This window comes from Brachycentrus maculatus, unplaced genomic scaffold, assembly GCF_059751285.1.
Source record: "Brachycentrus maculatus isolate JH-2025_06_01 unplaced genomic scaffold, ASM5975128v1 h1tg000201l, whole genome shotgun sequence".
Lineage (NCBI taxonomy): Eukaryota > Metazoa > Arthropoda > Insecta > Trichoptera > Brachycentridae > Brachycentrus > Brachycentrus maculatus.
Window position 1 is genome coordinate 12,884 of NW_028280952.1, and position 267,288 is coordinate 280,171.

At 35.8% G+C, this 267,288-nt stretch overlaps 15 protein-coding genes across 20 annotated transcripts; 7 read left to right on the forward strand and 8 right to left on the reverse strand.

Moving 5' to 3' along the window:
* Positions 1–12,856: 12,856 nt before the first annotated feature.
* Positions 12,857–36,156, reverse strand: Sema5c (Semaphorin 5c). The gene is made up of 15 exons (XM_088263559.1): positions 35,750–36,156; positions 30,426–30,531; positions 27,294–27,393; positions 26,847–27,209; positions 26,607–26,754; positions 26,280–26,479; positions 25,771–26,197; positions 25,481–25,688; positions 23,771–24,133; positions 23,445–23,678; positions 19,691–19,761; positions 18,712–18,931; positions 18,445–18,618; positions 17,045–17,301; positions 12,857–16,157 (listed from the first exon to the last, which is right to left on the reverse strand). Exons 2-15 carry the CDS (start codon positions 30,529–30,531, stop codon positions 15,948–15,950), a joined length of 3,081 nt encoding a protein of 1,026 aa, XP_088119685.1. The 5' UTR covers positions 35,750–36,156; the 3' UTR covers positions 12,857–15,947.
* Positions 36,157–41,892: 5,736 nt separating this feature from the next.
* Positions 41,893–50,126, forward strand: LOC148307328 (chymotrypsin-like elastase family member 2A). Of its 2 annotated transcripts, XM_088263574.1 has the most exons (9): positions 41,893–42,052; positions 42,496–42,680; positions 42,756–42,898; positions 44,462–44,655; positions 46,958–47,177; positions 47,824–48,071; positions 48,914–49,074; positions 49,699–49,721; positions 49,789–50,126. In XM_088263574.1, exons 1-9 carry the CDS (start codon positions 41,974–41,976, stop codon positions 50,051–50,053), a joined length of 1,518 nt encoding a protein of 505 aa, XP_088119700.1. In that variant the 5' UTR covers positions 41,893–41,973; the 3' UTR covers positions 50,054–50,126. The 2 variants fall into 2 exon arrangements, with proteins under 2 accessions (XP_088119700.1, XP_088119701.1); XM_088263575.1 differs by having other exon boundaries at positions 49,699–50,126.
* A 5,035-nt stretch (positions 50,127–55,161) lies between these two features.
* LOC148307329 (R3H and coiled-coil domain-containing protein 1) lies at positions 55,162–64,601 on the reverse strand (the record flags this gene model as incomplete). The annotated part of the gene is made up of 8 exons (XM_088263543.1): positions 55,162–55,301; positions 55,421–55,538; positions 57,139–57,375; positions 59,165–60,012; positions 60,123–60,192; positions 61,372–61,436; positions 62,443–62,592; positions 64,471–64,601. Coding segments are annotated over 7 exons (1,569 nt in total), but the record flags the coding sequence as incomplete, so codon positions are not given.
* Positions 64,602–66,782: 2,181 nt separating this feature from the next.
* On the reverse strand, positions 66,783–73,760 carry l(3)73Ah (polycomb group ring finger 3-like lethal (3) 73Ah). 2 transcript variants are annotated; one of them, XR_015837864.1, is made up of 5 exons: positions 73,522–73,760; positions 73,287–73,439; positions 70,995–71,158; positions 68,984–69,303; positions 66,783–68,180 (listed from the first exon to the last, which is right to left on the reverse strand). XR_015837864.1 is itself a non-coding variant. In XM_088263584.1 (5 exons), the coding sequence occupies exons 1-5, from the start codon at positions 73,631–73,633 to the stop codon at positions 68,055–68,057; spliced, it is 699 nt and encodes a 232-aa protein (XP_088119710.1). In that variant the 5' UTR covers positions 73,634–73,760; the 3' UTR covers positions 66,783–68,054. The 2 variants fall into 2 exon arrangements, 1 of the variants encoding a protein (XP_088119710.1); XM_088263584.1 differs by having other exon boundaries at positions 69,160–69,303.
* A 2,464-nt stretch (positions 73,761–76,224) lies between these two features.
* LOC148307331 (uncharacterized) lies at positions 76,225–80,464 on the reverse strand. Its single transcript, XM_088263586.1, has 4 exons — positions 80,087–80,464; positions 79,445–79,726; positions 79,068–79,217; positions 76,225–78,318 (listed from the first exon to the last, which is right to left on the reverse strand). Exons 1-4 carry the CDS (start codon positions 80,175–80,177, stop codon positions 78,248–78,250), a joined length of 594 nt encoding a protein of 197 aa, XP_088119712.1. The 5' UTR covers positions 80,178–80,464; the 3' UTR covers positions 76,225–78,247.
* Positions 80,465–80,584: 120 nt separating this feature from the next.
* On the forward strand, positions 80,585–86,347 carry Polr3D (RNA polymerase III subunit C53). Of its 3 annotated transcripts, XM_088263577.1 has the most exons (8): positions 80,585–81,144; positions 81,318–81,463; positions 83,005–83,135; positions 83,785–83,899; positions 84,697–84,786; positions 85,210–85,331; positions 85,406–85,498; positions 86,031–86,347. In XM_088263577.1, exons 1-8 carry the CDS (start codon positions 80,942–80,944, stop codon positions 86,295–86,297), a joined length of 1,167 nt encoding a protein of 388 aa, XP_088119703.1. In that variant the 5' UTR covers positions 80,585–80,941; the 3' UTR covers positions 86,298–86,347. The 3 variants fall into 3 exon arrangements, with proteins under 3 accessions (XP_088119703.1, XP_088119704.1, XP_088119705.1); XM_088263578.1 differs by lacking the exon at positions 84,697–84,786; XM_088263579.1 differs by lacking the exon at positions 81,318–81,463 and having other exon boundaries at positions 80,975–81,144.
* A 1,783-nt stretch (positions 86,348–88,130) lies between these two features.
* mRpS26 (mitochondrial ribosomal protein S26) lies at positions 88,131–89,142 on the reverse strand. The gene is made up of 2 exons (XM_088263585.1): positions 88,535–89,142; positions 88,131–88,386 (listed from the first exon to the last, which is right to left on the reverse strand). Exons 1-2 carry the CDS (start codon positions 89,036–89,038, stop codon positions 88,216–88,218), a joined length of 675 nt encoding a protein of 224 aa, XP_088119711.1. The 5' UTR covers positions 89,039–89,142; the 3' UTR covers positions 88,131–88,215.
* Positions 89,143–90,210: 1,068 nt separating this feature from the next.
* CycH (cyclin H) lies at positions 90,211–92,080 on the forward strand. Its single transcript, XM_088263582.1, has one exon. It carries the CDS (start codon positions 90,350–90,352, stop codon positions 91,307–91,309), a length of 960 nt encoding a protein of 319 aa, XP_088119708.1. The 5' UTR covers positions 90,211–90,349; the 3' UTR covers positions 91,310–92,080.
* Positions 92,081–92,093: 13 nt separating this feature from the next.
* On the reverse strand, positions 92,094–102,791 carry Akh (Adipokinetic hormone). Its single transcript, XM_088263587.1, has 3 exons — positions 102,445–102,791; positions 96,080–96,470; positions 92,094–92,228 (listed from the first exon to the last, which is right to left on the reverse strand). The coding sequence occupies exons 2-3, from the start codon at positions 96,254–96,256 to the stop codon at positions 92,193–92,195; spliced, it is 213 nt and encodes a 70-aa protein (XP_088119713.1). The 5' UTR covers positions 96,257–96,470; positions 102,445–102,791; the 3' UTR covers positions 92,094–92,192.
* A 3,446-nt stretch (positions 102,792–106,237) lies between these two features.
* Positions 106,238–126,960, forward strand: LOC148307336 (venom protease-like). Of its 2 annotated transcripts, none has more exons than XM_088263581.1 (9): positions 106,238–106,405; positions 111,712–111,808; positions 118,046–118,203; positions 118,558–118,693; positions 121,678–121,819; positions 123,507–123,670; positions 124,393–124,494; positions 124,669–124,853; positions 125,283–126,960. In XM_088263581.1, exons 2-9 carry the CDS (start codon positions 111,721–111,723, stop codon positions 125,424–125,426), a joined length of 1,119 nt encoding a protein of 372 aa, XP_088119707.1. In that variant the 5' UTR covers positions 106,238–106,405; positions 111,712–111,720; the 3' UTR covers positions 125,427–126,960. The 2 variants fall into 2 exon arrangements, with proteins under 2 accessions (XP_088119707.1, XP_088119706.1); XM_088263580.1 differs by having other exon boundaries at positions 106,254–106,405; positions 118,022–118,203.
* An 814-nt stretch (positions 126,961–127,774) lies between these two features.
* LOC148307337 (venom protease-like) lies at positions 127,775–132,479 on the forward strand. Its single transcript, XM_088263576.1, has 7 exons — positions 127,775–128,184; positions 128,438–128,548; positions 128,912–129,053; positions 129,817–129,980; positions 130,900–131,001; positions 131,202–131,386; positions 132,036–132,479. Exons 1-7 carry the CDS (start codon positions 127,860–127,862, stop codon positions 132,177–132,179), a joined length of 1,173 nt encoding a protein of 390 aa, XP_088119702.1. The 5' UTR covers positions 127,775–127,859; the 3' UTR covers positions 132,180–132,479.
* Positions 132,480–135,158: 2,679 nt separating this feature from the next.
* On the reverse strand, positions 135,159–175,252 carry nab (NGFI-A-binding protein homolog). The gene is made up of 8 exons (XM_088263593.1): positions 174,504–175,252; positions 142,355–142,456; positions 141,236–141,990; positions 140,384–140,517; positions 139,477–139,564; positions 136,115–136,191; positions 135,946–136,027; positions 135,159–135,830 (listed from the first exon to the last, which is right to left on the reverse strand). The coding sequence occupies exons 1-8, from the start codon at positions 174,664–174,666 to the stop codon at positions 135,654–135,656; spliced, it is 1,578 nt and encodes a 525-aa protein (XP_088119719.1). The 5' UTR covers positions 174,667–175,252; the 3' UTR covers positions 135,159–135,653.
* A 9,717-nt stretch (positions 175,253–184,969) lies between these two features.
* On the forward strand, positions 184,970–199,845 carry Klp61F (Kinesin-like protein at 61F). Its single transcript, XM_088263591.1, has 17 exons — positions 184,970–185,144; positions 186,319–186,469; positions 188,024–188,176; positions 189,133–189,440; positions 189,730–189,978; positions 190,584–190,837; positions 190,917–191,146; positions 191,766–191,929; positions 192,617–192,756; positions 193,210–193,508; positions 194,433–194,600; positions 195,828–196,136; positions 196,535–196,666; positions 197,204–197,426; positions 198,214–198,329; positions 198,871–199,083; positions 199,662–199,845. The coding sequence occupies exons 1-17, from the start codon at positions 185,077–185,079 to the stop codon at positions 199,767–199,769; spliced, it is 3,285 nt and encodes a 1,094-aa protein (XP_088119717.1). The 5' UTR covers positions 184,970–185,076; the 3' UTR covers positions 199,770–199,845.
* A 2,645-nt stretch (positions 199,846–202,490) lies between these two features.
* Positions 202,491–231,195, reverse strand: mas (trypsin-like serine protease domain-containing protein masquerade). Its single transcript, XM_088263573.1, has 11 exons — positions 230,710–231,195; positions 218,132–218,281; positions 216,250–216,393; positions 212,867–213,075; positions 211,904–212,125; positions 211,171–211,438; positions 209,854–210,054; positions 208,739–209,045; positions 207,056–207,333; positions 206,295–206,449; positions 202,491–205,497 (listed from the first exon to the last, which is right to left on the reverse strand). The coding sequence occupies exons 1-11, from the start codon at positions 230,798–230,800 to the stop codon at positions 205,330–205,332; spliced, it is 2,193 nt and encodes a 730-aa protein (XP_088119699.1). The 5' UTR covers positions 230,801–231,195; the 3' UTR covers positions 202,491–205,329.
* Positions 231,196–239,215: 8,020 nt separating this feature from the next.
* On the forward strand, positions 239,216–249,266 carry LOC148307341 (uncharacterized). The gene is made up of 6 exons (XM_088263594.1): positions 239,216–239,333; positions 239,526–239,756; positions 240,013–240,239; positions 240,861–240,959; positions 241,541–241,680; positions 243,201–249,266. Exons 2-6 carry the CDS (start codon positions 239,547–239,549, stop codon positions 243,338–243,340), a joined length of 816 nt encoding a protein of 271 aa, XP_088119720.1. The 5' UTR covers positions 239,216–239,333; positions 239,526–239,546; the 3' UTR covers positions 243,341–249,266.
* Positions 249,267–267,288: the final 18,022 nt, after the last annotated feature.

Here is a 267,288-nt window from a genome sequence, read left to right on the forward strand (position 1 = left end):
GGAGATGAACACGGAGATGAACACGGAGATGAACACCGAGATGAACACGGAGATGAACACGGAGATGATAACGGAGATGAACACGGAGATGAACACCAAGATGAACACGGAGATGAACACGGAGATGATAACGGAGATGAAAACGGAGATGAACACGGAGATGAACACGGAGATGAACACCGAGATAAACACGGAGATGAACACGGAGATGATAACGGAGATGAACATGGAGATGAACACGCTATGAAGACGGAAACGGAGATGAAAACGGAGATGAACACGGAGATGATAACGGAGATGAACACGGAGATGAACACCAAGATGAACACGGAGATGAACACGGAGATGAACACGGAGATGATAACGGAGATGAACACGGAAACGGAGATGAAAAGGAGATGAACACGGAGATGAACACGGAGATGAATACGGAGATGAACACGGAGATGAACACGCTATGAAGACGGAAACGGAGATGAAAACGGAGATGAACACGGAGATGAACACGGAGATGAACACCGAGATAAACACGGAGATGAACACGGAGATGATAACGGAGATGAACACGGAGATGAACACGGAGATAAACACGGAGATGAACACGGAAACGGAGATGAAAAGGAGATGAACACGGAGATGAACACTGAGATAAACACGGAGATGAACACGGAAACGGAGATGAAAACGGAGATGAATACGGAGATGAAGACAGAGATGAACACGGAGATGAACACGCTATGAAGACGGAAACACGGAGATGAACACCGAGATGAACACGGAGATGAACACCAAGATGAACACGGAGATGAACACGGAGATGAACACGGAGATCAACATGGAGATTAACACGGAGATGAACACGGAGATGAACACGGAGATGAACACGGAGATGAACATTGAGATGAAAACGGAGATGAACACGGAGATGAACACCGAGGTGAACACGGAGATGAACACGGAGATGATAACGGAGATGAACACGGAGATGAACATGGAGATGAACACGCTATGAAGACGGAAACGGAGATGAAAACGGAGATGAACACGGAGATGAAAACGAAGATGAACACGAAGATGAACACGGAGATGAACACGGAGATGATAACGGAGATGAACACGGAGATGAACACGGAGATAAACACGGAGATGAACACGGAAACGGAGATGAAAACGGAGATGAAACGGAGATGAAAAGGAGATGACCACGGAGATGAACATGGAGATGAAAACGGAGATGAACACGGAGATGAACACGGATATGAACACGGAGATGAACACGGAGATGAATACGGAGATGAACACGGAGATGAACACGGAGATGAACACTAAGATGAACACGGAGATGAAGACAGAGATTAACACGGAGATGAAAAGGAGATGAACACGGAGATGAACACGGAGATGAATACGGAGATGAACACGGAGATGAACACGCTATGAAGACGGAAACGGAGATGAAAACGGAGATGAACACGGAGATGAACACGGAGATGAACACCGAGATAAACACGGAGATGAACACGGAGATGATAACGGAGATGAACACGGAGATGAACACGGAGATAAACACGGAGATGAACACGGAAACGGAGATGAACACGGAGATGAACACGGAGATAAACACGGAGATGAACACGGAAACGGAGATGAAAACGGAGATGAATACGGAGATGAAGACAGAGATGAACACGGAGATGAACACGCTATGAAGACGGAAACACGGAGATGAACACCGAGATGAACACGGAGATGAACACCAAGATGAACACGGAGATGAAAACGGAGATTAACACGGAGATGAACATGGAGATGAACACGGAGATGAACACGGAGATGAACATGGAGATGAAAACGGAGATGAACACGGAGATGAACACCGAGGTGAACACGGAGATGAACACGGAGATGATAACGGAGATGAACACGGAGATGAACATGGAGATGAACACGCTATGAAGACGGAAACGGAGATGAAAACGGAGATGAACACGGAGATGAAAACGAAGATGAACACGGAGATGAACACTAAGATGAACACGGAGATGAAGACAGAGATGAACACGGAGATGAACACGGAGATAAACACCGAGATGAACACGGAAACGGAGACGAAAACGGAGATGAATACGGAGATGAAGACAGAGATGAACCCGGAGATGAACACGCTATGAAGACGGAAACACGGAGATGAACACCGAGATGAACACGGAGATGAACACCAAGATGAACACGGAGATGAAAACGGAGATGAACATGGAGATGAACACGGAGATGAACACGGAGATGAACACGGAGATGAACACGGAGATGAATACGGAGATGAACACGGAGATGAACACGGAGATGAACACCGAGATGAACACGGAGATGAACACGGAGATGAACATGGAGATGAACACGGAGATGAACACGGAGATGAACACGGAGATGAACACGGAAACTGAGATGAAAAGGAGATGACCACGGAGATGAACATGGAGATGAAAACGGAGATGAACACGGAGATGAACACGGATATGAACACGGAGATGAACATGGAGATGAATACGGAGATGAACACGGAGATGAACATGGAGATGAACACTAAGATGAACACGGAGATGAAGACAGAGATTAACACGGAGATGAACACGGAGGTGAAGACAGATATGAACACGGAGATAAACACGCTATGAAGAAGGAAATGGAGATGAAAACGGAGATGAACACGGAGATGAATACGGAGATGAACACCGAGATGAACACGAAGATGAACACGGAGATGATAACGGAGATGAACACGGAGATGAACACCAAGATAAACACGGAGATGAAAACGGAGATGAACACGGAGATGAACACCGAGATGAACACGGAGATGAACACCAAGATGAACACGGAGATGAAGACAGAGATGAACACGGAGATGAACACGCTATGAAGACGGAAACGGAGATGAAAACGGAGATGAACACGGAAACGGAGATGAAAAGGAGATGACCACGGAGATGAACATGGAGATGAAAACGGAGATGAACACGGAGATGAACACGGATATGAACACGGAGATGAACACGGAGATGAATACGGAGATGAACACGGAGATGAACACGGAGATGAACACTAAGATGAACACGGAGATGAAGACAGAGATTAACACGGAGATGAACACGGAGATGAACACGGAGATGAACACCGAGATGAACACGGAAACGGAGATGAAAACGGAGATGAACACGGAGATGAAGACAGAGATGAACACGGAGATGAACACGCTATGAAGAAGGAAACGGAGATGAAAACGGAGATGAACAAGGAGATGAATACGGAGATGAACACCGAGATGAACACGAAGATGAACACGGAGATGATAACGGAGATGAACACGGAGATGAACACCAAGATGAACACGGAGATGAAAACGGAGATGAACACGGAGATGAACACCGAGATGAACACGGAGATGAACACCAAGATGAACACGGAGATGAAAACGGAGATGAACACGGAGATGAACACGGAGATGAACACCGAGATGAACACCGAGATGAACACGGAGATGAACACGGAGATGAACATGGAGATGAAAACGGTGATGAACACGGAGATGAAAACGAAGATGAACACTGAGATGAACACGGAGATGAACACGAAGATGAACAGGGAGATGAAAACGGAGATGAACACGGAGATGAAAACGAAGATGAACACGGAGATGAACACCAAGATGAACACGGAGATGAACACCAAGATGAACACGGAGATGAAAATGGAGATGAACACGGAGATGAACACGGAGATGAACACCGAGATGAACACGGAGATGAACACGGAGATGATAACGGAGATGAACACGGAGATGAACACGAAGATGAACACGGAGATGAACACGGAGATGAACACGGAAACGGAGATGAAAAGGAGATGAACACGGAGAAGAACACGGAGATGAACACGGAGATGAAAAGGAGATGAACACGGAGAAGAACACGGAGATGAACACGGAGATGAACACGGAGATGAAAACGGAGATGAACACGGAGATGAACACGGAGATGAACACCAAGATGAACACGGAGATGAAGACGGAGATGAACACGGAGATGAACACGGATATGAACACGGAGATGAACACGGAGATGAACACGGAGATGAAGATGGAGATGATGACGAAATGAAGACGGAAATGAAGACGGAGATGAAGATGGAGATGAAGACGGAGATGAAGAGGGAGATGGAGATGAAGATGGAGATCGAAGATGAAATGAACAATAAGATGAATTGAATATGAAGACGGAGACGAAGACGATGATGTAGACGGAGATGGTGACGGAGAAGAAGTAGTGAGTGAGATGAGATAGTCAAGTACTAGAACATTGTGATCACTTAAAGAGTCATCTTTATTTGATATTACACAAATATTTTCACTATTTTCAATATTATTAATATTTTTAGTATTTATTTAATACTACCCTGGGCTGGTCCCTGAAGCGCAGGAGTGATCATCTTACCTTCATGTAAGTATTGATCAAGATGCAGTGCATAAAGGTAGGTTAGCTAGTTGCTCTTGTGGTAGGTACTTTATACTTCTAAATTCATAATTTAAATACAGTCGAACTCGGTTATAACGAGGATGAAGGGACCGACTGATTTTGCTCGTTATAACCGTTCCTCGTTATGTCCGAAAATATGTATAATTTTTTTAAATACCTATCATATGAAGTTTTTTTTTTATTTGAAACGGTCACACAACACAATATGTCATAATCGAAACATAATTCGTACAATTCACCCATTAAGCACATGTCATATTTTTCTGTCAATCCAGTTTTCCTATAAAAAACGGAAAATCTTATGCTGCTTGAGTACAAAACCATTGTAGCAGTTTGATTAAAATTCGTACGATCACAGTTCCCATAAGTTTTTTTTTAATGCAGATTAAAATACAATATTGACGCTGAGAATGACGAAAACTTTTTAAACACTCCAATTTTAATTGCCTGTTCACGAGAGACGCTTTTTCTTGTTAGTACATTTGTTGATAATTCGAGGATTTGTTTTTAACGGACCTGCTCTAGAATTGATCTGACATTCCCCACCTCGTAATGTGTATTATGCTTTGTCCATAGTAAGCATAGATAGAACATACAAAATTACGAAACAATCGTAAAAATCCCCGAAAAAAAACATGACGTTCAAAACTATATAATAAGTTATTGTAACAAAGTAGGTCCTTACAGACATGACAAAGCTTGCAATTTGCAACATGCAACTAAAAACCTATATGCGTGAAACCTTTTTTTACTGTCGGTGACAACACCAAATTAGTACTTAAGAGTCATAAACGCAATCCCATCCCGGCGGCAACGGTCTAATTGCCCGGTCGGATTTTATTGCTTAAGGTCGAAAATGTTTTAAAGCATTCAAATATTTTCAACATTAAAAAAAAGACGATCTCTTTTTGCTTTCTATAGCCGAGAAAGCACTGCAAAATAGCAACTAAATTGTTTACAAAAAAGGAATAACCTTATCACTTCATTTCAACCGCTTATGACTCATCGTTCTGGAATATTTGCCATAATAATTACCTGGAATTGTGACTAATGGGGGGTTGTTATTATCATGTTATCATCAATAAGTCGATTCATTGAATTGACTTTTGTCTTGCTGGCTTGTTCTGGGCGAATCACTGTGCGGCGACGCGATGCGTGTCTTGTTCCGATTCAGAATAAGCACGGACAAACATCACCTCTAGAGTTAATTTCTGAATTGCAATGAAGATGTTTATTTGTTTACATATTTTTACTACTTTTTATTTAGTTTGGTGTGTATCAACCTCTTCTTCTTCTAGATACCTAGTTCAATTTGCCGCATAATTTACTACTTAATTTGCTAGCGAATTGAAATCGTTTTTACTCGAATTTAGCCGGTGATTGAGAAAATTTAAAATTTATGTGGGACATGCGGAGAACTGTCAAAATCAGTTATAATAGGTGCATATGATTTGAACTGTGAGAAAAAACTCAATATTCGTTAATGTTATTGACTGTAGGCATTGTACTCATGAATTAAAGCCTGCACAATTAAGATAATCATCAAACATGAATGAACGGAATTATGTAGGAGCAATGAGGATTATTTTCTCGTTACTGCTGGAGTTGCAACTGAATATACAAGAATGACTTGCATGTCACCCTTGAAGTATATGTCACATAACACGTGATGATGAAATTTAAAATCTGCGGATAAATGTAAGATTAGCATTTAATGTGAAGTTCTATAGGAACCAACATGCGTGGTATTTTATTCAGTTTTAGATGAATAAGTTGATATCACATATAGATTGGATCAAACGCCGAAAAACGAAGTCAGAGCTTAGCTAGTGTCCGCATGCCGTATGCGACATGCGACTGAAATTTCACACATGGAAAATCTTTGTTTCACACCGACAATTTTACTAAAAATCATAAGATAAAACACAAAACAAAATAATAATAATAGGAATATAAAATACATATACATTTTTTATAAATTAAATTATTATAATCACACAATAATAGACACACATGGGTATCTTAAAAATAATTATTTGTAATCAATTCCTTAAAATGTTTATACTGTCCAATTTAAATATAGTAAATAAAAAATTTAAAAAAAATCACAAAGTAATTCGTTATTTTAATATCCACATTCAACATTTAAAAAACAAATAATATTACTATTATAAAAGTACAATGCACATTCTTTTTTAATACAAGTTTTACGAATATAATATATCAGATGAAAAAATAATTTGACGTGAAAGTTCCTTTCACGATTGAATAAGGAAGCTGATGATTGTGTAATATAAATTTGTCAAAATAAATATTGTTTACAAAACACGACATCCGTGCATGATCCGTGTACACTTCTGAAGGGTAATAATGACCAAAATGCATAAAAACAAGCACTAACGTGTATTAAAAATACGTGCGAATATAGATCACATAGGCAAACATTTTTGAGGTTATTAGGTTGAATTTCGTATGACACACATTAAGGATTTTCAACATTTGAAAATTAAAACATTTGCAACATTTGGAAACAAAATAAAATTAACCTGGGTGAGACCACAAAAGAAAGATAAATCATTGCCTCGATCAAACTTTTAAATACAAGGCACAGCATCGACTTTTTCTATTTATTGACATGTTTTACCATCCGGTTTTATTAAGGGTTATTTGTATGAATATACAAATATATATATATACATTTATAATTTTGATGTAAGTATGCTGTATGGACATTTTGTTTGCAGGCAATGGAACTGGGATGGTATGTTGTGTAGTAATAAATAATCTATAAATAGGTTTTTGGCGCCTTTTCTTTTCGCCATCTTATTTTTATTTTGAATTTTACTGTTATTCTTTTAAAAGCAAATCTGTCGAAAAGAATTCCGAGTTGTTCTGCACTTAAATTTTGACGACAGGAATGAAATGGCCGTCGTTTTTTGTTGTTGTGGAATTCGATCTTAATTTATAAATAACTGATTATTTGAGTGACATTAATTGATTATTTCATTTTTAAATATTTGAATTACAAATACGATATCTGAAATGTAATAAGTAAACTTATCTAAGGCATTGCATCCTTGCACGAGTTATCTACTTGTAGTAGGGGAACAATCTTTTCTCATTCTGTAGGTATTTAATATTTATAGGGGTGTGTATTATGCAAGGAAATAACTGATTATTTGAGTGACATTAATTGATTATTTCATTTTTAAATATTTGAATTACAAATACGATATCTGAAATGTAATAAGTAAACTTATCTAAGGCATTGCATCCTTGCACGAGGATAGCACTGCATGCATTAGAGTAAGTGGTTCATTTTCATCCTGGTATAGCATCTCCAAAGGTGTTAAACAGGGTTGTGTAATGTCACCGTGACTGTTTAACCTATACATGGATAATTCCATGAAAGAACTGAAAGATTTAAATATTGGAGCTAGAATGAATAATTTGACTGTTGCCTTTATTATTCTGATGATGCTGTTCTTCTTGCCGATAACAGAGAAGACCTGCAGGCATTGGTGACAAAAGTGTATAATGTGTGCAAGGAAATTGACTTATTGATGAATGTTACCAAATCAAAAATTATGGTTTTTGAAAGAGATGAATCTAGATCTGAGTGTGAAATATTGGTAAATGGGGGGATTTTAGAACAGGTAGATGATTTCGTATATTTGGGTAGTATGTTTTCTAGGGATGGAAAGATTGATAAAGATATAGAAAGGAGAGTGAATGCTGGGAACAGAATGAATGGTGCACTGAAATCAGTTATAGCAAAAAAAAACCTTTCAGCAAAGCTAAACTGGTAGTACACAGCGGAGTCCTGATTCCAGGTCTAATGTATGGAAGTGAAACATGGAGTTGGCAAAAAAAAGTATGAAAGCAGAGGAATACCGAGAAAAACTTGGCATGACTGATCCTGCGAAGTTTTTCTCGGTCTTCCACTGCTCCTTTTTCCAACTACATTATGTATGCCAAATACTTAAAAGCGGTAAGGTTAGGAGTAATAATCGGTGGGTATGTATGAGGAGATGCCTGAATGTGGAAGAGGCGAGGAATGTATGCAAAGATAAAGTGTTGTGGCGTTCTTTTCTCTCTGACTACCCCTGCGGAGAAACGGAGTGAGGGTTAGTTAATTAGATACTTATATTGTACATCTCTTTATTTTGTGTTAGTCTGATGTGTACTACCATCATCTTTTTCTTCATCTTATAGATACCCAGTTCGATTTGCCGCATTATCTGCTGCTAGCGGAATTAATCGTTTTTAAGCCAGTGATCGCGAAAATTTAAAAAAAATTGTGAGACATGTCTCTCTGACGGGAACCTGTCAAAATCAATCGTAATACGTCAATATGATTTGTACTTTGAGAAGAAAAAAAACTTTCTTTTCATTAACACGACTGATTGTGTTGTACTTATAAATTGACCCCTACGCAATAAAGATAATTATCGAACATGGGACAATTTAATTATCATGAGCACACAAGGGGGTTATGTAGGAACAATGAGGATTATTTTCCGTGAGTGCTGGAGTTGCAACTAACTACAAAAATAACTTACGTATCACCCTTGAAGTATATATAAGTCACGTAACACATGCTATTGAAATTTAAAATCTGCAGATAAATGTTAGATTAGCAATTAATGTGAAGTTCTATATATTGAAAGCTGTCCCACCGCATGCCCAGATCTGATACAGAAGCATCTAGGCTTCCTGACAGATCTGCTCTTGCTAAGCAGTTTAAAAAAAAAAAACTAAGTTGCGAAATTTATTGAAAATGTGAAACAACATAAAATTGTATCCCAATGAAATGTGTGAAGCTCTATAGGTAGCATCTCGCGTGCTATTTTGCTTGCGGTTTTAGATTAACGAGTCAATACCACATAATATGTTTGTATATATTGGATCAATCGCCGAATAACAATCTCAGTGCTAGTGTCCGCATGCGACATGCGAGTAGAATTTTACATATGAAAAATGTTTGCTTTACAAAAATGCAAATGTTGAAATTATTAAATTAACACATGAACATATAATCAACTCCTAATATGTTTATATCAAATTCCAATTTGAATATAATTAATAACAAATGAAAAAAAACACTTCGAAATTAGTTACCATATTTTTATATCCATATAAAACAAATAAAATAATAATAATAACAATACAATGCACACATTTTCCAATCAATACCTAAGTATTTTGAACATGAGATATCAGATGAAAAATTAATCAGACATGAAAGGAAGCTGATTGCGATAAATTTGTCACAATAAATATTATATACAAAACACGACATCCCCGCGTGACCCGCGTACACTCCTGAAGGTCTAATAATGACAAAAGTACAGAAAAACAAACACGCGTATTAAAAATGCGTGCGAATATAGATCACACAGGCAAACATTTTTGAGGTTGTTAGGTTGAATTTCGTATGACACACATTAAGGATTTTCAACATTTGGAAATTAAAACATTTGCAATTTAAAATGCGTGTGAATATACGGCTGTCCAAACTCAAAACACAGTAAGGGACATTTTTTTTGTAGTATGTTTTTTTTGCATTTTTGGACTAAGTATGTAGATTCTACTTAGTCCAAAAGTGCAATAAAAACGTTCTACAAAATAAATGTCTCTTACTGTGTTTTAAGTTTGGACAGCCGTATAGATTACATAGGCGAAGATTTTTTTAGGTTATAAGTTAAATTTCGTATGACACATATTAAGGAATTTGCAAAAACAGCAAATAACTTCTCCAACATTCGGGAAGAAATTGCACTCTCCCAGAACGAGCGCCGATGGCAAGGCACACAAAATCCTCAAATAAAAGGTCTTCAATTTCTTCAGTATTGTTATACTTTACTGGCACAACACCCTATAAAATTATTTCTTTTTATTTTTCAGCATTCACTGACCAACACTTAATTTTATGATACATTCCCACACCATGATACATATAAGGTGAATGTTTAACCCTTTGAACTCGTAAAAAATATGTAAATGGGTTTCACGCAACTCGAGATTTTTTAAGGAAAAATATGAGAAAAAACTTAGGTATTTGCAGAAAATTAAAATATATATTTTGGATAGGTAAGAAATAAAATTTTGCATTATTGTTTACAAATATGTATTTCTAAAAGAAAATTATAAATTATGTAAGAAAAAAAGGCAAATTTTAGTTTTTGTAATTTCTCAAAGTATGATATTTTTCGAAACAATCGCCCAAATGCATCCTCGGGTTTCCAGGACATGTGTCGCAATAGTTGCTGGTCTCCCATCTCCCACCTTTTACTGCCCTTTTTTGAGCAGACCACACAGTCTCGCTTAGGACCGTTTCTTAAAATATGTAGTTTTCCGTTGAGCCTGGTCTCTGAAGCAGCTGAAGTAGATGGCCTACTTCGAGGCTCTTTATATTCACCCACTAGTTGATCGACCAAAACTTTCACATATTTTAAATGGCTTAATGGTTTTTCATTTTTCTTCGTTTTTATCGACTTGTATAAGATGTATGAATTTATGGAACATATTTCCATGCCCCACAAAAAAAGTTTGCGCCACCATTTTAGAGATTTTCTAAGAAAACAATATGAAGAAGCATATTGATCAGCCCTATCAACTCCACCCATTGGTTTTGTATATTCTAATACAAAATTCTTGAATCTCAACATCTCGCCAATTCTGCCAAATGGAACGTGAGGATAATTCCATGGCATCTATTTTTGTCCTTGCATATGCATTCCTTTCCTTAACAATTTCATTGGCTAGTTCATCAGTAAAAAATAATTTAAAAAATTGGACAGGTTAGTTATAGATTCAGGAATCTGCGGACCTGTGTTGTGTGAGCCAATATCAAACTCTATTGTCTCCAACAAGTCGTCTTCTTCGGCCATATCCATCCAATCCTCGTCTAGTACATCTTTCTCTTGTGTATCTACATCGGGTGCACCAGAACTGCTGCTTGTATCCAAAACACGCAATTTTTTTCTACTATGTCCGATAAATTCACTTTCACTATTACTAGTATCACATTGTATTGAAATATGGCCAGTACTGTCACTATCACAAACAAAACTAAAATCATCTTCACTACTTTCTTCTTTATGCATTTTTATGACGCATAAAAAATACTCAAATAAAATGATGCGTATTTATTAGTGTACAACTTAAAACCTGCAAAATATACAAACACTCAGTAGCAGGTACCGTACACAACTGGATGTTAACAATAAAGTACCTGTAAGTGTCCCCTAGGGTGTTGTAAATAATAAAATAGGTACTTACGAGTGCAATTAATATTTATTGTGTCGCTGCGGCGGCGCCTAACGAGTTAAAAGGGCATGCCAGGCATTCTGCACCAATCAAATTTAATTTTAATTCGTTAGAAAATACACTTCTTTCCCAATTGTCCTCCATCCAATTTTTTTTTACTTTCGCCCATTCCAAACGGTTTTTCTTTATTTTCTGATTTAATAGAGGTTTATTCGCAGGTCTTTTGGACAGAATCCATTTTTTAGTAATTTATTTAAAATTGTGCATACACGAACACTGACGGTTTTATAAAGTCGTGCTCTTAGTTTTGGAGCTGATGCGAACATATTTCTTAGTGATATTTTTTTTTAGAATACGATTATCACTTTTCGAAGTGCACCGTTTCGATCCTGTACCCACTTTTTGATTTAGTGTCACACTAACTTTGAATGTTTTTCAGAAATCTCCGTAAAATTGATTCATTGCCTTGTTTTATCATCTTAACTTTTTTTTAGATAACGCAACAAAAACTATTTTTTATCTAACAAAAGTTTTAGTCCGGTATTTTGTTTTGATAAAATACGAATCCTTCAAGAAAACAACTTATCACTGCCAAAACATGTGTATAACTGAATAAATTTTGGACTTTCCAGTTTCCTAAGTAGCCATTAATTGTTCCTAGAAGTGATAAAACCATGATTCAAATCTAGGTGTAATTATTTTGAGCACTTAATGGGAATTTTTGTACTAAACTAGTCATTCGGCTATTTATGTTGCCGGGGGTGTATTATAAATTTTGTGTAGTATTTTAGAAGATCCACACCGATCGGATTCACCACCCTAGGAATTCGCATTAAAACCAGATTCATGTGTGAAATGCCCTTTACATAGATTTCGTAAGTGTTGCATCAGCTTATTTTAGTACCTTCTTGACTCCTTATCTCTATGATGTAATCAAATTCAATGGCTAAAAATCACATGATGGCAGAAAAGGCTTTTAAACGCATATTGTGACAGTTGCTTCTTAGGTGATCGAGCACCGACAAGTGGGAACAACATAAAAAAAACACAAATTGAATAGTTAATAAGTGATAATTTATTATAAACACCGATGTAAAATCTTACATTTCAAAATTAAAGATATTCATTCAAGATATTAAAATAATACAGAGATATACCTCGTTTAATCAGGCAGATAATAAGGATATCAGTTTTTTATTAATTTATTTAAGTACATGTTTGTAAATACAATAAAACTACTAAAAATTATTTATCCTATTAATACCACTTATTTTCTTGAAAATTTCTAACCTCAAGACCACTTTATGAGCAAATATTACTCTACGCACACTTACCAAACTGCGTTAAACTGTCAAGTAATTTTAGTTATATGTATTTTAATAAAAGGAACAAATTCCTTATGGCACAGGTCAACTGTCATTTCTTCAACTGCGAAATGTATATTATTATACTATAACATACTCCCAGATTGGAATAGTAATTTGCACATTTCAGGGAATGTTACGAGTACTGTACAGTGATAGGCCTTAAATGTCACAACGTGAATTGATCCATTGCCCGAGTTAACAATGTTCTAATAAAAAGTAATTTCTTTAGCAATAATATTTGATAATCTGTTTCAAGAGGTGAATAGTGAACTGATGGTAAACTAAAATGGGAAAGAAGGAAGTTAGATTAACCGAGGTATTCTGTATTACATATAAATAAAATATATTTTAATCAGAATGCTCAATATGAGCTACAATTAAACTTCATAAAATATTGCATTTTTAGAAGTACCTAATATGTATAATATACCTATGTAATTGGGAATAAGATAAATTATGTAGTATGTTAACACAACTCTAATGATAACATCAACTCATGGCACTTGTTAATCTATAACATTACTTTTATGACATAATCTTACACATAAACACTCAGATATTATAGCCCTGAAAAAGTACCAGAACAAAAGCTTAAAATTTGTTCCTTATGTAATATAATACTGTGTACAATATTACATAGAAAAATGTTAAATATTAATATTAGAGTAATATCACAAATTACCAAAGTCAATACAGTATTCCTAAAAAATCAGTCTTAAAGACATTCATACGTATGTTTACATATGTAATAAAATGATAAACCTTTGATGTAAGGAATGTCACGAATTTTATGTCTAGCTTTTGTCTTATATTGTATATATACTGTGCGTATGTTCTGTAAACCGGGTACACGCAAGGCTAATTATGTATGTATGTATGTACTACAAACCGGGTACCCACAAGGCAAAGTACTTGTGAAAGATAATGATTGTCTCGATATTGCAGTACCATTTTGTTCCCATTTTGTACAAATGTGTAAAAACAATACATTTCAATTTACAATATTACTTACATCTATTGTTGTCTGCTCTCCGAGTCAAAATATTGACTGTTTCAGTGAAAAATTCAATAATAATATGAAAATGTTGCTCCCAAAAAGAACTGAGATTAATTAATATGTAATTAACTAAAATGATTTATTGATATGTACCATTGTACGCCATGTTTCCTCTTAATCAGTGATGGGCGATTAAAAAAAAACTAAATTACCAATTTCTTGTCAAAAAGTCATTGTTTTTTTATTAAATCACTCAACACTAATCATTGCACAAGTTTGGTTGTGTATTTCTGTAATGCGTATATATGAGTATATATTTGACATCAAAAACTTAAGCTGGAATAAAATATGTAATACATACCACACCGATTGCCCAATGTTACCCTACAAATAATGAGTACCTATTAGGCAGAAATTATACTGTTTAGATTAAAAAAAATATTTTTTATGTAATAACAAATCGTCTTCAACATCAGAACTAAAACCTCAGAGAAAATTCTCTTCAAATAGAATTTCTTATCATATTAACTTCTTAAACTCTCGATACATATATGTATATGTATCGAGAGATACATATAGTATAATGCATATACGATACATATATGCATTATACTTCAAATACATTATCGTGATAAAAATCTAAATTTCTATAAAACTGTATTATACATATTCATTATTAAAAAAAAACCTTTCAAAAATAATAGTTTTAACTAAAAACAATATTAGTTTTAAAGAACGTTATTTCAGATTGTCAATATACCTCGACAAACTCATTTGTAAAATCAATGGGGACTTACATAGGTTTATTTGGCACATGCACTCACTAGGGACAGTAAAAATACATTAATTTACAAACTTGTATATTCCCGTTCCTTTTCAGTAAGTGATGTGTCGTTACACGTGGCGTTGGTTACCCGACGGGCAGCACTGTCGATGACTGAGACCACATTTTGACCACGCATAAATTCACAAAATTGTACGACATGATTTTAGAATCTAGTGACATTTATAAAAATAAATAAAAATTCTAAACACTCGGGTGCCTTAGTTTGCAATATACTATGAACCTAGAAATATTATTTATTTTAATTATTTAAAAATATCTAAAAATATAAAACTAGTATTTCACTATAATGATTTTGCAAGGCAAGAAGTGCTGTGCACTTACTGAGACACTAACCACGGGACCACAACTCGATAGAAAATTTTAAAAATGATTAATAACAGCCTTCGCCGGGTTCGAATATCAGCCAGGCTCATATGTAAAATATTAAATTGGCACAAGTAAGTAAGTAGTATATTATGTTAAAGCTCTCATACTGTTAATGAAGGGACTAAAAGTAGGCTTTCATTTAGGAATGAATTATATATTAGTGAAATCCATTGATAAGTTCCTTTAATCACCACACAACACTAATGACCGATGAAACTCTGAGAATAAAGGCGGATGCTGCACACGCACAAATCTCAAAGAACTAGCAGTAATCTTTCAGTAGACTCCCCACGATATGCAGAAAAGGGATTCTATTTTAATTTGAGCAGAGGAATTATAAAAATATCCAGAAAAGAAAACAGTTGAAGGTAAGCAAGCAAGAGCCCCAGTCTGGGAAGAATGGAGACGAGCTGCGCACAATCTGGGCGCTGAACGTCCCGGAAACATTGAGGCGTGTGAAAATCTAACCGCATGATGGTGGTATTATTGCGAACCTACATTATTATTGTATTGTTACATTGTGCATTTCAAATCATGGTAATGAATTGAACCTCGAGTGAGTGGGGTCAGTTGAACTTCTCTTGCTCCAGATTGATATTGTTCCGCAGAGCCGTGTGGCTATTCCTCTTCATGGTGCTGGCCTCGTAGTCTCCGGCGATAGCCTTGGGGTAGAGCTTGGGGGTGCCTCCTTGAGTGCAGTTGAGGTTGTTGGCCTTAGCGGGGCAGTACCCGCCCTGACTGGTTCCCGAGAAGGACGGCTGCCTCTTCTTGGGGACCTGAAGTGCATAAACCGGCCGGTGAGTCCATCGATGGTGCAGCCAAACAATATATGGGCTAGTAATTGTTAACACTAATTATATGTTACTTACAAAGTCCAAAATAATCGCATATAAGATCTTTTTTATGAGAAAAAGATGCATTTAATTAGGGGAAATAAATATCAAATATGAACGAAGATATTGTCAAAGTTACTAATGAATTATACATATTTATTTTGGATAAATTCTTGTACATATTAATATTTCCTATTCCTGACGATGCGGTCACCATTACATCTCCGTGACGTTCACATCATTCCAGAACTAATACTTGACATTTATTTCTGGAAATCAGATGCACCTTTCCTCATAAACATTACATTATACCTATTACGCATTCAGGAATGAAGATGGCTCCTATATTGGTGGCTCTAACATTGATGGGTGAAAATACTTATCAACGGATTAACCTAAAAAATGTGTTCTTTAATGAAAATGAAGTTTTAAAAAAGCTATTCAATTACATGTACATAATATGTAATAGTATGTTTATTATATAGGTACATATTACATTACACTTGATTTTTGAATTAATCAGTTTTTACTCTCTATTGTGGAGAAAGTAAATCCATGTGAAGTCGCCCACTTTAAGGATCAACTCGACGATAAATCTGGCAATGGGGTTCTGCGCTTTAGCATTTAGGAAACACCCACACTCCTCTTCTTCTCCGTCTTATTCCTCATTGTTGAGGGTTGTGACGCTTGCAGAACCAATGACTCTTCTCCAGTTATCCCTTGACTGCGCTGCACGTAGCGCTCCAACCACTGAGGTGCCTGCTCTACTCCTCTACTGACAAGTTAATAGTAAATGTGGTATAAAGAAGATGGTCGGTAAATATAGGCACCTCTTTTAGTGGCACGCTGACATAGCTGTTCTGCTTGGTGATGTAATGCGGGCTCGAGGGGATGCGCGTGGCGCGCCGCCGTCCCGCGTAGAGCAGCGCGGCCGCCGCCAGCGCCGCTCCACCCAGTGCACCCGCTGCCAGCGCGCCCACCAGCGCCGCCCACCCGCCCGCGCCTCCCGCACTCGCACCCGTCGCACCCATCGCGCCCGCCGCCAGCACCGTCGCCGCGGGCCTGCGTGCCGCCATCGCGTACAGTTCTAGGGACACAACATTTATTACATTAACTATCGCCTTTCTTTTGTTGATCCAATCAAATTGACATTTAATAAGAAAGCACTAGAAAAAGTAAAGAATTGTAAATTTTTAGGTACATGGATAAGCTAAGAATACAAATCCATATCAGAAATGAGGAAATGTATGTACGAGTTAATAATACTATTTAACAGGCGCATCTAGTTTTTAGAATGTGAGACTTATACTCCACAACTAGGATATAAATGGATATGTCCAGACTCTGGAAGCTGACATAGAATTGTAACTCTATAGTAAAATATTGCGTAAACTGTGCGTTCATAGTGGTCGAAATTTTGGTGAGTACCTTTCAAAACATGCACAAACACATGCTCAAATTTTATTGACAACGAGTGCCATCTTCATGTTGAGAGGTGGGAAATTTTTCAGACTGCTCTCGTATATCTCAGGATTACATAGATGGGTTCTATGTAATTGCGAAAATGTGCCCTTTGCTGACCTCAATTAATTTAAAGAAGTTTGAGTATTCGGGAGACACCATAAAGGTGGGGATTGACCGGAGCGTTTCGTCGTGATGTAACATTCGCGGCGAGCATCCGAACATCGGATGGAGTGCTCGGAACGAGCGGCGAGCAGCTTGGCTCGCTGTACTGACTTTACGAATGCTCACCGCGAATGTATTAGTATTCAGGAGACACCATAAAGGTGGGGATTGACCGGAGCGTTTCGTCGTAATGTAACATTCGCGGCGAACATCCGAACATCGGATGGAGTACTCGGAACGAGCTTGGCTCGCTGTAATAACTATACGAATGCTCGCATCGTAACGTGTTACGTTACAAAATGACTCCGGCCAGTCCCCACTATAAGACATAACGAGTAATAACTTCTCCGGGAACTAATAATGGGAAATTGATGGCAGAACATAAATAATGAGAAAGAAGAATGTCTTTCTTATGTCGATAAATTAATATCGCAGGATTCAATATGCCGAGGTTCTCTTTATAGAAATGTTTGACATATTTCATTATGGCAGCCAACCGAAGTGATGAAAAGGCATCAGAAGATCATTAAATTAAAAGATAATATCATACGCCAAACCCAAATACCAAAAGGACTACTGTACTAATTTTATTAAAAGTAAATACCATTATCCGTGTCGTTGTCATCCATGATGCAGGAGCGCGTTTGCGTTTCGGGCCCGTGGCACGGCTGCGAAGTACAGCGGCGCGAACGCATCTGTTGTCCCTCTCCCTCCCCCTCTGCTTGTGCGCCCTCTGCACACGTTGACCATGCAGACCACGCGCCCCAGCCTGCCAGCTCTGCACAAAAAGCACAATACATTAAGCGCACATTCATCATTTCATCGCTTCCCTGACACGAAAAGTGCACGAGAGAAAATGATGTTCACGTACCGTGGCACGGCGGTCCCTGGCAGTGCCTCGTCTGCAGGGCGGTGCCGCGGCACGCGCCTGGGCCCACGCACGCGCGCCGCCGCACGGCTCGCCCGGCACCGCATGACGCGCTGCACTCGCCCCACTCCCCCCAGCAGCCCCACCCGTCCCTCGCCCCCGCTTTCGCTGCCGCCCCCGCCTCCACAGCCAGCGGACGCTCCTCCTCCTTACTCACGCCTATCTGTCGAGTGTACACACCATTCGGAGTAAATTCAAAAGTTACACAACTCATTTTTACTATTTGCATTTGTGTACTTTGTAGGCACTCGCAAATCAAAAATTGTGATATGTATTAATAATTTTTTCACTCATCATTTTAATTTTTCTCACAACTATAGGGGACTTTGACCTTTTCAGCAGACACTCGCTTATGGGTACCTCGAACCCAGGTCGGGTACCTCGAACCCAGGTCGTGTACCTCGCTTCGATCGCTTCGGATCGCTCTCACTTGTGCCAAATACATTAGCGCATGTGGCGGGTATGTGTAGATGCCAAAACTGTACCTTGCGAATGCCTAAAATTGTTACGCAAACTTTTTGTAGTTAGTTCACTGCAGTTAGGCAGTTAGGTCACTGTGTAAAGACTGACCCTTACTGTCTGTTTTTTTGTGTATTTAATAACTAATTGTATTTCCCGTAAACAATTGTGCAAAGTTTGTAATCAAATATTTTGAGTATGGATAGATTAAACAATTGTTTATACAAACTTTGGCGGTGGTGAATAAAAATGATCATTGTTAAGAGATGAGTATGTCTCCAAACCGATAAACATTTTTTTAAAAAGTTATTATTTACAAAATATTTTAGAATTTTTTTTTTAACATGTTTTCAATGATAGCGAAACTGCTTATTATCAAAAAACTAAATCGAAAACCTAGTAAAAACTAAAAAATAATAAGTAAAAAGTTGTGGAACACGGTACCAAAAACAAAAACACCTACCTTTAAATTATCAGACTGCATTTTGCATGAAAATTTAAATCTCTTCTCAATTACTGATTGATCACTCGAATCTGGAAATTATTTATATTAAATTACCTTTGGTTATATATTCCGTAATTAAAACTGAGAAGAAATATTTATTTATATAAATATATATATAGGGGAGAGGACCCTACCTTGGACAGGTCCATACCTTGGTCAATCGGTTCCCGTCAGCCATCCAAGTAAATATTCGCATTTCTTTTTTAATGTCAGAACGTAATAATGTCCTTTAGCCATTGCATTATAGTTGTGGCGCGTAAAGGCTACTAATATTTTTGTTAAAATTAAAAAATGATTTTTGTGCATCAATAGTAAAATTTTCAAGCAACACTCCGGTAATTTTTGAATTTAAGGTAAATAATTTGTTGTTACTTATTTGCATGCATCTGTTCACTGATTATATTGGCTATTAAAAAAAATCTTTTTATTCAAGAATAATATACCCTCAAAAATGTGACTGTCAATTTAATTGTTTCACAGTATGTCCCGTACCTTGGGCCATCTCAGGGTACCGTACCGTACCTTGGGACATAAGCAAAGTATGTAGTTTTAATTATGTTTTCATACATTTGTTTTTTTTGTGATTAAAGGATATGTTTTCATTTGAGAAAAACAAGATGTTTTCTATGGAATACAGTTGATACGCGGTGATCGGAGCTATCAGTTCACGAGTTTACTAACCTCAAAATTAAATCAAAGAAAGCTGATTTTTATAATGTTTTCTTTTTCTCTCTACTACTACTACTACTACTACCATCACGCCGTTTCCCCGCAGGGGTAGGCAGAGAGGATGGAACGCCACACTCTTCTGTCCTGACAAACACTCCTAGCCTCCTTCACATCCATACATCTAGTCATACATGCCCTCCGATTACGCAGACTTTTGACACCGCCAGATTTTAGGTTCTGATTGATCTGATCGTGCCAAGTCTTTTTCGGTCGTCCACGTTCTGTTTTCCCTCTCACATTCGCCACATATATTTTCTTTGTCATTCTCTCGCTATCCATTCGCTCCACATGTCCATACCACCGCAAAGAGCTCTTTCTAATCTTTTCAATTATTCCTCGTTCAGCCTTACATTCCTTTCTTATATCATCGTTTTTAATTCTGTCATACAATGATTTTCCACACATTCGTCTGAGGGAGCGCATTTCAACAGCATTCACTCTGCTTTCATCCTTCCTTTGCCAGTTCCATGTTTCGCTTCCATACATTAGTGTCGGTACTAGTACGCCGTTGTGAACCGCTAGCTTGGCTTCCATGGACATATTCTTATTCCCAATCACTCTGTTACAAGCACCATTTATTCTATTCCCTGCATTCACTCTTCTCTCAATATCCTTATCCACTTTTCCATCCCTTGTGAACATGCTTCCTAGATATAAAAATTCTTGCACCTGTTCTAGGATTCATTGTGCACGATAACCTTGCATTCTGTCAAATCTTTCTCTCTTTCAAACACCATGACCTTTGACTTACCTTCATTCATTGCCAGATCATTTTCCATACATACATCGTACATTCTTGACACTATTAGTTGCAAGTCCTCCGCGCTGCTCGCTAGCAGTACGGCGTCATCCGCATACAGCAAGCAACTAACAGTTATATTCATCATTTTCGCTCCAACTCCCATACTTTCAATCTCTTTCATACAATGGTCCATATAGAGATTAAACAACCATGGTGACATTACACATCCCTGCTTTACGCCTTTGGATATTGCAAACCATGATGTAATGTCCCCATTCACTCTTATACTAGCTGTGCTGCCCTCGTAGAGGGAAGCAACTGCTTGTATAAGTTTATTGTCTACTCCATATTTTTCCAGCACGCTCCATAATTTTATCCTATCAACCTTATCATACGCTTTCTGCAAATCCACGAAAGCACAGAAGAGTTTCTGATTTTTAGCCAAAAACTTTTCCGTCAGCATTCGTAGTGCAAAAATTTGATCTGTGCAACCTCTTCCACTCATAAAAGCACCTTGCACATCCCAAATCCGTTCTTTCGTCACCATTCTAACTTTTTCAATTATAATCTTACTATAGAGTTTACCGACAGAGCTTAGCAGGCTTATCGCCCTATAATTCCCACACTCTGCGCGAGATCCCTTTCCCTTGAATAGAGGCATGATTACTGCCCGTCTCCAATCCAGAGGTGTGTATCCTTCCTCAAGACACAGGTTAAATAGTCTGTGAATCCATGTGAGGGTGGTCAGTCCACCACATTTTACAAACTCTATAGCAATATTATCATACCCAACAGCCTTACCGTTCCTCATTAATTTTAAGGCATTCGTTATTTCTGACATACTTATCTCACTTACCATACCCTCACTCACCCTTGCCTCTATGGGTGTCTCGGTGGAGACATTGCCGTTACTTTCATAAATTTCCATAAAGTATTCTTTCCATCTTTCTTTCACTTCACTTTCATTCGTCAATATTTTACCATCATTTGATTTGATAACTTTCATGCCTCCATTTTCAGTCTCATTTTTTGCGTTCTTTACCTCTTTCCAGAAAAGCTTAATGTTTTCTTGAAAGTGGGTTGACATTTTCATACCTTCTTCTCTCTTTAGACGATCTTTCCGTTCTTTTACTCCCATTTTCACTTTTCTCTTACATTCTTTATACCGATCTTTCATTATTTTAAAAAGTTCACTCTTAACATCGTTAACTGCTAACATATTTAGCCAAGCATTCTTCTTCTCAGAGACAAGTCCTTTCATGCCCTCATCCCACCATGCATCTCCTTTTTTCCTACCTTGGATCGCAACTCCACATACACTCTTTGCTGACTCATACATACACGATTTGATGTGCTCCCAGGTATCGTCTACATTCATATCCATATTCCTTACATTCAATCTTTCATTCACTTCCCTTTCATACGACTTACTTACATTCTCGACTTGTAGTTTTTCAGCTTTGACTCTAGACTTTTTCTCTCTAAATGGTTATAATAGCATTCAAAGAAGCAGGACTTTAATTATTTTAAAAAACTTTAGAAATATAAAACATAACAAGCTATCTAAATAGTTTTACTGAACGATTATTTTATATGACCAAGGTACGGGACTGTACCGTACCTTGGGCCAAGAGAAGAGGTTTTGTAAAATGTCATTCCTATGTATACTTTGCATGATAAGCACATGATATCTTCTAACAATATGATTATAAATAACCGATCTATTTGGTTCAACAATTTTTTTTTACGTACTTTGTCAATTATGAGACATCAATTATGAGAGTCTAACGGCCCAAGGTACGAATCTCTCCCCTACATAGTGGCAGAGTAAGTATAACCAACTACAGACCGATCATATTGTTTTTTGTATGTACCATATATTGTAATGGTATTTGACATTTTAATGATATTTAATTATTTTTCTTTAATAAATAATATGTACATGATAAATCTAGTGTCGAACATTTTAAAACATATTTTGAATATAATCAAATAAGTACAGAGGCACCTATGCCTATAAAATTATATTTGTATATTCTTTAATACGTCTTCATAAACTATCCGTAAGAACCTCGCTCGGTGGCAATTGGAGAAATTATCGATCGCATAGCGCTCCCGACAGTCAGATCGGGAAAAAAAAACTAAAGAAAAAGTAGTTTCGGGCCTTATTCAACTTCCGACGATTGCGGGACTAAGAGAGGGGTCGTGCGAGATAAGCGAATATTATTAAAAAGTAGTTACTGGAGAGGGCGAGTATCCAGGGCGTCCAGGCGGAGGCGCGCCGCGCGTCGCACGCGTGCGCGTTGCACGGCTCGGCCTGTGAGTCGCAGCCGGAGCACGACGCGGCGCCGGGCGGTGGGGGCGGCCGGTCACACGCGCGCGACCGCCAGCGCGCGCCGCCGCCGCACGCCGCCGAGCACGCCGACCACGAGCCCCACTCGCCCCACCCTGCCTCTGCCACCGCCTCCACGGGGGCTGGAAACGCGATCGTGGAAACATGTCAAATTGGTATTATATATGTATGCTGTGTGGTGTATTTATATATATATATCGCGCACTATGATTACCGGGACAAGGAGGATTCTGCGTGCAGTATATTTCCTGGCGGTCGGGCCCGACGCACAGGCGGCCACCGTGCGCGGGCGCGGGCGCGCCGCACCAGCGCCGCCGCCACTTGACGGCCACGCCGCACGATGCGCTGCACGCCGACCAGCCCGACCACGCGGTCCACGCGCCGTGCTGCGTGCAGTTGGAGACGCGCATTCGCGCCCCCGAGCACGGCCGCCCGCCGCCGCGCGCCGCCGGGCTGTCGCAGCGCCGGCTCTGGCACAGGCACCGGTCCCCGCCCTCCTCCGCCTCCTGCCCCTCCCGCCCCCCGCCGCCCTGCAGGCACTCCTCCCACGGAGACCACGACGACCAGCCCCCGTCAACTGAAAAAAGTATGCGTGAGTACCGTGTGTACTTTGTCTTCCTATTGGATGACGATGTCATCCTATAATGGGATCATTTCGACGGTCATTTTTATTAGCCGATAAAGTAATATATAAAATCAAAATACAATCGGTGAGGTACTATTCTTCTTGAAATCTGTCGAAAAGTAAGGGAGATTAAACTCGTCTACTAAACGTCTCGAAATTCCAGCGCAAATAGCTTTTGTGGGAGGAATTAGTTTTATTTTATTATTTCGGTCTTCATACGTTTCTAAAGCAGTGTGCGACAGAGAAATACCAAGGTGGCGATGTTACGTCACTTTTAAGATGGACTTCATAAATTTAAGAGCCGTTTCTTTGTTTTGCAGAGAACACTAGTATTTTGAGTCTAATTTTATAAAAAAACATATTTTTGTTTTCAACTCGTAACATGTAACTTGAGAATAAAAGTAAAACTTCGATATAAATTGTAGAGATAGTGAGAGATATTGAAAGCTGTCCCACCGCATGCCCAGATCTGATACAGAAACATCTAGGCTTCCTGACAGAAACAATATAGAATTGTATCCCGATTTTACTGTGAATTTACATTTAAAAGCTTTCAATATACCTGTCACTGCCAATCCAAATAAATACAAGATTGTAAGTCCATCACCAAATTTTCTAGAAGTACCCCAATGTAGGCAGTGAAAGGGATTAGCGTTTAGTTCAATTAGTCAGCTAGATCCGATTCCGAGTCGACGTTGGCCGGTACACAGATGCCCACAACCCCGACCAGCACAGCAGACAGACACGGAACAGTGCAAAGACATTTATAGAGACATACATATTATACATGTATACATATTTGCATATATATATATATATATATATATATATATATATATATATATATATATATATATATATATATATATATATATATATATATATATATATATATATATATATATATATATATATATATATATCTATACATATACGTATATATTTACACATACACATATACACACATACACATATTTTTTTTCTTGATACACACCTATCACAATCCTAACAAACGATGGACATAAAAAAATAAAAAACAACCCTATCTCACAACCTGGCACAAAGTCCTAACCACGGCACTATTTCGCTGTATCAATCCGCTGTATCAATTTCACCGCCGAGAGTTGAGGAACGACGCGCCGCCAGACGCGGAGTGGTGCCGGATCCAGCTGTACAAGTTAGTTAGGTTAATACCTTCACCAATTCCTTTAATGGAAAGAAACAAGCACAAGACGCGAGTTCAGCTCAGCCAGCAGCCATGGAAAAAGAGTGAGAGATAGAGTAGATAGGTAAAGTTACCGGTGGAGTGAAGGACGGGGCAGGCGGGCGGGTCCTGCAGCCAATGGGGGTGCGGGGGCGGAGGCGCAGTGCTGCAGCGGTCCCGGCGCTCGTCCCAGCCGCAGTGCGGGTCCCGCGCCGCCAGGCAGGCCGCACGCCCGCCGCGCCGCGCGCACTGCGCCGCGCCCAGCCGCAGCACGCCGCCCTCCGTCGCCAGGTACACCGAGTCCTGCGGGATACACACACAGTCAGTCGTCAGTTACCGAGCGCGGACAGACACGCGGGTGTCAACGAGCGCGAGCAGTACCCACCGTCTCCTTGAGGTACTGCATGGCGCGCAGGGGGCCGCGCAGTTCGGGGCGCCACACCTCCAGCAGGCACGCGGCGCGCGCGCCCGGCAGCACGGCCACCTTGCTGACCGAGCCGTCCAGAGCGGCCAGGAAGAGCACGTGCCGCGGCAGCGCGGCCACGGTAAGCAGCGCCAGGCGGCGCCGCGAGGCGAGCAGCGGGCGCGCGTGCAGCGGCTGCACGGCGCCGTCCACGAGCTGGTAGCGCGCCGACTCGGCCAGCTGCTGCGCGCGCGCGCCCGCCGAGCCGCACGCGGCGTGCGGGTGGTGGCGCGCCGCGCGGCTCTCCCAAGCGTGCCCCGGACTCTCCTGGTGCTTGAAAGGGCCCCGGAAAGCCTCTTCTATAGCCGACATGTTGAACGCGCAAACGGCCGATCCGGGAATACTATTGCTGAAATTAAAAGGAAATTGTCGTAAGCGAACGCGCGAATCGAGAGTCTCCGTAGAAGGAAGGCGAGACAGTCGGCGCGAACCTGGGAGTGGTGAAGACGGCGTACAAGAGACGCTGCTGCGGGAGGTACTCCACGCTCTGCACCTCGTCGTAGTAGAAGGGGTAATCCCCGGGCTCCGAGCAGTTGAGTCGAGCCTTCACGAAGGTGGTCCAATTCTCCCTCAGAACGACATCTCCGCCCGCGTCATTCTTGCACACGCGCGCGATACGCGAATATACCCTCTGCAAGAAATTTACAAATAATTTACCTTTTTTTATTTACAAACACGATTTACGCAAATTATCACCATTCGCGGTATGAATTGATATGGCAGATAAGGTAATATAAATTTGTAAGTACTAAAAATACCTTTCCGCAGTTAATGTATTCGACAGCGGCTTCCCGAAAAATGAAATAAACGAATTTTTCGTCCTCGAAGGAGCCGACGAACTGCGGTTCGTTCAGCCATTTAGAATTGTACTGGCTGGTCCTCAAGGTCAGGCTGCTCCCCATAGTTCTGCGAGGGAGAAAGAAGAAAGGTCATCCTCGAGTCGGGAGGGGGGATCAGTTTGATAGCGCGACGGGAAGGAAGGGCCACGCGCGACGCACCTGTACAGAGCGAAGTCCGAGCCGGAGAAGTCCGTAGGGGTGCCCGCGTAGTACTGGCCGTCCTCGGTCAGCAGGGCCGTGATGTTAGCGCGAGGGTCGTACGGACACTTGGCCACCCCTCCCACCCACTCCAGCACGGCGCTGGCGTTGTCCAGCGCGCGCCACGAGCACGCGGGCGCGAAGGCCGACGTGCCGCACGCGAACAGGCGCGCTCCGTCCGAGAGCAGCACGCGCACGTAGTTGCGGCACGCGCGCTCGGACTGCCCCTTGTCCTGGCACAGCTGGATCTTGTCCCTCGGCGCGGGCCAGGACGCGCGCTCCACCTCGCGCAGGCCGCGCAGCGACAGCCGGAACAGGTTGTCTCTGCGACAGACAGACGGTGACAGACGATCAGTTGGCGTTACAAGAAACCTGCGCGGCTATCCGAGACATCGCGCCCGGCCTTACCTGGCTCCGACGAACAGTTGGTCACGAGCGACGTCGAACAGCATCGGCCCGAAGGAGGTCACTCCGGCGGCCGTAAACTGGTCTCCCGACATCATGAGATCTAAAGTGGAGAAAAGAGGGATTTAGCAATTCGTTGAATTTTATGTCGGGTGAATTTGGTAACTTTACTAAAGTATCTTTTAACTAAAGTATCTTTATAATATGAACTACTACGGACGTGGGCGTGGCTTAAATGCGGCTGTTATTCGAATGTAAAAACATACCTACCGCCAACGTTTGGCGGTATTTACTTATGTATTTTATATTGAATAACTAAATTATTATTATTTTTTATTCGTTAATTACTTATTTGTATCAATTTATTGCCTGTTGTTGATTTACCCTGACACCTGAAAATGTATATAAGAATATCAAGATTTATTTGAAGAATATCACTAAAGAATATACTGTCTGCACTCAGTGCGAAAACGGTGTTCACGGGCCCTTTCTTCCCAAGCATTCAAAACATTGTTAAAAAAATATATTTATGTTTTATAATTTCGGTTTTGCATAAATATAAATTTAATTCCATTTTGTTAGTGATGTGTGTTTTTTCCAGTGCTGATTATATTTAAGTGTTTTTATCGTATTTTGTTTATTATAAATTTTTAAAAATTCATAAACTTCGTTGTAATTTTTATACTTTATATTATTTTTCATTTTGTTAATTATTCATAAGTTTTTAAAACATAATTGCTATAGCTTTACTTTTATATTACTTTTAACGGAAACAAATTTGTTTTATTTTAATCGTTTTTCTCGTCTTTTGTAACTTTTTTTTTGTAATATTGTAACTAATTTTAAAATATTATATTCTAAATATGGATGCATAAATTGGAAAAAAATATATTAATCTAAAAATTTTACACAACCCTGGAAGAATGAGCGGATTCCTAACATACTGTACAAAATGTAACTGATACTTTTATAAATCATATCCGATTTTGGTAGTCAAAGGGTTAATATGTTTATTAAAATAAAATTGTCTCTTTTACTTTTTTTTTATATTTGCAAGAACGACCAAAGACCTTTGAATTGGATCCGGGTACGGGAGCGAGCTTCCGATATTCCGAGTAGTCTGGTCTCTGCTCGGGGTGAGCGCCCCGCTCCGCGCTCCGGGCCGCGGCCGGAGGAAAGGGTGCTTCCATCGCGCAACAACCGGGACTGGGAGTCCAAATAACGAAATTCTCCTACTCTCTATTTCCAACTCGTCAAGTCGATCAAATATAATACCAATGAACAAAATAACAACATTTGTTTTATTAGTAGATATCCTTTATCCGAACGGAAAGATAGAATATGTACATGAAATGGAATCTAGATGCGTTGTGTTCGGTTACCAGTTTCCAGTGACAATTGACCGAATGAATAGAGACGGGAGGCGGAGAGCGGCGGAACAGTTTCTCGAATGGACAATCGCGAAATCCAGTTTGATAAGAAATGTGAGGAATTATGAGAATAAGAGTTGCGTCGTCTCTGCGGTCTGTAGCTGTAGCTCTGTACCGAGAGTCGAGTACTCGCTACTCAGGTACTACTTACTACTTACGGACCAGCATCACGGCACTCGACAGTGATGGAATATTGACACCTAGACTTTCATAATATACGTTCAAATTTGAAATGCTTTCGTTAGAATTGGTTTTATACTAAATATCGATAATTCTGTATAAAATATCAATATAAAATATGCTTTTTAATAATGTAATCTTAAAACGACAGATTTATTTGTGATAAATTTTACAATATTCTTATCAAATGAATAATTCGATTCGAAAACGTGTAATTTTTGGATATCGCCAAGTCGAGTGAATGTCGTGACGTAGTTCCTGTTCCCGACCGTTGCGCGCTGGCCGGACTAATGATTTGAATTGAAAAGGCGATTTTTTTGTTATATCTATCAGATAATTACAACCAGGGTCACCTATACACCTATATATATAATGCCACCTAATCTGCTTTCAGGAGAGCAAAAAAATACATGAAACATTTTATAGACAATTATTTTTCGGATTTTTTGAATTTTTAAAGTACCCGAATAAATTTTCCGCGGGTGTTTATATAGGGAGGGGAAGAGAGAAAGATTTTAGGCCTATTTTACTCACGGGACGTCGCCCCGGCCACTAACACCGACACGGATTACAAATTACATACATATTTACTAGGCACTATTTAGTATGTAAAATATAAAAAGTATATTTACATAGTTCTCCTCGGTATTACATAATATGTGTATTCAATTTTCCAAATTTTTTGATCGATTGATATTTTTTTTGTAAGTTTACGGTAGAACGGTAACTCACCCTAGCCGGGAAATGTAACTATTTTGTTTACATTTTCTGCGCATCGGTCGAATATATGTGCGTGAATAATGAAATGTAATATGTATAAAAAAAATAACTAAGAAAGTCTACGTCTCAATATTCCATCACTGTGCAGCGGAGTCGATGACACTAACTGGTCGGCTGTCGGCTGTCGGGTACTTGCCGGTACCGCTGGTACTCGATATGGACAAGAATGGGAAGCGGTGGAAGATGGATCGGTAGCAAAAAACCGGGCGGAGTAGCTCAGTTCGGACGAACTGCCCGACTGCAATACTGCGAGTCTCTCGAGGAATCTGGTTGCGGTTACTGCCGACTGGCGGCGAGTAGCACCGACACCTTCCTTCCACTCCTCTATCTTCCACAGCAAACTGAATTCCAACTCCAAAACGGTGTTTCAACGATGACAATTTTGAAGTTTTCGTTGATGACTTTTTAATCGTAGTTTCCACACCGAATAGATTATCCTATTGAAGGTAATCCATTCATTGAATTATATAAATAATAATGCAGCGGGGTATTAGTTTTTCACTTTTAAAAAAAATTGACGTTGAATCCTTATAAGATTATTTCATAGAAGAAAATAAATGTTTTGAAATGTTCGTACCTACGCGACAACATATATTTCGATCGTTATTAATTGATATTGATTTAATTCCGCGCCGAATGGTGTGAATTTGCCGAGGAACTGCCAGGATTGTATTTAAGTAAGAAAGAATAGACAAAGTTAGAAACAATTTAGTTAAGGGATAAATAATAAAATGGTCAGCGTTACCCTGGTGCAGGATGTGGGGCACTCGGTCGGGCTCCGGCTCCGGCTCCAGCTCCCGCTGCAGGCAGGCGGCGCCAGCCAGCAGCGCCAGCAGCACCACCAGCTCCATCTGCAAACGGAAACTAATCAACTACTGTCCGAGTTCCCGAAGTAACGAGCGGCCAACGGCGGGCAGTGGGCCGCCATTATCCAATCTAGCCGCCCGCACGCACCGTGCACCGTGCACCGTGCACCGTGCACAGTGGACGTGCAACGTGCACGTGGAACGCGGGAAGACACCCGACGCACGCAGTACACGCCTCACCAGTACGCGTGTCTTCTGTCTTTTCCTCTGTCCTCGTCGAATGACATTACGGGACTATCTACTCGGACGTTTCGAATTTGCAATGAAAAATAATTTTATCGCTTTATGCTGATAATAAATTTTAAAAAATATTTTATAAGTTAATTTAATAAAAGAGAAATCATCAATCTTCGATACGTCGACGAGCTCGTTTACAAGTTTGGCGAATGATCGTATTTAATCGACATATTTTTACTATTCAAAAAACCGCATAAAATTATTTCATAAGAAAATGCTTCATTTACACATACTTATATACATAACTATAATGTACCGTAAGACAAATTGACTGAAATGACTACCAAGCATCGCGCATTGAGTCGAGTGGTGTAGTCATTTGACAATGATTCGATCGGATGCATAGTTGAACAATAGAAGAGTCTCGTCTCTGTCTTCTCGGGGCGACACGTCCACCGGCTATCCTCGGCGAGTCGCCGATAGGTCGGCGGAAGTTGAAGTGTACCTCGGCCGACCACTAAACCGCACTACTCCGGTAATGACGTGCGCAATCTTTCTTTTAGGAAATATTACCTAGTGTTTATTTAGTGGATACATAGGTATGTAAACTCTACTCAGAATAACTGCCCACACATTCGGGCATATTTATGTTTTGATGGATTTGAATTTATCCGCAATTTGTTCACGTTATTTGAAAAGGAACACCGACCCGCGTCGTGGGAAGTGCTCGAGAACGAACAGAAGCTCGCATCAATGATAGAAGTGGCCATTTGCCGAACATATTTCATACCTTCGTAACACGTCAATATAAGGTATCGATCGCAATTAAGATACATATTTATATTACTTTCCGAGATATTCGACAGTCAAATGATTCATTACTTAACGCCACACTCTATATACGAGTATATAAACGAACGTTCATTATATTGTAAACATGAAAGGTTTGACAGTTAGTCGAAAATTCCTAAAAATGGTACTTGTATTGAAAAACACGCAAATATTAAACGATTACATCGATTTTGAGAGATTATGCTATTACCTAACTTTTTATTTGTTCATGTTTTATAAAAAAAACAATAAATAGATAAATATACCTATGTAAAATGTGTACCTATGCCAAAATTGCAACAACAAAAAAATTTAAGTAACTGACCCAACATTTTTTCATCGTTATTGTTAAATATAAATATAATAAACCCATTTCATTCTAATCAATCTGGTATAAGAATATTAAATAAGATTTTCCAAGGACACTCGAGATATGGGATTCCGTTTACTAGTCACTTGCCACGGAGCTGTGGTGTTTGTATTTAGCTGCTATACTGCTATCTTCCCGGCCGAGGAGTTAAGATAAGAGTAATAACATTCTGGCGATAAGGCGCGCACTACTCTTCCTCACTCCCACTCCTACTGCCTGCCGATAGTGCTGACAGACTCGAGAACCGAGAGCATAGCGAGAGCGCGCAGCACATCACCCACTAACTAGCTCTGCAGCTCTTCGTGCTATTCGACTATTCCACTTACACATTACCGGAACACTTCGGTCTCATCAACCGACGGAAATGAATTGTTAATTCTTACTATGGCAGCTCGCATCATAACGCAGTTACCTCTACAGTACTACACACTTTGAGCCAAAATTTACAGAAACCCGCTTACAGCCAGGACAAACATACACATATCCAAAATCTGGAGTCACTTGGTTCCCGAAATGAGCGGTATCGAACATATGCACCGACGTTTGTATATTTGATGGTTTGTTTTTATGGACTACTTTCTCTTTCTCTTCATAGTAAGAACATTTATTCACTATAATAGCAAAAAATTCCATTGTTTACACGGATATTTTTGTTTGACATGAACTTTTAATCGTGAACTATCTATCGCTTCTGGAAATAGACGCATTAGTTCCCCGATCAGGACGCGGCCAACTCGTCCAGGGAACCCTGTTACAGGGAATCGCAGATCGTTTAGCAAATATGGAGTAAGTATGTAATTGTATTTTTGTGATTAGTGATGGTACCGCTACACGCTACGCACGATCTACGTGTAGCAGTTACCTACGCGCGATATTATGGATATTCCTTATTAGCGTTATACCTACGCAGAGGACGAACTACACTAGGTGGGACGAGGCGGAGATGAGAAGACGCGAGTCGGTGTCCTTGCAGTTCGGTCGGGTGCGTAGTCAGCTTCTTCAATATAAAAGCATAATGTTCGTCATTATTAATTGTTTGAACAATCGAATTGGCAAATTAAGCAATAATAAATATCGCCTATATTTCAAAACGTGTAAATATGCCTACTCTGTAAGAACATAAACACACGTCTGCGTGTGTCCCTACCTACATACGTGCATGTACATATGTATAGTAGATATTTACAATTTTAAATTCCTATTATTATTCCTATATTATATCATTTCCCGCGTCATCATCCCATCTCGTCCCATCAAATATATTCCAATCCCTAGAGCCCTAGAGCCCCAGAGGAATCCGATCCGTGACTCTGGAAGCCTGGAGCGGAGCGACATAGTGCGAGTAATATGCGTAACGTACACATTTTGTAAGTAAATTCTGTAGTGTGTTGCATCGTTGGTACAGATAAAAGTGTTATAAGTATAATATATACATAGGCTTGTATTATACGTGACTAATATAATGTGTATATTATACAAATCACTCGCGCTCTAACGATTTGCGTGTTCATTTGAAAGGGTCTTCGTATGAAATTGTGGCCATTGCGATTTCGCTACTAAGATGTTCCGATTTGTCAACCTTCATAAACACTTTTGGTTATCGGTCAGTAGTTATTAGCACTATAAGTTTGACTTGTAGTACACGTACAGATGTGGACATACCACACTATATTATAACGCTTACACGACGCACCGAGAGGCCTCCTGATTGTTTTCAATTTAAATGAAATGTTACACGCTACACTCCTTCATAATATTATGAATACATCAATCCTCGTGAAGCAGAAAAATAGTTTAATAACGTTTCATTATGATTGTACGCCGCCGCCGACGTGATGGTGGAAGGCGCACAGAGCGCGAACTTCGTTTAACCCTAAACAGTGCCAGTGCAGTGGTGCATAAACCATATGTATTGAATTTTTAGCCAAATTGATCAAAATCTACTAATGTGCAGAGATCAGGTATAAATGTAGGATTTTTTTACTTCAGACCAATTTGGACAGCAACAAAAAAATGGTAGAAATTACAATTAAAATGTTTAATTTTTAAACAACCTTAAAATTGTAAAACCGTGAAACCATTTTAAAAACTATCACAAAAGATTCATAAAACATAATGATTTCTCATTTTGCTGAATAAAGCATTTTTAGTCATTTAATTTGAGGCGCGTTCGAGCAAATGGAGACCTGATTTTATGAGATTCGCTAAAATCTGTACTTGAAGCTCAGTAACCTTCGTGTAATTCACGATCAAGATAACACTGCTTCGACATGTTGCGGTGTCAGAAAGAATTTGAGAAATAATATTTTTTGTACGGAACACATTTACAGTTCGTCATCTAGTCGCTAATATAGATGCGCCGTGGAGAGTTTGTCCGGGTGTTCACTGGAAATTATCGAGTATTTACGTATATGTAAAGGTGGAGACTGACCGGAGCATTTCGTCGTAACATCGCTCGCGGCGAGCATCCGAAACTATGGATGGAGCGCTCGGCTCGCTGTACTGACTGCCTGAATGCTCGCATCGTAACGTGGTAAGTTACGACGAAATGCTCCGGTCAGTCTCCACCTTTAAAATACATAGTCCATATGTATAGATCAGGGGTGGAGAGCCTGCAGCATGCGCCTCTCGGCTACTCTGATACGGTATTTTGACTTGTGCCAATCAAAAAATAAAACAAAAACAAAACCTGAATGTCTTTCTATATAAAAATTCAGTTTCCGTATGTGTATGTCCGCGAAACACGAAAAATAGTCCATGGATTGATTTGGTTTTTTTACAACGCGGCTTCGAATCCTGTGTCCTGTGTGGCCTGTCGAATCAGATAAATGAATGTGGCTTTTAGAAATAATACGTTCCCCACCCCCGGTATAGATGTTCCCGTGGGGTATTTTTAAGGGAATTTATTTTTTGGCGCCACATCAAGTCCCTCAGTCACATGTTCGTGTAAAATGTTATATCTCCCGTCCATGTCTTCCCTAGTCAGAGGCCTAGGAGCCGGATAATGCGATCCGAAGCCCTCGAGCGAATGGCGATGAGACAAGAGTCGCGCACGTCGTGTTCCGCGGATGGCCAGGGATACTCGTGGCGCGCTGGGGAGTAGATACTACTCGGTGGTGGTCTTGTCACTGTCATCAGCCAAACTACACCACGCCACATGTCAGCTAAGTGTGCTGTAGTGTGCGGTTCTGTATACACATATCATTCTAGATTGTAATTATTGTAGATATCGAGTGAAGTTTTATACGTACATAATATGGATAGTATCTCGAAGTAAACTTGCCTTGCGCAATGTCCTTTTTGCTGAACTTTAGCCGATAGATAACAATCCATTACTTTTCTGCATGTTAAATAAGACTACGTATACAGTCTCGATAAACTCGCGGGCGTTGTCATATTGTGCAAATTCAGAAATCAAATGTTTGCGCGATATATGATTTAGAAAACCAATACGAGATAAAAACAAATTATACGCTATCAATTTGGCTTCGGATTATATGGCCGATAGTCAACGTTTTTCCACGGCAAAATGGTATGTGTTATTCTCTGGATTAACACATGAAACATAAGACTAATCGTCTTAGTATAATTTACGAAATAATGATAACACCGCATCGTTGATTGCAGTGCCCTTTGCATCGCCGGGTGCCGCGGGTGGACAAGGGAAGAAAGCTTCATTTACTACCGGAACGTCAATTATTTTATACTCAATTTTTCAAGATAATTATTCAAGATAATATAGGTGGTAATCTGTTCACCAAATGGGAAGCAAATTCGAGTTTTTTTGGAATATCTGAACTGTTGAAAATATCAAATAAAACTTACGGTTGAAATGTTAATACGTTACGAATCCAGACATCCCAATTTGAAAATTATTTCGTCTTTGCACATTTTCGACTGTCAGTAAGAGAACACAGATCGGGTAAAATGTTAGTATTTTATCAGGGGCCACTTTCACAATCTGTCGCATCAACTAAACATAAACTACAACCACTCGTTCGACACCAGAAGAGTTTACACCAACTGGACACTGGGAGATGTCTCCAAACCTCGTTCACTTGTCGAGCGTAGCTTCCGACATGTCCTACAGATATTTGAAAGGTAAATTAGTTAAAAAAACAGAATAAACAAATAAATAAAACTTTTAACTCGGAAATAACACTCCGCAGGACGAGCGACGCGCAACACAACGAGCGGAACGGACGGCCTTGCGAGGCTGACTGCGCCGCTCGCCGGCTCTAGTCGTGCCCACTGGGTCCGCGTGGGCCCGACCTGCCGCCTGCCGGCCCGGCTCGCCGAGTCGTTTCGGACCGGTAAAGTGAGGCTACCGAGCCAAAACTGCGCTCCTCGACAGACGCAAGCGTCGCGCGCTCAGAACCCTTACTACCCGGAACTCGGATGCGGGACAACATCTTCGTACGAACATGCAGTTAACATCTCGGCCCGAAAACTCGATCTCAGTTTGGCGTTTCGTAAAAATACTTTACCTTGCTCTAGCCTGTCTATCGATGATAATAAAATAACCTAGTCATTTTGATATTATCGCTTATTATGCTAACGGCAGCCCCTCAACGCCTCGGAGACCGAAGGCTGTGGTTTACAGAGGCGTTTGGCGTCTTGATTTTTTTTTGTCGATATTGAATTGTTTCGTGGTGGATACGCGTGCATTTTGTTACCTCGCGTTAGAGGTGCGATCGTCTGTTGGTTCGGTTATATCGATGAGGCGTTCCTCCGGACCTTTTTTCGCGCTAGTGCATTTCCTCGAGCGCCGAGCCGAGGAGCCCCCCTCCGCGGCGGCCCGTATACCTCTTCCCGCGGACTGGAGATGCAGGCGAGCAGGGTGCCGCGGACTGGAGACTGGAGACGCAGGGTGCCGCGGACTGCGAACGTAATGAAGTTAGCTGGACCGTTGTGCAGTTACTCGTACGTGGATTCCCGATACTTCTAGTCTAGCTCCAGCTGTGCCCGAACTAGTCCGCAAGGCCACCAGCGCCCGAATCGCCAGAATGCTCGTAAAACCGAAAGGGGTATACATATTGTTAATGCTGAAATAAACTGGGTGATTTTAATAAAATTGTTAGGTGTAAAACAATTTAAGCGCCTTTTACGTAGTTTTTTTTTTACGAAAATGATGCTATGAATTGACCAAAATTATCATAAATATATATTGTCATTTCAGAGTGGAATAAATTTGAAAGGATACAAATGACGAGAGTTCAGGGTGACGGATATTACTAATATGTCTATTATTATATTATATTTTTCATATGGATTTTCATACATATGGTATATCTGGTGAAACGGAAGATGGGCACAAGTCTGACATATAGACTTGTGCCCCGGAAGACCGTGTCACCACATATATAATATACATTATTCACTTGGAAAGCATTATTTGCTGCACCACAAGCAAAACGAAGTAAACTGTGGGTGTTCGCAGTCAAGATGTGCGAAAGGTTACCATTACATATCTGGCGTTTCTTCAATAGTAAATTACGGATACAAATTTTTATTTATTTATTTTTTATTTATTTTTTATTACATAAATACATAGATACATATTTATTTCATATATATCTACATTTACTATATGTATTACGGCTCTTTAGGCATGGTCTTTGTTTAGCCGAATACTAACATTTTAATACAATTTTTATATATTCTTTTATTTTTTAGTATTATTTGTTTTTTTTTTTTAATTATTAGATTTTATACATTACATATAGGAGATACAATAATAATTTACGGCACAAAGGTTTTACAATAAAATAATTACACCTGGACTTTAATTTAAAAACTTTCTACCTTGTCCCTTCCAATGAGAAGCCACCATCGACGGACACTTAAAGGCCTGATCACTGCTGAAAATCTGAATGGTTTCAAATAAATACATTGCAAATACAAAGCTCTTGTGTTTATTTAGTATTCTGTCAAATTGGACATTAAATATTTGATTACATACGAGTATACTAGGGTAAATCTTCGAAACCGGTAAGGGAAACGAATCTCAGAAAATACTTTGTTAAATATGAATAAGTGTCCCTTATATAGAAGGGAAATACCCTAAAGTGCACTTTTTTGTTCGACATAATTTATTCGTTATAGGTAGATATTTGCTAAATAGGAGTTCGTTATATGAGAATTCAATTGTAGTAGGTACCGACATAACAAGAATCTCATCATAATCTCAATGAAAAAGCCACTATCTCTCTTAGTAGTTGAATGAAAAACGTTTTTATTTTTTTAATGTTTTAAGTTTTCTTGGAATACTTTATTGTTATTAATAAATTATTGTTATCTTCACTGACTCACTAATAAAACAGCAATAAAATTACCTACTCAGAATTATTGATAATCTTTCCATCAGCCTACACAGACATAGAATATTAATACTTATTGACGGTCTAAAGTAAGATTATCAATTTATTATGGGTAATTATCATATTCCAGGTTATGTAGAAAGGAGTAGGTAGGATAGTGTTGGAATAGGGGACCGTGGAATGGCCACTTCACTCAGCTGGTAGGTATTGATGGCTCGAATCAAAACATGAAACCAAACGTATAAGTAGGTACAAACTTACAATGACGCAGTTGTTTCGAAAAGCAATATTAATTTTGAGATTTTCCAAAAGTTCTCAGATGCTTTATAACATTATTTTCAATCTTCTTGTAATAAATAAAAATGTCGTAATCAGGGCTGGAACTAGGCATTTTAGCGCCCAAGGGCATCACAAAAATTATTTTATATTACTTTTATTTAAATATTTCATTCCAAATTCGATTGTGGCGAACTTTTGTAATTAATTACGTAAATCTACCAACACGCTAAGTTATCATTTTTCTTGACTTAGATGGACAGATTCAACAAGCAAGATGCTTTTTATGATCTCTTTTATTTCACGCCACAAAATTGGAATATTTATTCTCTCTTTCACCACGACACCACGATAATATTTTCTTCAGATTCACTTTCAGTCAGCTCATACTCCTCCACTTTCAGGTTATCTTCTGGCTCACTCGATATTTCTAGCTGTGTGCGCTATCATCGTCATCATCATCATGAGAATCCACGTCCAAGAACCGGCTAATCTCACCGTCTCGAAGTCTTCGAGACATCTGAAACAATTTTATAAAGTATTTGAAGCAAAATAATCAAATATGCACAAAATAAACTGTAATCAATATCAAATCTTTATAAACAAGTCATAAAAACAAGTACACTTACCTTTTGCTCAACAGTCACGTTAATATTAAAGTTTCGTAAATTTTACGACACTCTCGCTATAAGTCAACACACAGATGACACCCGGGTACAATGACAGCGCGTGGCACACAGGCACACCGGTGGAACAAATTAGGAAAGTACTATGAAGCAGAGGGCGCGGAATGAGGAGTACATAGTTTTTTTTTCCGGGAATTGTCATTTTGCCGTCTAGTTCAGTATTCTACTCATAGGGTCAATACACAGCAACGAGCTATGAAATGCTTCACTACTCGCTACTGTACATGATTCCTTGAAGTTTTCGAACTTTCCGAGTTTTCCTTCCTTTTGAAAAAATGTTTTTTTTTTATCAAAAGCAGACTTTCTACCCACCGAACCATTTTAAGTTAAAAATCAAAGAATCACGCGGGGCCGATGAATAGGTCTGAGAATAGGTTAAGTGAGACTCATCTTGTAACGCATCGCGTAAGTTATATTTAATACACATGTTTAACATAAATAAACCTGTTTTTTTTTTTACAAATCTACCTTTATTATCATTAAATTGAAATTGTTATTATTATTTTCGTTACTTTATTACCGTAGTTGTTTTATTTTGTTTTATAATTAGCAACTCATGGTTGTGTATCTTTTATTTGTTTTAAATTATTTTGCACATATTTTCTATGTTGAATGAACCTACATTTTTTATATTTAGTTTTATTCTGTAAATATACTTGTAAAACCATTGTAGTCGTAAAATTAAGATATTTTTATTATTTTGTGACATAAAGTCGAGCTGCGCCGATGTTTTTGACCTTTTTTCCTTTTCCCAAATTTAAATTTTAGAATCTCTTATCAAATACAGTAAATAAACATGATTCCCTGTGTTGGTTTCTCGTACCGAGCGACTCGTAATATAATTCGACGCGCTACAGCGGTGCCATATGAACTCGCTGCAGCTCGCCGAGTGCTAGCTACCGGCTACTCTCTGACAGTTACAACCTGTCTTACTGTTGCAGCCAATCAAACAACAAATAACCGCAGGTTACAAGCACTTTCCTGTTGACCAATATTACCGAATTCCAAGCGTCGCCGTCGCCAACGCGGCCGAAGGATTTTGTCGGAAAATGTCGTGTTTTATTGGCCGAGGTTGTTAGTGGCGCCAGCGGCAAGATCTCCCACGCGCTGCGGACACTGGACGCGGACACTGGACGCGGCAGTGGAAGCGCTCGCCATCTGCTTCTCTTATCTCCAACTATGTACCCGCATAATAATATTGTAATCCTCGCAAGGTCGGCTGCGTGTCTCGTGTCTCGTGTCTCGTGTCTCGCCACTGCTCACCTTTGTATTCCGACAGGTAGGTAGGTAGGTAAGTAAGTTGGGTACCAATTCCAGAAAAGGAGATATTCTCAAGGCCGAGTTTAGTCAATTACTTTTAGGCCAGTCCTGTGGTAGTGAAATTTCATTCACGGCGAGTTTTCTTTTATAATCGTTGGGGATCATTGTCAGTCTGAATCCGAATTTTCGTGGCTCCAACTCTGCTGCGTTAGACGCTATGTTGATCTATGTGAATTTTGAATTTTATTGAAAATGGAAATTTATAGGAGTTTCTATATAAATTTTAAAAAATTAAAAAACTTTGTTTTTAACCACTTTTTTATTGGTACATTTATTCTCCAACCCGTTTCGACTTTCGACAAGAACCTTGTTATCATCAGGGTTACATGTACTCAAAAAATGTACCAAAAAAAATGGTTAAAAACAAAGTGGTTTTATTTTATAAAATTTATAAAATGCGTCACAAAGTTTCCGCGAAAAACATTCAAGAAATAAAAAGTTTCGGTATAACGTTATTTTTTAAATTATTCTTTCTAAGATCTGTATTTTTTGTTTAAAACAAAAAATACCAATATAGTAAAAAAATCACCTACTAAAAATGTAACTTTCTCTTATATTTGTAAAAAAAAATACATGACATGGACGAAATTCCCGTCTGCTGCTGTTATTGAGATCCATATCGCGAATTTTGCTATGGATAGGAGTGTTGAAAACCCCACTGATACAGTGTTGAGCTCTCAAAAGATTATATTACTCGTAATAACTTGTAAAATATGAATGTAACATTTTACAAGTTTCATAAAAAAAATATTGTATTACATATTTGTAAAGTTTTCCTCACTAGAAGATCTAGTGCCGAGGAACACTTTTTTTTTTACAAATACTCTTTTAAAAAATACATCGGTAGTGTAAAAGCAAAGGGGTATATCTGTCTCAGACCAAATTTTACAGGAGAGCAAAAAGAAATTTGTGAAATGAAATAAGTCATTTATTTTTGTATGTAATAAAATAACTCATTTATGTAAAATACATATTAAAATCGATAAATATCCCCGGTGAAGGGCGGCAGATTTAGTATTGACTCGAAGCTAACCAGATCGGGAAGATTTGAGGTCAGATCGGTGTTTAAACATCACAAAGGTTGCGGTGTAAAAGGCGAGGAAAATTGACGCATTACTTTTTCCCAGAAAGTTTAACAAATGTAAAACAAATGCACTTTATTTAGTTCACATTATTATTACGATAACTTTGTCGGTTCCAGTGGCAAGTGCAGTTGATCTGTGTGTCCTAATTTATGCTATGATTAATGTATTTACTGATAGCAATATTCGCGCTCTAATTCCATTTCTCTAAACATCACAACACCCGATAAGTCTACCGTCCGGCCTTGCTGTCTGTTCCCTCATGTCTCGCGATCTCGGCGAGTACAGTATCTTTGGGTCTGTCTGCCGAGCAGTCTCCTCACTACCACCGAACTTGCGAAGTGTTCTTCCCTTAGTGTTACAAAATGTTATTCTTCCGTATCATTATTTTATATATTGTGTTTTCGGTTGGATATTCAACTTCAATTAATTCGCGTCGTGGAGGTAGGAAATACGATTATTTTATAAAGCTCGCAAACTCTTATGTTTCAGTGTCCCAAGTCACGACCATCATGAAGCGTAAATAACGAATTGCGCAGGTAGTGTCTTATAAATCTGATTTCTAAAATTTATTTCTAGGCTTTTTTTGCCCTTCCCTATCCCGAATTGATCGAAGGAATCGGGCATGAACATGAACTGTCTGTAAACAATAAATATCTTTATAAATTATTCGGCCTATAGTTAATTCGGCCTCGGATTGCACCCCGAATCCAGGGGAATCGGCCCTGAAAACGGACCGTCTATAGTAAATTCGGTATTGGATTGTACCCCAATTGCAACGCGGTCGCGATTTTAAGCTGTTGATGTCGTCATGTCGATATATCGGGATTTTAAAACTATGGGAATCTTTGTTACTGGTAACCGTCGAGAAATTTTTGTTCTTTCAGATAATTCAGAAAAAAATAGTAACTTAGACGAAAAATATCCGAAGAATGATAATAAAGTAAAAAAACAGCATAGGGAGTCTAGAAATGTGATCAGTGATAATGAAAATGACACGTCTGTGAAGAATAAGGGAGGATATCCGGGAGATGTGAAATACAGAAGCAGGAGGTTCATTTCTCTTCTTCAGGTTTGTATTGCTGCTAAGGATTATGGCTGAGGTGTAAGAGCTCCCAAATGTAGAGTTCGATTGTCGGTTTGTCAGGAGGATGTTCCTCACCAGGAGTGTGTGGTGGCCGGGGAGAGCGCGACAGGACACTGCCGCCACCTGCGCTACTGCGCGCTGCACACTCTGCGCGCCTCCAGTCCTCTGGCTGCGCTGGCCAACCTCTGCTTGATACAAGGACTGTGAGTGTCTACTGTGCATTTATACCCTATACCTAACAAATAGTTTACAAAAAAATAATATTTACTCAGAAATATTAAAAAAATAAAAAATCAGGTTTAATAACTTATTTGATACCATATCATCATCTAGATATTTTGCCGACACAGAAAAAACTATCCTCTAATGATAAACGTTAAAATAACGAATTTTGTTTTGATCGAAAATACATTTTCGGCGGTCATTTTCTAACTCAGACTACGTCAAAGATTTAACGTTACACAAAATAATGAAAGTGATAATGCAGAAATAATAAACATAAAAAAATAATTTAAACTTACGTTTCTTGCACAATATTCTTTTGGCAGTGAAACATTGATTCCTTTTGGATTGATATAATTAGAATGCCTTATTGAAATCTTGCCCTTACGCCCTGAAACAAAACAGAGAGGAGATAAACAAATAATAATAGTAAACCATTTTATTTCAAATGATCTAAGAAAACCTAACCGAAATAAGGCTACGGTCCGCAAACCGTAAGGTAGCTTGTGCCCTACGCGGAATTTTACCGTCCGGTACTTCAGTTTACTAAAACGGATGATTGGCTCGAGCTTTTGTCCATCTTTCTTCGGATCGGTGTGTGAACACGTAGCGCGTTCACCTATACGAAATTTTACCGTCCGGCACGTCAGTTAGCATAGAAAACGGATGATTGGCTTGTGCTTTTGTCCATCTTTCTTCGGATCGGTGCGTGAACACGTTGCGCGTAAATTCGATCACACTAAACTGTCGTAGTCGCTTTCATTTTTCAAAACCAGACTGCCGGACGGTAAAATTCCGTGTAGTGCACAAACGGCTGGGACAGACTGGAGTCATTTCGTCGTAAAGGTGGGGACTGACCTGAGCTTTTCGTCGTAACGTAACATTCGCGGTGAGCATTCGTAAAGTCAGTACAGCGAGCCAAGCTGCTCGCCGCTCGTTCCGAGCACTCCATCGAAGTCGGATGCCCGCCGCGAATGTTACGTTACGACGAAATGCTCCGGTCAGTCCCCACCTTAAGGAAAACAGCCTTTTGGTGAAGTTTTTGTTTACCTACCGAAATCATATGTTTTGATGTATTGGGGAGGGATAATTCACAGTTTAAATAAATGGTCTCTATAAACTCGTCCTGTTCTGCGCATGACGTCATAGTTTAGCACTTACAAATATTCGGTAGCGTCTGCGCATGGTCTATCAACAAAAAAATTCCCCCTTCATACCCCTCCCGAACAAGAGACCAAGATGGCGTCGAAGATATCACAGGCTGGTGGACTACGTCCTTTGTAAAAATTAAGGGTGGCCAAGCGGTCTAAGGCGCTGGTTTAAGGTACCAGTCTCTTCGGAAGCGTGGGTTCGATTCCCACCGCTGCCAAACTTAATTCTTTTAATTAAGTTTTTTAGTACCTACCATAAGTACAATTTATAAGCCCTGAGATAATCCATCTTCTTTCATAAAAAAGGGAAGAAAGATAGATGTTTCATATCAAGTTGAGACACCTTTACATTGTTCGATATTAATTATAGTCATCATAAATATATTGACACAGGTACATTGGGACTTGCTGTCCTGATGAAATTATAGAAGAAAGGATTGTGCACAAGCCCTCGCTACCCGTAACTCCTCCTTCTGATCAGCTCCACGAAGTGATCGTCTTCCCCTCAGAACCGGACCAAGTGGAGGAACAAAATGAAAACAACATCTTCAGAGAAAAGGAGAATGTTGAAGATCCAGCATCTATAGGTACGGTGATATAACTGGTTGGAAATTGGTTATAAAGTCATCTATAGTTATTCACATAAACTCTAAAATTAGTGCTCAGTGGGTGGTTCATCAATCATGGGTAGATGTCGCTATACACATTACTTTTATAATTGCATGAATACTTTTTATGCAATTACCATATTTTCCAATATCATTCCTAGAAACCCTACCTTTAGATAGGACCCTATATTGTACTCGTGATTGATCATCATATCAACTCCCACAGATAAAAGTAAAAGTATTTTTTTGTAGAACATCTCACAATTAATTAAATTATAATAATTATTATTTAACTATGTGTAATGTGAAAATATAAATTCTTCATTAATTTTAAAACAGCCCCGGCAATATAAATAGCCGAACCCGTAAAAAATAGAACTAAGATATTCTTTTATTTTTTTCGCTCATTCTAACACATTACCAATTTAATGCTTTATACATATAGCTGTATGCATACATCACATCAATGAAACTGTAATTATGACATTAAAAAAAAAGTAATGAGGGTTTTTTTTCTATTTGGGATAAAAAACATTTAAAAAGTAAATAAAAACACATTAATTGATATGCTTAAAACTCTTTGAACTGAAATATGTAATTTTTTAAACATTTATGGAATAAAATAAAAACATCTTAAAGCATCTTTAAAAAACATATATGATTTAATTAGAATAACACCAATATTTTGTATGACCGCCTTTGGCCTTTATTCGTCTTGGCAAGGATTTGTATAGCTTACTCAAAAATTCTCCGGAAATTTCTTCAAACCATACTTGTTCTATTGCATTTTTCAATTCATGGACCGTTTTCGGAGATTTCTTCCCAACTTTTTCTTCATTACGGCCCATAGATTTTCTATTGTGTTTAAATCTGGGCGTTTTCCTGGACATGAAAGGGAATTAATTCCCAATGATTCTTTGAGCTGTGATACCTGATGAAGAAAAACACCAAAATTAGTCTAAAAAATGTTAAATGGAATAAAGAAAAGCATAATTTGCATTCACACTCACAAAACGACCCCAATGGTGCACAATTATCCGGAAATACAGGGTCATCAATTTATTCAGTTATGTTCTCAATTGTTGGAACAACTCCTTCTATCATTATTTAATTACCAACACCCAATTTTGTGATGCATCCGCACCCTGCGATATAAGGTGAATGTTTAACTGTGGGTGCCAGGCATTCGTCACTATATCGTTCTCCAGCTCGTCGGCGAACTGTCTGCAAACCGTCTAGACCAATCAAATAGAATTTTTATTTGTCAGAAAATACAATTCTTTCCCAATCGTCCTCCGTCCCATTTTTTTCTTTTGCTCATTGCAAATGGTTTTTTTTTTATTATTTTCCGATTCAATAGAGGTTTTTTGCAGGTCTTCTGGACAGTAATCCAAATTCTAGTAATCTATGAGACTGTGCATACACTAACACTGACACCGATGGTTTCCTACAGTCGTGCTCTTAGTTCTGGAGCTGATGCGAACCCATTTCTTAATGTTGTTTTTTTTTAAAACACGATCATCACATTTTGAAGTGCAGCGTTTTTATCTTGTGCCTACTTTTCAATTTAGTGTCCCACTTTCTTTGAATTTTTTTCAGAAATCTCCCCACAGTTGATGCATTGTACTGTATTTGCCTTGCTATATGACAAAAGTTTTTTTTATGTTTTTTTTTGTTAACGCAACAATAACTGTATTTTTTTTATAACGAAAGTTTTAGTCTTGCAGACATTTTGATTTATTAAAATCTGGACACTCCAAGAAAACAACTAATTACTGCCAAAACAGGTGTATAACTGAAGAAATTTAGGACTCTCCAGGTTTGTAAGCAATTAATTGCTCCCAGAAGTGATAATCTATGACTCAAATTTAGGTTCAATTGTTTTGAGCACTTAACGGGAATTTTCGTACTTAATTAGTCATTCGGCGTACTTAATTAGTTGCTGGGGGTGTATATATATATATATATATATATACAGACAAAAAACAACTTATGGAAAGGAAATATGGTCTTTGGACATTTACCTTTCATCGCCTGGCTTGAGTAATCGTTTTATACCTATATTTAGCATTCTGATAAAAAATTATTGATCTCTGTGAACTGTCATAAATCCTAACAGGGGTTAAATCCAGTATTTGTGTTCTTACAAATTTTTTGAAATAATTAAAATATTATTAGGGAAGCCACTTATTTTAACACCTAATATTTGTTTAGACTCTGGGAATCCCACCCAGTAGCCAAACGCATCAACTTCTCATATTATTCCAAATGATCCCATCAGGTTGTGGTGTGGTGAATGCGTACGGCACGAAGGTGGTGGGCGGGCGGCCTGCCCGGGTGCGAGCATGGCCGTGGATGGCGGCGCTACTGCGAGCTACAGGGGGCCCGGCCGGGTGGGGACTCTGGGGACTCGCGCTCGGCGGGGCGCAGTGGGAACCCTTCTGTGGGGGCGCGCTCATTACAGACCGACATGTGCTCACTGCTGCGCACTGCATCACAGAGTAAGTGAACTGCTATATGCTTATTTATAAAGATAATAATTATTTACTGTAAGATATGCAAATTCATGTTTGTTGGTTATGGTTGGCAAGGACCACGGTTATGCAACTGTTTCTCACATGCCCGGTCAGTAGAGATAGTGATGATATTCACATTCATTTTTTGGTTTTTGTATTTTACCATTATGGTAGACGGCACAAAGCATAAAGGCAAAACTCTATGATTGCAGTTAAAAACATAAAAAGTGAACAATTTTTTTCACAAAAATGCCTTTTTGTTGTGATCGCGGCAACAAACCAAATCATTCGCAGAAGTACAACATGACAATAAAACCAAATTAAAAAAGAGTTGAATGATGTTATTAAGTTTATTTTTATTAAATATGCAGTCCAAATAGCTGAAGTGAGTTGGTATTGTATACACGAAAAATCACAATGAATACTCACCAAAAACCCGGATTTCTGTTATAAACTGTCTTCGATAAACTGGTAATCACTTACTATTTTGTTTGACTCTAATTTCAATACTACCATTACCAGTCCAGATATAGTGTTATATAAGCTTCACTACTCTACTAGAGATTTACAATTGTGACAATGATGAAACCGTGGAACGATGACACTGAGCTTCGCTGTATGCTATTTGCAGTATGAAGGCGCAGGAGGTGCGAGTACGCTTCGCAGAGTACGACTTGCGCCACTCCGAAGAATCTGTGTCTCGAGAGCTCCGCGTGGAGAGCATCATCCCGCACCAGGACTTCCGGGACGCACCGCAGCCCGACAGCGACATCGCAGTCCTCAAGTTGATCCTCCCCGCGACCTTCACTTCCGACATCTGGCCCATCTGCCTGCCCTCGCCGCAGGAACTCTACATTAACAAGTCTGCTATGGTCATAGGTTACATGCACATTTTAATATACCTATTTTTTCTACCACACTTATTGTTCAATATTTGTAAAACTCCAGCCGTTCATATAAACTAAATAAATAAAAATCTGATGCCAATCCTTTACATTTCGAGATGTAGATGTACTATTTGAATAATTAATATCGAAAGGAAGGGATCGCGGTACTGATATTGTTTAATGGCAAGTATCATTAAGCTGACATTTCAAGTACCATTGTAGCTTCCATCATCTAGGCTGACGTTATTTGTTGAGTGTTAGCCCTGATGAACGCAACAATGAGATCCGAAGCGTCGGCAAAAAGTGATAACACACGTCATAATAACCCAGAACTTTTTTGATTGCAAACGGCTATATATGGTATCAAACGTTTTGATCAATATCACTTGTCTGGTTTTGGTTGGTTGGAAGATATTGCTTTTTAGCAATAAGCCCGCCAATGTACTTATTTATTTTCTGTACATGAAGTTTAAATAAATAATAAAATAAAAACTTAAGTTTATAGCATTAGATCACAGTTGTATTGGTGGTGCGAAATCTCCGAATCCGAAACTTCCTGTAGAAAACTCCCGGTTGATGTCATTTCTTCAACTTGACGGAGCTGAGTTAATGAAGCGATTAGTTGCAGATGCATATGGAGCAGCAGCACAGGGCTTTTCCTGATAAGGGAGAACACCCACAGCTACCTGTGACTGGGAGCGGCAGTGTGAGGCATTATCAATCGAGAGAAATAAGTTCAGAGAGAGAGTATATGAAATCAAATGACAATTGACAAACTGAAAAGTTTACATTTTTGACACAGCAGAGGAATAAAATGTTTTTTCCTATGGTTAGGTTGGGGTACACAGTCGTATGGGGGTCCCCTGAGCGAAGTGTTGCTAGAGGCAGAGGTGGCAGTGTGGGGGGCCGAGCGCTGCAGGACTGGAGGGACCCCAATCCCCTCCACAACCATGCTGTGTGCAGGCAGCCTCAAAGGAGAGACTGATTCATGTCAGGTACGGGGTCTATCATACTGGACGTTAGCTTCTGGTGTTGGAAGGATTTCTAGTCTTCTTTTTTCATAAGTACATCCTCATACCAGAGATTATCATAGAGCCCTCTTCCGGCCTGTATGCCGCAGAGTCAGTTTCCGATGGCATGAAGTGTCGATGAATATTTAAATGACCAAATACAAGCTTCTCAGCCAGGTCTTCAACGGTTATGGTGGAATTTTGTTTCACTAGATTCCGCAGAACATTCTCATCGAGCTGAAAGGATGAGGCTCATCTTTTAGGCTGTAATTTCTGAAACCGCAGTTGACATCGGCTTATGCTTATTGTCCGACCATCATCTACTGTATTTTCGTTGTTGCTTTTTTTAAACTCATAAAGCATAAAACCCCAAATCTGCGCATTTGTCACTTCCAATATAACTCTGCAAAAATAACCTTTAAATCCAATTCACTCTTCGAAATTTTTAAAAATTTGCTTTTATAAAAAGTTGATGATACACACATACACACAAATAAAGTACTAAGTCACTCATTTGTACATTGTTCTGATATGTGTTAGTAGTTAGTTGGAAGTTGGTAGTAAGCAGAGAGCAGTATTGTAAGACTATAAGTAAGACTTGTTGCACAGGGGGACAGCGGGGGGCCACTCATGCACCAGCTGGCGTCGGGGCGCTGGCTGCTCATCGGGCTGGTCTCCGGGGGAATCCGCTGCGGCCAGCGCCCCGGCCTCTACACCCGAGTCAACCACTTCCTGCCTTGGATCCACGCCACCTGCACATTCTAGACCAGCCTCCCCTCCCCTACTGGATTACCTCGCGGATTTCCTAACCAGTAACACAGCAACTTCCAAAGTGGGACTGTACAATAAAGGGGTAATACATGTCCTAAAAATAACCAAAAAGTTTGGGAAACAGCCTTTTACTGAGAAAAAGACTGAGAATTCATTTATTCATAATTTACTACGAGGGTCATTCATAAAATAATGTTCCCATATTTTTTTTAAAATAAACAGCTTTATGGTTTTCCTTAGAACATCATTTTAAAGCTTAAAACTTACTTACTCTATTTTTCTACATAATCGCCATTTCCGCAGAGAACATTTGTATCACCAGTCATAAAATTCTGCCGCCATTCCTCTGAGAAATCGAATCATCATCAGTATGGTAGCGCATTCTACCCGAGTGCTCCTTTAATTTTGGGATTAACTGGTAATCATCAGGGGCTAGGACCGGACTGTAGGGTGGGTGGGGCAAAACAGCCCAACCAAAATCTGTCAGCAGTTCTTGAGACACGAGGTGGAGCGTTGTCACGAAGAAGCCTCACACCACTGGACAATCTTCCTCTCCGGGGGTTCTGAATCGCACGTCTCACTTTTCTTAATGTGTCGCGACATCAATAGAAGTTTATTATTGTTCCACGAGGCAAAAAGTCAATCAACAGCGGGCCTTTTCTGTCCCAAAAGACGATTGCCATGACTTTCCCAGCAGACTGCATTTGTTTAAACTTACTCGGTAAAAAACGAATGAAGCTCCATCTTCGATGGGTGCCAGGTCGCACTGAGCGGTGTAACGTGGCCGGAGCGTCAGGGTTAGAGAGTGAGGGAGTTGACGAGTCAGCCGGTGTCGCCAGATTCCTTCCAGCGCGCCGCTTTCTTTATTGACAGCATAGGAAACCTTACTTTACGAATTACCCTAGTAACAATAATTTGTACGTGAAGATTTTATAGATTTAAATCGAATTTATGTTAATGTTGATATCTCGACAAAAATTAAAAAGAATATGAAAGTCAGGGTATTTACAGGACTTGTCTTGACTTGACCTGTCACAGGCTGCTTTAAGTACTGTTAAAGCTGCTGTTTAGTCAAATTTCGGAAGTTGTATTTATGTTTATGTTTACATTGACATACGCTAGTTCTCGGGACCATCTATATTCGAGTTGAGTAAGTTTTTTAAAAGAAACATATTTTTAAATTGAGGAGCACTTACGAGAACCGAATATATCTTGCGGTGCAAATTGGCACGCATTTTGTAGCGAATTATGCTCGTCCCGAAGCATTAAGAGGATAAGAGAATAAGGTGTGTTATGGAATCCCTACTGAAATAAATACTATGTAACTCTTCCTTCCATTTGCTTATATGGCATCTGTATCTGCATTCGGTACGGTGTAGGTCCGCCTTTACTAATCCTGATTCGGGTGAAACGTATGACATCGGGATGAGGTAATAATAAATAAGTTATTTAATAAAAGGTACATTTATTGTGAATTACATATCTCTAATAATAATTACAATTAAGTTTATCAAAAACATGCGCAGGAATAGTTACCTCCGCCATGTGACAAGATTCTAAATGGCACAGTACATACGGATGGATCCAAACTAATCGCTTTGTTGTATAATTGGATAGTATCGACCATTACCGTGCGCCGCTTTCTACGTCTGGATTTATTGATAATTTACAAAAATAGCGATGAATTTCTTTGTTTGACAATAATAGTATGCAGTTATAAAAATAAGGATGTCATATCATGAAGACAAATGTGCTCGAGGCATTTTATAACAAAGATAATATTTCACTCTGAATATCACAGAAGTATTTACAAACTATGTTTGGGAGTCCTCTACTCTCTACTCTCTACTGTACTCTACTCGGGAGGGCCCTACTCCACTAATTACAAGATGACAACATGAAATGTATATTTTATTATATTATTTATTTATCTTTAGTCAGATTCATACACCGTTAATCGCAAGCGTGTAGTGTTTATCAAATTTTATAAATATAATATAGTTTCTTCATTATAAAAATGAGAGTCCCGAAACTTAAATGAAAAAATAAGAAACAAAAATGTGCATGTATAGTAGAACCTCCATTATCCAGACTTATTGTGGATAAACACGGTCTGGATAGCGACAAATCTGTATAATTGCTAATTTCCATTTTATTAAATTATAGATTTTTGTTTAAAACTAGCTGTCCTGTTCTCTTCTGCTGAACCGAGTACACTTTTCATACAACTGTAAACCACCCCGTAACAACATCTAAACATTGAAATGTTGTTTTTTAATACAATCCGGACGGTCAAAAATTCACTTGATTTAGGTCCGGATAATGGAAATTTGGCTGTAGGTGTATTTGCAAAATATTCATTACAATAATTGTTTCCTTTTGATATTACATATTTAAAAAATCTATTCAGAGTTATATTTGAATCTCTTACACGTAATATTTTGTCAGGTTGTGGTTGTGGTTGTGTGGTATCAGATCTCGGAACCCACTGTCGCAACTTAATTCCTACTTTCCAGCACATCACCATTATTTAGCACCGTTCCAAGTATTTCCGACACACTCCACAAATACATACTACATATTTCTATTAGTTATTGCTCTTTTCTTATATTTGTAACTAATATTTGTAAATTTCTTTGTACATCTCAAAGACACGTCCTTTATAGCGATGGTATCAACTAACAACATTAAATACTTTCAAACACAATACATATATACTCTTACGAACACGAGAAAGTAGATTCTAGAATACAGATACAGGCATCCTTGGCCTTATCTACGGCATATTCTTACACAATTAGTAAAGCAATATGTACATATATTATTACTATTATCATTGCCCATTCATATCTAATATTGAATAACCAAAGTAAAGTAAAACATTTAGAGTTTTGTATATTTTCTACAATCCGTCCTGCTGTAAAACTTAACAAAACCACAACAAGTTGTCAATCCGCAAAATATACAAAATGTTTATATGCAGAGTGCAATACGGTAAAAGCTTGTTAATTTGTCTAATGATATTTCTAATTTTCCCACAGTGAAAATAACATTACGAGTTTTTTCCTATGAAACTTTTGCTTATTCGAAATAAAGTTACGAGAAAACAATTCAAAATTATAATAAAAAACCAAAATAAAATTAGAAAAAAATAGCATTCAGTATTTTTTTCCAGTCAATTTAGTTATCCATTTCATTCGATCCCCACACATATGAATATCAAAAATACAAACATCTTTATGCAACTTTACAAGAAAAATAAATTATTTTAAAAATAAAAACAATTCCCAAAATGAAAATTGAAAAACAATTTAAAAATTTTGGGCTCTTTAATTTTGAATTAACAAATTATTACTGTATTGAGAATTGTGTCGGAATTTTCAACTGAAAAGTTAATTAGTGTCTCTTCCGTGGTGGTGTGGTGTGGTGTGGTGGTGGTGTGGTGTGGTGGTGGTGTGGTGTGGTGGTGGTGTGGTGTGGTGGTGGTGTGGTGTGGTGGTGGTGTGGTGAGGTGGTGGTGTGGTGGTGGTGTGGTGTAGTGGTGGTGTGGTGTGGTGGTGGTGTGGTGGTGGTGTGGTGTGGTGGTGGTGTGGTGGTGGTGTGGTGTGGTGTGGTGTGGTGTGGTGTGGTGGTGGTGTGGTGTGGTGGTGGTGTGGTGTGGTGTGGTGTGGTGTGGTGTGGTGGTGGTGTGGTGTGGTGGTGGTGTGGTGTGGTGGGTGCGCTGAAAATACACTTCCGCTAATGTTGGCGGTCTTCTTCATCAGGTGTATATTTCAATATTGCTACACTCCCCTCAATTGTCTTTATAACTGTTTAGTGTGTAGACAACTTACTGCACTGTTTTATAATACATTACATAGCTTTCTTATCAGAACACTCAAATTAATTGTCGCTTATATAAATTCATATAACACATTCCTTAATGTAAATATAAAAATATGGTAACACACAAGAGCGATCAATCGGTCACTGCATACCTCACGTAATGAAAAGTAAAACTAACCGCCTACTAGTATAGCAGAGGGCTGCGTACTGATTGCACAATCCCTAGTTAAACATCAGTCAGAGGGTACAGGAAGTAATGCGCATCGTCACTCGCTACTCGAATGTCAGATTTAACAAGCACTATACGGGAGACTCGGTTTGGTAAACCTTCTTTGTCCGAGCATTCACAATTGTTACGAGACGTGACTTTCTGTCAACACCAAACAGAATTAGGTTAGCGCAAAGTCTGCGGGTTAAAAAACAATCATTGAAAATATTCCTATAAAAATTGTACATACAATCTCACAAGTAAAATAAAAAAAATTGATTCCTACGTGACATTCCTCTTTATAAAATTAGAGACACTCGACCCTATCCGAACTCCAATTAGAGCACAGGGCATCACATCGGATGGACGCAGTCTCGTCTCAATCGCTGCACAAACGGAGGCAGAGTAATCGGTTCTGCAGTGGAATATATTTCGTAGGATACAGATGATAATAGTGAAGGAGGTCAAGGTGAAGTACATTGCTGTTGGATATGGAAGTGGAGGAGGAACAGTAGGTATAACACGAGAATAAAAGTAAAATAGCAGCAATGGCTACATCACTCGGAGTTGCATACTTGAAATTGTACAAGGTACCGTTAAGGTAAATATAACTGCCTTAAGGCAGACTGTCGTTTCACCGATAATTGAAATATTCAATATTTGAATTATCACAAATTTAAATCACTCGTCGTTTGAAGGATTGCTCTTCCAAAACTGGTATTGCTAATTTAACATTCAAATTAAGTAATACTTTAAGCTAAGTCAATTAAATCGTAAGTAATAAATTATCAAGCTCTTACACCGACACCGTTGTCAAATATTGAATTGTGGATATGCATATTTTTATACAAATGAAATAGTAAATGCAGTTTTAATTAACATATTTTCCTGCACCCTTCAAATGATGCAATGAACGGCTACATTAAATATTACAATTACTCTAAATGTGAATGTTGGAGAGTATCACAATCTCTCGTTGATCCAAACACTTTGTAATGATTATCCTTATGGTAATCATGTGTTCGGGAGGTGTTCCCAGACGCTGCTGACAGCGTCCACTGAACACAAATATAAATGTTTGGAGAGTATCACAATTTCTCGTTGATCCAAACACTTTGTAATGGTTAAAACCTTACAGTAATTGTGCGTCGGGGTGCCGTTCCCAGAATCGGTAGCGTCCACTGAACACAAATCGTGACCCTGAAATGGAACGGAGGTGACCTCATTTCGAAGAATGCACCGCACTATCCTACCTTAATCTTAGCGCATTGCGGATACGTCATTTTTTATAAAAATATAGGTTCAAGGCAATAAGACGCAAGGAAGATATCGGGTTATATACTATTTGGTCGTTATACGGACGTAGCTGCATCTCGTAACTCTCATCACCTGTTAATGACTCCGGCATCTGGAAACAAGAAGAATAGCTGATATTATAAAAACAGCAGTACCCGACTCGGGTCTTAAATAACTCATGAAGTGGATAACTGAATATAATAGTTGACGCATCAATGTGTCGTCACCTACGTGTGGTGGTTTGAGGTGGAGTTGTGTGGGGCGGAGGGGGGAGGGGGGGCTCACGATGAGTCCGCGAGGCTGCCGTCCCACGCCGCCTCGCGGTGCCGGGCCGCCAGTCGCTTCTTCTCTGGAACCACACGCACACAATACGCTCAGTACATGAACATGACATACATTACTGACTAAGTGTAAATTCGGTTACGGTCAATATGTTGTAATGGTAAATAAAATAAAATAACCGGTAGTCGACCTTTCCGAGTCAACTTTGCAAGATAGTAAGATGAATACACTAAACCTCTATGTCTACACTCCTCAGATTACATTTTGCCACTTTATACAACAATAAATCTAATACCCAATTCATCTCCATAAATTTCCATGCAAACACTACCCACAAATAGTGCCAGTCAAAATGTTCATTTCCACGGTTCTACGCATAAATAATTTTATAGATAAAACAAGACATGGTACGTGGATCAACATGCGCTTCATACCATAATGATGGAAGTGCAGGTAAACAAATATCTTTAGGCAGGCATCTGATATGCATGCTAACGTAGAATAAATAGCCAGCATCTGTGGGCTTTTTAAAGTTCAATGGCAATTATATAAAAATATGCTTGTCAGCACATACAATCTTTAAAAAATTGGAAAGAAAAGCAAGTTAAAATGGGGAAAATAAGGCAAAAACCATGGAAAAAGGATAAATCATTGCCTTAAGTTAAAAAGAGGTATTACTGTATTCCGAAGTTAAAATATTATCAAACGGCGATTAGAAATACCATGTTAAAAAATATAACCTACAAACAATTGTAGGGCTGCAAAGGTACACCACGATTGTAGCGTTTACTTAATGTACTAAGATGTTGAACGTAGCAAGTAGCTAGGTCTTGATACAATCCAACGCTACATTTGCTTGTCTGAAGTTCGTCGCAGTCATCCATATAAATCCGAGACATTCGCAATATTACAACATTAACTAATTTATAGATATAGATGATATAGATGAAAGTAGACTGAATGCAGTCGAAATGCGATCTCTCAGAAGAATGTGTAACAAAACGATGTATGATAGATGTGCGAATAGTGAAATAAGGAAAGAATGCAAAGCTGAGATAAGCATTATCGATAAAATTAAGAAAGGTGTGTTGAGATGGTTTGGACATGTAGAACGAATGAGTGAGGAAAGAACGGTAAAACAAATTTATGAGGCGAATGTTAGCGGGAAAAGAAGCAGAGGAAGACCGAGAAAAACATGGCACGATCAGGTATGCCAAATACTTGAAAGTGGTCAGGTTAGGAGTCGTAACAATCAGCGGGTATGTATGAGGAGATGCATGAACGTGGAAGAGGCGAAGAATGTTTGCAAGGACAGAGTGGTGTGGCGCTCTATTCTCTCTGCCTACCCCTGCGGAGAAGCGGCGTGATGGTTAGTTAGTTAGTTAGTTTAACTAATTTACAAACGGCACAATCATACTGTATGACTAATGTAGCGTTCCATTGTGTTACATTAAGCCACGCAGTACACTGCACGAACACTACTCTCCAACTGCACTTTCTTACAAAAATGCAAGTAGAAATAATCACTGATGTAGTTAATAATCACTGCGTGTTAATGTTAGTAAAAATAATCACTAGCGAAGACCATTACAAACTAAACTTGAATTAGACTATTAGATATTTAGGGAACAGAGTGTGGGTGAGTAGCAGTAGGGCGGTGTGGTCACCTCGGGCCTGCGTGAGCACGCGCCGCTCCTCCTGGCGCTCCTGGGGCGCGGTGGGCAGGCGCAGGCCGAGCGCGCCCGTGACGAGGCGGCGCGCGAGGGCGGCGCAGGTCTCGGGGCGCGGCCGGAAGGGCTGCAGCGCGGCGGCGCAGCGCCGAGCCTTGAGGCGCGACTCGGCCGTGGCCTCCTGCAGCGAGCGCGTGCGCACCATCGGGTGCGAGTACGCCAACACCTCTTGGGCTACACAACAACATTGTCCGCATTCAATCTACATTTCTTCTAACGCACGGAGGTCTGCGGGAACACTAGTCCAGTGAGGAGTGACTTGTGAACTCATCATACAACAAGAAAAAGGTAACTTATCTTCAAACATGAATGTCACTAATCGTATGATAATGGATATTATTAAATAAATACATATTACAAAAACAAAAATAATGGAAAACCATTTAACGAATAATATTTCTATTTTGTATATTAAAAGGATTGTAAACTTTGTGGTATGGTAATATAACACTCTCCTTATCATTCATGTTTCACTTTGTGTAATACCACTTTAAAGTGGTATGACACAAAGTGAATGATAAAAGATAAGGAGTGTTAATAATATTTGTTTGAATAAAGTTTAATACTACTAAGAGTACACATTTGGTTATATTATATTTACAGAAAAATGAAGGGACATTTTCCCATGGAAAACCAATAATTTTATTTGAATTTTTTGTTCTTGTATTTTTACAAAAGACTACGACTTAGTTGTGAGATCAATAAAAATATCACTGACTTAAGATGTAACTGTAATCATCCTTTCAATCCACTATACATCTCGCCATCTTATAAAATGAGAGATAATGAATTAAATTTTGTTTAGTTTTCAGATTTATGTTACATATTATAAATGTTAAAAAAAATAATAAAAATAAAAAATCCCTTACTGCACCCCAATGGTGCATAGGGCACTGCTTCATATAAACGCAGTGTTATCTCGATCGATTACACATGAAGGAAAGGTGATCAGCCCTCCACTTCAGGTACCAGTCCAGTGTAATATTGAATAAATATTGGAGTGAAAAAATCACTTACATTTATTAAACCCCCCTGGGAATCGAACCCGGGACCTCCAGAACGGTAGGGGAGCATGCTGACCATTACACTACGGAGGCGGACAATAAATGTTACTATTAATTATTTTTATTATTATTTTATTAGTTTACTACAGCATTTAAATATTAAACAACAAAAATAAACATACTATTTTAAATGTTTCGGCCTTGGACTAATCTACAGGGAAATGATAATTCCATCAAAACAGGAGTTTTGCCATAACTGTGCGTAAGTACATCCAATGTGTACATTCCAACAGCATTATATATCACATAAACTGGTTACATGCAAAATTCAAACCTTGAATACATAAATATGTGTATCCTTTCACTCAATAACAAAGTTTGGAAGCAAAAAACTGAACAAAGAATGCGCAAAATTTCAGGAATTTGAGACAATCTAGTCTTTAGTAGAATGGGAGATTTATTATATACTTTTTCTATTAGTTACGCTGCACTCATTCCAGAACTTACAATACTACAAAATAACTCACTATGTCAAAACATAGCGTAGGATTTTTTTTATTATGTAGAACTTTTACTTTCTTTTCATTAAGAAAAAAGTAATAATTTGAAAAGTTATTTTAAAAAGGTAATTTTTTATATAAATATTTGGCAGGTGTTAAAAGCTCACAAATTGCTTATAAAGGTAGTTTATTCCAAACATGTTTCAAATATAAGGTATACCAAATATCAATAGAAACTGTTTATTTCAACTCCATTGTTGTAGTATAGATACATACACCAACATTTATAGGGCATAATGTGCCTAAACTACTATACCTGACCCATAAATAATTACTAAAATCTCTTGGACTTTCCTTCATTCAATACTCGGTAATGTATCTATCTTACTAGTGCAACAAACAAAACAACATACTAAAACGAGTGCACATCCTCAACCGTAATACTAATAGAGTTCTTACCTATCTTGGTGCTGCTGAAGACCAGCAGCGCGTGGTTGTCGTCCACCCACTTGATCTCGAAGCCCGTGTCCTTGAAGTCGGAGAATACGGACAGGAAGTCGGTGTCCTTGAACTCGGAGGGGAAGGCGTACGCCTCCAGCACGTGGGACAGGGGCGAGGGCGCGAGGTCTGCGGGCGGCGCGCGCGGCGAGCGCACCGCCACGCGCCCCACGGCCTGCGCCAGCTCCGCCAGCAGCGCCGGCTCCAGGCACTCGCCGTCCGAGTCCAGCATCGCCTCCCAGTCCTGCTGCGAGGGGTCGAACCGGCGCGGCGAGCCGTCGCTGTCGGCGTCGCTCGCCTCGGCGCCCGCCGCCGCCGCCGCCGCCGCCGCCGCCGCCGCCGCCGCCGCCTCGGCCGCCACCGGCGCCGGCTCCGAGATCACCAGGACGTCCGAGTGGAAGCTCTGCTTGATGAGCCTCCGGTTGCTGCGGTTGATCTCGCGCGTGGCCCGCCGCAGCTCCGAGCCGTCCGTGTCCTCGTCCTTGTCGGCGCGCGGCTCCATGATGAGGCGCCGCGGGCTCACATGTTCCTCAGGATCATGGGCAGGGTCGCCAGGATGGCCAGCAGCTGCAGCAACAGCAGCACCACCGTCAGCACCATGCTCGCTCACAGCCGGCTCGGCATCGGGCGGCGCGGGCGCGGCGTCGCGGGCGTGCGGCGGCCGGTACACGTTGCAGAAGGACCTGTCCACAGTGCGCTTGGCAGGCGGGGAGGGGGAGGGGGCGGGGCCCGCGGGGGGGTGCGAGCGGCGCGCGCGCGGCACGTACACTTCACGATCGGGGCGGCGAGCCTTCGCCGGAGTATCGCTGCTGGAATAGTCGGCACGTATTATAAATAAATCACTAGCTGGCTAGAGCGCTAGAGAACATAGGAGCGATCGAGACGGTGTCTGGTGAGAGAATGAAGCGTGCGCAGTTACCTGGTGGTGGAGGGCGGGCGGCGGGCGTGGGGGGGCCGGTAGGGGGCGGGGGGCGGAGCGGCGGGGGGCCCTGTGGAGCAACACACTTTCACTTTGCCAGTTATACAATAGTGGCCCAAACATTACCACTGGAGGATTACATAACACATCAGGAAGTGGAACATGTAACACATTTGGCTCATTAATATCCACAGCCCGTGTGGTTCACAGGCCCGCTGACACCATTCTTCCAGTGAGCATATTCAACTTTTTATGGCTAATTAAACTGAATTACAAAATACACCATTTATATAAACTATTACGGGTATAATATTTGTTATTCATAAAATAAACACATTATGTTCATGTACAATTTCATTAATCATTAAATAATTTTCAATAAATAGTGATATGCGCAACAAATTAACTCATATCTGTATCCGTGCTCCACTTTACGGGTGGAATTTAAATAAATATATTTTTTTTAAAGAGCCTGAATAATAAAGTAAAAAAATAGGTGGTAAATAAATAAATGATTGAAATTTTCCTCAATAAAAGAATTTAGTTCATTTTTAAAAATAAAATAAAATTTAATCAGTAAAAAATAGCCATGCATTATCAAACCAAGAATAATTTTGTTTTATGATAATAATATTTGTTAGTGCCAAAATTATGAGTAAAAATCTTAACCACGTAGTACATTCAAATGAGCAGTGTTTGCAGACAAGCCGTGTGCGAACCGGAGCACTGCTCGCGCATTATAACATAAACCACCAAACTGAGCTCGCCAGTTGCCAATTTTTCCATAAATTACCAAATTTAATTTTCTTTTTTCATTATTATAGTAAGACTTCTTTAAATTTTTTGTATTAGGTTAAGCTTTTTTTATACTTTTATTTATTGTTATATATATTTTTTAATTTATGTGAGTCTCTTTAAATAAAAAAATACATTTAACCTGATATTTTTTGAAATTTTTATTATTAATTTTTTCGTATAAAAATAAGACTTGAGATTGACAGAAACATCCTCTCACTGGTTGACTGCCAAATAAATATGTCAAAAAAACCTGATATTGTTAGTTTTATTTTTGTGAAGAAAAAAAAACAAGATCATAAAGTGGTTAATATAGACTTGTGAAAATTATAATAATAAATTTAAATATACATTTTTAAAAAAAAACTAACAAATGCACTCTTTTAATTCAACCAATGTTCACATTTTTGTATAAAAATAGTCAAATGTCATCGTAAAAATTGTCATGTCATACCTCGTTGGTCATTGTCTGTATTCTTGGTGACTCCCATCGCTTCACTACTGCGTCCTACGAGATTGCTGAAATCACAAATCACACAAAACACTCAGTTGGCTGGCAGCCAATACCCACATGTGGCATGTGGCACAAGGCAACATTATATTCTATTACGATGCCAATCCAAAATGTTCAATTAGAGGGGAAAAAACCCGGACAATTATCCATACACTTACATCGTAGACTGCGGGATCCTACAAAGTATCCATTCGGACGCCATTACTCGGGGCTTGCAAACATTAAAAGCAATGCCACCCGTCGCATCGCTGAAACTTGCAACGCAAATACAGCACACTCAGTGATCGGTCATTCAAGGTGAGACTAGAGCCAGGGTTCGTAATATTTGGGAATGAATACCCATAACCTCCCCGGCAGTTCCCTAGCCTTAAAGCTATTAGCTTGTCAACACAAATACAGCACACTCAGTGATCGGTCATTCAAGGTGAGACTAGAGCCAGGGTTCGTAATATTTGGGAATGAATACCCATAACCTCCCCGGCAGTTTCCTAGCCTTAAAGCTATTAGCTTGTCAACACAAATAGGGCATGTCGCCATCATAATGTGCCCCCAAAAATATGGTAATCGCGAACATTTTTTTTGGCTGGTTTGTTACTGTACATGTCAGTATTATAATGAGTATGTTACCTGCAAACCGAGGGATGTAAAATAAAATACCAGTATTTACATAAATTCAAATGACGACAAGAAATGTTAAAATCAACAAACAGCCATTAACAATTAAATAGAGAATATGCCACGTAGAATTCACTTCCTGTCTACCATATCTCATTATGACAAACTTATGACAAACACTGTGTCTCGATGGCACATCGACGGTTGAAGCGCAACACATTCAAAGTTGGTCACTTCAGCCTATGTTACAGTTACATCGAAGCGAGGGTGTGCTGCCTCGAAAAGCTGTCATCTATGTCAGATTCCACTAAAACTGACCGACTCGGGGGATAATGATTGATGTTGAACCTCACACGACGTTCCCTGGCTAGGTGGTAGATGGACAAGTGTCAGTACCTGAGGAGCTGGTGCTCATGGCAGACGACGTTGCGGCGGCGCTCCCCAGCCCCGATGGAGAAGGAAAGGATCCCGAGCCCGCGGAGGGGCTCCACGCAGCGGTGCACGAGGTAGCGCCGGTAGTTACTGTACGGCGGGAACACCACCACGCTGTAACACAGCCACTGACCAGCTCACAACAACAGTATCGCTACCTCACAACCATACACAGACACTTCTCGTTGGGAACTTGTTACTTTGTTTCCTAATCGTATAAAATCAGTCATCCTATTATGCCCCTTTCTGTACAACTACTCTTAACATACGGTAGAATATAAAAAATTAAAAAAATATTATCACTTTATAATTATTTGTAGAGTTTCTTAATCTTTTTCATGCTCTTACTGCACAAAAGCAAATTTAAAAAAAAAAATTTAGCATCGTCAAATTTTATTGAATGAAAGTCAAAGTTATTTTTAATAATAATAATAATAAAACCCTTATCCGCACCCCAATGGTGCATAGGGCACTGCGTCATATAAACGCAGTGTTATATTGATCGTTTTACACATGAAGGAAAGGTGATCAGCCCTCCGCTTCAGGTACCAGTCCAGGGTAATATTGAATAAATATTAGTGAAAAAATCACTTATATTTATTTTACCCCCTTGGGAATCGAACCCGGGACCTCTAGAACGGTAGCCGAGCGTGCTGACCATTACACTACGGAGGCGGACTAAGTTATTTTTAATGTCAATTTATGTTATTTTCAAGTAATAATACAAACTAAAAAGGTACTAAACAACATTATCAATTTAAATATTTTATTATCATTCTTATGTTTCTGTTTACTGCTCACCTTAAACAAAATGAAGCGTGTATTTTGCATACTTAATTTTTCATTACGAATAAAAAAATATTTCACTACGATTATTAATAGAAATAGAGATTTTATTAGAGATAACAGGGAACTAAATTTCCTGTTATCCTAGAATCACTTTCGTGTAGGAAAGGTGCGGGTTGAGAGCCAAATATAAAAACTAATCTAAAAAAGAATAATCATCTTCATCTAAAAGTATTTTCACCTGGACATGTCTGACAAATAAATCTGCAATTTGCTTATTTACAGGAGAGCAACTTTAAGTATACAATTGGTTTATGGGAGAAATATGTAAAAAATGTATATTTTAATAATAAAAATAAAATGGGAAAAAACAATAAAGAGTGTGAAATATAGCAACATAGCTGTTATTTGGCTGATGTTTAATATAATTTGTTTTTCGAGTTATGATTGTGAAAAATTATATTGGATATAAATTAAAATTCTTAAAGAATAAAATAATGATTATTTTTAATTGGAATTACTACAGATCCGACTTTATCGTTTGAATGTCTCGATGTAAACCAGTTTTATATTATAATTATTTATTTGAGATCACAATTTATAATGGTTATTTAGGTATTAAGACTATCGAGCGAAATAGCCTTAAAATTATTCAGTTAAGGTTACATTGTTCGTTTCCATCCTTCTTTTAGTGTTTTCAGTGTATATTTTGAAGAAAAATATACATTAAGTGGTTGAATCAAGTAAGCAATAAATAAACATAATGAAAACACATCGCAGTTATATAAATAAAGTAAACTATTATTTTTCAAGGGTCGTATTGAATTCTAGTATAAGTTTATTTACTTTTGGAGTATCCCGAGAGGTCAATGGAATTAATGAGATTGTTAAAGTCATCGGTGAATACGTGAGTGCGGATACAAAACGCGGTGAGTGTTTATGTAAGATTCTGTTGCGGCGCTATCGTGATATACTTTCACTTTCAACTATTACATACAGTTGTGACATCTCTTCCTCGTCGGAGGTAGTTATAGGTAGAATTGAATACACCGTACACAAACTAGTCTCGAACGCGCTACACTCACTTCCGAGAGAACGCGACCGTATTTCCAAAATATAACTATACACAACACATAAGAATAATAATCGAAGATACTTTCGTTTTAGCCGCGGATAAATTATGTTTAAACAAAGCGGGTACCGTACCAATTTTCCTTTTTTTGTTCTGCGAAACATTTTATTACGGCAGTTACGTCATCGACAAAATAAGTGTCTGCTAAATTTAATAGCTGGTCTACACTTTTGGAACCCAGCTTGATTGATTGGAGGGAATCACTTTTTTGTTAACGAACGAAGAAGACAATAATAAAACTCAATGACAGTAGACGTCGTCCATTTTAATTTCAACTTTTGACTTAGCGCGCAAGCGCCAATCCCAAGGTCGTTACGTGTTCGGAAATGTACCTACTAAAATGTTACGTCTGGTTATTACTCTGTGGTTATGTCATAGGTACTTACTTGTGGCGGCAATGTTCAAACGTACATGCTGCAGGTAGAATATCGGAATAAACTTTAAAATTGATAAGGTTACCTATATTTTCCGATAATCTCTTTTGACCAACGCCTTTATCAATTAATGGAAATTTTCGGACTGGAAATATACCATCAAAACATAATACATTTTTGCATAATTTCTATGAAGAAAAAATATATGCTATTCACATAAATGATCACAACCAGTCTCCACTTTCAGAATATTTTAAATTTGAAAAAGATAAAAAATAACTTTTAGACAAAAAGATTCATAACACAGCTAACACAAGGCCTGTTACATCTATAACATTCTCAGAATGAATACAAAAATTTGTCAGACAAATTTTTATCTGCTCAATAAATCAACTCTTATAAATTATGTAATTTTAGATAGTTTAGCACATATTATGTGAAACACAAGTGTAGTGAAATATCGATAATAATTTGCATAGTACGGTATAAAAAGTGCAATGCCTTATTGCTGTATCTGAAATCTAATTAACCTTACTTTGTTTATTATCCGGCAAGTGATCGCTGTCTGAGTGTTTCGCTGAATGCAAATTGTTATTGATTTAAATGTTTACATCATCACGTCTAATGTCTAAAGAGATTAATGATTAAAATCATGATTGAATATTGCTTATATTAACAACACTAATAAATATAAAAAATTAAAAATAAAACATTTTTCATTATCAAACATTTATTTTCATCTTGGTATAAAAACCTGTCACAAATACAGTTCTTTGATAGTACAGAAAATGTTACATTATCATATCTGCCGACCTCGTGGTCCCAATCCCATTTACTGGTAAATGTAACCACTCCGTACTTCACCATCTAATAACTAAGAGAATTATAACCAACAAATATATACGCAGTAATCCCTCCTTATCCACGGTCAAGACCTACAAAAACTAATTCCTCACTATGTGACACAGGATGGTCGCGGGCATCTGTCTCTGCCTGTCAACGAGTCACCGTGTTGACAAAGTAAACTTGCTCTGTTATAAAGGTTTAAATATGCATGTACAGTATTTTATTACATAATTTGAACTAGAAATGCACATAATATTGCACCGAACCCAGTGACAACTTCCAGTCTCACTATCCTAGGATCGTAGTCCGCGTGGACGACGAGCGATTATTGCGTATCTCTTCTAATTAAGATAGAAAAAGCTTCACTTATACGGACACAATTATACAACACGCTACTCGACATAAGAAAAATTAATTTAAGGTTTGTCACCTATAGTAAATTGGCATCTAGTAGAAATAATAATAAACTAAATGTTTTTAAAATAAAAAGGATAAATATAAATTATTTTACATAACATAAAAAATACTACATATATTTATACAATGTGCCAATTCAATAGATTAAAAACCTACACCATTAGCTAATTAATACATATACATCCAGATGATCGATTGCAACTAGTAAATTAAAACACTCGATATGGATTATTTAACTTACATTCTGCAATCCAGATTAATTCTGGTGATATAAAAATATTCCAACATCAATAACGATACAATAATAAATATTTATAATTAAGTTCAACAAAATTAAGAGACCAACGGACTAAAGATAAAGACAAAAATAATAAATATTTCCATAGACGAAACCTTCATAGTACACATTATAAATTTTAAAAACATTCTAACAATTGACATTATGCCTTAATATTATAAAATATGTAATACATATATAAATAAATAATGCAAAATTAAAAATACATAATTGATTCGAGAAATGGATATACTATTTATGTGAATTAAATAAAAGTACTTTTTACGTGAATTGAATTTTTTAAAAATAATTTAGGTAAATGTTAGTATAAATAAGTATGTATACGCATGATCTGGAAAAATATATGTATACAGTTTGGAGTGATGCAAGGACACTCCACAGCGAATGATTTTTTCCAGATCATGTATTTATTTATTTATAATAATTTTTACCTAATTTGTTTTGTTGCAGAGTTCTTGAAATTTTCTTATTAATTTATTGAGGCATTTTAATTGAAATTCTCCTTTTTCTAATAGACTTTTCTCCTACAATTTATATACATTTTCCATTTCCTCAGTTTTACACCAGTTTTTAACATTCTTTTCCTAAGCGAAACAAATGACCGCTATGTGTGATTCTTTTTCACAATAATATATATGCTGATTTTTAGTCCATCTAATTGACGACACTTCTTCCCGGCATAATACTTCAGCAGGTACATATCAAAGCTCAATGGGTGAGAGATACGCGTGCAACCAGCAATGGATTGTCCTGGTAAATTATCTCCTAGATATTTTACTGTCCGGAATGTTTATTTACATAATATGTATTATAGTTACTCTGGCTTAGTGGAAAGTATGGATAATTGTCCTCGAGTAAATACTGCATCAAGAATGTTTTGTATAAAGTCACAAGATATAAGTCCCAACTTATATTCCAGTCAAACAGAGAAATTAGTTATAACAATTCAAGTCCTGCCAAAACTACCAGGATTTATTATTTTTAAATTGAAATTCCACAAAAATAAATGAATCGTTTAGTAACCAGAAAGACAGAAGATCGTCAACAAAAATAGCATACACATTATATTTATAATCAATTAAATATTATTCTAAAGAACTTTATACAACCAATCAAAAGTACACTCAATGAATGAATATTTGATCCAAATTTACTAACACAATAATGTGAATCATATCTTTGAACATTGGTATGATACCAATGCTGGAAAGCAAAAGGGACACAAGCGACACATAGGTATAAATAAAATGACATGTATTTTAGTGCAATTACTTCAAAACAAACATTGTTGCTGTGCATTTCTCTCACTCTTGCCCACATGTGCTCCACCTACTGTTGAGGTACACAGCGAGAGCGAGATGCAGATATACTTTGCCTGGTGATGGTAACCGCTGAGATCAACATACCTCAATTTTATCATGTAAGTTACAAAAAATATGTTTCTTCGGAATTATTTCCACAGGTGTTAATAGTAGAAGAATAAGTTACGCTTAATATCATATTTAAAGAAATCAATGTTTGGGTACCGCACTATGTCCCGCACAAGCTGTGTGCTAAAGGCGCAGCGGGTATTATCCAAGGGGTCACAGACCGTCTACTAACCACTGGAATTAGTTTAGTGTAAAGTGCCCATGGTACTGTATGTCTAACAGCGCAGAAACACAGAGAATCCGGTGCAACTACACACGGAGAACAGGGAGAATGGTCAGTCCGGCGAGTCAGGCTAGATGTCTATCCGAGGTCGGTATTGTAGTCTCAGTGGCGGCTCGCGGAACCTCCATCTCGTGACATACACAAACTTCAGAGTGTGATCCTTCCCTAACAGCTCATCATTGCACAAGATGTCGATCTAAAATTGACAGTGTTATCTATTTAGAATATATACATATTACATCACAACATATCTTCTTCACCCGATGGCACAAGTTGAAATTTAACATTGGTGTAGTGGGTAAAACGGATTGCTTCTATCAATAATCCATAAAATGGTGAAGATTTTTATATTTTTATCTAGCGTTTATATAAAAATAAAGAGTTTCAAGTACTTGAGAGTATATGATGGAAAATGGCAGTCTTCAAAAATAATTGGGAGTGCGTTGCGTAGGGCTTGCGAGCACGGCATTCAACAGCATGAAGGCTGTCTAGACAGCCCTAGACATCTCTAGAGATCGGATTTGTCTCGGTGAAGACCAAATGCCACCTTTGTAATGCCTGCATCACTCCAATTCTTTTTTTACGGCTGTGAGACACGGCACCTTACAAGGGCCCAGAGCAGCCGAATACTCAGCTTTGAGAGTAGATATTTGCGAAGAATTTTTGGTGTACGGTAGTTTGACTTTGTGAAGAATGAAGAAAAACAGCATAGGATGTAGCAACCCAGCAAAGGATGGTCACAACTGTTGCCAAGAAAGGGCGATTCAGTTGGCTTAGCCGTGTACTTCACACGCCTCCCGACAGACTCAATCGAGTTTGCCTCTTTTATAAGGCATCAGGTTCCCGCCGCACAAGACGTCCACTGCCGACAGCTCCCGTCCGTCGGCAGTTCTCGTCTGAATTTCAGGACGCGGACTAGACTGAAGTAGTAAATTATAAAATAACCTATTTATTTTCAATGGGAGAACCATAAAATTTAGATGAAATGGTCCTACTTACATCTCTGTATTTATCCACACCATTTAGAACTTTCTTGGCAATAAACTTCTTGAGGTGGGATATTGTCGCTTGTGCGGAACAACGAATATACCTTCGCTTCAGAGTCTTCAGGTTGGCAGACGTACATTCCAAACAAACATTGACCTGTACAATTTAGATGAAATGGTCCTACTTACATCTCTGTATTTATCCACACCATTTAGAACTTTCTTGGCAATAAACTTCTTGAGGTGGGATATTGTCGCTTGTGCGGAACAACGAATATACCTTCGCTTCAGAGTCTTCAGGTTGGCAGACGTACATTCCAAACAAACATTGACCTGTAAAATTTATTAATAATAATAATAATAATAAAACCCTTATCCGCACCCCAATGGTGCATAGGGCACTGCTTCATATGAACACAGTGTTATCTTGATCGTTTACACACGAAGGAAAGGTGATCAGCCCTCCGCTTCAGGTACCAGTCCAGGGTAATATTGAATAAATATTACAGTGAAAAAATCACTGATATTTATTTGACCCCCCTGGGAATCGAACCCGGGACCTCCAGAACGGTAGCCGAGCGTGCTGACCATTACACTACAGAGGCAGAAAATTTTTATTAAGTAAACAATTATTTTTCTTCTGTAGATTAAAAACAAAGTTTTCATGATAAAATAATTAATGGATCTAAAATTAATAAATATTAATAATAATAAATTTGGATAATTTATATAGCGCCATTTTCGTAAAATACTCCCTCAAGGGCGCTTCACTGTGAATGAATTAGGGAAAAGATGACGGTAGAAATAATTTAGCTAGCAAATGAGTTTTTTTGTAAAATTCATCTCACTCTCACTATTTCTAACCACTCTATATCAATATCTTTGTGTAAATTGCAAAGGCTACTCCAACACATAAATACACAAACATCAAAGACAAGGAAGAAAGAATGAGGACCCAATTTTCATGTGATCATTTAAGTTTGAATTTATGGATTTCTTTTTTTCGTTACTGAAAACTTTATAAACTGCTAAGAACAGCTATAAAACTGTGATGCATATATGTTTGATGTACTGAAAGAATGAAATGATACTTTATATGTATTGTCAAAACTATAATGATTGTGAAACTTTTTTTTTTCATGTCATGTAAGTCATAACCTTATTTTAACACTTTACATAAAGTAATAAAATAAAGGCCTAGCCGTGTTTTGCTAACATCGTGTTCATAGCATTACATGTCCAGTGAATGCGTATAGGTCATGAAGATGCAAGATAATAAGATTTGGATTCACTGCAGAGAGAACATACCAGGGGTGTTCTGTTAACATCATGTTCATAGCATTATATCTGTTTCAGAGCCTGTATAACCATTACATGCCTGTATAACTTATACAAAATTCAGCATTTGAGGTGTAACAACTTTGCTAATAAAGTTAACAGCCCCCAAATCACACTCCTTTGAGCGCATTATGATTGAGATCGTTTTAATACAACTGTTGAAAACAAATGTTTTCATTAATAATTTAGTATTCTAAGATTTGGCACCACAAAGGCGCACAGTTTCGAATGGCATTGCAGATTTGATTTCCGAAAATTGTAAAATAAATTCAAGAAAGATTTATTTTCAATTAGTCTGGCTGCTTGTGATGTATTTCTCATGTAAAAAAATACAACAAAAAATGAGATAATATCAAATCAAATTATTGCACAAAAAGGTTGCTATAAAATTTCCTGAACATTTCTTAAAAAAATAAAGGCATATTTTTACATGATGATCCAAAGGTAATTACACTTTTTCAAAATTACAATGATTCCCAATCGAAGCTAATTTTTACAACTAACTTAAGTGTAGGTATCGAGTGTACCATTTAATTAATTAATGGCAATAATTTTATTTATATAATAATAAATATTATCGGAATGAACGGATTAATTACATCAGGCTTATGCCATTGATAATAATATAAATGTGCAACGAGAGGAGGAAGAAGAGGATGGTTAGCATAGTTAGGTAGAGCACTGGCCTGCTCGTCCCTGCGATGGTAGTCGGTATTGTCAGCAACGCTGTCTTGCTCGGCACCGGGGTTCCGCGCGCCCGCATCGCCGCGCGCCGCTCCCTCCAGCAGCGCGTCCTTAGGACACGCCAGCCCGCGCATACGGTAAAATTCTCTCTCGCGCTTTGTCTCATCTAAATAAACATTACCAAGACAATCCGTTGTATTCTTATTGAAATCAGTAAAGAAATAAGGTAATATAAAGGGTTAACCTTTCTACATTTCAAGTGGTAGGAAAACACTGCAAATAAGTGGAGTGAGTCACAATGTGAAATCATTACATGTTTAAAAAACAATGGTTTTATAAATATTTTTAATATTTCGAGCATTTACTTTACGGTGAGTCATTTTCACATTTTTTAAAATGAAAATGTTAGTATACAACCACTCATTGAGATTTTAGTCCGTCGGTTTCGAGATGTACCGAATACTTGTTCACAAATCTGGCTTATTCTCCTCTTAGGAGTTATTTATAAATAACTCCTCATATTCGTATGTCCTATTTATAAGTATATCCTCTTAATATATTTAAATTTTTTGTACTTGTAAATATAATATATTGTGAAATGCAAAAGAATTTAAAATAAAGAAAAAAAAACTCCTTAGTGGAGATCCCAGAAACCCAGATTTGTGAATCAAGTATTTGGACACACTAAAATGTTGCATATTATTTTTATTTACATATGACATATCATTGATTATTAGCTAAAATGTTTTTTGTGTCATTCGTTTTCTGAATTGATTTTTTGTAATACTTTTCCCTCGAGATTTTGACAAGTTTTTTAGAACAAAGATTTCGAAAAAGTTTGTAAAGTTTGAGAAAATTTATATCCTGAGGATTAACCTATCATTGCAAATATTAACAAAATTCCTGTGCGTGTCACGGTCAAATGTATTGCCAACCTAATAAAAAAAAGTAGGAAAAATTTAAGAATACTTTTTATTGTATAATTCTGTTTTATTTAACTAATAATTTTCTTATTTTTTGTTTTGGCATTCACTTTGTGATAAGACATGATTAAATTATAAATAAAACACTATTTTTTGCAATTTGTTCAAGTTTATATTCAAACCCTAGGATGGAAGCTTCCGAAACTAGTCGTAACAATATAATACTCAAGTAGTAAAAAACTAGTGTTTCATTTATAATTTTAAAAAATTCTACTCACATTCCACTCGCTATTTGTACGCTAGCTCGATACACTAATGAATGTACAAATGGACAACCAGCCGTCCATCCCATCGACGTTGGTGGTAAAATGCTAACCTAATGTTAGTCAGTTGAAGTAGTCAACAGAATTATCAATCCATTTGTTGCTAACCATTCTAGTGAAAAATAAGAGTCACCGAGAGCAGAAGACATTGAAAAAGAATTTAAGTAATTATTTACAACATTTTGAGTGTGTCCAAATACTTGTTCACAAAATCTGGATTATCTCCAATTACAGGAGTTATTTTCATATTATTTTTTGATATCTCATCAAAGATGAAGAAGAATATGGAAGTCTGGGCATTTACGGGGCTTACGACCGTCATAGGCTGGTATAAGTGATCACTTTACACACGTGTAACATTCACCAATTCTACCCATTATTGACAATCACACTACTCAAATTCTTGGAAGTTCTATATATATGAACCAATTTAGAAACCTTGTTCATATATATAGAACTTCCAAGAATTTGAGTAGTGTGGTTGTCAATAATGGGTAGAATTGGTGAATGTTACACGTGTGTATCACTTGAACCAGCCTATGACGGTCGTAAGCCCCGTAAATGCCCAGACTTCCATATTCTTCTTCATCTTTGATGAGATATCAAAAAATAATATTAAGTAATTATCTTTATAACCTTACAAGTAATAAAATCACTTTTTTGAAACCATGAGTTTATCTTGGCATAGGAAAACTGGGGATAATTTTTCATTGATTCCATGTGGAAATGTATGCATTCAGTTTATTGTTAAAGTTTTAATATATCTGGGGGTCTGGGATATATTATAGTTACATATAAATAGCTATAGTACATTAAAACAGCTAAAACAAATTGTGTGCATTCAACTTTTGTTCTTAAATTATAAATCGTTATTCAAAGCACGGTTAAAAACTTGAAATACGACAGCGCCAATATTCATTACACTTCTTAAATCGTTCGAGATTTAAATAGGTCCTACCCAGTATGAAATTGTACAGATGAAAGATCAACATTTAAATAGGGAAATATTGCATTTCATAAGTATTGTTATGTATGGGCTTGTACTCACTATGTTGAAGATCAGGCACTAATTTGTAGACAATATCCTGCATGGTTCGGTCGAAACTGATATACTGGAGAGGATGAGATTGATGTATTACGATGGAACATGTCGGGCACGTATTGTTCTCCTCCAGATGCTTCACTAAGCAACTTTTGCAGACTGAAAACACCAAACATTATAGATAATATATTCATTTATATTTCGGATAGAATCTCGAAAAATTGCAACTCGGTTTACTCACACGTATGGAGACATTCCGTGACGGTAGTGGCGTCTATAAAGTAGCCCCGGCATATTGTGCAAGTTATATGGTTGTTTAAACTTTTCAATTTAATTCTTCTTTCCATCGTCATGGCGGAAACATATTATTTTATTTGAATGAGTGATGTAAAATGCTACAAAGCGGAAAAAATATATAATTGATAAACAAACATGCCAAATGTTTGTAGACATGCAAGAAATCCGAGAAATAGTATCCACAGAGAAATAAAATTAAGTCATAGAGATCTTTTGTTATCAGAGACAAAATATTTAAAGGTGGATACCTACCTACTTTCTTACCATTACAAAATGTAGGAAACCCGGGGCGGAACGGGATACCTAATATTTGATGTGAAATTTGACAATGAATTAGAAAAAAAGTGGTTGGATATTATTTATATTCTCATTATTTAGTTATTTTTGGACAATATTATGTAAGAAAAATGTTTAAAAACTTTAACATGCAACATAAAACGTTAAACAAAAACTAAAGTAAAATTTTTCCATTCTGCCCCTGGTACGGGGCAGAAGGGGGTACACATATAAGCTGACTTATAATTAATTATTTATGAAGTGCAGAATCATCATTATCACTCTTTAGGTTAGCACATAGTAAATGAGTACATCTGTAGCAATTTACAAATCAAGAATAAGAACATTAGCTTTCATTCGACTTGGAATATAGTTCATTGCAATAAAGACAACTGGCATCTTAATTTTGCGAACTATTGTCGTCTTAATTTTTACTCTTCTTAGTTTTTGTTGTTTTCTTTTCTTTTACTGGCTTTTGTTGATTCAGATTTTTTCATTCAATCTAGTTTTTTCTTACCCTTTCTCTTTATCTCCTGCTTCTTGTTATTTAGCCTTGTAAGATGTTGTCAAAATTGCTGCTTTCCCTCTTTTTCTTACGAAACTCTTCTGTGCTGATTTAACTTTAGGTAAAGGTATCAAATCTTTACGTGAAGCACATTCGATTTTTTAGATTGTCTAGAACCTATGAGTGTAACAGACATCCATGATCAACCAGGGCGTTCTACATCAATGTCCATATTTGTAACCTTTTGAAGAGTCTGGGAAACTGTAAAATCTTGGAGATTTTGGATAGGTTACAGATTCTGGTCCTCGTGTTTGTCAGGAGTTTTGTGAACTTCTACTAAGGTTATACTCCGTAGTATATTTTTGAACGGAGTAGGATTGTTATTTCTCTCAGGCTTTATTTGAGAATCAGCTGTGCTTGGAACAAGTTTTCAGTTGACGTAGTGAGTGTAATGTCTAACTTGATATTAGTAGTCAGTGAGGGCAGAAATTCATTAAAAATTTGTCAGATGCTTTTTTATAACCCATTTGTCCAGTAATAACAATTTACACAGCTTGTTCCGTATTTTCTGACAAGCGTTTTTGTCTGTAAGTTTTTCTGACCTCATGCCGAATCATATCTTTAAACAATTTAAACAATAAATTGTAATAAAGGCTCATATATCTTGATCAAAAATAAATAAAAATTCTGGAGCACAATGGGATATCCCATTCCGCCCCAATATGAATGTTTGCATTCGATGTCAAATAAAACGATTTTAGAAAATTATATTCCACGTTATATGTATTATATTACATGCAAGACTTCAAGACGAAATACGTGACTAAATATCATTTCAATAGAAGATAAAAATACATTTGCACAGTGCAGTGCAGCACTGACATTAACTGAACGTAACGAGTTGCGGCCGAAGACCGCCAACTGCCTCGATTTTTTATGGCTAGAAATGATATTCGCCAGCGGCCGGAAGTGACGTAAACGGCTAGAAGTACTAAGCTCCCGGCTGGGCGTGACTTCACCGCGGCTGAATGTCAAATCCACCCGCCGAAATATTTATCATTCATTTTTCAGGTTAAATGGTATTTATATTGAAATTTGTTGTATTACATATTTTCAAAATTATAATATTAATATTACAAAGAAGATATTTCACTATCTAAATTTATTTATTTCAGTGTAAACAAAAATAGAAAGGTCACGGCTAAAACGCGACATTTATAAAAAGAGTTCAGGCGATTAATAATGGTTACTCAACTCAGCCTTACAATGGTAAATGGTAATGGTAACTTTTTTGAAATTATTATTTCAAACTATGTATAAATATAAGGCTTTTCAACAAAAACAAAAACGATAGAATTTTCAAATTACTATATTATATTTAAAATTCTGGAAAATACAATATTTTAAAAGGGCGGAAGGAGTGCCCACCACTTTCTGAAGTTATGTTTCTTAACGGGGGTGCCAGCGCCCCTTTGTGGGCGTTTTGGAAGTCTGGCTAGGCGTTTTAAATTTTTTTGCATTTGGGGGGTGCTGCAGAAGTTCAAGGGAGCGTTGTGTCAAGTAAGAAAAACTACACTTTCATACGCAAAATTTTACTTTAACTTTGGCATAATACTCAATATTATCACGTTCTTCATATACGGATTTCTATTGATAATTGTCTATAGCCATAGTTTGTCTATATTTATTTGAAATATTTGAACAACTTGTTGGTATCTCGTATTTTTCGTTCCCATTTTGGTGTTTTTGTTAGTGTATTAGTGTGTCTCGTCATTTCTGGTCGTTTTTTGAACAATCTGACGTTTACGAGTCGACCCCCCCTGCCGGCTACTAAGTGATAAAATACAATTGTCTTGCATTCCCCACCACCCCACTACAGATGAGAGCCTTTTCTCGCTCCGACCTGGGTCTCCCTATAAAAAGGATTTTATCCACATAACCTTTGCTGGTACTGATAGAATCCATATAAGCGCGCCGAATATTATTTATTATTATGATCTTGATTTCAAATAACAATGTTTCTCATAATATAGTACATACATATAACAACAACAAAAAATAAGTTTTCGAGGGTAGGTAAAAAAAATCATGACATGTTCAAACCAATGAAGAAAAGGGGAAGATAATTCAGGAGTTTATTTCTTCAAACCAAAATGCCCTGCATAATGGTAATGATTAAGTGGCTTCCAAACAGTCTCTCTGCCAATTATTTTGTACTTATCAATCAGCTTTCAAATTTCAGGAAAACAATTTGATAAGTATTTTAACAGAAGATAAAGTCAAGTCTGTAATTTTGGTATTTTTAAAATATATTCATAACATTCAAAGATAATAAAAACAAATTGAAAAATCAAACTGTTGCATTAGGGTTTATTAAAAATGAAAAATATTATGTTGTAAATACCATGTTCATGTTTATCCCCATGTGTCACTGGATTACGGATGTTTTGCTAAAAAAAAATGCATTTTCCCCTTTTCTTTTCATTCCAAGAAATGATTGGCCCGCCTTTCAGTAGTGAGAGATTTCTGAGCAAATTAAGGGATCAATGTCAAAACTTGATCAAAACCAGATAGACTTTTGTCCGTTTATTGTTTACCAACTATTGTCCATTTCTTACCTCTCAATTTAGCGTGGCTTGAAAAAGATGCCAGCCATTTCAATTGAATATTTTGATTGTTTGGGAATCATTTACAATATTTCAAAGTGAAACACCACTGAAAAAATTATTTAAAAATGAAATTTGCCCTTCATTCGCATTCTTTAATGTAGCTTTTTTTCTATTTATTTACCATTCAAATCTTAAATTTTTTTGCTGAACACTACAAAAATTTCCAAAATGATGTAAAATAAGTACGCATATAATTTACCTTTACTGTTATTAATATACTTATATCAAATCATACTGCAAGCTTCAAAGGGGACGATCCTCCAATTCTTATGTTATCAATGGTGTACAGTAATCATGCAGAAAATTATTTAAAATTGTTACAAAATGATACCATAAAAAGTCATTGCATTGAGACTTTTTCTAGAACTATGTATATACAAGGTAAAAAGCAATATCCCTAAAAGACAACCGAATATTTACTAACCAGTATGAAAAACATGTTGAGCTTTATATTATTTCTATGATATCCAATGACAATACAATACAAATCAATAATACTTTTTTAGAACTATGTATATACAAGGTAAAAAGCAATATCCCTAAAAGACAACCGAATATTTACTAACCAGTATGAAAAACATGTTGAGCTTTATATTATTTCTATGATATCCAATGACAATACAATACAAATCAATAATACTTTTTTATGAAGGTAGATATTTAACAAGAAAAATGTGAAATATTACTTGCAATCTTTATTGGTACAATATTTAAAAAAAAAACACATTTGGTATTATTTTTAAGAAACACAAATGTATTTGAATTTATTAGATGTCTTACCGCAGAAAAAACATTTTTATATGAAGGAATAAATCAAAATAAAAAACTTGCTAATGGTCCGAGAGGGAAAACGATTTACATAATTTCAATGGGCATGATAATGAATGTTGTGTATAAAGTTATCACTTAAGCCAGTCCATGACAGGTGAATGATTGAATAGATTTCCAAATCACCTTTGCATAAAAAGAAGTTTCATCTCTGTTAAGACTCTTATATATTTTAATTTATGGACCTCTGTGTCCAAAGTCTAGTGTTCGAGCGCAATCTAATAATTTAATTACAAAAATTGTTATATACATTTTTGTTTGCCAGATCAATTTAAAACATCAATTTTTAAATATTTTTTGAACCAAATATAATAAAATAATAACACAAAATACACATTTGTTACTGTTGATGTGAAAAATAATAATAAAATTTAAGCATTTAAATCGAATATTTAAAATGGCATAGGAATATCTTCTTCAGTTACATTCAGATCATCATATGAAGCATCTTCAGTTAAAACATCTAAAAAAAAAAAGTTTGATTAAAATTTGTGACTCAGTTTTTAAATTCACCAATCCCACCAATTTGTTATTTCCTATTCACATTTTTTTTGATCCATCAGGTTCGAGCAATTTTTTTTTTAGTTTAATGTTTGTGAACAATCAAATAGATATTTGTAAATAAAGTTAAAGGTGCCGTGGAGACGTGGATTGTGTCCGCTGCGACCGTCATTCTGTGATTCGGTTTGGGAGATCTGAAGTTTTTTAATGCGACATGTGAAATGTGACATGAGCAAATTTTGTACTTTTCATGACTCATCGCTACACTTTCACTTTCTACTATCCACCCTTTTTATACACATATGACTTGAAGACTTATTACCTATAAAAAATCATTTTCTCCACCACTGAGATGTTATAAATCGATGAGGCTATTGGCCGGCCACATCAAACCACCCATGTATTTACATATTATAATTAACTTTTTTTTTTACTTCTTCCTGTTGGGCACGCAATTCGAAATGATTCTTCTTCTTGCCTTCAGAGATCTAATCAGATAGTTTGAAAATGTGATTTATAAAAAAGTAAGCCAAGTTAACACAGTACAGGTTGTCTAGTCATTTTCTTATATAAATTAGTTGATGATAAAATAAAAATTAAATTGCCTGTTATGGAATTATTGCAATTTAATTTTACTAGGAGTGGATGTTTTTCTATTTTTTTATGTAAAATGTCAGTTCTCCGTAAATAAATATTGAAGTGATCTCTTACCATCTAAATTTAAGTGGTTCAAGGAATTGTTCATCTCGAAGTTGTGGAAGTTTGTGAGGGGCACTGTTTCACTTTGGGGAAGATCTAGTACGAGATTATCAATATCATCTTCCGAAACAACCAACTCACTGTCAGACAGGTACTCATCATCTGAAGAAGATAATATCATATTAAATAAACAAGCATCAGAAGAGAAGGGCAAAGTGCCATTTAAGCAATACGATTCTTAATATTGCCCGAGTTTTAGTCTGAAAAAGGAATTAATTACAATTTGTTTCAGGTATTTGGAACTACAAATATATTAACGTAAATAAAAGGTTCTTGATCTGTGGCTTGCCATACTATATAAAACATAAAGCAAGATTCACTTTACATACCGTCATTGAATATTTTTCGTGAATATTGAATTTGGATTAAATCCTCCGAAGAGATGACTTCCTCTTTTGGCGCTGGTTTATCTTCGTATATATGTAGAAACTTCTGTTGTGAGGATTGCAAAACATTCCTTCTATAGTCACCGGTGGAACATAACTGTATGGGAGTACTTTTATTCTGGAGAAATGTCTTTTTCTTAGAATCGGTGTGTCTCGGAGTGAGGGAATTCATCGACTTCTTAGACGGAGTTAAAGCTGACGACACTCCCGGTTTGCCAACAGAAGCTAGAAATATAATTATCCAAGGATTGGAAACAAGCGTAGCAATCACCATTTATACAGAAATATACTAAGCTACTTTTACATTTTAAATCTAATATCTAAATGCTAAATATGAGAACCAGTTTACTACTGCTACCATTATGGAATTTCAAGGAGGTAGGCAGAAAAGATGGGAATACCACATATCTGTCCTGATACACACTTCCAGTTATTTCTACTTCTATACACATCCTCCGTCCAAGAAGATTTTTCGACTTGATTCGATTATTTAAAGTCATTCCTGGATATCATCATACCGTGATAAACTACTGAGCGAACAAGAGACGGCACGGACTTCGTGGTAACAATAATAATTACACTTACCATTTTCATCAGTACGGTTCACTCTCAAGATTTGTTTGTGGACAGGATTAGACAAATGATCGCCGAAAATATTAAACATTGTATCAGCCATAATGAATTGATTCAAATAATATCAACGGAAACAGCAAATATTATATACTAGTAGGAAATAGTCTGTATTCAAAAAAAGATTTACAGCCCACAGTTTTAACCACTGTGATTACTTCGAATAAGGGCAACCAGTTATGTTGAACTGCAAACGGTATTGGATATTTAACCAAAACGTTTTATTTTTATTTTTTATAATTAAAATATAATCACTTTCGATGGAATAATCGGAATATAAAATTGAATAAAATAATGACAAAACTAGATGTTCAAAATTTGAGTTTGACCATAGATTTAAATCCAACGGTAATGTTTGTATAAATAATCAGCAATCAGCCGCAAACGCGCGTTTTTCATCGGCATTTTCCGCTGACATTTTCCTCTTCCGGAATTCCAAATACATGAATTCTATACGGAAACTACTACGGTAATTTTTTTAACCAGAAAATATTCCAAAGTGGGACATTTTGTTCGGGTTTCATTTCGTGCATTTGGATTTCCGTAAGGAGAAAACGTAATGGGAAAACGCCTGTTTGCGGGATGACTTATTTAAATTCCACACAATCTATGCTTAACTTTTTGACATCTAACCGATTTGACGTTTCGTGTATTTTGACATGTATGATTTCCACATTTAGTAATATTATTTATAATTTGTTTTCTAATAATTGTTTATTAAAACAAAACAAAATTTCATATGTTTACATGCTAAAGCATAAATACTTAATTTCGATATTCATCGGAGTTCAATGAACGGTATTATTTACAATGAGTAACAATTATGAGAAAACAGCAAATAACACGAATGGTACAACACCGGTCATTAAGATAAAAACTGAACCTGGCCTTTGTTCGCCAAGCAGACTGTCTTCCTTCAAGCCGCCGAGAGACTTGACACTCGGAGGGAATAAGGCTGCACCGAAGAAAGTGTTTCTTCCTAACCTCAATGCTGTCAGGAATAAAAGTAAAGTGTAAGTATTCAGGAATGTTAATAGTTATTCGTCCTTCAGAACCAGTTCATTAAGGCATTCCGTACATGTTGGCAGTTATAGTGTTAATGACGTCTTTCTGTGTCTTGTCTCTTTCAGTATACTTAACACACTTATCCGTGTGTTATTGTAATAATATTGCTCGCCCTTTACAGAGCGGCGTCGAGCGATGGAACGAGTGAGCGGAGGCGCGACAGGGGGGGGCGCGGCGGCTCGGTGGGGCGCGGCGGCGCGGTGGGGCGGGGAGGTGCGGCGGGGAGGGGAAGCAACATACTTCGCGCAACGGGAGTCTTCTCTGAAGGTAGCTTATTTTTTTTTGTTAACAAATAAAATTAAAATTGAAGATGGTGTTATGTATGAGTGAGTTCGCTTTCTGGGTGTCGCTTCTGAACACTATATCGATGTAGATGAATAGAGAGGTGTATATAAATTTAACTTCACCGCTAGACATATAATTAACTTCTTAAAAATTATCTAATTTGGATTTAAATGAACCGATTGAAAGAAATCAGTATTTTTTTGTTTTTCGGTTGGTAGGTTCTTCCTTAATTACTAAGCCTGTTTGAAGTGCAATTTGTCACTCAGCGTGTTAACAGCAGCTGTTAGTAATAGACGACCTCAAGTGTGCTCGGCAAATTTAAAATTGGAAAAAATAATGTAACAAAGTGTTTGTTTAAAATTTTGTCACAAAAAAATTTTGTGTTCAGATTCATTGAAGATGTATATAAGGCCATTGGTGATACGTGTATGTCCAAAACAAAGGCTTATAAGTGGTATAAAGAGTTCAAAGCGGGCCGTGATATTGTAGAAGATTTGCCTCGCTTCGGTCGGCCATCGACCTCTACAACAGCCGATAACATCGACAAAATCAAAACATTAGCGCTTGAAAATCACCACAAGAGTGTTAGAGAGTTGGCTCGAGAGTATGACGTACCGACATGACATTATCGGTACATGGTATTTTGAGTGATATTTTGGGCATGAAACGTGTCGCTTGAATGTTCTTAAAAAAGAACATCGGAAGCCGGTTGCTCTTGACATAGTTTCCAGAGCTGATAGTGAGCTAAACTTCATGAAACGCATCATAACTGGAGACTAACATGGATCTACGAGTACGACATGCAAACAAGTCGTCAATCATCAGAATGGCGTTATGATGGCAAGCTGAAACCGAGAAAACAAGATTCCCTGAAGGAGCTGAAGGCGATAACTTCGGCGACCTATGAGCAATGCATGAAGAATTGGGTTAAACGTTGACACAGCTGTATTGCACACGATGAAGTCTATTTTGAAGGGGCAAAATAAAATTTGATGAATAAATAACAATTTATGTGTTTTTTTTTTGCAATTTCCGGGTACTTTTTGTACTTAATGTATATGTAAAGATAGCATATCAAATTGAGCCTCTGTGCTATTTTATTATATTTTTTGATTTGATCATTTCCTAGTTGTTATTTTGACACATTGAACATTTTTTTATTATGTGTTTTTATTCGGATTTCGTTCATTAAAAAAAAAAACAATAACTTTGCGGGAATTGTGTTTTACTATTGTACACCTCATATTTGAGGTGTACAGAAATTTAAAAACAAAACCATGATAAAAATTACAAAAATATTGAGACAGGATCTGGACTATTCATTCCATGGTATGATGCATATTATACATATGTACTAGGCAAATTTCCAGATCATCACACTACGGAGCGGAACAGTCACATACAATAAGGTTTTTTGGATGCAACACCTATAGATATTGTAGATATGTACATATTTTATTGTAATTTGACACAAAGCTTATTGGTATTGTGATATCTATTAAGAAGTAAATGGTTTATTTCAGGTATTGCAGCCAGCAGTCCGAGGCATTCCTCCCGAGGCTACTCGGGGTTAGGGGGGAGGGAGTCGGGGGGAGGAGAGGGAGGAGGAGCGAGGCTCACTAAACCAACACTTAAGGTCAAGAATGAGTGGAAGGTTAGTATTACTTTTGTTTGTATTATTAGATCATTATTTTGGCTTATTTGTGCTAATTTTGTCCAAAAAGGATATCTATATATGAAAAAATATATATATTTGCAGCGTTATTTTGCATTTCAATATGTAACATCTCAGTTCAGTTTCATAATTAACTTTACTCTTTGGGCATGTCAAACACTCCCGCCATTGAAATATTGATTGACAATTACATTGTTACTAATATTTGTTTATTGGTTGGCAGCCTTGGGTGGTGTGCCTATATTTCGTACACTATATTTTGTCTAGTGTCTCTTTTATTTAATCAATCAAGTTAGTTTAAGCTTAGCAAGTAATTCCAGTGTGAAGCTGCTCTGGTGGGTAAGGAGTTTCCGGTGATGACCCTGCAAATTGGTGTTTGAATTGATTTGATATATCTCTTACGGGTTTAAACACATTCCAAAAAAATTCTGCGCATCAGATTATTTTTTACCTATGTGATGATGGAACATTTTCAATGTTCTGCGTTAAAATCCATTTTTTAATACATTTATGTGGACCGGATACTAGTATCGTTGTCTGTTCATAGATGGTTAGATTTTGATAGGATTTTTGCAGCGTGAATACTTTAGTCATTTGTCGTATTTGATGTTGGTTATGAAATGTGTAGGTTGACAAGGACATTGAAGAACAGCAGATCAAGGAGTTGATGAACGATGATGTCGATGAGGACCTACTGACTGGTGGCGTTCTTCCACCTACACGACTGCCCATCAACACTCTCTGTACGTACCTACTCTGTTTGCATTCACTCACTATTCATTGGGATACTGACACAAATGACTATAATCTTGCTACGATTTATAAAACATCACATCCTTCTACTCGAGTATATTTGATGAATGTTATTAACACATTTTGGACGGTTGTTTTTTTACACCTTAAGTATCAATCGACTGAATGGGTAGAAAAACCTTTCCCATCCACAGTGTGTTAATACATATTATATTTTCTATCTAAAAATGAAAAGGAAATTTTATGTGCACACACATATATTTCACAATGCTTGAGTATAAATTTTGGGCCTACACACACTCCAAATTGTCTACTTTATTGCTCAATATTTATATTGTATTTTGAATACTTATTTTTTACTACAAATTCTATACTACTCATTGCAGTAGTTTGATTATTTAAGAGTATATATGTAATATTATTTTATTTTTATTAACTACAAATTCTATACTACTCATTGCAGTAGTTTGATTATTTAAGAGTGTATATGTAATATTATTTTATTTTTATTTAATTGAATTTATTACATATTGTAAATAATTTTCATAGTGAAATATCAAACTTATGTTTTTAGTTATTCACAAAAAATTACGTAAAAAATTAAGCATGACCCATGAAATTCTGGGTTCTTGTTACAGTATAAATTAATGTAGTATTATTTAGATTTTTTTTATAGTTGATCTTTTTTGTATGTTCACCACCACATTTTGGGCAGTTTGTCATCTAGGGAGTGCGCCGACCGGAAAACTTGAATGATATTACAAAATAAAACTAATGCCCATTTTAGGTTCATTTTCTTCAAGAAAGGGTCCCGTGGCACTCACGAGCCTTCCCGTGAAGCAGGAGCTTAAATCAGAACCAAACGACGTTATTCCGAGTAAGATTGTGTAGTATATTTTGCTTCCAAAGCTCAGCATACCTTTTCATACCTGAAGTATTCCGCTATTACTCTCAGTGTTCGAGGATGCGACCACATTATTATGGGAAAATACCATTCAAACATTTTTATTGAAATATTGTATGGATTAATATTAGTGCGTATAATATTTTAAAATATATTTAGGGCTTGAAATGGAAATTTGATTGGGCAGTCTATACTACAGTAAAACTTGGATATTATACTATACCCATTATAGTATACTATACCCACTATCTCCAATTTCTATTCGGAGCTACATTAGACAGAATCTCACTGACAGATGTGGCTTTCACTTTTCCATACTGATCCCTTTAATATTTTAGTATTGTCTTTGCACTAAAATTAAGTTGAGTAAGTTAATATTTTTTTAAACCATTACAGTGACAGATGACCAAATTGAAACAAAGCACAGGAAAGACAAGAAAATTAAACTGGAATATGGTTACTCTAAAGACACGGTTAATTTATTGCAAACTGAGAAACCCTCCCTTTTATTATTGCAGGTAAATATTATTCTAATATTAGAAGTTTGTTTCTATTCCTTGTTTTGGTGATAACCATATCATATTGTTTACAGTTTCCAGACAGTTTACCAGGAAGAGGTCCCGACGATGAATCGACAGAGAAAGAAAAGAAAAGTGATAATGCAGAACCAGTACAGAAAACACAGGTTGATAAGGAACTCATTACCATATTTTTATTTTATTTACTACAGTTGTTAATTGGGTATATACATCGGTTGAACCTCCATTCATCCACATCTTTATTGTTTTGACTCATGGCAAAAATAATAAGTGTTAAAATAACCATATGCGGTAATTATTTTTATAGATAATTCTTTAACCTTTTTATTTACAAATAAAATATGTTTTTCTTTATAAAATTAGATTTAAAATAATTAAAATTAAAATTAGCTTCATTAAATAGGTAAATCATTAGTAAGTAATGAGTTCATGGTAAATAAAATAAATATCTACTGAAACACGTGGCGGATTTGCCCTAAAGCCCGGACCTAGGGTGGCTAGATATTAGGGGTGGCCAATCGTGCCAAAAAAAATCACAGACAAGGACGGCTAGTACTTACTACATGGCCTGGGGCCTAGGGCGGCCAAGACTGCAAATCCGCCACTGGCTATGCCCCTTATAATAAACTTGCCAGCGCAGTGAAGTTTTAATTAAAATACTTCTTATTGCCATTTCAGCACAATACTTGCACCGCCAAGCATTTAGAAGAAGGCCAAATAGGTAAAATAGTGATTTACAAATCAGGAAAGATTAAGATGGTCATCGGGAATACGTACTACGATCTGACGCTCGGGACACAAGCGTGCTTCCGTCAGGACGTCATGTCGGTGTCCGTTAGCCCCGAGGAGCGCAGCGGCTCCATGGTGAACCTGGGCTGCGTCCAGAGCAAGCTCACTGCCACACCCGACTGGGAGACTCTCTTCCAACAGATGGAAGCCAAATAATTATATGTATTTAATCTATTTTGTAAATATATTTTTTATTACGCCATAAATTGTATTTCATTTACTGTGTTACCCCACAATCAGGTTGAGGGTATGAGGTCACTTGATGTCAGCGGAAAAGATGGAACAATTTGATCGAGTTATTAGAAACATTAGTGGCAGTGCCTACAGTAGGGAGCGGTTACAGGACTATTCCAGATAGAGGGAGATCACCAAAAGACGAGCCATGATTGCCATTTGGGGATGGATTTAAAAGAACCTGCAACCAAGATTCTATGTCTCTCTCTCTTTAACCCTTATCCACACCCAATGGTGCATAGGGCACTGCATCATACTGATGCACTGTTATCTCGAACGTTACTTACATGAAGGCAAGGTGATCACTCCTGCGTTTCATGGACCAGTCCAGGGTCAAATCACTAATATTTATTTTCACTCCCCCCTGGGAATCTAATTGCTAACCACGCTAACCATTACACCACAGAGGCGGACTGGGCCATGGGTTCCATATCGGGAGATAACCAAGTCATGGCCATAATTTACAGGGTTCTAAAAGGGTTGTGTCTTATTAAATGCTCCTCTTCTTCATTACCTCTCTTCTAGTGACGTCTGGATCACTTACTGATGACGGTTCATTTGACTTCAATTTTACAAAGCGTTATTAGAGAAGAGTTTTATACCTCATCTGATTCAGTTTAGTTTATTTTATTTAGAAACTGCAGTACAATACATATAAGTTATACTAGCAGCCTTAAAATGATAAGAATTAATATAAATTGAGTATTCATCTAGATTTATTATCCATGATTTTTCATTGTAATTTGGGCGGATAATTTCCGTCTCTATGTCTAAAGTTTTGACCTCATCTATACTAAACTATAGTTATGCTTATATTTTGACATCTCAACATAGATGAAGAAGAATATGGAAGTCTGGACATTTACAGGTCTTGTGACCTGTCATAGGCTGGTTTATAAATAACTAATAAGTGGAGAAACTCAGATTCGCGAACAAGGATTTGGAAATACCCTAAAATGTGAATAGTTATGGTATTCGAGGATTAGAACTATCGGCAATTTGTCTGTATTTAAGTCTCATTTTCAAAGTACTTTTTATCTTCTACATCAGGCCTGGCCAACCCAAATAGCATCCCGGGCCGCATCGATGACTTCAACTTTTTCCAAGGGCCGCATACAGACATTAGAATTTTTTTATAACAACGAATTTCATACTTATTGATTTTTTGTAAGTACATATCATGAATAATTTGAATGCGGAGGTAATCAGAAAGTAAAATAATGGTAATTGTGAAGAAAGAAAACATTACTACGACCAGAAGTGAGTAGAAAACATACAATGAACCAACAAAAATGTATTGGTTTAGTAATAAACTAATTATCAAAATTATTAATTAGTACACACAAATCAAACAAAATTAACATTTTTATTTCAATAAAAACCAATTTACAAATGACCACTCAGTTTGAGATTTGAGTTTCTCTTCGCTTACTTAATTTTTCTGGATCTATTTCAATAGTTGAAGTTGCACACTTTTACTGGTTTTAGAGATGAGTTGATTTGGCAATGCTGAAGAGCGTGTGAACAGATATTGTTCACTGTTTTTATAACAATATGCATGACTTGGCTCATTGAATACTTGTGGGCATAAATTTTGTTGATGCATCAAACCGTGTATCGCAACAATCACTGGTTTAAAAATATATTCTTCATACATGGCCGCAGGCCGCACTGAAGGGCGTCGCGGGCCGCGGGTCGGCCACCCGTGTTCTACATGAAGGTCAATTAAAAATTTACTAAACTAAAAAGCAGTAATGTGTTAGAAAGGATTTAATTTATTATGTAAATATATCTTGCTACAAATTATATTCAGATGAACGTATGACTAGTGAAGATAATGTTAAGAATTGGCTTGAATTTGATTTTGTTGTTCATTTTCTATTCCTCCTTCCCTTCCTGCGTAGATGTTTCCGTCTGTGTCGATAGCAAAGTTGTAATCCACCGTCACATTCACGGCCGCCAGTATCGCTTCCTCCAGAGTCTCGGGAGTAATGAATGTTTTGCTCTCTTCCTGTAAATAAAATAAAATAGTAAGAGTAAATTCATTCGTACTGGTATTTTATTCAAATACTGCAATTGCCGAATTACGACTGTACGTCAAGACGTCTGTGCTTTGTATAATTATGTGACTGTAATTTCACAACTAAAAGTAAACCAACCTTAAACTTTTGTATTTTTTCTTCCGCTTGCCGTAGTCTCTCTTGGTAGTAACTTTCCCTCCGAGAGACCATATCACGAACTTTTATCTCCCTCTCAATAGTCAACTTGGCTAATCGGTCATCTCGTATTTTGGCTATTTCTGCATTCCATTTATCATTTTCTTCCATGCAACGTTGGAAATCTATAGCCTCTTCCACCATACTCTTCTCTGAACCGATGTTAGCGAGAGAGAGTTCTTCTTTTTCTCTCTCGTCGTATAAAAACCGTTTTACCGCCTTCATTTGGGTTTTGTAATTGGTGTGTAACTTGTGTAGCTCGGCTTTCTCTTCCTCGGGGATGACAGGTCTCGGTGGTATTTTGAACAATTTGGTTTTTGCCATTGGGAGCCATCGCGGTTTTCGCTTATATGCTCTTGCAGCTTGAGTGAACGGATCGGCGTTAGGTTTCAAGAAGTTCGCGATGCATTTCGCGTATGTTAATTGTCCTAATGTACAGTGAAGCATTATTAAAAGTTATACATTCGATTGAGTCGAGTGAAAATTAATATTGACGTAAATACTTTGAGGTTATGTTATGCGACCCCAATCTGCGACCAAAACCATAGATTGAGATTTTATAGAAATAAACGAGCTGTGTTCATTGACACATGTTAATTGAACGATCATGTTATTTTTAAAACCTTTGCCATACATGTTTGCCTGCTTGCTTGTACAAACATTCTTCTTCTAACCCTTATCCGCACCCAATGGTGCATAGGACACTGCATCGTATTGACGTAGTGTTATCTTGATCGTTACTTACATGAAGGCAAGGTGATCACTCTTACGCTTCAGGGGCAAGTCCAGGGTAATATTAAATTAACATTCGAGTGTAAAATCACTAACATTTATTTTCGCCCCACCCTGAGTCAAACCCGGGACCTCCAGCACGGTAGCTAAACACTCTAACTATTACGAGGCGGAGGCGGACAATATAATACCCTACTATTTTGCGGCTGATGAAATACTATCATCAAAATTGAAACTTCGAATAAATTACACGGAGAATTGTATGTGGACTTATTCTAATTTCAATTTGCGACCGCTACTTGCTACCTGTCAATCTGACAACAAGCCAGGGTTGTTTTTCTGTAGAATGTCACCAATTATTCGTCCACGTGCTACTTCCACATTTGCAATCAGAATTCCTATAAGTATTTGAATAAAGTATTCCTTTTATTCAGATTTCAGGATATTATTTTTTTTACTTATCTTTTGCAGAGGAAGACCGAGAAAAACATGGCACGATCAGGTATGCCAAATACTTGAAAGTGGTCAGGTTAGGAGTCGTAACAATCGGCGGGTATGTATGAGGAGATGCATGAACGTGGAAGAGGCGAAGAATGTTTGCAAGGACAGAGTGGTGTGGCGCTCTATTCTCTCTGCCTACCCCTGCGGGGAAGCGGCGTGATGGTTAGTTAGTTAGTTAGTTATTTATCTTTTGCAAGCAATCTTAAGCGTTCATTTTAATTGACTGTTGTTAATTTTTACCATCCAAGGTACAAGAAAAATCTTTTTTTTTTATAAGTTAGTTAACTAGACGATTAATATTGGAATATTAGTTTGTGAATATCGTTCGACGAATGTCCGATAATCGCGCACTGTTGTTTATCAACGAACTGTATATCTATGGCATTTAATGACATTTCGTTGTGTCAAACAGTGTCGAAATTCAAATTTATTCGGCATTTCTGGAGGAGTTCAATGAAAAGAGTTGTTATTCTGTTCAAAGTTGTAAATTATTAAAATCAATCGCAATATTTTATTTGCTTTAAGATGTTTTCCCAAAGTTCCCAAAAGAAGTACTGGACTTTTGCGGATGAATCCGATTTGGTAAGATTGCGGGAAAAAAATAACTTCGATTTCGTCAATACGCACGGCAGTCACTTAGAAGAAAATGTTCGGTACCACTATTTCTTATCAGCGGAGGAAGAGAGAATCCTCCTGAAGCAGTACGAACTTCAACTCAAGGAGTTCTGCAAACGTTTCAATCCTCCCATGCCCAAGTGCGTCATAGGAACGGCCTTCCATTATTTCAAGAGGTTTTATTTATACAACTCCACTATGGACTACCACCCGAAAGAAATCCTCGCCACGTGCGTGTATCTGTCATGCAAAGTGGAAGAGTTCAACGTGTCCATGTGCCAGTTCGTGGCGAACATAAAGGGCGATCGGGACAAAGCCTCGGACATCATCCTCAACAACGAACTCCTCCTGATGCAGCAGCTGAAGTACCACCTGACGGTGCACAACCCGTTCCGCCCCATCGAGGGCTTCCTGATCGACGTGAAGACGCGCTGCTCGCTCGCCAACCCGGAGCGGCTGCGGCAGGGCATCGACGAGTTCTCGGAGAAGGCGTTCCTCACGGACGCGTGTCTGCTGTACGCGCCGTCGCAGGTGGCGCTGGCCGCCGTGCTGCACGCCGCCAGCAAGGAGCAGGAGAACCTGGACAGCTACGTGACGGAGACGCTGTTCCGCGAGGCGGGCCGCGAGCGGCTGGCGGCGCTCATCGAGGCCGTGCGCAAGATCCGCTCCATGGTGAAGCTGGTGGAGGCGCCGCCCAAGGAGCGCGTCAAGGCGCTGGAGCGCAAGCTGGACAAGTGCCGCAACCAGGACAACAACCCCGACGGGGAGGCCTACAAGCGGCGCCTGCGCGACGCCGTCGAGGCCGAGGACGACGTCTCCTTCATGAGCGTCAACACCTCTCTGGACGAGGGCGTGCAGCACCTCTCCTGACCCCCGACCTAACCTTCGATATCTGCTCGCCTCCATTACTGTTGCACTTGTTATTAGGTTGAAAGAGAATACTACAATATTGTATTAAAGGCGAACATTTTGTGTACATAGAAATATGCCAAACAGAAATATTGTATGATTGGAATGATTTGGTAATCAGGGATAATCACAGACTTTTTGCAATGTTTTTTAAATCCATTCCATTTATATTACACTACTCTTGCAATCAAAATGTTGATAATGGTTTATGATAAGGTATACAATAAAATAGTATTTTAAAAAAGTGCTTATATTAATGGTAATTATTCATTACTTTTACAATTATGTTATAAAGCAGTCTGTCAAATGTAAAGCTACCGCATGTTTCTTACACGCATACTGAGATTCACACGGAGTGCGTGTAAAGGCATATTGCCACGCAACCGCTAAAGTGCAGTAAGAGCATACAACAGGAATTTAGGTGAGTCATGGAAAAATGGTATGGTTGTTTTTGGGTTTGGTATTCTATGATTATGGTAGAACCGGTGTTCCTGATGTGATATCTATTATCCCATGATACAGCGTGTAGTGGTACAATGAGAAGAAGAATAACACAATTTAGCTAGCTCTGTGTTGGAACGGGTTAATACATTTAATGTATGTAAATAATATAACATTTTAATATCCTTACTTTTGTAATAATAAATAATGATATAAATAATATTGTAAAGTTGTAATTGAATTAAGTTTTGCCGTGTTAAATAAATATTAAAAATAGTCATGTTCATAAAATTGCTTTATTATTATAATTTCCTTAAAAATGATCCATTCTTATGTTATATTTATGTTTATTCCGTCAATGTAAACTCTTCTTATTGCTGGCTTGTGAAGTTCTGTTGTGGTATCATTTTTCACACTCTATCAACTTTTGAGCCTCACTCTGTAAAATAAAACAACATTTTTATTTTATCAGCTATTCAAAGGTATTAGGCACTTTTATATTCAAGAATTTAATTATTATGATTTTATTAAGAGAATCTTCATAATTTAAAGCTGTCCGCCACATTCCCAGGTCCAGTGCAAAGACAATATTGATAATAAGTGACATTTTTGTTTATTTTATACTTTCCTGCATTCTCTTTTGCAATTTGCAAAAACAATTATTTAAAATATTTTTACTGTCTACTATGGGTAAGTAAATCCTCAATAATATGACTACATACAACTGTAGCACCTACAATAAGCTGCTTACTAGTGGATATTAAAAAAAAATATCCTGGAAAGTTTAAAATAAGTATTACCAGTCAGAATGGATAAATAACTCATTAAAAACCAAGAATAATTTATCAGCATGTTGTTATTACATTCAAAATGGAAGATTAAAATTAAAACTTTAAATATTGATCATAGTTGTCTCTGGCTATGTGACCGGCCGGCATGACCGACGACAGATGGACGAAACGCGTTCTGGTGTGGAGACCGAGGAACCAGAGGCCTCAAGGACGTCCACCGATGAGATGAGTGGACGACATCAGGAAGTTTGCTGGAAGACAGTGTTTGGGGACGGCGCAGGATCGGGAGGAGTGGAGGCGGAAGGGGGAGGCCTTTGTCCAGTAGTGGACCTCAACCGGCTGATATAATGATAGTTGTCTCTCGGTATTTGTAAGAATTATATTCCCAGAAAAGGTTACAAACATTAAAAACACTCTCAGCCAATGGGTTATCATTCTACAAATGCAGAATCGATGGATATTGAAAATATTTTTTTAAATATGTACCGTTACTAAACAAATTGCCTCACTTTGAAGAAAAATTTGATTAGCCTTAAAACATTATAGAAATGACATATCATATGGGAAACTACAAATGATAAACCTGCAAATACTGAAGAACTATTATTTATGTGGCTAAAAAACGAACTACCCCTTCTGAAGACATCTTGAAGAAATTCCAAGTAAATTTCTCATCCATGATCCAGAGTTCTCAAGATAATTCTAATAATCCTGAAGACAAATGGTCACAGCTAAAGAATATCATAGCGTCAAGCATCAAAGAGTCTCAAGCCCCGAGGACAAATCGCTCACTCCTTTCAAGAACGTCATAAATCAAAAAACTTGATTTTTCAGGAGAACGTTTTTAAAGTTTAAAAATATAACACAATGTATTAAAAATAAATATCAAGCCACTTATTGAACTTATTTCTGAGCAACAGATATTTTTAGGTAAAACCTGAAGGTTTTTCCTCCATTTGAAAAATATTTAGTTTTTTTAAAAAAATAATTAAACAATACATTTTCTTCAAAATGAAAACACAACATTTTCTGCCCTGTAGCGGGTAAATATTAAGTTAAAAATATTATTCTTTTTCTGGGGTATAGTACATTTTCTAGGCATTCTGAAAACATGCATAACTCAAAATTGACGATTTTTGATTTATGACGTTCTTGAAAGGAGTGAGCGAAATATGGAAACACGAGGTCAATGGATATCCGAAGAATCCTGGAAATTAATTGAAGAGAGGAAACGGCTTAAGAAATTAAGCACATCTACCCAGAAAGTAAGAGTCCAATACTCCGAACTGAACCGAAGAGTCCAAAGAAGTTGCAGAGCGGATAAAGAGCGCTACATCAATTCGATTTGCGAGGATATTGAAAGTCACGCTAACACTAATCACACTCGCGACTTGTTCCAAAAAGTGAAAACACTCGCCAAGAAGTTCAAGCCTCGAACATGGACCATTGAGGACAGGCAGGGAAATACCATCTGTGAAATCGACAAAGTCATCAGAAGGTGGAGAGAGTATTGTGCGGATCTATACAAAGATGATAGTATGCAACCCCAGGCAGAATTCAATGATTTAAATCCAGATGAACCCCATATAATCCTCCAGGAAGTAGAGAATGCCATTAAAAAACTCAAATCCTACAAATCGCCTGGAAAGGACGGAATCCAAGCTGAGTTCCTAAAGAATATGACCGATGACGGCATTAAGAGGATGCACGATATATGTAATTCGGTATGGGAATCAGGAATATGGCCAACGGACTGGGTGGAATCTGTATTTATTCCAATACACAAGAAGGGTTCTAGCTAAAGTGTGAAAACTATCGAACTGTCTCACTCATCTCTCATGCCAGCAAAATATTGCTACACATATTAAAAGCAAGGCTAAAACACTACCTCGACTGGCAAATTTCAATTGAGCAAGCTGGATTCGTCAAAGGCAAGGGTACACGTGAGCAAATCTTGAACATAAGACAAATAATCGAGAAAAGTCGGGAGTTCAAGGTTCCGGTAGTACTTTGCTTTATTGATTATACAAAGGCTTTTGACTGCGTGAATTGGAATTGCCTGTGGAAGGTTTTGGAAGCAATGGGTGTACCGAGACAGTTGATAGTTCTTATTCACAACTTATACGTACAAAATTTGGCATCTGTAAGAGTTGATAATTTCCTCTCAGAGTCATTTCAAGTACAAAAAGGCGTGAGACAAGGGTGTATACTGTCTCCTGATCTCTTCAATATATATGGAGAATATATAATGAGGAAAGTACTAGACGGGTGGGAAGGTGGCGTATCAGTAGGGGGCAAAAAGATCTCCAATATAAGGTTTGCAGACGACACAACGCTAATAGCCAACAATGAGGACAAAATGGCTGAACTCCTCCATAGAGTCGAAATAGAAAGCCAGCATTTAGGACTTCAAATAAACAAAAGTAAAACCAAGGTTCTTGTCATCGACCGATTCGGCACCCTGATAAGGAACAATTCTTTAAGGGACTATGAAGAAGTCGACGACTTTATCTATTTAGGTGCACTCATTTCTAAAGACGGAGGCTGTGAAGCAGAAATCCGGAGAAGAATTGGAATGGCAAAATCAGCAATGTCTAGTCTGGCGAAGATATGGAAAAATCGGTCCATACTGAGGAGAACGAAAACCCGTCTAGTGAAATCTCTTGTATTCTCCATTGCGCTGTATGGAGTGGAAACATGGACACTGAGGAAAAAGGAAAGACATATGCTGGATGTGTTTGAAATGTGGTGCTGGAGGAGGATGCTGCGCATTCCTTGGACTGCAAGACGCACAAACGTCTCCATTCTCCGCGAACTGTCAGTGACAGAAAGACTCTCCACGACTTGCAGGAAAAGGATTCTGTCCTACTTTGGGCATATCGCCAGAAAGAACGAGAAGAGTCTTGAAAAACTGGTAGTAACAGGCACAGTTGAAGGCAAGCGGGCAAGAGGACGGTCTCCAACAAGATGGACAGACCAAATAAAGGAATTAACCGGATCCTCGCTAAACGCAGCCATCAAGTTGGCCCAGGACCGGGAAGAATGGAGAGGACTTGTGCACCAAGTGCCTGACATTCCAGAAGACCACGACGCTCATCATTGAGCAAGAAGATGAAGAAGAAGAATTATTTATCAATGTATCTTTTAATTTGATATGAATTCATACGTATTTTGAGTTTGTAATATTTGTAACCGTTTATGCTTTTATGCTTATGTTTCTTTTATTGAAATTTGCAATTTGTAAATATTTGCACTTAATTACCGGATTTAACCTCATAAAGGATTTCTTATCAAAATTTAGATAAATTTACTGAGTTGGAAACATCGAACTCTGGGTATTTACTTTGCTTACCACTTGTCAATGGCTGGTTAACTGATCACTTCAAACACTGGTGCAACATTTTCTATACTTCCATTTTATTATACTTCTCAATAACTTGTTCATCTACATATTTTGAAACATAACCAAAAATGTTAATACAAATTTAGTATAAATTACCTGGATTAGTTTGTATATTAACATGAGTGAGTCCACGGAAGCCTTGCAGCCCTGTTCGGAGGCGGCTCCGGCCGGCCCGCCCAGCCCCCGCTTGCCCCACGTGGGGGTGAAGGTCAGCTGGGCCCACCCCCCCGCCACCAGACACAACAGAATCAGAATGTTCACAAATCTACCCATCGTAAGTCCCTGATGTGCAAATGGACTGTTGCTGGAGTCTGCTCAAGTCTGGACCAAACTGATGATTTCCAACTTCTAGTTGAGCTTTATATAGGGCTACGCTTCCTTCTGGAACATTCTGTTCTGTTCAAATAATAATAAGTACTTGTTGATATGTCTCAGTTGAAGGGTTTTCCACAGGAAATTACGGGAAGCCATCTAAATTATTCCAAATCTGGAAATGTGACAATAACATGCATTATACATACATACTGTCATACTTAACACCTAAGGGTGTAAAGTTTTTTTTTCTTTTTATTTGATGAATTATTGGTGAGAATTGAAGACAATAGGTCAATTAGATTTTTTAAGAATACTATTTATTCAAATCTACTGAACCCGTGTTTCAATGCGTTGAGCATCATTACCGAACCGTACAAAAATGATGTTCAATACATCGAGATAAGTATAAAAAAATAAATAAATGGAAAAAGATAAATATTTGTGCTTTTATTATTTACAAAAATACTTCAATTTTATACTATTTCTGTGAGCCTATGCGGCTCATTATGAGAAATAGGTATCAAATTGTGGTAGAGTGGGTTCGAATCGAGAAATACTGACCCAAGAGTCTGCGACACTAACCACGGGACCACAACCCGACACATAAGGATAAGGTATTTTATTGATTTTATTTTCATTTATTTTAATTATCACCACAAAGTGACTCCCTAAACAATTAATGAAAATAGGTAATCTTGTGAAATGACACTTTTTTAGTCACGGTATTGCGAATTGACCTGGATCAGACAAAAAAATGAAACGCTTAAATGTACGCTCGTAGTATTCTGGTTTGAAACTTGGATAACTTTCGCAATGTTTACTATAAATCTCTACAGATGCCACTAATGTTTTTTTAAAACAATTAAGTGACATCAAAATGGATAAATTAAATTACATTTGTTCAAATCACTCCAAAAATAATAATTTCAATATATTTCACATTATTCGAACTGTTTTCAAAATGTTCGTAAAGTATGAATTGTTAAATGAAAGAAATATATTTTTTAAATTGGGAGTTTTTTTTCTTTAATTGAATTCTACATAACAATTTTCTAATCCTGAAATAATAGAATCGTCAACAAATGCAAGAGAGCAATGTATAAAATCGTCTAGAACCTAAAAAGTTTCACTCACGCATTTTTTATGCAATCCATCTTTTCAGGATAATTTGCGTAGATAGCTTTTATTTGTGGAAATGTGTGAAAAGCGAATACTAAGGATCGAAGGACTAATGTTAAGGATATCAGTAGTGTTTGTTCATTGAGTACACACTTACGGGCCTATGGTAACTATTTCATGGCGGACCTCACTGGTGAAAAGCAAGATATAAATTATATTTTATGCTTTGTGTTGGGGTTTTCGCGGTAAATACTTCGCGATACAAAATAACCCTTTTTGATTGCATGACTATACGCGAGGTCTTCAGAAATCGGTCAGTTTATGAAGCTACAGGCTTTCTGTAACTGATTACTCATAACTGTAATAAGAATGTGGGAAATTCCTGAAATATTACCTCGAGACCCTGATCTAGATAGGTATAAATAAAAATACCGATTTCTTAATTTTGCCTTTTAACAATACATAACTTAAATAACACGAATAGTAAGTATCTACATTGAACAAAAACATATATATATATATATATATATATATATATATATATATATATATATATATATATATATATATATATATATATATATATATATACATATATATATATATATATATATATGCGTAATATAGTTTGTGTCACTTTAGAAATATACTATGTAGGCATGTCAATAAGTACCTACCTAAAAAGAACGCACCTTCCGTGGTTTAGGCATATCGTATGTGCATAGATTAGGAAGCGAGGTCTTGCGATTTCGTGAAATGGCTCAGTTTATTGCCCTCCTCATCAGCCTTGGATGGAATTTACTTCTATATAACATTCGTACGATATTATTGTCGTCTCGACTGATTCCGATTGCCGATTGCATATCCGTTCGTAATGGGAAACCCTAAGGATGCATGACGTCACACTTATTCACAATCAAATTACTGATTACGCTTCCTTTGTTTGACTCTCTTTATAATTCACGTAAGACGCAATGTAACCCTATATTTTTCACGGTGGTGAAGACATTAAATATGTATTCCTAATTTTGTTTTTTTTTCTGCATCCGTGGTTAATAACACGTTTGACGGTCACGTAGGAGGTCGCAAATTCGATTCTCGATAGGGTCTACCTATATTCGGGATTGCCATATTCCTCTGACAATTCCTATCCAAAAATATTTTCATTTTTAAGCGATTTCTTTAGAAGCCATTTTTCGCGAAGGGGAGAGTTAGATTTTTACAAAAAAAATACCTTCGATTCCTCTATGATAAGGTTACTTTATTTTTAGTTTTTTAGTAATTTTTAAGACTTCTATTTTATTTGATTTTGGGTTTACTTTTAAACACGAACTTCACCATATTTCGAATGGACATTGGGACATTTTCTGGGTCTCACTGTCTATAATGGTGACTTGTCCCGATATATTGGGACGAATGGCAACTTTATTAATGGTACTTACACTGAGGTGTTATTATAAAACTTTCCTTATAGTCGATAAAAAATATACGTACAAAAAACACGATTTCTACTAGCACTATATCGCAATACGAGCAGATTTGAATTTACAATTTTTAGTAAAAAGGCAAAACTCTCAATCCCTTTGCCCTGCAGGTATTACAATATCAGGATGTAACGTATTATACATATACACCTTAATTTGTTTATGTTGATGTACAAACATATATACATGCATATATCTATTTAGGTGTTAAGGTATGTTTTAATTCAATACTAAAGTGATAAAAAAATAGTTACTTTATACCAAAGGTAGTTATTATTTAAATCACTTAATTGGATTCTGAATAATCCTTGAACGAAACGATGAACCCGACGCACGACAGAAGGCATTTCATTGAATAAAAATGTTAAAAATTAGTTGTACTATTTATTAGGAAATATGTCTTCAGATATATTATATGGTATATATAGAGGAATCTTGTCTCTGAGTCATCTTGAACGTTGACAAATTAAATTGAATTTAAAATTGAAAAGATACCATATTTGCGCAATATCTAGGTAGTCAGATACACACTTAAATGATTTTTTCAACGCTTGTCTGTACTCAGTGGTTCATGAAGAACTGCATTACAATTATAACATCAATGATAAATTGCTCATTTGTAAAATTAATTTCTTAAAATGAAAAACCATATTCCAAAATATTTGATGCCACCCACGAGTTACCTAATTGCATTTTTTCTGCGAATTTACAATATACGTTTACCTGATAATTCCCCCAATTTATTGTGATTTCGGGTGATAAAAACTAACCATCAAACCATTCATTTATAAATAAAAGCAATTTATTTTTAATATGATAAATGACGCACATTGGTTCGTACGTAATACGAGTATCTACATGTACAGCATGATGCAGGGTTACCATATACCGAGATATAGAGCGGGACTGTACCGGCTCTGCAGACAAATCCATAATCCAGATTAAACAACAAAAATAAGGAGGTCTTTATAAAGAGGGGGCAGATTCATATTTATAAATATATATTTTTAAATGTTTAAAGATAAATATTTGTGTTTTTATTATTTACACAATATTTCAATTTCACGCTATTTTTGTGAGCTTAAGCGGCTCATTATTAGAAATATGTAGGTATCAAATTGTGGTAGAGTGGGTTCGACCGAGAAACTTTTACTTAAGAGTTCGCGACACTAGCCGCGGGACCACAACCCGACACTTAATTATGCAAACTAAATCAAGGCATACAAGTAATACTCATAATAAACTGTCGTGTTCTATATATCGTTTTACAAGCACAAGTGGTAAATCCAAACAATGACACATACATGTGCAATGGTGAAAATGTATTTAAATAATAATCCACAAAATGGACCTGTCTCCCCTGTGATATTCTTATTTGTATATATATTTTTATAATACTTTAACTATAATTTGTATTTAAAACAGGGCAACAACCTATTATGTGTATGTATCAATTTTACACACACCGCTTTAACTCGGCTCCATGAAATGATTGGATAAATATCGTCATATGTGAGATATGAGTACCCGCAGTCCCGACTGTTATGTTGGCGACCTGGCAGCCCTGCCTATAATATTGTTATGTTGGCGACCTGGCAGCCCTGCCCTAATATTGTAGGATGTAGGATTTTAGTGGTAATGATAATTTAATACATGAACCGAATTACATACAACTGGCATTTTTTTAGGATTCCCTTTATACTGTAATGTTATTTTCCATAATAAATGATGAATAATAATTAACAGGTAGTAAATTCTATTTATATGTTATGTACTCGTAGTACCTAACATGCTATGTAGTTAGTAATAGTTATACTTCCACTTACGAGTAAGTATAATAACGAAATACAGAGATTCTTGAACGAAAACATAGAGGAAGTGTAGAATCATAATTTATCATAATTTATCGAAAGTGGAAACGACAAAAAGCATTTTTGTTGAATGTTTCGTTATACACAATACAACAACGACTTGAGTTAATTTTGATTTTCAGCACGTGGGTACGGGGCGAAGACAATTTTATGTTTTTTTTTCTGTTTTGAACTGAATAAGGGGGGGGAATCAACCTAGTCCTATCTTTTCGTTACAGGGTCAAACTATTAACAGAGTTTGTGAATACGGGTACTAAGTAGGTAATCTTCTGCAAGTTAGAGTGAGATAACACAGTTGAAGTTCATGACCATTAATAAAGAACGCCCGGTGTATCTAAGTATTATATAATAAATCATAGTAGCTATTCCGATTTAAAAAAAATCGCGATACAAGTATTGTTTCAGTGTAAATTTTCATCTCATGATAATGGTTGTTAAGGTATCCGTTGAAGGGTAACGTGTCTCTTCGAGGGACTTTACTTAAACGAGCTAGTAGGAAAACATATATGCAACCCCGAGTGCCTTAGTCATTACTGCTTTTCTTCTCCTACAGTGCCTTCTATTCCACATCCATTTCATTTCCTAAATAGCAGTTTTGTTCATCACTCATGCCATCTGCATCCCTTTAAACACATTCCACTCCTTTATTCTAGAATCAAAAGCTCAGACTTATTACCCAGCACTTATATAATAGACCAGTGCATAAGCTGATGCGGTGCCCTATGCACCTGGGTTCCTTTAGGAGCTATAAAAATTATTCGCAGTTTAATCCGAAATCGATTCGTAAAAAATACCGGTTTAATAGCGTATCGGAATAATGATGACAGCATAATGAACTCGTGAAGCGATTGCATCTCACAATACTCGTACAATGCAATGATCTTACACAGAAGGACAAAACGCCATTCAGATGAATACAACTTCTCGGAATCAAATCAGCAAAATTATAAAGCAAAGCGATGTAGGGTAAGTGTACCTTTCTTAACGACTGTTCATTGTGACATTATACATTAGCAGTTAACAGAATCATATGTTGTTTGGTGAAATTACGAATGCCCGAATACCTCGGGTATACCGTGCACCTCATGGTGGGTAGACTGGATGCCTGTTGATGGATAAAATCGCCAATTATTCCAATGAACATAACATTTGAGAGTGTACCGAGTATATTAATTGCACATTGCACAATTTCTACAAATAAGGTCTATCCAAAAGTTATTAATAATACAATATAAGGGGAAAAAATCCACTAAGCACCTTCTGCAAAAAGATCTCGCTACACTGAGTTGAACATTTATTTATTTTATTTATTGGTGCATACGCCTGTAAAGCCTTTAAATATAGAATATAATATAGTACAGAAATATAGTGGAACAACATATTTCATAAATGTTTTTTTCTTTAAACGGAATAAGTAACGATGTAAATATAATTTCATAAAGAAATGTGAATAAAAAGAAGTTTATTTTCGTAAAAGAAGCCTTCAAACCCCCAGCTGAAATATTGTTGAAATCTTTTCAGGATAAACCCCCTATCGCTATCCACTACTCCCGCTCGCAGGAGTTCGGCGTGCGCGGCGGTATTGATACATTTATAAAGACATACAAGTTATATAATTTATGCCAGTATTGAATTAAAATAAATTTGGAATGTCCACTGATGGTACACTTACCCTAGGTGAGGATAGAATGTACACAGTCGTATTTGCCTTGATATACAATACTTGCCGGTCAGCCAGTGGCGGTATCTCGGACTACTCACGACCGAAGTGGGCCACGGTCGTCCGCCATCACATTTTGGTTTTGAAATTATCAACTTGTATTTGTTTGTGTGCAGCTGACCACCGCTCCGTGTAATGATAATAACACCAGTACAAACGCAATCTTCTCAATTCCAGGGTTCAATGTCAGTTAATTTCATTGAGTTACATAGTTATTAGTATTAGTTATTTCGCTTTCCCGTGATATCAGTTTGCGATAACTTCGAGAAATTCACAGAAAGTCAGTTGTTTTTATCTAACTTCGCAGGAAATAAATGAGGAACTAAAAAAAACTGGTGACGGTTGCGACGTGATGAGGTTGTCCGAGGTCAGGAGTCGGAGTTCGTTGTCGCATGACACATATTTTTATTTTTCGTCTTAAATTTATTATACTCTACGGTTGTCATTAATTAAGATTTTTTTGTGGTTTCAACTATTTTATTTCTATGCGGTTTCGTGCACGCACGATTTGCATTTTTATGTATTTGCAGAATTGGTCATTAAACTTTTATAGCATATTTACGATTCATAATTTTGCACCGAAATTTGAATTTTTTTTTTTTTTCTATTTTCTCATTTTTTTTAAGAATCTCACTTTGATGGTTTTTGTTATGACAGCAAATAATTGATAAATTATTTATTTGTAACCTTTATCAATTCTTGATCAATAATTATTATAATATAATATAAAATAGTTTTACTCACCGAAAATATCCGATAGCTATGCTGGAGATTGCGAAAACTGATGGCACAAGTGAAATAACTTCTAGCTTTTTTGTAAAAACTCTTTTCCGTTTCATAAAAAATGAGTTGTTAAACGTCATGAAGGAATTCCGCCATATACGTACTAATGTACCTACCTACGGATATACGCGATGGATAGTATGCTGAGGTTATGGCTTTAATCTTGAAAACATGTAATTAGTTGGAGGTAAGTGTGTTGAGCACATCCGCTTTTACTAAAACATAGCTGACTTTGGATTCAAATTGTGGGAATACCCAAATATACTTTTTAATCGAAACAGGTTTCCAATTTGATTTAATTATTTTGATTTCTACAACATAACGGTTAACAAAGTCCATTTTTATCAAGTAGTTTCGAATACAAGGCGATAACTGCAGTAATGTCAAATATATATTACGTGACCACGAAATTGATTCAGACAGTGAACATTTAAATATTATTCAGTAGTTTAATCGACTGTGAGTGTCATTTTTCATTCGTTCCGTAAATATCAAATAAAATGACCCCCTTTTCTTGTTCATTTTCTGGGTTTATCTATGCTTCACTACGTGATCTCCTGAGGTATCAGGCTCTTCATTCCTTTCTGTCCTGGACCAAGTGGGAGGTGGCGTTTGTAGAATTCATCTTGCGGAAGACCGTCCTCTCAGTCGCTTACCCTCGACTATCCCTGTTAATACCAGCTTCTCTAAAAAATACTGGCAATATGCACAGAGAGTACGATAGCATATTTTTCTTCTCCCTGTGGATAGTCTTTTCGTTATTGATAATTCCATGAGGATGGAGACATATGTATAGTAAAAATTACCTCATAAAAGTATATTAATGAAGCATAGAGTAAGCATTTTTTGGATGCCATTAATGATCTATTTATGAATACACGAGGACATCCGGCAACACCAATCACTACACATACGTACATCGTATAAAGATTATTAATTTTAGTCCAAAAATAGGCAACCGATTTCATGAGATAATGATGTAAACGTATACCTACTGACTTCCAACTATATTCAGTTATTTCGTTTTAAATAACATGAACAGCAAAATAGCAAAGTGAAGAAAAATACATCTTAATAAAATAAATTCGACAATATCAATTATATAATATTATATATACAGTTATAAATATAATATAACCAATAAAGGAAATCAAATAATTAGATTAGGTACCGGAAATTATTTGATTTCATAAAATGACTGTATTTTTGATCAATTATCAAATTAGACAAAAATTCATATATGTTTTCGTTTGGTTGAGAAACTTCTTATGCATTTGATGGGTAACGAAAGTGAAGGAGTAAAAGATTTACTGCCGTTAGGGAAAGGAAAAGGTAGGAACTATAGGATAAGAAAATGAAAATAACAGTATTGACAAGGACACTCAGAGTTGCATACCGCACTCTTATTATTATGTGTAAGTTGGATACTGCTAATTTGTACGAGTACTCAAAAGAAAAATCGGAAAAATATTTGTAAAATGCTAGAGATTAAGGTTTAAATTCAGTTAAGAAAATCGTACGCCTTACGATTTTCTCATTATACGGGAATTAATTGCAATTTCATTTATAATGTAAACGGTATTTTCAGGCGCATTTTTGAGAACATTATGCGAAGGTATTAAAGAGTTTTTTTATTCCTTTGATATAACATGCCAAAATGACTCACAAACGAGTGAAGTGATCATATTTGTCATTTAGTCGTTTTGACATTCGTAATGAAGGCGCCCGACTCCCGGACAGACCACCAAAGATATGGATTGACAGCTGGGAATCGACATCGATCGATGAGGTTTATCCCTCTTAAAAACAGGCCACATGGCCTACACCAAGCGGGAGAAAAAGAAAGAAGACGTAATCGATGTGATTCACAGAGCTTTGGTTGTGGCTGGGGTGTGGCACAGGAGGGTTCCTAGAGAGGAGCAGACTTCATACATTCGGGTGCATGAATCGCGTTACAGACCACTCTGCCCACTCTAGCTGATAATATCAGTTATATATGGTATTATAGTTGTACCTCGTTTAGTAAGGTTAATCTCAGTCCGCTGACATCGTGATATCGACTACTATTCATTTATAAAAAAAACACAAAATAATACTTTTTTCTCAATGTTTCATTCATTACATTATAAACACCACATCGACTGAATATTATGTCTGCCATCAGAACATTTAACGATTATTTTGAACATAACTAAAAGAGTAAAAAAACCGCAACCTGTTGTGTCACTTGTTTTCAATTAACGCATTTAATATAAAATAAGCATGATATTACGTTTTTAATATTTTTATGAAGTAAAATGATATTGTTTATTTAATTTGATTAGGAGCCGATAATTTGCACTACAAATAAATTAAGTATGTATAGAGGAAGTATAGCATCGGACAAGACCGGTCTCATATTTTTTTGCATGGTCTTATCGTTACCAGGTGAATTATTTACCCTATTTATGAATACCGGTTTTCGTGTCCCTATTTGTAATTTACACAAATTTATTTATAACTTTCAATCAAATACAAAACAAATATGATAAATATGAATATAAATATTTTCTACAAACATTTCGGATATTGTGACTTTTACAAAACTCATTAGGCTTAAAATGAAGCTTTCTCAAGTACTTTTCACTTTTCACAAATTTTTTTTACATCTCTTTTTTTTACCCTAACCTTAATGGTAGACAATGGAATATGAACCCAAACGTCTGCAAGGGTGGTAACGTTACATATTATATAAATAACACAACGCTTAAAACAAGGTTCTTTAAACAATGAGCAATGTTTGTTTAGTTGTCGTAAGAAAACCATTGACCATTGCCTTATGCCTTATAGAACTCACGAAGTAACCAAATAAATCGAAGCCGGACTGAGTGAGGTATTCCTACGCGCGGTGAACGGCACCCCCTTCGTCTCCCCCTCTCCCTGCCGCTCGACGCCTTATTTCAGACGGCGTTAATTCGCGAACGGATTTTTTAATGTGTTGATATAAAATATAGCGGCGCTACGGCCAGACCCATTGACCAGTGGTGAAGCGAAGTGACGAGTCGAGAGCCGAGAGCTAGTTGTGAGTGCGTCAGTGTGCAATAAGAAATAAAACACCTTCAGGTGTTCAAAATCTGTGTAAAATCAACAGGTATGAATCTCATATTAAGTTGCGTGCTTATAAACCGATTGATTACACCTATCGACTTTTTTCTTTTATTTTATCGAATCGGGCAATTAATGTAACGGATAACAATGTCTTCAGTGTAAGCAGATTATCAGGTAGAGGAATGGTGTCCGCCATGTATATTTTGAGATGGACTGTTTAAATTTCATCGTCAACTAAGTCAGTTTTAAATTTACTATGTATTGGTAAATACCAAAAATTATTAATGGTATTCGCCGCGTAAATGTATTATTTAATATATGTAAAAACAGTTAAAGGTTATAAAACAATTTAACAACAATAATTATTTTTTGTTTTCATCATTATTTCAAAATCGACTGCAATAAAGTTGATGGTATACAGACGACGTAAGTGTAGGAGCTTGGACGCTATTGCCGTATCTGAAGTTATTCATATCATATCACAAGTTATTCAGTTGCCAGTGTTACGATGCAGTGGCCTTTGCACCATTGGGTGCGGATAAAGTTAGCAGAATAATGTCTATATATATATATTTATAAACTATAAAAACATTACAAGGGAATCCAGTATATTAATGGAATAATTATAAATGAAAGTTATCACCAGCAAGCGAAAACGAGCAAAGAGAAAACGAGAGAGAAATATGAATGTTCGAATAAAAAATGCTTTACAATGCTCAATATGACAATGATAATAGTAATTTGATAGACTTTATAAATTTATCACAACTGCAATAATACGAAATTGCGGATGTTATCAAAAAATGAAATTACTCTTTTTTTCCTGAAGCCTTAATTATATTTAATTTTAGTCGTTCCTGGTTGTGTCACCGTCTCTTTGAAATTCAAATATTTTGTATATTGTTTTTGTTTTTCTCGATTGTAACTTGCTGTCCTGCGCATTTTTATTCCTAAATAAATGTGAATGATAATCCATTTTGTAAATTTTGCTGCACTGAAACCCAATAAATATGTATATTTTTATTAATCAATTTCAGTGCATTTATACCACTCTCCAGATACGATTCAAATTTATCTGATGCATATAAAAGTCACGGATGCACGATAGTTATTAATTCATAGGGCACTAGGGATTGAATATTAATTTTCCAGTACATTGATGAGAATTATGTAAACACGATGATGTTTATATTTATAACCCTTATCTGCACCCAATGGTGCATAGCGCAATACATCGTATCGACGTTATTATTGTTATCTTGATGGTTAGTTACACGAAGAGAAGTAGATCAGTTATAATCAAACTGGGAATCGAACCCGGGACCTCTAGCACGGTAGGCGAATGCGGTAACCAATAAAAAACAGGCAAACAGTTGTTCAGTTACCTTTTTTTTCACTCACCATTTATGGTATATGCTCTTAAATGTTTACGGATAAAAATAGTTACAAATTAATGAGGGCTTTATTTTATACAATTAATTTACTTGTCGGAAGATATTGATACCTTTCATGTGTTATTAGGGTTTTTCAATATATATTATGCAATTAGATTATTAATTCATGACATTCTTCATAATTTAGAATATCATCTACCTACCGGCAGGAGTGTTGTGCCGTGGTATGCCATTCATCACGCGGATGTTACATCGAAAATATTGAAGTCTGCACAATACAGCTGCTCTGTGTGTACAGTGTGTAGTTGCTGACATCTAACATTTCCACAATAATCACGAAATGACCTTCAGTCTGACCGGCTCGGAGAGCCTACACTGCATATTTAGCCGAAATTACTTCCTGTTATTTTTTAATAATTCTACGAAAAATCAACTTATGCTAAAATAATAATAAATAAATAAACGGCTAAGCGATTCAGTGAATAAGTGATCAAAGTCGTTCGTTGTAATAATTTAACCGAGTAATAAAATGGTGACATTTTTTAAAATTTACGTTAATTTATTTTCAATGGTGTGTTTCTGTTCTTTTTCCTTCATGTTACTGGCTAAATATGTATTACTTTATTGATTTTGACTTTTTTTAGAAACTTTTTCAATTCGCAACTCTAATATTTTGACTATAAACTATTTAGAAAAATACTCCCATCCTTTCAAAGAAGTTATCTCTGATAAAAAAATATCCCTATTTATTTTTAATACAATATAGATAGTTAAAAACACAGTTATTCAGCCTTTTTTGGTCTAACTAGCGACCCATTTCCAAAATTTCTCATAGACAGGAGGAAGAAAATTGCCAGAATGTTCCCTTATGCACAGGGGGTGTAACAAAAATATTATATATTTCAGCTTACTCTTATAGCCTCAAGTACTCCCTAGAAGATCTCTACCAGAGGCAGTTTTGCCTCCGTTGGAAACCTATGATCTATGATAAAAAATATTGATTTGTCGATTGATGAATATGATTGAGAAATAATAATTTCTTTAAAAAATGATGTTGGATTCGTAATAGTAAATCCATTAGCAAAATATTTTCCATTCCGCATTATTTACTTATGTACATATATATATATATATATATATATATATATATATATATATATATATATATATATATATATATATATATATATATATATATATCCGCCTCCGTAGTGTAATGGTCAGCACGCTCGGCTAATATTTCACTTCATATCGCTTCACTGTAATATTTATTCAATATTACCCTGGACTGGTACCTGAAGCGGAGGGCTGATCACCTTTCCTTCATGTGTTAATGATCAAGATAACACTGCGTTTATATGATGCAGTGCCTTGGGGTACGGATAAGGGTTTGAATGATGAATATACATATATATATATATATATTTATATATATATATATATATATATATATATATATATATATATATATATATATATATATATATATATATATACATATATATATATATATATATAAATATATATATATATATATATATATATATATATATATATATATATATATATATATATATATATATATATATATATATATATATAATATATATATATATAAATATATATATATACTTATACATGCTTTTATACAATGTAAAAATACTACAGTTAGGTAAAATAAATAAATAAGTAGTCCCTCTCCAAGCACAATTGCTTAGCTTCTTTTTTGGAGAGGCACAGCGTAACTAGCATAAGATTTATATACTTAGATATATTAAAAAAAAAACATATTAAACAAAAAATCGAAAGTTACTTTGCATATTTGTAATGTTACTTCTGCTTTTCGGACCAAGGGTTTAAGGAAGAAATCTAATAAGCTTATTGCGTACCTACACAATATATACATTTACATATTGTACCGTATACTGATGTTTAGGGTAGACTGGGTACGGTTGAAACAATTTTGCTTATATTGTCCATAGAATTGTTCTTAACAAGTCAACCGATGATGAAGATGCATTAAATACAAGAGTGTGTTTCTGTCTACTAATGGGAAGTATTATTTCAGTACCCGGTGTGTTATTTTTAGTGGCAGATCAAATTTAAAAAATATATCCGATTTGTTTCAACCGTCCCCATACCAGGGGCAGTTGAAACAGTGATTGGGGTCAGTTGAAACACACCCAAATAAATCAATATTTAATATTGTAAGACGTTTTATTCATTATTTATGTTTGTTTTATAAATAATTATGGCACCGCATGACAATATTAATCAGTCTACAGATATGTAATGAACAAAAACAACTAAAAACAATGGCATTTAAAAAAAAAAACAAACCGAAGGAAAATAATCTGTGAATAAACTAAAAGGAAACACTTCTTTCATTTTGATTAGTCATAAATCAAGCGAAAATCTAGCTTTGGGATCATTCCGAGTCGCAATTGTGGCAAACATAGCTAAGACCACCTTTTGTGCAGTCTTCTTGAGTCCACAGTTTACAAGTGGTGCACTGTATCCACTTTTCACCGGATTTGCTCTCTGAATACAGTGACAGACAAACAAGACAATAGCACTCGTCCTCTTCTGATGATGATTCCTGTTGCGTATTATGATTATTTTTCCTTTAACGATCCTTCTTTTTTTTCTTCCATCCAATTTTTTCTTGACTTACTTAGTTTTCATCCGTTTCAACCTTATTTCATGTTCCTTTCTTATCTCTTCTTTTTCTGTTTTTTTTCAGTAGCAAGTATTTTGCAAGCTCCTGCTCCTGCTCTTTATTAAAAACTTCGTTGTGGGGTTCATATCCCATTTTCTTCTTCACCAGATGCATCTCGCTTTCGTATATATATAATGAGCGAACAGTGGTTTAATATATGCTTCTCCGCCGCTTTTCGCAGTGAATCTCCTGCTTTAACCTCCTCATAAAAGTATGTATACCTCGACAAGTCGACCTCCCCTCTCGAAGTCTTTCTTGCGCGTACTCTCGGCATCTAGAAAACAGGAAAACTGAAAAAATATGTTGTTTCAATCGTACCCACAAAAAATGTTTCAACCGTCCCCAACCCCTCCTTTAGGTGGAAAACAGAAAATAGTAATGTTGACAATAATGGCACATTAAAACTAATCACTATATCGTGTTCTACAAGCTTCATTTCAAACACGAAATCATACTCAATAATATCGTTTCAATAGAAACCGTAATAAAAAGAAAATTCTCAGAACAAAAATACTTACTTTTGGTTATCAAAATACAATAAGACCTCCTACAAGCAACTGCGCCGTGCGGCGAGCGATGCAACACTGATATTCGTGTTTGAACTTGTTGTCCGCTTTGTTCGTCCCTTGGATCCTTCACCCTACCGCATACGGTTTGCAAGATATTTGCTCTGTTTCAACTGTCCTTTGTTTCAACCGTACCCAGTCTACCCTACTATTTATCGAGCATCGTAAATAAAAAATTATATTATTTAAATTGAAATTAATGGAACTTCATGTAATAATATAATTTGAACGCGATCGCGAAGCTTTCAGTCTCTGCCAATAATAATTTATATTGATAACTTTCATTGATCATTCTGTGTATCCTGTGTACTCTCTGTAAATCCGAACAAAAGTGCTCTGTGCCAATTATGTCTTTTGTATGAACATTCGATATTGACAAATTTAAAAGCATATTACTGTGAACTCACTTTATGAAAAGAGTGGATGAGACGACTTTTGAAAACGGGCAAATCATTTTTATCAGGTCACTTGCAGAATTATAAAGGTTTGACCTGCAATAGACATACGTAAATGTGGAATGGACAATTAAATTATGATTTACATACATAAATTGAAAATTATCATGAAATTAAAAAAAAACAGTAATATTTAGGAATAAGTTATAGTATATTTTTCATTAAATTTTGACTTCGATATTTGATTGATAATATTTGGTGTATTTTTTTTTCAGAATAAATAAATGAAGATGACCCGATTACAGAATCCGCACTCTCCCCTGCTTCTCCTCGCGCTGATTATCTCATGTTTACCAACTCTTCTAGCTCAAGGTAAGACTTGCTTTTACATCTGATATTGATTTAACTATTAATTATGTATAGCAGTCAGTAATAACGCACAGTAAAAGGGGCACGTGGTTACAGGCGCACAAAAACAAGCAAACCTGCACTGAAATATTATTATTTTAAGTTATTTTAATTTACAACTTTCCTGAATTTCACTCCACTAACATTTCAAATACAGAAGACAAAACAAAGAAGTTGTATTTATTTCTGATTGAATTCAATTTCACCAAAAATATCAGGTACCTATCATTCTTAATCTATTAAATAAATATTAATTTCATCAATTATTTGATTTCACACAATCGTCTGATCATGAAAACGTTTCAACAAAACATTTTGCAAGACAAGTCTACGGGCCCCTGTTTTTTGCAATATTAGGGACTAAATTTGTAAGATTGTACATGAGTAAAATATTAAAACGATATTTTTTTCTCTACAATACTTGAAAAAAGACACGTATTTTTTTCTCTCGGAATTTAAATACATAGACATTATTTTTGGATAAACGAAATAAACGCCTAAAAATACACCCAGTTCAGCAATTACTCCGAAATTGACATAAGATATTTAATCAAATGAAGGCAAGATGGAGTTCTGCGCTACAAGTACATCCAGCATATCAAAGCGAAAAATCTCGTATATCAATATTCTGGGAATCTAACCTGGAACCTCCAGCACGATAGTCAAACGCCCTAACCGATACACGATGAAGGCGGACTGAATACGTAGTGATACTTTTAAAAGACTGGTATGTGATATTATTCCGATCCCCGGTCAATTAGAGTTTTACTGTTTTCTGGGAAAACATATGTTAAGCACTCCTTTGATGAACAGTACGGTACAGGATTTTAATTAGAATGCATCCGTCATTTTCTGCTAGTTAGATTTCATTGACCTAATTAAATTAGATTTATTGTCGCTGTGATGACTAAATAATACGAAGAATCTCTTCGGATATCTCTTTGATTCGAGATGTTTAATCGAGAATGAATGATACCCATTAACATGTTATGAAATACAGTCGTGTCTCCTTTAATGTGGTGGATATATTTAAGAAACGCACAAATAGCTTACTTGCATTTAAAAATTACTAGTTAAAAAATGCATTGATTGAATGCAACGTTTTTCTATTGTAATTGATCGCGTTGGCATTCTGTATATGGATTGATGAGATTTCAATTCTATTTAAAGCCGTAACAATATTTAACTAAATTTGAAAGTGGTCATAGCCAAACTTATCTACATAATTAGTTACTATATTTTTTCCCGCCGAGAATTATATTGAGTTGTGAAAACCTACGTAAAAATTTACCGATTTTTTTCACTCGTCCATAAAGAAGTGTTAGAAAGGGAAGTGTCTCGCAAAAGTCCTTACAGCTGCCCTCTCTTTCGCTAAAGAGGACGATTACTTTTATACAATAATCTACTCCAATCTCTTATTTTGAAGTTTTTATGGTAGGTTCGTGACTCGTTTGCACGGTATTAGTAGTGGTAACATGGAGCACATTTTTGTACTCTCTACATATATTAAATTACTATAGAAATGACACTTACCCCCTTTGTGCATTCTCGGCATCATTGATTTTTTATTTTTTTGTTAGAATTGTCATCGTTACCCGACAATGTGGGGCACCGTTTGCGATCTGGTGCGAAATCGCTTCCATCTCTGAAGAAGATAGTCAGCGTATCAGGTCAGGGTCTAGGTTTGATGATAAACATAACGCACCCTCACAAAGCAGAATCAGCAATAAGCACCAATTTCACCATTATTGTGTGTTCATTTTTTTACATTATTAACTTTGCGATTACACGAAATTGAATTTCTCTCTTCGTTCTCATTGAAATTTGAAGGTTCATCCAGGTTTTTAATCTGGACACAGATTTATATATGTGTGTATGTAGCCACTACAGAGTTTTGGAGTAGTCGAGGTTGTTCATTGAATCGTCCTAAGGGGCGTCTATTGAATCCAATGAGGACGCCCAATCAAATATAGCTCTGGATATAGGAAATCCTGAATGTTCTCGAAAAAAATCATCAACGAATAGTTTGACTCATAAATCCCTCCCCATTTTGTGGATCCTGTAATCTATAAAATAACATTTTGTTAAAAAAATGGAACCTTCAAGGGACTCGGAAAAAATCCTTAAGGCGCGAGTATGTTTCACTGTATATATGATTATGTATGTTATGCAACGGGAACTAAGAAACTGCGAATTCGCTTGAAAGGTAAACGAGTATATACCTGTATCGTATTACTACAAAATTTCATCAAATATATGTGCGTAGAAACGGTTAAATTTAAAACTAACTAACTAACCATCACGCCGCTTCCCCGCAGGGGTAGGCAGAGAGAATAGAGCGCCACACCACTCTGTCCTTGCAAACATTCTTCGCCTCTTCCACGTTCATGCATCTCCTCATACATACCCGCCGATTGTTACGACTCCTAACCTGACCACTTTCAAGTATTTGGCATACCTGATCGTGCCATGTTTTTCTCGGTCTTCCTCTGCTTCTTTTCCCGCTAACATTCGCCTCATAAATTTGTTTTACCGTTCTTTCCTCACTCATTCGTTCTACATGTCCAAATTACACGGTTAAATTTGAGATCAATAATTAATGTATGATTAGGCTTTTCATATTACATCCATACTCATTTTACGAACTTTCTTTGAAAAGCATTTGTATATAACAGAATAAAAAAAGAGTAAACGACGAAGCACAAAATGCTCTCAATATAGATAAGAATGGTATACTAGTAAATATAACATAGACATTTAGTAATAACGAATGAGAGGAATGGATGTAATTAAAAATGCATGTTGTTTTGACTCAAACTATAGCCACTGGCACACTACTAACACCTAAGATATAATATAGATAGTCAATTTGGTACCACATAAATTATTTTGGACTATGGGCAGATAAATTAAACTGTTATGTATAATCATATTGAATAGACCTGACGTTATATTGCCCAATGTGCAATACGTTTTCCATTGTTGTACCAGATATTGTCATGTAGTGACAGAACGTGCAAATTTAGTGATTTGTATCCACCTCCACTTGTTAGCACAATGGTAGAATGTATATTGTATGTATGCAGTGGTGAGCACAGAGTTTTAATAAGGGTAGGCATGGGCGGAACGACAAATAGCGTTTTAAAATTATAATAAACTTAGCACAGACGACCATTTTCGTGTAAGCGATAAAGTTCAAATAAAGCGTATTTTGACGGTTAAAGATGATCAAATTTAACTAACTAATTAACCATCACGCCGCTTCCCCGCAGGGGTAGGCAGAGAGAATAGAGCGCCACACCACTCTGTCCTTGCAAACACTCTTCGCCTCTTCCACGTTCATGCATCTCCTCATACATACCCGCCGATTGTTTCGACTCAATGATCAAATTTGATGATCAAATTTAATTTTTTCATTTTCGTGAAATACTCATACGCGTATCCTTAATTATCACAGTTTTCTATATTTTTTTCCACTAAATACTTAAATACAAAATAATATTCTTGAAAACATGAGATATTATCGAGGTGCATGTTTTGTACTAATTAAAAAACGGAATTAAGAGATGACGCTAATAATTCCAATAAGACTCTCAAAAAGTAACGATTTTTTTCACACTGACACAAACGCGACGTGCTTCGAAGATTACATTGGTACATTGTGTGCGAGCACTTCTTGTAGAATACATTCAATTTTGACTGTATTCAGATTTAGTTAATGCTTTTAATATAATAAGACTCGTTGGATTCATCGTTGATATTTTGTGCATATTATTGAATTTAAATTACGTAACAATAATTAAAGGCATTTTTATGCTATTGGTAGGCACTGCTTATGTACCTATATTGTGTGCGCGCCACTGCGATTAAGTACCATGTACAAGTAAAAAAAATCTTCTTCTTCTCCGTCTTATTCCTCATTGCTGAGGGTTGTGACCCTTGCAAAAAAATCAAACACTATAAATAAACGTGAACACGTATTTCCAGTTTACAGCAAATGAAAAGGGGATTTTTTCGTAAAAAACGCTGTTTTGCAATGATTATTACGTTGTTTAAAACAAATACATTATTTTAAAACGTATTTCGTGATCAAATGTTTACTCTGTAGAAAATTATTGACCATAGTGTTTACGTAGAAATCAGTTCTAGGAATTGAATTTGTGGTGACATTCGAGTATTTCATGGAGTACCGACATGTGTATGGTAGTATGGTGCACACATATTAATTGTATATTTGCTCAAAGAAACCTAACATACTTAAATAATTAATCTATGCCTCAAAGACTATTTTTTAATGTGCCTTAAGAGATAATTCTGCGATAAATTATAAATTTAATAATAAATTTAAACGGCACAGTGGTAAAAAAAAAGCTGAAAATAAATAAAGGTTACCAATTATACAATTATAAAAAAAAGCAATTTCAATATTTTTGAGAACCGTTTGGGGGTAATGGATTCTAATGTTGGTTTTTCATTATGAGGGATGCATCTAAGATACAAATATACAAAAATAATAATTACTCATACATATACGTTTAAACCGCTTAGGTTTACCAGAAAATAGCATTGAATCGATACCTATCTGTAAAAAATACTAGATAAATAGTGATCTCTGTAGATTTTTTTGTAAATTTATTTAAGCGCGTGAAATTCTCACTAAGCTCAACCACATTAAACAAAATACGACTTTAGCAAATACTGATGCCAAATAACGTTGAAGCGTGGAATATTTTAAATGTGATATACTTGTCCCTACTAAATTTATTTGATTTAAAAAATAACAGTAATGGCGACCGTGTACTTGATGAGCTGGAGGTTGGATAAAATCTCTCCGCTCTATTAAGGAAATAGTCCATATACTGGAGTGTTTAGTGCATATTTAATCTTTGTTCCAAATCTAGAGTCATATTGTTTATAGATAACATTGAACCATCGAATCGATTATATCCCAATTATGAGGCTACATCTGATCCTATAAAAATTGCTACCAAATAGAATAATCCGCAGTTGCCGTTAAAATGTCTCCTTGTTTCATTCACATTTGTTTTGATTTTTAAAATCTGTGAATAGTTGTTTTTGATTTATATATTTTGAAGAAATAGTGTTTTAGCAACGTGTAACGTCAGTGATAAATCGATATATTTTGTACTGTTTTAAAAGAAATAATTGCAATGTCAGTAGAAACGATTTGCATGCTCTTGAAATGGATGCAATACCTTTTGATGTTGGCGCACAAGAAGGGCCTGTGTGTGGATATTTGTCCGATGCGGTGTCAGGGCTACGGGTTCGGGACTGGCCACCGGAGTAACACCGGTCCTTCTGGCCCTCACGGCCCTAATTATAACTACGATAACAGATACGACTACGATGGTCACATAACCAAGCCGAACGGGTTCAACATCGAGGACTTGGCTCGAGCTATCGGAGTTCCCAGCGGCATGTTTTCGGACTTGGTGTCTAAAAACAGCAGCACCGTCCTGTCTCCCCCCGTGGACAAGTGGTCTACTCCGAGATCTACCAAAATGTCCCCGAGAACTGTCAAACCGTCCAAAGACACCAAACAAGCCATCGTCAAAATTTATTCCAAAGGTCTTGTGATCAGTTTCTTCTCATTCATAACACATTTGAACATTTACCATAATTTGTTCTGTACCATTCAAAATCCACTAAGGCGAAGAATTATAAATGCGCTTTTTGCAAAATGTTAAAACGATATGTTCTCAGAAATTAGTTGTTAAATTTATTGGACTTGGGCACGAAACAAGGTGAACAAAAACACAAAAACTTAATATTTGTGGTTTTTCCAAATCAGGATCGAAGTTAGATGTATATTTTGTGTAGAGTTGTTTGCTACGGACAGAGTAAGGTCACCACAGCAATTATTGTCGGTTAGTGCCTTTGACCCGAACGAGACGATTTATATGGTTTTTATTCGTGTTGAGCATATTCCAATCGAGTAATGATAACCCTATTATTATAAAATTGTTTGGTATGTGAGATACTAGGTCTTGCTTTATTATAGTCTGCTCTAGCATGTTCAATTTGATTCAGAATAACAACACTCATCCGCACTTCCGACTGTACTTCACCGAGCACAGTGAAGGATTTGGTAATTGACGGTGTTGGTTTTTTTGACATCATCCATATTGAACAGTAATGTGCAGTCCGGTATTTCAGACGGGTTTCGTTTCGATGTAACAGGAGACACTTGTTCGACTCCCGACGGGCGCTCGGGGACTTGCGTGAACATCCGTGTCTGCGAACCGCTCCTTAGCTTGCTGCGGTCCGTTCGGACCGACCCCGGCGCCTACTCCTACCTCAGAGAGTCACTCTGCGGGTACGACGGAGTCGATCCTGTGGTAAGTCCATTCTTCTTTACGTTCTTTCCATGATCTTTTATATGATTATTACTTTTCACGTAGCTCAGCCTATCCACATAGCTCAGGAAGGATGGAGACAGCTCGCGCAAGTGTAGTTCTTTTTTTGCCTGGAGTCAAATATTGTTAAATTATAGCTTTTCAACTCAGTTTGATTATTTTGATTGATACGATTCCTATCAAATCTATTATAGTACTTGTTCCTGCTTTTTATTAACAAAAACAGTACATAGTGGTGTTTAATTTGAGGTTTTCACTGCTGAATAAATAAATGTAATGATGATTGAATTTATCCATTAATAAGTTCGTAATATAATTTGTATATTTTTGTGACAGGTTTGTTGTCCCCGGAATACTGATGTAGATGTCAGCAGCGGTTCGGGGTACAGGATCTTGACTTTGGCCGACAACTGCGGCGTTAACAATGGATCCTTCACCAAGAGGGTGGTCAACGGCGTTCCGGCGAGCTTAGGTAACGCGACGATCATTCTCGCCACTTATTGCCCGGTAATTGACGATTATGTGCATATCACATTTTTACCGATGTACCTGGTACCCGGTAAGGTGGCTCGAGGTCGCGTACGTGCGAGGATCAATGGAATCGTGTAGAAGATACAGTATTGTTATTTTATTTATTTATAAGCTTATAAAAATAATGTATGTAAAACATAATATTAGACACTAGACCAGTGATTCTCAATCTTGATAATCTCTCCCCCCTCCCCGTAAAAAGGTCCCGCGTTATTGTAGTGACGCGTCGAAAGAAAAGGCTTCGGGAAAATTGTATGGCGTCGTGAAAGTTCTTGCACCGCACAGTGTGAGAATCAGCTAATCTAGCTGTACTAAATTAATAACTCCCTAACCTTAGTTATGTATACTATGTGTGATACATCATTTTAAAGGTAATGAAACCAGAAATACAGATAAAAAATAGTTTTACTAAAATGTGTTAGTCCACGGTAAAAGTATGTCATTCAAAGGCCGAGATATTATTCGATGAACCTTCCATTGTACATAATCGTTTTAAAAATAAATTATTGTTTCACTAAATAAAATAATATATTAAATTTATCACGTTTTTAATATCAGTAATTGAAAACAGAAATACAATAAAAGCTCTAACAAAAATAAAGCCAAAAAATTTGAACTCAAATAGGATATATTTAAAAAAATGTTTATAAATCACTGTGTAAAAATGTTTATAAGTCATTGTTCATCTCTCGAGGAGTTGCACCACAAATATAGCATTTGTTTGAAGATTTTTATGATGAAAGAGTGCTACAAATTTGTCCATCTACCATCGTAAATAACATTTTGTAATTTTCATTCACCTTAATTTCAGTTGAATTTTTTTACCCTCTCACATGTTTCTTCGAAATTTTTCAGTGGTCGTCCAATCCTAGTGCGAGTGTTATGATACGGTTGACTAACAGACGGCATAGTACTAAGAATATGCTTTGGCAAAGTAACTGATACATTGAGCCATTTAGAATTGTATTTCAAGAATGTACTCATATTTCTCTTACTTTTTTGCCAACGAACATAAAATTTGCAACATAAAGCACTCACAAAATTATTTAAATATATTTAAGTAGTTTTATTCCACAAAAAAAAAACCATAGAAGTTCATTATGTAAGTGCAAATATTTTCTTTTCGCGATGCTACATCGATATCACGCCAAAGCTTAAACAATTCACTCCGAATAAAAGTTCGCCCGCTCACTGAAAAAGGGGAAAAAAATTAAGGTTTGCACCTTTTGGCAGCAAAAATCTACGGGCCTAAATAGATAAAGAATGAAAATATAATATAGTGATACTTTTAGAGTGGTGTTCAAAGAAGTTTTTTTCTAAAGTCTATTCAATTTGACAAAAGTTTCTAAAAAAAAATTGATTTTGTAATTTTGTTATAATTTTATTTAAAATGGATCGATTATATATTTGCCATTTTTTAATATAAATAATAGAGAATATACCTTGTTTTGTAGACTCCATGACAGTTTTTGTAAAAATAATCACCACAACGCATAAAACAACCATCCGAACGCACTAATAAAATCTGACTGATAACTGAAAACTCACAGCAGTTCCGCCATAACATAGTTTACGACGCTGCCAAACTAACACATAGATTTTTACAAATCAAAATTTTTAAGTTTTATGTAGATTAACCTTTCAAAATCATATTAGAAATACAATTAATACTAAATAAAGATACTCATTTTAGGACTTTAGTACAGCTAGATTGGCTGTTTCTCACACTGTGCACCGGTCTCATTTCCTAGAGACGGCTCTGTGTGCTTTCGGAAACCTAGTTCTATCACACATTATATGTACAATTATTCAGTAAATTTATTTATGCATTCGGAGAAAAATTCATGCTGGGAATATAATTTATGGAGCTTTGAATACCTCCATTCCAAATGGAAACTAAACTGCCAGTACATAAAAGAGTGCTGGTGCCAACACTGATGTTTGGAAGCGAAATATGGAATCCACAAAAAAGAATGAAAGTAGAGTGAATGCCTTTAAAATACTATCTTGTAGACGCATATGCGGATAAATTGATGTATTGAAGAGTTGAAAAAATGGAAATTATGACCGAATTAGGGATAATTGACGAGATGAAATACTGTTTTAGATAGTTTGGATAATAAACGAATGACCAAAAATAGTGAATAAGTCCACATTGTGAACGAGAAAATAGAACGAAGATGGCCAAGAAAAATCCGATACATCGAAATCAATCAGCATCTGAAATATCCTGTCAAAAGTCTGCGTAACCGGAGGGCATGTATGACTAGATGAGTTGTTGTTGTTGAGATATGTATAAAATATCACGATATACAATATGGGCCTCGGGGGTTAAATCCAGCGTTAGAGTGCAATTAAATAAAAATTTTTGTTGAAAAACAATTATTGTTTATTCAATTTACAATTCTGTACAAAGCAAGGTCTATGATTCTCCGTCCGTTTTACTGATACTCGTATTTTACTAGTAATACCTGTGTTATTTTTACTTCCTTTTGTTTTGCCTAAAAAGTAAGTCACCGTTTACTCCGTCAATTAATTATCCACCATCTAGTTTACCTTGAAGTTCATTGATGTCTGTCAGTCTAATTAAAAATACAGTTTTGTTCTTCCATGAAGTGTAGACATAATCTATTGTTCATATTCGTTATCATACTATTGTGTTCCGGTTGTTGTCCACAAAGTACAATCATCTTCTCATTCTCCGTCCTTTTTCTGCCTTTCGTTACACAGTTGATAATTTTGTGTCATTCTTTGGAAACGTTTTTTATAAATATTTTGTGTTCGAGGATTTTAAAAGGCTGTCGAAATAAATGGAGAGTTGTACAAACACCTAATCAATCTAGTGTAAGTATGGATTCGCCAGTTTCCTTTTTGATGCTGATTATTATATTTTAAATTGTAATTTGTTTCCTGTTCATTCATCAGGTCAGTGGCCGTGGGTGGCCGCTTTAGGGTTCAAGTCTAAGAGGACCCCCGGGAAGACGTTGTGGCAGTGTGGGGCGGCTCTCATCACCTCCCGACACGTCATCACTGCCGCACATTGTGTACATGGCCACGAACAGGAACTGTAAGTCACACCATACACACGCATATTTATATATATGTATATATAAACTAACTAACTAACCATCACGCCGCTTCACCGCAGGGGTAGGCAGAGAGAATAGAGCGCCACACCACTCTGTCCTTGCAAACATTCTTCGCCTCTTCCACGTTCATGCATCTCCTCATACATACCCGCCGATTGTTACGACTCCTAACCTGACCACTTTCAAGTATTTGGCATACCTGATCGTGCCATGTTTTTCTCGGTCTTCCTCTGTATATATATATATATATATATATATATATATATATATATATATATATATATATATATATATATATATATATATATATATATATATATATATATATATATATATATATATATATATATATATGTATATATATACAGATATATATATTTCATATGAATATATAATCTGTACTAGTAAAAGTATTTAAATAAATAATAAAGAGATCTTTTCCTAGAGTATGTAGGTACGTCATTAAAGGATATATGTACATACACCAAGGTGTTAATAATACTTACCATTGGAGGAATGTAATGCATACCTAAGTACTATAGAATTAGCGGACATGTCAAATACTCGTAGGTATGTCTCACAGTACAATGATCCGTCATATAAAATTTAAGAAAAATTCATTAAAAATTATTGTTTTTTTTTAATTACCCTAAAGGTTTAATATTATTTAGAATCCACGGTATTTTGACAGATGTAGTTAGACTGTGTTTTAGTAACTGTTTCTTCGATTGGTACCAATTGTTTCTGTTTCCACTTGATTTTTTTTTCACACATGGTGGAATTTGCAATATATCAGGGTCGGCCCTGCATTACCAACTTCATGTGGAAATAAAACGGAAGGGCAGACGATGTCCGGACAAGGGCAAGTGGTACCAATCTTCGGAGCAATATCTACCAAGTCTGGCTAAACAATATTACCTATGCAGATAACGAGAAATTACTTGAATCATCATCACTCTTGATGATGCAATTCTGTGATCCGAAGATTATTACTAAGAACGTCAACAATATTCATATGTAGTTATTTGTTTTTGCGCTATTTCAATTAATCAAAATAATAATAATGATTTGTGTCTTACAGGCTTTATTTTCATGATTAATTATTATTCTGAGTCCATTCGTCGCACAGATTGAAAGTCAACATACATATATCGATTATTCATTATACGTACTTAGAAAACATTTTGTCCACTGGTGACGCCATTATTTGCTCTTGAGATTCTCACCATGGAAACAAGTAAATGGACTCTATAATTACCATTCATCCTTTGTATTTTTTCAAAATGAAAATAAATATTACGTTTTAAATAAATATTAAAGCAACATTCCACCGATTCAATGCCAATATAACAGATTTTGCAAATAACTTTTGCAGCTTTTGCGATGTTTGAGTTGTTCATTTACAATTACAAAGGATTTTACATACGCTTCCACCAGAGTTGCCCTAACAAACGTATGTTCATACTTCTGATGTTTTTGAGGCAGCAATATTACGAAAAAATATGTACAAGTTTATCAATCGATGTTAGTAGCATGCTCGGGTCAACTGTGATGAAAACGCCTGTAAGGTACAAAATTCATCGGGTAATAGGAACTAGCCTAGCTCCTTAAGGTACTACACTGAATCTTTCGGGATTTATATTTTAAGATTTTATTTTCCAACAGTCATATGGTGCGTGTAGGAGAATTGGATCTCGAACGGGATGATGAAGGAGCAACCCCCATAGACATACGCATTCAGAAACTCATACCGCACGAGGAATACAATCCTGTCAAACATACCAACGATATCGCTCTTATCAAAATGGTTAGAGATGTAGACTTCACAAGTAAGGAAAACCAAATATTTTTTTCTAAAATATATTTACATCGATTTGATTGTTGCTTATTTCTCGAGCCATTAATTACCATAAATAATTTACGGCATTTCAACACAATTATAGTTTATAGCTTTGTTTTGTATTATATACGTCATTATGAAGATATAACCTTGGTCCTGACATTAAAATAAAAGTTCTCACAGAAAAGGATGCTATAACACAAATTTATTGCGCATTTATTAAAATCTGCTCATTTTTTCAGTACTAAGAATAAAGATGTGGAGGTCCTCACCAAAACGTTATATTTCCATTTTGAATGATTTTAAGTAATCAGAAATTCTAGCTTGTAAAATTATTACGTTTTGGTGGGATTTAATGATTTCACACTGGTTTAACACAGGTCACGTTTCGTCGACAAATCTTAATCTTAATCAAATCTTAATCTTATCCAAATCTTAATTAAAGTTAAGATTTGGAAAGAATACAGTAAACATAACAGATTTGTATTTATTGGATTTATTGTGCAATTTTGGAATGTAACTTTTTAATGAGGACCTCCACAGATAGAGATAATATTTATTTTTAAGCGCATTTAACAATTGATAAGGCAAAAAATATTTGTATTGTTTATTGTTTTCAATTCAATTACACGCGTTATATTTATGTCCATTCAACGAGATAAGAATTTGGTGTTTTATTTTACTTAGAACAAATTTGTTCATCTTTTACAGCTTTAATATGGCCAATTTGTCTACCGGCGACGCCAGAACTCAGAGCTAACACTTTCGAAAGAAATCTCCCGTTCATCGCTGGATGGGGTTCAGTCTCATTCCGTAAGTAGTTTTACCTCTTTGTATTTTGACACATTTGAAACATCTTAAGGATTCGTGAAAAGTACACTACATCTGAAGCGTCTCGAAAGTTCAATCCTATTTTTTTTTGTATTAAATACCTATTCTTTTTGGAAAAAATATGGTTGATATGCAATAAAAATGTTGGTATTTCAGGAGGGCCAGCAGCATCTCATTTACAAGAAGCGCAGATCCCCGTGGTGACCAACGACCAGTGCATTGAAGCCTACAGCAGGTTCACGAGCCAAGTTATCGACCAGAGGGTGCTCTGCGCCGGCTACGCCAAGGGAGGCAAGGACGCCTGTCAGGGCGACAGCGGCGGTCCGCTCATGTGGCCTAGTGTAAGCAACCTTCGTATTACTTGACAATCCTTACTTCTCACCTTCTTGCTGAGTGGTGTTTTTGAATAACCTAACGTCCAAGTGACTGATATCTAGTCACGGCTTATTCAACACCGCTTATTGTGACCCTTCTTAGCCTTCAATTTGTGCCCAAGCCTACTCGTGGATTTACTCTTTATGTTTAAAGTTACTATAATTTCATGTAATTTATGAGTAAATATAAGTGATTTTTTCACTGTGATATTTATTCAATATTACTCTGGACTGGTAACTGAAGCGGAGGGCTGATCACCTTTCCTTCATGTGTAAAACCACAAAAAGATCAAGATAACACTGCATTTATATGAAGCAGTGCCCTATGCCCCATTGGGGTGCGGATAAGGGTTTTATTATTATTATATTATTATGAGTGTCATTCTTGGGTTACAGATTCCACCAGGCAGCTCCTCGATTCACTACTACCTGATAGGAATCGTGTCGTACGGGTACAAGTGCGCGGAGCCCGGCTACCCGGGAGTGTACACGAGAGTCACGGAGTTCATCCCCTGGATAGAAGCGAACCTCAACTCTTAGTTGCAGTCCATCACCGCTTAATCACACATCCTACGTCATGTACAGTGACACATATCGTCCCAATTCTCTTACGAAAAATAATTAAGTTTGAAAACATAACACATTTCTTCGGTCCATAGTCAGGGTCAGGTATAAATCGTCCGCCACAGGATGGGCAGTTAATAGTAATTATTTTTACTTTTATAATTATGATGTTCAAATTATTGTGATTAATATTTGTGTTGGGTGCTGCAGCTCTTGATCAAATAATCCTTCCATTTTAAAGTATGCGATGGTGTCAAACACAGATGAAATAATTAACAGAGTGGAAATCGTTTATAACAAAATCGTATTCCGTATTTAAAAAAATAAACCAATTTTGCAAATATTATTTTCCATATTGAGTAAGCTGAAAATCTTTGTAATAATGTATTTAATCCCCGAGAAATAGTTCTTCTACCTTTTTTTCAACCCTCTTCCAAACTCAATTGTTCATATGGCACTGCATCGGATCGACACAGTATTATCCTGATTGTTAGGTGAAACTCTTTGGTACAGGGTGGCGACATGTCTGGGAATCGAACCCGGTACCGAAACACCCTAACCACTACCTACAGTTTGGAGGTAGAGAATTATTGACTCAAGGGATTGTTACCAAGTTATTACTTGTTATTTTGAAATATTCGTACTTAATGTTTGTTTCTTGTCATATCCATTTTCAGTCGATATATTTTTTGACAAACGATTTCCCCCGTTTATAGTGAATCCATCCATTATTTATATAAACTACTCGTCATACATTCTAGTAATAATAAGATATAGTAAATATCTCGTATTTTAATCCCTTAGATTTATTTTGAATACAGGAATTTTTACTAAACGTAATTTAAAGTAATTATTTATATAATATTAAGTTTCTAAAAAAACTGATGCTTCAATAAAGATGTATCTTTTTATAATAATGGAATATGAATGTCTGAGAATATAATACTTCTACATTATTCCACTTGGATTGGTAAGACACTTACATAATTACTCCATTCGTAAAAAAATACTCTATGATATACAATATTTCAATCCTTTATCTTCCTTATTTTTTTTACAGATTTCTGTGAGAAAAGTATTGTAACAGTTGTATTTTTTTAATAAAGATTATTTTGCTGAAAAAAAAAACATGAAAATATCCTATCACACGTAGAAACATCTAAATTTCAAATTAATACCAATAGCAATATCCAATAATGTTAAAATAATGAACTAGCTTTACATAATACATATATATTAGTATTATGGCTGATGAACAAAAAGTTTAATGGACTTTGATACATTATTTTTTCTTTCTTATTTTCTTTCGATGCAAAATGACTTAGAATATTATTGTATTTTAAAATTCAATAATTTCTTTCATTCGTGACTTTGGTAAGAATAATATTCTAACTTAAGTATAACCCTATTACCATATTATTGATGTTATTTTTTGTACTGTATTAATAGTTATTAAGGAAAATATTTATTAAATCTAAATTAAAGAGTTTTCAATAATTACAACAAAAAACTTCTTTTATTTCGTTATTTGCTATCAATTCCACTTTGTGTAAGCAAATTTTTTCTTAATAATTTTATTTTTATTTTTACTTCCCTTACATTTACTCGCACGCAATGGAGCATAGGGCATTGCGTCATATCGAAGCTGTGTTATCATGATCGTTAATTACCTTCAGGAAAGATCAGTTCTAAAGCCCAGGTACCAGCCCTGGGTGATATTCAATAAATATTACAGTAAAAAGTCACATTTGTTAAAATGACTCCCCCTGAAAAATGGTAGCTTAATGCGCTAACTACTGCTCTATGAAGGCTGATGTATTAAAAAACAATTTATGTGGTGGTATGTATATATTGGTGAAAAAATCGCAATTTGTCTATCGGTTAGTATTTTGAAAATGTGTAAATATTTTTGTTTACTTTTTATTTTTAAGATATATATTATAAAGAAACAATAAAAAATATCGTAACATGATGCACCCCCCTCCCCCTCTTATTCCAGCATACCTTCAAGAGTTTAGCATAAGGTTTTTTGGTATATACATATTACCAAATGGCGGATAATAGACAAACTGGTAAAGGCATGCATACAACAACAAAAATCATTTTTCCTCAAAAATCGTTAAAACGGAACGCCCACTTATCGATTTGTTTTGTTACATTCATATTATATATGTATGTATTTTAAAGTTTATATCTTTGAGAAAAAAACTAGTCAATGTACTTTGCACCTAAAGAATTAAGTAAATTTTTTGTAGCAATATTATATTTATGAATAATACGTCATTGACAGTGGATATAATTCTCTTATTTTTCGTGACTCTTCATTTAGAAAATATTATATTTGAAGGTATATTGCGGTGTGGTAACGGTCAGTGAACGAAATAGTTAGAATATTAAAAAAAAAAAACGATGTCGATACAAACAACTGGCGTGATATTGTGTATGGGGATAGCCATGGTGTTTGGAAATGGTCACCGGTTGTCCCCTGCACCCAATCATCTCCCCGACCCGAGATTGGATTACGGTCGCATGAGCAAGCCAAATAGTGTCCACCACGAGGACTCGAAAGGGATCATTGGAGCTGCTGATGCCGCGGTATCGGCCATGACCGGTGGCAATTACCTTTCACCCCCTATTGACAGTTTGAGCAACGCGACGACTGCCAACGCAACCGCGGGAACCAGAATTGGATTTCTGGAAATCATTCAAGCCCTCCTCAATATTTTTACAAAAGGTCCGGTATACTATTTTTTAAATAAATATTTAATTCTACAAATCAAAGCTGCGCCTCGCCTATCTTCGCTATATTTATTACCGTAAAGAACGCCATTTTGGAAGTTAACATTTTTTGTCAATCTAACAATTCAACCAAATTTTAGATAAATTAAATACGCCTTTTTGGATTGGAACAGTCTATAAGTATCTGATATTGTTGATAATTATGTTTAGTTTTTCAATATTATAATAAAATTATTACGATTCCAAAGGTTCAGGAGGAGTGGGCTCCAACTACAAGATCCCGACACTAAAGGACAACTGCGGTGTTAGCAATGGGACATTTACCAAGAGGGTGGTCAACGGTATTCCAGCGAGCTTGGGTACTACCAGTCATTCTTGCCACTTCTAGTCCAATAGTTTTGTCAAATTGTTGAGCAATTAAAAAAATAATGAATTTGGGTACCTACTTCCGTATAAATGCGTCACAGAAATGATATTTCTGTGAACACTTTCATCGTATGTAATGAATTATACTCTCGTTTTTGTTTATTGTTATTTATGTATTGGAGACTGAATAGGACACCCAACCCAGTTCGAGTCCTTGATCAGGTAGATATTTTAGGCATAAAATAGTTCGCAGTATATAATATTTTCGCAGTTACATTTGTTTGTTTCATTATTCATAAAATGTTTTGGTTTTCTGTGGTCATAATTATTCTTCCTCGATTATACGAGTTGTTCAGGTGAGTGGCCGTGGATGGCCGCATTGGGATTCAAATCCAAGCTCATCCCAGGGAAAACATTGTGGTTGTGTGGTGGAACCCTCGTCACCAGCCGACACGTCATCACTGCCGCACACTGCATCCGTGGCAATGAACAGGATCTGTAAGTCACCACATCTGCATGTTTAATTTTCTAATTTTAAAAACACTATCGGAGATTCGAGTTTCATCATGTATGGCATTTTCCACTACAATGACAAGTAGAATGCTCAAAATACCTAACGGTAGAACTGAATACTTACCAATAATTCAGTGGTGTTTTAATTTGATGTGAAGTATGAAAAATCATTTGTAAGAGACAGTGTTGAAAAAGTCGTAGTAATCAGTATGAATTGAAGGAAAATAAATGATTATAAAAGCCGTAAAAATATGTAAGATGTAGGATATGTACGAGTATATTTGGTAGATACAAATAAAATCCTTATGTGTCGGGTTGTGGTCCCGTGGTTAGTGTCGCGGACTCTTAAGTCAGAGTTTCTCGGTTCGAACCCACTATTTTACAATTTGATACGTATTTCTAATAATGAGACACTTAGGCTCACAGAAATAGTATGAAATTGAAATAGTTGTGTGAATAATAAAAACACAAATATTTCTCTTTTCTTTAAAAAAAAACATGCAAACCAGACTTATAGAAAAATATTTACCATATAATAATAGTAGGTACAATAAGTTGCGTTAATCTTTTGTTATATTGCGCATTCAAAATGTCAAGTGCAACTTATAAATATAAAATATTAATTAGTTCTTAAAGTAACATAAGAAGAGTTCGAATTGAGTTCTTTAAGGGAAACCAACAATGACAATGTGATGCACTCTCGTATCAATGCTGATAATATACATTAATTAGTTTTATTTGTCAACAGTCACCTAGTTCGACTAGGAGAGTTGGATTTGGAGCGAAGTGATGATGGAGCAACTCCAGTAGACATTAAAATAGAGAAACTCATTCCGCACAAGGAATATGATTCAACTAAACACACTAACGATATTGGACTTATAAAACTAAGTAAAGACGTGACTTTCACACGTAAGTATTTTTGTTACAAATAATAAATGATGGATCCACCTTGGATGACTCATTGGAGAGCGAATTGAGTGGTATTGTTTGTTAAGCTTTATAACGTACGGACAATTCAAATATTTTGTTTCATCGTCCTTAAAGTTTGCAACTCTTTCTCCAAAGACGTGGAAGAGGCGAATAGCTTAATGACCTTTCTTTAAGAGATTTGTCTAAACATTAGATTATGTTTCGGATCAATAACAGTAATTTATTTTAGAAGATTGTGAGTTGGTGGATGAAGGCGAAGATCTACTCCTAATTGATTTATTAATCAATTATCAAATCAATATATGTACCTACCTCTTTACGGTTTGTAGGGGGTCGTTGGTATTAAACCAATAAGTAGCCGGAGTAGAAATACACATTGATAATAAATATCGTATTCATATTTCCTTATTTAATTTGACTACTTATGTTTTAAATATGTAAATTTTTAACGTCTATTATTAAATTTAAATATTTTAAAACGAAGTTTTTCTTATTCTCAACATTATTAATATTTAAAGCATTTAGTTTGTGGTTAGTCATTTTTACTTTCATATTTTTTTAACAAAAATGTTAGTAATACATACATATTAGTATAAAACAGTTTTTTTGTTTATCCGCCGATTTTTTCGTTTAAAAATTTGACTTACCATATATTATACCAAATTTTATATTGCGTAGTATTGTATTATATTGTATACCCAAGCATAGGCAATACTTATGCATACTTTTTATAAATAAATATCTTAATAAATAAAACTGTAATACATACAAAAAACAAAAAACCGATAAATATAATTAAAGAACAAATCAACACCGCGTCGATTCGATGAAGTTTTTTATGCACTTTTCAAGTTTAAAAAAAAACTTTTAAACATAGTATATATGAATATAATTACAGCTTTAATATGGCCAGTATGTTTGCCAGCAACATCAGAGCTTAAAGCCAATACATTTGAGGGGAATCTTCCTTTTATAATTGGTTGGGGTGCCACCTCATTCCGTAAGTAAAATACTTATTTATTAAAATACCAATACAATATATATATATATATATATATATATATATATATATATATATATATATATATATATATATATATATATATATATATATATATATATATATATATATATATATATATAATAGATTAGTTCATTGTATCTTTTCAGTTTAATAAATGTGAATGATCACTATTTCAGGTGGGCCTACAGCATCTCACTTGCAGGAAGCACAGATCCCCGTGGTGAGCAACGACCAGTGCAAGGAAGCCTACAAGAAATTCGCGAGTCAAATCATAGACCAGAGATCCATCTGCGCGGGGTACGCTGCGGGAGGGAAGGACGCCTGCCAAGGGGATAGCGGTGGACCTCTCATGTGGCCGACCGTAAGGACTATACATATATATAGGACTATATTTTGCTGCAATGGTGCGGATAACACCCGAAAATACGAACAGATAATATAATATGTGTTACATCACTCAAAATAGGCATAAGACCGGAAAGAAGTAGGAAGAATCTAGGCGGCCTGTATCTCAATACTATTTGCTACTTGAAATGGATAAGGATATTTCATGTCCATTCATGAACATTCATAACAGTTTTTAAAAAATGGAGAGTTGGGCTTATTTTGATGCCCAACTGATGCGCACTGAATATATACACTGCAGTGTTATTCTAAAATAGATTGGTACTATTTCGATGACCCAGCATTTTTAGGTTTGGGAAATGGTGATGAAGGTACGGAGTGGCCATAGTAATCCTTTTAGGTGTCTGTAATACTTAGCTCTTCTTTATTTGTTCACAAATCTCAAAGAATTGTAAACAGTAGAACCAGGATATAAAAGATCTGGACATCAGGAAAACATTTTTGAAAGAGGTCTAGCTTATGGTTCTGTCATTAGACTTGTATATAAAAGAAAGCGTGGATGCGGGAGACACTTATTTATAAGATATAAATGTAGTCTTTAGGGATTCTGATACCCAGGTTTGGCTGTATACGCTTTTTCTTTTAAATATTTTGTTTGGTTTCAGATCCCCCAAAGCACAGACATCATTCACTACTACCTGATAGGAATCGTGTCGTACGGTTACAAGTGCGCGGAGCCCGGCTACCCGGGAGTGTACACGAGAGTCACGGAGTTCATCCCCTGGATAGAAGCGAACCTCAACTCTTAGTTACAGGTCGTCTCACCGCTAAATTTAACAGCCATTTCTGTGCTGTAATTATTGTGCTTGAATTTTATTATTGATTTCTTTCTTCCTTTCCTGATGACTTTTCTCACACCACTATTGTAACAAATATTTTATTTCAAACAACCATATCTTAACCTTTAACAACCTGGTAACATTAATAAACACACTGTCATACAGTATAAAATAAAAAAAAACTCATTCGAAAATAAGATATTTGTTAAAATAAGTAATGTCCATATTCATATGCGAAATAATTTCAAATAAATTCCTAGTACAACGTAACCATTTTCTATTTTATTTTGACGATTATAGTGATGTCAACTTCTATCAAGATTTTTATTGATATCTAAACATTGATTAATAATTTTGTTAATATAGAAATATGAAAGTATTGGTACTTACACGGCTTACGAATTGTCATTGGCTGGATTAAGTGATAACTTTATACACTGACATTCACAATTATTTATACACTTTTTTTTATTAAAGATAAATATTTGAGTTTTTATTATTAACACAAATATTTCAATTTCTGTGAGCCTAAACGGCTCGTTATTAGAAATGCGTATCAAATTGTGGTAGAGTGGGCCCGAACCGAGAAACTTACTTAAGGGTCCGCGACACTAACCACGGGACCACAACCCGACACACACAAGCTTAGAGTTGGATATACTGAAAATATTTTTGATGTTGATTTTATCCATTCAGGCGATTACAACAAAATCAATATTTGGTGGTCTGCAAGGATATTTAAAAAAAAACTCCTTATTTTTGATTAGTAGGAAATTTATTATCAAACAATTTTTCAATAGCTCCGTAATTAAAAAAGTTCACAGAAAGTAGAAATGATTTACCTATCTAATTATTGTTGATTACTAAATTAATGACATTATATTTACCTAGTAGCTTTGGAGTTCTCCCAAATCAGTCATAATCTCAAGGAACTTTCAGTTCTCTTAATACGTACCTAGTACGACATACCTATTTTATTATTACTACAAAGCTCAGCTCGTATATGCAATGCGAATTCTTAACACTTATTTTACATATGTACAATACATTTCTCCATGTGTGAATAATATGCTTCAGCCTAAGAAGACCGAAAAGAAAGAGCAATAATACGGCGGGTCCACATTCCCCCTTCAGACTCACGACGTTTTTTTTTCCATCATTTTCATTTTTATGATCCACGTTTGTATAACCGCCCTAGAGGTACTATTTTACGAAAATGGCGCTATATAAATTATTATAATTTTAGTTAAGAGAATAATGAATTAGGTAGTTAACCGTCAATATATTATGTACAAGTTAGATATAATTACTAATTATTACTTACAAAGTAAGTGACATGTTTAAAATTATAAATATTGGACGGCTAGTGGTTTTGGCAAGTACTGGTGACTTTATTTAAATAAGTATATATCTAAATTCTATTTATTGTTTCGGCATCAACCTTGTGGTTAAGACATGTTACAATGATTAAGGAAACACTTGTTTTTATACCACTCGAGTTTTATTAAAGACTACTAGTTTCGGAAGCTGAACTTCCATCGTCAGGTCTGAATAATAACTAGTAGTCTTTACTAAAACTCAAGTGGTATAAAAACAAGTGTTTCCTTAATCATTGTATCTAAATTCAGTTAACAAAATTTGAAAGCGGTTAGTTTATAACTATGGGACATGCGTAACAGTCTTTTTTTACTTTATTTTAATAATAAATCAACAAAAAAATCACCTCATATGCTATTATGAGATTAATTGCATTTTGCAGATGGAATTAAAATAATTTCTAAAACATCCATCCGCTTTGCGCGGTACGGTACTATGACGTTACAGTCATTGAATTCAGGAAGGAACCTTTAGTTTATGCATCTAACAGACTAATGTCTGTTGACCAACGGGATATTTATTTATAATTTTGTAAACAGAATTGTAATAAAACGGTTTTTTAAAAATTCATAGTAACGTCATTAATTTGTCTAAAAAAATGCCTCCTAATTTTTATTATAATTAATTTAAAACGTATTCCCCGATTTAAAAAAAAATACTATTTTATTCTCGCATAAGTGAGTGTAGTGTTGGTAAACTAGGATAAAGATCCTAAGTACGAGAGGTCATGAAATGAAGCTGTCGATAGGTGAAGACTTCCTCTATATTACTATAATTTATATTGACTGTATAAAGTTAGTTTGAGTTTGCTGTTTAAAAAATCTCGGCAATCGTCGAGCATATAATAATCACAATGAGTTATAAAAATAAACGTTTTAAAGTAAAATGTATTTTTATACACAACATTTTGAGTGTGTCCAAATACTTGTTCACAAAATCTGGATTATCTCCAATTACAGGAGTTATTTTCATATACTACCTAATTCATTTTATTTTTTGACATCTCATCAAAGATGAAGAAGAATATGGAAGTCTGGGCATTTACGGGGCTTACGACCGTCATAGGCTGGTTTGAGTGATCACTTTACACACGTGTAACATTCACCAATTCTACCCATTATTGACAACCACACTACTCAAATTCTTGGAAGTTCTATATATATGAACCAATTTAGAAACCTTGTTCATGAGTCACTAGGACTTCACTAGAGACATCTATTGGTGAGATGTAAAGAAGCTTTTTATTAAGCAGAAACTCTTATATTAGTATGTGAGATTCGGATCTCACATACTAATATAAGAGTTTCTGCTTAGTAAAAAGCTTCTTTACATCTCACCAATAGATGTCTCTAGTGAAGTCCTAGTGACTCATGAACAAGGTTTCTAAATTGGTTCATATATATAGAACTTCCAAGAATTTGAGTAGTGTGGTTGTCAATAATGGGTAGAATTGGTGAATGTTACACGTGTGTAAAGTGATCACTCAAACCAGCCTATGACGGTCGTAAGCCCCGTAAATGCCCAGACTTCCATATTCTTCTTCATCTTTGATGAGATGTCAAAAAATAATATGTATTTTTATAAGTATTGAAAATGATAAAGTCGTTGATTTATAATTGATTTTGAGAGTTGTAATAACACGTGCAATCAACTGTTAAAAATTATTGTATTTTTTAAAAATCATTTACATACAATTTATGTGAAACACGAATAACTAACATTTGCTAACTATTACTTCGTTACACCTACTATTCTGTGTTTTTTTTTTAAATATAATTATTTTACAAATTACAAAAAAAGTGATAATAGCCTATTTAAAAATACACCCTACAGTCAGCTCACAAAGCACCAATTTTATTTGTTAATGACTTACAAAGGCATTTTATTTTAAATTACGTTATATGTATTTATAAATATTTTTGTACATTTTTAGTCGTCACAAAAGTTTGCTTTTTACTGTGATTATAATTTAGCAGCTCTCTGGGAGCAGAGACACATTGTTTAGATATTGCTGTCCATAGTCACGGGATACTTTCACGAGGAGCAGAGTCCTAGATGGCACAGTGTCTAGATGTTGTTGTCTACGGTCTCGGGACACTCCCTCTTGGGGACCAGAGTCCTGGAGAGCAGCTCCAGAGCGGGGTTAGCTACAGCTATGATGTGGTCCCCGCTGGCGGCGACGACTCTCACCCTCGTTCCTCCGCCTCCCTCAGTTTCTCCATCCACCCTGATGTCATCTTGATCCTGGAATGACAAACAACCGATCGATTCACTCAAACTTGGAAAATAACCGAAACGTACTATATACTCGTACTTCAAAAACAGTTTCGATGAATTGATAAATTAGTAAACAACTCACATGTGGGGGAGGGGAGCAGGAGTTGCTGAAGGAGTAACGCGAGTCCCCATCTTCAGAATCCTCGGGTCTAGTCCACATACCCCTGATACATAAGAAATAGGGGTACCGAGTTAGATTATTATTCAAATTAATAATGTCAGATAGCGGTGAAGTGAAAGTTTGTACTTACGATGCGGAAGAAAAGGAATTTCTGATATCACCATCTCCCTCTCCCGTTCCATCTCTACTCCGTAACATGTCTTCCTCCTGTCAATGACAAAAGTATATATTTAAAACTCATCCAAACGCAAAAGTATTTAATTTAAAGCTTTTTTTGGAAAAACCAATTTTTTTTGGTGTTATTGCAAATACATCACAAAAATTAAAGAAAATGTTATATATTGTGGAAACAAATTTTCAAAAACCATTATTAAAAAAAAAGTCATTCTCTATGATTGAAGTAAAGATCAGTGATATAAATCAATAAACATATTTTTTCAAAGATAGCTATGTATTGTAGACTATTTTTAAATATAAAATTTCGATTTTAAAAATATTTAAATATAAATTTATTTACAAAAACGGAAGGTAAAAAAACCGAGCTTTTTTTTTAAATATACCTACATATCCAAAATTTCGCGAAACCTTGAAATAATTTACATTTTTCAAAATTAATTTAACCAGTTTTTATACTAACAATTTTCAAATGTATTTTTATTAATTTATCACACTTTTCAAAATGAACATAAAATTACTACCTTCATATTTAGTGGTCATGAAATTCTATTATTATTTGTTTTAATTTGTACCAGAAGATGAAAACAATTGTCGTTTTCGAAACTAGTCGTAAATAAAAATAAAACTCGATAAAGTGGATTATTCAAGTGTTTAATTTTAATAAAATGGTCATGAAATTCGTTTATTTGGAAATTGCTCTTTTTGAACATATCGCTCACTCCTTTCAACAACGTCATCTATCAAAAAGTTTGATTTTCCAGGAGATCGTTTTCAAAGTTTGAGAATATAATACAATGAAGCCACTTCGGCTGTCCAAATTTAAAACACAGTAAGGGACATTTTTTTGTAGTGGGTTTTTTTTTGCATTTTTGGACTAAGTAGAGTCTACTTAGTCCATAAATGCAAAAAAAACCTACTACAAAAAAAATGTCCCTTACTGTGTTTTAAATTTGGACAGCCGACTTATTGAACTTCTTACTGTGCCAAAGATCTTTTTGGGTAAAACCTTTTTAAAAAGGTTTTTTCTAAATTTGAAAAATATTTAGTAAATTAAACAATACCTTTTCTTCAAAATGCAAAAACAACACTTTCTGCCCTGTAGCGGGTAAATATAAAGTTAAAAATATGCCGCTTTTGTTGGGATATATTACATTTTCTGGGCATTACGAAAACATGCACAGCTGAAAATTGACAATTTTTGATATATGAAGTTGTTGAAAGGAGTGATCGATGTTATCTTCACATTACTATTTACTGGGTCTATTCCAAAGGTAATAATTGCCGCATTAACTGCGTAGTGTAGATAAGTTTTATTTTTTATTTTTTGTAATTTTATTTATAAGTTTAATTGTGTTGAGTAATTAACAAATATTCATTCAATTTACGGATTGACGGTCGATTTTATAATGCCAAAGTCGTAAGAAACATCTTCGTTAGAAAGTCCACACAATTATCTACACTACAGAGAAAGGCGTTATTTTTCAATAATTCCAGACCTATGACTTTTCACAGGGCTGGATCTTTATTATGAATGCTATATTTATGTAGATAAATGAAGTGTCGATAATTTAATAATAAGCTTAAATGCTTAACATCTATTTGAGAAAAAAAAACGAAGACCAATTTTATTTTTTATTGGTAACATCAGCATTCTTACGATATGGCGATCCATCTCTATCGATAATGGTTATTTTCAAAATAAGTCGTTGGAAATAGAAAAACCAGAAGTAAATATAAAATTATCTTCACTCACTTATCTACATCGATAGAGCGACACCACGTCGATAACGATGTTACTATGTTATGTTACATGCAATGAATGAGACAAATAAATATATGAGATAATTAAGAAAATTAAACCAACTCACCTGAAGAATGATCTAAAATTATGTATTAAAAATAAGTCGTGCTATTAGCAATACATGGAAAGATGCAGAAGCTGTTTAGAAAGAAATTAATGAACAAATTAAGCCAATACTTACCTACAAGATTTTAGAGTAACGTTAAATAATACATATCTACACTCTATATTACATATGTACGTGTATGTTTTTCCGGTAGATAAGGACGTGAAATTTCAAAACGTAAACCTGTAAGCTTTTCGGGAATCAGACTAAATATTACGAATAAAGTACGCAGCCTAAACCTCCTAAAATACCGGAAAATATACTATTTATAATATACAATTGTACATGAGTTTATAACTAAAAATGTTTTTTGCCCTCAATAATAAAGTGGGTCTGAAATAGAATCGCCAGTTTTCCAAAATTCTAAATCGAGCCAGTAGATAGAGATTGACCCAATGATTAGTAATCGAGATATTTAAATTAATAAATCGAGTTAAATGAGATATGATCGGGATGATTATCCGACTGATTATTTCAATTTGAAATCAGGATTATCATAGGTAATCTTGGACTGTTGAACTCGGAATAGTTAGGGTCAGATGGGGACATCTGGCAACCCTGGTGCTCTTTCTTGAACAGCATCACATCGATAAGTATCGTGTCGGTAAGCTTAACTTCGCATTTATTCAATAAAAAATAAATACGTGTCCATTTTTATGTCTGTTATGTAAATTCTAATGTTACTCGTATTGGATCTATCCTCGTACCATTTTTTTAATTGAATAGTATGAGTATTGCATAATATTTAAATTTTTAAAGAGCAAAACGATAATTTTTCATCTAATGTTAGTAATGAATCGATTTAAAAATACATATTTCTACTAAAAACAAGAACCAACTGTCGTATGACAGTATTTTAAGAAGGCATACTAATTATGGCGTTATTCCAAATTTCTACGTATTTTCGTAAAGCTAAGCAAATCACGTTAAGATTCATTTTAAGCACACGGGATACATATGTCTGGTAATTCAATGGAAAATTTATGTTTTCAACTGGATGAAGGTAGAATACATGATGTAAATACCTAGTGATATATGTTTTATGGATAGCTTTTCATTACAAGGTCACATATTAACAGTTTTTGCGAATACGGGTATATTTATATTTATTGGAAATTTTAATTTATGGTTAGCCTATTTCGAAATGTCTTAGTCGTTATGAATAGAAGCGAAGTTGAGTTTATCGACACGATGCTTATCTCTGTGACGGTGTTCGCAGTTAATCCCATAGAGCTAGAGAGCTCGAGAGCTAGAGAGCTAGAGAGCTAGAGAGCTAGAGTTAGTGCGGATGGTTGTGACGGCTGTGCCTAGTGCGAGGGTGCGTGTGTCTAGTGATTAGTGCCATTAGCGGTGGTTAATCCTCAAGCAAGACTACGTCAGCAGGTTTGGGCTGGTCCTTGGAGCTGACCTTTCCCTCCCCGCCCCTCTCCAGCCGCGGCCTCTTCCTCTCCCCCTCCGACTCCGATCTGGACCGACTGCTGCAACTCGACGATATTCTGTCAACAGATCAAAGACGGATCATTAGTATCGCGTATACATGTGTGAAATCACTTCTTTTCAGGCAGTCCACTGACTCAAAACACAAAAAATACTTAAAATTACAAAATTAACGAAAAGTTCAGTGAATTGTAAATTACACACATTTAATTGTTAGGCTTTATTGTAAATCAGATCGCCAGTTGCTCGCATTTTTATCGCAAAAGGGTCTTGAAAAAAGGTATCATTATGTGACAATTTACGTTAAAAATAAACATTCCTACTATAAAAATGTGCTTGGCTGAGAATAGCGGCATAGACGTCATATCGGCCGCGATTTCGCAAGCTTCGAGACTTATTTTTGACAAAAGCGCAAAATGGGTAAAAACAGTCCTGCCAATGTACATGTACTTTGATAAGAAGTTAAATTTAAAAAAAATCGTTGAAAGTCACAGTAAAACAAATCGAAGCTAAGAAAATGAGATAAGTAGATAAATTTTATGAACCAAGCAACACTTGAGATTCAAGATTTCATATAGTATCTTTTGGAGTCTATGAGTGGGTACACGAGTTGTGGGAGAGATGTTGATTTCAGCGAAAGTTACTACTAGTTAGTTCAAAGCTGGAATTTAAATGGGAAGATACCACTTTCTCTGTGTAATGAAGATAACTTTAGGTTTACTTTGGGACTTTTATATTATCAGGAAGATAAAGAGATACCGAACAAGAGGCTTACTTGTTTTTTTTTTACCGAAAAGAAGTAAAGTCAAAGTTATCAACACTACACAATTGGCGCGTTATTACCCCACTATGACTTGAGGGTACTGAGCGGTACTCACTGAGATTGTCCCTTGGAGTAGTGGAAGCCGGACAGCCTCACCACCTGCCGCGCGAGAGGGAACAGCTCGTCGCGGCGCGTCAGCAGCGCCGGCACCGCGCGGCACATCTGCGCGGCCGCCTCGTTCACCGACACCTACACACGTACACACCATATACACAATCACTCGTCACTCCTCACATCTATGGAATATTATTAAGATAAATGTTTGCGTTTTTATTATTTACAAAAATACTTCAATTTCATACTATTTCTATGAGCCTAAGCGGCTCATTATTTGAAAAATGTTTCGTTTTCTTATCATACAAACGAAAACATATTACACTTCTTGTGAACCTATATACCCATTCGCCCAACTACAGTGAATGCACTATTTTTAGTGATTATGCACAATTTAGTTACATTTTTTATTCTAACAACTATAAAGGCTAATAAACTTAACTTATTATCAATCAATGACTAAATTATTACATTTAAAATTTTGATGGTAAAATCAAAGACAGCGGAATTAAGACATCGCTTATTAGATTTTACTGAAAGATAAATAAATAAATAATGCACATAAATTCTATTCATCTTTTGATGCTTTACATTAAAATTCGCAGTTTGTGAGGTTGAATTTTCGAATAACATAATATTAACCTAATTCCACTCGGTTGTGTGATTACTAACTAGGAAGAAGTGTGATAACCCTTTGCTGATTCAATCCGAGTACTCTCGTCTTGGATTCTGCTTGGAATATTATAACGCATGGTACAGTGAGTCCACTAACTGGTTCGAGTCTAATAGGGACATTTATAATGAATCGTTTCGATACTTACATTAAATTTCTAAAGATAGATTTACGACTTACCTCGTGGAGGGTAAGCGGTTTCTCCGGCTTTCTTTTGCAGTCGAATCTTCCATAAATAGCGGCGTATTTTCTAATCTCCTCCATCCTTCTAGGGTCATCGTCCGGCATCATCATAACCGCCTCCAGATCTTTGCACATCTTCTTCTTCGCGTTTTGTGGCTTCGGCTCTAGTTGAGGGAGGTGTCTGCTGAGTCGTTCCGCGGCGGACGACAGTCTCTGTATTTGGGATTCGAGGAGACAGGGGGTCAGTTGGACGGGGGAGCAAGGAACCGAGGAAGGGCTCGAGTTGGACGAGGCGGGACACGCGGGCTGCTGGGGGGAGTACGAGCGCGAATTATGGGAGTTTACGTTATTCGTAGTCGACGTCGGCGTGACCGACATCTTGGAATGATTGGTAGTAACTATGTGGACGGGGCTGGCGTTGGGCGCCGAGGAGTTGGAGCCGCAGCTGCTCTCGGGTATGCCCGGCGAGGGGCTGTAGACGGGGCGAGGCTGCTCCGGGCTGGGGGCCGCCGCCCTGTGCAGCGGGGGGAGCGCCAGCAGGCGGGGGCTGCAGGGCAGGAAGGGGGGCTCGGGGTGCAGGGCCCCCGCGGGCGCCAGGGGCAGCTGGAAGGCGGCGGGGTTGGTCACCCACTCGTGCAGCGCCTTCTGCAGGCGGCGAACGTGCAGCGGTTTGGAGGCCATTCCTACTAGAGCCATGATTTCTAAGAATTCTTCCTCTCCGGCATCACACAGCTGCTGGACATCATCTCCGCCTAGAAAAGAAAAAATAAAATATATTTTGAAACTTAACATCAAACGCAATAGCGATTTAAAAAAAAAGAGAAATAACATTTTTCACCTAGTTTGAAGATCCTTCGTTTTGTGCAATCACTCCTTTTTCATTGGGTGTATCTGATATCATGACTAAAGAGGCCTTTTCACGGTTTTTTTATTCTTGGCCCCACATCTTCGAATCAGAGATAATACTCTAGAGTTACAGTAATGGCAAATTATGCACACAAAGTCCACTGACTCCGAGGGCTATTGAATTTAGGACTTAATTTATAGTTTGTAATTTATATTCGTGATAAAAAATAAGTATTGGATATACTTATATAAAAAAGTTACAATAATTACCCATCTCTAGTAGAGTATCGTAGTACGCCAGCAAACTCGCCCTTTGCAAAACTCTGTACAGTTGGAGTTCAGCTTCGTTATTTGGCGCCGTAGTTACTACCACTGAAAACAAAATTATAATGCTAATTTTACATACATATAGTACTGATTACATTTTTATTCAATTTATTTGAAGAAAATATGTCTTCTTTCTCTTACAGTTACACATGCATGTAACATTTTCGAAGAACAGCATTTAATTTTATTCGATGTTCTCTCAAAATCCGTTAAAATTTGCATAAATTGAACGTGCCGGAATTTGAAAAAAGCCCATTCTGAACCGGTTAACGTCTCGGATCGATATTGAAAAAAACCTCGATTCTTTCACATCCCTACGGTGGCAAAAAATCCCCCGACATCAAATTGAATGCCTTAAGGTTTGGCTATTGTCTGTAGGCATTCTGCGAGTGTATTTGTTTACACGAGGGGGTACCTATAAAAAATAGGGCACACATGCGCGAGTGTGTGTGAGGGGTATATGGCCAGAATTGGCGCATTGTCGGCGAACACAAAAGGAATTTGCATATAAAATATATAACGAGGGATATTAAAGTTTTTTTTTCAATTTTCTCCCTTCAATCAAACCAGTCACTGTCTGATAAACGGATGGGGTTCGGAATATTGGGCTGCTGTGGGCAGTGGAAATCTTAGTAAACACATTGTTAAATAGGTAATGTAGTTAATAGCTAACAATATAGTTTTATTTTTATCTTATTTTTTACTAATACGTAATAGACATTAAAAAAAAAACAATCCAATATTTCATGTAATTATTTACAACATTTTGAGTGTGTCCAAATACTTGTTCACAAAATCTGCATTATCTCCAATTACAGGAGTTATTTTCATATTATTTTTTGACATCTCATCAAAGATGAACAAGAATATGGAAGGATCATTAAACCAGCCTATGACGGTCGTCAGCCCCGTCAATGCCCAGACTTCCATATTCTTCTTCATCTTTGATGAGATGTCAAAAAATAATCATGAATTATTATTATGATATTTTTCTATTCCTAATCCCTACACCTTTCCTGATTTTTAACAATTTCTTCTTCTAATGGTCCCTATCTGAACCCGGTGATGCATAGGGAACCCCACCGAATAGACGCAGTGTTTAATTGATCGTCATTATATTAAGGTAGCCCCGCGATTCACTGTGGAATAAATTTGATAGGATGCTGTTGACGTAAGTGAAAAAGCCTAAGATAAAACACATTTCTGCTATATGGGAAAAGAAATGGAGGAAAAGGGGTGCAAAACAGATAAAAATATGATTAGCGGCAATAGTAAGGGAACTCGGGTCGCATGCCCGTAACTTATTCACAGCTAATATGTACGAGTCCATCGATGAGATAGGTAATAATAATAAATTTGGATAATATATATTGCGCCATTTTCTTAAAATACTACCCCAAGGGCGCTCAAGGGTAATGAGATTGTTTGAGAAAAAAATTGTCATCATCGTATATTCTAACAGATAAACAATAATTTATCCCGAAAATAATATATTAAAACGGTTATTCAAAAATGCAAATTTATTTAATTTATTTCGACATAGGGGTTGGGCCAAAAAAATTGCATCCTTTGTATAGTAAAGCAGGTAAAATATCCGTTAGAAGTTGCAAGGGGTTGCATCCCCAAACTCCAGTTTATTCGTTAGAAAACGGCTCCCTTCGCTCCTCTCAGCCAACCGACGAATTTTAAATTCGTGAAAAAAATCTGGGGGTAGGTTTTGAACGTTTACATAAAGAAAAAAAGGTCTGGGGTGACTATTGTGCTAAACCGCACCCTCGGGGAATAAGCAGGGCGGGTTTATTTAAGAACCCGCCTTGCTTTTGTGCATAAAACAAAGTAAAAAGTATTATAAAAAATAATAAAAAAAACGGTAAATCGTATGTTTAAAATATGCCCAGTTAGATGTAGTGAAATGAGATGTGTATGTGTATGTACGCTTGTGCGAGAGAAGTTATTTAAGATTCAGATAGCACGCTGTCAATCCATTGCGGTTCCCAATGCACCAATTTCCCTATTTATGTGTGTGAGTTAAAGTAGATTAAACAAGAGTTTTTTGTTTAAACATACGAGTACATAAAAAATGACATTTCTCCCAACCAATTTTTACCAATTACTAATAACATTTCATTCATTATAACCCTTATCCGCACCCAATGGTTTATAATTGGTATATAGGGCACTGCATCGTATTAATGTAGTGTTTTCTCGATCGTTTTACATGAAGGCAAGGTGATCTCACTCCTGCGTTTCAGGGACCAGTCCAGGGTAACATTAAGTAAATACAAGTGTGTAATATAATTAATATTTATTTTTACCACCCCCTAGGAATCGAACCCGGGACCTCCAGCACGGTAGCTAAACACACTAACCATTACACCACAGAAGCGAATTTTACTAACAACATTTTGTTTTATATAGTTAAAGCTTTTTTTATATGTGGGTATTTTTTAACACACATTTTTAAAATTTTTACTATTATTATAAGCAAGTATACACTTACATAAGTATAGATAATACAAGAAAAAATGGAAAAATTTAAAACAATCAAAATTTATCGAATTCAAAAAATAAACTTCGTAAAAATAACACTTGTCCGATTAAAATTGCCCGTCTCTAAAGTTAAGTGGTCACCACGATTGACTACCGCACTAGAGGTCCCAGGTTCGATTCCCAGGGATGTCAAAATAATGATTGATTTTAGACATATACATTTTTTACATTATTATACTGGACTGGTGTATGAAGCGTAGGGCTGATCACCTTTTCTTTTTGTATTTAACGCAAAAAATTTACTACCCTATGCATCATTGGGTGTGGCCAAGGGTTAGAAACAAAACTAAATAAATAAAACAAAGCCTGTGTTTTATATATTAAAAAAAAAATTAGTACGAACATTCTAACGCGGCTAATGCGTGTTAATAATGCATTGTAATATATGTAAAAAAAAACTTAACTATTCAAATACATAAAATACAAAAAATCTATTGCAGTTTTTATAATGTATTTTTAAAATAAATTATAGAATGTTGTTATTTTTACCTAAAATCATTAAATATGTTTAAAAACCTCAGATTATATAATATGTCAAATCTGCTGATGAATATAAAATAATGATAAATAATAAATAAAAACAATATTTATTTTATAAAACAACTCCAAAATTAAATTAAATTAAAATACCCGCTTACTTAAAAAAAACTCTAAACTCTTCCATAAAAACAAATATATGAAATCAAAAGTGAAGGTATTTTTTTAAAACTTCTCACGTTTTATAAGTAAATCTCTCACGTTTCTCCCTACCAAAGCACGCAATACTCACCAGACCCATCTCTCGAGTAAGTAAAAAAACTAGATAAAAAATATAAACAATGAAGTCTTCAGACGAAAACGTTTCATGAATATTAAAATACCATACAGAAAAAACAATACAGTCATCGAAAAAACCGCGCGGTCTCCGTCATTTGAATACCAACCGGGAAGGGTTGGATCTGGATCTGGACAAACCACCTGTATTTTTTATTCAGGTAACATCGGTCAAAAAACGCGCAACCCTAAAAAACTAATTACGAATACGTTTTTTCGGCCGCGCTCAATTTGAAGGCTACACTACCGGGAGGGTAGAAAAAATGTATAAATCTTAGAGGGTGTTATTAGAAGTGGGGTGTTTTTTATATTTTTATATTTTTTATCTATAAGTACGCAACATGTGATGATACTTTTCGTGGGAAACAAGGAACGTAATGATCTTTTTATTGTTTTTTTTTTTTGGCGTGAGATAAGAAAGGTTTACTTTGGTATTCAGGCATATATTATTGCGATGTAACAAAAAGTTTTAATTTAGGCAGTAAAATGTGTATTAATTTATGCATTTTAAACGGAATATTTACACGCGTTAATATTTAAATGAATAATTGTCATTGCTCAAATTGAAAAAGCCAGTCTGTGCAACTCCGAGTGCCCTCACCATGGGTGCTTATCTCCTTTTCCTACTTACTATTCCTCTTCCTTTTTCTTTACCATTTAACGGAGTCTTCAATGGCGTTATCTGCATCCCATCAAATATGTTCCACTCTTGTATTCGAAATTTGGAACTTTCCTACGTTAGATTTTAATTTGTTACAATACTGCATTTAATGTACTATTATACTTATAATGTATGAAATTTCAAGGGTAGCGTCTTTAAACAGTTAAGGGAACAAAATTTGAGCTGTGTGTCGTAGCATGAAAATATTTCATCAAAATATACAATAAACTCTAAGACTCAAAATATAATAAATCAATTTTTTTGTAAAGTATTATTTTAAAACATCGATTTTAAAGGATGATTTTCATTCCATGGAAATCGAAAGTGATTTGAATCAAAACACCTGTCGAATGACGTTTTTAAATGTTTATAAAATAGATTCTAATCGGTTTGGGGTTCATCTTTATCGATAGACAAGTATGGGTTAATAAATCACTGCAGACCCCTTCCATAATAAGTAAGTTTTTGTCGATAAAGGGGTTGAAATTCATCGGATCACCAAATTGTGAGTGTTGTATTATCGGTGAACTTTTTATTTTTTAATCACATGCTTTTAGTTATATTTTAATGTCTTGATATTTTTATTACTTTTTCTTCACTATACCTAAAATAATACTTAAAACAAAATAAAACGATGTCTCCATAAAGTATAATTTAAACATAATTAAAATATAATATAATTAAAATGTAACTTCTTTATTAATACTGATAAGTCTTGATAAAGAAGCGGTTAGCTTCGAAATCGGTAGACATTATAATGAAGTTATAAAAATATTTATTGTGATTTTGAAACAAAGTTACATTTTAATTATAAAATGTAAAATCACAAATTTAGTGCTTCAAATATAAATTATAATATTTAAACAGTTTATCTTCGGGTACTTTAAAATGGTTTATCAATTGTAAAATCTTGTAGCAAAAAAAAATAGAAAATAAATATTCTTCTCTAAACACAGTTTAAATTATTGTTGTTTGAAAAAAAATGTATTTGTCTCTTTTTGTATATCAATCCCATTTGATTAAATAAAAGTGTGTGTGAAATTATCAAATTTACTCAATCGTAATGATTTGATCCTCGATCACTTATTTCATATTCTTAAATAACTTTTTTTGTTTCTCTCGTTGCATAAAATTAGGTCTGCCGAATACTGCATTTCCAAAGTCGTTACGTTTCTCATCCCGAGACGTGAAAAAAATTAAAGAAGAATAAAGGCTATCATTAAAAAAAGGTTCGCGAAAAAAATCCAGACGCTTAATTATAATTTGCCGTATGCCAGGACACGCGAGGCTTTCCCATCGAGAAGATTCCTAACCATAAAAAAGTAAGCCGAAATAAATGGCGAAGAAGGTATGCAAATGTTCTATGGCAAAAAACAAAAAAACCCTTCTGAACCGTCACTTTCCCATACTCTGCACAATTACCAGAAACCCATAAAAAAAAGTCGAACTGCAGTGTACCTACTAGTATGCAGTGCACGAAAGAAAGGATTTTTTTCTAATCATCCTCTGACTACATCGGTACTAACTATTTGTCTATTATTCTTCTTTAATTATTCTGTTCCCGGGCGACAGACAATGAGAAGTCTCCGCTCATATGCATAAGTAATCGGGATTAACCCGGCGCGAAACTTCCCGAGGTCTAAAGCCGAAAAAATCGCCAAAAAAACTGCATGCAAAACAGTTTCTTTCGCCGCAAAGTGTGAGAAGATCAATAGGGCGAGTATCCCTTTGTTGCGAGGGTCATGCGTCACGAAGAATGCAGATCATAATTTATGCAAAATATTAGTTTGGTGCCCTTAGCTTAAGGGCTTCCTCGAGTCCTCGACCTACCACTAGCTACTGTCTACCGTCTCTTGCTTAGAACTTAGTATTCAGGTAACGATTTAAAGTAGAAACAAAAATTAATGCAAATGTTCATATTTAAGTAATAAAATAAATACCATTAACATTGTTTAAACGCGGATATTAATCAACATGTTGAAATTGTATGTACACACATCACAGAGTATATCTAAGTGAATATTGATATACACGAGGATATCAATATTCCAACTATTAATGCAAATTTGTACCTTGAAAAATGTCCCAGTTAAGGTAGCCGAAACGTTGGAGGGAGGATATTTACTCCACCCAAAAAATCATTTATCGATTTGGCAGTCACTTTGTGGTATTATAAATATCTATTTTTATTTAACCTTTATTCGATAAATACCAATGTTGAATGAATCGAAGCACGCGTCATAATAGATTTTAATAAATAACAGCATTGTACAAGTAAAAGTCAAATAATGAAATAAATAACAATTAAAATGTGTGTAAAATGTTGATATTGCGTTGAATTAAAAATAATGTTTAACATAATTACTTGTTAGTTTTATTTTCCGTAGTAATATTCGCACTCCTTTTATAAGTATAACTGTGCAAATTCACGCTGAAGGTTGGCAATCTTCAAGGTGATTTTAATATATTTTTCTTAAAATTATATAAATTATAGATAAACGAGAATTTGCTGCTAAATTTATTACTTTACACGTAGGAAAAGAAGTAAGAACTCTTTTATTTGGTTAATTCACATTATACTGTTAGAGGGGAAGATGTCTTATTTCTATTTATGATATGATTTTCATAAATATTTTATATTCAGCGCATCAATGTATAGTTCAAAATTCACAGAAATTGATTGTTTTAACGTGAGACATTTCTTGTATTTATGCACGTTCATACTTACAATGCTATGAAATCTTTTAGAATTTTTATAAAGATCTTTGCATTCACGTTGCGGATACTCGGTATCATATTCAAGCATCCATCGCCGTGGAGTAGGATGTATCAGGAGGTGATTACACGCTCATTACCATTCTTCTTACATCCCCTGCGCGTCTGGTCTCCTGGTGTTTAGCTTCTAAACAATGCGGATAAGTCATCTTCACACGCCGAGAGCGCTAATCAAATTCTAACTCAACCCGAGATGAATATAAACAGAAGGATTTTAAAGAAATAAAAGGACGAAACGCTATAGAAAGGATAATTATTCAAATGATGGCAGGGGCACAATGGGTCGGAGGTAATTAGGATGTTTCTGGGTGTGGCAGGTATCATCAAACATTGCGGTGGTATTTGCATAAGTAACTGGGGACGGGGAGTGAGCTTTGCACAACGCGTACTCGTACGAGTACATATGTATACTATATCGGCAGCGCATCTTTATTTCAATTATACAAGCTTTCGATATAATTAATCATATTAACTTTTTTAAATAAAAACTAAACTGGCAGTGCACAACGGAGTCCTGGTTCCAACTCTGATGTATGGAAGTGAAACATGGAGTTGGCAAAAGAAGGATGAAAGTAGACTGAATGCAGTCGAAATGCGATCTCTCAGAAGAATGTGCGACAAAACGATGTATGATAGATGTACGAATAGTGAAATAAGGAAGGAATGCAAAGCTGAGATAAGCATTATCGATAAAATTAAGAAAGGTATGTTGAGATGGTTTGGACATGTAGAACGAATGAGTGAGGAAAGAACGGTAAAACAAATTTATGAGGCGAATGTTAGCGGGAAAAGAAGCAGAGTAAGACCGAGAAAAACATGGCACGATCAGGTATGCCAAATACTTGAAAGTGGTCAGGTTAGGAGTCGTAACAATCGGCGGGTATGTATGAGGAGATGCATGAACGTGGACGAGGCGAAGAGTGTGTGCAAGGACAGAGTGGTGTGGCGCTCTATTCTCTCTGATGATCGCGTGATGGTTAGTTAGTTAGTTAGTTAACTTTTTTAAATGATAAAATAATAATATTTAGTATTTTTTGCATGCACAACGAAATTTAAACATTCTTTTCATTTTATCTTCAAGAGACTCGTATTGTACAATTTACGCAAGCTAGTACAAGTAGGGTATGCTATCTCGAGTGACTCAGCCGTTGCTGCTATTTCTTTTTCCACTCCTACAGTATCTACTTTTACCCCTCTTTTTCTTTTCCTACAAAGTACCGATTTCCTTAACTTGGGTTTCTTAACTTACATCACTTGCACAGGATTAAAAATAATCTATGTAAAAAAATACTATTTCACGAAACCATTCTTTAAAAAAAAAACCTGTTTTTATTAATAATTGTCATCCAATATTTTCGACACAATAACGTTTATCTATTAATGCGTTATGTGACGTCAATATTGAATCAGCCAATAGAAAAGCTAAAACATCAGAAATAATTCATAATTATGCACACGTATAGGTATTAATTATCATTGCAAATCTCGACAGAACGGTTGGCGACTGTGTTCGCTATCGGTTTTGACACACCGTATTGGTGTTGAGCTTTATATGATGATTTTAACTAGATATGTGTAGAGTACAGGAGTGAGACCTAAAAGGTTTTTTTTTTATTAAACATATTCTATGATTTTTTAACAATCAGCTATGGTTAGCAGTGTTAGTGTTTTTATGTAGCCCTCAACATCCTCGGCCCAGGGAATGTAAAAGGTTGGATAGGCCATTGTAGAGGATGCGACTGAAGGGTTTGTTGATCTAGATAGGGTGCAGGGCGCAGGGCGCAGGGAGCAGTCTGCAAGGAGCCATATTCTGATGGACGGTCAATAGATACCTGGCAAGTCATCGACCTCTTAGGGGATAATAAACGTACGATATCACAATAAATCAATTCGTTTTGCTCTATATATCTACCATACTGCAAGTTATCAATAATGTTCACACATTTTATTTATCTTTACGTATGAAGTGTTAAATCAAACACAATTTTTTTGAGTTTACTAAGTTGTATTTTATTATTAAAAAAAAAAACATAAAAATAAATTTTGTGACAATTGTTTCGCCTAGCTATAGCATTTTCAAACGAATGTTCACACATAATTTTGATGAGTTTGAGTCAGGTTGTGGTAGTTTTGTTTTATATTTTTTCGAATTATAAATCAAACTTTCGAGAAACAGGGTGAGACAGGTGGCCTTCACACAAGTAAGTACAAATACTTTTTTTATTTTATTAAATACATATTTGTCTACATTAAGAACTAGTTTATTTTAAATAAAGTTAGAGAAATGAAGATCGAGAATTCTGTATTGTAAACATCAATGGTGAAACAACAGGGGTGAGGGGAATGGGGAACGGAGAACGGGGAATGGGTAGTTTTACCCCCTAAAGTTTTTATAGGACGGTGAACATCGCAGGTGGGTATCGCGCAGAGTCGGATTGGATTCATTTTTTAAAATATATTTAAATGCGGTAAATTTTAATATTCAAAGTTCGAATTTAAATTTTTTATGTCATAGAATTTTTGAATGAAAAATTATCCATATCGGATATTTATTATCGAAGATATTTAGAACTAAAAAAATTAAAAGTTTAGTAGCAGTCTGTATTATAAAACTTTATGAAAATAAACACAAACATTGTTTTATACTACATTACAATTTTAAATTTTTTTCCAACTGGTCTCCAAAGACAAATCCTTGTCTTATGAATAGATACTAAACTGAAGATGCCAAGAGATTTGCCAAAACCGATTGTAAAATAAGTAATGAAATCTTATACATTGTATTTACAAAAAAATGTATTATGTAGGCAAAATATTTTTCTCTCAAGTTCTTTTGTTGGTTTAAATTTAAATTCGATGTTTGATTAACATGATACAATATTTTAAACTGAATAATGAAACTGGACGACCCTAATTCCACTCTGCCGTGTGATTACTAACCAGGAAGAAGAATGATAACCCTTTCCTGATCCCATCTTCCGCATTTCATTGTAAAACAACATAACAAAACAAACAAATATTCGAAAGGGTTGAAATGCATTATCAAGGCGCCTCATCTCCAAAGTGAACTGTTCGTTAACAATGTTTAAGGGATAGTTTCCCTTGTAAGGGATGACTGACTTGCGCAGACGATAATTTATTTAAGGAAATGGAAATATAAATAATAATAAAAAGAGGTCACACACATCTGACCTTAGGGTGGACTGGTGGACATGAGTATAGTCGAGCCACATAAACCCGCATCGGCTACACATATTTAAAAAAAAAACCTTTTAATAATATGTACCTATGTATAAATAATCGAAACATATGTTTTCTTTTATTCGGTACATAACTAATTGCGGTTAGTTCTTGGGACAGGTTAGTTTAAACAGATGATCCTAGATAATCCTAAAAAAACGACTTTCAAAAGTGAAATATTTTACTTCAACTGGTGAGTGAAAAAATATGTAATTGACATACTTCTTATAATATTTATATCTAACCTTATCCGCACCAAAGTGTATATAAGCAGTTTTTTTAAATATTTTTAGATCATTGCATTTCATACAAGCAGTGTTATCCTTATCGTTAAATACACGATGAAAAGGTGATCATCGTGTATTTAACGATAAGTCTAGGGTCATATTAATTAACATTCAAGTGAAAAATAAACATTATAGCCGATAAAAACAAATGAACATATTACCGATGCTACACCAAGTAAACATTTTATGTTTTTTTACCCTCCCGGGGAATTGAACCCGGAACCTCAACTACAGTAGCATATCGCGTTGACCACTAACTACGCCCCTTTGAGGCGCTATATTAATCATCCAAGATTTTAATAATTATTATTATATTACGGAGGCAGAGTATTAAGAGTTAAGAACAAAAATCTACCTCGAAAGGAGAAGTTTTGATTTTATGTATAAAATGTTTATAATAACTGTTAAGGATTCATCTATACATACTGGGATCAAAATAATGAGCTTTATTTTTAATATACAAACATATTAAATACAAGTATATTTTTCCTAAATCACCGTGATTTTTTAATATTCATATATTTTTATACACATCAGGATTCATGCTTTGTTGGATCGACTATATTACGCTTCCTGTCCGCATACCTATTTTTTCAAATAGTAATGTCGTGTAAAACGTAAAATCAAACAAATTTCGAATATGTTTTCTCATTCTTTCCTGTGTAACTATTAAGGTACAAGGGAGACGGTAGAACGAGAAATTGGAAGCACCATAAATGTGTATGGCGTTCGAGTCCCGTCAGGTGTCAGACGGCACTATTGGTGCTGTACATTGTTTTATTTGTTTTATTTAATGGACACTCAATATGACCGGGAACATTAACTATTGCCCATTAAATATAACGCCAGTCGTACTGTGGAGAACGCATCACTTTCCGGCACTTATAATAGGATTACTATTTATAACTATTAATTATAATACTAATTAAACCACCTGTCTGTCACATCACCGATGCTGCACTATCCTATCTGAAATTATATCTTACGAGTTGAATGGTAACATTATTACAGTAGTGAATACTAACTGTAATGTGTACTGTTAATTGATGAAAATCAAGAAAAACATGGGAAGTAACCAGAGAGTTCAGAATGAAAATGAAGAGGACCCAAGAAAAAGATGTCATGATATGCAGTTAGGGCATTGTATATCATGTCATTGTGAAGTTTTTTTTAACCCTTATCCGCATCCAAGGTGCCATAGGGCACTGCATCGTAGCGATGCGGTGTTATCTTGATCGTTAAGTACACGAAGGCAAGGTTATCTCATCCCTGTGCTTCTTGTCCAAGGTGATATTAAACAATTTTGAGATTGCAAATAACCCATATTTATTTTGACCCCCCTGGGAATCGAACCAGGGTCCTCCAACACGGTAGCCTAGCGCGCTGACCACTAACTACACTACGGAGGTGGACATTGTAAAGATTACAGGATATGAAATATTATAATTAATTGATTCGGCAGTCACTTTGTTGTAATATATATCTATTTTTGGTAAATTATGCGGAATGCATCGAAACACGTGTCACGATAGATTTTAAGGAATAGTGGTATTTACGAAGTAAAACATAAATATAAAATATTAGCTTATGCTTGATTTATTTCTTATTATGCCTCTTCACGTTAAAGGTCGCCAACCATCATGAAAATAAGAAACCGATATTCAATATTGACTTATCATAACAAATGTATTTTTTATAAAAAAAGTCTGATAAATATATGTCAAAGTTTACAACATTTTGAGTGTGTCCAGAAAGTTGTTCACAAATTTGGATTACATCCAATTAAGAGTTATTATTTTTGACATCTTAACATAGACGAAGAAGAATATGGAAGTCTAGGCATTTTATATATGAAAGTTATCGAAAATGTAATAGTGTGGTTGTCCATCATGTGTAGAATTGGTGAATGTTACGTGTGTGTAAAGTGATCAGTCACTTTAATCAGTCTATGACGGTGGTAAGCCCCGTAAATGCCCAGACTTCCATATTCTTCTTCATCTATGTTGAGATAGAAAAAAATAATACATGTAAAAGTTTACTAACACCACTTTTAATATCCGTTTCCTGTTCTAAAGTATTCCGGAATGTCCGTCATGCGATGAATAAAAAATCTCCCTTAAAAAATAAACTGATTTCCGAAGGGTGCGCAGGGAGGCAAGGTGGTGTACTGCACATCCAGCGCACAGCCTACTATCCCACTGTCCTACTTCCATGGGAAACACCATGGTCAGTCTACTGCTTTTATTATTATTTATCTTAGAGCCCTTTCGAGGTTTTTTGTGGCCTAAAAAAGTGATACGAGGAAGGGCTGATTTCCATACGATGGACTGTGGGAACGGACAGTAATATCATACGTTTAAGTATGTAGATACCGGCCATATTACACATGTGTCTAATGTACGTACGAGGGGCGCTTCTTCCCTCATGGCGAAGGGTTGAGGGTTCATCAAAGCTTTTTAGTGTTTGAACTGGAAGTTCTACAGGACGTCCTTTCATAACGATTGTTACAGATTTTTTTGTGATACGAATAGGTCAACGTTTTTTTCGGCATCCACGAAATTAACACAAAATTATAAATACTTGTATTAATAATAGCAAGGAATACAAATTTTGTAATTACAAAGACTTTTTTCTTTAAATAGGATATTAATGCCTTTTTGGACTCATATCCGCACTCATGCATAGGGGACTGTATCGGTCCAACGCTGCGCTAACAGTGCCCAAGATTCTAGGATGTAGGCATGGAATACAGATGAGTTAAGTGAAGGAGCTCAGGGAAAAGGACATGGGAGAGGGGTCGGAAGAAAAAAACGTGGGTAGGAAAAGGAGAATAACGGTAATGTCAAAGGGCACTTAGGATTGCATACCAGTACTTAACCAGTCTGTATAACTATACACAGGTTATGTGTATGAATCCCTTGAGGTTATTAATAAGAAGTTATTGGTGCTTTATAGATTGTTTGTGTGGATATTGAATAAATGTATGTCAAATTTCAATGAAATCACGACTAAAAGTAAATTTTATGAAAATGCTTATATTATTTTACAGTTTAAAAGCTCAGTCATAGATTATGGACCAAGAAATCACGTTCACGGAGATCTTTTATTTATATAAAGGATACGGACTCCCAGCGACAAATGATAAACCGAAAAAACCTTTAACAGTTGCCTTTACAATTGCGATACAGACATCTCGCCTTGTGTCTTCTCCCTTTACTTTATACATTGTAAAGGTTACAGGAGGGCAGTTATTGAAGGACCTACAATCCACGATGATTCGTTTTTAATTAATACAAATGATAGGAAGTAAAGAGACCGGCCGTCGAGCATATGTCTCACGTCTCGGGATGACAGGACAAAAATAAAAATGTAATTCGTGGTAGATAAAAAACGGAGAACAAAGTGCGGGTGTTTTTTCAAAGCGCGCGTAAAAAGTCGGGCGCCTATTCAAATTAATTGAAAGTAACCTTAAAAATCCATTAAGGGCTCGGAAGGGTTAAGACGTTGGAAAAAATATGAAGCGGGTATAAAAACCGAGTCCCCGCGGCGGTCACGGATCAATGGGCCTAACAGAATTACTAACTGCCACTAAAAAGTCATATTTTGTAGCTTATTAATATATTACATTTGGGGTGAAACGAATTCAGAAAATGAAAGTGAGATATGGAAGGAAGTGGGGAAAGTGTTAGAATGGAAACTTAAATTGAATTCATTTATCTTGTTGTGTTTAGTCGCTATGAGAGGATGCCATGTGTCAAAATATTTTAATCGTTAAGTAGGCTGTAAAGTAGGGATGGATAGCGTAGTTTAAAATAGTTTAAGGCATATTTATTTCTTTCAAATAATTTATCTTACTATAATTATATTGACTGTAATACGAGAGAAGAACAAACAAATCATAAAAGTTTCAACTCACAGCATTTTGGATGTGTCCAAACCCTTGTTCATAAATCTGGGTTTCTAGGGGAATCATTTTTACATTTTGTCATCTCAACATAGATGAAGAATATGGAAGTCAGGGTATTTACAGGGCTTACGACCAGTCGTTGGCTGGTTTATAAAACAATGTTTTAAATCAGCCTATATTTAATCAGTCGTAAGCCCTATAAATATCCAGATTTCCATAGTCATTAGCCATAGAGATGAAGTTTCAACTGTTCTGTCTTTTATCCGATTATATTATGCTTATAAAAAAAAAAAAAAACATTTATTGCCCCCCCGATTACTGTTAAATAATAAAATAATGTTATATATATATTTAGATCACTTAATTATTAGTTACTTAAATATCCTATACGATTTTACCCGTTAAAAACCTCAGTGTGAGACAGATCTAGTTTCAAACTAATACAACTTATAATTATTTTATTTTAACTGGATTTTGTATATAGGAAAAAAAAAATCTAAATGTCTTCCTTCGATTAGTCACGTTGATTTTCACGGCCAAAATATTATTGATTGACAATAATTAGTCGTATTACCATACATACTAAAGAAATCAAAAACATATTAAGTTTGACGACAGTGATAAAAAATATTTTATGCATTAAAATGCCTACCTTATTTTAAAAAAAGGTACCTACTATCTATTTTTAATTTAAGATTTACTTGGTACCTAAATACTACTATTTCCTAAAATGTATTGTGACACGTATTTCAAACACCGTATGTGAAGCTAAGTCTAAATTTTAGAGTTGTTTCCTTGGAACGTTGAAGGATGAATTTCGCTAGTCTGTATCGATAGTAAAATGAAGATAATGCGACGATAGTAAAATAATCACGATTGTAATTTACGAGGTACTAGCTAAAATATCATAAATCTGATATTTTAAACAGATACATTTAAAAAACGAAAACCCTCTTTTCAATAAATTCAGCACCTTTTCTCGGCGTGCGATTAAGAAATGATTTATCGGTATTTTACTGAGTTTCATGTTAGAATGCCCCGGGGTTTGGGTCGCTCGCGCTCCAGTTCGCGTGAGGAGACCGCCGCGGCCGCTAACACACGACTATGGTAAGATACGAGTCGAGTGTTATTACGGAATTCCACCGGCAGCTCTGCTCTACTCGCTCCACTCGACTAATGACGGAGAAGAATTAGCAATGGTGAACCCCGGCAATAGTTCATCTATAATACCGCGTCCATCAAGCTCTCTTCACCTTTTTCTTTAAAGGCGCATCGGGGTGATTTATCGTTTAATACGTAGATGGATATTTATTATAATTCTTTTTGCTAGTAACCCCAGAGAGTATGATGAAATGTTTTACAAAGTAAAAAAAACATCACGCCAAATGTATCATTTTAATATCAATCCTTTTCTACTCGAACTACGTGTGACTGCGATCACTTTAAAATTGAAAAATTACTATCCACTCTGTGGTTTTATTTCTGCGATATTGTAGGACTTATGTGGGACAATATGATATGGATAATATGACTGGCGCCATGCCATAGTCGTTAGACGCTAGACTGCGAACCTGGCGTTACGGGTTCGATTCCCGCCAATCGTAAAATGAATTCAAGAAATATTCATTTTCAATTCATCAGGGTGATTGTAATGTATTTTTCACATTTACCTTCCCTTTTCTATCTTAATCGCAGACAAGCCTCTAAAATGGAGGCTTTGGAGTTATTCCTATTAAAAATATATTTTTTTAAATTAAAGTTTTACTAAGTAAATACCACTATTTCTTAAAATATATTTAATAACAATTAACTTCACATACGGTGTTTGAAAATGATGCGGAATGCATCGAAACACGTGTCACAGTAGATTTTAAGAAATAGTGGTATTTACTAAGTAAACTTTTATTAAAAATGGATAGATTTTACCACAAAGTGAATGCCCTATCAATTAATAAAATAATATATATATATATGAATAAATGAATGGTTATAAAAATATCAATAATATAATGCACCAGTAGCATATTTCCTCTGATTTTTCAAGATGGTCATTCGACAAAGAACGTAGTGTAATAAATAAACGTAGTGTTATGAACACTGCGATGTGTCCAATTGCTTTGCAAGTGCCCTCATAAGATAAAACTGAAGGATTTAAAAAAAATATTCTACGTTATCATAAAGTTCCGTCGTTATAATAATGTATGACAATACTTGCAAAAGTCAATAATGTTTTTTTTTTTAAATATTTGAAAGAAATTATTTATAACAATGTTTCAATTGCAAAATTAAAATAAATTTAGAAATACAGTTAAAATTTTGCAATTGGCGCCGGTTATTATATTTTCTGTCCTATTATATATTTTACAAAGTATTCTATAATATAAATGGATAAATAATTCAATTAAAAAATATGTATTAATGTTACTATTTATTATTTTTTTTAAATGTTTTGCAAATTATTACTATTACTGATTAATACGATTGATATTTAATTCAATACGTTTTTAAGAAATTTGATTATAAGAAAAACAATGACTAGTAATGGTCGTCTCGAAAAGATGGATCAACGTATAACCAAAGTCCAGGACGAGTGACTTTAATAACTCAGTCAATATATATTATTGTGTAACATTACATATTATGATATTCCATATAGTATAATGAATATAATTCGCATTCCGTCCCTCTCTGAGTACACCTATAGCCTGTAGCCACATTTCAACAGAGGAAAAACGCCTGGAAATGTTTTTCTGAATTGCAAATAAGCTTGCTATAGTCAATAGTTGGACTGTATATATTACTTTTTATCATAAGGCAGTATAAATAAATTAGTACGTATATGAACGCGGTACTAGAAAACTTTTGGGCGTTGAAGATCATTTAAAAAAAAATAATAGCAAGAATTTTTAAAAACTATATTCATAATTTTTCTAAAACATTTGCAATATTTCCTAATAATAATAATAATGACAAAATATATTCTATAGTTGTGAGGTCATAGTGCCAAGGAATTCTCGTATTATCTTTTCTCTTTTGTTTTTATATTGTTTCCAATAAGGTTATTTTTTCTTTCACTATTTTTAAACGCTGCTAATCTTACTCTATCCTTCTTGGTCATCGTCTGGGCGTGCTACCATGGAAAACTATTCTCGAGTCATTAGTTTGTTTTTCTTTATACAGTTTTGCTATTCGAAAAGTAATTTCTTGATAAATTCTCGCTTAACCATATATACTCTAGTTTTTCGATTGCTTCTTTATTTCACATCATCACTTTGGATAAAATGATGAAAAAATATTTGAGAGTGAGAGTGAAAGGAAATATCCCGTTGAAACATAGTTTATAACAATCTTTTTTGTGTAATAATACCATATATTGAAAAATTCTGAATTTATTAATCGTCAAAGAAGTATTTTTGAGTAAAGTATAAATAATTTTTTAATACGGATGTGGGTAGAGTGAAATATTATTGGCAAGAGCTTAATGTTAAAAAAAAATATGTTGACTTTTAAAAATGATCTCTTAGTTTGAAAAGTGCATGTGGTTCCCTGTACCGTATAGACGAGTGCTACTTGTAATAATACCTACTGCGCGGCGCTTATCACAAATTTATTTTTATAATTTTCCATTAGCTAGCAGATAGTTACGAGTTTACGAGTCACCGTGTGCCTGTAGTATATTGTGTTCGCGAGATAAAATGTTGCATTTATTGCAATGGAGGTAAAAAATGTTATAAATGCGGTCCAGTCTCTGTCACTTAATGGTACCTTCGCTATATACTCCCATAAATAATTACCTAAAGTATTTACGCTTTAAACCAGATATTTAATAAATGCGCGACGGTGTATGAATAATGTTTAATAACTTAACGCAGGTAGGTACTAATATATATTTTTATTCAGTGGTACAGGCAAAGTAACAGAGAAATGCGTGTTTTTTTACCAACTGTATGGCACTGCGAGAGAATAATAGCGTAGTATCATATTATTATGTGTCTCCCAGATAAAACATAAACCGTCAGATTAATGCGTTATAAGTTATGAGACAACTTCATCTGACCAGACTTCGCAAAAGCTAAAAACGTCTCGTTAAACATTTTTCTATGGGTACATCGAAGAAACTAGTGCTTGCAACGTAAAGTTGAGGGCCGCCAAAATATCAGAAATTAAGATTGTCTTGTTTTAGTTGATCTGTTCTTACGAACTATGTTTATATGAACGCATGATCTAAAGAAAACATCAGATTTTCAAAATAATATTTTTTTAATGAAGCAGGCAGCAGCCTCACAACTTTTATAATTGTCGGTAAAGGGTATACAGCAATGAATAACATAGAAGTTTTGTACATGCTGACATTTCTTGGTGCAACTGCATTTTATATAACAAAATAACAACTATGTTCCTATGTAGTTTTTTACACGTTTATTGTATTTGACCAGTGATCGGGTATTGTCGTTACCGACATCGTCAGACTGCTCTGATGATGTCGACAAATTCGAAACCCGGCCACAGGTAAAAAAAAATGTGGAAAAACTATATACTCGTTATTTTATTATACAAATAACATTGACTAGTTACTATTGCGAGTATTAATAAAGTTATTTTTCAATTCACTATTCTTTGACAGTTTCTTCAACAGCAAAGGAATGTGTTGGTAAGTCAAATAAAAACATATCGTGGATATCGTAATAGTGCGCAGTACATAGGCAGTTGCACCAACACTGTTGCAGAAATTACCCACGGCAAATAATAACATTGAACGGACCCCAAATGAACGTGGCCGGAGCACAATTTGATTGGTCCCTCACCCTCGCGCAAGGGCTGACCTCACTACTCGCTTCTCACTCGCCCGAGGGGAAATTTAGTTTTTTATACTTTATACTTTTAGGGGGAATGAATGACACATTTAACTTGGGAAGAGCCGATCATTTTGTAATAAAAGTCAATCGAAAACATTTAGTCAATCGCGAGCTATAGTAGATCCTCGGCAAAGCTGATTTCAAATCCGATTTAGTGGAGATTTTGTTAAACAGGGAATTTCAAGTGTATATATTATGTAGTTAATTTTTTGTTCAAAGTGAACATCGTTCACTCGACCACTTTTGAGAGTTCTCAAACTCAATTTGTTGTAAATACAATAGCTGGTCAAATTATAAGCTACTTTAACAAAAATTTAAATCACGTTTTCGTGTGGTTCTCAAGTATGTGAATATAATCCAGGATTCGAACCTCGCATACAAATAAAAAAGTCTCTAACAACATAGACGACTATTGTGAACTCACACGTACTGTGTTACGAAATTGATCAATATATCTACGAGTTCCAAAAATGATTTTACCGAAAAAAAAAAATTTTGTTCACCAAACATAAGTAAATTTAAATTTATCTACTCTACGTAGTTAACGCGCTCGGAATCGCCTCCATACTCCGTGGTCCCAAAAAAGGCTGAATGTGAGCTGCACGTTGTTCGGCATTTAATTTTCATGATGTCCCGACAGCGTCATAATAAAGCTCTTCGCGGCGCAAAAACGAATTCGGCGTTACTTTTTTACCGGCGGGATAATTATATTCTGTCTAGAGAATTCTGGCCCTCGAGAGGGTGGCAAAAAATCCACCTGCATTAGGAATACAGCATGCAGCAACCGGCGACCGTCCATACTGACTTCTCGCGTACCTATGCTATGCCATCATGTGACGGTAGGTACTTCTGTGAAGCAGATTAAGATCTAAATCGGGCGTTTCGAACAATCGGCGGAAAACGCGATCAACTCAACCACTTATTATACTTTATAATTAATTACGAAGTATTGTTAGCACTCAGTTTCATACATCAATCAGAACTCACTACTGAGACGATTCCTGTCCATTTAATGTAGATAACATACTCTGCCCATACTATCCGTACTGAGCAAACATAGAGTATCTGCTCTCTTAACAGTTGTTTAGCATGTAACACCTCCATCCCGCCATATTGAAACATTTCGTTAACATTATATTATTGCACGAAACGTACATGGGTTCAGTGTATGGTTGCACTGGAGAAAATAATGATATTAATGTAGATAACATACTCTGCCCATACTATCCGTACTGAGCAAACATAGAGTATCTGCTCTCTTAACAGTTGTTTAGCATGTAACACCTCCATCCCGCCATATTGAAACATTTCGTTAACATTATATTATTGCACGAAACGTACATGGGTTCAGTGTATGGTTGCACTGGAGAAAATAATGATATTAATGTAGATAACATACTCTGCCCATACTATCCGTACTGAGCAAACATAGAGTATCTGCTCTCTTAACAGTTGTTTAGCATGTAACACCTCCATCCCGCCATATTGAAACATTTCGTTAACATTATATTATTGCACGAAACGTACATGGGTTCAGTGTATGGTTGCACTGGAGAAAATAATGATATTAATGTAGATAACATACTCTGCCCATACTATCCGTACTGAGCAAACATAGAGTATCTGCTCTCTTAACAGTTGTTTAGCATGTAACACCTCCATCCCGCCATATTGAAACATTTCGTTAACATTATATTATTGCACGAAACGTACATGGGTTCAGTGTATGGTTGCACTGGAGAAAATAATGATATTAGATGAATGGGAACAAGATACATTTTTGTGGAATTTTCTTTGACGGTCAAACTTTTGGCAGATGTTTGATTCATCTCTCCGAAGCCAGGAGTGATCACCTTGCCTTCGTATAAGTAATGATTAATATAACACTGTGTCAATGCGATGCAGTACCCTATGCATCATTGGGTGCGGATAAGAGTAAGAAAAAAATACTCAAATTTTTGAAAACGTATTCCCAAATATCGTGTAAATATACAGCGTTGAAATTATTCACCCGTTCGAATATCCTTAAGTTATAAAACAGGTACGTAATGCACATACCTTACGGTACATTACGAAGTTTTTATACGGATACGTAGTGTACACTTAGGGGGATAATGCAATTCCCTGCGGAAAATAATTGAGGAGAAAGTTTGATGATGTGTTGTTATTCCTCCAAATAATGATAAATAATCGTTTAAAGTGCATCCGCCAAGTCTATTCACGTCGGGGAAAGAATAAATAATTAAGCCATCTTTTTTAAACTACCCGTAATTACATAATAAATATATATGCGTAAAATATACTCGTACGAACATATAAAACGGTATCTTTGAAGCCACCGGACTTTTGACGAACCATACATATTTATTTCAATAAATTTTGACGGAATAATTTACAATACTAATTACAATATTAATTTACAATAACATTTAAAAAAAAAAACTAGCATCACTATAGCACTTTAAAAATACTGGTTAAGAAATACTATAAAAATAGATTGTCTGTAGTAATTTTTAGCTCGTTTTCTTCACAAATGTTTATATTTGTAAAATTATTTTAAGCTAAGCCTAAGAGCGGTTTGTGCTTGAAAATAGGATTTAAGATGTAGTAAAGTAGTGATCGAACCAAGAGTCTTTGACTAGAAGTGCACAATACCACCACGGGACCACAACCCGACCCAAAATATTGTATAAACATATGTTTATAGCTTACATAAAAAGATAATTTAAGTCCCTACATTGTTTTATAGTTAAAAAAAATATCTACACATTAAAACTCGCCAGAAAGGACTATTACGTATTTATTTGCTGTTATTATTTTAGCTTGTTTGTAAATCACTTTAGGCTAACTTCGAATCGTGGATCTCGGGCGTGATAACAAAACGTTACCAAATCATATCGTTACGAAAGGGTTTTCTTATGTTCTCATTTTTTAAATTGTGATATGGATCCCATTCCCGTAAGGATTAGGGACTCGGAGTGCGTCTGCACGCATTACTTCCGCGCATCTCGTCACAATGCAGGGCTACCTTCGACAGACCTTTTGCCACGGAACTTGAACCAACATTAAGCAGTATTGACGGACGCAGACTGTGTGGTGTACCCAAACTGCACAGTGATGGAATATCGACTCAGGACCGAATATTTTACTATATTTTTAATAAGGTTTTTCTAAAGAAAAATCTAGGTAAAAATTAAATAGCAAATCATGTTCACATTTTTTGTCACTGACCTACTCACGACGATTCGAAAGGTAACGGTAAATGGTAAATTACACAAAAGCAAAGCGATGAATGTAAATCTTCAGATGTAACTGTGGTGAAACGGAAGAGGCGCACAAGTCCTATAGTATATCGCTCACTCCTTTCAACAACGTCATATATCAAAAATTTGATTTTTTAGGAGATCGTTTTTAAAGTTTAAGAGCATAATAAAATGTATTAAAAATAAATATCAGGCCACTTATTGAACTTTTTACTGTGCAACAGATTTTTTTAGTTAAAACCTGAAGGTTTTTTCTCCATTTGAAAAATATTTAGTATATTTAGAAAAATAATTAAACAATACATTTTCTTCAAAATGCAAAAACAACACTTTCTGCCCTGTAGCGGGTAAATATTAAGTTAAAAATATGTCGCTTTTGCTGGGATAAAGTACATTTTCTGGGCATTCCTAAAACAAGCACAACTGAAAATTGACGATTTTTGATATTTGACGTTATTGAACGGAGTGAGCGATATGTTACCACAGATATAAAATAAATTTCATATATATATATATATATATATATATATATATATATATATATATATATATATATATATATATATATATATATATATATATATATATATATATATATATATATATATATATATATATATATTTAATATTAAATACAAAGTAAATACATATATAAATCATATGGCGATAACCAAACGCACTAACCATTATACTAGGGAAGGAGTTCATGACTCCCAATATAATTCTTGATTAACATTAACTTTTTTGTGATGATTTCGTTACTTTTAAATTATGTTTATTCGAAAATTTCCAGTTTTTTTTTGTTTACTATGATTTTTAAAAAAAGCTTTTTTTCAGGGGTTACATTTTTGTAGAAGAGATGATTTTTGTTTATTAATCTCAAAACTGCACATACATAAATACAATAATTTTTTCAAACGAAATGCAAATTATGTATTTGCATTTTATAATCAGGTTTTTTTTAATAATCTTGTCACCCGAGATATTTCCTTATTTTTTTTTTATAACCTTATGTAATGCAGAAATTCGTTGTCTTTTCGACATGTTTTCATATTACGCTTGGAAGGTGAGACAGCGGTCACACAAAAAAGAAATAAATTCATTGGAATCATAAATCATGCGTTACGGTAATTATTACTGACGTATTTATTTTGATTAACTGATGCATGTTAAATATGACGAGCACAGCGATTCTCTTTAACTTTTAAGAGTTTATATCTTCATATTCCATCACTGCGCGATAGTATCGGGTCATACGAGTACATAATGAATAGAGCGCGTGTTTACATATCAAAATAATATTTATCTTCATACTCCATTATTACACATTGCAGCATAACAATATAGTAATGGAGTACAGCTGCTCGAGAGATGTACAATGTTCTCTGGATCAAACAATAATTGGAACAACCCTTTATTTGCATAATGAAGAAATGAAAAATAATCAAATGTTAAGATCTAACATACTCGTACATATTATCTACGTATCACACAATACATCAATATATAAATATTAATAAAAAACATTGAATCCCAATACAAAACAAAAATATATGAGCATGAACGAACAGTATTTTATTTAAATCACCTGAGAAGTCATACATATACTTTTTTTAAACAATAAAGGTCCCGGAACTCACTATTTTTTTATCAAATATCATTTAAATATTCATTACAATACCATATTTCATCATTTTGACGAATTTGGATTGTAATTTCGTACGTAGAAACATTGTTTCGTCTTCATTCTGAAAATTAAAAAAAATATATCCGTGAAAAAAGGTGCCGGAACGCCGTTCCAGTGTTACATGAAAAAAGAGCCCTGTATACACTTATCATTCGCTGGTGCATAAAGCACCATTCTGATGATTGATTACAATGTATAGATAGCTCGTTTACAAAATCATTTCCATAATAAATCGGTATTATTTTGCAAAAAAGTGCTCTTTAAAATATCAATTATTGTCATTTTTAACATAAACTTTACATATCGACTTTTATTTTAAACGTCTTTGTCATTATGAAACCGGGGTCGTTCCGTTTTGTTAAGAATTCAGGGTTACGATTTTTTTTTACCGAATTGAACTTAAGATAGCCAATTAGGTCGTAAGTCCTGTAAATTCCTAAGGAGTTGTAATGCCCCACTCAATAGTACATAGGGTACGGCATCGTATCGTGGCAGTGTTTTCTTGATCGTTAATTAAATAAGGGAAGGTGATCAGTCCTACACTTCAGGTGCTAGTCCAGGATGATTTACATAAAATAAGCATTGGAGTGAAAAATCACCGATATATATTTTGACTGAACCCGGAACATCCAGTGTGGTAGCCACTAACTACTGGACTACAATGGTAGTCCCTACCTACATATTATTAAACGTATTAATGTATTTAAAAAATAAATAAATATGTGCTTACTTATATATAATAACGTAATACATGTAATGTAAAGTATCCCGGATGTATTGAGCCCGCTGTGCAAGTAGGTACGTTAAATTATAGTGTGTAAGTAAGTACCCTCGCGAAATGCAGTTTTTACGTCGTCTGCAATGAGCTCACATATCTGCACGCCGTCTAAGTAAGTGCATTTTTGTGGCCGCTGCAGAATTTCTCCAGAGGCTCCGTCTGGTCTGCGGCTCGCAATAAAAACTGCAGCGGGCGATAAAGAAAATAAAACATGGCGGCCGCTGCCGGGAGCTTTCTTTTTTAAACTTGCATCGCGCGCGCTTTTTTCCGCCGGGCGGGACGGGACGGCGGACGACTACCAACTGTCCCACACTAACGGCCACACAGTCGAAAGTTACAATAGGCCTCGATTCTCTTATATTATCCATACATATGGTCGAATCAGCTAGTTATTAAATCTCATTTGAAGTCCTAGAAATGTACCCACAGGACGAAGGGTTTGAGAGTTTTCACGTTCTCTATATTGATCTTGTTGTGTTTTTTTCAAAACCGACCATTTGAAAATTAAAAACTTCTTGTGCGAGCACAAAAGGTTTTACAGTTTTTTAGGTGTTATTAACTAAAGAAAGAATCTGATTTTTTACTCTAGGAATGGAGTATATACTTTAAAAGATAAAGATGACATAAGTGAAGGAACTCAGATTGAATGATACTACCGCTCTATGGGAAATGAAGCGAAGGAGGAATAGCAGGTAATACAACGAAAAATAGCGCCATATGTATTTTATTATTTCAAAAATATAATAATTATTATTATTAACAATTGCAATGGCTGGGGCACTCAGGGAAGGATTCTTGTGATTATTCAATCATGTTTAGTTGTTGGCATCCCCTTTTTATCTTAATCTAAATAATACTATTTATTTAAACCATTTTTTTGTTGTTTATATGCAACACTATGTACATATTATGAATTTAGAATACCTAATTTTGAGATCAAATTATGATGGCGTAGGAGATCAAACCGCAACACCTTAGAATAAGAAGCCAGTGACACTACCAGGCGACCAGAACCCGACTCTTTTATAATGACGGTTTACTGTACCAATTCGTACGAATATGAGTTTTTGGACTTTTTTGCTAGCAGGTAAAATTCACCAGTTCGGCAAGTCAACTTTGCAATATTCCAGGATCGCCAACTTGCAGCTATGTTCGGGTAGCGCAGTGCTGGCAACCTTAGCAGATAGCAGTTTCGCAGTAATGGCGCCGATTTACTTTCCGACATAAATATTGTTTATTGTTATGGGTTATGGCCCATCTTATATGGGAGAGATGGCCGTTTTCCCGACCATGTTGCACGTACCTACAATATACCAGTGAATGCATAACGGCGACTCCTTTCCGACAGAACGTCGTAAGGGTGATTTTTTAAAAGTAATATTTAATAACATTAGTCGGCGGAATAATACGTTGTATGTGTGTTATTGTGGTGTTCCAAATGACAAGACAATTAAATAAATGATTGAATCATTACATTAAACAGATATTTGGGATATTTGATTTCTTGATACATAGCTGAAGGAATCTATCGAAGTCACGTGGGCGTTGACAGTGCATTGGCTGATTTAAATTATTACTTTCCATACTCACATCTCAATATAGGTACTTTTTCATTTACGTTGAGATATTAATACAAAATTTCATTTGATATATCAAGATTTTTTTGAATATTCAACTGGAACAATATTTGAAATATTTTACAGCATTTGGAAACAATAATTTGGACATACTCAAAATATGCACAGTTATTGACTAAACTTTTATTTGCCATCAATACGGCAAAAGATTAAATTTGTGTAAAGTTTTATAAACAAAAATCTTATTAGCGCAGGACGGTCACCCTACCTTATTATAATTTATGATTCAATCGATTGTATGAAATTCCGATGCGGTACCCTATGCACCATTTAAGTGCGGATAAAGACAGGAGGATAATATATTTCATATGTCGAATTGTGGCCCATGCATTTTTTTTTAATTAAAAGCATAGCTTTAATCCATTACGTATGTACGTGAGTACGTAAGTCTATTAGATATATGTACATACGACTATATTTGTACTTTATGTTTGTAACTTTACTCATCCTTATGTCACACTGATTTTTCTCAAATTAGCATTTAAGATGTTTTGCCTTAGGTATAAGTGAGATGTTTATAGCATATCTGAATCTGTATCCGTATTCAGATATCCCATTTGACCTTGTAATGAAAAGACCATAACAAAAACGATCGGGTCGATCTTTACCCCTTGTGTCCTACCATCATCCAGTTGAGACTTCATTTATCTCCCTAAGCACCGTCGCTCTGTATCATATGTTATTAAACTCAATATAAACGCAGTATGGTTTCATTATGCTAAGCGAAAATTCAATCGGCAAAAAGTGGAAATTTGGAATAATTCTGTATTTCTGAACTTTCTTTATGCTTTCGATAATTAAAAAAAATGATTTTGTTGAATGAATTTGTTATTGTGCAAATAATGGATTTTTATTAAACTTTTTGAAAATCTTGACCAATATCATAAAAGATTATACGTACATCGTTTTACTCGCTGAAAATGTCAAACACACGCGATACCTATGCTCAGAATGGAGACAATTGAAGGCACGTTGAATAAATCGCGACGGGTGAAAAAACAAAGTTGATTTTTATTCTCATTATTTTATTGTTATGTTAAAAATAATCATTAATTATATTATAGAAAAAAATATTTCGTATTAGAAGTGAGGAATTGACGCCTGTGAGAATTTGTACCTACATGCTGATTTTGGCTAACGTCGTGGTTTTGGCTAACGTCGTGGTTTTGGCTAACCAACTTTGCAAAACCATGCATATGCGTAATGATTATATATGATGCCAACGAAACGAAAAATTTTCTGAGCGAATTTTTCAAAAGAAAATGATAAATTTAAATATTGATATTTCAGATTTTTTTATATAAATAAACGTTCAAGACCTTTTGATCTTTTAAGGAATAATCCGATATTCCTCACGAATGAAAACAATCCATTGTTTATAATTTCTCGGTGTATATTCTACTGGTCAGTTAAGTGTGCCTGCCATATGGGATATTATTTTATATAGTTGATAGGTGAGGTTAGGTAAGGGACAAATTTACATTTACATTTTAATATTAAAGAATATAATTTTGATTTTTTTTTGTCTTTAAATCAGTGAGCACATATCGTTGACCTAGTTTTAAAAGAGCGCATATAGCAATTTTACAGGAAAATGAAAAAAGTGATACACCATAACTTTAATTCGGTATTAACCACTTAACAGTCGAATTTTGGGGAGAAAATTAACAGAAAATTCGTCAGCGCAGGAAATCATCTCCAAACTACCGAATGAAAACAAATACTGAGCAATATCTGGCTCGGGCAAATCAATACCACCAAGTTGGAATACGGTTTACCCGAGCAGCATTCGGACTCATCAATGCAACACAAACTTCTTGCCCGAGTCATTCTCGGGAAATGGCAACTGGTTAAGGAAATAATATAGTGCACAGAACTTAATTCTTTAGTGCTAACAAAAGGATTAAATTTTACCAATAAAAATAACATAGTTATACAGTTTAAAAAACACTGCTTTAATTAAACGGTGATGTGCAGGTTTTCGTTTATTACTTAGCTTTAAACCGTTTGATGAATGCGCCCGATTCCTGTAAAATAACATTCTCGGCTACCCTACAAATCGTGCGAATATAAATACTTTTAAAGTTGTGAAAATAAAAATGGTTTTCATAATATTCGAACACACCGCCAATCCGAACTTCCCTGCTTTGGTTTCGGATAAGCGAGGTTTCGCTGTATTGCATAACTTATCTTAAAGCACATAACATGGATTTGCATAGCCCTACTGCACACTGCACTTAGTATATTACATTACCTCTGCCATGAAACGTTTTTGTATATTTTTGTCCCGAGTAATTCGCCGCAAATTTCAGGAAAAACATTTATAAAAACCTAATGTCATATTATTCTTAATACACTTAACATATGCGAGTTTTTAAATCGACAAAAAATTGATGTTTGAACCATGAACAAAAAAAAAACATCGTGACCTAGCATTTTTTCAAGAGCAAAAACATTTTGCAAATATGTAGAAATGCCGTGTGTTGTGATTTAAAATATTAAATTACGTGTATTTGCATTTCAATCTGCTTGAACAAAGTTTATTGTTGGATTTTTTACTATTTACTAATTTTTTTACTGCGACAAATCAGCTTACCTATTATGTATCGTCATAGTTTGAACCAAGTCACCGTGAGCCGACAACCAAAAGAAATTGTCATATGGGAACCGTCCTTTCTTTAAAAAATCTCTGACTTTTTAACCTTCGGTTTTTTAAATATCCACTATCAGCGGTGAGGTAAATATTTTTTTTTTTTTTTAATTTATGTATTAATTTTAAATCAAACACAGATTTTTTGAGTCTACTAAGTTGTATTTTATTAACAAAAAACACATAAAAAATTATATTGTGACAATTGTTTCGCCTTGTTAGGGCATTATCAAACGAATGTCCTTCGTTTGAATGACATTCGAATGACATTCGTTTGATAATGCCCTAACAAGGCGAAACAATTGTCACAATATAATTTTTTGTGTTTTTTGTTAATAAAATACAACTTAGTAGACTCGAAAAATCTGTGTTTGATTTAAAATTAATACATAAATTAAAATAGAGTTCTACAAATTAAACGCCAAATCAATAAATAGGTAAAATTTTCATTGCAAAACGTATCGACGTTACGACAAATTAAAAAAGGTTGTAACAAGGTTTCGCTTTCACGAAACCTTAATTTTTTCTCTTGAAAAAAAAATCATGGCAACCATTTATTGTCCCTCGCTCTACAATTTTATATAAATCAATTAATCTCTGAACACAATATACGAGTATATTAGGCACTTCTTGCCTACCTATGTATGTGGAACCTATATATGTGGAACGCGAGTAAAGTATGGACAAAGAAAAGAGCTTTAGAACATAATATACCGATTATTTAAATATGTTTTCGAAATAATTAAAATCATTCATAAACCTCTGTGCATAGAATTCAATCGGGGATTTTTATGATAGTTATTTTATACATATTAATTACTATACTTATTTTCTTCCTCATGAAACTTGTATAAATTACCAGTGTATAAGTTACACGAACTAATACGAGTACTGGTAGGCACCTCGAGTGACGCGGGTTATATAGTAATAGTTATATCTGAAATACCCGGGTATTTCAGATATATCGCTCACTCCTTTCAAGAACGTCATATATCAAAAAACTTGATTTTTCAGGAGAACGTTTTTAAAGTGTATAAATATAGTGTAATTTATTAAAAATAAATATCAAGCCACTTATTGAACTTTTTACTGTGCAACAGATCTTTTTAGGTAAAACCAGAAGGGTTTTTCTCCATTTAAAAAATATTCAGTATATTTAAATAAATAATTGAACAATACCTTTTCTTCAAAATACAAAAACAATACTTTCTGCCCTGTAGTAGGTAAATATTAAGTTAAAAATATGCCTCTTTTGCTGGAATATAGTACATGTTCTAGGCATTCCGAAAACATGCACAAGTGAAAATTGACGATTTTTGATTTATGACGTTCTTGAAAGGAGTGAGCGATATGCAACTATTACTAAATCTACTTCTTCCGCCAAATATTTTTCCGACATTTTCCTTAACCCTAGCTCCTTAATTCATGTTATCCTTATATCATATATATATATATATATATATATATATATATATATATATATATATATATATATATATATATATATATATATATATATATATATATATATATATATATATATATATATATATATATATATATATATATATATATATATATATATATATATATATATATATATATATTTATATATATTTATATACTGTATACATATATTATATATATATATATATATATATATATATATATATATATATATATATATATATATATATATATATATATATATATATATATATATATATATATATATATATATATATATATATATATTATATATATATAAATATATATATATATATATATATATATATATATATATATATATATATATATATATATGTATATACATAAATATATATATATATATATATATATATATATATATATATATATATATATATATATATATATTTACTGTATATATATATTATATATATATAAATATATATATATATATATATATATATATATATATATATATATATATATATATATATATATATATATATATATATATATATATATATATATATATATATATATATATATATATATATATATATATATATATATATATATATATATATATATATTTTTTTTTTTATCCAAGATCCAAGAGTTTTGTAGTCGTAAGTGTATGAATAGTGACGTAGTATTGTTTGAATGCTGTTATAGTGATTGTCCTGATGAAGGAACGAGTACGTCTCAAAACCGGTAGACAAAAATAATCGGTTATATACTAATATATTACTAACATTTTTATTAAAAAAATATAAAAGTAAAAATGACTAACCACATAGCAATTGAGAATAACGTATGCAAGAATCTGAAGAATATTTTTTTCATTTAATTACGGCTGTAGCCAATAATCTCTTTTAAGTACAGTATTAAACAAGGATGAACATATTAGACAAGGAATTATATATCAGCCTGAAGTATAGTAATTATTCTTGCTTTATAGTTAGCAAGTGACATGTTCCGGAAAATTGTATTGTATTCGACCGCGTTCTGAAATAAAATTAGTGATCTTTGTTTACATATTATGTTCCTAAGGTTTGGTTAAAAAACGTATTTGTACAACAAAATAACCCAAAATGTAAATCGGTAAAAATCGCGATTTTTATTCGAGTGATCTGAACATTGGAATAAATTAATAAAATTTCGCATTAGATACAAGTAATCATAATCAACTACTCCCGATACTAAAAGTTGTCAGGTCAGGATTCGGAATAATAGGCGGGTATGTATGAGGAGATTCACGAATGTGGAAGGGGCAAATACGGCGGTGTGGCGTTATATCCTTTCTATTTACCTCTGCGAAGATACGGTTCAGCGTTTAGTTACTTTAAAAATAAAATAAAATCAATACATTTATAATTTATAATCTACTTCTTCCTTGCTCCACCCCAACTTGTTGTCTTTGTAGACTGTTAGGGTCAGCTCTCCTCGTACTTTTATAATTTATAATTTACAATTTAATAAAGTACACCAAGATTGACTTACTGGTTCCGTTAGAATTTCTTCCTAGTAACTTGTTGGATCCGTTGTGGGTCTCCTGGGGGGCGAGGGGGGCGACGGGGGCGCGGGGCACGGGGGCCGGCGGGGAGGGGTGGCGGGGAGCGCTGCTGCCGATACCCGCCTCCATAACACTCCTACAGCGAACCATACAAACTAATGTCGACTAAATTATCCTTTTCTTTTTACTTTGGACTTCACCGATACTTTCACCAGAGTCAAAAATCACTCAAAGCTTAATACTTTTAGCGAACGAAGTAGTCGTGCGAACATCGAATAATAACGCAGCGAGCAATTGTTTCTTTACGAAAATAAGACAAAAAATTACACATTTTTCAAAGCGCATACGAGCGCCGTAAAAACATTCATTCCTCGGCAATTAAATCCGCAAACTAATCGCGATGGTACTCGTAACAATGTCCAATTAACTCCCGAGTGAAGAAGTCAGAATCGCGGCTGTGTCGCAAAAAAGCGCATTATTATTTATTAATCCACAGTCATTAACGAATGATAAAGTGCAGTCTCCGCAACGCGCCGCTTCACTCACGCTAGAGCGACGTTCGGCGAAAAAATCGACGCTTTTTCAGGCGTTCCGGCGCGGCTGAACGCGGGAAACGGCGAGCTGTCAAACCGCGGAGGTAAACAGTGCGGCGGGTAGGTCCCGCGCGTGTGGCTAGCGGGTAGGTACTGCGAGTAGGCGCTCGGGACGTGCACCGCGTGGCGGCCGGCGTGCGACTGGAGCGGGGAGCGCGCTGACTGGGCCAAGCGGGCAAGCGCCTGTATTGTGCTTTCAGTCTCCCCGTACCTACCTACCTACCTACCTACCAGACTGCACCCTTCGGTCTGGGTTACCCTTTTCGAGTCGGGGGGGGGGGGGGCAAAACAGTAGGAAAATTCGACATTTTCTTACAAATTTATAATAAGTACACCAAATATCTGTAAAAAAAACATTAAATATTTTTATAGACATTGTTTACTTTCATTATAAAATTTAAAAGTTACTTTTTCAGGAAACATGATACGATACGATTATGAAGAAAAAAATTTATAATTAGAGATACGATGTAGCTGGTAACATCACTAAACCTTTTGATATTTTTCTTTATAAAAGCACTCATATTCATAAATATGAGCGCTTTTTCAGAATAAACTTCATAGACAGTAGAAACTACTAAAGTAGTCGAAACCTTCATTAACGTATGTGAGACTAAGACTTTTTAAAGTAAGACGGTGAATAAAATAATAATAATTCTCTTAAGTTTTTTTTAATTAGTTATTTTTCCAACAAATAGTTTTACGCTAAATTAATTCGGTTTTTTAAAGAAAATTAAATGAAAAAAAAGAAAAACAACTAGACATACGAGACAAAGTACAGGAACTTTAGCAATTGCATAATTTAATTGTAATATATTTTTTGCTTTACTGTATGTATATTTACTAAAACTTATTCAAATTTTTCAGCCATTAAAGTGCAATATTACAAAGGTTTTTTTACTGAAAAAAATACAATTGAGAATAAATTGTATTACCAACAAACATAACTAACAAGTGAAAGTCTCTCTCCAAGCTCAAGAGTTTAGTCTCTTTATCGGAGAGATTTATAGAAATGTGTAGAAAATGAATATAAATTATTTTAAAGAAATCCCAATTTATTTATATATATTTAACATACACATTACAAACTTAAAATTAATAATACTAAATTAATAAAAATCGAAAATAAGCAAAAATACTTTTGCTAAAGATGTAGAAGAATCTCGCTTCGGAAAACTCCTTCAGACACATGGAACAGATTCAATAAAATATTTTTCAACATAGCGGTAACTCTTCCTATAGGCATAACCATCGGCAAGTTGGTCCTGTGTGTAATAGGAATGTGAAACAATCTATGCCGACGCTGTGTTAGGTAACTATCGGGAACATACAGACCAATGTTCCGGATAATTTCAGGATTATCGATCATACCGCGCAACAATCGTTAAAAATGCGTAATCAAATACACATTCCTTCTAGTCTCTAAACTATTGTAGCCAAGCATACCCTGAAGAAAATCGGGCGGGTAGAGCCAAGGATAATAGCCGTACTCTCTTATGTAGAGATACCTCAGAAATTTCTTTTGGACTTTCTCTACCATAAGAGAGTTCTTAGCCCGTGTTTTGTAATCATATTAAATAAATATATTTAAAAAAAAGTGATAATCTTTAATAAGATAGACTCATCCGCGTATTCACAATTTGACAGAAAAATCCATACATACATACATAAAAGGAGATAAGGTCGACTCCGTACAACCTTCTCTAATCAAATTAAAACCATCTTATATTATTTTTAAATTACCGGCGCTCAAGATCCATGCGAAAACAGTTGACGAACGCAGCCTTACACCCTTACCTGTGCAATATTTCACGAATGTTCTAATTAATTTAATTTATTTTTCTTTATTTCAAACCCTGAGGTGAAATGCGCAAACCTCTAAGATTCATATGGTAAATAAATTATATGAAATTCAATGGATTCAAATACAAAAATGTAAATATAAATAAAACTTCACACATCGCTCACTCCTTTCAACAACGTCATAAATCAAAAATCGTAAATTTTCAGTTATGCATGTTGTCGGAATGCCCCGAAAATGTACTATATCCCAGCAAAAGCGGCATATTTTAAACTTAATATTTACCTGCTGCAGGGCAGAAAGTGTTGTTTTTGCATTTTATAGAAAAGGTATTGTTTAATTATTTTTTTAAATATATTTAATATTTTTCAAATGGAGAAAAAATATTCAGGCTTTACCTAGAAAGATCTGTTGCACAGTAAAAAGCTTAATAAGTGGCTTGATATTTATTTTTTATACATTGTATTATATTTCTAAACTTTAAAAACGTTCTCCTGAAAAATCAAGTTTTTTGATTTATGACGTTCTTGAAAGGAGTGAGAGATATATTTTAAATATTAAAATGAAACACTGATTTTTAGGTTCTACTAAGTTGTATATTAAAAAAAAAAATAGATTCTTGACAATTGTTTCGCCTTGTTAGGGCAGTATAAAACAATTGTACAGTATCAAAGGATAATGCAAGGCGAAACAATGAATTTTATTTTTGTGTTTTAAAAAATAAAATATACAACTTACTAGACTCTAAAAATAAGTGTTGATTTTAATATATACGATATAAATTATGGAGTTCTACAAATAAAACACCAAATCAATAAATAAAACATCACATAAATGATTTCAAGAAATATGTTATAGTATACCTACTTAAAGTAAAATGGAGTGAAATTAAAGACATTCATCGAAATTCTTGTAACATTTCGTATAACGTACATATGTTACCATCTGCAGGATAGAGAATGGGTTTCAATTATTATGTAAAGATATGCGTAAGAAGTAAAATAATGATTACAATTATTAACCCACTCTTACTCAAACATGCTAAACGACATCTTAATTTATGTAACGCCAAGTTTGACCCCCATAAGCATTTACATTATTTCTTAATTTCATTATTAAAAAAATACCTAATTTCCTTAAATGAGGGGAATTTTTTTCATGCGTGAAATTCGACCTAGCTAACCAACTAACCATCACGCCACTTCTCCGCAGCGGTAGGCAGAGAGAATAGAACGCCATACAAATCTGTCTTTGCAAACAAGCTTCGCCTTTTCTACATTCATGGAACTCCGCATACATACCTGCCGATTATTCCGGCCTTACCACTTTTAATTATTTGAAATACTTGATCATACCAATTTTTCTCGATCTTCCTCTGCTTCTATTTCCAAATATATTCACCTCAGAATTTTTCACTGTTCTTTCTTCACTCATCTGATTCAGATGTCCAAACCACCTCAACACACTATTCTTAATTTTATCAGTAATGCTTATCTCAACCTCGCATTAATTCCTTATATCACTATTCGGATATCTAGCATACATCACTTTGCCGCACATTCGTCTAAGAAACATGAGTTAAATTAACCGTTGAATTAAAAAAAAATAATCCTTATATAACGAAGCTGCTTTTACTCGAATGACACCAACATTTTTGGTTTTATTAATCGTATAAATCATTGAGAGTGCGATTATCTTTAGAAAAAAAAAAACAAAAAACGCAATTCTTTGCACTATTTTTTCCCCAATTAAGCCACAGCTAAGCTTTCTTAAAGCAGTATTTTACGAAAACGGCGTTAAAATTTTTAATTTTTTTTTTATTATCATGTTATTAAATAATGTTTTATTGATTGTTTATTCAGTTTTTAAGTAAACGGTAAAAAATATCTTCGCTTCTTCATAATAAGCCTCTTAGGTACCTGCGTGTACATATATCGACCCTGTCCCGTCAAGTTGTCGTAAACGACATTTAGGTAACATTGTTTCGTACTGGCGAATTTTCTCAAAAAACACATCAAAAGAAATCTTTAACTTTCGGGCGATCCAATGGCACTTTCTTCAAAATAAAAGTTTTTTTCTAGATCATTCTTCAAACCCTCATCCGCACCCGACGGTGCATAGGGCACTGCATCATATAAAAGCAGTTATATCTTGATCTTTTTTTTTAAAGGGAAATATTTGTTTTTTTTTATTATTTACACAAATATTTCAATTTCGTGCTATTTCTGTGAGCCTAAGCGGCTCAATATTAGAAATAGGTATCAAAAAAGGAAAAAACACCGGAAAAATATTAAAATTGGAAAATTTTTGGAAGAGAAACAGTTGTTTTTCAAGACAAGGGTAAATGACATGAAAAACAAAGTTTTCCTTGGCATTTTTAAGTATATATGAGAAAAAAACAATGCCACTCAAACGGATACATATCAATAATACTGTTGGTGGGAGGCGCATGACACCATATTTCTTTCTTGTCGATATTTTGTAGGTATAAGGCGCTGTGTTATTTCAAACCGGAATAAAACACTTAAAATGTGATTTTCAATAGACTTTCATTTCAATTCTGATGAAAAGTATTACATTTAATAAAATAAAATAAATTAAAACAGAATTGAAAAATTGTACATAGTTTTTTTTTATTTCTAGAAATATTTTTTAAAAAATCATCAAGTCTTAAGAATTTAACAAAATTGTAAAAAGTGTCATTTACCTCCCATCTATTTACCATACTTTTATAATTTGATATATTTTCAATACATGTTAAACAAACGGTGATTTTTACATTACCTGTAAATTGAAACAATGTATTCTCACTGTGAATACAAACATTACTAAAGTATACATACAATTAATAAAAGATGGACGCATGTACGCACAGGTACTGAAATGGTTCCCTCAAAATGCGCAACATTGTATAATATTACCGATAAAAAGAAAAAAGTCACTTTGAGAATTTCACATCAAAGCGATTTTCTGAACATTTTACGCCTGTAGCATTTCATTTTAGGACTCCTCAAAGCGAAATGTTTATAGGTATTTATTCAATATTACCCTGGACTTGTACCTTAAGCAGAGAGCTGATCACCCTTCCTTCATGCGTTAGCGATCAAGATAACACTGCGTTTATATGATGCAGTGCCCTATATTACTACCTAGTACCTATTTCACTATTACTGAAAACGTATTTAAATAAGGGTTTATCATTCGTCTTAACTAACTTTAACTTCACTAAGTCTTAAAAAATATGAATAGAGTCTTATTAGAAGTCTCTGCTTGTTATTTACCTAATCACATCGTGAAATTTTGAGACACTTTTGACTATTTTCCAGTTATAAATAAACCCTAACTATCCATCACATCATTTCTTTCTCAGACCCTCTTGCGTCTTACATTTACTGTATCAAAATACAATACGTTTATTACTAAACAATTAATACCTACTATATCACGTGATAATATATTTTCCGTTTAAGCAGCATTTACTCCCTAATTTCAAATAGCTATATAAAAATATGATATATAAAAAAATGAGGTATGCGATTTACATGAATTATGTACAATTTGTCATTTGAACCTCAATTTATACAACCCCGAGTACCCTATCCTCTACTGATATTCTCGTTTACATACCTACCAATCCATTTCTTCAGGTCCAGCATTTTCGTTATCTGTATCTCATCAAACACATTCCATACCCAAAACCATCAATCTGAAGCGAACAACTGATCTTGGATTGATGATTTAGTAAAACCTCGTTGATCCGATGCGATGTCATATGCACCATCCGGGCAAGTTTTGAAACGCCTTTTGACTGAATTCGAAAGTTTACAGAAATGACATCCTAACTACTGGATGTTTCACAGAAAGTGGTGGAGTGATGGTACGGATAGAATTTAGTCAATGATAATACCTCGGCCGGGGAGGCATGCGATGTGGATGGCAAAAACCCACCGGCAGCCATGAGAACTGGAGGAAAAAACCTCCTCCAAGGGCCGCGGCCGTGTGCGTGTTATGCGGCGCGCGTAGGTAGGCTCTGCGGAGACCGCTTTTTGTGGGCGCGGGTATGCGCGGCCGCGGACGCAGATTCCGAGCGCGGGACGCTATTTTTTGCCTCCAAAAGACGCCGTTTGACAGTTGGACCTGTCGAGATTATGAGGGCTGAGGACTGTGCGGTACAGGATTGAGCCAGTGCCTCCTAGATCTAGAGAGCTACATGGTGTGCTGCTAAATAATAGGCTTGGATGCCTTGTTCCAAAGGCACCCTTCATCTATCATAAGGGTTGCAGTTTTTGTGTGGCCTGTGGCCACTCTTATTCCGATGTTTATAGCACTATTTTTTTTATTTAGACCGAAGTAAGAACCTAAATATGACACAAATTTGCGGTATTTAGTTTTTATCCTCTATATTTGAACTTAGTCAAAAGTTTGTTAAAAGTCCATACGGAAAATGATATTAACCAAATACTGGCTCCTATCCTTCCCTTATCCATATAAAATACTCATTTTTCTAGTAAATTACCATCAATACACACACCATCCGATTAAAATCGATATGAACTCAAGACGATGTTGAATGAAAATCCAAAAGACCATAACGTCTGGATAAACTCCATTATTTCTTCACTTTTCCATGCTCTTGTTCGTTCAAGAAAGATTTAGTTATGTATTTATTTATCTTTTTTCAATGCCTGAATAATGGTTATATGAAATTTTTCATTTTTCTTTCCGAAAATGTCGAACACATGCGAAACCTATATTAGAAATTGAGAAAATTGACAGCGGAATTACGTCGAAATCGTGCGACATTGTTACGTTTTTATTGTATTTAAACATAATCCTAATTTACTTTCATAGAATACACCTAATAATTTGATTACGCGAAACACCCTTGAGGTATTATTTCATAAAAATGGCGCCATGTAAATTATCAAAGAACATTATTTTTATAAATTATCTACTTATATATTTGAATGTAATATTCGATTACTTCAGCATGTCTAGTGCCTCTCTACCGGAAAACGATTCTGAGGAAATATGATTTTAGTTTATCTATAACAACTGGACGAAGTTATCACAACACACATAATTTTTATATGGGTGACACTGACACGATTGATCTTTCCATATATCGAACTCTTGGCAATGGTGTTAAAAATGCGTTTCATATTATGGTTACTTTTGCACTGCCATCGACTACATTATGTTGACTTTTTGAACAATAATAAAATCAATTGACGTTCTCACTCTACTGAATATGAAAATAATTGTACATTGGTACTTTATGAATAGTATATTATTAAAATAATTTAACGAGAGTAATACAAGAATTTACGTTATACATAATCGAACTGGAATCATATTGGGTTCGTCGATATAAAGGCTTGTTTTGACTATAAATGTTTTTTTTTAGTTCTCAAAATATTTTTTAAATTTATATTTTTTTCATTCTCTGATGTTTGAATAGTAAGCAGTCTCCAAAAAATGCTTGAGGGACATCGGTTGCATCATATTATGTTAAATTATCCAACGCCAAGTCGCTTCTATTTCTTTACTAATGAATCACAAATTATAAATAAAAACATGGTTATCATCTTAAAAATTCGCTTTAAATATTCAATACAGTTAATTGAAACGGTATCCCTGCTTACGAAAAAAAATCGTGTTCAAAGCGCGTCTTGAAACGAAATTTCGTACGAATAGCGGGGCTCCTCTGAAGTAACTTGCATATCTTGTTCACCTATCACATTTTATTCCTGATTAACTAATTAATGAAGAGTGGAGATGCCATCCACGTAAGACGTGTACATAAATTATATAAATGAATTGTAACATGGAAAAACGTTAATGTTATAATGGATTGGGCGTCTCTTGGGACGGAGAACAGTTTACGGCGTATACGTACACGTTTACGGCGTATGCCGATAGGAGATTTCAGTCAGACCCGGGGCGAAGGATAAAAAGGCCACACGCCAAAATTTTTAATTTTTTAAATAAGTAAAAGGAATTCACATACATTATATCCCTAAATGCATCATAGGATGTCAATTCTTTTTTACTCGCACCACTGTTGACTGCAAAAATTTATCTAATATTTGAGTTAAAAGGTAAAACAGAGAGCATAAAAGCACATAAACCTCGTATCCCGTAGGTACATTTCAGTGACACCACATGACTTGTGAAACAATAATAATATGCAAGGAACGTGGAAATAATGGAAAGTGTGTTTTTGTAACAAAAGAGGAAAGGAAATTAGATTTAAATTTTGTACTGACATTTCTTGGTGGAACTGCATTTTATAAAATAAAATCACACCTGTCTGATGATGTGGTAACGACGAAACCCGGTCACTGGTTAAATAAAATAAGTATATGGGGAAAAAAACTATTCAGTTGTTATTTTATTGTATTCAATAAAATTAGCTTGGCGAACTATTTTATGCTTTATGTTTTTATTTTATTTTAACGTTTCAAAACCATTTTACCAATTTAATTCAACTGCTCAATACCTTTTTTATTGCCAATTCACTAGGTACGATGTATAACCGTCATTATTGTACTATACATCCCCAAATTTGAAGAGTGATCAGACTGCCAAATTTAAGGGAATAAATTTGTGAGAGGCATCACGTATCACGATAAAGCAGCAAGACGCCTCGTCCCGCTCTGGAGCGGAGTACAATATGAGGATAGGAATACTCAGTGTCCAGTTCGTTATCGTGACTCCCGTACGCGAGCGGGTGCGGGTTCCGGTTGCGGGGCGCAGGACCATATCGGGAACACGGAACATTCGCTATTGTCATCTCGTGGGAATGCTCCGCGCTCATCCTCAGACGCCGCACTCTGAGCGACATTATTGCGCTACTGCTACCTTAATTGTAATAATTACACAACATAATATTATGCCCGTAATGGTATTACATCTCCAGGGCTGGAATAACAGGGCAGTAGTGTAGATAACTTTAACTTTTCTTGTATATGGTATCAAAAAATTATTATATTGATCATTTTTCTTTTCGGTATCATTAATTACTGATAATGCACATCAACGACCGATTTAAAAATGCTTAAATCGTTAGGAATAAAGTTTCGATGTTAAGTACAGTGGAACCTTTCATAACGAGTAATTCGCATAACGAGCAAAAAAATGTAAAAATATTGCTCCCTTGACGAGCGACTTTTCGCATAGCGAGTAAAAGTGAAAAGGCCAGTCCCCCTTTCATGACATTCACTTGTGAGCCGGGACTTCCGCACCAGTCAAAACAAAAAATGTTTCGCTTAACGAATAATATTCTGGAACGAATTATGCTCGTTATGAGAGGTTCCACTGTATTCAATACCTATCCAATTTGTTTTATTATATATCTGGATTTCCCGGATCAAGTAATAAGAAACATCCTCCCTTTCCATCATTTTCTGAAGTGTTTATTTTATATAATTTATATTTGAAGCACTAACTTTGTGATTTTCCATTTTATAATTAAAATGTAATATTTTTGTTTTGAAATCAATATAAATATCATTTATACTGATTTTAAAGTAACATTTTAATTATTACGTTTATTTTATATATTGTCGTCATTTGATGCCCAAATATTTGTAACCCAAAATCCCCTAAAATAGCCCGTAGCCCGAAAATATGTACGTAAACCGAAACATTTTTCCACGGGTTTTGTTCGTAACTCGCATTGTTCGTAACCCGAGGTTCCTCTGTATTTTGAAAGTTGAATTTTAGACTTCTAGAAACCAAAACATTCAACTGTTTGGCTTTGAAAATTTAAATTTAAAATGCCCAATGATTGCACATGTGAGATTTTAATTTTGACGTTTAAAAAGCTGCCAAAACGCGGGCAACCAACTCACATAAAATCTCCGAATAAGAATGAATTTTAATATTCGAGAATATATTACGTATTGAGCCATCTGTTGACGAATAGGAGAAACACTGTTAATATCGGTGCCAGTTTATGATTATTTTTAGAATGAAAATACAGATCTCTTCTTACCATACGAATCGAGTCACGTGGCTACCGGTAAACCAATCAGATTGCTCCATAGCTCAACCGCTGATGATGTTTGAAATTTGCTTTATAACGGACGTTCGCGACATTGTTTTGTAACTTGTGATCTGACAAATTGGTACATTCATAATTATTGTAAATATATAAACATCATGATGAACGGCGAAAAAGTTAGTCGGAAGGAGAAAAACCAAAACATTCAGGTTTTCGTACGGTTAAGGTAGGATTTTATCATATGTATTTGCCATCAGTCATCCGGTTTGGGTTACAAAAATTTCCTAAATTTGACATTTTCTGAATCTAAATCGATATTTGATACGTAAATTGGTTATATTTTACAAGCATATTAACAAAAATGTATTTGTCCTCATATTTTCCATAGGTAATATGCCAATTTTTGAAAATATCTACGTGTTTATTACCTCGCTTATAACGGCTAATGGAAGTCTTCAAAATATGTTTATTCAGTTTTTATTGATTCGTTAGCATTAGCATTTTATAAATAAGAACTTTATGAATTCAGATTTAATTCAATTCCCTTCTCTAGGCAGTTTTTACTAATCAGTGAGTCACTATCTAGATGTACCGTTTTGGGTATCTTATTTCGATGAGGTTACATTTTACCCAGATATACATAATATATCAGTCGTTTCAATTTATCCCGTCTACGAATTTATAGAAAAACATAAATGGTACCTTCACAAATTTGTATTTATATTTATGAGATACAGACTATGATTGCATTTTGTCAACACAAGAATAAATGTGTTTTGACAGTAATTTTTTTAAACATCTGCTACATTGATTCGATCTTTTTTATATGATTTATCTCATTTGCAACATTGCACCACTCGGCACAGTTGAAACATGTTTTATTTATTATTTTGAACATTTATTTTCTTGAGAATCATTAATATTTTATTGTAATAACAAGTATTTGTAAGCTACAAACCATTATTTTAAGTTTATTTTGGCATTAGTAACTTATTTTTTGACTTGAAGTGGATAATTTCATGTTTCATATCATGAAATACAAAATTCTTATTCTTTATTTACTTAACATATTGTTGTCGGTCGGTTTTTACATCAACCTCGACTCTAATTGTAGTCAGTCTGCTGCCCGACCCTCAGTATACTAATCATAAGTAACTTCAAACATCCGATCTGTACATTGTTTTTTGGCATCTCTCGCCCTCTACCAAAAGTAAGCAAAGAGAACGCTTATAAGCGTCTTCCGCTCTTTACCAACAGGATGTAAAAGACACTTTGAAGCGTTTCCCGCAAACAATGTGTTAATATTAAACATAAGATTCCAGGGCAGATTTTGATACTTCTTCACGCATATTTAATATGTACACAGATGGTTCAATGAGATTTTTACAATGACATTTTAGACCTATTAATAACCGGGAGCGGGAACTCAAGTCTATGGGAGTGGTGGAAGTGTCCGGGAACAGGGAGGTCATCGTGAAGCAGTCTCCTCTCGAGACCAAACTCTCCAAGAAGTTCACATTCGACAGGGCCTTCGGACCCAACTCCAAACAGGTTTGTAGCAAACGCAAACCACTCTATCCCAACTTGATTTCTATTATTAATAACTGGCCGCTCGTTTAGCAAAGATAATATTTTTTTTTATTTATTAAATATGGTTACATTTTTTAAAAACAATTTGAATCAATTTCTATACATTTATTCATATGGCAAACTTGTAATTTTAGTTTCGCTGTGCCTCTCCAAAAAAGAGACAGCTATATTGGTTACATAAAAATAAAATATTTGCTTAAAAAAAGACTGAATTAAAAAAACTTTAAGAATGTTCCAATTTACTTGAATAAGATTTGTTTTGTTTAGGTAAAGTTCTCTTGATCCTTATTTGCACCCAACATTGTGCAAAGTACTGCATTGACCGACACAATGTAAACTGATCGGTAATTACTAAGCGAGGTGATCAATCTAGCGTTTGAACTGTCCAGAGTATAATATATAAAACCCTTATCCGCACCCCAATGATGCATAGGGCACTGTGTCATATAAACGCAGTGTTATCTTTATCGTTTACACATGAACGAAAGGTGATCAGGCCTCCGCTTCAGGTACCAGTCCATGGTAGTATTGAATAAATATTACAGTGAATAAATCACTTATATTTATTTTACCCCCCTTGGGAATCGAACCCGGGACCTCCAGAACGGTAGCCGACCGTGCTGACCATTACACTACGGAGGCGGACAAGGTCCAGAGTAACTTAAAATAAATATAATAGCATAAATCACTTTTAATTATTTTTAACCCATTTTTAATTTAATTTTTACTTAGTAAATACCACTATTTCTTAAAAATCTATTGTGACACGTGTTTTGATGCAGTCCGCATCAAACAATGGTGTTAAATAAAATGGATGTTAAACATATGGATGTTAAATAAAAAATGAATAAATTTTACCACAAAGAAACTGCCGAATCAATTAATGAAATTATTTTTAACCCACTGGGAATCGAATCAAGGACCTTATGCGCAGTAATAAAAGACGCTGTCTACTGCAAGCATGTCATACCCGCAGTTATATTTTTCAATTATTTTAATTCTTCATTGAAATAATTTTTTTGGATGGAAACATGATATTCTTTTACAAAATCATTAAGTTGAATCTACTGTACCTCATGTGACTGTCTTTGATAATAAATTATTCACTTAAAGTTAGATAAACATGAAAAAGAGATTTTTAAGTTTTTTGATGTGGTCCGCCGGCGTACCCAAAATACCTTAAGGTGGAGACTGACCAGAGCATTTTGTCGTAACATCGCTCGCAGCAAGCATCACCGAGCATCCGAAACTATGGATGGAGCGCTCGGCTCGGTGTACTGACTGCCTGAATGCTCGTATTGTGACGTGTTACGTTACGAAGAAATGCTCCGGTCAGTCTCCACCTTTATGCGGCCCTTGGTGCTTTTTGAGTTTGACACCTATAGTCTACTGCACTACAGAGATGGGCAATGTTCCTCTTATGTCTGTTATAATGTGGTCGATCTTGGACTCGTATCTAACGTATCACTTATCCACGAGTATGACAATGAATGTGGATCGTTAATGATGTTCCAGGTTGATGTATACCATGAGGTGGTGTCTCCGCTCATCGAGGAGGTGCTGGCCGGATATAACTGCACGGTGTTCGCCTACGGGCAGACTGGCACAGGGAAGACGCACACCATGGTGGGGGAGAGCTCCGTGGATGGAGACGTCCCGTGGCAGAATGTGAGTTACCATCTCGCTGTAATGTAGGCACCATTTATGTAGTGGTAAACTGTGCTCATATCGACAGGTCCCAAATTCTTCAAAGGAGTAGGGTGTTTGAAAAATCTAGTGAACATTATCAAAGTGACTGCTGGTATTAATAAGACTAGTATACGCATTCACAAATCCTGTTAAAATTTATCAATGTAACAAATAGTCGATTCAGAAAATAATGTATTCTACCGTCATCCAGTTAAAACCATTATTTTTCTAAGATATTACTGGCGCTTTATATGTTGTGTACTTAAAAATCAATATAAAACTGTCTGTATTGTTATGATTAATGAAATTTCAACAACAATAAGTGGAAATTTTGATAAACTCTATAATTCTTGTACTTTCTCTGAGCCTTAGTTTTTTCAAGAAACGTCACTTTGGCAGTTAGTGTTTGTTATAAGTGCTATTAATTGATATTTATTTATCTTTTTTTATTCCTGTTCAATATTAGATGAAAAAATATTGTTTTTTTTTGTTCTGAAAATATCAAAACACGCATGATACCCATGGTAAAAAATTAAAAAAATTATGGCACAACGTCAGGTCAAAGATGAGTGACATACAGGATTGAATTTTTTAACTCTGTTAACAACTATGTATTATAGAATAGACCCATGTGGTCCTATTCAGATTTGTATCTACCAATATATCTTTATTATTGCTTCCTGACCTTCTAATAAAAATAAATGTGAAAATAGTGGAAAAAAAAATCTCGCAACGGATTTTAAATGTCGGGTTTTAAATAATGTGTTAATTTGCACAACAGACGTAAAGACTTGAGGTGATTGAGATTGTTCAGTTTATACTTAGCCAATATTGAATTTGAGTACATTGAATTAACTTTTTGTAATGTGCACCTGGAAGATGTAAGCGAGATATACGCACCTGTATATTTGTTATGTTGAGAATTGTATTTGCAGGACCCCATGGCGGGAATAATCCCTCGCTCGCTGAGCCAGCTGTTTGACGAGCTGCGCATCACCAACTCGGAGTACACGGTGCGCGTGTCCTATCTGGAGCTGTACAACGAGGAGCTGTTCGACCTGCTCTCCTCCACCGAGGACAACTCCAAGCTGCGCATCTACGAGGACGTCACGCGCAAGGGCTCCAACATCGTCAACGGGCTCGAGGAGGTCACCGTCTACAACAAGAACGAGGTCTACAAGATCATGGCCAAGGGCCAGGAGAAGAGGAGGATCGCTTCCACCCTCATGAACGCACAATCCAGGTACACTACTCCTTCTCACGGGACAGAATCATAGACTAATGCCCCTCTTATTCACACCCAATGGCACCTAGATTTCTGGACTGGTACCTGAAGCGCCATTAACTGAGGATGAGAATAGGACGAAAGAAGTTAGGCAGAGGTGATTCGGTAGGCGTTCTTAATGTCGGGATATAGATCAGTATAATGTCACGATGGACAACAATGTCTTGAAACTGGTATACTAATAGAAGAAAAATATTTAATATAGTAACTTTGTTTTATGATATTTAAATGTGATTATTTTCCTTAGCCGTTCGCATACCGTGTTCACCATAGTGGTCCACATGAAGGAGAACAGCTCCGAGGGCGAGGAGTTGATGAAGATCGGGAAACTGAATCTGGTGGACCTGGCGGGCAGCGAGAACATCTCCAAGGCCGGCTCCGACAACCCGGCGCGGCGGGAGCGAGCTCGCGAGTGCGTCAACATCAACCAGAGCCTCCTCACGCTCGGCCGCGTCATCACCTCGCTCGTGGAGAGGCACCCGCACATCCCCTATAGGTACGCGCACTCTCCGTATGAAGACAGTACCTGAGGTATCTCTACATGAGAGATTCTACCTAACTGAGTTTCACCAGGGTACGCTTGGCTACAACAGTTTAGAGACTAGAAGGAAGTGTATTTGATTACGGATTTTTATCCACTGTTGCGCGGTATGATGGATAATCCTGAAATTATCCAGAGCATTGGTCAATATGTTCCAGATATTTACATAAGACAGCGTCGGCATCGATTGTTTCACATTCCTATATACAGGACCAACCTGCCGATGGTTATTCCTGTAGGAAGAGCTACCGCTGAACAATACCACGCTGGATATTGATCTGTTCCATGTGTCTAAAGGAGTATTCCGAAGAGGGATTCTTTTACATCTTTAGCAATAGTAATAGTGTTCTTGCTTATTTTAGATATTCGTCAATTTACCCCCTTAAAATTAAGTTTGTAATGTGTATGTTAATTATAAATAAATAAATTGAATTGAATTGACAGTTATCCGGTTAATGCTCGAGTTGATAATAATAATTTATTAAGTGTCATTTTCGTATAATACTACCTGGAGGGCGTTTATACGGACATGGATTATGATATGAAATGCCGCATTGCAGGGAGTCCAAGTTGACCCGGCTGCTGCAGGAGTCACTGGGGGGCCGCACCAAGACGTCCATCATCGCCACCATCTCGCCCGGGCACCGCGACGTGGAGGAGACGCTGTCCACGCTGGAGTACGCCAACCGGGCGCGCTGCATCCAGAACAAGCCCGAGGTCAACCAGCGCATCACCAAGCACGCCGTGCTCAAGGAGTACAGCGAGGAGATCGACCGCCTCAAGAGGGACCTGCTCGCCACCAGGGAGAAGAATGGTGACGCACCTTCCCTACTCCTCCTCCACACAAGGCGAGATAGTTGCGCGTATTAAAGTATTCACCTTGTCTCCCACAGGCGTGTACATCTCGGTAGACTCGTACTCGGACATGACCAGCAAGATGGAGGAGCAGAGCAAGGAGATCCAGGAGCAGATCCTCTACATCCGCGCCATGAAGGAGGAGAAGGACCGCATCCAGGGACTGTTCCAAGAGATGGAGGAGAACCTGCGCCATCGCGAGGAGCAACTCAAGAGGACCAACTCCGCCCTCGCCAACACCAACATAGTCCTCCTCGACACTAAAAAGGTAACTACTTTACCCGAAGCCTTCCTTTACTCTGTAGTTGCGATTGTGAAAAAACTTATGGACATTACTGAGACACTAAAATGTAATTCTAGGAGCTACAAAAAAATATTTAATTCCTTCCATATTTGGCATTTATTTTTGTTAGTTTCCAAATCCAATTAAAAAAGGTAAGCAAATTTTATGTGTCAAATTAATTTATATTTTTGTATATATTTTTATGTATAAAAGAGAAATTATTTTTCTGATTTTTTTCTAATAAATTTGTTTTGAATATCAGACAAAATATTATATAAAAATATCACAAGTTTTGTATAAAATGGAAACCAGAATTTTGAAATACATATTTTACTTATTATGACGAGACTTGAATGTTTTTTTTTTCAAATTAATGAACTTTTACTTTACTTGACATTTTTTTTTGTTTTTGTTTTTCTTAATTTTATTGTTAAATTATCATTACTGGAGCAAATTCGTTAACGCAATAAAGGTACATTACTAGATTTTACAGCTTTATATAAGATGTGATATGGTGATTTACTTCGCAAAATATTTTTGTACCAATTGAAAAAAATCACAATGTGGGCGAGATTATTTGACTGTTTATTACTTGGCTGTTTAGGAATTGGTCGGAAGTCGAAACGAGTGCGAGGAACAAAAACACCTGGTGAAGAAGCAGGTGGAGACGGAGGTCAAGCTGTCGGAGCAAGCGCGCTCCATTCTCGGCGTGGCCGACACCAGCACCATGGACGTCACATATCTCCACAACACCGTGGATAAAAAGAGGTAACTATCAAACTCAATTTGACCATTCTTTATTTCATTAACCTTTCCCTTACGGTTCTAAAAACTTTCATGGCAACGGTGATATATATATTTTGTACACCGTATGAAAATGTGATTTAAAAACGGGAAAAATGTGAATATTCTTAAATGTCGCTTTTATTGTTCGTAGTTGAAGTTGAAATATAACAATTTTGTAATGTTAGCTCTGGTAAGTATCTGAAAATGAGAAAAACTTTCATCGCAAGTAGCCGCCATAGTTGACATAGCGGCACATCCACCCCCAAGGATGACTTGTACGCTACTAAAATGAGATCACCGGAAACAGCATGAAGCTGCGCGTGTACGTAAAGCACGGCACACATGCACACTGAGAAACGTTTGTGTTTTGGCGATTCTATCCTCGATTTTTTCACAAATTATTTATTTCCGTCACTGCAAATGAATAACTTTATACTTTAATACTTTTATGTAAGGCATCTTTCATGCATTTCTTATTCGTCCAATCAAACCTCAACTTTGACTTACCTAACAGTGTCAATTGACTGTTCAAAATAACCGATGCAAATTGTGTGCAAACCTACTCAGTACATTATGTTCACGTTGGAAGTGTTCCATACGCAAGTTATAGTTTTCTATAAATATCCGAGTCGGTGAATTTATTGTAAGCAATGTTTTGTGATTTCCCAGAGTACTGGAAGACAGCAACCTGAAGAGAGTTCGAGGCTTCGGAGAGCAGTCCGCCGGCCATCGCACCCTCATGAAGAACTACCTGAACGATGTTACCGACTCTCAGATCCAGTGCCTGCAAGCTCTGCAGAATCTCATCGGTGAGTGTAGGGCGCAGCTAGCATACACGCACACACACATCTGGGACACAACACAAATGCGTAGTTTGATAGTATTTGTGACAGAAATGAATATTTTTCAGATTGTTAAAAAAAATCACATGAAACATGGCTTTTATATCTAAGAATCCTCATCTGCACCCGATGGTGCATAGGGCACTGCATCATATAAACGCAGTGTTATCTTGATTGTTAACACATGAAGGAAAGGTGATCAGCCCTCTGCTTCTATAAAACCAGCCCATGGTAATGTTGAATACATATTAGAGTGAAAAAATCACTTATATTTATTTGACCTCCCTGGGAATCAAACCCGGGACCTCCAGAAAGGTAGCCGGGCGTGCTGACCATTACACTACGGAGGTGGACAAAAATTATTGATTAGTTTTAAATAAAATTATGCATAACCGAAGTATCTCTTCCTCCTCTACCCAGATGAGCAGCACTCGGAGCGCGCGGCTCGCGAGGCCCTCGCCAGCGAGCGGCTGACGGCGCTGCGGCGGGAGGTGGCGGCGGCCCAGCACGAGGCGGGCGAGCAGGAGGCGGCGGCGCGCGCGCGGCTGGCGGCGGGCTGCGCGGGCGCGGCCGGACGCGCGCGCAGCCTCGCCGGGGCCGCACGGGCCTCGGGCGGCAAGCACCTCGAGCGCCTCGCGCAGCAGCTGGAGCGCCTGCAGCAGGACACCCGCCGTGACGCCGACGCCGCACACAGGATGACCCACTTTGTGCAGCAATGGGTAAATCATCATATCTTGAGTCTAAGCTCAACTAGCTTCTGCACCTGCAACAACCTCATTGTTATACATATCTGCATACTTCTGACCCTCATCAGTGAATCAAATATTTATGGCAAAAAAAGTTTTTTTAAGTATTTGCGGGAAACTCTTAAATACATATGTATGTTTGTCTGAAATAGTAATTGCGGGAAACTCTTTTACATGCTGTTGGTAAAGAGCAGGAGATGCTTATAAGCAATCTATTTTTTTCTCTTTTTTAGGCGGTTTTTCATCAAACCCGACACTAATTATACCCAGACAGTCAGTATACGAATAACAAGTAACTACAATGCCAAAAAACATTGTACAGATTGTAATTGCGTTTGTAGTTACTTGTGATTAGTATACAACCATAATTAGTATACTAATTAGGGACAAATATGTGTTAATATTGCGGACATTGAAATGTCTTTTTAGAGGCCTGGGACTGCTCGAGACCCAAATCTGTCATTGTTACTCATGTACTGCAATAGCAAGTGTCACTGTCATGTGTTGGAAAGTGACGCATACTTTAATATGTAGTTAAAGAAATATAAATTAATCCACCTGAGATTGGGCTGCTGTGATTAGGACAGCTAAAATATTGAACATAAAAAAGAGGTTTTTCTGCATTTATTGAATTTACAGGTATTTTTAATAATGTAATTAACATAAGGATAATAATGAAAGAAAAAAATCAATAATATTTATTTGCGAATTTGTCTTTGAATTTTATAGGAATGTCAGTTTTGTTAGTAAACTGTGCCTGTCAATTTAATTCTAAAAAGAAAAGAAAGAAACTGGTGAGGGACCCTTTATGCTAAATTCATTCTTAATTTTTCTTGTAATGAACTACTACATAAATGTACTTTTATTAATTTTTCCATTTTTTATGAATGGTTGCAGAAAGACATGTTTGTTGCGAAGCTAATGAACGTGCGTCACGTGCAGACAGAGTGGTGTGAGCAGACAGCGGCGGAGCTGGAGGGCGCCGCGGCCCTGGCACGGGCGCAGCGCGAGGCCGCCCAGCAGGAGGCGGCGCGGCTAGCTCTGGCCAGGAAAACGCAGCAAGAGGTACCCACTTTTTGTTTCACATCTTGTGTTCGCTTCACACTCTGGGTATTATGTAATATATAAAACCAAATTGACGTAATTTTAATTGAATTATCTGGGTGGCTATGAGAGATTTCCAGGATATGGCTACGTTTAGTGTACTAAAAGTTCCTACAATGAATGTTTGGTTAATTTTCAAATCATTAAATATTGCAAACCATACAGCATACATTATGCGTGCATATTTGTACAGTGAGCTCATTTGTGTTTGTGTCAGCCATCAATATGCGAACGCTATTTTGGACGTTTTGCGATATCTATAGTATTACGATGGATATATGACACAACCTGAACCGAACAAAGGTTCTTCTTCTTCTCCATGAGCCCTCTAACCTCCACTTTCCATTTCCTCCAGTGGGTTGCTGCTTGCAGCCAGTTTTTACCCCCTACAGCGAGTATGTTGTCGGACCATCTCTTTCGGGGTCTTCCAACACCTCTTTTGTTCTCCCAAGGTCTCCATCATAAAATTCTTGGGGTCAATCTTGTGGGGTCGTGTCTCGCAATATGTCCTGCCCATTGCTATTTGAGTTTTGCAACGCGATCCATGATATTCTCTACTTTGGTTCTTTTTCTGGTATCTCGCGGAAAAAAAGTTGCTTTATTCTCAATATTATTAATATTTAAATTTCGTAGACTTAACTTTAACAGTACTAAATAACACTATAGACTTTAATATTTTTCGTAAGCCAACTTATACAGACACGGTCATTAATAATATTTCTAATCATCCAATTTCCCACAAACATTCTGCTTTCCACTCGATGATACATCGCTTAGTGAATGTCCCGTTATCCAAATCTATCTTTGTGACCGAGATTAATACGATTAAACAAATTGCGTTAAATAATGGTTATAATGTAGAATTAATTAATTCTCTTCTGAAAGCATGTTGGTCTTCGGGTCGACCAAAAATCGCATGTGTTAGACATTTTGTGTAGTTTTGAGTGTGTAAATGGTGCTATGGTGGTGAAGAGTAGTATTGTATGCATACTGTGTTAGTGATTGTCCTGACGAAGAGACGGATACGTCTCGAAACCGGTAGACATAAAAATCTCGGAGAGTGGTTTTATACTAATTTTATTAACATTTTTGTAAAAAAAAAAAATTAGGTAAAAGTTGCTAATAAAAAATTAACAATTATCTTGTTTTCTTTTTTGGTAAATTAATTTGCTACGGGGGTATTTCCAGGAGTTGACTAAAGAGATGCAGCAGCTCCGCAGCAACATGGAGGCGCTGCAAGTGAAACTGGAGTCGGAGCTGATGGCCCTCTCGGGCGAGGAGGAGGCGGCGGCGAGCTCCCGCGAGGCTGCGGGCGCGCAGCTGGAGGGCGCGCTGGCGGCGGGCGGGCAGCGCGCGCGCTCCGGCGCCCGAGATGTGGCCAGCGCGCTCGCCACACTCGAGGAGGAGGGACATGCCTTCCTGCAGGACGTGGGCGGGCAGGCGGCCGACAACGCGGCCCGGTTCGAGGCCGCCGGACTCGGGGAACGTCAGATCCGGGTAATACATTCGGAGTGGTGCCGACATACCAGTATTCGATGATTCTGTTAAAAGTTAGATCTTGTAACCGAAAGTCCATACCAAAAAATATCATATAAACCAGATTCTTACCTTCTGTAACCTATGCTCATTCATTAAATATCATTTTTCTGGAAACGTAAATTATTGTCGCTTTGTACCTAACGTATTTAAAATTGAAATTGAGACGACATCGCCAAAAGAAGTGGTCGAGAAAGGCACCAAACCGTAAGGAGTGCCAGGCAGTGAGGGAGACCTTCACTCGGCAGTAGTTGGATGCGGGTTGAAGTCGCACAATTAAAATTGATAGAAAGGCGACCTTTTTCGTTTGATGGTTTTTCAGGATGATTGGCTGATAATGTGAAATGAACTTCTTGCAGGAATCTGTAACGGAAATGTCTTGCTACTGGGAGGAGGCTTGGAACAAGAATTTGGAAGAATTGGACAGTGTCGAAGCGGAGATACAGAAGGAACAGTCTGAAGTCCTCTCTCACCAGCGTCAGAACTATGAGGTTGGTTGGCGCACTTATCTATATTTTATATATGATGGAGTGTACTATGCCCCGCTGTGTTCGAAGCTGTCCAGCAAAATTTTGTCAATTTTTATATCCCCATAATTAAAAAAAAAAAAATTCTAATTCCAAAACTTTTTATAACTGAAAAATAAAATTTTAGATTCGATTATTTTCTTTTGTTGATTAAATAATAAAACAAAAAATACGAATTAAGCTCAACACATTACCGCCATCGCAACTACCGGTTTTTAAGAACAGACCATAAAAATGATTGGTTTTTTAAGTTTTTCTTATTTGCCGATTCCATTCAATTTCAAACTTATTATGTATATACACCTTTTACTGTATTCGTGTTATCTCAAAATGCATATTTTTTACTTTTAAGACGGGAAAATTGTAAGTTCTATTGGAGGAGAATAATTATTAAAATGTTAACTACAATGTGGAACATTTAGTCATTTATTTTTTAATCAGTAATAAAATTACATTTTCATCAATCTTTTGCGGGGAAACTTATAAAGCGTTAATTATTAGACGTTCCTGGGGCGCTGCTCTGCGGAAACGTTGGAGATCCTGGAGGGGATGGAGGCTGCCATATCCTCGCTCCCTCAGCAGCAGGAGGCTACCCGAAGCGGCGTCACGAAGCTCCACCTGTCCTCGCAGGAGTTCAGGACCGAGATGGAGAAGCGGCTCGGTGCTAACGATGCCCTGGAATCCAAGTTCCTCACCCAAGACTACCGGCTCTATTCTCCCACAGGTCTGTCACAATCATTAATCATCTCACTAATAATATGATGAGTTTGTGAGGCATTGTTTACTCTAAATGAGAAGTATGATGAAAAATTCTAAAAACAATTTTAACATAAAAATTTCTATACCTAATATTTTATTGAATCCCTAACTTAAGTTGGGAAATTAAAATCATTTAGTTTTACACAAAAGGCATGTTTATTTAAACAAAGTTTTTTTTGGCATTTAATTTTTTTTGTTATTTCATGGCCCAAATTTAACTCTTCGTAATAAATTATGCCTGTAATTTTTGCTTTTTTCACTGTATTTTAACTTTTTTCCCAAAATGTATGAATTCCTATAATGGAATATGATCCGTGAGCGACCCCTGCAATTTGTTGCTAAACAGGCGATGCAAACATGAAAAATTAAATATGACATTTATTAAGATATCTGTATTTTAGGCATATCTAAAAAAACTAATATGAATCCCATTAAGGGTGATAACTATATGTTTAAGTATATTTCTTCAAAAATTCTGTGCACCTACTGTTGACACATATATGAAATTAGCAATGTAAAAAAATATGTTTTCCTGAACTTTTTGTATACTGTTGCTTTTAACCTTTTTGTATTCTACATTTTCTTAGTAGTTTATTTTCAAAAAGTCTTATTAGTGATCAGTTTTCCAAGTTATTTTGCAGTTTTAACTTTTAAATTTAAATTCACACTTTTACGTTAAAATGTCAACAAAGCATCTGTGAAGTGCCGGGAGATTTGAGTTTGTTGTATATATATTTGGTTTCTAATTTCAGGAAAGACTCCGGTGAGAAGGGAATTCTCGTACCCCCGGGATCTGGTCGCCACGTCTCCTCACGACAGAATACTTCGCAGATTCCGGAACTTGAGGAACGGAGTGAGCTCTCCGCAGGTCATTACTTCACTCACTCTTTACATTACGCTTACCTACCTTCGTCTTAAATTAGGAATGTCCTCCTTTCGTATGAAAACTGACAATTTATTGTGTCTTTCGGTAGATTGTTTTTTGTGATTTAAAAAATTAAGCAGTATGAAATCAATAATGTGCATCTTATATTAAAAAATATATGATAATTCAATACATATTTATGAATATTATTAACATATCATATCTGGCGAGAGTCTACAAGATAGAATAAGGAACACCAGGATAAGACAAATATTGCGAGATCCAAGATGTTGTTAGGTGGGGAAGACAACGAAGGAGACAGTGGTATATGCATGTGAGGAGATACATGTGAGGAGATGCATGTGAGGAGACACTCCCGGGCAGACCACCAAAGATGGATTGACAGCTGGGAATCAACATCGCACGAGGCTAATCCCTCTTTCTTTATACAGGCCACAAGGCCTACACCAAGCGGAAGAAGAAGAATTATTAAAAGTGTAATTTTCTTAATTTGCGCATTATACGAGTTATGTTTGGTCCACAGAGCGTACAGGTGATTGATCTGGCAGAGACTCCCGTGAAGGGGCGCATGGACTGCTCCCGGGAGAGCAGCGACAGCGGGACCGCGTCGCCGCCCGATGCGGAGGCGCAGTTCGCCGTGCCGCCTGCCCCCCGCCTCCCCACCCCCCTCGCCACCTCCCCCATGCACAAGTGCACCTCCGAGGGAGACATCTACTCCCTCCTGAACACGGACGCGGTGAGCACCACCCCTCAACTAGCTAACCGTGGCTAGACAAGCCAATTTGCGACTATAGAAAGACTCGACATCTGTCCATATATAGATTAAATAGAGGTTTTCCACACGTGTTTGTAATTAAGAGCGGGATTAACTGTCATTTGTGGGAGTTTAAAAATATTCACTATTGCCACGGTTGTTTATTTTTCTTTAACCCAACTTCCTCAATAGTGACCATCATTGATTTAATCGCCAATCTCCCGAAATATTAAAAATAAGCATCAGTGCCAACCTTGGCTCAAAATCATTTTGTACCTAGTTTTGATATTACCAAGGGCGTAGATCTACCATTCGGATATGCTAAATGTTGTAATAGCGTGTCTATTTCTGATCGTAAGGTATAGATTTAATAGGTAGGTACCCTCTGTATAGCGTCAAGCCACCTTCTCTACCCGAGTTGTGATTTCCACACCGCATGTAACCACCTGGATATACAGTACCATTCAACCTTAGTGAACGCTACTCAATAATGACTGTCTCGGAATTTCGAATTAATCGCAGCGACTGGTGTCTAATAATTTTGTGCCTTTTGTCCGCAGCAAAGTAAAGAAAACCTGAACCGTTCCGCTAATGACAAAAAAGAATTCAAGTCTCGGCTCAGGCAACCCGCTTCGCAGAAGAAAGTGCTCGGCAACAGGAACAACTGATCACTACTGCGATCGCAGGCAAACTGCCCGCAATGCCGGATAACACAGCGACAGGACACCCATCTATAGGTTATTCCATTTGTTTGGCAAAATATCACTTCGGAGACTATTTTTCTGCATTTGAAAAATGGACATTTGAGAGTCATAACAGATTGCTGTTTACTTTATGTATATTTTCGTTTTATTTGTAATCTGGCATTTGTTGGTGTGCGTGTGTATTAATATCTCTTGTGATTTTATAATATTATTTATAGAAAAATGTGTTATATAATATCCTCTGTACAGCCATATACGGGGTGTTTGATGGGGGAGGATTGTCAAACTTTTGGAAATATTCCGATCAATTAGGCTTCCTAATTGTATAATTTTCAACTAGTGCATATGAAGCGCTTGAAACAAATCATTTATTAGCATTCAATACAAATTGATATTTAGTATTGAATATTTTAAATTCATTATATTTACTTATAAGGTATTGGAATTGATATAGAAGTTAATATTGATAATATTACAATATTTATCTTTTATTATTTTATATGATTGTGTGCTTATTTTCTATAAGAAAACATTAAAAATTGGTACAAGAATATATTAAATACAATAAAAGTTAGTAAATTTAAAATGAAAGGAATCATTTTTTCACTCATTTTCCACAATCTAATTTGCGGTGATGTTTGGAAAAATGTGTATTTTTTGTTGATTGACAAAATAATTAATTAAGCAATTAATGAAATTGAAAATTGAAGCAATTAATAGACAACAACAAAATCTGTTTTCTTTATCTGGTTTTTCGATCCTTGTAAATTTATTTACAATTTTTAATGAATATATATTTTTTTACAATTTAAAAAATATAAACTTTTTAAAACTTTTATATAAAAATCAGAAAAGCCTTCTGGTGAAGTTTACATTTAAAATTTAGAAGAAGAAAAAACAGGTTGTATCTTGAAAATTGTAACTTTTGTCGTAGTGGTAATTTTAGTTTTAACGAATTCCAAATGACTTCCTCCGTCACCTCTTATAAGCGGAGTGACCAAACCCAAAATCACCCTGTATATAACCTTTGTTTATTTAATTATTCTTTTAATTTTAAATGTTATTATTCCTTATTACTTATTAGTTTTTATTCCCAACTGACACGCCGCCCGATGGTGGGCTAATAGTTTTACATGTGAATGCAACATTTGTTAATTGATCATTAAAATTAAGTCCCATGGCACAATCAGTAAAGTTACCGTGAACGCTCCTCACCGATTGTCACAGAGGTTATTCAAACGATTGACATTTGCAATTTCTCATTGATGGGAAATAATGTTTCTCGACCCCTATCTGTACCCAAATGGTGCATAGGGCACCCAATCTAAGGGTCTCGGCATACAATCATTAATCGTACAAAAGTTATTAAGTCCTACGCTTCAGATTCTCAGATGAAGAAATGGATTATATATTTTGGGATATAAGTGATAATAGCGAAGCACATTACCGCTATATGGAAAAGGAAATGGAGGAAAATATTAGGCCAGGACACTTGGGGTTGCATATTCATACTCGTATAAGCTTTTGTTAAAATCGTGCATGTGTTGACCTTTGTATCGATGAATGAGTGAAATATAAACGAAACTCACAACCCATTTGTGATTTATTCATCTAAAATAATATGCATATCTCGATTGGCAATATTTTGAGTGTGTCCAAATCTTTTATGATTTTGAAAAACCAAAGATTTTGCCCCTCCAGTCTCAAAATAAATAATGAAGATATTGGAATATGAAAGTCTATGTATGACAACTTTTAAAAATATGTTTGTCCATTATGGGTAAAGTGGTGAATGTCTCGCATTATATAAAGTGATCACTCGAACCACCCAAGCACTGTGAATACCCAGACTTCCTTATTCCTATCTCGATACTCTCCTTCATCTATTTTAAGATATTAATAAAAAAATATAGTTATGGAAAGTAAAATTACTAAATTATATATCAAATTGACATTCCCCATTCACACTTCAATTATAACTTTGTTTAAAACCGTTCCATTTATTAAAATAAACAGTATTTAATTTACTAATCTGTTTAGCAAAACATTTTTTTCTAAACTTATATTTTTTCATAAAGAAACACGTGAAAATGTTTATTTTTCACATGTCCTCAAATTTATGGGTACGATATGTGTCTCCTCTTGCCCTGTCCACTGCGTATCCAAATAGTTTATCAACAAATGTTTGGTTCATCAGAAATGCACTCGTGTTTTGGTAGATATAGTTTTATGAAACCCTAGTAGGTACATAGTTTGTATTATACAATATGTTTTGCTTTGTATGGTTATTGCAAATATGTTTAGAATATTTTTATAGATAGACTTTTCGGTACGAAAAAACTTTTTTGAAATTCTAGACGGTTATTCTACGAGTATGTAACTATTTTCTAACTGTATCAATATTCTGATAAAATAAATCTATTTTATTAAAGCTGCCTCTTTTATTTACCTCTTATCCTGTGATTTTCGTTTTTCAAGAAAAGCTATACTAGGACCTTTTTTTCTAGTAAACTACCATCGCTCTGTATGCCATGTGCTTAAAATCATTATAAATGCAATCCGTTGCATTCTGTTTAGTAAAAACTGCACAATCCTGGGGACCCATGGAGGATAGTGGTTGCAAGAATCGATGGTCACGATACTCAGTTTCCTTTACAGGAGGAGAAAAAATACACTTTATTTTCTTTCATTATTTATTGTAATATTTAAAATATAGCTAAATTATCTTAAACTAATTCTTTGTGTCGGAGATTGGAGATTTTTTATTCGCAGATGAATGCGTAAAAAAATACAATGACGTAAGTTGAATCTAGGGTAAGTTGTACGAGAATTTATATTATGGGTATACCTCGGTTTGTCCAATTCATTTGTTCTACTGAAATGTGAAATATTCTAAATTGAGCAAAGGTATCTCTTATAGAAACAGACCTCAGTTCTTTGTTATAATTAAAATGTAACTTTGTTTTTAAATCACTATAAATTTATAGTGATTTTAAAACAAAGTTACATTTTGATTATAAAATGGAAAAGCACCAAGTTCGTGCTTCAAATATAAATAATATCATTTCTTTGTTCAAATTTTGGCTTTTCAGTATATTTTTATTTCAAAACTTTATTCAACAATGCATTTGAATTTTTGTGGAAATTCTCTCGTTTGCTTTAACTTTAAATCATTTAAAAAAAATGATTTGCATTAAATGTATTTTTTTATAGTAAGTTTTACAGGACTTCTAAAACCAGCCTAATAATGAAGAATAAATAAATAATTTAATATTTACAATAAATAACAGCTTAAATCACTGGAATCCTTAACTATTCAATTATAAATAACAACATGCACCTCATCTATGTATGATATTAAAGTGTGTTTGATTCGTAAAATACATTTTTATGGTTGTATTGCTGACTGAATTGCAAATATTTTTTTTTTTAGATAATTCATTTTAATGCCATAATTTCAAAACATGATAAAACAATTAAAAAAATCATTTTTAAGAAAAATTGTTTTAGCTTTTGAATTTGATACTAAAACGCATATTACAAAACTGAAGACGATATATATCAACGCTCCTATTTACTATCGGAAACCACAAATCAAAATTTTAAGTTGTTTTATTAACATATTTTGTATTATTTCATTTTATATTTTGTTCTAACCAACAATAATATTATCTTGGACCAGGAGAACCATTACAAATGCACAGGACAAAATATGTTTAAATCCTTCTCCTGTAAAATTGCATTTTATGGCAGCCAACAATAAAATATGAGAAATTAACAATCATTAACATTACTGTGTTGAGTAAATTTTGTAAAAAACTGTTTATGTAATTGTTAAATGATTTAAAATGAAATCCAATACATACATTGAACAGCGGTTCTCGTAAACTTAATTTATAGACATCCTAATTACATAATAAATTCACTTATACATTACATAAAACTAGGGTTTATTTACAAATTTATTTTTTCGGAAAAACAATTAAATAAGACTGACAAACACACTTACTTTGAAAAAAATCTATTAATTTGATAAATCCAGCAAATTATTTTTCTTTTCTTTGCTTACCATATAAAAAAAATCTGTTTCAATTATTAAACTGTCTAAGTATGTATATTTTTTACATGTCTTATGTTTTATAAGAGCATTTTGTTATAAATTATTAAAATAATAAATTACTTATTGAAAAATATATTTCATTGTTCATTCGTTGTTTTCACTTGCGATCAAAATGTATCAAAATGATATTTTAAAAAAAAAAGAAAAAAAAAATGTCTTCTCTATCAGTATAAGCCTAAATTTTATAGCATTTTATGAACTGTAATAGGTGTATATTTATTTATTAGTACACAAAATGTAAGAATCTACAAAAACAAAGTGACTCGTAACAAAATATCTCATTTTATATCTATGTAAAACATCAATCCTTTTCACTTTCCACTACCAACACGGTGACAAAATATTGCTATCTTAAATAAATTCACTCGCTACGTAATATCAGAATCTAATTTTATTGCCTGCTTTATATTTATAAATATATTTGACTTATTTATCAATATTCTTAGTAATTTACATTGATAATGCACTCGCAAGGTGAAACAGCTGACACAGAAATAAAGAAATTCAATGGAATCATGAATCGTGAATGGTTATATATCAATATTATATATCAAATATTATGATAGGAAATTTTACGACATTGTATTTATTTTCTCGGAGGCACTAGTCATTAAAAATATGAATTACATCTTCATCAATGTAGTTTTTTCTTCTAAACACAGATTAAGATATCAAAATAATTTGAGTGTCTTTGAATCTATAAAGTCGAAGCGATTACGCTGCTAGTATGTTCTAATCAATAAGGTTTGTTGATTTTGATGAAATAAAATTGGAAACCTTAAAATGTTTCACCGTAATTAAATAATAATACGCGCTTATATTTTTAAATTAAGTTTCAATAATAAAACACTCTTTTCTTTATAACGACAATGGTAGAGAATCAGTTTCAAAAAGATATTCAACTTTTTAAGTATCCAAAAAAGTATACGCGGTTCTTTAAATATCAGCGATTCATTTCTTCAAACAACTTACATACTTAGAATAACCGTACACTTGTGGGAAATCGCATTTACAATCATTGGAAAAACATTCATTTTAATTATCTCTCGCTGTTTTCTAATGCAGCTAAGTCACACAGCCCTGTTCTTAAACATCTGTACTGTTCACATGGACCACATGGAGAATAATATTTTTCTTTTATAACTTGTATATTCCCATCCTTTTTCATTAAGTAACAGAGCGCTGAGCATAATGAGATTTGACAACAACTACAAAAATGCACGCCATTTCAGGAAAAACTGATAGATTATTGTACCTTTGTTCATCGTTTAAACCAGGTTTTATGAAGCATTCATATTTCAATCACGTGAGAATTGACAATTTAAAACAGTTTAAAATGTGACCCTTAACCATTATGATATGCAGGTCTGGTAATGCGAGTATGCCGAGTTTTGCTCGGAGAGATTAGAGATTGTTGACGCTGATGATTTGATTGATCCAGCCGATGAATGAGGAGACCTTAACGTAGACTCCGGGCACATCCACGCGACCGCAGCCGAAGCCCCACGACACGAGTCCGGCCAGCTCGTAGAAGCCATCGTCCTGGCACACCAGGGGGCCTCCTCCATCACCCTGAGAACATTCAGTTTAAAATAAATTATAAAATTGAACTGAGAAAAATACTCATATAATGCTTTGCAATGGATACAATATTTTATACAAAATTTGCCTTAGAGCTCTCAGTATTGTAACACTGCTTATGTCATTTATTACATTTTCGGCTTCTAACCACATTTATTATTATTTTTTTTAAATTATCAGTAGGGTGAAAAAATCTCCTCAATGCTGTAGGATATAACTGGTCTGCTATTTGCAAGCAGATGGAAGGATGTTATTTTACATTACATAGAAGACAGACAGTACCATCCATTAGAGCAAGCATGTCAAACTCGCGGCCTGCGAGTATTTTTTTGCGGCCCGTGGATACTCGCGGTTATATTTTTCATTTATTTTAATTCTGAAAAAAAATGTACGGGAGCATATGATATTCTTTTACAAAATCATTAAGTTGGATCTACTGTACCTCATGTGACTGTCTTTGATGATAAATTATTCACTTAAAGTAAGAATGAAAGTGAAATTTTTTAGTTTTTTTATGTGGCCCGCTGGCGTACCCAAAATACTTTATGCGGCCCTTGGTGACTTTTGAGTTTGACACCCCTGCATTAGAGAATCTAAATTTAGGCGAATGGACTGTAGTAGCCAACTTCAAATCAGAGGAATACAAACAAAATTGGTGTACATGTAAGAAACAATAATCCATGATGACCTTTGATTTCCGGTTCCTTCAGAACTCTTTCAACAAATTTTATTTATACAAATAATAATAGAAGAGCTGTCCGTAACAAAGTTATATGCAATAATATTACCTGACAAGCATCATTCCCCGCCTCTCCTCCCGCACAGAAGCTGCTGGCGGGCAGAATGAAGATCTTCTCGGTGACTGCATTCACTTTCCTGATGCACTCTGCGTCACTCACTATGGGGATCTCAGCCTCACGAACTCGCAATGGAATGGGACCAGCTGGAATATATAAAATTGTTTGGGATACGAATTTTTAAAATTGATTATAAAGAACCTATTGTTATATCCGACCTGACTAAAAACAAAAACGAATCAATCCTGCATACTGCCAGTGAATACATATGCACTAAAGACTGTGGCTCTGACAAAAAGAAACGAAGAGCACCTCAAATGTACTCAGCGATCCATGGAAAGATCCGTGCTTGTTTGAGCCTGAGTTACAAATGAAGAAATTACTAACAGAACCAAAACAGGGATATCATGGATCACGTGGCAATACTCAAGTGGCAATGGGCGGGATATATTACGAGACAGGACCCCACAAGATGGACCCCAAAAATTCACAATCAACCGAAAGAAACAGAAGGATACGGAAGAGGCTTATATCCAGCAGTGGAGATCAGAAAGCTAGAGAAGAAGAAAATTATTATATGCTACATTGTCCCTTTGAGAAAATGCCAGTTGCCATTATGAAAAAAAAATATTAAAAATATCCCAAAGAAAAATATTGTTATATGATAATATTGGGGAATATTAATCTCAGCGTCGGATAAAATCAAATAAAATATATGTGCATCTCGATGCAGATATGCGAGGAGTGATTACCTTCTCCCATGTAGCCGTAGCCCGTGACGGTGCACCTCTTGCTGGGCGCGTGCGCGACGCCGCGCGCGGGCAGGCACACGAGGCACACGCCCCCGCGCAGCTCGGCCTGCCCCTGCAGCCGCAGCAGCGCAATGTCGTTGTCCAGCGTCTGGCTGTTGTGGTTGTGGTGGATGTACGTGGTGGCCACGCGCAGCGTCTGCGCGCCCGGAGACCCGTACTTGCGAGTCAGGTCGTGGTCGCCCACTCGCACGTAGATGGCGTCCCCGGATCGCACGATGCTGGTAATTTATTAGTAATAATTACTTTATATTATGTATTGGTTTGTGATAGGTTGACGAGTTGCGTTAGTTTGACAAAAGGAGTTTCAACAATGGAAACAGCATGGAGCTACGGGCATACTAATAAAAACTTACTAACCAACCTTATTACTATAATTTATAGATACATATATGTAAAATAAACCCGTGAAGGATATAATTTTCGTTATTAGGCTAGCAATGATGAAGGTATCAAAAGCAATAAAACATTTGAATTAAAAACTCTTTGTTAAGGTTATTTTTCATTCTTTGGGCGTTTGTCAACTACACGGAATTACACGGAATTTTACTGTCCGGCACGTCAGTTAGCGTTTTAAAACGATGATTGGCTTGTGCTTTTGTCCATCTTTCTTCGGATCGGAGCTCTTGATTGGTGCGTGAACACGTTGCACATAAATTCAATCACGCTAAACTGTCGTAGTCACTTTCATTTTTCAAAACAGGACTGCCGGACAGTAAAATTATGGGTAGTGGGCAAGCGCCCTTTCTGTTTGCAAAAGTAGATCTGAAAAGGCCAATGGTTTTTTAAGTAAATCTGGGAAGGAGAGAGTTAATAATCAACTTTAATATTGAAAAATGAATTTACATAATTGATAATGAATAGTAGTAAAAGCAATATAAAATGAATCATAGCAGCAAATTGGGGCTGCATTATACCAAAGTATGGCTTATCAGACACCAAAGTAAATCAAATTAGCACAAAAGCAGGGTAGAAAAGAATGTCCTGATTATTATTCAGATTCCAATTCTTTATCTGTAGCAATAATTTTCCAAATATAATTTAAAAGAATCGACTATTTAACTATGTGAAGAACTACCTAAGTAGAGTATTCTAACTGGCCAGCATATATGATCTTGTATTTAAAACGAATAAAATATTAAAGTATATCTGAAGTTTGGGAATGCGAGTCGATGGAAGAAATAAAGTTATAAATAAAATCATCATCATCATCTAAAGGCAGCGCCTTGTTGTGTCAGCCACTTGTCTCTGTCAGTCGCCATCCTCTTGAGCTTGCGAATAGGAGGAGACGTCCATGAGCCGCTTCAAATCCTGGAAGTATGAAGTTCTTGGCCGGCCTCTTGTTCGTTTTCCCAAGATTCTTCCTTCGAAGATGTTGCTAAGAAAGGTGCTATGTCTAATTGAGTGCCCTATTAGCTTGGCCTTCCTCTTCAAAATATGATTTGTAAGCTCTCTTCTTTCTTTTACGTCCTGCAACACCTTTTCGTTGGACTTCCTTACGACCCATGATGTTTTGGTCATCTTCCTCCAAACCCACATCTCAAATGCTTCAATAAGTAATGGGTCGATTTTTTCCAGTCGGGATTATAGCTGGTTGTAAAGATTAAAGAAGATGAGAAGTCTTACTTGGTGACACAATGCGCGGCGGTGAGCACCCACTGCGTGCCGATGAGCGCCGCGCCGCACAAGTACTGGTTGAGCGAGTTGATGAGCGCCACCTGCCAGCACCACTCGCCGTGCTCGCCGTCCTCGCCGCCCACGACGCGCGCGCGCCGGGCGCTCCCCTCTGTCTCCGCGCGCGCTGCCGCCAGGGCCTGCGCCGTCAGCTGCTCCCCGCGCGACGAGCGCGAGGTCCCCTTCACGCCGCACACGTACTTGCTGTATACGGGCGAGCGGAGGGTCGTGGATAGACTGGCCGTCGGCTGCTCCATGACTTCAAGAAATGAATATATACATATAAATACTATCCTGTAATACTGAAACAACCTTATACAGTGCAGAATCAACCGGAGTCCTTCAATATCTACAAATCTTTTGAAGATAAGCTAAAGCTTAAAATAAATTTTATATACTGTAATAAAGCTCATCCTTCTTCTTCTTACCCTTATCCGCACCCAGTGGTGCATAGGGCACTGCATTGTATTGATACAGTGTTATCTTAATCGTTACTTACATGAAGGCAAAATGATCACTCCTACACTTCAGGCACCAGTTCAGGGTAATATCGCATAAATATTAGAGTGTAAAATCACTAATATTTATTCCCCCCTGGGAATCGAACCCGGGACCTCCAGCACGGTAGCTAAACACACTAACCATTACACCACGGAGGCGGATGCAAAGCTCATATTGTATTATTATAATTATTTTTTTTAAAGTCTCCACTTCTTTAAGAGTGATTTGGCTCTAACAAACAAATATGTTGTAATAACAATAATTAACTGACACTAAGGAAAATATAAAATAAACTATTTAATCTATATTAATTTGGTCATTTTAAAACGTGGACAGTAAATATTCATTTCTTCTTATTCCTCTTACTGAGAGTTGTGACCCTTGTGGAAAAATTTACTCTTCTCCAGTTCTTTTCTCTTTTTGACCGTGCTGCATGTAGCGCTCCAACCACCGAGGTGCCTGCTGCTGCCTTAATTTGATCAGTCCATCGTGTGGGGATCTTCTTCTCCCTCCGTTCCATTTTCTATATAAATATTCTATTGTAAAAATAAATTGATCTCCCTTACAGGAGGTGGTGTAGAGCTGGGTCGTGTAGTGAGTGGTCGCTTGCGGGGTCGGCTGCGTGGGTTGGGTCTCGTTGCGGGCACTGGGAGGAGCTCCTTCGGTGTTGTGCTTCAGGCCCATCACTTCCTGCACTCTCCACTTGGGAGCGCAGCACTGGGTGCCGGCCTTGCGACACTTGAACAGGTCAGTCATCTCGGCGTTGCCTGGAAACCATTTTATTGCATCACAAGAAAGAATGAATGATGAATGACTCAGTGATGCATCTTAAACTTTAGTCCCGCTGATGGGGAGGAACCTGAGAAGATTAACCTCACTGCCTATAAAGAAAGAGGAGAATATAAATAAATTATTAAATACATCATACCTCCGTTGTGCTATGTAACACATCGCTCACTCCTTTCAACAACGTCATAAATCAAAAATCGACAATTTTCAGTTGTGCATGTTTTCGGAATGCCTAGAAAATGTACTATATCCCAGCAAAAGCGGCATATTTTTAACTTAATATTTACCCGTTACAGGGCAGAAAGTGTTGTTTTTGTATTTTGAAGAAAAGGTATATTTTGATTATTTTTAATATTTCTCAAATGGAGGACATTCAGGTTTTACCTAAAAAGATCTGTTGCACAGTAAAAAGTTCAATAAGTGGCTTGATATTTATATTTAATACATTTTATTTTATTCTTAAACTTTAAAAACGATCTCCTGAAAAATCAAGTTTTTTGATAAATGACGTTGTTAAAAGGAGTGAGGGACATGTCAGTTACATTACTGGGATAAAACTTAATGCGGATCCCAGAAAACACAAATATTCGCATAAATATTTTTTTTGTACACCTATGCGATCAAGAACTGGATGTGGAAATGCTGGTTGTTGCCAAGCAAGATGAACAGATGATATCCCCAAATTTGGCGGAGAAGAGTAGTTGAAGAAGGCGTGCTGGGCAATAAAAAAGACCTTTTTCGGCAAAAAGTGGATATACGTAATGGGAAAAAGCGACCCATTATTGAAAGTAGGAATCACGTTATGACAGAGTGGGGTTGAATCACAGACCTCTCATTCTGCAAAGGGACCGCCATCTGACTCATTAACCAGTTGATAGATTATCCCTCACGTGACTCGGGCAAGGAGTTTGTGTTGCATGGATGAGTCCGAGTGCTACTCGGGCAAATCGTATTCCAACTTGGTGATATTGATTTGCCCGAGCCAAATATATTTATGTAATTGTTTTATTGACTAACCCGAGCAGTGTTCAGGTCTGTTGTTAGGTGATGAAGTTAAGTGGTTAGCTAGCATCGGGGTTCTGGGTGCTACTCACGGAAGCAGGTGAACGACAGGTAGGACACGATGCAGGAGCCGGGGCAGTCCTCGCGCGCGTCGGGCGGCGGCGGCGGCGCGGCGGGCGTGGTGGAGGGCGGCGGCGCGGGCGGCGCGGGGCGCGGGCGCGGCGGCGGGGCGCGCGTGTTGTCGCAGCACACGCTGCCGCGCTTGCAGTTGGCCGTGTGCGGGATCAGGACCGAGGGCCGCTCGCAGAATGCGGCCATGATGCTCAGCAGGCAGAACCCGGGGCAACGGGGAGCGGGGGCCTGGAATACAAACAAAATAAATTCTTCTTCTGCGTGGTGTAGGCCTTTGTGGCCTGTTTTTAAGAGGGATTAGCTTCCTGCGATGTCGATTCCCTGTTGTCGTCAATCTATCTCTTTGGTGGTCTGCCCGGGAGTCGTCTACCATGGGGTTGGCCATGTAGCGCAATATAGGGGAGACTGGATGGTTCCATTCTCCTCATATACGCATACCATTGTCTCCTTCGTTGCCTTCCCCACCTAACGACATCTTCGATCTCGCATATTTCTCTTATCCTGGTGTTCCTTATTCTGTCTCGTAGACTCTTGCCAGATAAGAAAAAATCATTTAATCTTTGCAATTCTTATCATCCTTGTTCCAGTCCAGTCCTATCCCAGTTATATCCTAGTCCAGTACCAGTTTTAGTTCCATTCCCGATGTCTGTCATCGACTTAAAGACACAGTTTAGGGGTGAGTGGTTTGTTTACCGGCGTGGTGGGTCTCGGCGTGGTGGAGGAGGGCGGCGGGCCCTCGCTGACGGTGTTGGTGACGCAGCAGCTGGAGTCGCCGGGACAGTCGGCGTCGGAGTCGATGTCGTCGCAGAAGAGCGCGAACAGTCCCGACACGCACTCCCCGGAGCACTGCGCGCCGGCGGGCGCCGGCGCCGGAGTCGCGGGCACCTTGGGCCGCGGAGCTGCCGTCGTTATTTGCTAACGAAAATTATAAATTGTCAGTAAAAAGTGATTGTAACACCACTCTTACAACTAGTAATAATGCTTTGTGAATCAGTGATGTTTAAAATGTAGATGGACTTCAAAAAAATAATGGATAGTGATGTTCCTACTACAGTTTTTTTCACTCGTGTTTTTTTCACTCATGTTTTTTTTACTCATGTTTTTTTCATAAAATTACAACATAAACAAAACAAATATTTCACTCAAAATATTCTCTGTTAGATTCGCTCCATTTTGGAGTTAACAATTAAGGCCTAGTATTCTTAAAATAGCTACACGTTTTTTAAACCCAGGTAACATTTACGTAATTGATTTTTTTCTTAAAACATAGTTTTTCTTCGTAATAAATATATGGTTTTGAAAAAAAAGGTTAGAAGTAATAAAAATATGATAAACAAAATATTTTTTCAATCTTCTCCTGTGTGTCATATCTCCCTGATGTCGACTATCACTTGAGAGTAATTGTCCTTGTCTCGGGCAGCTCTAAACAGCGCCTCCACGGTCCCACACTCTGATGATGATGAATATACGATTATTCCGTATTTAATCAATATACGAGTATATTCTAAAAATAATGTGCGCGGACACACGTGTTTCTATTTTTAATATACTCGGGATATCAATAGAAATGTTGAAATATGTTTCCATCGGCTGAAGACAACTGTCTGGACTGGGAGTGCGAGAGATAGGTGGTTGGGTGGTAGGGTGGTTGCTCACCACGACGGCGGTGGTCGGGCGCGCGCTCGTGGCGTTGGGCGCGCGCGCGTGCTTGGCGGGCACGACGAGCGTGTCGGGCGGCGAGTCGCCGTACGCGTCGCGCGCCACGCAGCAGCGCAGGCCCGTCTTGCACAGCTCCGCGGGGGACAGGTAGGCCTCGCAGTACTCGGCGATGCGGTCCGCCACGCACACGCCCGGGCAGCTCTTCACTGCAACCGGACACACACACTACATCAGCGGCCGGAGTTACCCTCGTACACAATAGCGAGCCCAATGGATAGGCCATAATACGAGACATCCGAGCCCGCTTCTTACGAATGCGGATACAGAGGACGACCAGCTTAACCTACATGAACCAAACACGCGCTGCAGCGGGTACGCCGAGTTGAAGAGACGAGCGGAGGATAAAGTCGCTCGGAGACTGGCCATGAAGGAAGCGAACCAATCATTACACATATCGAGACTCGCGAAAAAGAAGACCCTTAGGACGTTTGTGCACTACACGGAATTTTACCGTCCGGCACTTCATTTAGCGTGTTTGAATGATTTTGCGTATAGTGTCTTCGATGTTCGATGTATATTTTAAGAAGGAGAAAATAAAGTTACTCTCTTATGCGCACATAAATATATATTGCTATTTAAAAATTGAGTTCACTTTCGTCTCGATTGAGTTATGTGCACTTTTTAATTAAGCAATTCAGGGGTGGACTCGGTCAACTGGAATTCGAGAAAGAAGCTTATTCGCGTGTTCGTATTCATTTATCTCTTCTTCGCAAAAGTTTTACTTCAATACCTGGATTGAATTAAATAATGATTAGTGCGTTTAGCAACCAACTTTGCTGGACGCCCCGGGTTCGATTCCCAGGGGGGCCTAAAATATATGCGATATTTCACTCTAATATTTATTTTGATATTATACTGGTCTGGTAGCACTCACCTTGCCTTCATATAAGTAACTATCAAGATGACACTGTGATGACAATATGATGCAGTGCCCTATGCATTAAGGGTTATGTACGTAAGTTATGTATGTAAAAACTGCCAATGTGACGTTTCTCGCACGAACGAAAGCATTAAGTGATGAAATTATGGAATAAATAAAATTTATATTTATTATCGATGGAAATTTCTCTAATCATGACGCAATTTATGCTGATATTAAATGGATGAGGGTAGAATACTGAGTTGGGATCTGGTTAGTAGTTTTGTATGAACTGTTCGTTACAAATTTGAGCTTTTTAAAAGAAATATTGAATACCGCTAAAAAGTCTATTTTGTCTCTTCTTCTAACCCCTGTCTGCACTAAAAGGAGCAAAGGGCACTGCATAAAATAGAAACAGTGTTATCTTGATCGTTAAATACATAAAAGGTGATCAGTTCTACACTTCAGTCCAGGATGGTATTAGATTGAAAAATCACTTATATTCATTTAGCTCTCCATAGGAATCGAACACGGAACCTCCACTGTAGCCAAATGCGCTGACCACTACACACTGCTGAGACGGACTATTTATGGCCTATTTATCAAGTAATAAATAGTTAAAAAAGATTCTCACATTTAAAAAAATCTAATCTGGACCTGATGTGGAGACTATATCATTATAATGAATCTAATTTGCGAATCAGTAATTATTTCTGTAGAACGTACCTACCTACCATGTACCATGTGTGGTACATACATCGCGTGGAGAAACCGCAGATGGTCAGCCGATGGTGCTAGCTGTTTGCTGCTTCCAATACTGAATGAATTTTCACTAATCCTACCTACCTGATCTGGTTTGACCTGATACTGGTCATTATTGATAATTCGATTAAAAATAATTACATCTCCACGGTTGATCGTTTAATAAATGTTACACTTCACTATTTAGTTAGTATCCACCTAATATAGGGTGTTTATTTAAAGGTTTGGTTTCGGATAGCCTGGAACGACTGGTTGTGATCGGTAGCTTGGGGAAGGGAAGAGAGGGGGAGGAAGATCCCCACACGACCGATCAAGTTAAGGCAGCAGCAGGCACCTCGGTGGTTGGAGCGCTATGTGCACCGTAGTCAGGGATAACAGGAGAAGAGTCATTGCTTCCACAGGGGTCTCAGTAATGAGGAATAAGAAGGAAAAGAAGGTTTTTAAACTGACAACATTGTTTCTACAGACTGTCAATTTGACAGTTGACAGTTTGTTTGTAGTCAGCACGTTTTGCCTTTTCACCATGAATAGACGAATGACCATAATGCGCGTCGTGAATGGGCCGAAAACAACATTCAGCTTGATCCTCTTTTTCAACTCAAAATTTTGGTCACTTATGAGGCACATTTTTGGTTAAATGGCTATGTCAATAACCACAATTGATGAATTTAGAGTGGAGAAAACCCAGAAGCCTTTGTCGAGACACCCTTACATCCATTAAAAGTCACTGTTTGGTGTGCTTTATGGGCAGGTGGAATCATCGGCCCATTTTTTTTTTAAAACGTTGCCGGCCAGAATGTTACGCCCAATGGAGAGCGCTACAGAATCATGATTACTGACTTCTTCGCACCTCAGTTGAATGGCATTGATGTGCCAGAGCTGTGGTTTCAACAATATAGCGCAACATGCCGCCCGGCGGGTACCACTATCAATTTATCGCGGGAAATTTGAATTTGTATACTTTTAAAAAAACACTCCATATTTTACATGTTCTATAAACCGTCATTCCGAATGATGAGTCGGCTGAAACAGACCTTCGTTTCCTCCATTGTGCCACCGTTGTATCTTCGTTTAACCGACCGTTAAGGCTTAATCGAAACTACACATTGTGCCAGAGTGCTCTGTCAATGCGCAGCTAATTAATAATTTCGAGACCTTTGCAAATTATTATATAACACAGACACAATAACACTCGATAACACAGACGCAATAACACAGACACAATAAACAAACGATAAATAATTACTACCTTTTCCATTGTTTTATGATTTTTATGAAATTCCCTTGTTTTAATGGATAATTCTTCTTCTTCTTGGTCTTTGATAAACAAAAATTTAAAGTTTTTTTTTCAGTTATGAATAAATAAATAAAATAAAGATACAACATTTTGAGTGCGTACAAACACTTGTGTCAAAATCTGGATTTTCTCCACTTAGGAGTTATTTTTATATATTGAAATCTCAAGATAGATGAAGAAGAATATGAAAGTCTAAGTATTTACAGGGCTTATGACCTATCTATGACACTTTATGATCACTTAATCAGCCTTTGACAGGTCATACCCCTTGCAAATACCAAGACTTCTATATTCTTCCTCATCTATGTTGAGATGTCAACATGTAAAATAAAGTTAGGCGCGTCCCGGCCAGGCCAGTCGAGTTGGCACGTGCCAGTCGGCCTATGCTAACCTATGTATTACCACTGTCTTTCTTGTTGTTCTGTTTGCTGAGGTGGGGCTTGTCCTGCGGGGGCTTGCTGGCCGGGGGCTCTTCCGTGGTGCTCGTGGTGCTCGGGGGCTCGGTGCTCTTCGGGGCGGGGGGCCTCCGGGTCGTCGTCTCGTTCCCTGCGAGACAATAACTCAGATCACTCCAACAAAAGACATTTATATAACAAAATAATAACTATGCAATTTTCTCCACATGAATTTTATTTGAACAGCAACCGGGTGTCGTCATAACCGACATCATCTGACAGGGCCGATGTCGGTTACGATAAAACCCGGTTGCTGGTCAAATAAAATTACATTGTTGTTATTTTATTATATGCAATGCAGTTCCACCAAGAAATTTCAGTACAAAACTTAAATCTAATAAAATACATTTGAGAACTATCATAATACCTTTTGGCATTCGACCAACATTACAAATGTGGCGGTCCTCCCCAAAACGTTACGTGTCCATTATAAATAATTCTAAGTACTCATGAATTCTAGCTTGTAAAATTGTTACATTTTGGTGCGATTTAATGATTTCGTATTGGTTTAACATAGGATTGGTCACGTTTTGTCGCAACTTTGATTAGGATTTCGATAGAATACAGTAAACAGTACAGATTTGCATTTAAAGGATGTTTTGTGCAATATTGCAAATATAACTTTTTGGTGAGGACCTCTACAAATACAATGCTTCAAATAATGTTTAAAATGACTCACAGCTACACCAAACCAATTTTTAACAGAGAAATTCATCATTATAATACACGAGGACAACAAAATACACGTGGAGCTTTGGAGTAAAATCCTACAATATATTGCCTATACCCAATTTAACCAGGCGCCTGACAAAAAATAGAACCCAGTCAGGGATCCAAAATAGATGAACTGAAAAAATACTTCGTGGAAAGATGTGTGTTTCAGTCTTGTTAACCTTAATCCTATGTCCCAAAATGAGAAATGGAAATTACTCATCGGGAATATTACTTTTTATTTTTATTTTATTTAAAATTTCGCTCACTCACATAATATATCAAAAAACTTGATTTTTCAGGAGATCGTTTTTGAAGTTTAAAAATATAATACAATGAATTAAAAATAAATATCAAGCCACTATTGAACTTTTTACTGTGCAGATCTTTTTAGGTTAAACCTGAATGTTTTTTCTCCAATTGAAAAATATTTAGTATACTTAAAAAAAATTAAACAATACCTTTTCTTCAAAATACAAAAACAACACTTTTTGCCCTGTAGCGGGTAAACATTAAGTTTAAAATATGCCACTTTTGCTGGGATACAGTACATTTTCTGGGCATTCCGAAAACATGCACAACTGAAAATTCTGTTTTTGGATATATGACGTTGTTGAAAGGAGTGAGCGATATGTAGTTACATTTTTTCTGGGAGGTTTGATGGCCACTTAGGATTATAATGATAGGTAATAAATACCTTTATAAATGCCCAGAAAATGTACTATATCCTAGCAAAAGAGGCATATTTTTAACTTAATATTTACCCGCTACAGGGTAGAAAGTGGTTTTTTTGCATTTTGAATAAAAGGTATTATTTAATGTCTCACACATTTTCTTAAGTTAAGTTTCTTAAGTTATTAGAGAAGGTGCATTTGTTTACGCGGAGAGGTAATTCATTCCATAGTCTGGCCGCTTGGACAGAGAAGGAATTACTGGAGAACGATGTGTTATGGCTAGGAATGGAAAGTGTTCTTTCTTTCTTTACTCCTAAGTATATGTAATTTTGATGGTAAATATATGACTTATGTGATATGTTTTGAAATAAATAAATAAAATTAATAAAAAATAAAAACTGCGTTGCATAGTAAAAGATGGAACAGTCCAGGGTGGCTGCTTACCTTGGGCGGAGTCCACGCAGCACTTCATGTTGGGGTTGGGGCACTGCACGTCCTCCAGGACGTCGTAGCAGATGAGGGTGGCCAGCGCGTGCACGCACATCCCCGGGCAGTCCTTTGCGTCCAGCGTGGAGTCCAGAGTGTCCAGAAGACCTGCAATTGACAAAAAATCATCTTTAATATTGCCGTTAAGGCTGAACTCGCAAACGTCCAAAGGGCCAGACGTATTTCCGTGCTCATTTTTTAGAATATGTATTAATTTTTTTTTATAACACTTATATATTGATAAAATATTTAATTTTGTTAAATCCTTGCCATTAAATAAATCTTTTTTTTTCAAAACTATGTATTTATTTCGAAGAAAACCTTATTTTTCAATACAAAAACGGTGGTTTAAGAAAAAAAATATCAGTTGCGTTAAATGTTACCTTGGTTTAAAAAATATATAATTAAGTTGCAGTTTTAAACAAAATGCAAAATTGCGGCCTTAAACAAAATATTCATCCGTATTTAATAACTGGTAGAGTTCGAGATCCTCGCGCATGAGGGTGGTTTCACCCTGCGCTGGCTTCAAATTAGAAGATTATAATTCTTCGTCATCATACAATTTGTTTTCATTTTAATCACGCATAACAGCGAGACAATTTTTAAGTTGAAATTTATTCAAATCACAACGATGAGAAAATTTTGACTCGCGGTATTGCCAATGCGAAAGATAAAGGTATCTGGAGGCAAATAAGTAAGTTTAAACTGATGACATTTTCAGGCTTAATACTGGATGTGGTCGGGTAGGTACCTACGCCAGCACGCACACAGATAGCCAAGTGTAGTAATCCCAACAAGAGGGTACGCATAGTCCAGAATATGATACACAAAGGCTAATAATTAACTTATAATGATTGAATTTTCTTAGTCGCACAATCTTGACAGAAAAGAGTGATCGTGCTTACGGGATGTTCCATCTCCCCCCTTTGCCAATTTTCCCTGCCGATGCCGTTACTTGGTCGCTGATAACCACTCATTAGATCTATTTTATGTTCGACCATTTTTTTCCCAACTCGAGGTACACTATACTTACAGTCGAAACGCACTCCCGCAAATATTGGCCAAAATGTCGACCGGATTCGCCTCGACTTTCATCTCGCCAAAGTCTAATTCTTCGTTTCCGGTCTGCTGTCCGGACAGAGCAGCACCGTATAATTTGATCCAATAAACTTATTATTGACTTATCATTACAATCTTTAAAAAAATGTACGAAATGTGTCAATGGACTTTCATTTTTTTTCAATTAAATAATTAATTATAAGTTTGCATTTGCGATTCTCGTCGCTCCAGTATCGGCGAATTAGTTTTCACTTTAGAGGCTCCTATTAGAGCGGAGAAAGTAGCCGCCGCCGAACAATATTCGAGCCACGATGCGAACATTCATTGCACATGCGCGACGCTTGCATGTTGCGCGTTGTCACGGGTCGATCACTCGGTCAAACCGAACGGATGACATACCCAATACCGGCCTGTGACTGCCTCATAGCCCTGATCGTTGGACTTTCGACTCCTCTTCTTCTTTAGAAGCAGATGTATAGCAGATTATCTGCGAAGCTACATTCTAGACTTCTACCTATTTCAGTGCCCTATCCTTTTTCAGACGGTGGCTTCAATGATGGCTGATCCCGGTGACGCGATCCCGGTGGCTGATCCCTTCCACATTTTCTTGTATTACAATTTGGAGTTAGCGATACTTGGAACAAAACGAGTTATACTCGATCTTTTTTCATCTATTGCTGGACAGCCTCGTTCGATTTTCGGTCTACCCATGATATTCGGACATTCCACGGTAACACCACATTTCAAACTGCTTAATTTTATCCATCACGAAAGTAAGCAGTATCAAACTCGGACCAGACATATCACTCAAAGACTCGAACCTAAATTTTCAATGATATATGACGACAATACGCGTCTTCTTTTATTTTATGAAGACATCCATCGCCATTTCATGTCGTGTGCATTGGTTGAAAAAGAGTGCACCGTGGAAGATACACTGCAGAGAACCAGCTCGCAATTATCCCGAGTTCCTACCGAGTTGTGTGAAGAGAAAAAGAAGCAAAACTTACACGAGTTATTTGAGTATTGAGTATGATATCATTCAATTTAATATTATTATGAATATAATTTGTATAATATCAAAGAACACTGCCCTATTAACCTGCTAGCGGTGTATGACAAATTTAACCTTAATAACATAATTATTATAATGTATACTTATAAAAAATATTTATAAAAAATATAGGTACCTATTAAAAAACACTTTGTACGTAGATGAGGAAAATTGTTATAAATAGGAACAATGAATTTTATACTTTTCTTTATTTGCAATAATTTTACATATTAAATATGTAGATGTTACCCTCATTTGTAGAATCGGCACTAATCTTTATTCTTTTTGTCTTGATTCAACATAGTTTTGTTCAATTAATTGCAATTACATCAATTTTCGTGTACTGTTCAAATATAATATATTACATATATAATATATAATATATTTGAAATCGCTATCATTGTAATTAATATAAGAGTTTCTGCTTAATAAAAAGCTTCTTTACATCTCACCAATAGATGTCTCTAGTGAAGTTTTAGTGATTCATGAACAAGGTTTCTAAATTGCTTCATATATATAGAACTTCCAAGAATTTGAGTAGTGTGGTTGTCAATAATGGGTAGAATTGGTCAATGTTACGCGTGTGTAAAGTGATCACTTAAACCAGCCTATGACGGTCGTAAGCCCCGTAAATGCCCAGACTTCCATATTCTTCTTCATCTTTGATGAGATGTCAAAAAATAATATCATTGTGTTTATTATACATTAATCAACAGAGACGAAGGGTCTTTTTAAACGAAGCTAATTTAGAATTCTGGGAATTAACAGTCTTACGACCTGACATTGTCTTAAGTGATCACTTGGTACAATGTTAAAAAATCATCATGTTATTCTACAAAGTTAATTGCCAAATCAATAAATAACCCAATGACAGGTAGCAAGCCCTATAAATACCCAGACTTCTACGTTCCGTTCATATAAAAGATCCGTCTCTGTTGAGAGACCCATAATATGACTTTATTTATTGATTCGATAGTCACTATATGGTACCTTTATCCATTTTCAATTTAATTTCCCTTTTAACCACTATTTCATAAAATCTATTGTGACACTTATTTCGATGCATTACGCATCATTTCGGTGTTTGAAAATGATGCAAAATGCATCGAAACACGTGCATCGAAGCACAAAACATTAGAATAAGTGGTAATTAACATGTACTACTTTAAATTTTTTTAAAAAATGTATTTGACAATGTATTAAAAATACATATCAAGCCACTTATTGAACTTTTTACTGTGCAACAGATCTTTTTAGGTAAAACCAAAATGTTTTTTCTCCATTTGAAAAATATTCAGCATATTTAAAAAAAAATTAAACAATACCTTTTCTTTAAAATGCAAAAAAACACTTTCTGCCCTGTAGCGGGTAGATTCTAAGTTCAAAATATGCCACTTTTGCTGGGATATAGTATATTTTCTGGGCATTCCGAAAACATGCACAATTGAAAATTGACGTTTTTCGATATATGAAGTTGTTGAAAGGAGTGATATTATCACCCATTGAAATTAAAATATGATGTTTTTACTTTTATTTCATTTATAATATTATGTGAACGTTTTACGAGTAATTCGTGGCACTGATTTAAACAATACTCAATGCAGGTTCAAGATTATCGAGAACCAGGTAACAACGTGCATTAAAATCTAAATGTACCTATACTTTGAATAAACGAATGTGTGAGTTGAGTCATTGGCAATTCTTAAATTGAAAATTTCTCCTCTGACTCGAGACCTTAATATTGATTGTTTCAGACAGGATATCGAAGAATGAGTCAAATGCTCGTAGGTTTATCGAGGTTCAATACCCCTCAAGCGTTCTTTATTGAGAATGGATTTGACGTACATTGAAAACTTATATGTTAATATACACGTGTAAGGTTTTTAATTTGCCACTTTCCCTACAAAAGTGTTTGCTTTGATTTTTCCTTAATACAGTGATAGAGAACGTAACTTCAATTTTCTACATGGAGTCGACGCGTATAGCGCAGTTACTCCTAAGTGTAAACTCATGTCCCATCAGGACGAATTAAATGTAGATTTTTTTAATTACCTAATTTCCAAGTGACTCTGAAATCTAGCTACGGCTTATGCAACACCGCTTATCATGACCCTACTCAGGCTTCAACTTTTTTAAAGTTTCATAGCCTATGCCTACTCGTGAGTGAATTTACTCCTTATGTTAAACATAACTTTAAAAGTTACTATAATTTCATGTAATGAGTGAAAATTTTAGGCAAAAACACTCGCTTTTAAAAAAATGTAGAATAGGTGAAAAAATGTTATATACCGCATTAATGCTGCCTTGTTATTCTTATTTTTTTAATAAAATTTAATTAAAACATAATACAAGTATGTATGTATGTTTGAGTGTATTCGTAGATAAATTCATGGTTCAAAGTCACGTTAAGGTCTAGCATTCGCTAAGTCGCAACTTAATATTCTCTAAATCCAGGTAAAATTTAACGTTATTTATTTTTTCTTAATACACTGCATTGAAAAAATAAGTTTTTCTTCGAAATTATATTGTTTTGAAAAGAAAAGAGTTATTAAAAGGTAAGGAGTTAATTTTTTTCTGTATACATTATTCTATTTTTTAAAAAATCCATTATACGTTTAAAAAAATCGGGAGTGGAAAGACGTGTTAATGTAATAAATGCAACTCCCATAAGAAAAGCCCCGCGCTCTAGTTTCACGGTCATTGTCATTTTATATCTCTTTCTTCTAACCCTCATCAGTACCCGACGGTGTTATCTTGATCATTATCACACGAAGGAAAGGTGATCAGCCACCTGATCAAGTACCAGTCCAGGGTAATATTGAATAAATATTAGAGTGAAAAATCATTATATTAATTTCACCCCCTCCCGCTCTGGGAATCGAGCCCGGGTCCTCCAGTACGGTAGACAAATGCGCTGACCACTACACTGCGATGTCGGACTATATACGTATATTTATCAAGTAATACCATAAATATTTAGAAACAAATCTCGCATTAAAAAAATCTTATTTGGGCCTACTGTGGAGAAACTAAATCATTAAAATTAATCCAATTTGTGAATCAGTAACTATTTCTGCAGAATATAGATATTTAAAGCGGAATTTAATTGGTGAGATGCAGATGTCGTAGTGAAGGATCTCAGAGTGAGGGAATATGTTATGTGTGACGCGTATGAGGACCCGTTAAAGGTGTGAATCTATAATATAATACGATAGTTGTACTCGTAAATACCGGCGATGTAACGCGGCGCGGCGCAGCGCACGGCAACGTGAATATGAATGAGCGAGTGTCTCGTGCGCCGTGCGGCTACTGACCCGGAGAGCAGTCTTGCGCAACTATGTGGGTCACAGCCACCAGCTCGTCCGCAGGGACCTGACCTCGCCCACAACGACCCTAGAGCGAAAAGCTTCCGCGCCAAATGTGCTCTTATAAATTAACAAAAAAAATATTTATTATTAATATTTAAAGCATTTACTTTGTGGTTAGTCATTTTTACTTACTTTTTTTTTTACAAAAATGTTAATAATATTAGTATATAACCACACACCGAGATTTTTATGTCTACCGGTTTCGAGACTTACCCATCTCTTCGTCAGGACAATCACTACAAAGTAGTAGTAGTTATATACTAATATTTTCAACATTTTTGTAAAAAAATAAATAAGTAAAAAATATTTTATTAAGATATCTTAGATATATTATATAGATATTAAACAAAAATTTATTAAAAAATAATTTTTCCGAAGTGAAAACGAGATTTCACTAAATACTTTTGTTTAGTAACTAAGTTTAGTATTAGTTTAGTAACTAAAGAAAATTGGGAAGACTGCCCGTCTCCGCAGTGTAATATGGTCAACACGCTCGTCTACCGTATTGGAAGTCCCGGCTCGATTCTCAGGGGGAGGGGGGCTCAAATAAATATACATATGGGATTTTTCAGTCTAATATTTATTCAATATTACCCTGGACTGGTACCTGAAGCGGAGGGCTGATCACCTTTCCTTCATGTGTTGAAGATCAAGATAACATTAGGTTTATATGATGCAGTACCCTATGCACCAATCGGTTGCGGATAAGGGTTTGGGAAAAAAGATATCATTGTTTTTTAATCATAAATAAATTGACGTAAACCCAAAACATTTTTGTTAAAAGACTTTGTGACGACTTTTCGTAGATGAATTTTCACCTTTTACGGTTTATATCCCCACAATCACGTTTTACAAAATAGAAACACATTGTTTAGTCTGCACGTGCGAAGTAAACACATTTGCTTTGCCACAGGAATTTGCTACATAACCTTTAACCCATATCGCAAAATTAAAATTTCATTTAGAAAGTGCGTACCTTGACGCGTTGCTGTCAGGATATGACAAGTCAGTTGATATGAGACAACTTTCTTTAAGGGAAATTTTAAATTTGAAGACAATTTTAATACCTTACAGAGATCAAAACTCAAAGCCTGACAAAGTTCTCCAATACAATCGTTTGATAAAAAGAAAATACGAGAAAATAATTAAATGCTTTCTTTATTTGATGTGTGTATGAGATATAATAAAAATAAATGAATGATTCAATTACCTAAAATTCGAAAATGATGTTTTTTTATATGAGACCATTCTCGTATTCTTTCAAACCATAATACTAGTGGACTGATGGTCAAATATTTCTCTATGAATAATGCTAGAATATACTTATGATCTTACATTGCTCAGTATCACGATTCGAGTACTTACTTAAAGAGGGAATATATTTTATGGCAACAACTAATTAGACTTTTAAAATAAAATAATTTTAAAAAACAAATGGTTTCAATAACAATTTTTTATAGCGGGAACCAACTATTAGTCATTTGTAATTCATTTGAGCCGGAACCTTTTCCTTGCAAAGCCAACTAATGGAAAGCAGGAATCTGCTTCTGGTGGAATGTACATGGGTACTCGAACTGACACATGTCACGCCGTGTGACTCTTCCTAAATGTAAGAGTATGTAAAAACATACATTAGTTGTAAATCTTTGGGAAGAATACGACAAGAATGTGCAACGACCTCAATACTGAATTTCCGCACATAAATGTGTCATATTATTCTTCTTCAACTGGGATTCTCAACCTTTTTTCTTGTACCCCTCTGTCAGTTTTATCATATTATAAACTTTCTTTTCACCATTGAAAATACAAATCGAGGCAATTATCCTGAAATACTGTTTTTTTACAGATTTGAAAACGAAATGCTAGATTTCAATAATTATATTTTATAAGAGAAAGAAATGATAGATTATGAAATAAAATATACAGTTTTCGGAGATCATATCGATTTTGTTTAGAAAAAGGACCTTACTTCCTTATATTAAAATTATTATTTTCCAGTTTTCATTAAATAACTTTCAATTTTAGTGCTCTTTAAAAAAAATTAACATGATAACTTCTTTCCATACTTAACCAGATCCAGTTTTTTATTCGTTTGTTTTATAGATTAGTAAAATTGTATTTTGAACGTTTTTTGTTTCCCCTGAAATTTTTGATAGATGAGGGTCCTTTTTCCCTTCACAGTCGATATTTAAAGAATAATAATACATACAAAATGTGTTGCAGATTTTAAAAAAAAGTACTAGATATCATATATATGAAATAAGTACGAAGTAGAAAGTATATGTCGTTTACTGTATATTCATGGACTCTAAAATTCATTCACTACCTCTCAATGGTTCGGCGACCAATTGTTACGAATCACTACACTACACATTACATAAACTAACGCCCATAATGCAACTTGCAACACAAAACACAATCATGACGCCTGTTCTTTACTCGCAATAATATAATCTGATGGTAATCTTCAGACAATGGGTCCATCTAGCTCTTGTTATCGCATTAAACTGTTATAAAGCACGAGGAAGTGCTGATCTAAATGATAAAACAAGAAAATGAACTTAAATATACCTATTTCGGTATTGTCAAACAAAACAAATGCTCGTAAAATTAAGAATAATCAAGATGTACGTTTTTTGTAGGAACCCATTTGATTGTTTTCATTAATTGATTCGGCAGTCACTTTGTGGTAAAATGTTTCCATTTTTAAATTAAATTTTACGTAGTAAATGTCTTAAAATTATGTCTTAAAATCCTCCTACCCCCTCTTCAACCTTCAACGTCCCAAGGACCCAACTCTAAAGTTTAGAATTACCTTCACATACGGAGTTTGAAAATGATGGGGAATGCATCGGACAAGTGTCACAATAGATTTTAAGAAATAGTGGTATTTACTAAGCAAAACTTAAATTAAAAACATTTATTTTTTATTGACAAGGCAAGGAATTTCCTCTACTTTGACGCCTTTGAGCACACAGATGATGCAAATCGAAGCGGTAATAAGGTGATCATGTTTGATGATATACAGAGGACGAAAGTGAGGAGTTCAGGATGAAAGTCATAAGTGCCATATGGTATGGAGAAGGAATAATAGATAAGACTAAGAAGGATAACGACACTGGCCACCCAATTATTATAATAATAATCATATTTTCAAAATTTCATACTACTAATATTTTGGAAAAACTTACAATGTTGTTGTAAATGATTTTCATGGACACGGATATTGTGCACATCTGTGAAATTGTCTGTCCAGGTTAATAAAAGTATGCCCTTCGGGCCAAGCTGTCGGTTTACCAGTCACCCAAGAAATTTGATGTTTCAAATTGAATGATAGATAAAATAAAATAAAAGCAGATATCGGTATTTTATTCAAATCTTAGATAGCTTTTTACTATTATAATTATAATAAAAAAACTCTATTTATACTACAACCGCCAACATAATGGTGCATACCTGGAAATAAATTCCTGGAAAATAGCAATGGGTAGTCGGAATTTACAATTGAGTAAATAATGCAATAATTTCCAGCCCTCTGTAGGTAGGTTACCTACATACAAACTAAAAAATATAATACAAAAAATATGTGTTTGATTTGAATAATAAGAAAAAGACCGGTTATCCGATGGTTCATAAGGCACTGCATCAAATATGTAGTGGTATCTTGATCTAAATTGTAAGGTGATTAATCTCACGTTTCAGGTACTAGTTTAGAGGATAATGCAAACATCTCTGTAATCCGAAAGCCCACATTAAAAACATGCCTAAAATGGGCTGACAAAGTGGATATTCCCGTGTCACAGAAAATGCTTTTACGTATTTGTGAAACAAAGCTTTTTACTTGTCATCAAATAAATCTCGACTAACTAAAATATTTCATTTATTTTAAAAAGTTGAATAAATACATTTAAAATTTCACAATACATGTTTGTTTTATTTGATAAAAAAATCCGTACAGATTCTCTCCACTGTAATCCGAACGGTCCACTAGTCCAAACAGAGGGTAAATTTTCGGCGTACGGATTATAGGTCCTGTTGTATGTAAATATGTAATCTATCCTAGAGCAAATTAGAAACGTGCGTTAAGATGGTTTGGACATGTGGAACGAATGAGTAAGGAAAGAATGTTAACAAAATATACATCGTTATACAAATGTACATCGTTGAAAAAAGGAGCGGAGGAAGACCGAGGAAAACTGGCATGATCAGGTATGCCAAATACTTGAAAGGGGTCGGTGGGTATGTATGAGTGTAAGAGACGAGAACTTTTGGAAAGAGCGGTGTGGAGATCTAACCTCTCTGCCTACCCCTGGACTAACTAAGTAACTAACTGGCGTGATGGTCAGTTAGTTAGTTAGTATGTCCTAGAGTAGAGCCACATTGCGATCCGCTAACCACGACGGCGCGGGGGCGGACAGTGTAATATGTACTAACATTACTCAACGGTATCTTATATCATAAACAGAGATAGAAAACAAATACAGCCAGGGTTTTATCGTGGAATAGTTGGAATGAAAGTTAGTATGGGCGAGATGTGAGAAGTGATGTTGCGGCCATACTAGTACTGGAGTGCGTAGTAATTATTCGCGATTACTTTCATCTCGGGCATTTGCTAAATGTGAAACTGATTCACTCTCCGTCGGCTAGTGCGAGTGTGAAATGTCAAGCGTCGCGTCAGCTTCTTCTTTTTCTTATCATTCGATGGCTTCGAACCCTTCAGGAGCCCTCTAAGCAGCGTCGGATAGTGGGTAGAAATCAGGTATCTAGGAAATTGTATTCTTGAAAAGTGTAGTAATATATCACTGTTTAACGCTGCCTAACACAAGGACACTCCAGAGATAGGAATAGGAGGACCTGACATGACACGCACAGAAGAAGAAGAAGAATTCTTGGAATATTCTTTACTTAAGAAGCATTCTTTAATTGTAACGACTGATTTTTACTATAACGATGTTGTATATTTAGTCTACATGATAACAAAAGTTGTGGAGCTTTCATTATATATTAAAACTCGCAAAAAAAATTAAAACTTTATTTCAAAAATTAAAATCTAAATTGTTTTCAACATTTTCAACATTTTAAACATTTTAAACATTTTCATATTGGAAAGACATCCATGATTCTAGCGTTAGAAATACCCATTTCTGACGCTAGAATCATATGGAAGTCTTTTTAGAAAGAGTTTAATTTTTTGCGTTGTGGCCTTTTGGCATTAGCAGTGATGTGTTGTGCGGTGACAATCAATGTTGGATGTGTCGAGTGAATAAAACTATATTTTTATAATAAAAAGGGTTTAAATACAAAAAAAACTAATGTTAACAGTTTTGTTAACATAAACACGAATTGTTTCCAGAACTACAAATGTTCTCATCAACAGGTGAAAATACAAACTCATCACCAACCAAAAAATCACCTGCTGACAAGAACATCTGTAGTTCACGAAACTAGTAGTGTTTACATTTTTATAATTAATTAATCGTGTTATTCCACGAAGTAAATGCGAAATCAATAAAAGGAATTATAAATAGAAGTGAATAAATAGCACGATGGATCATTTGCAGACGGGAGGAAATCTAATTTAACATACTCAACCTATAAAGGATTGTATAAGACTCGTTTTGTGTTTATAATAGCCGATATAATCAAAATTTTCATTCATAATTTTCTTTTGAAAAATTCGCCATCGCAAAAACGTTGTTTTCGTAAGTTGGCAACGAATGACGTCACAGAAACGAATCCACACTACTACTATTACAGCTCTTTAAAACAGATACATAAAGGGATACGCCTCATAACACACCCGATGACGTAAAATTTGATGACGTATAGCGGTGTCCGTTTTTCGTTTTATTCAAATATCTAAAGTTTGAACCTTCATATCTCCCTTATTTATCTACAGACTTCAATAAGAATCGTACCGATAGTATTGTGATTTTTAATTTTAATTTATTAGCTAATAATAACACATCATGAGAAAAATCCATTATTAGGGCTAAAAGATTTTTTACGTTTTATGCATTAAGTGACGAATCGACTAATAAATCAGAGACAATCCATGAAAAAAATTTATACTAATAATGGTACCCTAATATATGGAAGTGAAGCATGGAGTTTGGAAAAGAAGGAAGAAAGTTGACAGGAAGCAGTCGAAATGCGAATATAAACTCGATTACAGTAAGGTTTGTTAAAAGTATTAAAATATTCATTTTAGTTAAAAGAAGATGATATAATTACTGACTTGGCTCAATGCAAAAATAAAAAGAATAGCCCAATCCTACCCTACATAATATTATTTTCACTGTATGATAGAAGACGAACAGTAATTTGATTGAAGATAAAACAGGTTTAGTGTGCATTCGTTCCTTTGAGCTTACATCGAATTATTTCAGTGTTAGAGTTGTATACGAATTCCGCTGCATATCTTTTAAGAAAAAAATCTGAGTTATTCATTGAATCACAAGTAGGTACTATATGGTAATTTATTTGAATAACAGTTACTTGGTACAAAAATGGCCGTTTAAATAAACATTGTTAGTTATGTATGTATTCAATTTGTTGAAAATTTGACAAATTATTTAATTCTACATATATGTCTTCTAACTCTCACTAGCACCCAATGGTGCCTAGGGCACTGCATTATATTGAAGCAGTGCTATCTTGATCGTTACTTACACTTACGCGAGGGCAAGGTGATCACTCCTGCGCTTCAGGGACCAGTTCAGAGTTATAATAAAGTGATTTTTATAAACTTCAACAATATAAATATAAAACCACTAAATTGGCGTTTAAAACATATACGAGTATAATTAAATAAAATACAACACTCTTTATTTATTTCATGTTAACTGTATCATTTTATTTTTATTTTATCCGATTCTGTAGTGTAGTTATTATCGAGTTCGACTCTAGAGCATGTAGTCCAAGGATCGATTTCCGTATGGTCAAAATAAAATTGAAATATATTTTTTTTCACTCTGATATTTATTTTATTTTGGCACTTGTTAGGCTGAAAAAATACGGTGTTTTCATTTATTGTATATGTTATTTATAATAACCTGAAAGAAAGCTGCCGGCGAAAGAGTCATCCTGCGCCCTGATGGTCCAGGGCACCACCGCGAGGACCAGGAGCACTTTCCAGGGTATCATTGTTCACTCGGTTCACTATTGCGAGGTCCTGCAGACGCACTGCTCACCAGTCCGCAGCGCGAGGATCCGTCCCCAGGGTCTGGGTCCTCAGTCGACCCACTGTCGAGAGAGGCGATACATCGCAGGGAACACAATCCGATAGAACCGATTTCACGAGATATAGAGCGGAATATAAAGGACTAAAGGTACGAAGGTATCTGGCACGGTAAGTGAGCGAAACCCGATTTTGGTATTGCCTCCGCTGTTGTAGTATAGCCAATGTCCCGTAACGCGTAATGTGTACGAGTATGTAAAGTCGACCGGTGCGGGTACCGAATATAACTGTATCCGCGTTAGTACGGGCGAGCTCCGGCAACCACACGTGGACTCCGGCGGCCTTCTGTCGACTGCGGGCATCTTTGATTCACCTACTGAACGGTATTGTGGACGTCTCGAAGAGGTGCATATTTCACAAACGGAGGCACCTAGAGAAAGTCTCCACATTTCTCCCGGCCGCATCTCTAACAGCCCGACACCTTGTCACGAAAGCCGTTATCTTCCCGTCACCGCTGCGCGGGCACATCCGGGATAGTGGTTCCTCTTCTTTGCTCCTCGCGAAGTTTAACTTTCGCGTTGATTTTCTTCACTTACCTTTTTCCTTTTATTGTTGCGAGTTTAGTGCATAACATGAATGAACGAGTTCACGTTTGTTATTTGGAAAACGAGGAATCCATTCGAGCCATTGTTGATTGATTCGTAAAATGATTGGCTACGTCCAATTTACTCTTTGCAGGGCATTTTCTCGGCTCATTGGCGATTACTATTACCTCTGTTTACTACACACACCGAAAGAACAAACATTCTTATGAATTTCTTATGAAATGAAGCGAAATATTTCGCTGATTAGTATTGTTGCGAGAAAATGCGTAATTATTAGCAGTAATCTAACTGGATATGTACCGTTTTGTGAGAACAAAATATCGCGATACGGGATCCGGAAAATTAAGCATTTTAAATCAACAATTAAACCAGATGTGAGCGCTTCAGTGAGATGTTTTCAAACGGTTTTTCTCCTGTACAACGCGACTAGGCCTAGAAAATGCGGGAATGCCTCAGTATATTAGTACTGAATTCATAAACAATATTTGAAAAATTATTTTTAGTTCGTGCGTAATACAAATATTCGAACCTATCGAATACACCTTACAGCCGACATTACAAAGAATTGTATTTTAATATTGTGATAGATATTTCATTCCTTACAAATATAAGTAATATTTTAAAGTTTTGTTTTACGGTTCATTCCTCGTTTATTCGTTCTACATGTCCAATCCACTCAACACACCTTTCTTAATTTTATCGATAATGCTTATCTCAGTCTTGCATTCTGTCCTTACCATATTTCACAATTTGAACATCATTCAAAAATCGTTTTGCGCATATTCGTCAGAATTGATTTATAAATAATTTATTGACAAAATTTGTTAAAATCTGTTAATTTACTAAAATTATAAATATTTTTCAATAAAATTGGACATACGGTAATCTGATTTTCGTAATAAAGAGGTTTATGGATGATAAATAGTCACGATGCTCCCGAATAATTTCAGTACAACGTTGTACATAGGAATTTGAAATTCAATGGAAAAACTTGAACGCACGGTAAAAGAAAACCTTTCGAAAGAATGAACGCTGCAACAATGTGTTTCGAGTTGATAAATAAGATTTTTTATTATTATTTTTTTTAAATGACAAACAATAGTACTATGGTCTTTTTCTTTTTTCTATTGCAATAGTATCGATATTTTTTGAAAATCCTTCGTACTCTTTGATGTGTACATTTGACCATTTCGTCCATCTTTAGTTATCACCAGTACCAGGAAAAGCGCTGATTGGTCGGATAAACAAGTGGAAATGTACCAATGAAATTATTCTGTATTTCTGTTAAAAAATTATGTTAAAAAAGAGAATAATCAGATCTCCCTCCTCCGTACCCTCATTCCTTTGAAAGCATTATTTCCTTATTACTACCGCTCGGTACCCCCCGTATACTTAAAATTAATATCATCGCTACCCATTGCGGTGTGTTTAACGACATTTCTAATGACAATAAGCAGATATTTGGAAAAACTGCATAATTTCCGATCTTTATCTTTGCTTTGGTTCGTTTAAGGAACGACACTTTGACCGTTTTTTGTTATTTTCAAGGGTACTTTCTTTAAATTTCTGATAAACATTAAATGATTTTTTTATTCAACTCTTAAAATAACACACACAATACCTACGCTAAAAAAGTATGTAAAATCGGGTAGCAAATCGTAGCCAAAAACGCTAACCACTATTCAACAAGAATAATATATTATTTTAATTGAACAATAACAATTACAAACAAAAGAATCGTCCCTCTTCGACAAACTTTATGATGAATTTTCAAAATAAAAATGATTAAAATGAATGATTAGAACGGTAACCCTCTTCTTCATTCATCGTTCTTTTGTGTGATCCCAGTTATAAAGTAGTTTTACACAATGTGAACGATAAATGATAAAAATAGTGTTATATTACCTTACCACAAAGTTAACAATGCTTTTAATGAACAAAAAAATGAACGGTGTTTTTTCTCGAATGTAAAGTGGGAATGTCGCCTTTCTCGACTTGAGTTCGTCACAGTAATAATTGCGTAATGTCTCCTTCAAAGGTCAATCGAATTACGGAGTAGGCCTCAGCATTCCTAAACATAACGGTACCGATAATACCAGTCGGCTCTTCTTCTTCTGCTAACCTGGTACCCGATACCTGGTCCTCTGTGGAATTATATATCGATTTATTTATTACTTTTCTCTCACCTTTTTATTTCTGCGATCAAATTTGTCTTTTTATCCGTATCAAATGGTGCATAGGAAACTGCATTAGTATGACGCAGTGATGAAACTAATCGTTATTTATATTGAGGCAAAGCGATTAATTGATCGCGTAATAGGAAGATAGAGCGCACAAGAGCGGCTCTCATTAGAAAGGATCATCTTCTTCACAAAGAACTAGGATATTATAGACATTAGTAGTAAAGTAGACATTATAGAATCATATTTTATGAACTTTTTCTTATGCACAAATATATTTACAGAGCTTTTCTAACTTTACATCTTATTCTACCTTAATTGTAACATCGACCGGTTTCGAAGCAAAAAGATTCATCCCTGAGACTAATTATTCCTAAAGACAAAAATTGAAATATTTACAAATTGGCCTGGATTGGGTTGGAATCTCATTCGTATATGTTCTGTGTTTAGAACATCAGTTACAGACGAATGAATCGACAATGGTCAATGTGAAGTGGAAACATTATTTCGGTATGTTCCAGTGAGAAATGTGTTAAAAATTTCATGATATTTATTACTTTCATGAAATACTCAATAAATAAATGAGACGGTGATTTTGAAAAGTTGTCAATTAATTTAATGATATTATGTATATTTATCAAATTAATATTAATGATAATATTTATTTATTTATTTAAACTTCATGTACCTACAGAAAATAAATAAATAAGTACATTGGCGTGCTTATTGCTAAAAACAACATCTTCCAACCAACCAAAATAGAGATAGGTAGAAGATAAATAGATCGTGTCGTCGGTCACATCATAGACGAATGATGACTCTTGACAGATAAGTAACTAAAAATAATATATTTTTTAAAAATATTGTAAAATGTGTCATCGGTACGGGAAATCTCGGTGAGGACTCATTATCGAAAATTTCAATAGTATTGGGACAGTGGGAGTATTCACAAATACTGTTAAAATTCGACCTTGTAATGAAAACTTCATACAAGAGACCTAGTCGTTCCTAACGCCCTGTATCCTACCTTCGTCTGGTTAAAATCATCAAATTGTCTAGTATAAATTATAAACTCTTTAGGAACCACGTGTCTAAAACCTCAAAGGAAACTTAACGATATTTCGAACGATAATTGATATCAATATTTCAAGAATTGTCTCTGGTGAATTTGCTTTTATTGTTTTGATAATAGAGTAATTATCACTATTCCTTGCTGATGCAAGGACATGGAAGTAAGACCTGTTGTCATCAACTTGTTATAGAATGACAGGACGAGGATGCATTTGAAAGATTTTATTTATTTTATAAACAAAATTTTAAACCTGTTTTTAGAATTAGACCATACACATATGTATAATATGTTTATGATAAAAATAAATAAATAATATTCTTTTCAAATTGACTCCAAAAATGTTTTGGTTTTAGAATATTGATATTATGAAGATTATATTAAATAATTGTTTAATTATCTTTTTTCACTCTAATATTTATTCAATACCATCCTGGACTGGTAACTGAAGCGGAGGGCTGATCACCTTTCCTTCAACGATTTAGATAATACTGCGTTAATATGATGCAGTGCCCTATGCACCATCGGGTGCGGATAAGGTGCAATTTATAGTACAAAAGCGACATTCAGCGCTTTCCGTTAGCGTTAGCCTAGTGTGGCAGCACCTTAACTAAGTAGGTAGTAAGTACAGACTAGTGTGTTGCCTTCGGAGGCTTTCTAGGTCAGACCGCGCGGGAAGGGGAGGACGTCGCGGGGTCGGGGTCCCTCCCGCGCCCCACCCTCCCGCCCCCGCAGCCGACCGCTGTACCGTTGCTCCAACCGCATCAGGACACTTCCTGCTGTCGGCCAAATAAGCAAATCGCTGGCACTTAGTAACAAAATACAAATTTATCATGTGTTTTACGTAATGATACTTTTCGCCGTTTGTTTGGTGGTCTTATGGGTTTAATTAATTAAAGAGCCGTGCCATTGAATTCAGCCATCCATTGACATGATGGCGGTGACCGGTTTCGAGGCTTGATTATTATTTAATAAATTATCACTGATTTTTCTCCCTCCTTTGATTCCTTTCCGCACCATGTGGTGATTGATCAATATTTATATGAAGGCGAATTGATCAGTTCTTAACTCCAGATTCGTGGATTAATGCGATATATGGTAATAGTGAACATAAGTAATCGTTAGGGCACTTGGGGTTGCACACCCGGACCCACCGCTAATGTCATTTATTTTATCGTATTAATTACTTATTTTTGAAGTGAACAGATGTGTATATATGTACATATAACGATAAGAATTATTTTTTGACATCTCAACATAGACGAAGAAAAATATGGAAGTCTGGGCATTTACGGCGCTTAGGACCAAATTGACACTCAAAATGTTGTACGATAGAAGAATACTTGAAATTTACCGAATAAAAGTAATGTTAAAGTTTTACATTTTCGAGAACTCAACACAGATGAAGAAAAATATGTATAAGTCAGAGTATTAACAGGACTTACGACCTGTCGTAGGCTGGTTAAGTGATCATTTTACACACGTGTAACATTCACCATTCTACCCATGATTGACAACCACACTACTAATTTAGTTGGTAATCATACATCACTCCTATCAGACGTTGGCACACGATCCTGGGCTAGCCTGGTGAGGTGATGAGGGTTGCTGGCTCTGGTATTACGACCACTGTCGAAGAAGAAATACGGAGTGTAATAAGAAGTAGGTACTCAAAATGTTGTAAATAAATTATCTGGTCAAATTATAAGCCATAAATAATAAAATGAAAAGGATATTTTCTGGCGTTTCTCATGTATGTGATTAAAATCCAGGAATCGGACCTCACATACAAATATTTATATAAGACTTTCTGCTCAATAAAAAGCTTATTTCCATCTCACCAATAGATGTCTCTAGTGAAATTCTAGTGATTCAAGAACGATGTTTTGAAATTGGATCATATGTATAGAACTTCCAAGAATGTAAACACGCGTGTAAAGTGATCACTTATGATGGTCGTAAGCCTTGTAAATGCCCAGACTTCCATATTCTTCTTCACCTATCTTAAATGTCAGAAAATAAAGAACGGAGTACCTACGCTAAAAGAGCAAGAGTGCTCGAGTGCTGTACGTGCGGGCAGTGCGCAGTGCGCAGTGAGCAGTGCGCGGTGGGTGGAAGGGTCGGCCTTAGCTCCCATTAGCGGCGAGTTCAAGGTCTCCCGCGGGTGCGGCTGCGGCCCGTTAGGCCGCGCGGCGCCCGGCCCCTCGGGCTCGGCCCCCGGGACCGGCCGGGGGGCGTACCCACGCGACGGGTTCTCGGCTCTCTCCACTCGCTGCTCTATAACCAGATGTACAGCGGACATCATCGTAATATCGCGCGTGTCGAAGTAATGTCTCGTATATCACAAAACTAAAATCGTATTGTTATACAGTACATTTCTACGTAAGATGTTATATAAACTTTACTCTGTCAAAGATGTTGTGGGTTTATTTTCAAGTCTCGACTAATATTTGAAAAGCTCACTGGATCTCCCGAATAACAAAACTTATCTCAACATGGATAAGTCGTGAAAGGAATCGGGAAGTACATGGTTCTATACATTAAAAAAGATTTCATCAGAGCCGAAAATAAAATTAGAATCCCGTAGTAGATTTTGACTCATGTTGCGTAACCCTTTTATTACCGTGTATCCATACTAATGGGAGTTTCTGAACATTTTAAGGGTTATTTTTTTGACTACTGAAAGTAGAGATGTGCCTGATCGGTAACTGTTACTCCTCCAGTTAGCCGATTGGGATGACATTCATTACTATTTCTCGGTTTATATTTCTTTCCAGTGTTTCCGAGTTTTTTTAATGTCAAATGGTTAAATATGAGTATATTAGGAGCTAAAAGTACGCAATACACAACCAAACTTATGCACTGATTGGCGTGATTAGCTTTAAATAATCGAATAAAAAAACGAATTAATTACCAGCTTATGTATAGTTGAAGGTATTCGAAAAATGTATGAAATTTAAAGGGAACGCTTAGTAACAGTATCACCATTCTCTCAACTTGATTTGTTCCAATTTCTTTATATGGAGTTCCATACAGCAACGCACATGGTGTCTTTGACATCTTTAAATTCTAAATACACTTTTTTTAAAAATAATTTTTGTGATATGAGATGCGAGGTATTGGTTTGATATTCAAAATATACTTACTGTACAATAATAATATAATGGAGGGAGTCCATTTTTTATCTTAAGAACAAGAATCGAAAAATTAACATGTTAATGTTTTATTAATCACGGATCATGGGTCGCTAGATAAAATCTATATGTTAGATCCAAACGATCATAATTGCATTATTTATATCATATTTATTTTTAAAACATTGCATTCCTACTACCTTCTTAACCCGCTGTTTTAAAAATATAAATAGTAATTTACATACATAATTTCTTGAACGTTTTCCGCAAATACTTTGTGGCACATTTTATAAACTTTATAAAATTAAACAACTTTGTTTTTGGTGAGAGTATTTTAATGTTTTAGAATTTAATAAACCCTGATGATGACAAGGTTCTTGTCGAAACCGGTAGGTTAAATTGTATTAATAAAAAAGTGGTTAAAACAAAGTTGATTCATTTTATAAAGTTTACATACATAATTTTTTTCTTTATTGGTTTTTTAAATTTTTATTAGACAAACGACTTATTTATTATTATTTTCATGATACACCCATAACAAACTCATGATATGTACATTAAAGGAACAAAAACACACGGAGAAATTCATAGTAAAAAATATATAATAATGCGAAAGAATAAAAACAGAAATAAGAAAGAAAAAAAGGAATTTAATAGAAACGTGAAAAGCAGGTTAAGGGAATAAAATAAATAACTGAAATAAGAAAAAAATCACTTCAATATCCGCAGATTTATTAAAGAGTTCAACTTTTTGCAAAATTTCTCAAATGAGACACACAAATTCAATAATCCTTGTGATTCGGGGAAAATAAAACCGAAGATTCCTTCAGCAAAGAACACTTGTTTTAAAATGAAACTTCTCAAAGATTTCAAACATGGTTTTTTTTAAAGATCCCTTTCACATAACATAAATCAAACCACTCTAACAAATAGTGTGAATAATAAACGGAGGCGGTTCTCCTGGGTCTCAGATTCATGAATTTAAAAATACGGTATGTTTGATGACATGTAGATGACGTGAATGAGGGGTTGTGTGAAATTACTGCTATATGAGAAAGGAAAAGGATTATTAATAGACCTAATAGTAGATTCAATAGAAGAGGAAAATGAAAATAAAATCAATGGCTAGGATACTCGTATTTGTTACACACCCGTAATCGTAATAGATTGTGTAAAATGTATACTGCTAATATCTATAAGTCGCTAAAGAATACATTCAGTGTTATTTATAGTCGCAAAATTCGTAAATCTCGCACTCGTTTTATTTTTGGGTCAAATTAAATAGGTAAGAACTATTTACTAGCTGTAATATCTTTACATTGGTTATCCTGTGATTTTTTCCAAATATTATCAGTTGATAATGTTGGCATCATTTCTTTCTTAAATCTCGATGCTTGTGTCAAATTCGCATATTGTACACAATTTTTAAATTGAATATCCAGATGTTTATCGCATATAACACGTAAAATTATACACATGTAAATATATATCACTTCAAAAACTTTAATCAGGTAATTTGTGCAGTATTGTTAGAAAAGTGTTGTTTTTGGCGTTCTCGAAAAAATTCCCGCCTGTCAAATTTAAAAAAAATAATATTTACTGTAGTATGATTTTTAATCGGGAAATTCCTACAAATCCTCGTGATTAATATCTAGTTTTGTTATAGCACGCGCGTTTAAATGTTTATTTTCGTTGGATTACAGGTTAAAGGAACGCCTTCAACCATGGTTGTTGACAAGATCTTCGTGACGAATGCGACGGAGCTGTCTTTGAGTGATCGCTTCACGATATTGCAAAACGTCAGGGTGGCTTCTCAAAGGCATTTAGCCGCAAATGCATTATTTTCAAATAATTTGTCTTATCCCCAAAATAAGATGTATCACGACAGGTTAGGGACTACTCCGGTGGCGCAAGCGGCTATGGCATTAAAAACGGTAATTCTTACAATATCACGTGACTTATCAAGTTCTTAGTATGAGATAATTGGAGTTCCGAGTGCAAGAATATAATTAATTCACTACGTAAATAATGATCAAGTTAATGCTGATGCTCTTTGCACCGCCTGGGTGCGGATAGGGGCCAAAGGTAGTCCGTCCGCCTCATCCGGTGTGTCTATAATTTTTACGCAATTATATTATTTGAACTCTCTGAAACGGAGGCACGACTACCGAGCGCTTATTTACATTTCAGATCTCGCTGAAGCAGCGCCTCGGCGTGCTGGGCAAGCTGTCCCCTCACCGCCGCCCCTCCATGCGCGGCCTGTCCTCGCGGCGGCTGCGGGAGTTCTGGGGGGCCCGGGAGTCCTGGGGGGGCCGGGAGCCCTGGAGGGCCCGGGAGCCCGATGTCCAGCTGGCGCTGCGCCACCCGCACCCCCGCCAGAGGCCGCTAAGTCGAGTTAGCTCCGTGGTCGATCTCAGGTGTGACATAGCGCTATTTTTCTTACCCTTTTGGGGTTATTCTGAATTGACACACACCTACAGCTAATCATCCTCTACGATAACTTCATCCTTAACTTCTTCGATGGAGACGCTGCGCAGTGTGATTATTAACTGAAGGATCATCGCATAGACCCGGAATATCAACAGTTTCATATATACAGCGCAAAACTAGGCAATTAACGGAAGGCACTCATTGTTTCTTGAATTGATGACTATTTCAGTTAAAGTCACGTTTGAGTCTTTCTTTGGGAACTTCTACAACTCTACGGATTACCGATTCCATTGGTTTGTGGGTGGCAATGATGATAAAATTTCATAAATAATAACCTCGCTTAACTAACATACTATGAAAGCCATTAAAATTGAATATAAAGAGATGCAAATGTCCCAAAATCAAATCTACAGTGTCAATGTATATCGCGTCGCAGCGATTCCTCGACCGGATGATAAAATCACAAAATGTACTTATTTTGTGACACGGATATAAAATTACTTCCATCTGCGATGGTACCGCAAGACCTCAAGCGAGCAACTTTGTGGCTTCACAGCCACGAGTCCGCCAATCTTTAGTCGGATTAAGAGTGTTGTATGACGTTGCAGCCGCTCCAGCTCCCTCGATGACCTGTCAGAAGTGGACTGGTCCAGCCATCAGACCTCTCCGAGAGGACGCAGATTCAGGAGGAGAAGAAATACTTCCAGGTATTAGTTTGTTCATGACAGTTCCTACATATGTACAGTTTTAGATTGTTTATTCGCAAATAATTACTTTTCAATGTAGTGTATCTTCTTTTGTCTCAATCCCGTGGATTGGTCTGCGGCAACAAATGACTCCTCCTTCGCCACTCCGGTCTCTTTTGCGAAACCCTCTTCAGCTCCTCATACGTCGAACAGCCCATGTCCTCGTATAAGTCGCAAAGATATTCGCGGCCAAAGATATATTATGTAGTTTATATTTTAGTGAAATTTTAAAATTTGCAGATATTGTGTGATAAAATTATGGTTGAATCAGTAATGAAATTTTACAATTCTAAAATGAAATTGTTACTTAAATTAGTATATAAGCACTCGCTATTCGGACAAAAGTCTGCGTAATCGGAGGACATGTATGACTAGATGTATGGATGCGAAGGAAGCTAGGAGTGTATGTCTGGACAGAAGAGTGTGGTGTTCCATCCTTTCTGCCTACACCTATGGTGAAACGGCGTGATGGTAGTAGTAGTAATTTTTAGTGAAAATTTGGCCAATTATTTATGAATCGGTTGTTTTAATTTTGTCAGCAGGAATATCCAGAATTATGGGTTCAGAAGCAACACGCAGAATGGTGGGGGCTGGGGGCAGGGGCGGGGCAGGGGGGCCACGAGGGCGCGAGGGGCGTGGAGGGGGGGACTCGGGCGCGGGAGGGGGCGGGGCAGAGGTAGAGGTAAGAAAACACAATTTACCTCCACATATATAAAGGGTGGAGCAATAAGTATCACCCTAACGGAAAGTGCTTCCATTTTTGCAAATGGCTTCGTATGTCAGTTTGCTTTTGACATTCGTAAAGTAGATACGTGCGAAATTTATAGTAAATACCAATACATTGCTATACCCCTCAAAAACGCGCGATAATTGTGATAATGTTTGTACGCGATAATTTGTCAATTTAAATAACATATCGGTGAATCTGGAACCGTCGGTTGACAACTCCTACTGCAGATTTGTACGGGGAAGTCCTGTATTCTCTGAGATATAAAATTTCTGGCAGTTGTTTCTTATCGACATGACATTTAACAATATATACTAAAATGATAATAGATAATAAAAATTTTATCTGTCTTAGATTAAATATTTATACATTCATTTAAATATTTATAAACATAATAAACATTTTTTTTGCAGAGACCCACCAAGCCACCTTGTGTGTCTTGTCCGTGGAGTTCTTTTTACATACTTTTTTTATTTATTGTTTTTATCTATTTTAACTTAATATACACACAAAAAATTAAAGAAAATTTTAAAAATAAAAACTATTTTACAATTTTTATAGTATTAACTCTTGATCGTTTACCCGTTCCTTTATTTTGGTTTTGTTCCATATTTTATTTTGACCTCTTACCTCCGTAGGCAACAAATTGAAGAGTTCTACTCCCATATTTATTGTGTAATTCTTGGGACCATCAACCCTTCATTATGGGTAAATCGTGTATCATGGTTGTGTACTAGAATTTTTTTTTATATATTGTTCTAGTTTGTTGTTCAACAATGATACTCATCCACAATATTCCACGTACCAGAAGTAACATATGTTTATAAATCAAATTTGGATCATCACTTTGATTGTATATGTGACTGGGTACGATTTTTCTGCCTCTGTGGTGTAATGGTTAGCGTGTTAAGCTACTGTGCTCTAGGTCCCGGGTTTGAATCCCATTACTGATTTTACACTCTAATATTTATTTAATATTACTCTGGACTGGTCCTTTAGGCGCAGGCGTGATCACCTTGCCTTCATATAAGTAACGATCAAGATAACACTGCATTCATATGATGCAGTGCCTTATGCACCATTGGGTGTGGATAAGGGTTAGAAGTTGAAGACAATTTTTTTAATTATGGATATAATGGAAGGATATTTGTTTTCTAGATTATTTAGACTGATCGGCTGTCAAAACTTAAAACACAGTAAGGGACATTTTTTTGTAGTACGTTTTATTTGCATTTTTGGACTAGGTAGAATCTACTTAGTCCAAAAAGGCAAAAAAAAAGTACTACAAAAAATGTCCCTTACTGTGTTTTGAGTTTGGACAGCCGAGATGTCAATAGCACAAAGGGTGGGTCACCATGATGTGAATACTCTTGAGGAATGGAGGTTGAAGATGAGAGACACTATTGGAGCCTAAGGGGCTCACATACCTCGTGACTTGCCAACATTGTGAATGAAGTTACATGATTGTTTTCCAGGTTGGAGCTATGGTAAAGCGGAACCTCTGCCGAGTAAGCAGGAGTTGGACCTGCAGCTGGACGAGTACATGGCGGCCAGTCACACTCACCTGGACAAGGAACTAGATCAGTACATGAGCAATGCCATGGACGTAGAATAATAGTCCTTCTACGCACTCCACTTCCTCCATTCTTTCCAATCTGTCCAGTTGAATGTACCTAAAGATTGTCCGGTTAAAGGTGTAATTCCTTACCCGCGGCTAATGTGAGTAACAGACGGTCCCATTTATGAGTGGATTGTGTGATTTGTTCTATGAGGTAATCGCTATTTTATAAGTCCATTCTCAATACGAGCTCAACTATTTTCACAAACTTCCTTCCAATGCAATGATCTTGTTCTCCTTTAGCTTTCTGTCCTCCACTGCTGGATATAGGCCTCTTCCGTATCCTTCCATTTTATTCGGTCGGTTGCTGCTTGCATCCAATTTTTACCCCCCACAGCGGCTATTTTGTTGAATTATCTTTTTTGAGGTATTCAAGGTTTTGAGGTATTAAGATCTCCATCTTAAAATTTTAGGGGTCTATCTTGTGAAGTTTTGTCTCAACATGTCTTTCCTATTGTCCCTTTAGTCGCGATCCATGATATCCGCTATTTTGGTTCTGCTCCTAATTTCCTCATTTCTCATTTTATCTCTTACACCAAGCATGGATCTTTCCATGGATCGCTGTGCATTCAGCTTCTCTGTATTCCTTTTTGTCAGAGCCATGGTCTCTAATGCATACTTAGTCACTGATATCAATGGTTTCCTGTCATTTTTCATGTTTTGCCCCATAGATGTCAATGTTTAATATATCGAGAGATATGTTTTTCAAAGAATATTGGTCAAGAATCAGAAACAGATAAATAAATGATCAAAACAAAACAAACGTCTAGTCATATGCAAAGTGACATAATCTTGAATCAAACAATACAAAAGCAAATGCATCATTAAATATAATAATTCATTCAGCATTAAAATTTTACAATATTTATAAGTAAGATGCAGGGGGTGGTGATCAGTCTAATCTCTGTTTTTGTACAAGGTCAGTCTTTTGCAGTCAAATCAAATGCATGTTTTGCACAAAGGATGTATTTTGCTGTTTTTTTCATCTTCTTCTTTGTTAGTAAATATTAAAATGCACAATTAATATGCAATGATTACCCAAAAGTTAAATATGCCTCTACTGCTCCCAAACCACTTTTGGTTCAACAGCAAACCTCAACTTTTTAACTTCTACTATACTATGTAGTTGTACAATTTATGTTAGTCAGTTTGACTACAATTTACGGGTTTTCATTGAACAAATTCCGCGATTCATCCATAATCCACTTGAATACGTCTCCTACTCTTATTAGCCGTGGCTAGAATTTAGAATTTGAGATGGAACCATAAAGCTCAATTCAATTTTATCAAACCCGATGATTTCGGTTGTCCCGGTGGAATATTGTAAAGTCCATAAAACCTCTTCGTATAAAATATCCTGAATAGTTATAAAATGCTTCTACTTTTACCCAATGGTGCATAGGGCACTGCATCATATAAACGCACTGTTATCTTGATCGTCAACACATGAAGGAAAGGTGATCAGCCCTCTGCTTCAGGTAACAGTCCAGGGTACTATTGAATAAATATCAGAATGGAAAAAATCACTTATATTTATTCGACCCCCCCTCCCGAGAATCGAAACCGGGACCTCCAGAACGGTAGCCGAGCGTGCTGACCATTACACTGCAGAGTCGGATATAAAATGCAAACATAATAATTACCTTCAAAGAAAAATCTTTATTCACATGACAAGTTTTTTTTTAAAAGTAAACATTCTAAAAATTAATATTGTCATGTAAATTAAGATTATTCTTCTTTTTCTTCTTACCCATATAATAACCTAATGGTGCATTGGGCACTGCAACAGATTGACACAATATTAACTTCATCGTCAATTATACTGGCAATTATATTAAATAATTATTAATATGTATAGTGAAAAATCGCTTCAATTTTCCTTGAATCCCCTGGCAATGGAGACCGGAAGCCCTCAGCATGATAGCCAAACGCGCTAACAGGGTCGAAGAGGTCAATATTCCTTGATTAGTTTCAAAATTGAATTATGCTTTCATATCAAATTATATTTTTGTCAGTTCCTTTAGACTCTTGAGTAGCCAACGGATGCTGCTCGCTAATTGTAATTATTTCTTATATTTAATTTAACTACTCAAGTAAACAACTCCGGGATTTGAACCCGGATCCTTCCTTCTCACTTTCTGTCGTATTTGAGGTACCTCACTAAGATTTTGTTTTATTACTAGAGATACTTCCACCTGTCGGAGGTTATTTATCTCCAGTAACCTAATTATTATTATTTCTTTACTTTTTATTTGTATTGACAATATCAGTATCTGTAAACTGCATATTTCAGTTTTTAATTTAAGATTCTGTAAATTAATTTTAATGTTTATTTAAGTATTTCAGGTTTTAGTTTAAGTTTCTGAGATGCCATCCTATTTTTAGTTTTATTAATATTTCATAATTAAAGATAAATGTGCATTACAATGCATACGCGCATTGTATTGAGAGTGACCTGTACGCTCATCGTATGGCATGTCATTCACATAATGTAAATATTTCCGTGACCTGGTTGTGCTTTTTATTAGATTTAAGTTTTGTACTGACATTTCTTTCAAAACTGCATTTTATATACCTAATAAAACAACAGATGGTTTTTTACACTTTTATTTAATTTAGCCGGTGACCGGGTTTCATCGTTTCCGACATTATCAGACTTGTGATGTCTGTAAAGACGAATCCCGACCACTAGTCAAATAAAATAAAAGTAAAAAGAAAAGTATTTAATTTAGTTTTATTAAGTGTTGTGCTTGTATCATACGTGTTTCGTCGAGTGTTAATATTCTCATGATTTCTGTGGTCCACGTATCATGTCAAACTCACATGTGTATCGCAACGATATTGTATGATCATTGCATTATATGTCTTCTTCTTTTTTAAGGACTATGTCCTGTCATTCTCCGGTCCGCTCCTGGGAGGTGGAAGACCAGCTATCTCTCCATCGTTTAGGTGGTCTTCCTGGGGCTCTGATCCCGCTTATATGTGTTTCACATAATGTTTATATTTCCGTGACTTGTGTTGTGCTTGTATCATGTATTTCGCAGAGTGTTAATATTCTCATGATATTTATGGTTCATGTTTCATGTCTAAATCATATGTGTATTGTAATGACTTTGTATAATCACTATAACATATGAGATTCAAGTAATGTGAATATTCTAATGAATCACGTAATGCAAATATTCCAGTGAATCATATATCATTTGTGATTTGCAGAATATGATTATACCAGCGACTCACATAATGTTTGTATCATGTGTGATTTGCAGAACGTGAATATTCCCATGTCTACGAATTAGTTGATGTTAATTTATTTTTAAGTGGGCAATTTATTTATTTTCTCACATCAACACGTTACCATCGCATCACCTTGTTAAGTTGAAACTTTTCGTTGCAAATATTCATTTCTTATGTAAATATTGAAGCATTATTTGACTGATAACGTGGCAACATTTTACCAACATCATAGACTATTTAATATAATAGTAGTCATTCTGGATCAAAATCAGGCATGCTTTATGTATATATATATTTTTTTTTAATAACACATTTCAACTCCCTCCCACCATCTACGGGTAATATAAACTAGTCATGATTTAAATATAATTTTACAAGGTATATTTAATCCTTTTGTAGTTTTTGCTGTCTTATCATTTGCACTGAGAATGGTGAAAACCATGAACCATGTAACCTTTCGGAGGCGACCCACATAAGGGGTTGATTTTTTTCAAATATCTAATTAAAAAATTGAACATCGTATTAATTATGCTGCGAATTCCATACATCAAAATCTGTAAAGTTCCAAATGTACATATTATATTTTAAAAAGTGGATAAAAAAAAAAACTTACTTCAAGGTCTGTAGCTAACTGTCCAGTGATTTAAAAAAAATTGTTAGATGAAAAACCAAAGATTGTTTATTTTCTAATATTTAGGATGTTATAAAATGTTTTTTGTTATCAAAATGATTGATTTACTTAAATACTTTTAGGTTTTGTACTGACATTTCTTGGTGGAACTGCTTTTTATATAGTAAAATAACTATATACTTTTTTCCACATTTATTTTATCAGACTGGTCGGAGGGTAAACAAAGTCCTACGTTATTTATATAGACAACAAGGCAGGGGTTGAAAACCACGATTTTATAAAAAAATTCTGACAAAATGAATATGAATTAATATTTTTAACCCGTAACGTAATATTTTTAGCCTGCGCAGCATCTATTGCCGTTTTTTTATAGAAGTACCGTTGACTGCGCATCGCATGCATAGTCATTTTTCAACTATACGTACTTATACAACCTATGGATAATTTTTTGCACTTAAATTTGGTTTGGATGAATTAGTTCTCTTTGATTTAGTGTCATAAAATATCAAAATTATTTTAATTTAGTGTCAACTTTGTTGTGAATACTTCCGGTCGTCCCGTCTTCGTTGCGTGCTCTCAGTACAGTCTGTTCAATGGGTTTAGGCGATCTAAATTATCATTAACTATTTTAATCATTATTATATTTATTAACTGTTTGAAACTAGAAGGATATTGTAATTAACTAACAAGTGATTGTGTAACACGTTTTTTTGTGTTGTGATATTTTTGTAATATTTGTTTTTTTTTTGTTTATTATCGTGCGGTGCTTCGAATACTGGAAGCATTCGTTTTTGTTATAACTTTTATCGTCATCATTATGTCTCTACCTAAAAACTAAAAAAAAATAAAAGACTATTTGACTATTTCAAATACTTGAAAGTAGTCAGGTTAGGAGTCGTAACAATCGGCGGGTATGTATGAGGAGATGCATGAATGTGGAAGAGGCGAAGAATGTTTGCAAGGACAGAGTGGTGTGGCGCTCTATTCTTCTGCCTACCCCTGCGGAGAAGCGGCGTGATGGTTAGTTATGTCTCTAATTAAAATTTATACAGCAGTGACGAAAATATCATGTTTTTGCAATGAACAAAAATTGTGAAAGCGAAAATTATGAAAGCGACCAAAACTAAAGGGCGAGAAAAGGAATAAAGTCCCACGAATGTGTCCCACATGCAAAATGCGTTTTTGTCCTGGTCCCTGCTTTGAAGATTTTCACACCATTTTTGTCATGTCCGTTTTTAATATAAACTTTAATTTAATATGTTTTTTTCAATTTCATTTTAGTTTACATTTATTTTTTAATATAACAATTTTTTAAAAACTGCCCGCACGCAACGAATATACTATACCACAGCCGCGTCTTCTATACGGCCTCCAAATTTTCTGCCGGGAGTTCGTTAATGTTATTATTTTTGTGTAAATACACTTGAATTGTGTACTGTGAACATCTATAATGGATATCCGAACAACTTCCGAAAGTTTCACTACAAAAAATAGGCAAAAATATGTTTTTTTGTCAAAAATATTGGAATGTAAAATAATCCTGCACGGGACGGAAATGATGACACTCGTAATTAAGCAGCTTAGAGGTTAATATAAAATCATGGTTCTCAACCCCTGCCAATACAACAAGTATATAAAACATAGAATGTTGTCTAGCTGGAAGTCTGATGATGTCGGTAACGACAAAACCCGTTCACTGGTCAAATAAAATAAATGTTGAAAAATAAATATATACAGTGGAACCTCTCGTAACAAACATAATGCGTTCTAGAATCTTACTCGTTAAGTTAAATATTTTTTGTTTGGACTGGCGCGGAAATCCCGGCTCACAAGTGAATGTCACAAAAAAGGGACTTGCCCTTTACAGAGAAATCTGTAACTCGTTATGCGAAATGTTAAGGGTACAACTTTTACACAATTTTTTTGCTTGCTATGCGAATTACTCGCTATGAGAGGTTCCACTGTAGTTGTTATTTTATTATAATATACATACATTTTTTATACTTTGTAAAAATTTGTTAAAGAACAAAGAAAAATACATTTGTTTAAAAAGTGTTTCTTGTTATTTTGTCTCAGTTACCTCCTTATTTGTGATTCGGCCTATCGGCTTGTATTCTTATTTGGTCACCTTCCCTGAAGGTTTGGGCTTTACGTCCGTAGGTTTTTATTGCCCAAATATATGGTGTTATGCCTCTAGATTTTATTAACAGCCCAATAAGTCTGATTATTTACATTTCTATTGAGTCTTATCTTGATTTCTAGTATTAATTAATTGAAGTGTTTGTCCAGCTCGGTTTATTAATTACCTTTCCTTCTTAATTAGTCATAACCCTTTGTTATCTGCAAAACTTTTGTTATGCCATCAATAATGAAGCTAGAATTCAATATGAAATGATGACTTTCCAGAAATATCAGACATTCATATGCAAATGGTTTGATTCCAGTCAAAAAGATACAAAAACAGATGATGGATCTTTTAATTAAATATATATATATATATATATATATATATATATATATATATATATATATATATATATATATATATATATATATATATATATATATATATATATATATATATATATATATATATATATATATATATATATATATATATATATATATATATATATATATATATATATATATATATATATATATATATATATATATATATATATATATATATATATATATATATATATATATATATATATATATATATATATATATATATATATATATATATATATATATATATATATATATATATATATATATATATATATATATATATATATATATACATATCGTAGTTGTACAGGAGAAAGTGACGAACTAACAAAACGTAAAATGTTCAGGAGGGCCATTCAAGTCACTTTTGCTTTGGAAAAAAATAAACATCAATGCAGTTAGTCATTTTTTACAACTCAATATATTATTCTTCCAAGTTTAAAAAGTTTGGGATTTTTTTCAGGGCAATATTAAGCTAGTAAGATATCAAATAGTCAATGATCACGTTTTTGTAAAAAAAAATGCACTTGGTCACTTTCTCCTGCATGACTACGAGATATATATATATATATATATATATATATATATATATATATATATATATATATATATATATATATATATATATATATATATATATATATATATATATAACGTGGTAATATTTTCCTTTTGAAAATTAAGTGTAAATAATATGTAAAGTGGGTGTATAATAATAAAATAAACAATGTGTTGCTTTGTAATTAAAGTTTATAATTAAAGTTTATTCTTAATTTATCTTTATAATAATTTTTATATCTATCTATCTATCTATCTATCTGATTCTGACAGTTAATAATATTATCGGAAGTCTTTTGTTTTGTTCTGAGCGACGCATGCGGCATCTGGTGGTAGAACTGTTTTATGTAGGTACTTTTTGTAAGTACTTAATAAAATGTATAGGTAGGTACCTAGTTATTTTATTACATCTCCCCCCTTGGGGATGAAAATTCATAGTAAAATTTTCACTCGTCCTCCGGATCATCTTCTTGTAGTGAAGGGACTGGTATAAGTTTAGTGATATGATAAAGTTTTTTTTTTTTTTTTCTTTCTTTCTTTTTTTTCCTTTTTTTTTTTTTTTTTTTTTTCTTTCTTTCTTTTTTTTTTTCGTTCTTTTGATATATTGCATAATCTGGGTGTTTAAAATATTACATTAAAAATCGTTTTCTTTCTTTTAAAAATTTTCACTTCTAGGCGCGCAGATCATTTGTTCGTTATCAGACAAACAAAAAAAAAATAATAAAACGACGGCGGGTTTCTTCAAAGCCTAACCTTTCTTTAGAAAAATATATTTTACTATTTCGAATTGAAAAAGAATTTTGCTTCGGAACAATGATAACAGACCATCAATGTTTACGATGGGTAAGACCAGCAATTAGGGAATTTCGGTCGTTAGGAATAATGCATTTCGTCGGCCGCGTCTAGGGTCGTTAAAAACGGGCTGACCCACGGACCCAAGGCTACGATCATAAATATTATGCCGCCTTTGTAACTACCCTCGCGCCGCCTCTCGGGAGTGGAAGGCAGAGAGAGGATAGAACGTCACACTACCTTGTCTAACTTCCGCCATCTTTCCTTGTACGCGTCCATAAGGCACTCCCGTATGTACTGGCAATACATATGGATGAATAAATAATAATAAAAATATATATATATCTACATCACGCTCTAAGTTCCATTTAGGAAACTTGAAATAGCAATTAAAATTGAAAATTAAACTTTACATTAAAATCAACCTTGCCAGGAATCGAACCTGAACTTCGAGTGGTTGACAAACGCGTCAACCACTACTCTGAAAGGAGTCTCTATTAATAGATTATTGTATGTAATAATTATAAGTTAATCTAGTTATTATAGTCAGTTTAATTAAGAATCAATTAGTTAATAATAAGTCATAATATAATTAGTTTTGTTATTTGTAATTTAATTATTTGTAAGTCTATAACTCGGTTACTATTAACTAGTAGTTGTGGATACCATATGCTCCACCTAGGGAGCAGATATGGGTTTAAGATTATAGTAAGTAAGCTACGATAAGATTATTCTTAAGTTAACTAGGGTAAGGAGTAAGCGAGAGGGGCAATACGACCCTCTTGCTCTAGCAACAGTAGGGGTAGGACGCGAGCTGAAGACGCCTCACCCCCAGTCGACGAAAAATCCCCGACCGCGCAGGTCGAACGCGCACGCCGTCGCGCTCGGCCCGAGCCCAAACTCGGCACTTCATCAGCTAAGTGCTCAGCCGCGAGGAGAAATCGTGTGAAGTGAAAAGTGTTCATTTCTCCAAGACACGATGTAGCCAGCGCTACAAGGCCATCTTTCAGCCGCGAAGATGCCTCATCCCTCATCCTTCACATCGAGGAACGCCAGATTCCTTCCAACAGCGAAGGAACTGCTCATCTAGGACGTCCGCCGTCCACCCAGGAACACCAGATTCCTGCCCCTCGAAGACCGCCCAGCCTACAACCTGTGGCCGTCACGCCCAACGGGATTCCACAACCCCGGAGCCGTTCATGGCTCATAACTGTGGAACAATCTCAATCTTCGTTACGGTGTTTCGTTAAGTGAATCTGTGAACAAGACATGAGCTAGAAAAGTGAACTTTGGACTGTGTTGAGGACCTTTCGTTTAGTATAAGCTATTTTCTAAGTGTTGTAATCTAGGGTAAGTCATTTTAATAATATGTCTACGTAATCGATTAAACCAGGTACATGAAACATTCAAGTTTTAATTATCCTTCCCCCTTTTACCTTTATATTGATTGTAATTGTATTTAATTCGATGCATACTTCCTCCGGGCTTAAATAAACAAAGATTAAATTCATTCAGATTAGATCTTAACAAGCGCGATACTGATATACTTAGCGGGGTAACACGGTACACGAGGCTTCCTTTTCCGCGGATAATCGAGTTCCCGGAATTCGTATTCGCCGCCCTGCGAGAACGATCAATGGCGATTCCCCCCCCCCCATTATCTCTCCAGAACGTAGCCGTCAGGATGATTTCCCTTCGAAATTATCGATCAAACCCCTTCTCTATGTCCGAATAGTAATCCCGAATAAGCAGAGTGTTGTTAATTGGCGCCCCACGTTGGGCGCCAATTAACAACACTCTGCTTATTCGGGATTACTATTCGGACATAGAGAAGGGGTTTGATCGATAATTTCGAAGGGAAATCATCCTGACGGCTACGTTCTGGAGAGATAATGGGGGGGGGGGAATCGCCATTGATCGTTCTCGCAGGGCGGCGAATACGAATTCCGGGAACTCGATTATCCGCGGAAAAGGAAGCCTCGTGTACCGTGTTACCCCGCTAAGTATATCAGTATCGCGCTTGTTAAGATCTAATCTGAATGAATTTAATCTTTGTTTATTTAAGCCCGGAGGAAGTATGCATCGAATTAAATACAATTACAATCAATATAAAGGTAAAAGGGGGAAGGATAATTAAAACTTGAATGTTTCATGTACCTGGTTTAATCGATTACGTAGACATATTATTAAAATGACTTACCCTAGATTACAACACTTAGAAAATAGCTTATACTAAACGAAAGGTCCTCAACACAGTCCAAAGTTCACTTTTCTAGCTCATGTCTTGTTCACAGATTCACTTAACGAAACACCGTAACGAAGATTGAGATTGTTCCACAGTTATGAGCCATGAACGGCTCCGGGGTTGTGGAATCCCGTTGGGCGTGACGGCCACAGGTTGTAGGCTGGGCGGTCTTCGAGGGGCAGGAATCTGGTGTTCCTGGGTGGACGGCGGACGTCCTAGATGAGCAGTTCCTTCGCTGTTGGAAGGAATCTGGCGTTCCTCGATGTGAAGGATGAGGGATGAGGCATCTTCGCGGCTGAAAGATGGCCTTGTAGCGCTGGCTACATCGTGTCTTGGAGAAATGAACACTTTTCACTTCACACGATTTCTCCTCGCGGCTGAGCACTTAGCTGATGAAGTGCCGAGTTTGGGCTCGGGCCGAGCGCGACGGCGTGCGCGTTCGACCTGCGCGGTCGGGGATTTTTCGTCGACTGGGGTGAGGCGTCTTCAGCTCGCGTCCTACCCCTACTGTTGCTAGAGCAAGAGGGTCGTATTACCCCTCTCGCTTACTCCTTACCCTAGTTAACTTAAGAATAATCTTATCGTAGCTTACTTACTATAATCTTAAACCCATATCTGCTCCCTAGGTGGAGCATACGGTGTCCACAACTACTCGTTAATAGTAACCGAGTTATAGACTTACAAATAATTAAAAGTTAACAAAACTAATTATATCATGACTTATTATTAACTAACTGATTCTTAATTAACTGATTATAATAACTAGATTAACTTATAATTATTACATAAAATAATGAATTAATAGAGACTCCTTTCAGAGTAGTGGTTGACGCGTTTGTCAACCACTCGAAGTTCAGGTTCGATTCCTGACAAGGTTGATTTTAATGTAAAGTTTAATTTTCAATTTTAATTGCTATTTCAAGTTTCCTAAATGGAACTTAGAGCGTGATGTATATATTTTATTATTTATTCATCCATATGTATTGCCAGTACATACGGGAGTGCCTTATGGACGCGTACAAGGAAAGATGGCGGAAATTAGACAAGGTAGTGTGGCGTTCTATCCTCTCTCTGCCTTCCACTCCCGAGAGGCGGCGCAAGGGTAGTTACAAAGGCGGCATAATATTTATGATCGTAGCCTTGGGTCCGTGGGTCGGCCCGTTTTTAACGACCCTAGACGCGGACGACGAAATGCATTATTGCTAAATTGCCGAAATTCCCTAATTGCTGTTCTTACCCATCGTAAACATTGATGGTCTGTTATCATTGTTCCGAAGCAAAATTCTTTTACAATTCGAAATAATAAAATATATTTTTCTAAAGAAAGGTTAGGCTTTGAAGAAACCCGCCGTCGTTTTATTATTATTATTTTTTTTTTTTTGTCTGATAACGAACAAATGATCTATCTGCGCGCCTAGAAGTGAAATTTTTAATGGGAAGAAAAACGATTTTTAATGTAATATTTTAAACACCCAGATTATGCAATATATCACTTTTTTCTTTCTTTCTTTTTTTTGTATTTTTTTTTTCTTGACCCTTTTAAAGTAGACACAGTTTTTTTCAATCCATTTGTTTTTTTCTTTTGAATTCCTTCATTTTTATTCAGATCTCTTAAAGTATCTTCTAATATAACCAAATGTACAACTTTTAATTGTTCATCTGCATTTTCATTCGATTCTAAAACTGGATTCCTGCTTAGACAATCTACTTCTAAATTCTTCTTTCCTGGAGAATATTTTATTTTATCTTTCGTAGAAGTTTTTTCTACTTTATTTTTATTTTCATTTTTCAAGCACTGTTTCTGTGTTATTTGTATGTCTTCATTTTTATTCTGATCTTTTGAAATATCTTCTAATTTAACCAAATTTACAACTTTTAATTGTTCATTTGCATTTTCCTTCGATTCTAATACTGGATTCCTGCCCACACAATCTGCTTCGAAATTCTTCTTTCCTGGAGTATATTTTATTTTATATTTTGTAGAAATTTTTTCCACATTATTTTTATTTTCATTCTTCAAGCACTGTTTCTGTGTAATTTGTAAATCTTCATTTTTATTATTAATCTTATCATCCTCCTTTGTTTTAAACCAGCACGTTGCTTCAGAGTGATATCGAGTTCCCTTATTTAAATTTTCACAAATCTTACATGGACTTTTATCTTTAATTTTATCACTAGTTCTTAGATTTCCACGTCTTCTTTGATTATCTTTTAATCGTTTTCTTTGATCATCTTCTAATTTTTCTCTCTCACTCCGAACATATTGTAGTAATTGTTTTAATACATCTAATGTTTCATAATCCATTTCCATATTAACAAAATTGTCGTTTTATAACGTGGTAATATTTTCCTTTTGAAAATTAAGTGTAAATAATATGTAAAGTGGGTGTATAATAATAAAATAAACAATGTGTTGCTTTGTAATTAAAGTTTATAATTAAAGTTTATTCTTAATTTATCTTTATAATAATTTTTATATCTATCTATCTATCTATCTATCTGATTCTGACAGTTAATAATATTATCGGAAGTCTTTTGTTTTGTTCTGAGCGACGCATGCGGCATCTGGTGGTAGAACTGTTTTATGTAGGTACTTTTTGTAAGTACTTAATAAAATGTATAGGTAGGTACCTAGTTATTTTATTACATATATATATATATATATATGTAATAAAATAACTAGGTACCTACCTATACATTTTATTAAGTACTTACAAAAAGTACCTACATAAAACAGTTCTACCACCAGATGCCGCATGCGTCGCACAGAATTAAACAAAAGACTTCCGATAATATTATTAACTGTCAGAATCAGATAGATAGATAGATAGATAGATATAAAAATTATTATAAAGATAAATTAAGAATAAACTTTAATTACAAAGCAACACATTGTTTATTTTATTATTATACACCCACTTTACATATTATTTACACTTAATTTTCAAAAGGAAAATATTACCACGTTATAAAACGACAATTTTGTTAATTGGAAATGGATTATGAAACATTAGATGTATTAAAACAATTACTACAATATGTTCGGAGTGAGAGAGAAAAATTAGAAGATGATCAAAGAAAACGATTAGAAGATAATCAAAGAAGACGTGGAAATCTTAGAACTAGTGATAAAATTAAAGATAAAAGTCCATGTAAGATTTGTGAAAATTTAAATAAGGGAACTCGATATCACCCTGAAGCAAAGTGCTGGTTTAAAACAAAGGAGGATGATAAGATTAATAATAAAAATGAAGATTTACAAATTACACAGAAACAGTGCTTGAAGAATGAAAATAAAAATAAAGTAGAAAAAACTTCTACGAAAGATAAAATAAAATATACTCCAGGAAAGAAGAATTTAGAAGTGGATTGTCTAAGCAGGAATCCATTATTAAAATCGAATGAAAATGCAGATGAACAATTAAAAGTTGTAAATTTGGTTAAATTAGAAGATATTTTAAAAGATCAGAATAAAAATGAAGACACACAAATAACAAAGAAACAGTGCTTGAAAAATGAAAATAAAAATAAAGTAGAAAAAACTTCTACGAAAGATAAAATAAAATATACTCCAGGAAAGAAGAATTTAGAAGTGGATTGTCTAAGCAGGAATCCATTATTAAAATCGAATGAAAATGCAGATGAACAATTAAAAGTTGTAAATTTGGTTAAATTAGAAGATATTTTAAAAGATCAGAATAAAAATGAAGACATACAAATAACACAGAAACAGTGCTTGAAAAATGAAAATAAAAATAAAGTAGAAAAAACTTCTACGAAAGATAAAATAAAATATACTCCAGGAAAGAAGAATTTAGAAGTAGATTGTCTAAGCAGGAATCCAGTTTTAGAATCGAATGAAAATGCAGATGAACAATTAAAAGTTGTACATTTGGTTATATTAGAAGATACTTTAAGAGATCAGAATAAAAATGAAGGAATTCAAAAGAAAAAAACAAATGGATTGAAAAAAAACTGTGTCTACTTTAAAAGGGTCAAGAAGAAAAAAAAAGAAAGAAAAAAAAAGAACGGAAAAAAGAAAAAAAAAAAACTTTATCACATCACTAAACTTATACCAGTTTCTTCACTACAAGGAGATGATCCGGAGAAGGAGGAGTGAAAATTTTACTGTGAATTTTCTTCCCCAAGGGGGGAGATGTAATAAAATAACTAGGTACCTACCTATACATTTTATTAAGTACTTACAAAAAGTACCTACATAAAACAGTTCTACCACCAGATGCCGCATGCGTCGCACAGAATTAAACAAAAGACTTCCGATAATATTATTAACTGTCAGAATCAGATAGATAGATAGATAGATAGATATAAAAATTATTATAAAGATAAATTAAGAATAAACTTTAATTACAAAGCAACACATTGTTTATTTTATTATTATACACCCACTTTACATATTATTTACACTTAATTTTCAAAAGGAAAATATTACCACGTTATATATATATATATATATATATATATATATATATATATATATATATATATATATATATATATATATATATATATATATATATTTCAAATTCGAAACATATTGCTTGAATTGACTAGAATTTCCCTAGAGACATCAAAGAATCTCTTTATTAAGCAGAATAATAGAGTTCCTAATTGGAAATAATCCAGATTTGTGAACAAGTATTTGGACACACTATTCCTTTGAGTAAGGATATTTGGGCAATTTATTCTCTGTTGAATTCTCAAAACAATACATACAAGTACAGTATTGTATTTTCTGAGGAAATGCTCATTATTACCCTGCATTTCTACAAACTCGGGCCACCTGAGGCCGTTAATATCAAGATTTGTAATAATTAAGAGGTTGTTTGGTCTGAATGTAAGTATTATTAGGGCATTTAATTTTAAGATTTAAAGGTGTATAAATTGATGTTTATAAAAGTATGAGTTGTGAATTTTTTTTATTTTTATTTATTACCTTACTAAAGTACTGTTCTCCTAACCCATATCCTCTCCCAATGGCATATAAAATAATGACATTATCAAACACCAGGTTGAAGGTTCAAAAACAGTTGAAAGGCTAGACAAAATTCTATGTCATATACACAACGAGGCTGGGGTTAACCATGATTTTATATGATTTTTCTGACAAAATGCATTTAAATTTAATGAATTTAATCAAATAGTGTATTATGATAATATTTACATATGGTGAGGGTTATAAGTAGGATTTTACATTTTATTAGAAATGGATTTGTGTAGGTGAATTAAAAAATTGTATGGGTGAATCTGGAACCATTGATTGACAACTCCTACTGCACATTTTTTATATTTTTTTAAAGGAATAACCTGCAAAGTGTCTATTTTAGATGCTTGTCTGCAGGTAGGATAGTAAGGATAATAATTGAAAATAAATATTTCTTGAATTCATTTTGTAATTGAAACGAACCCACGATGCCAGTTTCGCAGACGAGCGTCTACCCAACTACGCCACAGCGCCTGTGGGGAAGTCCCATGTTCTCTGAAATATAAAAATTTCTGGCAGTAATTTCTTATCGACATGAGATTTAAGTATATATTACATGTATTGTTTGTTTTCTAATAGGTATAGTACGTGTGGGCGTGACTTCTTCTCCTTCTGTGAGTGTGATGTCAGGTTCCCCTGTCGTCTATAAGAGAGTAATTGTCCTTGGCTAGGCTATGTACCTCGTATGCCTCCAGAACAGCCCGGAGGCAGTTGGTGGATTCCATATGCCCCACGTAGGGAGAGTTATGGATTAGTAGTATTCCTTTAGGCACGCGTTAGTACGTCAGTGAATATATTACTAGAGAATCAATCGGACCATGTTATTCAGACACCATACAATCCACAAATTGGCCATCTGAGATAATTGCATTTGAATATTATCAAATAACAAAAAAAATAACATCACTTTGTTGCAATATTTTGAGTATGTCCAAATATTTGTTCACTAATCTAAATTATCTCCAATTAGGAGTTATTTTTTATGTTCTTTTTTGACATCTCAACATGGATAAAGAAGAATATGAAAGTCTGGGCATTTACTGGGCTTACGACCATCATAGGCTGGTTTAAGTGATCACTTTACACACGTGTAATATTCACCAATTCTAATAATACTCAAATTCTTGGAACTTCTATATATTATATATAATTGGAGATAATCTAGATTTGTGAACAAGTATTTGGACACACTCAAAATGTTGTAAATAAATTAACTGGTCAAATTATTTAGTGACATACAACATTTTGATTATTTTGTCAATAGGGTCACAGTTCATTGATTCATCCATCCAAACCACAAGGATTTTTTTCTGCAATATTTTCATGGATGTAAATCATTTTAACCTATCCGGGAGTATGGACGTAAATGAACGTCGAAGTCCGTCTGTCAGTTAGTATGATGTAACTTGTTTAGCAATGACATCTGTGGATATTTGTGTGTAATTTTGTCGTAATTGAAAAAATATTTCGAACAGGTGTTTAAAAAAAATATATTATAACATACTCCACAATACATCGATTTAAAGAGAATAAAAATAAAAAGAACACACTCCCCAGAGAAAGTCGGACATCAATTTTTGTACCCCCGGAAAGGTTAACATGAAAAATGCTGAAAGTTGAGTTTTTTTCATGGATTTGTCGGTTGAGTTCTCAAAAAAAAAGGGTCTCAAAAAAACGTGTTGATCTTTTGAGTTAAGTATCTTCAGCACATGAAAAATTTATTATCGATGAAGTCTACCTCCGAGTTCGATTCCCTGGGGGGTGAACATAAATATTAGTGATTTTACACTCTAATATTTATTTAACATTACCCTAGACTGGTTCCTGAAGTGCAGGACTGATCATGATTGCCTTCATGTAAGTAACGATCAAGATAATAATGCGTCAATACGGTGCAATGCCCTATGCATCGTTGGGTGCGTATAAGGGTTAGAAGAATAATTGATGACGTAACATTCATCAAAATGTCAAATTTTGCAAATCGTGGGCTAGAAGGTTTCTACATAGCATGATCCAATTTCCAATAATAATGAGCGCCATTGTGTTCATGTGAATCGAATAGCGAATGGCGGGTCGTTTGGCTATGATTAAATTTTCAGCGACGTCACTTCCGCGCCACCTAAAGTTCGCGAACTTTATTGCCTACCACGGTGCTGCAAACCGGCCTAGTTAGTGTACCTACTCGTATTGTTGTAGGTAAATGGCGATTGTGCCAGCGATACTGTATACCGCATCCATTCATGTTTCGGATAATTACTTTAGTACCATGACCTTGCGCACACCGAAAGGTCACCGGAAGAGTGATATCGGCATTACCTTTTTTCAGTCAACCGGAAATAAATCGCGGTAAATTACGTCCACTGGTTTTAAAATGCCCCCAGAATGTCGCACAATCTGTCTTAAGGCCCAGTATTCAATAAGTCGCAACTTATTTTTCTCTAAACCCAGGTAACATTTTACGTAATATCTTTAAACACCGCTTTGTATTGAAAAAATAAGTTTTTATTCGAAATAATTGTATGGTTTTGAAAAGAAAAGAGTTACCTATTGAAAGATCTAACCCTGATCCTCACACAATGGTGCATTGGGCACTGTATCGCATTGATGCAGTGTTATCTTAATCGTTACTTAAATGAAGGCAAGGTGATCCCTTCTGCGCTTCAGGGACCAGTCCAGGGTTTTATTAAATAAATACTTAAGTGTAAAATCACTACTATTTATTTTCACCCCCCCCTGGGAATCGAACCCGGGACGTCCAGCACGGTAGCTAAACACGCTAACCATTACACCACAGAGGCGTACATTGAATGGTAAGGAGTTTAAAAAGTATATATCTTAACAATATTTTTTCTGTATTTTCCAAAAAACAAAAAATATCCAATATATATTATTTAAAAAAATCGTGCGTGGTAAGATGTATTACCTCTTCGGGGGTTGGCCAGTGAATGAGTTCTGTCTTTGCGAATACCCCCTTAATTGTCAAACTACCTTTGTACATGTTCGCTTCTACAGTGCTGCTGCGCTGGAGGTCCCGGATTGATTTTTCCCACTAATATTTATTAAATGTCACCTAGACTGATACCTGAAGGCGTCCATGCAATTAACTATCAAAATAACACTTATTTGATATTGCACTATGCAGTAAAGGTTAGAATAGATAAAGATGACAATTTACAATACATACTTTCAATACAAAGAGTTTAATAAAATATTAATTGAGTGCAGACGAAATGTAAATACATATAATCGAGGTGGCTATCCTTTTCGAGCCTGAGTGCCAATTTTTTTTACAATGTGTCGCGTACCACATGCCATCGAAATAAAAATGCATCAATGTTTGTGTAACTTCAGATTTTTAATATTAAACAAAGCATTCATTCACCGAAAAGAAAGACGTACTTATTAATGAAAAAAAAAACGATGAAAAAATAGACTTAATGAAAAAAAAGTAGAACCCTAAAACTTCATTGTTAGTGAGATTTTTGTTGGTAGATGCTAGATGCTAATTTTTTATATCGGGTTCTTAGCTGGTAGCTTTAAATAAAATACAAGCAGTAGTGCTTTCGTCCATTTAAATATGTTTTAAAAAAAAATTTAATACTTTTTTTGTTTTTTTTTTTGTGTAATCACTTTTATTTTTTCTCTTCATTCGCGTGCCATAGGTTCGTTATCCCTGACATATACGATAACAAGATGTACCTACATGTTTTTATACAAATATCTATGGATTTAAAAACCGAATAAATATATCAAAGGCGTGGCTTGTTTGTTTGATAACGTCACGTACTTAACATGTAACATAAAGAAAGCAAATATAAAAATACCGAAAACTTTTAAAAATATGTTGAATTATAAACTAAACTGTATATCTTCTTCCTGTGCCGTGTCAGGTTCCTGGCGAAGGCTTCTCTGCCTTGCGCGACCCGGAAAAGCTCTCCTACATGTCTCACCCGATCCAATCTCTTAAGGTGGAGACTGACCGGAGCATTTCGTCGTAACATCGCTCGCGGCGAGCATCAGCGAGCATCCGAGACTATGGATGGAGCGCTCCGCTCCTTGTGCTGACTATACGAATGCTCGCATCGTAACGTGTTACGTTACGACCAAATGCTCCGGTCAGTCCCCACATTTATATTGCGCAGCCAAGACGTTTACTTTCCGCCATCTATATTGCAAAAACTAAAGTATTGATATTCGGTATTCGATAAGTTAGTTCGATTAATAAAATGGGCTTTTCCAAAGTATTTTGTGTATACCACAAATACACAATACTTAATAGTAACCTAAATGTATCGTGGATATTTTACATGTTTAATTATAGTTTTGGATTCCGCTATTTTGAATATTTGTATCAATATTCATTACGTCGGCCCATTACAATAATAGGTACCGGTAGAAACAATATACAATACGCGCGCACGCGACCAATTTACAATGAGAAGCGGTACGCAAATATACCAATAAATTGCGTTTATTTTTAGGCAGAACGATCTTCAACCTTTCCTGCTGATATTGGAAATAAAACAATAGGGGAAAGGTGTCTAAAATGATCTTTGTGCGCGAAATGATTTTTGGGGAGGGTAAGTACCAGAGTGATTTAAACAGCTATCAATATTACATATATATATATATATATATATATATATAAATATATATATATATATATATATATATATATATATATATATATATATATATATATATATATATATATATATATATATATATATATATATATATATATATATATATATATATATATATATATATATATATATATATATATATATATATATATATATATATATATATATTTATATATATATATATATATATATATATATATATATATATATATATATATATACATATATATATATATATATATATATATATATATATATATATATATATATATATATATATGTATTTATATATATATATATATATATATATATATATATATATATATATACATATATATATATATATATATATATATATATATATATATATATATATATATTTATATATATATATATATATATATATATATATATATATATATATATATATATATATATATATATATATATATATATATATATATATATATATATATATATATATATATATAGAAATACATGGGTTAACTGCAAATTCCAATTTATTTTTGTCAATATTCAAACATTACCCATCAGGATTAAGTAATGCTACATTAACCCGGATAAATCTAGGTTTACTTCGTATCTTAGCATTACCCGTAAAATCTACACCACTAACTAATGAATCATAACTTTCGTATGGAATAGATACCCAAGACTGTAATACAATCAAAAGATAACGCCTTGTCTACGCGGATACTAGATAACTTAAACTTAAACTTTTTGACAGTGCGGATCGACAACCGGTTTAAAAATGCGGCCATTAGAATTAAAAACCCAGAAATAAAATTATGTTAGGTACCTACACTTTATGTATCTACTGTAATCGACCACCGCCTCCGTAGGTAGTACGTGTACAGTGGCGCCTTGGTTATTTCACGTTGGAGATATCGGATTTGATTCTCTGGAGACATCAAAATAAATATTAGTGATTTTCCAATGATAAACGGAACTGCAATGTGAAGTGATGGGTAAGTAAACAAAGGCTGCAGCCATTTCAGGATGCCTGAAAAATTATATATGGAAAAATCCTGAGATGAAGATCGGCAGCAAAATCAAAATTTACAAAACTTGTATCAACGGTGTCCGCTCTACTTTCGACCCAATATGACGTATGGGATCGAAAACGCACTTAAAGTGTCAGAAATGAAGACTCTAAGGAGCATATCTAGCAAGAGTCTACGAGACAGAATAAGAAACACCAGGATCAGGGAAATATGCGAGATCGAAGATGTCGTTAGGTGGGGAAGGCAACGAAGAAGACAATAGTATGCGCATGTGAGAAGAATGGAACCATCCAGACTCCCCCACATGGCACTGTACGGCCAACCCCAAGGTAAACGAATCCCGGGCAGACCACCAAATAGATGGATCGACAGTTGGGAATCGACATCGCAGAAGACCAATCCCTCTTAAAATAGGCCACAAGGCCTACACCAAGCAGAAGAAGAAGAAGTTGAAGAAGAAGAATAAGATTTTCCAATTTAATCTTTACCTGAAACCCTTGACTGATCACCTGGCTTTTATGTAATAAAAATGTCATTTTTTTCAAATGTAATCCTGGCCCGTCATCTGTGGCCTGACGTCCAGGGCCGGCTGCACTGTTCGCAGTGGTTGCGGCGGTACTTTGGCGAAGAATGTAATATCGATTCGACTAGTCACTAGTGAGAACGGCAATCCTCGTTATCCGCGATAATGCCATTCGCGGTTCCGAGTCAAGACGTACCAACGAAATCCTAACCATCTGCGCCCGACGCTCTCCCACGCAAAGGCCTCTCCCGAAGAGGGATTCAAGACTTGAAGAACAAGGCCAAAACACATTGAAAGAAAGAGGAAGAAGAGATGTATGTATAACAAGATTATATCGACGCAGTGTTTTCTCGATTGTTGATTACATGATGGCAAGGTGGTGGCAATATTGGAGTGAAAAGTAACTTTTTTAATTCTATACTTTGACTCCATGGGAATTGGACATGGAACCTCCAGCACGGTAGCCAAACGCGCTAACCGGTACCCCACGGAGTCAGACATTCCTTTCTCCGTCTTACTCCTCATTACTGAGGGTGATCCTTGTGGAAGCAATGACTCTTCTCAAGTTATCCCTAGACTGCGCTGCACGTAGCGCTCCAACCACCGAGGTGCCTGCTGCTGCCTTAACTTGATCGGTCCATACTGTGTGGGATCTTCCTCTCCCTCTCTTCCCCTCCAGGCTTCCGATCACAACCAGTTGTTCCAGGCTAACGTGTCCAAAGGACTGGAAAATCCGTCGTGTACAGACACTGCCCAGTGTCAAGCCATCCGAGTGTAATATATACATATGTGTAGTTATCTGAAAATCTTGTGGTATGGCACGTCTGTAATGATGTGTATCAAGTACCTACCGCCATTGGGCAACACACTCGGGGTACGAGAGATAGGTACTCGGGACAGGTGTACATGTGAGAATGTTTGATCAATACACACCTCCTCCTACCCTGCAGAGAGTGGGAGCTCCACGCTGTGCGGTGTAGCGGTGTAGCGGTGTAGCGTGACGAGAGATACTTGGCTCGAGAATGACTCCTAAATGTCTAGCGTCGGTGTTCGAGTGATAGCGCGTATTCCACACTGACGCGCTACGCGTATCCACCGCAAAAACTTTCAGATATGTTTTATGAAAATGTGACTACCGATTGTCGAAGTTTGAAAGAATGCTCGAATATTGTAACGAAACACGATACGATTATGCTTTATTAAGATTACGCAGCAATAGTCATGTGGTAGAATACTGCGTACTGCTATAAATACTTCTACGCCATTTTACCCTCCTGGGTAAAAGGATGAAACACCACAAATCTGTTCTGAATATATAGATCCCTAGTATCCAATAATAAGTTCGTGCATTCGAAACCCTTATCCGCACCCGATGGTGCATAGGGCACTGCATCACATGAACGCAGTGTTATCTTGGTCGTTAACACGTGAAGAAAAGGTGATCAATATTGAACAGATATTAGTGTGAAAAAACCACTTCTATTTATTTGACCCTCCCGGAATCGAACCCAGGACCTCCGGTATGGTAGCCCAGCGTGTTGACTTAATAAAATAAATAATAATAAAATATCTATAGCTATCTACGCATAAACTATTATAACAACTTTTTAAAATTGATGATATAATAAAACATTTAACCCTTCCCATACGACATGCATTCTGGTCATTGAGAATACGTTTTCGCTTTAGTCATGGATCCGTGGTTTCATTATAGTAGTTTTCAGGAAATTATAAAACTTTTTGGTCACCAATTAACATATTGCCAGGAACATCCTATCACTGGCTGACTAAATAAAAACATTTTATTTAACTCTATGAGTATTTATCTCTACGACCATTTAATCATCTTATCACTTTGTAAATAATATTTACAATATATTTGACTGTTTTTTTTTTACAAATCCAAACTTTATCCCTTTTTGACTTTTCAAAACGTTCGTGGTCTGAGTATTATGCATATCACTACGCATTCTAATAGCACAGGGAAAATGGTGCATTTATCTTATTTAATTATCCACTTAAGGAATGGCAATAGTAACTAAAAGGTTACTTCAGTATTTTACTTACCCTACTCAAATAAAAAAAAGTAATTTATGTTTTTTTTAAATGATTTAACATTTTTTTATGTAAATTGAACTCGTTTGCTATAAATATTATTTGAAGCTGTCCTTCGATTTAAACGTCACTTTTAAAAAACCTCGACTCCAATAAAAGGCACGCACGGGAATCCGATGACAGATGGCCTAATTATATACATATTTTTTAAATGTGATGCAATGATAAAGGAAATATGAATAATGTTTGCTTCAAAGCAGGTAAATTATTGATTAAATTTCTTTGGATAATCTCGCCTGTTCATACTGTTTTTTGTTTTTGTTATTTTGGTCACAATGAGAGGTGAAAAGTAAGCCATCCTACAACTTGTCATAAAATGGAAGATTGAGGGTCGCATAGGGGTTGGGAGAAGGCGGCTTTCCTGACTTCGACACATTCGAGAGTGGACCGGGATGAGAGGTGTGGAGGAGCTTATAGAAGATTTGATATATTCGAAAATGTAATAATTTTATTAACGGATGCGTTAGTAAAATATTAAAATTAAATATTGTGCATTAACCAGGTTTTTTTTTAAAACAAAAGCTTTTTACTAAAAAAAATATATTCAAATATCATTGAATTATTTATTACAATACCACATTTTATAATTTTGATGAATTATATAAATATAGATTGTAATTACGTAGGTGCAGAAATTGTTTCGTCTAATTG

Coding starts and splice junctions, on each gene's coding strand:
- Sema5c (XM_088263559.1), bottom strand. CDS start 30,531: ATGGAGCTGGTGGTGCTGCTGGCGCTGCTGGCTGGCGCCGCCTGCCTG. Junction 23,679..23,770: donor GCAGAATCCTCCTTGTCCCG/GTAATCATAGTG, acceptor TCGCGTTTCCAG/CCCCCGTGGAGGCGGTGGCA. Junction 19,762..23,444: donor CTGGATACTCGCCCTCTCCA/GTAACTACTTTT, acceptor AATAATTTCCAG/ATTCGAGTGATCAATCAGTA.
- LOC148307328 (XM_088263574.1), top strand. CDS start 41,974: ATGTTATTCTTCCGTATCATTATTTTATATATTGTGTTTTCGGTTGGA. Junction 42,681..42,755: donor GGTTCATTTCTCTTCTTCAG/GTTTGTATTGCT, acceptor TCGGTTTGTCAG/GAGGATGTTCCTCACCAGGA. Junction 48,072..48,913: donor CAAGTCTGCTATGGTCATAG/GTTACATGCACA, acceptor TCCTATGGTTAG/GTTGGGGTACACAGTCGTAT.
- LOC148307337 (XM_088263576.1), top strand. CDS start 127,860: ATGTCGATACAAACAACTGGCGTGATATTGTGTATGGGGATAGCCATG. Junction 128,549..128,911: donor CGGTATTCCAGCGAGCTTGG/GTACTACCAGTC, acceptor CGAGTTGTTCAG/GTGAGTGGCCGTGGATGGCC. Junction 131,387..132,035: donor GACCTCTCATGTGGCCGACC/GTAAGGACTATA, acceptor GTTTGGTTTCAG/ATCCCCCAAAGCACAGACAT.
- CycH (XM_088263582.1), top strand. CDS start 90,350: ATGTTTTCCCAAAGTTCCCAAAAGAAGTACTGGACTTTTGCGGATGAA.
- mas (XM_088263573.1), bottom strand. CDS start 230,800: ATGATACCCTGGAAAGTGCTCCTGGTCCTCGCGGTGGTGCCCTGGACC. Junction 218,282..230,709: donor CGCCGGCAGCTTTCTTTCAG/GTTATTATAAAT, acceptor TGTCAATTGCAG/GTCTTCTGGACACTCTGGAC. Junction 205,498..206,294: donor CGGGGAATGATGCTTGTCAG/GTAATATTATTG, acceptor GAATGTTCTCAG/GGTGATGGAGGAGGCCCCCT.
- Polr3D (XM_088263577.1), top strand. CDS start 80,942: ATGAGTAACAATTATGAGAAAACAGCAAATAACACGAATGGTACAACA. Junction 81,145..81,317: donor GTCAGGAATAAAAGTAAAGT/GTAAGTATTCAG, acceptor CGCCCTTTACAG/AGCGGCGTCGAGCGATGGAA. Junction 83,900..84,696: donor ACTGCCCATCAACACTCTCT/GTACGTACCTAC, acceptor TGCCCATTTTAG/GTTCATTTTCTTCAAGAAAG.
- LOC148307341 (XM_088263594.1), top strand. CDS start 239,547: ATGGTTGTTGACAAGATCTTCGTGACGAATGCGACGGAGCTGTCTTTG. Junction 239,757..240,012: donor CGGCTATGGCATTAAAAACG/GTAATTCTTACA, acceptor TTTACATTTCAG/ATCTCGCTGAAGCAGCGCCT. Junction 240,960..241,540: donor AGGAGAAGAAATACTTCCAG/GTATTAGTTTGT, acceptor TTTTGTCAGCAG/GAATATCCAGAATTATGGGT.
- Akh (XM_088263587.1), bottom strand. CDS start 96,256: ATGGGTAGATTTGTGAACATTCTGATTCTGTTGTGTCTGGTGGCGGGG. Junction 92,229..96,079: donor TAATATACAAACTAATCCAG/GTAATTTATACT, acceptor TTTATTTTACAG/AGTGAGGCTCAAAAGTTGAT.
- LOC148307336 (XM_088263580.1), top strand. CDS start 111,721: ATGAAGATGACCCGATTACAGAATCCGCACTCTCCCCTGCTTCTCCTC. Junction 118,694..121,677: donor CGGCGTTCCGGCGAGCTTAG/GTAACGCGACGA, acceptor TTCATTCATCAG/GTCAGTGGCCGTGGGTGGCC. Junction 123,671..124,392: donor TAGAGATGTAGACTTCACAA/GTAAGGAAAACC, acceptor CATCTTTTACAG/CTTTAATATGGCCAATTTGT.
- mRpS26 (XM_088263585.1), bottom strand. CDS start 89,038: ATGCTTCACTGTACATTAGGACAATTAACATACGCGAAATGCATCGCG. Junction 88,387..88,534: donor AAAAAATACAAAAGTTTAAG/GTTGGTTTACTT, acceptor TTTTATTTACAG/GAAGAGAGCAAAACATTCAT.
- Klp61F (XM_088263591.1), top strand. CDS start 185,077: ATGATGAACGGCGAAAAAGTTAGTCGGAAGGAGAAAAACCAAAACATT. Junction 191,147..191,765: donor TCCTCCTCGACACTAAAAAG/GTAACTACTTTA, acceptor TTGGCTGTTTAG/GAATTGGTCGGAAGTCGAAA. Junction 194,601..195,827: donor CCAGGAAAACGCAGCAAGAG/GTACCCACTTTT, acceptor GGGTATTTCCAG/GAGTTGACTAAAGAGATGCA.
- nab (XM_088263593.1), bottom strand. CDS start 174,666: ATGGTTCGCTGTAGGAGTGTTATGGAGGCGGGTATCGGCAGCAGCGCT. Junction 140,518..141,235: donor AACCGCTTACCCTCCACGAG/GTAAGTCGTAAA, acceptor GTACGTGTGTAG/GTGTCGGTGAACGAGGCGGC. Junction 139,565..140,383: donor TACTCCAAGGGACAATCTCA/GTGAGTACCGCT, acceptor ATCTGTTGACAG/AATATCGTCGAGTTGCAGCA.
- LOC148307331 (XM_088263586.1), bottom strand. CDS start 80,177: ATGGCTGATACAATGTTTAATATTTTCGGCGATCATTTGTCTAATCCT. Junction 79,727..80,086: donor GAACCGTACTGATGAAAATG/GTAAGTGTAATT, acceptor TTATATTTCTAG/CTTCTGTTGGCAAACCGGGA. Junction 78,319..79,067: donor GAACCACTTAAATTTAGATG/GTAAGAGATCAC, acceptor TTTTTTTTTTAG/ATGTTTTAACTGAAGATGCT.